Source organism: Cetorhinus maximus, chromosome 14 (assembly GCF_964194155.1).
Source record: "Cetorhinus maximus chromosome 14, sCetMax3.hap1.1, whole genome shotgun sequence".
Classification (NCBI taxonomy): Eukaryota; Metazoa; Chordata; class Chondrichthyes; order Lamniformes; family Cetorhinidae; genus Cetorhinus; species Cetorhinus maximus.
Window position 1 is genome coordinate 99,311,852 of NC_135892.1, and position 288,358 is coordinate 99,600,209.

The following is a 288,358-nucleotide window of genomic DNA, read 5'->3' on the forward strand; positions in this document are numbered from 1 at the left end:
TCTCCTCTTTTTTGTTAATTGCACAGCTGGGTTCTCCTTTTGCATCTGTACTTAGCCTGCGCTGAAAAGGGAATTAAGTGAATGTGTCCTATTGTTTTGTCAAAAGTTGTGGTACAGTTGCAGACTGGTGGTGATGGAAACCTGGATGTTTTACAGGGGAGACAGTGGCAGTGTCACTGGACTAGTAATTCAGGCTAATGCTCTGGGGACATGGATTCAAATCCCACCATGGAAACTGGTGGAATTTAAATTCAATTAATAGTAACTCTCAGTAATACTGATCATGGAACCATTGTCAGTTGTTCACATCTGGCTCACTAATGTCCTTTAGGGAAGGAAATTTGCCATCTCTACCTGGCCTGGCCTACATGTGACTCACAGCAATGTGGTTGACTCTTAACTGCCCCTGCCCTAGCAAACCACTCAGTTCTAGAGCAATTAGGGATGGGCAACAAATGCCTGCCTTGTCAAAGATGCCCACACCCCATGAGGGAATGGAAGAAAAAAAATTCCTTGATTGATTGAATTGCTGGTTACATATGAGAGGGAAAATGTTAAAAATGTCAACTTAAAGAAAATGAACTCTTGCATTTATATAGCACCTTTCACAACCTCAGGAGGGCCCAAAGCTCTTCAAAACTAATTGGGTACTTTTTGAGGTGTAACCCAGGAAACCCGGCAGCTAATTTGCACACAGCAATGTCTGACAAACTGCAGTGTAATAATAACCAGATAATGTGTTTCAGGAAGAGAGAAAGCCCTGGGAAGCAAGTAAATGAAGAGTCATTTCCCAACATTTTCTTTCAAGAGACTAAATAAGTGGGCTGAAGTTATGGCTTGGGCTTTTTGAAAAATCTTTTTCTTGTGCCTGTTATTTTCTTTAGGTGCCTTACCATCTGAAACCTCATGCTCTGCTTTACTGAGTTAAATGGTTAACAGTTTGCCAGTGCAGCTATCTAAACACACTGAAACTTGCAAAAGATTCCCAACATGGCTTATGTCTGTGGGAAGACAGAAATTGTCAAATGCCACCCCACTTGGTAATGCATAAAACTATTGGCTGTTTATTTACAGTGGATAATCTGCAAAAAAATGTAACAGGGTGCTACTAACAGTGTACATAGAATTGTACAATACACAAAATTAAAATTACTTTTTGCTATCCCAGCCCTATTAGGCAATCTCTTGTCATGACACAGTGTTCAGTCATAATTAAATTAGAACAGAGTGGACTATATTATAGAAAGCCAGACTAACACATCAGTCTGGTTGTAAAGTGCATTTCCTGTCTTGAGTGCTATTGGTGATGGAATATGAACATTGGCATCTCAAATATATCCCCTTAGGGACTCATTATATTAGTTCTTGATCATGAGGTTATAAGTGAGACAATTAATCTCTGAACAGCCACTTCTTTTCACCACAGTGAGTGGAATTCAGCAGATAGTTGTATTCTTCTGACATTTGATACTTGCGTACAAAATCTTTATACAAAATCTTTTAACAGGGCTCCAATTCCATTTTGACAAAGGACGGAGTCCATGATTGGGTAGGGTGGACTATATTAGGAATGGTTTCGCAGGGCATGTTCTCATTTTGTGCACATCCTTATAAACATGCAGATGTTTTCTTCTCAAAATCCCGTTTGCTTTGTTTTGCCAGAGAATGTGTGCCTCATTGATGTCATGGCCATTACTTCCATTTCACCTGAAATCTAAGAGGAGGATGAATTTATTGTTTTGCATTTCATACGTCTGCTTGCCCTTTGATGTAGATATGTTATCTTAATAATGCTTTAGTCAATTTTGAAAGTGACTTTGAATTGTCAGATACTTGTATGTTAAAATGAGCGGTGCAGAGGATTAAACGCAATGTACTTCTTTTAACAAAGATTCACACCGAGCCAAAACGAATGACAGCTTGCTCTCTACTGACTTCAAGGATTTTGTATGAAACATGTTAGAACAGCCTCAGGCCAGTTCTTAAGGGATGCTTGTAAAAGAATACTATCCACAGACTGAAGTCCAAATTAGAAATTTTCACTCAACCATAGTTTGGCTGTAGTGGGTGATCAAAAATCGACAGCCCTCTGGTAAAGCACTACTGTGCCCTTACAAGGTTGAGACTAGGGGAGATTCTTGATCTGGAATACAAGGTCCTTCACTCTGTGCGGCTGCTACGCAGGACTTGATTTGGGAGCCCTTGGTGTCCTTAAGTGAAAATACTATTTCTGTTCCCCAGCAGTGACCTTTCCCTATCTTGATGTCCACGTAACAATCTAATAAATGAAGAAAAGGCAACTTTAGTAATTCTTCCTTAGACCATAAATGTAGACTTGTCACATCAATAACTGCAAAGGAGCTGTATGCTATAAATGGGATCTAACTAAGGCACAGTTTAACCGTAAGATGAGCTGAAATGCTTACCCATTGCATTTTCAGCCAGCAGAATCCAGTTTTAGCAACCTTATCAATCAGTTTCTTAAATAAAAAAAAATGTAGGTTATTGAATTTCCAAGGTGAAGATTTTTTTGCTCTGTTTAAAAATAAAGTGACAAATTGTAAATGGATTTGAAGCAAATCAAGCCGGGGTTATGGTTTTACTGTTAGACACACAAAGTGTCACGTTAGTCTTCCCACCAAAAAAGTGACTTTCTTTAGAAGCAAGGGAGACACGACAGGACTGAAATTCATGAATGCACCGTGAAATATGCTCAGCACTGGGGAGTCCTGAGAGTTGAAATCCCATTTTGGCAATGTTAGCAAGCACACTGGCAAGCTCTCCCCTTATGTCTGGGTGAGTGCAGCTCCAACAATACTCAAAGAAGCTTGACTCCATCTGGGACAAAGCAGCCTGCTTGATTGGCATCCCGGGCGTTCATCCCTTCCACCACCAGGGAACAGTGGCAGCAGTTTGTACCACCTACAAGATGCACTGCAGCACCTTTGCCAAGGTTTCTTTGTCAGCACCTTCCAAACCCATGACCTCTACCACCTAGAACATAGGTGGATCAGGAGCAGGAGCAGCCGTTCGGCCCCTCAAGCCTACTCCGCCATTCAATAAGATCATGGCTGATCTGATTATGGCCTCAAATCCATAATCCCGCCTACCCACAATATTGCTTGACTGCGTTGTTAGTCACGAATCTGTCTACCTCTGTCATAACAATATTCAATGACCCTGTCTCCTCCACTCTCCGGGGAAGAGAGTTGCAAAGGTCAACTCTGAGAGAAAAAAGTTCTCATTTCAGTTTTAAATGGGAGATCCTCTGTGTCCCCTAGTTCTAGCCTCTCCCACAAGGGGAGACATCCTTTCAACATCCACCTTGTCAAGTCCCCTCAGAGGATCACCTCTAAACTCCAATGGATACAGGTCAAGCCTGTACAACCTTTCCTCATATGATAACCTCTCCATCATAGGTGTAAGTCAAGTGAACCTTCTCTGAACTGCTTCTAAGGCATTTATATAAATAAGGAGACCAAAACAGTACACAGTACTCCAGAAGTGGTCTCAGCAACACCCTGTACAACTGTGGCAAAACATCCCAACTTCTATATTCCATTCCCCTTGCAATAAATGACAATGTTCCAATTTCCTTCCTAATCACTTGCTCTAGCTGCATATCAACTTTTTGTGATTCATGTAGAAGATTATGCGAAGTTCATTTGCCTAGGAGCAGGAGAGGTGGTGTTAAGTTGTTTAAAATTGTTTACTGGACCAAGGATTTAATGAAATGCTCTTGGTGCTGATATTTCACATCGTGACTTCAGCCTGCCGCTTCCAAAGTGGAAGTCCTGACGATGTTAGGAAGAGATTAATTTAAAAGAAAAGATTGCTTTTAACAATAGTGTTTGTGTATGTAAAATATGGATCATTCATTTAGTGTCTAGATAAAAATTTTATTTAATATTTGTTCGTGGAATGCGAGCTTCTCTGGCTAGGCCAACCTTTGGTGCTCATCCCATAATTGCCCTTGAGAAGGTGGTGGGGAGCTGCTTTCTTGAGCTGCTGCAGTCCATGTGGTGCAGGTAGGCCCTCAGTGGTGTTAGGAAGAGAGTTCCAGGATTTTGACGCAGTGACAGTGAAGGAACGGCGACATATTTCCAAGTCAGGATGGTGTGTGACTTGGAGGAGTCTTGCAGGTGGTGGTGTTTCCGTGTGCCTGCTACCCTTGTCCTTCTAGCTGGTAGAACTTGTGGGTTTGGAAGGTGCTGTTGAAGAAATCTTGGTGAATTGCTGCAGTGTGTCTGAGAGATGGCACACACTCTGCCACTGTGCGCCCGTGGTGAAGGGAGAGCATGTTTAAGGTGGTGGATGGGGTGCCGATCAAGCAGGTTGCTTTGTCCTGTATGGTGTTGAGCTTCTTGACTGCTTTTGGAGCTGCCCTCATCCAGGCAAGTGGAGAGTATTCCATCACACTCCTGACTTGTACCTTGTAGATGGTGGACAGGCTCTCGGGAGTCAGGAGGTGAGTTACTCACTGCAGAATTCTCAACCTCTTACTTGCTTTCGCAGCTACATGGCTGGTCCAGTTGAGTTTTCGGTCAATAGTGGGTGGGGGGGTGTGGGTGTGGAGGCAATAGCGTAGTGGTATTGCTGAACTAGTAATCAAGAGACCCAGGGTAATGCTCTGGGAACCTGGGTTCAAATTCCGCCAGGGCAGATGGTGGAATTTGAACTCAATAAAAATCTGGAATTAAAAGTCTGATGATGACCATTGTCGATTGTTGTAAAGACCCATCTGGTTCATTATGTCCTTTAGGGAAGGAAATCTGTCGTCCTTACCTGGTAAGGCCTACACGTGACTCCAGACCCACAGCAATGTGGTTGACTCTTAAAATGCCCTCTGAAATGCCCTCGCAAGCCACTCAGTTTATACACAAAAAGCAGGACAAATCCAACCCGGCCAATTACTGCCCCATCAGTCTATTTGCGATCATCAGTAAAGTAATGGAAGGGGTCATCAACAGTGCTATCAAGTGGCACTTGCTTAGCAATAACCTGCTCACTGACGCCCAGTTTGGGTTCCGCCAGGGCCACTCAGCTCCTGACCTCGTAGTCTTGGTTCAAACATGGACAAAAGAGCTGAACTCCCGAGGTGAGAGTGATTGCCCTTGACATCAAGGCAGCATTTGACTGAGTGTGGCATCAAGGAGCCCTATCAGAACTAGAGTCAATGGGAATCAGGGGGAAAACTCTCCGCTGGTTGGAGTCATAACTAGCACAAAGGAAGATGGTTGTGGTTGTTGGAGGTCAGTCATCTCAGCTCCAGGACATCACTGCAGGAGTTCCTCAGGGCTGTGTCCGCAGCCCAACCATCTTCAGCTGCTTCATCAATGACCTTCCTTCCATCATAAGGTCAGAAGTGGGGATGTTCGCTGATGATTGCACAATGTTCAGCACCATTCGTGACTCCTCAGATACTGAAGCAGTCCATGTCCAAATGCAGCAAGACCTGGACAATACCCAGGCTTGGGCTGACAAGTGGCAAGTAACATTCATGCCACACAAGTGCCAGACAATGGTCATCTACAACAAGAGAGATTCCAACCATCACCCCATGATTTTCAATGGCATTACCATCACCACCCCACTATCAACATTCTGGGGGGTTACCATTGACCAGAAACTGAACTGGACTAGCCATATAAATACTATGGCCACAAGAGCAGGTCAGAGGCTAGGCATCGTGCGACGAGTAACTCACCTCTTGTCTCCACAAAACCTGGCCACCATCTACAAGGCACAAGTCAGGAGCGTGATGGAATACTCTCCACTTGCCTGGATGAGTGTAGCTCCCAAAACACTGAAGAAGCTGGACACCATCCATGGCAAAGCAGCCAACATGATTGGCACCACATCCACAAACATTCGCCCCCTCCACCATCTACAAGATGCACGGCAGGAATTCACAAAGGTTCCTTAGACAGCATCCAAACCCACAGCCACTACCACGTAGAAGATCAAGGGCAGCAGATAGATGGGAACACCACTACCTAGAGGTTCCCCTCCAAGTCACTCACCATCCTGACTTGGAAATATATCACTGTTCTTTCACTGTCGCTGGGTCAAAATCCTGGAACTCCCTCCCTAACAACACCACATGACTGCAGCGGTTCAAGAAGGCAGCTTGCCACCACCTTCTCAAGGGCAACTAGGGATGGGCAATAAATGCTGGCCTCGCCAGTCAAGCCCACATCCTGTGAATGGACAAAACAATACAGTGATCACATTGATTTACATATTTTAAAAAATCCTGATTCATACCATTTGATTTCTCAAAAGCAATACACGCTTTATTAAAAATAGAACCTTTGACCTCTCAGTGGATGGATGTCAGATGTTATTGCCTGTCACATCTGACTTCCAATTAATCGCTTAATTTGAGCTGCAGTCACATCAGGTTTGAAGTCACCGCCTGTTGCAGTGGAATAATGTTTGTATGAATAAAATATTTTTTATAGTCTCCAAATGAAATAACATGCTGTAGCTTTAAATATCTATTTGCCTATGATTGTTGGTTTAAGACAGACTAAGCACATTCTATGGCATGGAGTTTTTATGTTGTTATGAATTTTAAGCCAACGTAATGTTCCATTATCAGGTGCAAACAAGAATTAGCTGCAGTAGGGATTGTTTTGTCTTTGAAGTTTCTTCAACTTATTACTTCACCTGGGCTGGATAAAGCACCTGCCTTATTTTAGTCTCTTGTTTTTGTTTTGGCTTGATGGGTTAATTTAGGTTGTGGAGAGGGCGTTGCATGGTTATAATAGTGTGACTCAGGGAGTGCTGCATTGCAGTCATTACCAACACAGAGATTATCTGGTTATCCCCTCATTTGCTGTTTGTGAGACTTTGCTATGTGTAAATTGGCTGCTGTGTTTGTCTTCAAGCGTAATTTGTTGCTAGAAAAAACACTTTGGAACAGGTTGAGGCACCATGTAACAGAAGTATACTGGAGCACTTTATATGATATTGATGTTTTACATCTGGGACTGGGTGTCTGGTTTTGCTAGTATTCTTCAGTGTTTCTTATTCTAGTTTGTAGTTCAATAGAAAACTAAAATTCCATTTGCTTAATAAAAAGCGGCAGGGTGCCTGTCTGCGTGTCTGTTAGTCGTGTAAATCAGAAGGAGCCCTGATTGATTTCCACTCTGGGCTGAATTAGCTGATTTCAGCGGTGGTGGCAGAAGAAGCATCATTTTATAAAGCGTTTTTAGGTTGTGGGCAATGCTGTACATTCAGTTATTGCCCATTCCTGTTGCCCTAAATTGGTGGTGGTGGTGGTGGGTTAGCTTTCTTGATTTATGCTGCCGCTGATGTTCCAGTGACACCGCTAGGGGACTGCAGGATGATGGCCCAAGTGATGTTGAAGCAATGGCAATCTATTACACAAACTGGGGGCATACTCCCTGAAATTTAGAAGGCTAAGGGACGATCTGATCACAGTCTTCGGATATTAAGGGGAACCGAGAGGGTAGATTGAGAGAAGCTTTTTCTGCTGGTTGGGTTGTCCAGGATTAAGGGACATCACCTAAAAATTAGAGCCAGGCCTTTCAAGAGTGAAATTAGGAATCACTTCTGAACGCAAAGGATAGTAGAAGTTTGGAACCATCCTCCATAAGCAGAAGTTGATGCTAGGTCAATTGTTAATTTTAAATCTGAGATTGGTCAGCAAAAATGTATCCCAGGTATAAAAGAATATGGAGCAAAGGCAGAGTTAGGTCAAAAATCATCCATGTTCTCCTGGAACAGGCCCGTTGGGCTAAGTGGCCTACCCGTTTTCCTAAACGTCCATTAGAATGGTGTCGGGTTTTGAATTGATGGTGTTCACCATGATCCCTACTCGCTGCCCTTCTCGCTGGCAGAGATTGAGAGGCTGGGGATTGCTGTTGAAGTAAGCTTGGTGACTTTGCTGCAGTGTATCCTGTCAACAGTAAATTCTGCAGCCACAGTATGGTGGAGGAGGATATTGAGCCCAGTGGGAGGGTTGCTGATTAGATGGACTGATCTATGGCGGATGACATTGAGCTTTTTATGTATTGCTGCAGCTGCACCCCTCTAAGCAAGTGGTAAGATACTCTGCCACACAATTGGCTTGTAGGTTGTGATGGAATTTGTGGTTTCAAAGCTTGTATTTTTTGAAACTGACCCTAATGGAAAGGGGAAACTCTTCCAGTTGCTAAGGGAATTAAGACTGAAACTCAGATTGGAAATCCCTGGGGCGACTGAAATTTGGTAGAAACCATAAAAAAGGCCACAGAACCATCAGAGCTCATGATGGTGATTCCAATGGTGCAGTACAGGCAGGCTGAAGAAGGCTAGACCTAGAAGTGGTGATTGGCATATATATATAGTAGCTGCTGCCGTTTCTGACTACACCATCCAGACTGCGGTGAGCAGAATTGAGGAGGTTCTGGAACACGTACCATTTTTGGATGTGCGCATAGAATTCTGGTTGGTTGTGCTCTGCTGTCAGATGGGGATCAGGCTGCATCCTGGAAGAGGAGGAGCTGGAATTCTTTGTGAGGAAGACAGAGTTTTGAAGGACTTTGTGAGTGAGATTGATGACGTATATGCTGAGTAGACTGTCGAGCCAATTTGTAAGACTTGTCTTAGTGCCATATAATGTCTGATTTACTGCAATTGGCCTGTTAATTCATGTTTAACTTAGGTTGATGCTGGATTTTAGAGCAAAGGTGGTTTCTAAGGTTTGCTTTATTTGACTCTTGTATAATAAAAACATTCCTTTTCTTTTCAACTGTGGAATCTTATGACTTCATTCTTTCAGTAAATAACTGGGATTTCAGGTTTCCCCTTTTTTAAAAAAAATGGTCACTGGTCTCAACCAAAATCATAGCCAAATGGTAAAGTGGTTTTATGGAGTCAGGAGGTGAGCCACTCATCGAAGAGTACCCAGCTGCCCACTGCTGCTGTGACCCCTACAGTGCTGACCCAGTTAAGGTTCTGACCTGTGGTGACCTCCCCCTTCTACCCCCAGGATTTTGAAGGTCCCAGTTGTCCTCTGCTGGTCCAAGGAGGAGAAGGGGCTTGAGTTCTTGCTCCTGGTCACTGTCCAGGGATCTCTGCTGGAAAAGAGAATGCGTGTTGGGGGAAAGTCGGATTAAGCCCAGCTTTGATGCACCCCTCCCCCAAACGTTGAGTAGGTCTCGCTGTTTTAGGACTGACCTGTAGAGAATGTCCAGCTCAGCAAAACGACAGGTACCCTAGCATGGTCGTCAGGTGAGGAGCGACTAAGAAGATTGGTGGGGAATATTGCAATCAAATATTCTCATGTTTTTAAATGAAATGCTTGCAACACTGTTGGGTCTCGATTCTGCAAAGCCAGCATTTATCTGCCAGTATGTTAAAACTGTGTTGCGCTGGATAATAAAGGTCACATACCGTTTGCTTTCCCCATCCTGTGCAGTGGTTCCGGATCAGCAATTGTTGAATGTCATGGTTACTGTGGATGTCAGCCTGCACATTTTGAGTGGTTTGCACTTCCTTGCCCTTCACTAGTAATAGACTGTTGTTCCTAATGCAGAAAGCTACCTCTTGGTGCAGCAGCTGTTGGAGGGGAAATTGAAAGAGATTCTATTGCACCCAAGGATTCGGGAGATTTTTCTTGCTCAAATTGCCGTTGGAGAAGCTATTGGCCGCTACTTGGAAAATCAGATCTTGGCATACCTCGATAGTCCATCAGAAGACCAAGCAGAAAGGCAAGTTTAAATTTGTTAACATCACACTTTCAACTTTTTGCATATTTTTTTCCAAGAGCGCTTAAATGCACTGAGATTGAATCATAGAATGACACAGACTTGAAGGATGCCAATTGGCCCATTGTGCCTGTATCTTTAGTGGACCATTCCAATTAGCCTCACTCCTCTCCTCTTCTCCCATAGCCCTGCAAACGTTTCCCCTTCCAAACATATATCTCACTATGACTTTCTAAGGTGCCATAATTTCTGGCATAACATTAGAGAATGCCATTCTCTCTGCCTGATGGAGAAACCATAGTCAATAACTGGAAAGTGTTTTCTTTTCATTGAGTAGCGAAGGTGAAGGGCTGAGACCCCTTTTTGCTGGCTCCCCCTCCTGGTTGAAAAGAACGGGAGCACGGATAACATAAATCAAGAAGCATGGGTTTGGTGATACCAACTTGTCAGATGAAGGGGAGATGTCCGGAGGAATTCCACAATTTTGAAATCCTAAGAAAAAACGAGTTAGAATATAATTACAAAGTACTTTTAAGTACAGAAATAGGCTGTTTATGTCCAACAGGTCCATGCCAGTATTTATGCTCCACAAAAGCATCCTCCCACCCTTCTACATTGTTGTGGCACAGTGGATGGTAAATGCTGAGCTGTTCAAATCCCAGAGGGAAACTTGAAACAGCTGCCACAACTATTTTACAATTTGTATTTAGTTTGAGATGCGTGCCTTGAATTCAGTAGTAATAAGACCACGAGTCTTATAGGTTTCTTACAAAACTAAATTAAACCTTTATTAAATAAAAGAAAATGATTTTGAGCACATACAGAGGTTTACAAATTACTACTATAATAACTTCTAAATCCCCTAGTTAATCTGGCTCCCAGTTACACCTCTGTTAAGGCAATGGTAAAACACATAGATTAAACAGACCCAGGCAAAGCACACACCCTGGACAGTCAAATTCGAAGAGAGTTTTTCTCAGCTTTGATTCCTTGTAGACAGCAGCTAGAGGCTTAGATGCTGGAGACTTTTCACACTTGTTTTAGATCTTAAAATGCATGCCCTTACAGATAGTCTACTCTCCTTTATATCTATTTTCCCCTTTGAATGCAAATTCCCATTGTATCACTATGTCTTTGGACTTTACCACTCTAATAATAAAAATCTATCATAGTACTAATTTTACCAGTAATCTTTGGGAAAAATAAACACACTGTTTCTTAACTTCTGGCTAGGTGTAACATTTCACTCCCTCTTTTGACTTGAAGCTACTCTGGATTATTTAAAAATGCAAATGTTCCCTTTATACCTCACATTCTAACCTTTATACCTCACATTCTAACCTTTATACCTCACATTCTAACCTTTATACCTCACATTCTAACCTTTATACCTCACATTCTAACCTCTATACCTCACATTCTAACCTTTATACCTCACATTCTAACATTTCACTCATGTTTACCTATTTAGCATTTCAAACCTAGCTTCTCTTCTTACATCAAAGCCTTCAGACTAGCTGTTTTTAATTCCATTAAGTCACACACACACACACACACACACACACACCCTGTTATTACTCTATTTTACAATAAGCTCCAATAACATTGTGAAAATTATTATATCTTCCTGACATACATCTAAACCCATCAATATATCCTTCTATTTCTTTCTCCCTCTTTCGCCTCCCTAACTCCCCTTTAGATGGATTCTTGCTATTCATTTCAACTGCTCCCTGTGGTAGTGAGTTCCACATTCTAACCACTCTCTGGGTAAAAAAGGTTACTCCTAAATTCCCTATTGGATTTACCAATGACTGTCTTATATTTATGGTCCCTAGTTCTAGCCGTGCTTGCAAGTGGGAGGATCATTTCTGTGCCTACCCTGGTACCAATATATCCTGGATGCATAGAACCCATGCTATTCCTTTGAAAGGATTTCCCACTTTGATCTGTGCAGGCTCTTTATCTCTGCTCATTAAACATTGCCAGTCGTGATCAAAACAATGAAGATATAATAAAGATCAACTCTGGTGTTGTAGGCAGCATAGCGAGTTAGCTCATCGTCACTTCAACTTTGGGACATTGGCTTCAAAGCTAATCCAGATAACTGAGTGTGACTGCCCCCTTTCCCTCCTGCCAACTGCAAAGATGGAGTCAGCTTGGGAGATTCGACCCAGTTCCTAATGAATCCAAATGCACATTAAAAAAAAAACCTGCCGCGATCAAAGGGATGGCTGGGAAATAGGAATCAATTCAAACTCTGCTTCGTTTCACAAATCCAGTGAAAGATTAAGAAATCAATCTCAGCGGGTTTCACATTACATTCAAACCAGTCCCCGGTAAGGCGCAGAAAAGCCAAATGCAGAGTCTCTCTCTGTCTTTTTGAGATTGAACATTTCGAACACATTTCAGCAATTGTGACGAAAAGATCCAAAAACTGGATGCCGCACGTTTAATCCACCTTCTTACTTTTCTTGCAGGCAACTGGTGGTGTTTTTACTGGGTGTAGGCAGCTTGCAGCTGTTCGTACAGAGTAATTGGACAGGTCCTCCTGTTCAGATAGAGCCACAGGATATTTTTCCTGCAGCAATGATTGGGACCTATGCAGAGGTAAGGTGACATTATGTGCAAAACCTGTGGCAGCTATTGTTCACCTATCTATGTTTGCCATAAAATCTGGTGCAGGTCACACTGCTCTGTTATTTTATCATTGCCAAAACCCTGTGTCTGAGCTCATGTCGAAGTCATGCTTGTAGATTTGGAACATGTAAAAATCGTTGTTTGGTAGTACAGATCTTGAGTATTGTTGGAAAAGGACATTTTGTCGAAGCTTTTCACTTTGCACTCATCAGGACAATCGCAAGAACATCATTGCCAGGAGCAGCAACAACTTTATACTGTATGAGAAGAGAGTGCTGACTGGGTGGTTCATGATTTGTTTGCTACTCCTGATGTTCTGTCACCTCTGAATTGGAGTGACCGAATGTGGATTGGGCAATTGCTTTGCAGAACGCCTCCATTCAATCCATAAGCGTGAAGCCGAGCTTCACCTGTCATTTAAATTTTCTGCCCCACTCCCAGTCAGACCTCTTCACCCTTGGCCTCCAACGCTGTTCCAGTGAACCTCAACTTAAGCTTCAGAAGAAGCAGCTCGTCTTTCAATTTGCAGCCGTCTGGACTCAACAATGGGTCCAACAATTTCCGATCATAACCTCTGCTTTCTTTTTTTTTTAAACAGCAGTTGTAGGTAATGATTCTGCTGTTGTCATTTACAGATTCATCTTTTAGTACTTTACATGTCCCTTTTGCCTTGCAGCATCATCCCTTTTGTCATTTAACCTCTCCTGCCTTCTCTTGTATCACAGACCTGCCCTTTTGTTCTTTCCTCCCCTCTCCCCATTCTTGATTAAAGTGTACTTGTTACAGATTTAATTTATTCCAGTTCTGATGAAAGCTCATCGACCTGAAACATTAACTCTGTGTTTCTCTCTCTGAAGCTGCTGGTAGAGCTGCTGAGTATTTCCAGCATTTTCTGTTTTTGTTTCAGATTTTGCTTTTATACTAGGCCCCTCGTTGATTTCCTCACCAAATGCCTGTCCAACTCCCCTTTAAAATTACTCGTCTTATCAGTATCGTTCACCTCCCTGCAAAATCTTTTCCAAACTTCTCCTCCTAGACACAGCCCATTGGCACATTTCTGTGCTCTGTAATAAGTAGTCTTTAAAAAAAAACAAATATATAATTATTTCCAGAAATGTCAGTGAATTATGAATATTTTCCTATTTATTTACAAAGAACTAACCACACTTTGTGCGAACTTTCCTGTCATTGTGTCCTTGAGTATGTCCAATATTGTGTACTTTGGTAAAAGATGATAACAGCTTGCAAGATTAGAATCTTTAGTTGCTGTCACAGTCTGTCATTAAGTACTGGCAGCTGAAACCATCATCATAAGGCTTCAACAGTGAACTCAAAATTGCAGAACAATGAAAGATTAAAGAGTTCAGTAAATCTTAGACTCTTTCAATCCAAAACTACAATAACATCAGAATGCTGCAAAGCCATCTTTATGCAGCTAGATGCTGCAAACTGGTGCACAAAATGCTTATTCTGAATGTAAATTTAAAATTGAAAGCAGATACTTGATAAAACTCCAGCCCTATAAAATAGAAGCTTAAATGAATTCATGATCTAAGCCCTCCTTGCAGCATGGACTGTTTTAAGTAGAATTGCCAAAGAGTGTGGGTATGTGTCCAAAATATTTCATTAATTGTTAGCATTTTGTGTTCTCAGCAAAATATTTTCAAGGCCTTGTGTTTTTATGCACCATGCCTTATGTTCGATTTATAATTGTATTATAAATTATTTCAGTACGGTTCCATGAGTACTGGTAGCCTGTTTCTAGTTCCTCAGTTTCTGTCCATCTGTTCGGGGCCTTGGGAGTCGATGTTAGCAGTCTTAAGCTTCAGACTGTGGGGGTGATGCATTTGTCCTATTCCTGTCCTTATCCAATGCAACAACCTTTGCAACGGAGGTCAGTGGATAATGGGTCAGACATAGAAACCCTGGCAGATTTCTTACCTGTCCCCCAATCCCCAGCTTGGTGACGCTGGAGCCAATTGTAGAATCCTTGCTTCTCACTAGCTGAGATATCTCGGTGCATAACAGGATTGCATCTGGAATCTTTCTGATTCATATGGCCCGATAACCACACCAAGCGCTACAGGTCCCCACCGAGCCACTGGAGTTTGTAGAAGGCCGTTAAACCCAGATTCAACCAGGAATACTACTAGTGACTGAATATGCTTGGTGTAGGCTGTTTGCATTGCTAGTGCTTAGTATATTGTGTTTAGATAGATTAACTGCTGTACTGTGCTGGATACAGTGTACAGAATGGCTGTGAAATGAGTGTGTGGGTGTTTGTGTATATTGAGAGGGAGAGCTGGAGTGGGTAGCATGTTCTAATGGTGTTTGCAAGTGCACTTGCAGTTTGCCTGAGGAGACGCCCCTCTTGGCCATGATATCAGGGAGGCTGCTGAGGGAATAGCAAATGTCCTTCTCCACAGGGCAGAAAGGAGCATCCAGCGGTGAGACGGGCAGCAGCGTGTGTCTTTTGAAAAAGTAACTGGGTGAATTTGGTGACCCCGCTGGATTGCGTTCACAGATTGTGTGTTCACCATGTGGGGAATTGCAGGTTGAGATGTATCACACTGTACACCAGCCTGCTTCATGGTCAAGCTGCCTCTGTACGCTCCGTTTTACAGCAGGTTTTGTTTCCCCGGAAGGTGTGGAACTGCCGAGCAAACTCTCCTCTCCACCTTGCCTGCAAAGAATCCTTAGTGCTGACCCACAATGACTAAGCAGAATAAGTTTCCTACTCCCATGTCGATTCCACACCCGAAAAATAAGCACAAAATTTAACCAAAAATAAATATTGCCTGGATGAGTGCAGCTCCAGCAACACTTCTCGAGTTCAATAGCATCCAGGTGAAGCAAGCCACTTGATTGGCATCCATCTACTTCCTTAAATGTTCACTCCCTCCACCGCTGACGCACAGTGGCAGCAGTGTGTACCACCTACAAGGTGCACTGCAGTAACTCACCAAGCCCTCTCCAGCAGCACCATCCAAACCCACGACTTCTGCCACTTAGAAGGACAAAGGCAGCAGACACGTGGAAATGCCACCACCTGGCGATTCCCTTCCAAGCCCCACTCACCATCCTGACTTGGAAATATATCGCCATTTCTGCACTGTTGCTGGCCCACAATCCTGGAACTCCCTTCCCAACAGCACTGTGGGTGTACATACACTACATGTTCAGCAAGACAGCTCACCACCACCTCATCAAGGGCAATTAGGGATGGGCAACACATGCTGGCCTTGCCAGCGATGCTCACACCCCATGGAAGAATAAAAAAAGAATTCAGTGGAGAAGGTAGGCAGGCGCTTTGACAAAAGAGGACGCCGCAATGAAGCTTGGTTAGTCCAAATTCAGTGAGCACAAGCCCCCAGCTGAGTTACCCCTCCCTAACCCAAGATTGCTGAAACCTATTGCTGGATCCCTGTCACTGCTCCAGCTGAGGTCATCCAATCCAGGACTTGGGTTCAAGACTGCAATCGTAGCTATTCACTAGAGTAATTTGCAGGGTGAGTGGAGTGATTGGACTGTGTTTTCCTAAGTATTCTAGAATTAGCCGAATGGGGTTTGTTGGTCGGGTTGATGCTTTCCCCTAAAGTATAAAAATTGATGTGTTTGCACCCTTGCTATAGTCACACCATTTTGACTTTTCACAGTGGTTTGCCCTTCATGGGCTGCTAGTTGGGTGCTGAGGTGGGAAACCTTGCTCTTGTCTTTCTGTCAGCACTCATTGTAGGCTGAGTGTATGGTTCACTGGGATAGAGATTTGCTGATGACCTCTCAACTAAGGGAGCCTTTATGGACACCCACAACTTTCAAGTGAAGGTGTGGGGGAGGAAGGGGAGACACGAGGAGCCAACAAAACTTAATTTGATTCGTGTATATGTACCTGTGTACTGTGTTTTATTTCAGGCTCAAAGCTTGCGAGCCACTCTATTGGACAGTTTGGTTTTGGACGGGGAATCAATTTACAGCCTTGTTGCTAACCCCATCCTTTTGATGTTGGCCAGGACAATCCTGGTGAACTGCAGGAGGAAGCTGAATCTTTTCCAGGTATGGGTATCTCTGTATTTAATGTTCTTGTATTGTAAATTGCCATTTGATTCACACAGAAATGACAGGCTTGTTTGATTCATTTTGATATTGAGAAAACGTTATTGTGGTGTTCCTGTTCCAACAATGCAGTGGATTATTTTTCCCGCTTACTGTTAATTATGTTTGATTTGTTGAAAAATTGTGACTTTGAGGCTTTTGACTGGCATGCTGCAGTCCCCTGTAGAGTTATATGCAATTCGACAATACAGAGGCAAGAGAGATGGTAGTGCGGTAGTGTTGAGTGTCATCAGAGTTCATGCGGAGCCTGCTACTCTTTCGAGTTATCAACAGTCACAGATTGCAACTCTTTTCGAGTACAAACACAGTTCTTGGTTTCCGGGAGTGGGACATGAACCCACAACCCTCTGATTCAAAGGCGAGGGTGCTATGAACTGAGCCACAGCTGACACCTCTATGCGGAGCCTGATGTCATGTCTTTGGCTAATGTAGCTAATGAGCAGCTTTAATGAGGAAGAGCTGGGGAGCGGCCAAGGATAGATCCTTTGGGGCCTGTAGAGATATGAGAAAGCTGTAGTGCGTAATGGGGCAGAAGCTCAACTCCGGGTCGAGTAGGATGCCAAGGTTGCCAATAGTCTGCTTTGGCCTGAGACCGTGAGACAAGGGTGTAGAGAGGTTGAGATGGACAAGGGGGAATAGTGTAGCACTTTAACAAGCACAGAGGCTGTCACAGTGACTTTGATCAGGGTCGTTCCAGTGCTGTGGTGGGTGGAAACCGGATTGGGGAGATTCAAACGTGGAGTTGTTGGAAAGATGGGCACAGAGTTGGGAGGTACCAGCACATTCAAAGACTTTGGAAAGGGAGTTTGGAGTTGGGGGAGGGAAGGATGTTGGTGTTAAGGTGAGTTCTTTGGGGAGGGTGCTGACAATTGTGTTTTTAAACAGAGATGGGGCCAGTGCCTAAGGAGAGGGAACTGTTTACAGGGTCAGCTAGTGGGAGGCGAGGAAGGGGACTTGAGTAGTAAGCAGTTCAGTGCGAGTTGGCCCAAGGGAGCTGAAGGTGGATCTTGTGGACAAGATGAGCTCGGAGAGAGTTTTGGGTTGAGGGGTGGAGTGGGTGGTTGCAGCAGTGGCAATAGGAGAAAAGTTCGAGGAGAATGGGTGTTGAGGGCTATGTCAGGCAGGCAGGGTACCTGGGAAGCTTCAGTTTGGGGCTGGGGGGTGGTGGGGGCTGCAAAATGATGTGTGGAATGTACCAGAAGCAACAGGGATGTGGACAAGTAAGGTTGCATTTATTGTCCATGACCAGTTGCTATATAATGTGGGATTGAAATCACGTGCTCAGACCAGGCAGGGGGATCAAGTTTGACACGAATTGCCTGATTTATCAAATACAACCTCACAGTTTACAATTGTCAGATTTGAACCCATATCCTCTGTGGTGTTAGGGTAGTACCATAGCCAGTACACGTCTGTACTCTACATAGTACCAATGACATTGCCGATCTGTCTTGGGAACCACTACTGGCACAGCAACAGAAACCCCCAGGTGAACATGGCATTGTTCTGTGAGACTTTGTAGACTTTAATAAAAAGTTATTTATCATCCTATGTTCCCTTTTTTTGGAATAGCGCCTATATCCGTGTCACAAACTGAATGCAGTGTGAAACCTTTGTTTGGAGGTGGGGATTTAGCTCTCCTATCCCCTCTCTGTGAGAAGGTCTGTTGAATTTGCTCATTTTTTCATCTGGTTGATGTGAGTGAGACCAGGAATTCATTGTGTGATTTTGTTGGGGGGGGAGAAGGATGTGGTCACAGGCACAAAGCCGAATTTTACCCCTACCCCTCAGTATTGTGGCTTAAATGGACAAACAATATGTACAAATGGTGGAGTGATGAATAGGCAAAAATTAATACCATTTTCAGTTCTGTCTGAAACTCTTTATGTAATTTCTAATCACCACCTGGTAATAACCCCCAGTTGTCTGTTGTTCCCTGGACATTGTATTTGAAAGTTTGGACTAAAGCGATGAGGATTGTTTTCTTCTAAGCTCTAAGAATCGTTTTTTGTGCTGTATGATGTACGACCAGCAGGGGGTGCACATGCTTCACCTGCTGCTGTGCTGTGGAGCACTTGCTGGCTGCTTTTACATTTCCATGTGTGCTGCCACCTAGTGCAAAGGTGCCTCTTCCAGCAATCTATAGCAGACCTTTGAAAGAATCTCATTTTCTCTTTCCTTTCATTGTTTTAAAGAATATTTCTATAAAGAACATTATTAAGCACAATTCTGTCTTCCCTGTAGCAATGGATATCCATTTCGACAAGATTAACATTTTTATGATACTCTTCCCAAAAAAGTACAAGTGTGTGACATAGTGGGTTAGATCCTGTCCTTTCACATCTGGGACATGGATTTAAATCCAGCCAGGCTGATAGGATGAAAGATTCCTCTCCCTGTAGCTGTAGGAGTTATTGGTAAAATGATTTGGAGCAGTCCCAAACCAGTTTAAGTCCTGTTCGCCCACTACCCCTTTGCTTGCTGACATAGATTGACTCCTGGTCCAACAATATCTTAATTTTTAAAACATTCATCCTCGTGTTCAAATCTATGTAGCCTTGCTACCCCCCCCACTGCCTCTAGCCTTACAGGCCTCCAAGAAACCTGCACTCCTCCAATTCGTAGTTTTAATCGTTCCACCATTGGCAGCCCTACCTTCAACTCCCTAGACCCTAAGTTCTGAAATTCCTCCCTCAACCTCTCCGCCCCACTACCTCTTTTCCTTTAAGACAGGCCTTAAAATACACATCTTCAGCCAAGCTTTTGCTCATGTGTCCAGTAGCTCCTTATGTGGCTCAGTGTCACATTTTGTTTGATTATGTTCCTGTGAAACATCTTGGCGTGTTTTAGCAGGTTAAAGGAATGATATAGATGCAGGTTGTTGTTGTAGGAGACTTGACTCTACAGTAAATCAACAGTCTCTGACTCAGCAATCTCATTCAGAGACCCGACCATCTTCAGCTGCTTCATCAATGCCCTTCTCTCCATCATAAACTCAGAAGTGGGGATGTTCATTGATGATTTTTGAAAATTCATTCACGGGATGAGAACTTCGCTGGCTGGGCCAGCATTTATTGCCCACCCCTAGTTGCCCTTGAGAAGGTGGTGGTGAGCTGCCTTCTTGAACTGCTGCAGTCCATGTGGTGTAGGTACATCCACAGTGCTGTTAGGAAGAGAGTTCCAGGATTTTGACCCAGTGATAGTGAAGGAACTGCGATATATTTCCAAGTCAGGATGGTGAGTAGCTGGGGGGAACTTCCAGGTGGTGGTGTTCCCATCTATCTGCTGCCCTTGTCCTTCTAGATGGCAGTGGTCGTGGGTTTGAAAGGTGCTGTTGAGGGAGCCATGGTGAATTCCTGCAGTGCATCTTGTAGATGGTACACACTGCTGCCACTGTGCGTTGGTGGTGGAGGGAGTGAATGTTTGAGGATGTGGTGCCAGTCAAGTAGGCTGCTTTGCCCTGGGCAGTGTCAAGCTTGTTGAGTGTTGTGGGAGCTGCACTCATCCAGGCAAGTGGGGAGTATTCCATCACACTCCTGACTTGTGCCTTGTAGATGGTGGACAGGCTTTTGGGAGTCAGGAGGTGGGTTACTCATCGCAGGATTCCTAGCCTCGGACCTGCGCTTGTAGCCACAGTATTTATATGGCTAGTCCAGTTCAGTTTCTGGTCAATGATAACCCCCAGGATGTGGGGGATCCAGTGATGGTAATGCATTGAACATCAAGGGGTGATGGTTGGATTCTATCTTGCTGGAGATGGTCATTGCCTGACATTTGTGTGGTGCGAATGTTACTTGCCACTTGTCAGCCCAAGCCTGGATATTGTCCAGGCCTTGCTGCATTTGGACATGGACTGCTTCAGTACATGAGGAGTCGCAAATGGCACTGAGCATTGTACAATCATCAGCAAACATCCCCACTTCTGACATTATAATGGAAGGAAGGTCATTGATGAAGCAGCTGAAGATGGTTGGGCTGAGGACACTACCCTGAGGAACTCCTGCAGTGATGTCCTGGAGCTGAGATGACTGACCTCCAACAACCACAACCATCTTCCTTTGTACTAGGTATGACTCCAAACAGTGGAGAGTTTTCCCCCTAATTCCCATTGACTCCAGTTTTGCTAGGTCTCCCTGATGCCACACTCTGTCAAATGTCACCTTGATGTCAAGGGCAGTCACTCTCTCCTCACCTCGGGAGTTCAGCTCTTTTGTCCATGTTTGAACCAAGGCTGTAATGAGGTTGGGAGCTGATTGGCCCTGGCGGAACCCAAACTGGGCGTCAGTGAGCAAGCTATTGCTAAACAAGTGCCACTTGATAGCACTGTTGATGACCCTTTCCATTACTTTACTGATAATGGAAAGGAGACTGATGGGATGGTAATTGGCTGGGTTGGATTTGTCCTGTTTTTTGTGTACAGGACATACCTGGGCAATTTTCCACATAGCTGGAACAGCTTGGCTAGCGGCGCGGCAAGTTTTGGAGCACAGATCTTCAGTAGTATTGCCGGAATATCGTCAGGGCCCATAGCCTTTGAAGTATCCAGTGCCTTCAGCCGTTTCTTGATATCACATGGAGTGAATCGAATTGGCTGAAGAATGACATCTGTGATGCTGGGGACCTTCGGAGGAGGCCGAGATGGATCATCTACTTGGCACTCCTGGCTGAAGATTGTAGCAAATGCTGCAATCTTATCTGTTGCACTGATGTGCTGGACTCCTCCATCATTGAGGATAGGGATATTTGTGAAGCCTCCTCCTCCAGTGAGTTGTTTAATTGCCCTCCACCATTCACCACTGGATGTGGCAGGACTGCAGAGCTTAAATCTGATCCATTGGTTGCGGGATGGCTTAGCCCTGTCCATCACTTGTTGCTTATGCTGTTTGGCACACAAGTAGTCCTGTGTTATAGCTTCACCAGGTTGACACCTCATTTTTAGCTATGCCTGGTGCTGCTCCTGGCATGCCCTCCTGCACTCTTCATTGAACCAGGGTTGACGCCCTGGCTTGATTGTTTTTTAATTATTTGCTCATGGGATGTGGGCATCGCTGGCTAGCATTTATTGCCCGTCCCTAATTGCCCTTGTTCAGAGGGCATTTTTAAGAGTGGGTGGGTCAACCATTGGTCCAACCATTGCTATGGATCTGGAGTCACATGTAGGCCAGGTAAGGATGGAGATTTCCTTTCCTAAAGGACATTAGTGAACCAGGTGGGTTTTTACAACAATCAGCAATGGTTTCACGGTCATCATTAGACTTTTATTTCCAGATATTTATTAAATTTAGATTCCACCGTCTGCCGTGATGGGATTCGAACCCGGGTTCCCAGGGCATTAACCTGGGTCTCTGGAATACCAGTCCAGTGACAATACCACTATGCCACCGCCTCCCCGAAAGGAATGGTAGAGTGGGGGATATGCCGGGCCATGAGGTTACAGATTGTGTTCGAGGACAATTCTGCTGCTGCTGATGACCCACAGCGCCTCATGGATGCCCAGTCTTGAGTATCTAGCTCTGTTCGAAATCTGTCCCATTTAGCACAGTGGCAGTGCCACACAACACGATGGTATCCTCAATGTGAAGGCAGGACTTCGTCTTCGTCACAACGACTGTGTGGTGTTCACTCCTACCATGTCATAGACAGATGCACATGTGGCAGGCAGGTTGGTGAGAATGAGGTCAAGTATGTTTTTCCCTCATGTTGGTTCCCTCACCACCTGCTGCAGACCCAGTCTAGCAGCTATGTCTTTTAGGACTCAGCCAGCTCAGTCTGTAGTGGTACTACCGAGCCACTCTTGGTGGTGGACGTTAAAGTCCCCACCCAGAGTAAATTCTGCGCCCTTGCCACCCTCAGTGCTTCCTCCAACTGATGTTCAACATGGAGGAGCACTGATTCATCAGCTGAGGGAGGGTGATATGTGGTAAACAGCAGGAGGTTTCCTTGCCCATGTTTGACCTGATGCCATGAGACTTCATGGGGTCCAGAGTCGATGTTGAGGACTCCCAGGGCACTTCCCTCCTGACTGTATACCACTGTGCTGCCACCTCTGCTGGGCCTGTCCTGCTGGTGGGACAGGACATATCCAGGGATGGTGATGGTGGTGTCTGGGACATTATCTGTAAGGTATGATTCAGTGAGTATGATTGTCAGGCTGTTGCTTGACTAGCCTGTGAGACAGCTCTACCAACCTTGGCACTAGCCCCCAGATGTTAGTAAGGGGGACTTTGCAGGGTTGACAGGGCTGAGATTTCTGTTGTCATTTCCGGAGCCTTGGTCGATGCCGGGTGGTCTGTCCGGTTTCATTCCTTTTTTGTGACTTTGTAGCGGTTTGTTACAACTGAGTGGTTTGCTAGGCCATTTCCGGGTCATGTAAGAGTCAACCACATTGCTGGGGTCTGGAGCCATGTGTAGGCCAGACCAGGTAAGGGCGACAGATTTCCTTTCCCTAAAGGACATTAGTGAACTAGATGGGATTTTACAACAACCGACAATGGTTTCATGGTCATCATTAGACTTTTAATTCCAGATCTTTATTGAATTCAGATTTCACCATCTGCCCTGATGGGATTCGAACCCGGGTCCCCAGAGCATTACCCTGGGTCTCTGGATTATTAGTCCAGCGACAATACCACTACACCATGGCCTCCCCATTGAACTTTGCACGATGTTCATCATTCACAACTCCTCGGAAACTGAAGCAGTCTGTGCCCATGTGTAGCAAGACCTGGACACAATTCAGGCTTGGGCTGAAAAGTGGCAAGTAACATTTGTGCCACACAAGTGCCAGGCAATGACCATCTCCAACAAGAGAGAATCTGACCATATACCCCTGACATTCAATGGCATTGCCATCGCTGAATCCCCCACTATCAACATCTTGGGGGTTACCATTGACTAGAAACTGAACTGGACTAGCCATATAAATACTGTGGCTACAAGAGCAGGTCAGAGGCTGGGAATTCTGCAGAGAGTAACTCACTTCCTGACTCCCCAAAGCCTGTCCAATATCTACAAGTCAATATTGTGTTGGAATACTCTTCAATTGTCTGGATGAGTGCAGCTCCAACAACACTCAATAAGCTCGACACCATCCAGGGCAAAGCAGCCTGCTTGATTGGCACCCCATCTACCACCTTCAACATTCAGTCCCTCCACCACTGACGCACAGTGGCAGCAGTGTGTACCATCTACAAGGTGCACTGCAGCAATTCACCAAGGCTCCTTAGGCAGCATCTCTCAAATCCATGACCTCTACCGCCTTAGGACAAGGGCAGCAGATGCATGGGAACACCACCACCTGCAGTTTCCCTTCCAAGCCACTCACCATTCTGACTTCGAACTATATCGCCGTTCTTTCACTGTCACTGGGTCAAAATCCTGCAGCTCTCTCTGTAGCAGTTCTGTGGGTGTACCTCCAACACATGGACTGCAGCTCACCACCGCCATCTCGAGGGCATTTCAGGATGGGCAATAAATGCTGCCCTAGAAAGCGATGCCCCCATCCCGTGAAAGAATGAAAAAAAGCTGCAGAACAGCTAGTATGGCAAATAACCATACCTGTGCAATTGCCATTGCTGCTCCAAGGTTGGAGCTAAATTGTTGGAGCAGAATAGAGGAAAATTTACTCTGCACCTGACTGTGTTTCAACCTGGGATTTCCTGGTTTAGACACTGGATGACTGAAATGAGAGGGCTGTCATTCTCCAACACTGATTGTCAATGGGTTGCATCAATCTCTACCTTCATGCTGGATTTTACATTATAAATACATGCACAACAATTGACATTTATATTATATGATCAATCATCTCAAAGTGCTGCTGTCAATTAAAGAGCCGCATGGAATTCAGAACAACTTACCCATGCTGATGCTTTAATGCACTGAAACGGCCTAGGGTGTTTCAAGGGGGTGGACATCGTTGGCAGGGACAGCAAGCAGGAGAAGAGTTAGGGGATGTGACAAAGCTCGGTTGAAGGGGTCTGTTTTGGCTGTTGAAGGTGGAAGAAATGGTTTAAGTTGTACATTGCAGGCGTGGGACCAAGACAGCTGAAAGCTTTGCAACTAATGGTGGACAGAAGCCAGAATAAGACAAGCAGAGAATACACATGACATGTACGGCATGGGGTTATAATGGTAAGGAAGGGCAAGATTTTGGAAGAACAATTAAGACAAGGGATTTTGAATTTGATGCATTGGGGAATAAGGAGATCGTGGAGGTCAACAGTGTCAAGTGGGGTGGGGCAATGGGACTTAATGCAAGATAGAATGGGAATGGTTTAGTGCTGGATGTGTAGTTAGCACCGGGTAGAGCTTGGAAGGCTGGTGAGAGTATTGAAGTCATCTAGCCAAAAGGAGATGAGGGAATGAACCGGGGTTTCAGCAGCAGTTGGAATTGATCTGAACAGTGTTACAGAGGTGCAAATGGGCAGCAACTATAGCTCACATTTCTATAGCACCTTTAATGTCGTAAAAACGTCCGAAGGCACTTTGCAGGAACATTTAGCAAAGTTTGACACCAAGCCACAAAAGGAGACATTAGGGCTGGTAACCAAAAGTTGGGTCAAAGAGGTAAGTTTTAATGAGTGACTTAAAGAAGGAGAGAGAAAGGTGGACAGTTTAATAAGAGAATTACAGAGCTTGAGGCTTAGACATCTGAATGGAGGAACAGTGAACATTGGGAGTGTGCATGAGGCCAGAATTGGAGTTACTTGGTGATCTCAGGGTGGGTTATGAGGCTAGAGGAGCTTTTCGTGTTAGTTAGAACTGAGGCCATGGGCCGTCAGGGAAGTGTCCTAGACCAGGGATCCCATGGGTCACGGAAAACCCTGGAAAAGTCAAGGAATTTGTAAATGAGTTTTCCAGGCCTGGAAAGCCATGGAAATTCCCAAAAAAGGGCCCCAGTCATTGAAAAGATATGGAATTTTATAAAGACTTTTCTGACTTTGGATAGAGTTCCAACTTTTTCCAATGTTCTTCCGATGTCCACTTCTCCCTGTCTGTAATGTTTGGCTTTGCTTCACGTGTCTGGGATCTAGTACAGGTGGACTGGTGACCACATTAGCACTTCTCATGGAATACAAAAGTTCTACAAAACCAGATAGATAGCCTGATGAGAAATTGAGCTCATTGCATAACTGACATGCAATGCAGGGATCAAATGCATGTGTAGAGTTTGACAGAAAAAGCGGTCATGAAATATTTCAATTTGGTCATGGGAAGTCACGGAATTTTTTTTTTAATCAAAGGTGTAGGAGCCCTGTCGATCCGAATTGCTGATCTAACCTTTAACTTCCTGCCACATGGGGACTGCTGACCTGCATTTTTGTTTTCCAGCACCTACAGTATTTATCAGCTGGCTTGACGAAGATGGAAGGTTGTGCCAAATGGCCTATTTCCACGTTGAAATTTCAATGTGATTTTAATATAACCTCCTTTGTAGAGGAGGAGGGAAGAATAACGTCTTTCTGTTTTTTTGACAGATGTTGCCCTGGTGGACGATGCGGTGTGTAAACGTTCAGCAGCAGTTGTTAGCAGAGCGTTCCCCTCAGCTCTTCACTGTCACTCAAGGCTGTATTGATGAAGGTACAATTTCAGCAAAATCTTTCAAACAAATTTTGCAGGCATCATCTGTAAAGGAGGTGGAAAAGAAAATTAACTTTTAAATTCTTGACTTTGTTTCTTCGAACTGAAATTAATTTACTTTTCAGTACAACTGAGTTGACAACGTTAGAATTGCAGGTCCCTTTAAGAGTAAACCAGGACAAGCTTCAGAGTGAATTGACAGCAGGTGATGCTCATTGAAACCTGTACTTAAGAGCTGGGTTTTTCCCCCAGTAGTTAGTTAACTTCTGGACAGGGAGAGGATGCAGATGGAAAAAGTGGAAATTGGGTATTTGTTCTGAACTATAGTTTAACAATAAAGCAGTTGGGATTCACAGAATGTCTTCTGCTGTCTGATTTGGTAAATGGATATCCACCTATTAAATGTGAGTGACCTATTCAGGAATTGCAGGGTGAATATCTAATAAATAAATATATATGCTTCAGTAGAAGGCAGAGTGTTCAATTAAAATATTAAATTTCTGTCGCAGTTCGACATGCACAAGTCATTACTATCATGCAGCTTTCAGAATCCTGGTTTTCCTAAAATATACCAATGCAGAACAGTTGAATGTAGGACCATTACTTGAGTGCTCTTTGAATTGTGTAGAAAATTATAACATCACAGTTTTACCTGCAAAACTAGGATTCGGTGATTGCCTCAGTTACTTTGTATCAAGACCCCCCCCCCACCAAAAAAATTACCAAAGAAAGCTCATTGTATGCATTGTTACCTTTGTACATTTAAAAATAAATTTGAGTCGGTAACAAATTTTTTTAAGGGAGCAAAAATGTTCATTGCAACTTGCAGGTTGTGTACCATTCGCTGAATAAAATAATTGGTGCAAAATATGGCAACACCAGTGCATGAATACCGGGTGTGAACATAAACGGTAGAGCACATTATTTCTTCTACATGATTTAAAAATATTTTTTTTTGATTCATTGTGTCGACCAAGCCAGTTGTTTTTCTGAATTAACATAAGATTTCTGTCATGACCCACTGTTGCCATCATCCTCTTCATAGTTCATACTGAGGAAGACAGTGACATAATCCAAGAAGATGTGAATAAACGTGCAGAATGTGTGCGCTAATGGCAAATGGATTTCAACATATATGTGGGTGAGATGGTTCATTTGGGTGGGAGGAAATATGAGGCCACAAAATACGGGTCTAAATGAGATAGAGAAGTAAAGGGATCTAGGAGGCACATATTCACAAACCATTAAAAGTAGCAATGCAAGTTAACAAGGCCATAAAAGGCGCAAACAAGGCACTGGGGTTTATTTCTAGAGGAAAAGAATTGAAAAGCAGGGAAGTCATGTTAAACACATTGAGTAGTGTGCACAATTCTGGTCTTCATATTGTGATAAGGATATAAAGGCACCGGAGAAGGTGCAAAAAATACTGACAAGCATGATATCAGAACTGAGGTAATGACCATCAGGAAAGAGAGAAAGGCAGTGCCCTTTTCTCTAGGCAAGAGAAGGCTCAGAGGTGACCTTATAGCTTTAAAATTGTGAAGGAGTTTGATAAAGTAAATGTGGAGAAGATGATTCCACTTGTGAGCAGGCCCAAAAATAGGAGGGCTATAAATGTGAGATAAATAATAAACCCTACAAAGAGTTCTGAAGAAACATTTTTACATCGAGAGTGGTTAGAATATGGAATTTGTTACCTTATTGAAGTAGTTCAGATGAATGGTTTTGACGCCTTTAAGGGGAAGCTAGATGTGTATGTGAAGGAGAAAGGAATAGGAGAATATTTTGAACACGTTAGATGTAGTGCAGTGGGAGGAGGCTTGTGTGGAGCATAAATACCGGTTATAGACTGCTTGTGATGAATATTCTGTTTCTGTGCTGTAAATTTTATGTAACTGCTATATTATACCAGAAATCTCTCGTAATTTGGAGTAAATCTGTATTACCTCCAACTCCCCCCTTTCCCTCCCACCACATAAAATCATGAAATGCATTAACAGCAAAGTTCAGAATTGCCTGGTCTGCTGTTTAAAAGTGGGGCCACTGCAGGTATTAGCTCAGCTGTATTGGTAGCACATTTGCCTCTGTCAGAACATTGTGGGTTTAGGTTCCATGGCAGGGCCTGTGTGGCTTATCAGGGCTGATGATCTATTGTGGTGCTGAGCCGAGTGGTGGAAGTGCCATCCTTCGGCCTCAATTTTACAAAGCTGCCGTGGGAAGATCGGAGGGTTGTTAATATGTAAGGAATGAGATCAAGTTTGCTGAAGGACCTTTATCTAACCCCGTCTTTTAGGGAATTAAGCTTGGTGGAAAGATTTTCTGCTTCTTAACTGGAGTGATTCTGATATCTGTCACTTCAATAAAGCACTGATCACTATGCTTTTATTTTCTCTTTGTCGTGGAGCAAGCTTTTTTTGTCAGGGATTAGTTTTTCTCAACCCAGAATGAATCTGTATGGAAAGTTCCCCCTGCTCAGTACATTCCTGTCTGTGTAAAGAGTCAGGGGGATAAGTGGAATGCGTTTTATATTCCCTCATATACAGTACATAAATATAATAGCGTGATCAGTTTAGTTACTTATTACTTTCTTGTTTGGAACTGAAGCAAGGCATTTGCCAGCGTTGCTTCCTGAAAGCTGCTGTTTTTTTTGCTGAAAAGCACGTATAGCATTTTAAGAGAGCGCCAGGACATTCCAGATTTCAGATTGTACCAGAGCTTAATGAGCTGCTTTCAGCAGATATGTATTTTGCTTATATGTTTAAGAAAAACCCCTCGTGTGTGATAGCACAATTCTTCCCTTTTGCTGATGTTGCACAGATATCCTTTTGCTAGTTCAGTAGATTTCCTTTGTGTGGCGTTTTCCCCAAAGGGGCAGCACCTTACTTGAAAGGACTGTGCGCATCAAGGCCTGTTATTGTTTTGAGTTTGTCCTTTCCTTTTATAACATCACTACAGCAATTAGTGTTTGTCGGGATAGAAGGTTTTAGTGGTGTCGTCATTGTATGAATATTATATTGCCAAAAGAATACCAATTGCTGCATGGAAACTGCAGCCCAGCTTTGGAAACTTGATTTTTGTCCTCCCCTCTTCTTATGATGAGTGCCTTTCTAGTTGTCTACTCCAGTTATTACCCTTTTATGGCATTGTGTTGGAAGATTTAATTAGCATTTTTTACTGCATTGTGCCAGAAAGACCTGATGAATATTTATTTAGCATTGTCATACTAATGTTCTTACAAATCACTCCTTTTGTCCTTCATTCCCCACCCTCCTCACTCCACAACATCCTGCTGCAGGCATTCTTACTTTAGTTTCCCGATAATGTACTACCTGCAAACTTCAAAGGTTGTATTGGCCACATTTACATAATCCAAAGAAATAGTTGAATATTATGCGGATATCCAACTAAAAACTAAGGTGACTTGACATGGGAGGTGATCTTCTTTACAAATTAAGGCACAATTATATGGAAATGATACATAAAAGTGGTGTGACAATAAACATTAAATCTTTAAATATACCTATATATTATATACTTTTCTACATATAAAATGTTTTCAGATTATCATAATCTGTTAAATCACTGAAAACTGACCAGAAACGATCCTGGGTTAAGGGGATGGGTGAAGCAATGTGCGCGGCTATATAAGTACTTAAACAGGATATTTAGTGCAAGTGTACTTAGTAGATTCAATTACATGTCCGATGAAATTACTGATATATTCACGTATGTGGGGCTAAGTATTGCTGCAGTCTGTGTTTGTCTTCTCAGCAATGGTTAACACACTTCTAAAGGAAAAGGAAAGATTTGCATTTACGTAGCACTTTTCACGACTTCAGAATGTCCTAAAGTGCTTTACAGCTGATGAAGTACTTTTGAATTGTAATCACTTGTAATGTAGGAAGCCTGTTTGCCATTTTGCAGACAGCAAGCTTTCAAGGGCAGCAATGTGATAATGGGCAGATAATTTTTTTTTGTGATGTTATATGAGGGATAAATATTTGCCAGGATATCGGGAAGAACTCCCCTGTTTCTCTTTGAAATTGTGCCATGGGATCTTGACAGCCACCTGAGAGGGCAGACAGGGACTTATCCGATGTCAAATCTCTCATCTGAAAGATGGCACCTCCTCAGTGCCGCACTGCTCTGTCAGCCTAGATTATGAGCTCAAGTCTCTGGAGTGGGGCTTAATCCCACAACCTTCTGCCTACAATGTGAGAGTGCTACTCACTGAGCCACGACTAAAATTCCAAGTCATTCATTGTAGAATGCTCAGAAGGTTTGCTTAATACCATAACACTGTAGGTGTTCTCCTGCAAAGAAGTTAATGCATTAAAAAACAGTTATACAGAATAGCACAGATCTGGAAATTTAAAACTGAAAACCCCCAAAGGAAGGCCTAAAACAAGAACCCAAGCAATCCTGACCCTTGTGTTGAAACATGATGAAATATTCTGTCACTACATTTAAAAACACTGGACAGACAAAGAATTGTTAGGCTATTCGGTAAATATTCACAAGGTGAAGGCCTGTAAGGCCATTTAATCCAGCCCGTTTTTTAGAACATCAACCCAGTTGCCCTCCCGTTATCCATCTCCCATTATTCACCCGTATGAGTGAACAAGATCTCTGTTTAATGTCCTTGTTATTTTAAACATCTCATCCAGCAACGGGTTAAGAAAACAAACAAATTAACTATTTAACAATATAATAAAAGCAAAATACTGGAAATCTGCTGGAAATCTGAAATAAAAACAGAAAACGATGGAAAAACTCAGCAGGTCTGGCAGCATCTGTGGAGAGAGAAACAGAGTTAACTCGTATGGACTCGAAACGTTAACTCTGTTTCTCTCTCCACAGATGCTGCCAGACCTGCTGAGTTTTTCCAGCATTTTCTGTTTTTATTAACTATTCAACAACTTAGTTTACGATTAGTGAATAAGAAAAATAATAAAAAGGATCAAGCATTTGATAATATTTGTCATGACTAAACAAACTCCTCTGCTGCAACAATTAGCAAAGCAAGTCCCAAGACCAGTACTTTGAAAATTAAACCATCTATAGGAGAAAATTACAGCATTCTGAGCCTAACTTATAGTCTACATGCACCCAACAGCCCAAAGTACCAAGCATTCAACATAAACCCCACTTGGAGATCATAAGGATGACAGGTGTGGGCACTAGAGGTTTTTACACCCACACACTAGGGACTCCTGTTCTGAAATTGAGGCCAAGGTGTAGATTTCCTCCATGCACTTTGTGCAATGAATTTGTAAGCCTGTATATTAAAGATGAGGGAAGGCGTTATCCCACATTCTTGGTGGAAGAATAAAGGGAGCTTTATCCTGAATGTTATGTACCTTTATCATAATGACCCAAGAGTGTTCAGTAATGACAGTGGGTGTGAAGTGAGGTATATAATCCAATACTCATATGCCTCAAATGAGCAGAAAAAGAAACACTAAGAATAAGGGGAAGGGAGAATTGAAGGCATTGCCCTAGTTCAGAAAACGTATTAGAGTGCAAAGGTGATGCATCAGCCATACACTACAATCGCGAATGCCTCCATTAACTAGAATGTCAGCTTGGCTCAGTTGGTAACACCCTTACCCCTAGGTCAGAGGATTGTGGGTTTTGGCCCCTCTTCAGAGCTGAAGCAAATAATTTGGGCTGAGACTTCAGAGCAGCATTGAGGAGTGCTATGTTGACCAAAGTTTCATCCTTAAAATAATGAAAGGAATTTACAGGACAAATGTGGAATGACTCTTTTCTGTGGTAGGAAGTCCAGAACAACACAAGAACCAGGAGCAAGAGTAGGCCATTCGGCCCCTTGAGCCTGCTCCGCGATTCAATAAGATCATGGCTGATTGTGGCCTCAACTCTACTTTCCTGTCTGACCTCCCCACGCACCCCCTCCGCCTAGCCTTCAAATAACCGTTGACTCACTTTGCTTTAACCAAAACCTATCTAACTCAGTGTTGGATATATTCGATGACTCAGCCTCCACTGCTTTCTGGGAAGAGAATTCCACAGACTAACAGCCCTTTGAGAGAAAAAAATTATCCTCATCTCAGTCTTAAATGGGAGACCTCTAATTTTTAAACTGTCCCCTAGTTCTAGGCTCCCCCGCAAGGGGAAATATCCTCTGAGCATCCACCCTGCAGTTACAACAAGGGGAAACTCAACTTGGAAATCCAGCTAAAATGGTTAAAAGAAAACTCTTCCCACACAGTGTTGAAATGGTGAATGCCCTGCTCTTGAGGGTCATAGAAACAGTCAATGAAGGTGATTAGAAAGAAAGTAGATAGTTACTTGGGAAGGAAGGATGTTGAAGAACTCCCATGGTTAAGAGAAATGGCAGAACAGGCTCAATGGATTAAACGACTCAACCCTGTCCTTATACTTGACATTATGTTTGGTGATTTGGTGACCAAAGCCGCTATAAGCCTTTCGGTCCAGGCATTTTATAGTCTCAGTTTTAGTTTGACTTGCTGGAAAATGAAAGAAAGTAACCCCTCCGATTATCATGTGCACAATCTTGGGCATCTCTCTGTGGCGGAAAGTACTGAAAATTTTGTTCTGCCTTTGACTTATTTTTAGTGCTGAGAAACGAGGCCTTCTTCAGCTCTGTGGAATGCCGAAACTTAGCAACCCAGTTCCACCTGGAGTGTGGTTACACTTTGCTATATTACTACCAATACCAGAAGGCCAAGGAGAATTTCAACACAGCCCAGAAAATGGCCAAACTTTCTACCACTATGACAGGTAGGTCAGACTCTCACATTGTACATTCAGCAGCTCATTATTTTTCTCTCCCCCTCTTTAGCTGATACAGTACAGAGGCAGAAATTTAAAGGATATAAAAATAAAAAAAATTTCTGTGAAAACAACTGGCAGGCCTCTCCGAGCACCTCGCTTTCTTGCCTGATGTCCCGAAAGTACGGAGCGGTGGGTTTTTTGCTGCGGTGCGGCTGCTAGAGGTTAAAATGGCAAGATTGTGTACTTGAAAATATGGTGACCGTTGGCATTGGCGGCACTAGGCTAAAGAAGAGGGCGGTCAGACGTCCCCACTCGCTGTCACTATCCATGACCCTTGTTCGTCCGCTGAGGGGCCACGTCAGGCTTCACTGTTATGCTCAACGTAATGGTGGTCTCGTGCTGTACAGATGGCCTGGACAATGTCAATTTGAACAAGGTACTGGAAGGCACCAGACCCGTAACTGCATTGTGCAAGATTTGTCTTTTTTCCCCTCTGTAGCATTCAGAAACTCCTTTCTAATGGGAATGAACGGCTTGCATTTAAAGTAAAAAATTTAATTAGCTCATCCTCCAGTGGGAGTTCTGGGCGATTCCATCTCTCAGGCCACCCATTTAGATACTGCACCAAGAACCAATAAAACGCCGGTGACGTTAATCTGACATCAAGAATAGAGTTAACCAAACATTTTAAAACAAGATTTAATTTTAAACACATTTTGCTTCTATTATCTTATCTTCCCCCACCCCCGTTGTTTTATTTCATCTAATACTCCCTATTCTGTATCTTCTGATGTTTTTTTTCTGAAATGTTTTACTTTTATTCATTTGCAGTGTTCACCTTGGAAGCAATTTATTGGTATTGTTGAGTTGAGATCCCAAGCACAGCGCCCTCATGATTGAAGAGAATTTTTCTTTTTACCTGGGGGTGGTGAGGGTCTGGAACTCAGTGCCTGCAAGGGTGCTAGTGGCAGGAGCCTTCAGTGCTTTTAAACTGTACTTGGGTGCGCACTGGAATAGCTGTAACCTGCAAGGCTGTGGACCAAGAGCTGGAAGGTGGGATTAGGCTGGATGGATCTTTGTTTGGCTGGCACAGACACGATGGCACAAATGGCCAGTCCCCGTGCCATAAATTTCTATGCCACGGTGGAAGAGACGATGAACCAAATCGAGGATTGGCTAGACGATTACAAAGCGAGAGAGGGAGAGGTTGAAAAAGGGTCCGGAAAACACCCCGGGGCGCAGGAGCTTCCTTGTGTGCTATGATCGCAAAGGGCCTCGATTCCTGGTTTTGGAGATGGAATCAGCATTGAAAATTTAGACCTCTGGCTCCAAAAACCTCGGAAGATTGACCTAATCGCATTTTAAATGCAAAAGGCTGACTACAACCAGATGAAGAGCATCCGATAACAGTTAGGCTGATCTGAATTGCAGTACAATTGAGGGTTTAAACCCCCTAAAGCCTGAGATTTTAGTGGTTCAAAAGTTAGGATTTAGATGTTAAGGGCACTGCTTTTGCTTTCCTTATATCATAGTCATGGGCTGTAACCTCCGAGCTCCTCAGTGTCAGATTTGGGGGGTACCCCAAAGATGCGCTGGGGAATCCCTCTGGGAAGATCCCAGTTAAGGGTTTGCACGGCAATTGCCCAGAAGTGCATACTTCCTCTGGGCAACTGCGCTGCACTGGGACCAATCCGAAAATGCAGTTTAAATTGCAAAATTCAGATGGTTCCGCCAGGGTTCTGTCAATAGTTACCCAGAAAAAGTTAGAGAAATTAAAACCTCTTCTAACTTCTGGGTAACTATTGTAAAGACCCAGACCGATCCCCCCCTCCCCCACGGTATTCCCCATCTGCTGACCCCTGCATGGGATTCCCCCCACCTGCATGGGACTCCTCACTCTGAGCCCCCCCGATGTTGGACCTGCCCCCCCAGCCCTCCCGATGTCGGACCACCCCCAGCCCCCCGAATGTCCAGCTGCACCCCCCCCAACACCAACCTGATGTCCGACTCCCTGTCCCCAACTGAACTTAGAACACTCCAACCCCCCAAATCCATTTCACTTGGCTTAGGCACTTACCTTTTCCCTGGCCTGTCAATTTCAATGGGACCTTTAAACTTACCTGCTTTATGGCAGCTAGTGCTGTATAAAAGGGGGCGTCTCTTCCTCCCATTCTACAGTGCTGGACTTCGATGGTGGACTGCGGAGACAGCTGTGCTGCCTGGATCTCGCCTGGCCTGGTTGGAAGGTCGAGCGAGACAGGCACGGAAGAAATTTGGCGAAGGTAAGTGGACACAGAGTGGCAATCCGACGCTGATTGCCACTCTGAGGAAGTTGTGGCCCCATGAGTTTGATGGTGAAAGTTGAGTAAGGGGCATGTCTACAATTTGGACTACATTCTTTCAGGTAATTGATAGCATAGTCCATACTAAACTTGTTTATGGGAATCATGCAGCTTTATTCCTGACTTTATTGAAATCTTGAATTCAGTTTCATTTTAATTGAGTTTTCCTCCTCCCCCCACCACCCCCACTCCCAATCCCTTACCACCTCCTGCCAGTCCTTCTTGTTTAATGTCAGTAATGCAAAAGCAGATTTGCTTTTCTTTAAGGTGCCTTGGGGAAGCGTACGCGATTCCAAGAAAACTATTTGGCTCAGCTTGTCCTGGATGTCCAGCGGGAAGAAGATGCCCTTTGCCAAACAGGACTCACGCCAGCACCCACGCCCTTGGAAAGTCTTCCCAAGGTAACTCTCAAGTGGAATTGCACTTGAAATTTCATTAGTTTTTCAATTTGCCGCCATGACTTACAATGAACGCATAATTGTGTTCAGCTTATAGTTGGAACAACGAACTTTGACCTTGGTGCAAAACCATTTCTGTTTTAACATGGGGAGGGAGGAGGGTGTTGTTGGGCAGGTGGAAGCTGAAATGAGCAGCAGCTTGAGAACGAGGGCCTTTCTGTACAGGCTCCTTTTTAAAAATTTTTCCTTGGGATGTGAGAGTCGCTGACAAAGCCAGCATTTATTGCCCACCTCTATTGGCCTTGGAGAAGGCGGTGGTGAACTGCCTTCTTGAAACGCTGCAGCCCATGTGATGTTGGCACACCCACAATGGTTTTTCTGTAGTGCTTTGATACAACTGAGTAGATTGCTAGGACGTTTCAGAGGTCAGTTGTTGTGGGTCTGCAGTTGTGCGTAGGCCAGATTGGGTAAGGGTGGCAGATTCCTCTCTTGAAGAACATTAGTGAACCAGATGGTTTTTACCACAATTGGTAGTTTCATGATCACTATTAGAGGCTAGGAATCGTGCAATGAGTAACTCACCTCCTGACTCCCAAAAGCTTCTCCACCATCTACAAGGCACAAGTCAGGAGTGTGTTGGAATACTCCCCACTTGCCTGGATGAGTGCAGCTCTCAACACTCAACAAGCTTGACACTGCCCAGGGCAAAGCAGCCTGCTTTGTCTACAAACATTCACTCCCTTTACCACTGAGTAAAACAATCAAGTCAGAGGGAGTACAGCTGCATTAAGTTTCAAGGGAGTAAGGCAAGGCTGGATGGTCTCTACTTTAATGCCAGGAGTATTATAGGTAAAACAGATGCGTTAAGGGTGAGGATTGACACGTGGAATTGTGATATAGTAGCCATCACTGAGACGTGGTTGAGGGAGAGGCAGGATTGTCAGCTCAACATTCTGGGATATAGAATCTTCAGGCAAGACAGGGGAGGGGGTAAAAGAGGAGGAGGCATTGTATTATTAGTTAAGGAGTCAGTTACTGCAGTAAGGAGAGATTGATATCTTGGAGGGGGCATCGAATGAAGCTTTGTGGGTAGAGTTTAGGAATAAAAATGGGGCAGCCACATTGTTAGGTGTTTATTATAGACCCCCAGATAGTCAGCGGGAAATTGAGGAGCAAATATGTGCGCAATTTGCGGACGTGTGTAAAATCAATAACAATAGGGTAATTATATTAGACGATTTCAACTTTCCCAACATTAACTGGGATAGACATAGTATTAAGGGCTTGGATGGAGTGGATTTCTTGAAATATGTACAGGAGAACTTTTTAGGTCAATATGTAGAGGGTCCAACAAGGGACAATGCAGTGCTGGACCTAATTCTGGGGAATGAAACCAGACAGGTGGCTGAGGTGGTGGTGGGGGAGCATTTTAGTGATAGCGGCCACAACATGGTACAATTTAAGCTTGTTATGGACAAAGAAATAGACAAGTTGCAAAAAAAATGTTTTGGACTGGGGGAGAGCGGATTTTAGTAAAATAAGGCAGGATCTGGCCAAGGGAGACTGGGAACAGCTACTTGTGGAGAAATCTACAGAGGAGCAGTGGGGGGCGTTCAAAGAGGAAATGGGGAGGGTACAGGCTCAACATGTTCCCTCTAGGGTGATAGGAAGGAGTATCAAGCCCAGAGAACCATGGATGACCAGAGATATTCAGGATACGATGAGAAGGAAAAGAGAGGCTTTTAGCAGGTACAAGGGAAGCAAATCAGCGGAGGCATTAGTGGAGTACAGAAAGTGCAGGGTGGAGCTTACGAAAGCAATTAGGAGAGCAAAGAGGGGATATGAGAAAGCTCTGGCTGGTAAAAGTAAGGAAAATCCCAAGATATTCTATAAGTATATCAATGGGAAGAGGATAACCAGGGAAAGAGTAGGGCCCATTAGGGACCAAGAGGGCAATCTATGGGTGGAGCCAGAGGACATCGGTAGAGTGTTGAACGAATATTTCACAACCAAGAGAATGAGAATGAAGGTATGGAACTTGGGGAGAGAGACTGTGAGGTTCTTGAGCAAATTGATATAGGGAGTGACAAGGTATTGGAGGTGTTGGCAGGCTTAAAAGTGGACAAATCTCCAGGCCCGGTTGATTTGTGTCCCAGACTGCTGAGGGAGGCAAGGGAGGAGATCGCAGGAGCTCTGACCCAAATTTGCAATTCCTCTCTGGCCATGGGGGAGATGCCAGTGGACTGGAGAACAGCTAATGTGGTTCCACTATTTAAGAAGGGTTGTAGATAAGCCAGGGAACTACAGGCCAGTGAGTCTCACGTTAGTAGTAGGGAAACTATTGGAGAAAATTCTGAAGGAGAGAGTCTATTTCCACTTGGAGAGGCAAGGTTTGATCAGGGATAGTCAGCATGGCTTTGTCAGAGGGAGGTCATGCCTAACAAATTGAATTTTTTGAGGAGGTGACCAGGTGTGTAGATGAGGGTAGCGCAGTTGATGTAGTTTATATGGATTTCAGCAAAGCCTTTGACAAGGTCCCACGTGGGAGACTTATAAAAAAGGCAAATGCACATGGGATACAGGGTAATTTGATAAGGTGGATTCAAAGTTGGCTTAGTTGTAGGAGACAGAGGGTGATGACAGAAGGATGCTTTAGTGACTGGAAGCCCGTGTCCAGTGAAATAATAACCCTATTATTCGCCATTTATATAAACGACATAGATGACTATGTGGGGGGTAGGATTAGTAAGTTTGCGGATGACACGAAGATTGGCCGGGTGGTTAACAGTGAGTTTGAGTGTCTTGGGCTACAGGAAGATATATACAGGATGGTCAAATGGGCAGATAAGTGGCAGATGGAATTTAACCCTGAAAAGTGTGAGGTGATACACTTTGGAAGGAGTAATTTGACAAGGAAGTATTCAATGAACGGCATGACACTAGGAAGTTCTGAGGAACAAAGGGACCTTGGCGTGTGTGTCCATAGATCTCTGAAGGCGGAGGGGCATGTTAGTGGGGTGGTGAAAAAGGCATATGGGACACTTGCCTTTATCAATTGAGGCATAGATTACAAAAGTAGGGAGGTCATGTTGGTGTTGTATAGAACCTTGGTGATGCCACAGCTGGAGTACTGTCTGCAGTTCTGGTCTCCACATTATAGGAAGGATGTGATTGCACTGGAGGGGGTGCAGAGGAGATTCACCAGGATGTTGCCTGCAATGAGTCATTTATGAAGAGAAGTTGGATAGACTTAGGTTGTTTTCTTTAGAGCAGAGAAGACTGAGGTGCAACCTGATTGAGGTGTACAAGATTATGAGGGGATGGACAGGGTGGATAAGGAGCAGCTGCTCCCCTTAGTTGAAGGGTCAGTCACGAGGGGACATAAGTTCAAGGTGAGAGGCAGGAGGTTTAGGGGTGATGTGAGGAAAAACTTTTTTACCCAGAGGGTAGTGACAGCCTGGAATGCGCTGTCTGGGAGGATGGTGGAGGCGGGTTGCCTCACATCCTTTAAAAAGTACCTGGATGAGCACTTGGCACGTCATAACATTCAAGGCTATGGGCCAAGTGTTGGTAAATGGGATTAGGTAGGTAGGTCAGGTATTTTTCACTTGTCGGTGCAGACATGATTGGCCGAAGGGCCTCTTCTGCACTGTGAGCTTCTGTGACGCACAGTAGCAGCAGTGTGTACCATCTACAAGATGCACTGCAGGAATTCACCAAGGCTCATTCGACAGCACCTTCCAAACCCACGACCACTACCATCTAGAAGGACAAGGGCAGCAGACAGATGGGAACACCACCACCTGGAAGTTCCCTCCAAGCCACTCACCACCCTGACTTGGAAATATATTGCCGTTCCTTCACTGTCGCTGGGTCAAGATCCTGGAACTCCCTTCCTAACTGCGCTGTGAGTGTACCTACATCACATGGACTGCAGCGGTTCAAGAAGGCAGCACAACACCACCTTCTCAAGGGCAACTAGGGATGGGCAATAAATGCTGGCCTAGCCAGCGAAACCCACATCCCGTGAATGAATAAAAAATAAATTAACAGGACTAGCTTTTTATTTCTGATTTATCAATTAATTGATTTTCAATTCTGCCAGCTGCTCTGGTATGATTTGATGGCGCCTCTGACTTACTAGCTCAACATTACCACTATGCCATCTGCCCAAAACTGGCCAGTGGGAGCAGCAGGTGGCCTGTGGGTGGGAATATAGTGTTGGAGAGGTACAATGGGCCACTGTTAGGGGCTAAACGAGAGGTCCTTGGCGCAGTAAGTTGCTGGGAAAGCCTTGCGATAGAGAACATAACATAAGAAATAGGAACAGGAATAGACCATTCGGCCCCTCGAGACTGCTCCGCCATTCAGTAAGATCATGGCTAATGATATTGTGTTTCGATTTCCACATTCCCACCTAACCCCGATAACCTTTGATTCCCTTGCCTAACAAGAACCTATCCACCTCTGCCTTAAAACTATTCAATGACTCCACCACCTTTCGAGGCAGGGAGTTCCAAAGTGTCTCAACCCTCAGAGAGAAAAAATTTCTCCTCATCTCTGTCCTAAAAGGGCGACCCCTAATTTTAAAACAGTGCCCCCTAGCTCTGGACTCACCCACAAGAGGAAACATCCTTTCGACGTCTACCTTGTCAAGGCCATTCAGGATCTAGTATACTTCAATCAAATCACACCTCAGCCTTCTAAACTCCAGTGGAAACAAGCCCAGTCTGTCCAACCTTTCCTCAATAAGACAACCCACTCATTCCAGCTGTCAATCTAATAAACCTCTGAACCGCCTCCAAAGCATTTACATCCTTCCTTAAATAAGGAGACCAAAACTGCACGCAGTATTTGAGGTACGGACTCACCAATGCCCTGTACAACTGAAGAATAACATCCTTACTTTTATGTTCAACCCCTCTCGTAATAAAGGATAGCATTCCATTAGCCTTCGAATTACTTGCTCTACCTGCATAATAAAAAGGCAGTGGAAAGCCCAGAGCAGGGGAGGTGTAAATTTTTCTTTTAGGCTTAGAAGACCCCAAGCTCCACAACAAGTTGAATTCTCTAACGCCTTTAATGTAGCGAAATGTCCTAAGGCACTTCGCAGGGGTGTAATCAGACAAAAATTGACACCATGTCAAATAAGGAGAAATTATGACGAATGATTAAAAATTTGGTCAGTGAGATAGGTTTTAAGAAGGGTCCTAAAGGACATGCTGCCCGACAGCACAGTGGCTTTGCAGGGGGTTAAGGGGTGGGGAAATAGCATTAGGCATTGCCAGAATACATGTGAAACCTAACACTATACCTTTGGATGATGGCGCCACACCAAGGGGCAGCGTGTAGGTGAGAAATATGAGGGGATCTCCAGAGGTAATGGTGCTAGGATGTGAAGAGAAAGACTTCGGAAGATTCTCTAGTTACGATTGTTACAAAAGTGGTGCCAGCCAAGGGTGGTCCCATCCAGTTGGACAACGGAGAAGAGGTGTGTGGAGAATGGTGTAGTCAACATGTCAAAAGGCTGTAGACAGGTCGAGGCAGATGAGTAGGGATGATGCACCACAGAGGTAGCATCAGCACTTTCGAGGATTTGGGAGAGGGAAGAGAGACTGGAGATGAGCCAATTGTTTACAAGGCAAGAGGGGTCAAGGGTGGGATCTTTGAGCAGAGGGTTAATAACAGCAGATTTGAAAGGGCTCGGGGCTGAGGAGAGGAAACTGTTTACAATATCAGGTGACTAGAATCAAGATGACCCAGCAGAGAAAAGTTGCAGCAAGTTGGTGGTCACTGTAAGGAGTCAGCAGAAAAATGACTAAAAAGACATATTTTTGGACATTTTCTGGCCTGACTGCTCCTCTTTTGTTAGCTTGACGAAAAAGCCACAATGGCTTCCCCACGGTTAAGATGGCAGCCTGGTTTCAATTATATAATTAGAGCCTGATTTGCACATATGCATATTTAAAAAAAAAAACAACCTCACTGATTTCCGGTGGACGTCCATCTCCCCTGCTCAGAAGAGCAGGATACAATCGAGGCCTATGGGGTTGGTAGGTACGTCCCATGGGTGATTTAAATTTCCCGCCTGTCTGGTCTGTGCTGGATGGGAAGGGTTAAAATTGCCCCAAGACTCTTTTAAATAACTACATTTGTTATTTTTTCACTGGAGCCCTTGAAACTTTACAAAGCAGCTGGAAGGTTCCAGTCTTTTTTACAGATGTGTTCTGTAGTCGTTGTGGAACGCTTCTGTGTAATGCATCATAAATTTCCTGACATCCCCCGCCCTCAAGAATTTTTGGAGTTTCAGAGAAGTGTATTGCTCTAATACTGACATGGATGCTACGATAGACTTTACATCTCTTTGGTGTCTTAGACTTTGTGTGTTGCTGGTAAACTATTCACTCTGATGCCGCAGAAAGCACCTTGTAGGTTCTTGTTCTGAACGTCTGTGAATCGCTGCATTGTTTTTGAGATGCTGTTTCAATCCATGCCATGTTGCACGTTTATTAAGGAGCTGTCCATTCAGAGGCACAGCTGGAGAACAGTAGGAATGCACTGTGTTGCTATGCCAGGCTGAATAGGATACAGTGTGCATGGGCATATGTCCTTATAGTGTGAGTTTTCTGTTATTCAGTCACTTGTCCACATCAGTGTGATTTGGAACAACATAAATTAGCTACAGCAATCAGCGATGTTCTCCAGTTCTTTACCGAGTCCCCTGCAATGTTCTACCCTGTTCTGATAGCTTTGATCATGAAAATCAATAAGCACCTTTGCCAAAAAAAAAAGTAGCCTTATCTGTCCCCAGTATCTTCTGACTTGGTGGTCTCCAGTTTTCTGTGATTGGATGTTTATAAGTTTATATATAAGATTGGATGTTTATATGTTTATATATCCATTATAATGGATAATGAACAATGATAAATCTTGGTGAACTCCTTTGTTAACACAAATTTTGATAAATTGCTAAGTAAACTCGATACTCAAAAGCGCAACACACACCTTAAATGTTACTCAATGTTGCCTTCCACTGGAATCCAGTCAGGTGGAAGTGAGGTTGTGGCGCAGTGAACATGTTGCTGGTAGTATAATTTAACATAACCCCTCTGATGATAATGTGTGCTTGTAACAAAGGACCTCCTTAATAAGATCTGTGCACAGTGGGATGTGGGGGTGTGTTATTTATTGAAAGAAAACAATTAGTTTTGTGTTTCTACCATGGTCACTCTTTAAATTGCTGGACATCAGGAGTTGATTGTACCCTATTGCCTTGCATGATGTGTGATCACTGGAGAGCAGCCAATGGCCGTGCACCAGTTCTTGCTTTAAAAAAAGTCTATTCCATGTAATGCGTCTGGAATTTACGTTTAGAGACTCTCATTAAACAGAACACCATAGAAATGAATAGGAGGAAAATGGGACAAAAACACGCCAAGCTAGATTTTACAGGGATCTGATTTTCACGTTACTGTACTTCAGACATTTTTATAATTTTATGGGTTTTTTTTCTAATCTTATTTTTAAAAAATCAAAACAGTTTCAAGTACTCCAAGGCAACAGTCTAGAAGGTAAGTTATAAGCAGGTTAAATGCTGGTTGACAAAGACAAAACTGGTATCATCATTAATAGTAATAACCAGATATCCATTACTAATAAGTCCCAGATAACTAAGCAACCTAAGGGACAGAAGTGCAGTCAACACCAAGGCCAGTAGGATATGGACAGAAAAATACTTGTCCATGTAAGTAAGCAAACCTCTCTGATGCATTGAAGTGTCCAGTAAAATTGGGGAAGAAGGCAGACAAGAGAAACTTGCATTTACATGGTGCCTTTAGTGTTGCAAAACATCCCGAGGCATTTAACAAGAATGATATCAGTGTAAACATGTTTGACAGTGAAGGAGTAATCAAGACGGATGACCGAAAACTTGGCAAAAGAGGTCGGTTTTAAGGAGCATCTTAGAAGAGATGCGAGTAGAGAGAGACGGAGAGGTTTAGACAAGGAATTCCAGAGCCATGGCAGCTGAAAGCAAGGCCTCCAATGGTGGAGAGTTTAAAATCAGGGATGGACAAGGAGGCCAGAATTGGAAGAGCGCAGAGATCATCGAGGCTTGTAGGCCTAGAGGAGGTTACAGAGAAAGGGAGGGGTTGAGGGCATGGTGCGGTTTAAAAACGAGATGTTGATTTTAACATTGAGCTATTGTCAGCTATTGCGAGTATGAGTCAGCAAGCACAGGGGTGATGGGTGAACGAGAATTGAAGCAGAGTTCTGCATGAGCTCAAGTTTATGTAGGGCTGAAGATGGGAGGCCAGCCAGGAGAACATAGGATAATCAAGTACAGGGATAGCAAAGGCATGGATGAGAGGGAAGTTAGTAGGACACTAAATTAGGCAAACTTTAGGTTATGATGTGTAGAAATACGCATCTAATGAAAACTTAGAGCAGACCTGTCTTTGACCCATGCAGAACAGAAAGATCCCAGGCATATGATCCCTTTTCAGATCTCAGCAGGGTAGTGCTTTGAGACATTATAGTTGGCGCCATCTTCCCAGATTTAATGAAGAGAAATATAGACCCGTGTTCCCACTCAGAATTTTGTAAAGGAGAATTCTGAGAGTTCCCAGGGCTGATGTCGAGGCTTGAGAAGTGGGAAGAAAGATAGAAGCCCTCAAAATAGGAGAGAATTAGCAGGTTTTGGAAGGTTGACCATGTGCTTGGGTGATTGGGTTCCAGATAATGACACAGGAGGGGGCAGCTCAGAGTCCCAGAAACCTGCTCGTAAATTAGAGGGTGTTCAAGTCTAGGGTCACAAGACCATGCAAACCTAAGCGTTCCCAATTATGAAGAATTCTCAATTGTGAAAAACTAGGATGTGAAGTGTCTATTGGTAAAGAGGAACAGAATGAGCTTAGAGGGGATCAGGAAAGATGTGAGGAATTTGTCAAAGGCAGCTATCAGGGTGGTCCTAAACTGAAGGTATTTAAATTACTGGTCTTCTGTGTTAGGTGCTGGTGTGCTTGTTGCATTAACTGGAAGGAATAAGTAACAATTATAGAACATTCAGAGACTCTTCAGATACACCTCCCCCCCCCGCTTTTAGAGAAGCTAACCAAAAAGCTTCCTGACAATGTTGACAGCTGCATTGTACTTCCTGATGATATCCCTTAGGACCAACTGCCTAGGGTTATGTCAAGCCCCATACATTTTGTATTTGCCCTAAGTTCTTATGTTACTGGCTGTCAAATTTTGCTCTATAAAACTCCTGTTAACTGTCTTGGGGATGTTTTATTACATTAAAAGTGCTATTTAAGTACTAGTTATTGTTGTATTGAAATCCTTCTCAGGAGCTAAAATTGAGCCGATGAATGTCACAAATAATGTACAGTAAATAACTCAGTGATGCAATATTGTCCTTCTTGCCAACAGAACCTTGAACTGAGTGATGACACTTTGCTGAATTCAATTAAACTGGCAGAGCCTGAGGAACACACTGCGCCAGACCTATGTGCAGAGGAGCTTGCTGTAGTTCTTGCTATCTGGTGAGCATTTTCAGGCACGCAGATAGACCCATATTTTGTGATAGCACGTTGGACTGCATGTTACTTTCGCACCGTTTCAGCATAGAAATAAGAAACCAGATCGACTAAAACTCTGCGTTTCTCTATTCCCATCGAAACTGAGAACGGCAAACCCTGGAAACCCCGAGGCAATGCCGAGTGAGCTGACCTGAGCCAAAGCAGCTCACCGGACAATTGGCGGGATTATTAATTTGTAGGTGCTGATGTGAGGATTCAATATGACATCTTAGCATCTTGGATTATAGCTGGTGGATAAATGACCTGCCTGATGCGCTTCGGGGCTGTTCAGGCCAAAAGACCTCAGGCCTGACCCTGATACCTTACTGAGTAAGCTGGTTTGGACCAAAGCAGCCCATTGGGGTTGCTACAACTGTTCTCGGCATCCTAAGTTAGCAAGCAAGTACAGTAAATCAGCCAGGGCTCTACCTCTTTGTTTGATCAGTTTGCAGCAATTCCTGCTCTGTGTGCCTGTGCATAAATCTTTGTTGGATGAAGACAGGACCAGACTTGGAACAGTGCTGTCCATGGTTAAATAACCTGCCAGTGCTCACTGTGAAGGCTACCCAAAAATTGAAAAAACACAAAGTGTGTTTTAGTAATGTTGAAACAGTGCACTGCAAAGTGAAGTAAGGCCATTTATAATTTATGCAAAACAAAATTGAGTGAAAGCTGAGAGTTTATAGATTGAACAAAGAATTTCATGGAAATCCAAGGGGAGAAAGTGTATTGCAAGGAGGAATTCGGGTAATAGCATAAGCTGTGAGCTTTCTACCAGGGATTTGAAGTCATCCAATCCTCAAGATGGAAATTATGGGCTGTAATCCTCTGCCAGTTGCATTGTGCCTAGTTGCCTTGCTCCCCCAATGCCCTCTAGTCCTTCTGTGCTCTTCCTTCACTCTCCTCCCCTGATCCTGCATTGATAGTAGAATCTTCAGTTGCATTCTGAACTTTGTCTTTAAAACTCACCACTCCTCTCTGCCTTCTGAACACAACTCTTTCCCCAGTTCTTTGGCCTCCACTCCTAATTTTCCTACAAACACTCAGCGTTCTTTCACTTCCTGTTCAGCACTGTGGGAAATTTTTCTACATTAAAATCACTATATCATATTATATGGATTTAAAACATGTCTCTAGCTATTGGGTAGTGATGCAGAATGGCTCAAAAGCTACTAGTCTATTTGGTTCTGTCAGATGCTGAATAATTAAAGATTTTTCATCCTTGACGTAATAATGTGGATAATTTGTTTTCATAAGCCTGCAGAAATTCTACCTAAGCACCTCTTGCAGTGTCTCCTTGACCTTCATGCTGCAGCGTATTACCTCCAAATTATAATACCCTAAACCACTAGCTTACTGTCAGTATAACCCAACAAGAGAGGCATTTTATTATTGACTAAACTAAATCATAAAACACTGAAAGACACTGTTGACAGCCTGAAATGAATAATGCCTGGTGTTCGGTCAAGGAAGATTTGTGTTCATTTAGTGCCTTAACAGAAATATCTCAAAGCACTTCATGTACAATTAATTACTCTGAACTTATGTGATCCTTGTGTATACAAACACAGCAGCCATTGTAAGTACAGTAATATCTGATAAATGGCAGATCAGTTAATCTCTTTTTGGTGGTGCTGGTTGAGAGGGGGATGTTGGCCAGTACGCAAGATGGAAGTTGCTATTGTCCTTTAAACAATGCAATAGGGTGATTATCCTGAACCACCAGAATAGGTAGACTAGACCTTAGTTTAGCCCCACATCTGGAAGATGTCACCACTTGCCATGCAGCGCTCCATCAGAGTGTCAGCCCATGTACTGTTTTCAAACTCTGCAGTGTGTCAGCCCATATATTGGAGCAATGCTTGAACTCAAATCTTCTGACTAGGAGACAAGAATAGTGTCAATTGTGCCAAGTTGACATATATTGTGAACAATAATAAACATGTCAGGATTTGGGTGGTGACCATGTTTACTGTTTTCTCCGTTGGTTTGAATGGCATTGATGTCCAAACAGGTGGTTAACAATTTAATGACTCCTATCTTCTTACTCATTCTACAGGATTGGCCAAGTTATTAGTTAACTATCCTAATATTTCCTCCTTTGGCTCAGTGTCAACTGTTGCCTGATTATTCTGCTTGAGGTGCCTTGGGGCATTATACTATGTTGAAAGTGCTATATAAATGCAAGTTATTGATAATGTTAAAGTATCAATTGTGGAATAACCCAGATTTGGTGTGATCCATCAGGATGTGAGTACAATAAAAATAGAAAATGCTGGAAAAACTCAGCAGGTCTGACAGCATCTGTGGAGAGAAAAAAACAAAGTTAATGTTTTGAGTTCTTATGATCCATCTTCAGAGCTGAAGAGAAGTGGAAATGTGATGAAATTTATACTGTTTAAGGGGGGTGGGGTAGGTGGAGCTGGATAGAATTCTGGCCAGCGATACGTGGGGACAAAGGAGGGATTGACAAAGATGTCATGAACAAGAGGACAAAGGGATTGTTAATGGTAGTGGTTAGTGCTAATAGTGGCGTAAAGGTAAGAAAGTACAATGTGATTATAGCAGAACAAGGATAGCATTGTGTGAAAGAACATCATGGAACAAGTGAAAAGGATAGAAAATGGGAAAAGAGGGGACAAAAATGCGGATGAATGAATAAAAATTAAACAAGTGGGTAAAAAATGAATGTAGAAGAAAGAGGATGAAAAAGGGCTTAGAATGGAGGAGCGAGTTCGTGGTCTGCAGTTGTTGAACTCCGTGTTAAGTCCAGAAGGCTGTAAGGTGCTTAATCGGAAGCTGAGGTACCGTTCCTCCAGTTTGCGTTGGGCTTCACTGGAACATTGCAGCAGGCCAAGGACGGACATGTGGACAAGATGGTGTGTTAAAATGGCAAGTGACCGGAAGGCCTGGGTCATGCTTGCGGACAGACCGGAGGTGTTTCGCAAAGCGGTCACCCAGTCTGCGTTTGGTCTCCCCGATGTAGAGGAGACCACATTGGGAGCAGCAGATGCAGTAGACCAAATTGAAGGAGGTGCAAGTGAAGCGCTGCTTCACCTGAAAGGAGTGTTTGGGCCCTTGGATGGTGAGGAGGTAAAGGGGCAGGTGTTGCACCTCCTGCAATTGCATGAGAAGGTGCATTGGGAAGGGGTTGAGGTGTTGGGGGTGATGGAGGAGTGGACCAGGGTGTCCCGGAGGGAACGGTCCCTACGGAATGCTGACGGGGGTGTCAGGAGAAGATGTGTTTGGTGGTGGCATCATGCTGGAGTTGGCGGAAATGGCGGAGGATGAACCTTTGAATGTGGAGGCTGGTGGGGTGAAAAGTGAGGACAAAGGGGACCCTATCGTGGTTCTGGGAGGAAGGAGAAGATGTGAGGGCAGAGGCGCTGGAGATGGGTCGGACACGGCTGAGGACCATGTCGACCACAGTGGGGATAAACCTCAGTTAAGGAAGAAGGAAGATATAGACGTGGATGTGAGTGCAGCTTGTTGGCTACTTTAATAAAAAGAACCAACACAATTCTGATCAGATCATCACCAAACAGAATAAGACAAGAGGTAGGGAGTGTAATATTAATTGCTTCTGCCATGCTGTAATCCATTCTCTCAGTTTTTACACATAATGAACCATGCCTGCTTTCTGAGATCATAAAAATTGAGAATGTGGCACATGCAGGCTCCTTTACTCAAAACAAGCCAACAAAAAAAATCTGTCGATCAACTAATCTTCGGAATAATAATTTGCTTTCCTTTCAAGACGCAACCATTCATGCTTCCACTAATTATATTTCAGCCAACTTTATGAACCTTATTATAGTGCTGGTGTTATTTTTGGTTGAACCGTCAATCTAATCCCAATGAATTAATCCCAAAAAGTGCTGAAAATTTCTGCCGCTTCTGGTGGGATTTTGCGCGTCTGTACTTGGATTAGTCAGTAAGGATAGAGTTTCTTTCAGCTAAAAAAAATTCTTAACATTCTTCGTTGAAATATGACTTTTTCCTGTTAGATTAATGCTTTCAGTAAAAGAACAGTAAGATTTATTTTCAGTATGCCACCCTAAATGACTGCATTCTCTGAAACTAAAATAATGTGGAAAGAAGCCTTAAGCCCTAATTTGTCATTTTCTCTTGTACACATAATTTGTGTCACGTGCAGAATATGTGTTTCTAGAGCTACATCCGAGCTCGAGCTTTAAGGTTATCTGTCTTTTGTCACAAGGGCATTTATATATAAAAGTCATGCCAGGCAGAGCTCATGATTAATAATGTCATGCTTCCCCAAGAGGGATGAGGCTAACTCATCTGGCAGGTAGCAGATGTTTAGATAACCTTTCTGTCCTTTATTTTTCCTTTCCAGTTGAGTTAATTGCAAGTGTGTTGAAGACCATATGGAGGGAACATGTGTTCTGCGTTTTGTTGGAAGCAAGTGTGGTCACATACTGTCCAGATGGTCTAGGCTTTAAGTCGACCTCAAAGCCTGATTATAAAAGGGGAAAGTCACCATTACATTAACTTTGATGCACGGCGCTGAAGATTATGGGTGGGAGTGAAAACAATTTAATGGGAATTGGGTCTATTCCTGATTGATGGGATATCAATTTTAGAAAGTTACTTTATTCCCCAATTTATTTCTTCCCCCCCCACTCTCCTAAAGGAAAAGAATTCTTCTTGCAGTGTGGTCCCCTAAGAAACAGCCATCCTCCAGTATCCAACCCAAATGACCGTCCTTGTGTGAAACAGTGGCAGTATTTCCACCTGAATTCTTTGCACCATCACTGCACACCACGTGAGCAGTGTGTATATATCCTCCTGTCACACTTCTACAGTCATGTTTTCAGTTAGAAAAAAGTGAAATAAGAGAATGAAAGGCATTGTCTTGATAGGGCACATTCAAATCCACTCTCCATTGTTCCTATCATTTTTGCGTTCTTAAAGATACTGCCCTCTTTTATAGCACTAAACTGACCATCAGCAACGACACAACTAAAGCTGCTGAATTTCAGCCCCAATCTTTCATAGCTAAATTCTGAGGTTATTGAATTTTGCTTTCTTTGGAGAAAATGTTTTTCAATTGATGTTAGTTATTCAGGAGCCTGATGGATATATAATGCACAGATTTGCTACTGTGACTAAAGTACTTTTGAGTGCCTTCTCCCTTTATCTTTTATTCCTGTATGGAATTATTTTTTCTGGGTCTTCCCTGCCATCTCCACCAAATGTCACAGTCAAGATCTTGGGGCTCGCCATTTGGGCAGTTTTGGTGTATTGCCATTCTATTACCCTTTCCATTTAGTAAAATATGGATTGGAATATATGTTAAAGTGAACATTTGTACCGCTTCAGTGGTTCAAATGACAAAGGTAATGTGTGGTTGAGCCATACAGAAGGTCCCAGTTTTGACTTCCAAGCTGTGACTAACAGATCTCAGCTAAGGCAGTCATTAGGCATTTACGTTGCACTTGAACATTCCTGGGCTAAAGAGAGGAAATATTCCAGGCTACTGCTTCTGATGACCATCAGTGCCTCCAGTTGCAATATGTCTATGGTCATTGGATGAGAAAATATTTGATTGGTAGAGTTTCCTGGTGCTGAAGAAGGTCAGTTGGAGTAGGCACCAGAGTGCCTATGAGGCCGATCCCAACAATGGAGAATACCTTCAGGGGAGAAAAGGAGTGAAACTGGCAAACTAATCTGAACGTTTTCTTATCACAAATAGAACATTGATCTTCTAAAAGCCCCACTACAGTTGGAAAAAAATGTAAAATGATAACTTATTTAAAATGTACTTAATTTTTATTGTCTTTCTGTTTATCATTTTCCTTCTCCTTTAGGCTCTCCTATTAAAAAAAAAATCTTCTGAGCTTGGATCTAATGTAGATACCTTATTGGGTTCAGTGGTATCAGGCACTCCCTTAAGTGGCATGAGCATCATACTTTTACTGCCTTCTATTTAATTGGAATGATAGCATAACCCAGGGGTGAAACAGTAGTACCTCCTTGTGACTTGAACAGATTATTTATGTCTTTTACTTGTGCACATCTTCAAGCTCTGAAGATGGATCACTGAGCCTCAGGAGACAAGGCCAGGTACGACTCATTGAGCATGTGAATTCACAGAGCAATTGTTAACAGATGCACTTATTTAAATTGGTATAACATGTCTTCCTCTAAAGATATAAAAATATTGACAATGCTACTTTCCCCACAGCAGTGGATTGTCTCGTTTGACTTAAACAAAATAATTTCTAACTAATCTCAGCATAGTATATTTTTCGAATCCCTGACTGCCTATCTGTGTCTCTGTATCTCTTGTCTCTCTCAAGTGAACACATGGCAAGGAATCCAAAACTTCCCATTACAATGTGTGTAAAGTTTTTCGGTTGCTAAGACAGGCTAACAAATTGCTTATTTGAAGCCTATCGGAAAGCTGTACCAAAGGTGACTCGTTATCAATGATTTTTCAATTCAAAATCCTTTTGAGCGCACGAATGCAATTTGCTTTTAAAAACCCAGCGTTAAAAGTAACCTATTCCCCCAAATCTTTTCCGTGGGAAAATGGTCAAAAAATTATGAAACATAATATCCAGTTGCCTGCAAAAATTGCAAGTTGAAGAGCCTAAAGGAGGTTTTTGGAGATGAGACTTTAGAAGGATTTGTAAACAAGGACAATGATTTTTTAAATTCAGTATGTTGGGGAGCAGTAATCTAGAGGTGACGAGTGAGTGAGACATAGTGTAAATGGTGCAGAGAGTATGGTTTGGACAAGTTGAAGTTAGGTTAGGTTGGAGATTGAAAGACCAATGAGGAAGGTTGGGTTGGGCAATGGTTGTCAAATATGCAACTTATTTTTAAAATCTTAAATTAAAAAGGAGAGTTCAAAATGAGATTTTGCAGACTGTCTGATTGTGTCCATATTTTGCCAATGTTTTTGAAGCTGTGATTTAGAAATATGGTTCACTCCTGGGATGAGAGGATTGTCCTATGATGAGCTTAAGTATATTCTTGGGAGTTTAGAAGAATGAGAGGTCACCTCATTGCAATGTATAAAATTAGGGGGCTTGACAGAGTAGATGTTGAGAGGCATAAAAACAGAAAATGCTGGAAATACTCAGGTCAGGCAGCATGTGTGGCGAGAAAAACAGTTAACATTTCAGGTCAATGACCTTTCATCAGAACGGAAGAAAGTTAGAAATGTAATAGGTGTTCAGCAAGTGAAAAGTGGGGGGAAGTTAGGGAGAACAAAAGGAAAAGTCTGTGATATGGCAGAGAGCAGGAGAGATTAAATGATAGAAGGTTCATGGTACAAAAGCCAAAAGGAGTGGTAAAGAAACAATAGATGTGTCTAGATAAGGTGTAAGTGGCTGGATAGCAGCCGTCCAAATGCAAAGTAAAGGAATGAAGAAAGAAATGAGAAAAAAACTGAACCAACAAAAATAGCAAAATGGAGGTAGAGGTTAGGATCTAAAATTGCTGAATTCAGTGTTGAGCCCAGAAGGCTGCAGTGTGTTGAGTTGCTGTTCCTCATGCTTGTGTTGAGCGTCATTGGACCACTGTTAATAGGCCAAGGACAGAAAGGTCAGAGTGGGAGCAAGGCGGTGAATTGAAATGACAAGTGACAGGAAGCTCAGGGTCATGCTTGCGGACTGAATGGAGGTGTTCCGCAAAGCAGTCACCCAGACTGCATTTGGTTTCCCCAATGTAGAGGAGCCCAATTCGTGAGCAGCAAATGGACTAAGCTAAATAGAAAAAAGTACAAGTAAATTGCTATTTCACTTGGAAGGAGTATTTGGATGGTGAAAGGTGGAAACTCCAAGAGCCTTTGCAGTTGACAGTCAAAAAAGACCATGTACAGGGGGCTGGTGCCGTTCCTTGCTTTTTTCTTGAATTTGCCATGCCGTGAAGATCATGTGTGTGGTGCCTTTCGATGGGCGAAAACTGCACCGAGATTCCGGAAGGAGCTCTTTGGCCACTGGGCAGAGATGATTGAGGAGAATCCTTGCAATAATCTTCCCTGTGGCAGACAGCAGGGAGACTCCTCTGTAGTTATCGCAATCAGACTTGTCACCCTTCTTGAATACAGTCAAGATCTCTCAAAACCAGCTCTGCAGGGCGGGACATTTCGTTCACACACCTGACTCCCAAAGTAACTGTTCTACTCCGAACTTGGCCCCAGCAGGAGATTCCCAGGAGGACGGCAGAAACGTGTTAGGGATGTCCTCAAATCATTCCTGAAGAGATCAAACATCCCTGCCAACTCATGGTTTGTGACCAACCAAAATGGGAGAAGATTTATTTGGGAAGGCAGCCAACACATAACTTTGTTGGGAGCATGCAGAGACGATGTCGAGGCGTCGGAAAGAGCGCACAAATCTTCGAGTGCTTCATCTGCCCGACCCTGAGTCACCACCTGTACTGTATGTGGCAGAGTCTGCAGATCCCGCATTGGACTTATCAGCCATCTCAGAACCCATTGAACTGGAAGTCATCCTCGATCCCAAGGGGCTGCCCAAGAAGGAGAAGATGTATGGTGAGAAAGAAGGAGGCAAAAGGGCAGGTTTTGCATTTCCTAGAAATTATTGCATGGAAAGGTGCCGTGGGAAAAGGAGGGGGTGTTGGGGAATACTGAGGAGTGGACCAGGATATCACAGAGGAAACCACCCCTTCGGAATGCTGGAAAGGCAGAGGAAGATGTGGCATCACCCTGGAGGTGGCAGAAATGGCTGAGGATAATCTATTGAATATGGAGAATGGTGAAATGGAAGGTGAGGACAAGGGGAACCCTATCGTTGTTCTGGGAGGGATGGGAAAGGTTGAAAGCAGAAATGCGTGAAATAGACCAGCCACAGTGTGGTTGAACAGGCTGCTGGCAATCATTGCAAATAAATAGTGATTGCATGTGCTAAGGTACCAGAGAGCGAATGACATCCATGAAAATGCACCCCATCAAAGGGTCAGCAGCTTTAGCAAAGAAAAATTAGAGGGAAGAAAAGCATGGGAGGGGAAAAGGCCAAAGGTAATAATGGGGGGGCGGGGTTATTCAAAATATGCTGAAATAGAAAGCTATTCAGTTCCAGTCAAGACTTTAAATCAACAGGAAAGTAGCTTTGTACTTGTAAGAAATGAATTTGCTAAAATTGCTTTTGTCCCCTCTATGGGCATGAAGTGAGTTTGCTGGATAACATCAGTGGAAATAGTGAAGTCGCATGGTTCTTACATTTTTGTCACTGTATCTAAAAATATTGGTTTAATCACTATGGAAACTTGAGTTTTTTTCCTTCTGAATAGCCTACGTACAGCTCTGGTGTTCTTTCAAGCTTTAATGAAATTCTCATTTACTGCATCCCCCTCATCTCCTTGTCAATCATTACAAGCAGGCAAAGAGAAAAGCATGTTGCTTAATAACAGGGATTCAAGGAGGTGATGAAATATTAAGAATTCATTGATTCTAGACTGTGGGAACCAATTCATAGATACAAATACCATGACATCATGTTTTTCAGAAAGACACATGCTGGTTTGTGGAAGTCAGATCTCCCACTGATCAAGCAATTTTGTTTTGTTTCTTTTGGTGAGGGAACAAAGGATGTGGAATGTTTAGTACCTATACTAACAAAATTGTGCTGTGTTTACATAACTAGTTTTTAAAAAGTCAGGGTAAATGGGTTGGGCATAGTATTTTCAATAAAGAGTACTGTGACTATCTGAAAACATTGTTTCAATGGAATTGCATTTTGTGGAACCAAACTTTGAAGTGTTAGATTATTATTACCACCCCCCGCCCTCTTCTTTAGTCAGATCTTTACACTTATCAGATAGCTGCTCTGCCGACGTTAAAGGCGAGACTCACCAGTTAACTCTTCAGGAGCAAACTGGACCTTTCTTGGCGTGCTGGCCAACTGGAAAGAGATTTGAGCTGTGAAACTTCAGTACTGGCCAACTCAGAAGGGGCATTGATATTCTCATTTATACTGAAAATTCCCCCCACCCCGTCTCCCCACCTTGCACTTTATAACACCATTGAACATTTTCTATTAGTTACTGATGCTTTTGTTTAGTGCTGTTGCGTTGAATTTGTGGTAATGGTGGCACTTGATTGATTTTACTTTGTGAATGTCAACACGCCCCACACTGAGTGCAGGAATGTGCGTTGCCTACACCAAATAGACCCAAAGCTGCATTTTAAATTCCCATTGGTATCTTGAATGCCAATTAAGTATGTACATATCCATCGTCCGTGCCACTCAGCTCAAGAATTTTCAAATTGCGCTTGCTTTTCTGAACAATAAAATTGATTTCTGCTTTATTTTTCACATCACATCTGGATAACTGCAGATTAAAATTGCATTATAGCTTCTTTGGAAGGTCATGGATCTAATTGGAGCTTTGATAGAGGATAATCCTATGTTCTTAACCCAAAGAATGTAGTGAGATCTGAGATTTATTCCCTGTGAGCCAAGCGTATGTAGACTTGTCAGCAAGTTATACTTTATACAACTCTGTTGAAAAGAAGGAAAACTCTGAGGTTTTTTTGTGTTAAGATGCTTTTAGTATTAAATGGTCCGTTGCCATTAAGACTTTTCTCCAGCATTTTCGTTATGTTCCCAGCCAGCCTGCAGTTTACAGGAGTAGACTCATGATCTGAACTTGCATTTTTTTTGGCGGGATATAGTCCAGCATTGCCCTTGTCTAACAAATAACTCTGACACACTTATTGGCGAACTTGCGGGATACATACCTCTGCTCGTTTGGTCCTTTTGCACTACTTTCTACTTCTAAGATCGATGAGGCAACCATTTCTTTCTCCCTCTGCCTTGTTTTTGCACGTGCCTCCTTCGGACTGTACCCGCTTATAGAAGAGGTTAGGACTCCTCTGCTGTCATCACGTTCAGCTTGGGCTGAATTGAGCATTGTTCTGTCAAGTTGACTTTACCTCATTGTTCTTATTGAAATAACAACCCATTGGAATGATCTGTAAGGCTACATGACATAGAGTAATGTTAATGTTTGCATTTAACATTCATGGAATGTTCATGGAATGTTTGGCAGGTGTTTCTTTGCAGCTGGTCCCCTTTAAAGGACCCACTGCTGTCATTTCAATCTGCTTCCAGGGAGCAGGTATGATAGACCTTTCTTGTTCACCCAGGATTCCTGAACCCTCTGGTGCATGCCGTTTATGTTGGGGAAGGTGACCTTTATCATCGTTGCCTGGTTTTGAATAGCTTACAAGAATGTTTTAGTGTAAAATTGTTAATGTTTGGGCAGAACCAGGGCTAGTGGTTTCTATAATGCAACATGCTTTTCATTGTTCCCCTGTTAATCTATCACATTACAGCCACATGGACAATTTCAATGATTTTTTTTATATATAAATTGGAATTTCGGCAATGTCTTGTACATGGAAATTGATGTTTTCCTGTGTCTCAAATGAAGTATGTCACCTTGCCAGACACTTTGCAGAGATTATATCAGCAGTATTTCAAAAATGAGTATTTTACAAAAATTTAGAATGCAAATTTGTAGCTTTTTAAAAAAAAATCCTTGATTTGTAATTTGTCCTGATTCCAAATTTGATTTGCCATTGTCTCACCTCTGTCTTGAATGCCTAGCCATTCCTCCCCTTTTAGCTCTTTAGTATCATGACGGTCAGCCTGCTGGGTTTGTCTCTGCACTGTGTGCTACCTGGATCAGATCACGGGTGGCCAGAAACTTCAAGCACCAACTTTGACTTGGTTTTCCAGTTCTGTTTCCTCCTTTCCTGAAGATGAGGGTGAAAATGCCAGCGTCCGCTGTCACTACTCCTCTGACAGCGTTGGCAAGCTCTGGATTCCGTACACCAACAGTTAAACATGGAAATCCAGCTTTCAGTCATTCTACACTCCTCCATAGGGTGCATTGTTGAAGTCCCTGCAGACTGTTGTCAGTTCAATGATTTCTAATTGATAAGAACTACGTTGCACGTTTAGTGTTCCTGTAAGTGCCCTTGAAAACATAAGCCTTGCTGAATGAGTGTAACTGGGATTTTTAATGGTGCACTAAGTTCATAATTATTGTTGAACAACCTCGCCGGCCCTGAAAAACTAATATAATATCTGTGGAATGTCAAACTCCTACATTATGATCAATCCACATATTTTTTAAAAATTAAAGTTTCTTCATACTTTTTTGGTTTCAACCTTAATCCGATGTGTACGTGTGAGAATGGATGTTTTTTTAAAAATATTTTGGGGAATATTGTGTTATTCTGTATAGAAGGCTGTGTGTGTGTGTGATTTAATTAAGCTGGGCAGAGTTTAATAGGAGTCAGGTTGTCTGGGACATTTGAAAACATGAAAAGGATAGAGGTGTTAAGTTTGAGCTACAAGTAAATAGGTTAGATCTAACATTTGCATTTTTAGATACATTGAGAGTTTGAATATCAAAGGGGAGTCAAAGGTAGAAAGAAACATGTTTGCATCTTGCAGGAGTTCCATAGGTAAATAGTAGTGGGGAGATGATGTTTTATTGACTCGGAAGCAAAGACAAGATGGAAACTTGAAAAATCTCATATTTGGAAGGGTTTGAGTTTCAAAGAGGTGTGAGAACCACTGAGACATGGAACGGAGATGAAAGGGAAAAAATTGTATTTTAGAGTTGCTGTTGAGCTGGAGCTGTGGATTTAGCTGGAGCTGTTTGAGCTGCTGAGCTGTAGCTGGAGCTCTGGGCTGGGAGAGGATGCAGTTTGAATCACCTATTCAGTCAAGCCAAAAAAACTTTGGGCTGCAGCAAGCAGTTTTATTCTGAATTGGATTCTACTATAGAGTGGAAGAAGGTAGAGGCCATGTAGAGGCCTTTATTGAAGCTGCAGCAGTTTGCCTTGTGTAATACTGAATTTCATAGTAGGCATCTATAAGGAAGTATGCCTGGAAGGTGTTTACTTGTGGGTTTAACCAAGTAGAGAGTTTTTGGGGGATTGTTTTATAAGACTAACCTTAATTGTGTAATTGTAATCTTGTGTGCTTAGGTTTTCTTTTATTTTTGTTAATAACACTTTTACTTTTAGTTTTTAAAATCCCAAACGTGTTATTGGACCTCTTACTGCTGAGATCGGTATGTTATCTTCTCGTTTTCAGAATACAGAAAAAAAGGTTATGGCCCATAAGCCAAGTTTCCCACTGGGATTTGGTTTGCTCAGCCATTAACACCGGCTGTGGTCATAACAGTATGTCCCAATCTCTGTTGTGCTCTATAAATTGATAATAAAAAGTGAAGGATAATCAATGCTTTCAACTTTGTGGTCTGTTGTCTTTGAGAATTCTTCAATATGATAGGCTGCGTACCCTGCTTGATGATATTACTGTTGCTTGATACCTGAAAATCCTTTTGCTTCAGCGCCAGATTCAAATTAACGTCGAGAAAGGTGAGATTGATGCTGCAGAGATCACTAGATCTTTGTGGGCAGCTGTTTTCAAGGTCAGCAGCGAGCATCGTCACTTTGCCACTGATCACAGTATCCAGGCAGATGATTCGTGATCAAGATTTTTAGAGAGGAACTGTTTTAGCAAGGTGCGATATCCAGAAAGCATCTAAAGAAATCACAGAACATCCTTCATTCTCTTAGAATGCAACTGAAAATTGACTAATTCAGTCACTAAGCCATGACCTTGGTTGTGAGTCAGTGCCCAAGCAGGCAACTTGACCATGTTGGGGGGAGGGGGCGGGGAGTTGATTAAGGAGGTCATACTAACTTCAGTTACGAGAAAGTGAATGGGAACAGATTGCTAACTCAACACTAATTCCCCTGCTGTTGCTTTGCCTGAAATCGGCAGTCTCACCACAGATTCTGTGTACTTCGGGCCCATGTGTTGTGGTGCCCCATCATGTGACATTTGGCAGATGGTTTGTGTCAACACTGTCACATTACACTGTTCATGTTTGTTCAATGAGTTGCTGCAGAGGATAAGTTTGTACCTTCCTTCCATGTTTAAGCTGCACATTAATTGGGTGCAGGATAAGATCATTCCCTTGGTAACATCAAATTGGCACTAATATCTGTCACATTGGTGGCTAACTGTGCTGTCAGAATTCTGTCTTTTGAAGAAAGAAAACAATTAGATAAAGCAAAAAATTATTGCAGACACTAATTCTTAATGTAATTTTCACTGCAGTGACTGCAACTGTCTCTTAAATATCAATACTTGAATATTTTGTGGGATATTTTTATCGTAATTGGTATAATATGAAATTAATTTCGCTACTCCAGAATTAATTGTACATATTTTAAGGGACCAATGACTGATCTGAGCAATCAGTGTGTTGTGTTTTTGTCATTTCCTCTACTGCTTTTTGCATCTCCTGTAACTTTACATTTTTAAGTAGAATTTAAATTGGCACATCAGAGTGCAGGCTGCAGATATCTTCATATCTCATTTTCAAAATATTCAGCTATGCTGCAGCTCTTATGTAAGGGACAGTTAGTTTATTTCAAAATTAACTAGGATTTATTGATACCCAGAGACAGTTAAACAGAGTTCACTTTAATCTATGATTCATATTTCACTGTTTGTGCCAAATGCCATAAATACACTCAGTACTATTTCAACTTGTCGAGGTGCACAGTATTTCTGGAATATCTCTTTCCCCTGGCTTGTGCAGGGTTTAATTTGCAGTTCTTGACGTGTGGAATCTATCAGTGGTTGTTGTGTTACAGAACTGTTGTACATATCCCAGTGTATATTTTCACCCTCAGCAATTGTATCATTTGTTGAATGTCAATAGGAGCAATTCTTGGTCATTTTCAACTTTTGTATATGGCCTTGAATAGCATTTTTTTAATAATTATCATATATCTCTGCAAGTTGATGATGTGTACCAGGTGGATCAATTCCATGAGGGAAAGTTGATCACGCTATCATATTAATTTGGAATTTGTATTTATTTTGAGATGCATGCCCTGAATTCAGAAGTAATAAGTCCACCAAGACGTCAGAGATTTTTTTAGAAAACTAAATTAAACATTTATTAACAAAAGAAAAGATTTCAAGTGCATACATAGGGTCTACAAGTTACTACTATAATAACTCCTAAAACCCCTAATTAATCTGGCTTCCAGATGCACCCCCCGTTAAGGCAAGAGTAAAAAAAAAAGAATTTAAACAGATCCAAGCAAGTCAACTCAATGCTGTAGACAGTAGAATTCATAGTGGCTTTTCCTAGCTTCGGTTTCGGTAGACAGCAGGCTTAATGCACAAACACTGGAGGCTTCTCACACTTCTGTTAGATCTTACGATGCCTTCCCTGACACACAGCCTCATTCTCCCTTATACATGTTTCTCCCTTTTAATGTAAATTCCGTTATTCTCATATGTCTTTGGAAGGTTATCTTTCTCATAATATAAATCTTTTCGTGGTACTATAATTTTCAGGAACCTTTGGGAAAAATAAACACACTGCTTGGCCTAGCTTCTCTGGCTTGGTGTAAACATCCTACCATCTCTTTGAAATTCAAACTACCCTGATTTATCTAAAAACTCAAATTCTCCTCACACTATATCCTAAGACTTCAGCCATGTTTACGTATTTAGCATTTCAAACCTAGCTTCTTTTGATGAATCAAAGCCTCCAGACCAGCTGTCTCCAACTCAATTAAAACGCATGCATGCCCGCACACACGCGCGCACATGCAAAAACTATCCAAACCCCACTATTAACCTACTTTTACAATAAATCACAATAATATTATGAGAGTTATTATACTTTCATGACACCCCCCTCCTTACGAGAAAATGAACCGTCATAATTTAAAAAGACTGCTTCATTTTCTTAACCCATCTTACACTACCTCCTATACTTACCTATATACTCACACTATTACATTACTAGATACATGCATTAACATAATGTAAGGAATATATATATATAATATATACACGCACACACAAATCCTTGGTATCAACAGAAATCATTTCAGTCCAGGTTTTAAATGTACAATTTTCCTTTGAGCTTTAAACTCTCGACAATGCATCTACAATTAGATTTTCTCATCCAGCCACATGTATAATCTGTAGATTAAATGGTTGCAGTAATAAGCTTCATCTGAACAGCCTTGCACTTTGCTCTTGAAATTTGTCTGGAAACTTTAAAGGATTGTGGTCTGTTGAATTGTTTCTGACAAATTGTTTGCAACGTAAATCTCGAAATGCTGCAATGCTAACACCAGATCTAGAGTCTCCTTTTCGATCATTGAATATCTTCTCTGTTGTACATTCAACTTTTGTGAAAAATACCCTATCGATTTCTCAATTCCAGTTTCATCATCTTGCAACAGTACGGCCCCAACGCCCTCATCATAGCTTTTAATGTTTGATGCCATCTTTCCAAAGCCCCTTATGACTCAGGATGATAAGCTGTTGGCTTATCCCCAAAGTGTTCATTACTTCCTCAAACAGCTGTGACATGAAATTTGAACCCTGATCTGATTGTATTTCTTTTGGTAATCCATACCTTGTTAAAAAAATGTAGTCAACTCTTCCACAATTCTCTTTGCGGTAACATTTCTCAAAGGTATCGCTTCAAGAAACCTTATAGACACATCCATTATTGTCAGTAAGTACTGATTTCCACTTTTAATCTTAGGGAAGGGTCCTATAGAACCAATCATGACCCTAGTAAAAGGTTCTTCAAATGCTTGAATTAGAATTGAAGGTGCTGGCTTAATCACTGCTTGTGGTTTCCCTATGTTTAACTACATCGCTATGCAGCCTAGGCCAAAAAAATGTTTTTGAATTTTTGCCTGTGTCTTTCTGATCCCTAAATGTCCCCCCATTGGAATTTCATGAGATATTCTCAGTATCTCATTTCTGTATCCATATGGTATAAAAATCTGATGTACTTCCATCCAGTTTTCATTGCTGAAACCTGATACAGCCGCCACTTTCTCAACAACACTTTACCCTTAAGGTAATAACATCCTGGAATTCATTCTGCCTCTGTTTCTGAGTAAGCTGTCTGATATAACTGTTTTATTTGTGGATCCTTTTTCTTTAACCCTACCAACTGCCTTAAGCTAAATACGTCAGCAGCATCCTCCTCCATTCTTTCCTCCTGAACAATCTTGTCAAAGAAAGTGTCAGCTAATTGAATTTCAAAACCTTTTACCTGCCTTTTAACTTGCTCTTCCTGTTTCAACCTGAGAGCTTATTACCACACAATGTGAAAACAATCCAGGATGCTCTTTCTGTAACACTTATGTTGAAAACACCTCTACAGGCTGCTGAACTACCATAGGCATCACAAACATCTGTGATCCAGCTATATCATTACCTAAAATAAATTGAACCCCTGCAATGGGCAATTTTTCTACTACAACAATCACTTCACCTGTTTTCCATTTAATCTTTAAATTTACCTTCCACAATGGAGTAGGTTTAGCACTTCTTATCACCTGTTCCTGCAATACCGCCTCTGAACAACAAATATCACTATCCCACAACATTAAGGATTGACTAGCCTCTATGTCTCTTAACATTTTAATACCTTTACTTACTCCACCCTGTTTACATGGAAAGACTTCCCCTTCACATACAAAATCTTTAAACATTTCTGCAACCTGCTCCTCAGAACTCCCTTTGGTAAATTGTGAACACATTCTCACTTCTTTACTGAACACGGATTCTTCCTGTTTTACCTGTACACAAACCACTGGTTTTTCCTGTGCCTGAATCTCAGAACCCACAGTACTTTTCCTTCCAGAACTTTTCTGCATCCCAGTAATTCCAACAGATTTTCCCTGTAATTTCCAACACACTGACTTCGTGTGCCCAACTTTATTAGGATGGAAACACCTCAATTTTTGCATGTCACTTCTACCCTCAGCACCTTCCTTTTTAGTCTGAGAAAAAACTTCCTGGGAGCTTCCACCTACTCCTCTTCCCTGACTACCCACCTTCCTTTCACTTTCCCACTTTCTATCCTTCTCCAATCTAAAAAGGTGACAAAAGAAAGGTTTATATTATGAGCTAACTCATAATTATCAGCTATCTCTGCTGCTTGCCTTACAGAATCAATTCTCTGTTCCTCCTCAAGAGTTCTCACTATCGAAGGAATTGAATCTTTAAATTCTTCCAAAAGAATTACCTGTCTAAGAGCTGCATATGTTGTCTCTGTCTTTAATGCCTGTATCCATGGTCAAAATTACTTTGTTTGGCTTTCTCAAACTCAATATAAGTTTGTCCAGGCTGTTTTCTTATGCTCCTAAATTTCTGCCCTTATGCCTCAGGAACCAACTCATATGTACTCAAAATAGCCTTTTTTAACCACATCATAATCCACTGTTATTTCTTCTGACAGTGAAGCGTAAACCTCATGTGCTCTACCCACTAACCTAGATTGTAACAGCAATGCCCAGTTTTCTTGCGGCCATTTCATCTGTTTAGCTATCTTCTCAAATGAAATAAATAATGCCTCCACATCTGTTTCTTCAAACTTCGGAGGAGCTTGCACAAATTTAAACGTTTCCCCACTGGGTTTTAGGTTAATGGTTTTTTCATCATCAGAACTTTGCTCAGCGTCTGAGATCTCTCTTTCCCTTTTTCTGCTGCCTCTAGCCTTTTCAACTCCAATTCTTTTTCTTTCGCCTCCAATTCAAGGTTTTTCAGTTCCTTTGCTTGTTCAGATTCAAGCTTCTTCATTTCTAACTGAAGCTTCATTACCTCCAGCTGTGACTCACTAGTGGCAGGTATCAGTTCCAACTTCAAATGCTGTGTTATCACTTCAACTATGCCTGGCTTTCTTTGCCCCTGCAGGTAACCTCAACTGCAGCTTACCCGCCAACTCTGTTAACTTAGCCTTATATACTTTTCGTAACCCAATCCGAGTTGTATCTTCTACTTCCAAAAATGTCCTAGCCAGGGATACAGCCATTTTTGCCATCTCACTACTTTAAAAATCCCTCACGCCAAATTCTGAATTCAGATTGCTTCTCGTACTCGTAACCTTAAGATTCATCAACTCCAAACCGAGCGAGGAATTTCAGTGATCCTGGACGAGCCCCCAGTTTGTTATTATGCGACAGATGATGTGTGCCAGGCGGATCAAATCCACAAGGGAAACTTGATCACGCTATCACAACGGTTTTGTAAAGTGTATTTATTTCAAGATGCGTGCCCTGAATTCAGAAGTAATAAGTCCACCAAGACTTCAGAGATTTTTTTAGAAAAGTAAATTAAACATTTATTGACAAAAGAAAAGATTTCAAGCACACTCATAGGTCTACAAATTGCTACTAGAATAACTCCTAAAACCCCTAATTAATCTGGCTTCCAGTCATACCCCTGTAAAGGCAACAGTTAAAAAAGAAATAGATTTTAAACAGATCCAAGCAAGTCAGCACAATACTCTGGACAGCAGAATTCAAAGTGGCTTTTCCCAGCTTCGGTTTCTGTAGACAGCAGGCTTAATGCACAAATACTGGAGGCTCCTCCTCACTCTTCTGTTAGATCTTACAATGCCTTCCCTGACACACAGCCTCATTCTCCCTTATACATGTTTCTCCCTTTTAATGTAAATTCTGTTATTCCCATATGTCTTTGGAACTTTACCTTTCTCATAATATAAATCTTTTCGTGGTGCTTATATTGTCAGTAAGCTTTGGAAAAAATAAACACGCTGCTTGGCCTAGCTTCTCTGGCTAGGCGTAAACATCCTACCATCTCTTTGAAATTCAAACTGCCCTGATTTTTCTAAAAATGCAAATTCCCCTCACCTTACACTCTAAGACTTCAGCCATGTTTATGTATTTAGCATTTCAAACGTAGCTTTTTTTTACTGAATTAAAGCCTCCGGACCAGCTGTCTCCAACTCAATAAGATCACACACACACGCAGAAACCATCCAAATCCTACTATTAACCTACTGTTACAATAAATCACAATAATATTATGAGAGTTATTATACTTTCATGACAGGTTTCAAACTGAGGTTCCCAGACTCTCAGGGTTTGTCTGGGGGAGTGGGGGAAATGGTCAATTCAGTTAAAAAGGATTGATTTCCTAGCGTCCTCCTCTGATGATTGTCTTCTGGATACTAGTTCAGAAAGTCCTCGAAAATGGCAACATCTGCTAGAGTCCACCCACACACAAAAGTCTGTCAAACATTGCCGTTACACACATGCTGGCAGCCCTCCAGTAGCTCACCCAAGGGGCCATTCTTCATCTTTAAAACAGTCAATTCAGACAGGAGCATCACTGCTGAGCCCAGTCCTCTCACCATCCTAAGCTGCTCATTGCACACATTCAAGCATGGACCCAACGTGATGGTTAGCAGGGAATGCTGGCTAATTTCCAACCTGCCAGGTTAATTCAAGTGCCCCATAAAGTACACTACTAATTGAAGGCAGACCACATACCAGGCCTGGGTGCTTCCTGGTTTGCGTGCTCAGTACTGCACCTAATGACACATTGATTTATTGAGCAATTGGGGAAGCTCCATTAGCATTTACAAGTAAAATCTATATTGAATCCCACCTTCTTTCTCCCTTTAGATAAGTCAGATTCCCATATACAGTAGCCTGAGACAAAGTCTTCTTAACTGACATGCTTTATTGCTGCAGATTTTCTTTGGATAAAAAGCCTGGGAGCAGGCTAATGGTCTTTTCACCTGTTACAGACCTGTTTCCTGGACAACCCTGGATCAGGTTCCAGTTGATAACACACTTGTGGCTGCCACATGGAGCAATGCTTATGCATCATTGACATCCAGGCTTAACTGCAGCACATGACAACTTCTTCGGCAAGTCGGTCCTGACACCCAGCATTATGGCTGCTCTGCAGGGGTCTCTGTCCGAAACCTGAAGGAGTTATATGAAGAAGAAAGATGCACCACTCATCTTGTGGGAATTTCTTTATTTTTCAGATCTTTTGCCTTCTCCATATACAATAATCGACAGAACCGTTCTCACAGGTGTTGTAAAGTATTGTTTTGCGTTGAGGGTGGGGTTCGTGATTAGCTAGTTGCAATTTAGCTTAAGGCCAGAGCAAAGCACAATAGTTTAGGAACTTTATACTTAGGAGACCGTTTGTTGTATTGTCTATCATGACAGCTTCATATTTATGTGTTGAGCACTTTGTTTCCTGTCAAACTTGTCTATACTGCAGTGGGCAGAAGATGCAAATTGTTTCAAGAAGATCATATCTAGGTGATAATCAAGTTCCGCAACACATTACATTCACTTTCCTTTTTTTATTTTCTCCCATGGGGACTCATTCTTTAACATCTTGACAAGTACACAATCTTCCTATGGTTACTGTTCAGTCTATTTCCCTGTTCTGCTATTAGAGCACTAAGTTAAGGGGAAGGACTAGAAAAGTTTGGGCGTTTCAGCCTTGCTGTTCTTTTAAACTTTGAAGTGTGACATCTGCAGTGCAACTGACTGAAAACACAAATACTTCTGTGCACGTGCAGAATGTATACAACACACATGCACACACATAAGTAAGTACGTATATGCGCATGCTCATATATGCACAGCACGTCTTATTTGGTGTTTCAGGTTTGTAACCATTCACCAGGTAGATAAACGCCCCTGATAATTGAATCATAGAACGTGCAACACATGAGGTCATACAGTCTCTGGCAAAGTTGGCTCTTCAGTTGGAGTTATCTAATCTTAATTCCATTTCTCTGCCTTTTTGTTGTATCGTTTTATACTTTTCCTTGATAAATTCACTTTTAAAATATTATTGTACAGCCTCAGTAGCTACTTGAGGTAATGTTCCATGTTCCTTGTTCCATTAATGTCTGTGTACAATAAATTGTAGCAGCTTCTTTCAGTTTTTTATCGATGATCCTATTGTGTCCCCTTGTCTCGAATTCACCAATCAGTCGAAATAGTTGTTCACTACTTAACCTCTCAAATCCTTTCATCATTTTGAAATCCTTTTTGTAGACCCCCATTTAACCTTTGCTGTTCAAGTAAATAAGCCTACTTGGAGCTTTTTGAGCTTTATTTCCATATCTCTAACCTCTCGTTCTTAATAATATTCCAGTGAATCTTCCATGATTTTAACACCCTTTCTATAATGAGGTGATCAGAATTACATGCACTGCTTCAACTAATTTGTCTAATGTCTAGGTTTTATTAGTGCTCCTTTGTTTTTAGGGCAAAGATCCCAAGATATAAAACTTAGAGTCCCATTTATCTTTTTCAGGCCTTTTCTACCAGCATTCTCATCTTTCAAGATGCAACGATCTAGAACCCTTGATCTTGTTGACCCTTTCGGCGTCAATTAACTTCCTTTTGCTATGTTTTTCTCCTGCAAAATGTGCTAGCTTACATTTCCTTGTATCTAACTGCCACCTCAATAGTTGAACACATCATTAATTGTTGCTTTCATACATGTTAAAATTTTGTTTCAACAGCACAGACTTTCAGAAGAACAACCCTGTTCATAAGCTGACTGAAGAGGAGTTGTTGGCGTTTACCTCAGTAAGTACCGCAGTCTCTTAATCTTTCTCCTTTCAGGCTGCGTTCCCTCTTCACTTGAGATTCTTCCTGAACAAACAGTGGCTGAAACTTTTCCAGCCCTTTTCCACGTTATGTTTCCCTGTTGGGTGGATCCCCCTAATTTACTAGAGTTGGTGGAATCTGAAGAATGTATGCGAATCGAAAGTCTGAGCACTGCACAGACAAAAACCGAAAAGAAGTAATTATATTTTTAATGAAATCGGCAGTGCCTTTGCAAACTAACATTTCTAGTCATTGTTGCACTGTTTAATGCTTCTTTTCTCTGGTTATAGATTGTTAGAGGGATCAAATTTGTTTTTTTTTAAACGACTTTGTTGTGGAGTGAGATCAGAGCAGCTCCCACTATCTGAGGTTTGGGTCTCAATTCATTGTGTGTGTTATTAGTGGGTGTCATGAGAGATTATTTCTATCCTACAAAACAAACATTGATTTCATGTTCTAGGAAAGATCTCATGACCCCAATTTCAAGCTCTCATGAGTCATGCAGTGTGGTCCAGGAAGTTACTCTTTGTTCTAGGATTCTACCCTCGCATATTTATCTTTTTTTCCCTCGTATTGCAACTCGGGGGAGGTCGTAGAAGAAATCTTCTGGTGTGAAAAAAGAAATGGGTGTAGATGTAGGCCATTTGGCCCTTCAAACTTGTTCTGTCATATTTTAAGATCATAGCTAATCTTCTACTTCAACTCTATCATCCTGCACTATCCCCATTTCCCTTGATTCCTTTAGTATCCAAAATTCTGTCCATCCATGTCTTGGATTTACTCAACGACTGAACATCCTCAACCCTCTGAGGTAAAGAATTCCAAACATTTAGAACTCTTTGAGTGAAAAAATAGAGTCACAGATTGACATGTTGCACTCTCAGGGTTGTAGTTGTATTGCCGCTACAAACATTTTTGCCCCTAAAATGGCAATTCTAATGAATATTTCAATTGTTAAAAGAACAAAAAAAAATGTTAAATTGGTTTATTTTTCACTTCTGGATATGGAATGTTTTTCATTTTTAAAACCTGTTTGCATTGCATTCAGTGGAGATTGTAGGCGGCCTTCTCAGGACTTTTCCTATTCACATCTCACGAAGGCCATTAGGAGGCATGTGACATGATTACTTTCTCCATTTTTGCTCTATCCACAACTTGTGGTCAAGATCAAGGCCTCACTTGAGGGGGGACTTGACTCCCTGTGGCATGCATATTGGTGATTCTGTAACTCCAGATATACTATACTCTGAGATTGCTATGCTCTTCCAAATCTGGCCTTGGAAGCATCCCTGATTTTCTTTGGCCCATCACTGGTGACCGTGCCTTCAGCTGCCTAGGCTCTGAGCTCTAAGAGTCAACCTGTCATCCTTTAAGATACTCCATAAAACCTACCTCTTTGACCAAGCCTCTGGTCACCTATTCTATTACTTGCTTATGTGAGTCAGTGTCAAATTTTATTTGACACTGACCCTGAGAAGTGTCTCAAGAGGTTTTAATGCATTAAAGGCATTATATAAGTGCAAGTTATTGTTGTACTGCCACACATTTCAAGAGTAATTTTTCTAGGCACTGTACTCTGTGCATTTATTTTCTATTAATGTCACCCTCAGTACAAGCATGAGGATATTGGATGTTATGGACTGTACAATCATACTTTGAAAGTAGCCACAAACTCTGTTTAGATGGCTGCAAATTAACACCTGACTATAGACTTTTAAACTGTGGTTGCTGTTCGTTTCCGTGGCTAATATTTACTTAAACATGGACCTGAATAAGGGTACCTGGGAAGTTTAAACATCTCATTGTTAAGGATGAACAAGTGTTTGAGGAATATGGAATCTCAAGATTGTTGGCCTCAGTGTGCCATGTTGAACAAAGACTATTTGAGCTCAAGTTGGGACAGAGATAAGAATGAATAACCATTATCGACTGCTATTGTATTTGGTCTGGACCCCAGAAGTGTCAGCCATGTGACTGAAACTAACTGTCAGGGACTGCAGCATAATACAACCTGAAAAGCAAATCTGTGAGAGAAACATCTGAAATAGCTGGAAAAAATACAGTACTTTAGCTGCATTTGAAGACTTCAAATGCAGCCAAAGTACTGTACTTTTTCCAGTTTCCAAGTCCACCTGAGAACCAACCTCCTGGCTATTCGCCTACAAGAGGCTTCACATCCTCATGAGAATCCTTTGTTTCCAAAAGACCTTCACTCCAACTAAAGTATCAACTCAACCAAGAAGACATCGGGCCTGGATCAATATAAAGACTGAGTTAGAAATTCCATTTTTATGATTATGGCTTTAATGTCATCTGTATCTAACCTTTTGCATGTGTGATAGTGTCAGTGAGACAAGTGATTGAGACATTGCGTTTCAAACATCCAGGGCAAATGTGTGATCATAAATAACTTTCTTTATTTTTTATAAAACACCTGCTGCTGGACTTTATTTTAAACTAGGAAAAATTGCTTTGGATAAGGAAGTACACACACCTTACACCCAAACATTCTGATTGTAGACTGGAAGGGACTCCACAAATCCCGTCGATAACAATTAGGTAGAGTAGGAATGTGTAAATCTTGTTTCTTCTAATCGTTATTGCAATTGAGCAAGTGTGGCCGAAGGCCCTTATGTTTATTTTTCTTGCTTGCAAGTTAAAAAGAATTGTCTTTCATAGGATTGGTGTGACAATGTTCTTGGTGAAATCTGCTTCCTATAATCTCTCATCCTGACACTTTTTGCTAAACTGAAAGTACTGAACTTGATGGGTGGAATTTATTTCAGGCAATGGGGGTTTCACCTGGTGGGCAGAGAGCCAGCAAGAGCCTGGCGTCACCACCTTTGGGGAATTAACTGCCAGTCAGGCACTTCAGCGGACAGTGGTGGGCCTTCCTAGAATCAAGCACCTCAGGTGTGGAAATCCTGCCCTCCACCCTCGAGAGCTGCCGGTCAATAAGAGGCCGGCAGCTCATTGCCATCAGCACCACTGGGGAGTGACAAAGCTGCGGCAGTGCACCCATCAGAGGCCCAGGACCAGAGAGGGACTCGGGCCACAGGTGAGTGAGGGCAGGAAGGGGACTGCGGAGAGGGGGTCACTGGCGCAGGAAGGGGACTGCGGAGAGGGGGTCACTGGCGCAGGAAGGGGACTGCGGAGAGGGGGTCACTGGCGCAGGAAGGGAACTGCGCAGAGGGGGTCACTGGCGCAGGAAGGGGACCGCAGAGATGGGGTCATTGGCTAGGGGTTGCCAGGGGAGTGACTGTCTGTGAAGGTGCCTCTTTCCCGATGCTGGTTCCCTTGATCAGGCACTGAGTGACTGACAACGAGGGGCACCTCCTTCACCACCACCCCGAGAGCCCACAAGCAAACCCAGATTTACTTATCTGATTTCCCGTGTGGTAACTGCCCTGCTTCCGCTGTTGTTTGAAAATCCATGGTAGCAGGATGAGGTCCTTAGTGGGGATTATTTGCCCTTTTAAAGCTGAAATGGCATCAGGACAGGAAGAATGTCCATGAGCCTTCCTGCCTCAGATTTAATTGGGGCAGAGCCAGCAAGGCAGTGTGGTTCTCTCTCTCTCCCCCCCACCCCCCCAACAACTCCTGGCACATTCCCCGCACCTCCCCAATTAAATGCATCCCCACCTCCAAACTTGCTTCGGGGAAGGGAATTAAGTTCTGCATGATACAAAGAAGTCCTGATACAATTGTACAGGGTTTTGTCGAGACCACATCTGGAATATTGTGCGCAGTTTTGGCCTCCACATTTAACAATGGGTATACTTGCATTGGAGGTGGTATAGCGAAAATTCACCAAATTGGTCCCTGGGATGATTGGGCCCGCCGCTTAGCAATTAATACTTAATTGGCCGTTGATATGGTGGGCCTTCCCCAAAGGAGATGATGCCGGGCTCTTGCTGGCTCTCCATCTGCTGGGTGAAACCCCCCCATTGCCTGAAATAAATTCTGCCCATTAAGTGCAGCACTATGCTGAAAGGCTGAGTAAATTGGGCCTTTATTCTCTGGAGTTCAGAAGAACGAGAGGCGATCTCATTGAAACATACAAGATTCTGATGGGGCTTGATAGGGTGGATACTGGGGGAGTCTAAAACACGGCGGCACGGTCCCAGGATAAGGGGCCGACCATTTGGGACTGAGATGAGGAGAAATTACTTCACTCAAAGGATTGTGAATTTTTGGCACTCTCTACCCCAGAGGGTTGTGGATGCTCCATTGTTGAGTTCATTTAAGGCTGGGCTAGACAGACTTTTGGTGTCTCAGGGAATCGCAGGATATGGGGAGCAGGCAGGAAAGTGAAGTTGAAACGCATGGTCAGTCATGATCATATTGCATGGCGGAGCAGGCTCGATGGGCCATGTGGTCTTCCTGCTCCTATTTCTTGTATTCTTGATATCATGGACATTGTCTGGAACAGCCCTTTCAGTTTTCAGTTGTGACGTTGTGCTGTCACTCTAAAAGAATGCCGAGAGGGCAAGAAGTATTTAAATGTGCACTTTAACCACACCTTATAATATGTGTTGTCATTTTTATAATATATATATAATCAACTTCAAAAAAAGGAAATGACTGGAAAGTGGAAAACTGCAACTTATTTTTCGTTAATGAATAAGCAAAATTCTGCAGACGCTGGAAATCTAAAATAAAAACAGAAAATGCTAGAAATATTCAGCAAGTCAGGCAGCAGCTGTGAGAGAGCGTGTAGTCACTGTTGTAATGTAGGAAGCATGGCTGCCAATATGCGCGCCACAAACTCCCACAAAGAGCAATGTGACCAGATAATCTGTTTTTTGTGATATTGATTGCGGGATAAATATTGGCCAGGACACCAGGGATAGCACCAGAGTAGCACCACAGGTTCTTTTTACATCCACCCGAACAGCCAGATGGGCCTTTGGTTTCAACTGAAAGATGGCACCTCCAGCAGTACAGCACTCCCTCAGTACTGGAATGTCAGCTTTGATTTTTGTGCTCAAGTCCTGGAGTGGGACTAGAACCCGGAACCTTGTGACTCAGGCGAGAGCGCTACCAACTGATCTGTGGCTGATACAAATTGACAGAAAACAAAATGGCAGATAGAAAACTATCAGTTTATATGTTTATTGCATAGACCACTCCTTTTAAGTAAGATCCAATGTTTCCTGTGTAATATAGACCTACGTTGTTGAAATCTGTTGTGGCTGCACTGAAAGAAAGAGTGTGTAGGTGTGGGAAGTGGTTTGATGTGATTTAAGTGCTGAGGACAATAGGTGTTGTGAGAGAGGCAGAAAATCAAATTTCAGCAGCATAAACGTAATGAGAACCAACTTCAGTTAATTTTATTATGTTGCTTTGCTTCTGAACTTGCCACAAACTGTGTTTGTAGCATTACCCACAGGGACAAATTGTAACATTTTCATACTCACCCCCTCCATGTATTCAATGTGTGGAATAGCTTTCTGAGTAACATAGTGGAGGCAAAATCTTGGAATCGTTTTATACTGTGACAAAGGATGTGTATGGTCTTTATGAAAGGATAGGCAAATGACATTCCTTGTTTGTGTTGGTCTTACAATCTTGGAAAATGCATTCTTTTTTGCCGTTTCTGGTTTGCTTGCATTGTATTTATGGTACGGGTTCCACTCTCATTTTTGAATATGTTGCATTACCTTTTTAGGTCTCCTGCCATAAGCAATCAGGTCACGTGGGTAAAGATCTGAATAACTTACAAATCTGCTTTATTATTGACGCTATCTGAAATGCCCTTGACAGTGTGATTAATTTTGAGTTTTTCACTGGACGAACAATTTGTTCCAATATAAATAAAACTTCAAAGAAGTTAATTTAGTAACATAAAATGCTCGGACAAAATTTGCACAAATACTCTTTAAACAGCGTGCACTTCTGCATTGTTTCTGATTTGAAAAATATATTGTGTTCATCATTGGCTCCTTTTTTTTGAAATGGTGATAAAATTTGACAGAGTAGCAATTGGGGTCAGATGTGATAAGTATTTATTAAAATTCCCTGGCATGGGTAATTGAACTGCAAGGCAAATATTATGTCCTGTCAACTATCGTAGAACAAGTACAAACTGTACATTTTCCTGCTGACATTTTATTGCTTGGTGGACTTCAACCTTACAACTATCATAAGCTAAAAGCCATGATCAAAGCATCTGCCCTGAGGCAGAAAAGCCTGCGTCACTTTGTTGAGGGAAATATGGTCACTGCTGAGAAACTGTCCCACTACAATGAACCTTGAGGGACTAAACTGAATGTTTCCTTAAGTTAAATGATGTTTCACCAACACAATAGAAGGGTTATGTCTTCTGACCTGCTCTCAATTTTATAACCAAAGGGTTTAAAATAGCCAGTTACATCAATTGTTTAGACTATAGACTTGTACAGCAGTGAAGAATAACTTAATAATGGTAGCAAATTTTAAAGGAGAATGGGGAGAAGTTGAGGAAGGAGATATACTTGGAACTAAGTGGGGACAGGGGAACTGACAAGTAAAATTGAGTAAAATCACTTTGAAAGCGTTAGAACAACATGACAGCTTCAGGGTAATTTTATGGTTGTTCTGTTCTTATGGGACCAGTTTGCCAAACTTGACTTTGCCACAGAGGCCTTGCTTTGCGCTTCTGCCTTCACTCATTCTTATATAGCTTTTCTCAGTTGTATCTCAGTTGGAGTAGACTTAATACCATGAATCATTGTGTGAGTATCTCAGTGTTTGGGGGTATATCTTGCCATTTTATGTTCAAGGTATGAAGCCACAACATGCACCTTTTTTTAATAGGTTGTGTAGATATGGGGGAAATGGGCAGTAGAAGACTATGGAAACCAGGAGGCATAGAACTATGAGAAAGAGATAAAAGTAAATCCAGAATGCTGGAAATTTAAAGTAAGAACAGGAAAGTCTAGAAGTTGAACAGGAGCTCGGTTAGCATTTCATGGAAAAAGATGGCTAATGTTTTGGATAGAAATTATTCGGTTTAGGCATTTTATAGTTTTGCCCTGTTTGAGAAGAGGAAAGGATAAAAATGCAATAGAAAAATTAAGTAGTAACAAAAGCAAAATAAATGTGTGGGAAGGAGTTAAAAGATAAAGGATAAGATAATGGTGTGACTTGTCATACTGTTTCATCTCAGCTACCTGAATTTGAATTTAACAGACTGATGATATGAACATTTCTGTTGGCTATCTACGTTGCTATAAAAATTAGTTTGGCAAATTTGAAGCAGTTTTAAATCCACAGCAAGAAAAGAAACTACCCATAATTTGACAAATGATTATTCGTCTCTCTCTATACGTGCAGCAATAATGGCTGATGGTAGAGTTGGGAATGTTACTTTGGTTCAGTAGTGGTGCTTTTCTGAGGTTAAGCCACATAATTGGGAAAAACAGTTTGCTCAGCATCTGGGATAGGATTTGGGAGTGCTTGATGTCAACATAGAGTAGTAAAGGTGGAGCCTAGTTTCATTCTCCATCACTGATGTCCCTCAGCATGTTGAGCACAGAAAATTGCCTACATTTGTAATCACCCCAGGAGTGTCAATAATAGGTGTCCTATATCTCTAGTATTTGTTAAATAGTGTCCACTGTAAATATATCTAATCTGAGTCATATTAAATAATGCCAGTCATAACAAAATGGTTACATACAATCTCTGGTTTGCAGTAACTCTCTGAGACTGCAGGGACATTCATATGACCCATCACTATATACATGATGGTGCTCAAAGTCTTGGAAAATGCCAGATATCATGTCACTGTTATATGACTAACACATACTTTGCTAACAAAGTAAGTTGAGCTTGCCTTTGTGTGTAGTTCTAGCTTTAGGTAATGTCAAGGTTTGTGGGGTGTAAGATTCCACATTAATCTGCTGCCGTTAGTTAGGTCTTTATACACTTGGCCGTGCAGAAAGTGCATTGAATTTGCCAACTACTCTACTTAGAATTTAATACAGCTGGATATGTGCAATGAGACTGAAATTCTGTGTTTATACTTCTGGTGATGTGCGTATTACAAAATGACCAGCTAGGAGCAGCAGAATTCCTTCACTGTCACTAGACTTTGGAAAATGTTAATGGTCCTTTTTCCTTCTCCAGTTTTCCTTTGAAATTTTCCCCTTTAACCTTGCCTTCAATGTGGCAATGAGCAACATTGGGAACTATAGTTAAGTCAGGGGTGTTGTGGAAATAGCTCGTGTCCCAGTTGGTTCCAGTGTCTCTGTTTGAAGGAGAAGAATCAGCCAGGATTTCGGCTGCTGTTTGCTGCGCTGTCCAATTGCAGGGGTGAGAATAGGATTTACTGAAATGACCAAATGACGTTTAAATGTTTTGTGAGCTTTTTGTTTGTTCTGTTTTGCCATGTCATAACAAAAAGTTTGTATTTATATAGTACTGTATAACATCTCTCTGAAACATCCCATAAAGTGTGTTACAAACAATTGAATACTTTGATGTGCAGTCAAGGTTGCTATATAGGCACGTAAGGCATTTACTTTACATTGGAAGCGCCCCGAAACAACAGTGAAATGAATGAGCAATTAATTTATTTTTAGCGGTAATGTTAAGGGCTGGGAGGGAGGAGGAGGTCTTGTGGTGCAGTGATAGCATCCCAACCTCTGGGTCAGAAGCTCAGGGTTCAAGTCCTGTTTCAGGACTTGATGGTCACAGAAGGTGCCTTCATAACGTGGCCAAACGGATTGATTATCTTGTAAATCCTTCCAGTAGGCCTGATGGCAGATGGTAAAAGTGGGAGAGTTTCCTGGTCTGCTATACTGCAGAAGGCAATGGCAAACCACTGCTGCACTCGGACCAATCCAATGGGCGTCCCTGGTCACCAACGCCCTCTTTGAGTGTTACCTGGAGGAGGAGCAGGGATGTTTAAGGGGTAATTTTAACAAAAATAGGAGCAGAGCTTCCTGCTCTTCTTCAAACAAGACCATTGATTCTTTCAAATTCTCCTGAATTCCAGGAACCCCCCCGAACAGGCCTTGGTATAATAAGTAATTTGAAGTCTGGAAACTGTTGACAATGTAGCATTTCTCAGCACTGCATTCACAGTGCTAAATCGGGTTAAGTGATTGAATCCCGGAGTATGGTTTGAAGCCATAATCTTCTGACTCCAAAGTCAATAGCAACAACAACTTGCATTTATACTGCACCGTTAAAATTGTAAAATTTGCCAAGGCCCCTCACAGGAGTGTATGAGTCAAAAGTTGACACCGAGCCAAACAGATATTTGAGGTAGGTTTTAAGAATTGACTTAAAGGAAGAGAGAGGGCAGAGATGTGTAGCAAGGGAATTTCTCAGCCTAGGGGCTGGGCAGTCAAAGGCATAGCTATTAATGGAGTGAAGGAAATCGGGGATGCGCAACAGGCCAGAATGGGAGGAGCGCAACAGAGTTTTGGATGAGCCCAAATTTAAGGAGGATGGTGGGTGGAAGTCCAGCCAGGCGAACATTGAAATAGTCAGAATGCTGGCACTGAGCCAAGCTGTCACTTTAGCATCTTGTTATAAAACTGGAGAATATGGTGTTTTTGTAGTGTGCTCTGAAGCTGTTGTGTGCGTGAGCAGGCATCTATCCAGCCTACACGTAGGTGTTGAAATCTGCAGGCTGGTTAGATGGTTGTCCTGCACACAGCACGGGCCCAGTTTGCTGTCTGAACAGTAAATTCAGCTTTCCAATGGAAACTGCATGTATGTGATTACCTCTCCTTTTAAGGGAAACAAAATCTCTGTTTCTGTAGCCATTATAAATTTAAGTGGGAAATCTAATCGGCTTCAGTTATTACAATATGTACATGACTTTTGATGGAGCACACGATATGCCTGTGCTTTTCCCAGGGTGTATGGTGAAGCCTTTGTGGCCTTTGTTGTTTTCACCACAAAAGGGAATGAGAGAAATTGGATGGTAGTAATCTGAACTAAAGAGGGGGAAATGTACAATAGGTCAGATTAGTATCTGAAAGAAAAAGCTGGGTTAATGTTTGGGTTGTAACCTTTCGTTGAAGCAGATCATTAACCCCTTTTCTTTGAGGCTGATCAGATTACCAGCAGTTTTTTTTTGTTACCATAATATACACATCCCTATTTTAACTGGAGGAGACCATTCAGCCTAACATTCCTGTGCAGGCTCTTTGAAAGAGCTATCCAATTAGCCCCACTCCCCTATTCTTTCCCCGTGGCCCTGCAATTTTTTTTTCCTTTTCTAGCATATAACCAGTTCCCTTTGGAAAGCTGCTCCAGATCTGCTTCCATCGTCCTTTCCGAAAGTGTGTCCCAAATTATCAGAACTCGCTGAGGTTAAAAATTCACTTCATCTCCCCAAGTTACTTGAAAGGAACCTCTGGCGGCTGCTGCCTTCCTTTTAAGGGCTTAGATGGGATGAGATAATTAGATTTGAGCGCATAATCTAAACTCCTCTTGCGCAGTCCAATGCAGCACTGAGTGAGATGCTGTCTTTTGGATGATAATACATTTTCAGTTGGGCATAACAATCCCCATTCTTTGAAGAAGAGCAGGGGAGCACTGCTGATATCTTGGCCCAACATCCACCTCTAAACCAGCACCACTAAAGCCGGTTAGTTTTGGTCATTTATCTCATTGCTGTATGTGAGATATGGCTGTGTGAAGATTGGCTGTCACGTCTCCCGACATTGCAGCTGTGATTTCTCTTTAAAACCACTTTATTGGAATTAAAGTACTTTGGGATGTCCTGAGGACATATAAGTTGCCATCATACAATGCAAGTTTATGAAACATTTTCCATCTTAGGCCGTTCTGCATTATTCTATAAAGCTGTTGAGAATTTACCTGCTATGCTGACTTCTTATGTATCCAGGGGTTCGGCTTATCGCTGGGATTCTTCCCACGCAGACTCAGGGCAGTAGCTTGCAGGGTTACCCAATAGGTAGGGCTTTCCAATATACTCAAGCAGCATGAAGTTTATCAGTATTTTCTGTGATGATTACCTGTCCTATTTTACTTAGTTTGCCTCGAGCATGAGTCCCACACATGCTTAGGGTCCCCAAGATTTGCTTATACCAACCTATGCAGTTGGGCTTGGGTAAGTAGGGTATGTCCTTCAAAGTGAGAGTGAGTGCAGTCTCTATCAGGCAAACATAAATTCCGTGGAATTCACGGTAGCTTGAACTTAGAAATTCTTAAACATGTGCCAGATAACCTGACTGACAAAAAGTGAATGTATACAATTTTGTTTTGGAACGGGGAGAAAATTCAAATGCATGTTTTCCCAGTAATAAGTCAGTAATGATGGTGAACTGGTTAATAAGGGCCTATTAAAGAACAGTAAAAGTGGGGATAAAAGCACATTAGGTTAGCGCTTGTACATGTTAATGTTGAGCCTTCGTATGTCTCCAATTTATATAATGTAACTCTTTTGTTGAACTGCCTTTATCTGTCACTGATCATGCCCAGGACGATGGCCTCCAGCTCTCAATCAGGAGAAATCTCAAATCCCAAGCTGAGAGCCACGAGTTCAGTTCTCAGGGCTGTCTGTCATCCACGCCTCTGTACCTCTGAGCATTGTTGGCCCGCGACCTCTCAAATGTGGACAAAGCAAACTCGCAGGCCACAAGGTGGAAAATCCAACATTGCATCCAGCTTGAATCACTACTGTCCACTTGACAATCAGTGTGCCGTTCCTTCTCTCTCCCGCTCCCCTGGCTGGTGGGGTTTGTGTCCTGGAGTCAGGCTACAAGGGAGGAAATGTGATCTGTTACCGTACTGATTCAGCTAGGGCAAAAAGCTGTGCTTAACTGGTTTAATTTAACCCCTTAAATTAATACAGAATTATCACCAATGTTAACTAGCTAGTAAATATGTATAAAAATTATTCCATTTATGGTTTTCATGGTCGCTGTACAGGCATGATTTATTTTTCAATGAACTACTCCTGATGAGTTCTGCATTTGTAAAAACATTCTGCATGATCCCTTGAGCTAATCTATGAGTATAAGATGTCTGGAGATTTATAGTACAAGTTGTAAAGGTATCACATCATGACAGCAGTAAATGGGTGCCCCTTACCCTCAGAGATTACAAAATAGTCTCTCATTATTGATCTAACCAGGAGTGTGCAAATCATTAATCAAAATGTGACTTTTAATATTAAGGAAACAAACTCTTGTCTCGATGTGTGATTGTTGCAAAATAAGTTAATGGGAAGTTTGATGATTCATTTTTTTTAAAACTTTAACTGGTTCCCTGTGTTCTGTAACTGCATTTGAGTGTGTGACTTAGGAAAGTCACTGAATAGTTTGCAAGGAGGACCATGTCTGTTTGAACAGTTTCAATGTTATCGGTGATTTTGGGAACAGCAAATGGATTAGCAATCTTGTATTCATCAAATAGAAATTAGAATATCAGTGACTTCTAATGTGCTGTATAGGATGCCCTGTACTTTGTTCTAAGCTGCATTCTGGTTTAATGTCTCTCCACCTTATCCAGCCAAAAACCCCACATGTCCTCGCTGACTTTTTCTTGACCCGTAGGAAAACAGTAAGAATTAAAACCAATGATATGAGTCACTATTGGGGGACCAGGTGGCAAGATGACAACTCTGACTGCTATTTCATATGGACTTGAATATAGGCCCGGTGGAAGGAATTAAAATGCCTCACCTCCACTGGCTGTGAGGACCCAATGCAAAAATGAGTTTTGATTTACACCACAGGGCTACTGAGTTGCCATTCTCTCTCCCATGTTGTTTGTACTGTTAGTCAAATTGGAGGGTGTGTTTATACTGGCAGTCGTTCAAATTGGAGGGCACCAAGTTTCCGCTGCAGTTATTTAACAGATGATTTGCAGCCCCCACTTAGTTGTTTTACTGTGGCCTGTGAGAACCCTTTCCAGTTCACTGTTAGTGGATGGTCTGCTGTTGAATTATGGTAATTGTGCTGCAGTGAAACTACAGGTGGTTTCTTAACATTGGTTTTTGCCCACAGTATTTGGTGTGTGCATGGGTGACATCAACGCTTGAATTAGTTTCACAGTAATGTTATGCATGACGTTGTCAATATTGCAGCATTTCAATGATGTGCACAGCACAGCACTGTTTAGGAGACCAAGATGGTTAGGATTTGCACCTAATCATTTGATTCCCAAAGCAATGTAAACAGGGTTTTAAAGAGATTGGAAGGTTGGTTGGCTTGAGAAATAGAATATTTAACCCACTACAGCAGAGTTACTATATGAGTACTGTTGTTTTTTTGTTGGGACAGAGTAAAGGCAACTTTATTCTGTAATCTTACTGATTAGTAGTTGACATGAAAGTACTTCATGTTGACGCTGGGTGCAAAATGTAGGCATGATGGTTCTATTCTTGAGGACTGGCGCCACTCATTCCCCCACCCTTCACCAGCTCCACAGTCACCTGATTTCTTTTTCCTGTCACTCACATTTCTAAAGATAGAGCAATCTAGTTTCAGAGTTGCTGCTAGCCCTGCAGCGTATTGCACAAGTGACCATTTTTCATGTATGAATCTGCACCATGGCTCTTCAGTTTCAGACAAATTCCACTTGTTCGTCGTACTTACCAAAATCTCTCCAATCGTCCCTCTGCTTTCAGAAATGCCTTTTCTCTCCATTGGTCTCAAATGCATCACTTCGCTGAGATTTTACTCACATTCTTGAGCTGAACATAAGGGGAAATATAAAAATAATGTAAGGATAAGTCAACAGCAGTAAATGAGGGGCTTTCCTGCCTCTCATTGCATCCTACAGTGTAATCCAAATAAAATGGTTCTGAATTCTTTACATGGGGATCCCTGCTCTTGAACATGAATGTCAGCAGGCTAACAGCCATAGATCTGAACCCAGCCTGGACCTCACTTTCCCCATGCACACATGCCCTACCCCACACAGCATACCATACACATACACATACACCCTTCCACGCACAAACTTTCCAGGAGAGATCACTGGATAGCAGGAATCTCTCCCTGCCTTTTTCCTTTCCTCGCCCAGAAAACTGAGGCCAATTGTTATGTGTTATGATATGACTGGTGGTAATTGCCGGGCTGGCCAAATCCCAAAGGCAAACTTGGCCAGGCTATCACAACGATTTGCAATTTCTATTTTTATTATGTGAAGGTATGTGCACTGAATTCAGAAGTAAAGATTCCACTGTCACTTTTGGAGATTTTAAATATTAAATTAAAACATGAATTAACAAAAGAAAACTTAAACACACAAGATTACAGTTACACAGTTAAATTTAGTCTTACAACATTTTCCAAATAAACACCCTTTTCCCAGGCAAGTGCCCAAACAGATTCTATAAAACTTCCAGTAATATTTCCACAAGGCACCCACTGTTGCAATAAGGGTGGGTATTTCACAACTTCTCTCTTCCTCTCACTTGATAATGGAAATTCTAAGGCTTTTAATAAAACTTTGCTTTCTGGAACAAGCAAACACTTCTCTGGGGTGGCTAGAGGCTACCTTTTCACAAGTCTGTCTTCGCACAGCCCATCTTTCAAGACCTCAGATGGCCACTCACCATACAGCTTTCAATCTTTCCTTAAATATGTTTTCTCCCTTTTCATCTTTAAAATCCATTGTTTTAAATTTCCTTTGTAAGTCACCTTTCCCAGAATATGAAAATCTTTTGTGTTGTCATTATGGCCAGCACTTTCAGGAAAAATAAACTTAATAACTTTGCCTTATTTACAATTTTGCCAGTTGTAAAACTTCCAGTCATGTCTCTTTGAAATTCAAACAGCTAACTTTTCACTCCCCATTTATCTCCTAATACATATTCCCATTCATACTGTATCTACTGGGATCTCATCTTAGCTTGCCCAGCTCCATTTCAGAATGCTGGCTTTTACACCTAACTCCCACGATAATTTAAACCTTGCAGTCTGACTATCTTCAGTTTAGTCAAATTAGTCACACACACATATACCGCCCCCACAAGCCTGCTTCAGTATCCCACAGTAATATTAAGAAAAATGATATTCCCTTTATATATGCCCCACATGAGATCAGCTAACTAGCAAAAGTCTAGGATCCAACCTGTAATCTTTCTGGTCTGTGTAGTCATGCATAGAAGTTACAACATGGAAGCAAGTCATTTGAATCAACCAGCTATTTATCTCCACTTAAGTGAATGGTTTAAACATGTTCCAATATCCCTTCAACCCCTTTACCTTCATCCACTGATCCAATCTAATCTTGAATATTGTCAATTTCTGCCTCAGCCACTACCTTGGAAATGAATGCCACATCGTACAGCTTGCCGTGAAGAGATTTCTCCAGCCCCGCTGTTCTAAATCTCTTATGTTTAATCTTGTATTTATGGCCACTTGTTCTTGGCTCTCTTAACTACTTGAAACAGTCTGCTTCTATCTATTCTGTACCATCCTTTTATAATTTTAAACAATTATATAATTTTGCCTCATTATTTATGTAGCTGTAATGAAAAAGCACCAATTTTTCCCTGACCTTGCAGTTGTATTTCCTCATATCAGGCAACATCCTACTGAATCTGCATTGTACCCCCTCTCAAGCTTCAATGTACTTGCTAAACTACGGAGACCAATTCTGCATGTGGGACTGCACTCTAACTAAGATTATTAAAATTTTATATATAGGCTCATCATTATCTCTTGCTTTTTATATTCTATACCTCTTGAGATAAAACCTAGAGCTCTGTTAGCTTTTTTGCAGAACCTTCGGCCTGAGCAGCTGCCTTTAATGTTCTGTGAATCTGTAGCCTGTTCCCCCAAACTTACTTCCATTCAGAGTATAGTGACTGCTGTTTTTTCTCAACTAAAATGTACCACCTCATACTACAGACGTTAAACTCCCTCCACAATTTTTTAGCTCATTTCCCCCATCTTCTCAATATCCTTTTGTGGTTTTCTTTGATCATCTAAAGCATTACGTATACCTCCTATTTTGTTACCATTAACACAAACAAATTTCAGCATCACTCCATCAATGTCTATATCCAAATTATTGCTGTAGGCAATGAAAAGAAGTAGCAGTGAGGTGGAGCCGAAAGTCATCAAACTATGTGCGGAACTTGATAGCATGTCTTTGGATGGTGCTGCTGAAGGGAGCATGTGGCTGAGAAATGGGAGAGAAGTAGAGGAAAGATCCTTAGGGGCCTCCAGAGGCAGCAGTGTTAGAGTGACGAAAGAATCCATTGCAGGAGATTTTCTAGTTTTGGGTAGATAGGAAAGAGTAGAACCAGGAAAGGGCATTCGTACTGTGCTTGACTACAGAGGAAAGTCTTTGGAGGACGACGTTGTAATCAACATGTCAAAGGCTGCAGACAGGTTGAGAAGGATGGTGCACCGCAGTCACAATGGAATCAGTTAAGGTTTACCATTTGAAACTCCCTGCTAGGAAGTGCGCTGAGTGCAGCTGTGGTGGAGTGGGATGTGATTTTGCTTGGCTTGATACCCCTTCACCCTCACTTTTGAAGCAGCAACCAGTGCCCACTGCTCGCACATGAAGGGTGATCTTTTGGATTAGCACTGCTGCCTCTGGAATCGTAGAAAAAAAATGTCCATTGTCAGCACCTATCGATAGTGCAGGAAATTGAGCATGATGGTGGTGTCACAAGTATAAATGTTGCATTTTGTGGTTGGACTGATTCACGAGAGAAAGAACATCAAGAGGAATATGTGACCGGCAAAGGAAAGTGGTATGAGTGGATAAGCAGGTCACTCTTTTGCTAATTTGAGTAGGAAGAGCAGAAGAGCATGACTGATTTGAATTGCTGGAAACTAGTGGGTAAACACGTGAGGAAGTGCTGCAACTATGGGACTGGTGGTCTGGACGGTAGCTCCCCATTTTGATCTTGGCAGCAGCCTTTTCTCAGATATTATTGGTTAGTGATCCAAATATTATACATCAGCTGAAAAACTACTTGACATTGCATAAGCTGTTTTCAGAACATCTGTGAATGGCCAGAGATTGCGTTTGCCACTTTTGTGATGGATAATCTCTGGTCATTTATAAAAGGTTGTACAAACATTTCAGTCCTGTGTATTAGCAAACTCTAGTGGGTCTTCCTCTTCCCACACTCCACAGCGCAATGAACTACTAGTTCAAGAAACAGCTGTGCTGTTAGTTTCAGGGTGGTTGTGGTCCTGGACTAACAGTCTTGAGGTGCTGAGTTCAAATCTTATCCTAACAAGCTGAGACACTGAATTCAACAAGTCAGGAAAGATTAATTGATAGCTAATGTCCTTTCAAGTAACTTAAACCATCTGAGCAACCACAAGTGGGCAATAAATATGATTCGACCTGTACCTACCACATTCAAGAATGGGATTAGAAGTGACTTTAAGCTTAAAAGCACATGATTACACTAAGCATAATTTGCAGGCTAATTTTTTTGAGCGATATCCATCCCCGGGAGTGGGATGGTGTGGTTTAACAATTTAGTCCAAGCCAGCTCTCTGCAAGAGCAATTTAGCAACCCAGTGTCAGCATGGAATATTCCCAAGCATATATAGGATAGGTTTGTTTCAGCTCTACACTTGCCCAGAAAATATCACTAACAAGACCTGGACAATATCCAGGCTTGGGCTGACAAGTGGGAAGTAACAGTTGAGCCACACAAGTACCAGGCAATGATCATCTCCAACAAGAGAGAACCTAAACATCGCCCCCTTGACGTTCACTGGCATTACCATCGCTGAATCCCCCACCATCAACATCCTGGGGTTTACCATTGACCAGAAACTGAACTGGACTAGCCATCTAAATACTGTGGCTACAAGAGCAGGTCAGAGGCTAGGAATCCTGTGGCAAGTAACTCACCTCCTGACTTCCCAAAGCCTGTCCACCATCTACAGGGCACAAGTCAGGAGTGTGATTGAATGCTCCCCACTTGCCTGGATAGGTGCAGCTCCTACAACACCCAAGAAGCTTGACACCATCCAGGACAAAGCAGCCCGCTTGATTGGCACCACATCCACAAACATTCACTCCCTCCACCACCGATGCACACTGGCAGCAGTGTGTACAATCTACAAGATGCACTGCAGGAATTCAACAAGGCTCCTTAGACAGCACCTTCCAAACCCACGACCACTACCATCTAGAAGGACAAGTGCAGCAGATAGATGGGAACACCACCGCCCGGAGGTTCTCCTCCAAGCCACTCACCACCTTGACTTGGAAATATATCGCCGGTTCCTTCACTGTCGCTGGGTTAAAATCTTGCAGCTGCCTTCCTAGCAGCACTGTGGGTGTACCTACACCACTTGGACTGCAGTGGTTCAACAAAGCAGCTCACCACCACCACCTCAAGGGCAACTAGGGATGTGCAATAAATGCTGGTCCAGCCAGCAAAGCCCACATCCCGTGAATGAATAAAAATACCTGCAACAATATGAATGTTTCTTTTCTTGCTGAACTTGTGGCATTCATAAGCAAGGCTGTGGCTTTGTGCTGTGGTGCAGAGTCCACAAGGAGCTGCATTGAAATTGTCCAGACTTTGAGGAGCACCTTTACAATACAAGTACACACAGAAAGAAGACTTTCATCCTGCTTGTCTCTACTGGATTTAAGACCAGCTCCCTGCAGTAGAAGAGGGGTGTGATCCTTATATGCTACCCAGTCAGTTTCATTGTGCATAACTTAGCATTGTGGACAAAATGTCACCAATAAAATAGAGGGCAGTCAATAGTGACAGGGATTTATTAACAATTTGAAAAGTAGGACAGTATGCAATCCCAATATGCCACCTGGACACTTTCATTGTGTATAACTTGGCATTGTAAAGCAAACGTCACTGAAAGAATGGGGAGCATGCAGTAGTGTGAGGGATTTATGAACAATTAGAAAACTTGATAGCAGCCTGTGGTCTAAGATGCATAATAAATATACAGTGAAGTGATTTTATGCAATAGGCATATATGAACAGACTAACTGAACCGTGCAGATAAGCTCTCACATGCAAGGATGGGAAAACTGGTGTCACTAAACTAACTTTGGCTGTAGGTATGTTTTTGTTGTCTACAGGAGCTAATGGGCAGGCTCCCAGTCAGTAAAACACAGTGCTTAAAGCCAAGCTATTCCTTATTGTAAAACTCAAGGCACACAGTGAGCTCATGCATGCTCCCCTACGCTTCTCCCCTTCCGGGCATTTCAAACTGAGTAAAACTTGAGCCACTCCCAGTTCCATAGTTTCATATATAAACAGTAAGTACAGTTGGCTGCGTACTGACTGAATTTAATTTTGGTTAATTAACACTTGGTTCCTTGCAGAATTGTGCTTACTAATTCTAGTGAGTTACTGCCAAATATTAATGAACAGAAGATCAAGTTTTTTTTTCCTGTACACTTAAGAGTTGCCTTGCTGCTTTTTATACCGTGGTTAAGATATTTGGACCTCCTGAATGATACTTATTGGGTAACATTTGTGCGTTCAATCTCTGGCTACAACAGCAGGACAAACTAAAATACAAGCTGAGTTACGTCAGCTTTGCGCTGCACAGACCATTTTCCTTTCAGAGTTAGCAGAGCATTAATCCAATCGGCGCACACATCCATGGTCTTATAAGCAGAACATAGCTGAAGTTCCTTCTCCATCATAATTTCGATAATGCAGATGTGCCAGCATTTCAATGTAGTCTTACGGTCAAGAGCCTCACGAATTTACAAGTGGAATAGGAGCAAAGTGATACTTTAATGATAGGGGACTATACAAGAAATAAGGCCAAGTAATAGTTTAGAGTGACAGTGAATTTGCCTAAAGGTAATGCGATGTTTAAACTGGTAATTTTTGAACATTTCTTCTTAATCATTAAGAAATTGCAGAGCATAGATGACCCTGATGATACTGGTCTCTAGTCTTTGAATCATTTATAGTATAAATTTTCATGACCAGTGAGCAAATCCATAAGCAGACTGGCTCATGAGGGCACAACCCTGGAAATGACCAACTGAACCAGCTTTATTGTGCTTCCTGGTAAATCAGTAGGAGCCACGGCTCCAAAAATGTCATATTTTGGATATCAGGTTCCCATTGGACCCAAATGGAACTCAGAAAATGGGAGAGAGGTTTCAGAACCTCCGAGGCCACCTTGGAATTGGATTGATTTGAGCAAGCTGCAGAGTTACAATGGAAACTGGGTAACACCATATTTTCAGCTATAGGACACAGCTTGGAAAATCAATAGGACAGAAATCTCCGCTGATTATAAAAGACCCATCTGAAATGGCTGTTCCTCGTGGGGGCAAACCTACTACAGAAATGCCAAAAGTTCAGTGTAGTTTGGCACTAAATTGGCAATCTCCCAAAAACCGTGAAGGTGGCTGCTATGCGAAGTTGAAAATGGGATAAAGTTGCTCTTGTTGGACAGTGAAAACTCTTGGCTTCATCATTTACGTATCCCCGCGGTCAGACCCACTCATTGTTCAAACATAATGTTCCAGTGGAGCCTGTGTAATGCCCTCTACATATTGAACTTCTTTGATGCCCTCCCCAGAGCTCTTTTCCCCCTCTTATGTGAGGTAAATGTACAGACTAAGTTATTTACTGTTACAGTTGGGAAAATTTGTCGTGCTTGTACCATTGGACAGCTTTCAGCCAGGGTTTGGGACATTTGCTCAGGGCTGGAGAGGACCCTGCAGTGAGAGGGGAGGACTCCGTTGTCGTGGTCCATGTAGGTACCAACAACATAGGCAGGACGAGGAAGGAAGCACAGTCAATATGAAGAGTTAGGCACCAAAATAAGAAGCAGAGCCTCAAGGGTAATAATTGGATTATTACCTGAGCCACGTGCAAATTGACATAGGGAAGGTAAGATTAGATAAATGAATGTGTGGCTCAAAGACTGGTGTGGGTAAAGTGGGTTCCGGTTTGTGGGGTGCTGGTACCAGTACTAGGGAAAGTGGGGGCTGTTTCCCCTTTTGGGATGGTCCATACCTGAGCCGTGCTGGAGCTGGTGTTCTAGCGAGCTGCATAAATAGGGAAGTAGAGAGAGCTTTAAACTAAATAATGGGTGCAAGGGATCAAATTTGGGAAGATGTGGTAAACCAAAGAGTTGAGACAAGGCAAGAAAGAAAGGTACTAATATGGGAAATGATAAATCGAACATTGCAGGAAGGGACTGAGTACAAACCTAAGAGTAATCAGATAAGGCTAGACGTTACAGAAATAATAAAAGGGCAAAGCTAAAGGCTCTGTGTCTAAACTCAAGTGGCATTCGAAACGAAACAGCACAAATAGAAATAAATAAGAATGACCTGATAGCCATTACAGAGACATGGCTACTGTATGACATAGGTTGAACGTTGAAGGGCACATGACATTTAGGAAGGACAGGGAGTGAGGAAAAGGTGGAGCAGTGGTACTGTTAATTAATGACAACATTAGCACGTTAGAGAGGGATGACCTAAGTTCAGGAAACCAGGATGTAGAAGTGGTTTGGGTTGAGATGAGAAATGATAAAGGCAAGAAGTCACTTGTGGGAGTAGTGTATAGGCCTCCTAATTGTACTACATGGTAGGACATAGTATAAAGGAATAGATAATGGGAGCTTGTCAGAAAGGTACAGGGATAATCATGAAAGATTTTAACCTACATATAAACTGGAAAAATCAGATTGGCAAAGGTAGCGTAGATGAGGAGTTCATAGAATGTTTTTGGAATAGTTTCTTAGAACAGCACGCTCTTGAGCCAACCAGAGAGCAGCCTATACTAGACCTAGTATTGTTCAATGAGTTAGGATTAATTGATGACCTTATACTGAAGGCACCCCTAGGTGGCAGCGATCATAATATAATTGAATTTTACATTCAATTTGAAGGAGAGAAGAGTGGGTCCAAGACTAATATTTTAAATTTAAATAAGGGCAGTTATGAGGGCATGAAAGCAGAGCCAGCTAAAGTGAATTGGCAAATGAAGTTAAAGGATAGGTTAATAGAGATGCAGGGGCAGACTTTTAAAGGAATATTTCAGAATACACAATAGCTACCTTCCAATAAGAAAGAAAACTTCCAAAAGGAGGACCCACAATCTGTAGTTAACTAAAAAAGTTAAAGACAGTATCATACTTAAAGGGCAGAATTTTACAGCCCAATCGCAGGGCGGGGGCGGGGCTGTAAAATGTAGCGAGCCATTCAAAAGTCCATTGATTTTGGCGGGACTGTAAAATCCTGCCGACGTAAAATTCCGCCCAAAGAAAAAAGCATATAATTGCGCAAAGACAGCTGACAGGTCAGAAAATTGGACAGAGTATAAAGAACAGCAACAAATGACAAAAAGATTAAGGAGGGAAAAATTAGAGAATGAGAGAAAGCTAGCTAGTATTATAAAGACGGATAGTAAGAGGCCCTATAGATAGTTAAATAAGATGAGTGAAAAGTGAGCGTTGGTCCTATAGAAACTGAGTCTGGGGAATTAATAATGGAAAATAAGGAGATGAAAGATGATTGGAACCAGTATTTTGAATCGGTCTTCACTATAGAGGATACAAGTAACATCCCAGAAATCAGGAAATGGAAGGGAGGATGGAACTCAGGAAAATTACAATCACCAGAGAAGTGGTATTGAGCAAATGGTTGGAGCTGCGGGCTGACAACTCCCAGGTCCCGATGAACTTCATCCTAGGGCCTTGAAAGAAGTGGCTAGTGAGATAGTTGATACATTGGTTTTAATCCTCCAAAACTGCCTGGATTTGGGGAAGGTTCCATTAGTTTGGAAACTGGCAAATGCAACTCCTTTATTCAAAAAGAGGTGGGGAGGCAGAAAGCAGGAAACTACAAACAGGAGGAATAAAAAAGCTTATCATCTAAATGGTGAGAGATTGCAGACCTTTGAGATTCAGAGGGATCTGAGTGTCCTAGTGCGTGACTCACAAAAGGCTAGATGCAGGTACAGCAAGTAATTAGCAAAGCTAATAGAATGTTATCATTTATTGCGAGGGGAATTGATTACAAAAGTAGGAAGGTTATGCTTCAGTTATACAGGGCACTGGTGAGACCACATCAGGAGTACTGTGTGCAGCATTGGCCTCCTTATTTAAGGAAGGATATAAATGTGTTAGAAGTAGTTCAGAGAAGGTTTACCAGACTAATACCAGGAATGGGCGGGTTGTCTTATGAGAAAAGGTTGGACAGGTTAGGCTTGTGTCCTCTGGAGTTTAGAAGAGTAAGAGGTGACTTGATTGAAACTTTTTAGACCCTGAGGGGTCTTGATAGGATGGATATGGAGAAGATGTTTCCTCTTGTGGGAGAATCTAGAACTAGGGATCACGGTTTAAAAATAAGGGGCTTCTCATTTAAGACAAAGATGAGAATATTTTTTCTGAGGGCTGAGAGTCTTTGGAACTCTTCCTCAAAAGGCGGCAGAAGCAGAGTCTTTGAATATTTTTAAGGCAGAGCTAGATCGATTCTTGATAACCTTTCACCCCCCTTGTTTATCGGAGGTAGTCAAGTGTGTGGAGTGGAGGTTATGATCAGATCAGCCTTGATCGTATTGAATGGTGGAGTGGGGCTGAGTGGCCTACTCCTGCTCCTAGTTTGTATGTAACAAAATGAAGTATATTTTAGTGGTAATGCAGCTTTAAATGACTGCAGCTGTACATAGTACCAAGTGAAACATGATCTGTGCTGTAAAAAAATGCATACGTAAAAATTGTACAAGCAGAATGGGTAGAAAGCAAAACCTAAGGACATAACTCACTTTTCAATAAACGCTGTGGTTCTTATTAGACTTAGTTTAGTTTAAGATGTTTTTGGATCCATTATTGATGGATTATTTAATGTCCACAGACTTACCATTATCCCAAATAAACTGCTGCACTTTAATGTGGGAATTTTCTTTCAATGTATTAAAGGATGTTGGGTGTACATGACGACTAGTGCTGACTTCCTTGTGAACAAAATTAGCTCCGCAGAAGATGGGAGTCTCTTTGTGCTTGGAATAACAGGATGTGTAGGAAGCTATCTCTTTTTCTCATGCACTGTTAACTCTACCCTGTTTCCTCAGGCTTTTCTTTTTTTCCCCTTTTAGTGTGAATACAGCTCATTCCAACAGTTCTACCCATTTTGTAATGTTACAAAGTTTTAAAAAAAAAGTGGTTAGAGTGTTTGGCTTAGATAGACGCATTGAAATTCCCAAGCCTAGCCAAGTGACACAGATTGCAAGTAAATCATATTTAAAAACACTTTAGTCTAAACATATGACATTTGGGTGGTCCTTTCAAAGCATTGACAACATTGTATTTCCCCTGGGTCTAGGTATGTACCAGTTATTTCAAGAGTTAGTTGGCATAGTAACCTGAAGTCAATATTGGTTTATTGGAAGTCATGCGTGTTTCTTATCTCGTGTTTTTTTTCAAAATAAAACTTATTTTCCCCTTTTGATTTTCTCCCCTTACTCTGTCTCTGCTGATCCTAGTGAGTTATGTTGCTGATATACTGCAGTAGCATGTTACCACGTTTTGTGTGTGAGATAGACTTCTAGTGGAAGGCTATTGAATTGTAGGAATTCATCTTGCTCCTGCTAAAGTTTACTGTTCAACCCCCACTTAAGAACTGAGGAATCCTTTCAGAAGCATGGCTGGTAAACTGAAACATCAGCCTGAACTGCTAGGGTCAAAACCTCATTGAGGAGGAGCAAGGGACCTCTGTACAAATGGGCTGGCTTATTTGCACTTCATTGTTATGCTTTGCTGAATTTGTTTAGTACTTTAAAGGTTGAAAAGGCCAATAAACAGATTTGTCATTCTGGTCTGTTCATTGAATCTGGTTGTTACAGTTTTCCAAATCCATCCATGGCACACCAGGAACAAGATCTAATTTTGCTCACATAATGAAGAGAATCAAATTTCGATAATGTAATGTTGCTTATAAATAGATTTGTAAGTTATGTTTTAATTTCCTAACGTCTGTATGTAAAGGAACCAACATTGTCCCGTGTTATTCTCTCAAACAGGTTACCTTTGTTAGGTATAACAAAGATCTGATGAGATTGGGTCCCTTTCACTAAAGCAAAAAGAGTTGAGATCTGAATGTTTCAAAAGCTGGTATTAACGGGGTTTTATTTTGTGTTACCTGCACGTTGATTTTGTTTTCACAAATTTACTTGCAGGGTAGATCAGTCGAATGAGCATCAACTTCTTGACACACAGAATAATTATTTATTTATGGTGCAGTGCCAAAATTGGAATTAAATGAATATTCTGTCCTGAAAATACACACCAAACAGTAAATTAGTCTTTTAAGAGTCTGCTTTAATTTTGTAACTGTTCTATTTATCAAATTTTAATTCTGAACGCAGCAAAATTTTTGTCTTTTAAAACCTTTTGTATATAATTATTTTATGTGTTTCAGTATCTGCTGTCTCAGCCAAAGTTCTGGGCCATTCAAGTGACCACCCTAATGTTGAGAACAAAACTGGAGAAAGGTAGATCCCGTCGGATTGAACGTGCAATGATGCAGACACAGGTAGGACACTACTGCTCCTGTGGCCACAAGTGTTTATTAACTTTATGTGCAACATGAGGATATGTGGAGCAGGATGTGTGTCAGCACATCCCTATCTATCTTGAGTAGAAGAGAAATTGGCAAGTTATAACGTCCAGTTTGTAAAAGCAACATCCTGAGCAATGACCTACAGTTATAGATCCTGTCAATGATCTGTGCTGCTAGGTAGAACATCCTGATGCTTTGAATGAGCACTCCCATTCACCCCACCCACTCTGAGTCATGCAGGAAACCTGCAGATCCCATTGCTGCTACTGAAGCTTAGAAAGTTAACGTGGACAACTTTGACTTGACCATTTTTCACTAAATAATTCAAGTAAGTTAAAGTTCCTTCGTGAGAAGGCAAGTGATGGAAATATTTGTTTGTAAGTCATCAGGGCTTAAATTCTGGAGATCAAAATTAAGTGGCAAGATACATCAGTGAGATACAGATATTGCTGCCTAATGAAGCTTTTTATCGCAGCAAGTAATATGCCAGCAAGGAGAACTTGCATTTATATATAGCACCTTTCTTCGCACAGCAATTGAAGTATTCTTGAACTGCTGTAATCTAGGTAAATGTGACAGCCAATTTTCACACCCTAAGAGACAAATTATAGATAAATGGTTTTTAATGGTGTTGGTTAAGGGATAAATGACAAGGCCAGGGCACAGAACAATAATAATGTTGGTGCTCAGTTGGCAGCACTGTAAACCTCTCCATGAAAATTAATTGATTTGAGCCCCATACCCATGAACTGAGCTTACAATCTAGGCTGATAGCCCAGTACAGTACTGAAGGATTCCTGCAATGTTAGCTTTTTGTAAAAAAAAAAGACATTAAACTTACACCTTGCCTGCCTATAGCACTGATTAAGCTTGATAGCAAAAGTCCCATGGTGATGTTCAAAGTGGAGCAGAAAGGCTTTCTGGTGTCTTGGCCAGCATTCCCCTTCAACTAGAACCATCGATAAAACCCAACAACAGATCAATCACTCATCTCATTACTGTTGTGGTACGTAGTGTCCAATTCAGCCTGATGGGATGTAAGTCTCTTCACTAACAGTCATTAGGGCCTTGGTAATCTTAACCTAGTTCTGAGTAGATACGGGCCCTGCATCAAACTGCCCTCAATTTGTTACTGAATTACAAACCTTAATCAGAGTTGTGAGGATATCAGGGTGGAATCAATACAGCTTTACTCTGCAATTGTCTGTCGTTTGCTTGGCCTCTTGTGCCTAAACTATCCCTCCTCATCCTTCTCAACCTGTCTGCAGCCTTTGACACAATTGACTACACCACCTTCTTCCACTGCCCCACCATTGTCGCTCACCTGGTTCCAATCTTACCTATCTAATTGTAGCCATATAACAATGGCTTTTCATCCCACTCGGGCACTGTTACCTCTGGTGTCCCCAAAGATCTATCCTTGCCCTTTTCCTCATTTCTTATTTTCATGCTTCCCCTAGGCAACATCATCTGAAAACACAACTCCAGTTTTCACATATGCATTGACAACACCCAACTGTACCTCGCCACCACATGTCTCAATTCATTCACTGTCTCTAAACGATCAGACTGCTTGCCAGAATTGAGCTTCCGATCGCATATTCGTGCCTCTGCCTCAGCTCACCTGCTGCTGAAACGCTTATCCATGCCTTTTGTAACTCTAGGCTTGACTATTCCAATGCACTCCTGGTTGGTCTTCCACATCCTTACTCGCATCAAGTCCCGTTCCTGTGCATTAATCTACTTTGGCTTCAGGCTAAAACACCTTGATTTTAAAATTATTGTTTTCAAATCCCTCCATGGCCTCGCCTAACCCTATCTCTGTAATCTTCTTCAACCCCACACCTCCAAGATAAGTGCACACCTCTAATTTTGCCCTCTTGAGCACTTTTGATTTTAATCGCCCCACCAAGGGTAGCTATTCCTTCAGCTGCCATAGCCCTGAGCTGTGGAATTCCCTCCCTGAATCGCTCTGCCTCGCTACCTCGCTCTCTTCCTTTAATATTGTCTTATATGGCTTGGTGTTAAAGTTTGCTTTGTAATGCCTGCGTGAAGCGCTTTGGGGCATTTTATTATGTTAAAGGCACTATATAAATACAAGTTGCTGTGCTCGAAATCCTTGATGCTGACAGTGGATGCTTATGATGGGAAACTGTTCCATTCTCCAGCAAGAATATCCCTTGCCTTCACGAGCACACTCCACAGTCTGAAATTATACCAGCTTTATAAACCCTTCCTTCCCTAAAACAAAATGAAAAAGGGCTGTTGTTAAATATGGTAGAATTTATGGTTACTAACTTTTCAAATGCATTTAAGGGGAAGCTAGGTAAGTATATGATGGAGAAAGGAGTAGTAGGATATGTTGATAGAGTTAGGTGAAGTAATGTGGGCAGAGGATTGTGTGGAACATAAATACCAGCAAAGACCAGTTGGGAGCAAAATGGCCTGTTTCTGTGCTGCAAATTCTATGCAATGTAATTAACTTAAAATTATGTATAATCTGTGATGAGCTAGAATTATACAAAGTATTATAACGTCACATCGTTGCACATCTCAGATATTTGACTGCAGATTTAAACAAGGGAACTGCACACGGCCTGTCTTCACAGCGCATGGGGTGAGCTGGAAAAGGCAGGGTTGTGATAGTGGGGCGTAGGTTTGATTATTACTTTCCCTCGCATCCTGGAGCTCAACCACATCCGTTGAGGCGCAGCAGTGAGCGGAAGCACTTCCCCAAGGGATGGGGAAGTGGAAAATAAATGGTGGACAATCTGTGGTCGCTTGCTAACCTCAGAGCAGCATTGGTGAAGGTATAGGAACAAGTAATGCACCCGCCCTTCCACTTAACAGTCTAGGCAATTAAAATGTGCAGAATGTTTATCCTGGAGAGACAAAGGCAGATTTTACAAATGAAAAATATTTGAGGTATTACAGACCTCAACACCATTTTTTAAAAAACATATACCTTGCACAATGCGTCTATTTTTTGTGGTCTAGAAATATATGCAATCAGCGAATACTATGAATATTTGTAGATTTTGATCATTTCCAGGTTTACAGTAGTTTCATGTAGACCCTTTTATGCCGCAGAATAACTTTCTTGGATAGTCTCATTGTTAAAAGATAAAATACTCCTATGGAAATATACATGCTGAGTGCCATGGAAGATGCTGCAAGGAGAGCAGTTATCTCCAAAAGAGGAGCAAGCAGCCAAACCTAATTTGGACATTTTTAGAAACTGAAATGGCACAGGCTCATTCTACAGTGGAATCTTTTATGTTTCTGGCGGGGACTGTTTATATAGAATCAAACAGTCCCAATGCCCAAGTGGCTGCTGGAGAGGTTATAATGACAACTATTTAGTGTATCGTGGTCACGTCCTAATATTGCTGGCGAACTGTTATGAGACAGACCCACGGCCATACAGGATATAATGTCCCATTCAAACCGGTTTGCTGTCTGCTCTTTCTTCCTGTGCTGTTTCATTAGAGTCTGTATGGATGAAAACTGGTATGTTTGTTTTACCGTCAGGAAATGCATAATGAAAACCTGGAGATCACAACTTATACCAGCTATAGATTTATGGGTGGAGGCAAATTCGGAAATTAAATTATATGGGAATGTTTTGTGAAAATATGAAAGTTATTTTTCCTAAGACTATCATGGAAAGAAAAGACAATCCTTAGACGTACTACCTAATTATGTAGCTTCTTGACTATTGTATCATTCATTTTGTGTTGGTCGCATATCATTCATATTGCCTGTGGTTTCAATATTTATCAATTTGTGTTTTGATTTTTAAACTACTTTTATAAACCTATATTGAAAAACAATAAGATAAAAACTCTTAGTGTAATTGAGCATTTTGTACAGGGAGAACATGAGGCGAAGTTAAACATCGGTTAAAGCTGTTCGGGAATTACGAGATGTGGGAACTTTCGTGAACACAATGAAGTCTTGGTATAGACAGGCAACACGTGAGACTTGAGTGGATTTTAGCCTGATTTTGGAGGGCTGTTCAACTTTCAATATTCTAATACAAGATCCTAAAATAAGTACAACCAATCCTCCCTTAAACCGAGGACAGAAATAGAGCTATGTATTGTACTGTCTTTCTGACTTTCCCCTCACCCAATCTGACCTGATAATTCTCAACAAGTAACACTATTTGGGTTTAGATACAAGACGGCACTTAAAGAAAAAAGTACCATAAATGCTGGTACCCTTGCTAAATTAGACCACCCAAACTAGACCCATCTTTACTGTGCTTCCTAACTGTGGCACCTGCAAGCTTGGACATTAAACTCATTATTCCTTCATCCAAGGCATTAGTTTATATATAGTGAAAAGATGAGGCCCCAGTGCAGATCTCTGGGGAACGGCACTTGTCACATCCCAACAATCCAGTATGATTCCATTAGCCCTACTCTCTGACTTCTACTCCCCTGCTAATTTCCAACCCATGCCGCAAGGTTGCCTCCAATTCAGTACTCTCTTCATTTTGTTAATGCTCTATTGTACAAAACCTTATCAAATGCCTTCTGAAGTCCACTTAGACAGCATCCAAGACACTCCTTTATCCATTATGTTACTGACCTACTTCATAACTCACTGCACAAGATGAGAGACCTTATATGCCAACTGGAGGACCTAATCAAGCTTGCCACAGTATTCGTGCTTCTGAATCAGAAAGCTGTTTATTCAAGACTCAGTCCAGGGATTTGTGCACATAATTCAGGCTGACACTTCAGTACTGAGGGAACTCTGCACTATCAGAGGTGCTGTCTTTCAGATATGTCTCTTTTGAGGTGGATTTTAAAGATCCCATGGCATTATGCAAAAAAGAACAGGTGAGATCTTACTCGTACTGTGACCAACATTTATCCTCCTACCAACACCACTCATTTAACCTGTTCCTGTTTGTGGAGCAGGGTGTGCACACGTTGGCTACTTACTCACTCTAGAAACTCTTTACTCCTTGCATAAATCAATAAACCGGTGAAGTATAATTGCTCATATCTTGATGGGATCTTTCATAAATTGATGTTGGTCTTCTTTGAGCCCCTTGCATTTCTGCAAACTAAAATTCAAAATTTCAGAACCTGACACATTTGTCCTTTTTATTTCAGCGAAGCGAACGAATGAAGAGTTAGTTTTGCTTCACTTGCTTCATGCATAATCACAATTCAATCTGGAAAGTGCACAGTGTTAACTCTCATTCAGCTGTTTCATTTTGGAACAACCTGAACTTCATCTTGTGCAGGAAATTACTATTCTCTCCTTTTTGTTCTAACCCATATATTTCTGCAGTGGGATATGGATTCCATGATGTGAATGGTAAAAGTGACTTGCATCACATATTTAGAAAAAGTTTTTCTTTCCTCCTCCTCCTCCTCTCCCCCCACCACCTCCCTCCCCAAACTAGGCAATTAATTGTATCTCTTGGGACTTGGTTGCATAGCACGAGATCTTCTAATCCAAAACGGAGACTAACTAAATGGGTACAGGTACATACACTGCATTGTTATCACTTTGTGGAAAGGAGTCGGTGGAATTGTGTTAAGGTAATTTCTATGAAAGCTGCAGCCACCTCTTGGAAAAAAAAATGATTTTTTTTTAAACGAACATGGAGAACATCTGCAAAAACTGTAGCCAGGAGTAATCCCTACATACCGTCACAAAGTGTTATTGTTTAGATTTATTAGCAAAAGAGGTTGCGTATTCTGTCGGCATATGTTGTCTGAGGGCAAGCCCCCTTCTTCCCCCCCCCCCACACTTGCTCTGCTTATTAAAAACTAAGAAGTTGAGACAGAAGCCTTGCATGTAGAGGATGCCAAATGAGGATGGTTGTGGCACCACGGCTGCAATTTGTGTGGCTGGTTAGACAAGGTGGACAGCTTGGTCTCTAACCCATCCAGCTGTTTTCTATGTGGGACCCTTGGTAATGAGATCTCAGGAGCCTTTTCAATAACACCAACTCGTATTTATATATTGCCTTTAAAATAATAAAATGCCCCAAGACACTTCACAGGAGCATTATAATGCAAAACTTGACACTGAGCCACATAAGGCGATATTGGGGCACATGGCCAAAAGCTTGGGCAAAGAGGTAGGCTTTAAGGAGCGTCTTAAAGGAAGAAAAAGAGTTAGAGAATCAGAGAGGGTTAGGGAGGGAATTCCAGAGCTTTGGACCTTGGCAGCTGTGGGTACAGTCATCAACGTTGGAGCAATTTAAAATTGGGAATGCTCAAGCAACTTGAAATAGAGGAGCACAGGTATCTCAGAAGTTTGGGGGCTGGAGGAAATTATAGAGATTGGGAATGGCGAGGCCATGGAGAGATTTGAAAACAAGGATGAGAATTTTAATACCAAGGTGTTGCTTAACTGGGAGCCAATATAGGTTAGTGAGAAAGTGGGGGAGGGGTGAACACGACATTGCTGGGAGCACAGAGCCATTAAGTGCATCCCCAGCAGAGGGACCATTAGTTAACAATACAAGCAGGAACATTAGTTCACATTCCCTCCCTTCCCTCCTCTGGCAGCCTCAGAATATAGAAATGCCGGAAGTCATGATATAGTCACTGCCCCTCTGACTCTTCCCAGCTACTTCAAAAATGCAGGACTTTTGTTTCTTGTGTGTAAAGCTCAGTGCCAGACCACATGGTGTATTTGCCTACTCCAGCATTGACGGTGAAAATTTATCAAAGATCAGTCAAGATACTATTTTTAATTTGCTCAACCTTACAAACCTCAACACTACTTATTGTAGACTTATTGTTCTGTGGTGAATATTTCATGCTTCTTGTAGTGTAAATCCCCTTTTTGGTCCCTAATTTGGTTCTTCTCCTCCTTTCGCTACCTCTTTACTATTTGTGCCAAGAGAAGACTTTGTAATTCCTCTTCATGTTGGCTGCCAGTCTCTTCTCATAATCCCTCTTTGCTTCTCTTACTTGCTGCCTCACCTCTCCTCTGAACCTTCTGTATTCAGCTTGGTTCTCAATTTTAATTCCTACCTGCCATAAGCATGCTTTTTCTTCTTTACCTTAATTTCTATCTCCTTTTTCTTCCAGGGTACCTGCCCGACCTTTCTCTTTTGAGGGAATATACCTTGACTGTGCCCGAACCATTTCTTCTTTGAAGAGGGAGGCAGTGGTGTCGTGGTATTGTCAATGGATTGGTAATCCAGACACCCAGGGTAATGCTTTGGGGACCTGGGTTCGAATCTCACTGTGGCAGGTGGTGGAATTTGAATTCAACAAAAATCCGAAATTAAAAGTCTAATGATGATCATGAAACCATTATCCGTTGTCATAAAAACCCAAGTGGTTCTTTAATGTCCTTTAGAGAAGGAAATCTGCCATGACTCCAGATCTGCAGGTTGACTCTTAAATGTCCTCTGAAATAGCTGTGTCCGACCACTAAAAAGTCAATAAAAAGGAATGGAAGCGGACAGACCACCTGGCATCGACCTATGCACCGAAAACGACAATGGCAAACCCAGCATCACCATCACCCAGACACCACCATCACCCGTTCCACCGGCAGGACAGACCCAGCAGAGGTGGCGGCACAGCCCTTCTCCCATTTCTTCTTCAGCTTGATCAGATGAATTTCCACACAAATCCCATGTGCTTTATCAGGACCAGTTTGTTCCATGGGTGTGGCTGGTCTATAGTTCAGAAAAGTGTGGAAGGTTCATGATGAAATAGCAGAAGGGCTAGCTAGAAATTTCTAACCCTCCTTGGAAATTGAAGTTGTGACAAAGGTTTCAATTTGAAAAGGGAAACGGGATGAGTCAGGCAATTGTAGATCAGGCAGCCTGCATTAGTAGTTGAAGTAGTTGAACTGCTCGAAATCAAAATAAGGGAGAGTTGTTGTGAACTAGTTGTATAAAAGGGCAGGAGGTCATGCTTGTTCATTTAATCAGTTGTTTTGAGGAAATTATCAGAACTTAGACAAAGGGATTACAAGCCTTTGATAAAGTGATACACAGGAAAATTGAAGACTCCTGGTTTAAACAGAAGTTTAAAGTGATAGTAGCTCGGATTGGGGGATGGCTGAGGAATGGAAATGTAGAATAAAAGTAACCAGATGTGTCTCAGATTGACAAGATGTAGCTACAAGTCTGCCCCTGGGATCTGTGTCCAGGGCATCTTATCCTATTATGTATAAATATGTATTACATATTGTCGATATTACATATTTATGTAATATGTATTACATATATAAATAAAGGATTCATATGTAGGTAGAGTGGATAATATTAACATTTACTAATGACACCAAATGATGAGGCATGGCAAACTGAGCAAGAACAGAGGAGACAGCAGGTGGACGTGAAGCTAAGAATGTCTGCCATATGCACTTTAACATGGATGAATGACATTGTACACTTTTGGAACAGAGAATGGAAGTATGCACATGATAAAAGTGGAAATACATCGAGATCCAGATTTTGAAAACCTTTACATGGAAGTAAAAGAGCAAATGGATTTTACGTTTTTATATATAAGAACATTGGATACAAGATGCAGCAAAAATTATGAATCTGTACAGGGAACTGGTAAGATCATAAGAAGGATGCCATGAAAATAGTATAGTGAAGATTCACTGGGAGTGCCTCCTGCCAAAGTCTAGATGACCAGTACGGTGGGAAAAATCAATGTTTATATGGAGAAGCCCCTTTCTTTCTTCTACCCATCCTATGAACTGTGCTGGCAGAGGTCAGAGGAGAGCTCATTTACTTTTCTTCTCAGCCAGTGCATAGGATGTGCATTGTGGGGAGGGGCTGCAAAAACATGGGTTAATTGCACCCACAAATGATGTAGAAACTGAAGAAGTTGTTCCAGTAATGGGATGAACAGTTTATTTTTTTCTGTCTGTGTAATTCTCCTGCTGTACACTAAGTTTTTGAAACAACTTTTTTTTGGTGGAGAAACCTATTTTGTGTTTCATCACCTTTATGAGGGTAATTGAAAAAATAAATTGTGCTACAGGTTGTTTATTGATACAAGCCAGGACCATAGTCACAGGAAGCATTTAATTTTATTGGCTTCTGATGTCAGACGTCTGTGGATTTCTAATGGTGTTTTGTAGCATTCCAGTTCATGGCTGTTAAAATAGCAGACAGTCATGCTGGCAGCTCATTCCTACCTCAGCTATAGGCACCATGGAGGTATTGAGACAGTGGGAATCAACTCAACAGCTGTAGCACACTGTTGCCATTCCAGTTTCAGCTGCGCTCTTTATAAGATTGGTATCTTTAATTACTTTCCGAAGGTGTGTCCCTATAGTAGTGTTTAACTTTTAACCCTAAGATTAAAATTTCCCTTTTGCTGGAAGAAAAAGAAGCATTTTGTCCAAAGAAGAATCAGACGGCACAGAAAGAGGCCATTTGGCCCTTTGTGCCTATTCCAGCTCTTTGAAAAAGCTTTCCAGTGAGTCCAACTTTCCAGCCCTTCCTCAATAACCCTGCAATTGTTTCCAGTTCCCCTTTTGAAAGTCTTTACTGAAACTGCTTCCATCCCCCTTTCAGGTATTGCGTTCTAGATCATCATGACATGCAGTGTAAAAAAGAATTCTCCTCATTATGCCTTGGAAAGATTCATTTACTTGTTCTTTCTAATGAATAGCTGGAATTTCGAAGAAGTATGCATAAGCTGATGATAAGTCCTAAATAAACCAGCGAGGTTTTCACAATCCTTCTTAATGGAATAGATGCGTCATTTGCAAGATAAGTTGAGAGAAAGAAGGCTGCTTTTCCTGCATATCATTCCAGAATATCAACACTGCAATCTTCCCATTACAGAATCTGACTATTTCTTTAATGAGTCAAGTGTTCTGGCCTCAACCAACCCCTTCATTGCAACCTGTTCCAACGGTTAATCATGCAAAGAGCTACCACCTGCCTCTGTTAAACTTGTTCCTCACATCACTGACCCTGTGCCTTCTTGTCCTGGTGAAGCTGAAAGGATTGTTACAGGTTTATTTTCTCTATCCTATTAAGTGTATTATGTACAAGACTAGTCCCGTGCCCACACTCTGCCTTTTGCTTTGTTTCTGCCTCTACTTCCAATATTTATCCAATTTTACCTTAAACAATGCAATGATCTCTGCCTTAATCACCTCCTTTGGCAAAACAGTCCTCTATGTAAAAATAATACTCCTAACTTCTCTCTCATGTTCTCAGTAACAGCTCATGTTATAGATTCACAAACCAAAGGAAATAGTGTTTACCCTCTCAAAACTCATAAACATAATTTTTAAAAAACCCTTATTAAATCTCCTCTCGGCCCCCTCTACTCCAATGAAACATTTTTTTTATTTGTTTATGGGATGTGGCTGTCGCTGGCTAGGCCAGCATTTATTGCCCATCCCTAATCACCCCTGAACTAGGCCATTTAAGAGTCAACCACATTGCTGTGGGTCTGAAGTCATATGTAGGACAGACCAGCTAAGGACAGCAGATTTCCTCCCCTAAAGGGCTTTAGTGAACCAGATGGGTTTCATGGTCATCATTAGACTTTTAATTCGAATTATGGAATTCAAATTTCACCATCTGTCTTGGTGGGATTCGACCCTGGGTCTCTGGATTACTAGTCCAGTGATAATACCACTACACTATCACCTCCCCATTGTTCAATAGTTCTGGTATCTCAAGTCTTTCCTCTTAACTATAGTTTTGTATTGCCAGCATTATCCTGGTAAATCTACTCTCAAAATGGCTTTGCTTCTGTCGCCCATACTCCAGTTGATGAAACCCAAGACTCTGTTAACCTTTCTGAAGGCTTTTTCTGGCTGCAGTCCCTTCAAGGAAGTTATATATCTGAACTCCTGAATCTTACTGTTCATCCACACACTTCATTGCCTTTGCGATCAATGAATAACCCCATTTCTTGTTTATCCTCCCAAAACGTACCATCCATGCTAAATTCCAACTTCTACATCTTTGCCCATTCTTTAACCTATCTGTCTTTTCCTGAAGTCTTTTACAGCCCTCGCTGTTTGCCAAACCACCTACCTTTGTATCAAGTTTTGAGACTGTGCCCTATGTATCACCTGTATTCTCTAAGAACAGAAGTGGACTCAAGAATTGATTCTTGACATACATTTTTTCTATAATCCAAGCACCATCCACTTTTTTTTACATTTCCTGTCCATAACTAGGGACTAGGGAGAATGAAGAGTTGAAGGAAATTAGTATAAGTAAGAAGGTTGTATTGGAGAAATTAATGGGACTGAAAGTTGATAGGTCCGCAGGACCTGATATTCTGCATCCCAAAGTGTTGAAGGAGGCTGCTGTAGAGATAGTGGATGCATTGGTGATCATTTTCCAAAATTCTATAGATTCTGGAATGGTCCCTGAAGATTGGAAGGTAGCAAATGTTGCCCACTATTTAAGAAGGGAGGGAGAGAGAAAACAGGGAACTACAGACCTGTTAGCCTCACATCAGTAGTAGGGAAAATGCTAGAACCTATTATAAAGGATGTGATAAATGGATACTTGGATAATCATGATCTGATTAGGCATGGTCAGCATGGATTTGCAAATGGGAAATCATGTTTGATGAACTTGTTGGGAGTTTTTTGAGGATGTTATTAACAAAATTGATAAAGGAGAGTCGCTGGACGTAGTATACTTGGACTTTCAGAAGGCTTTTGATAAAGTCCCCCCCAGGAGGTTGATTAGCAAAATAAAAGTACATGGGATAGGAGGCAATAAACTGGCGTGGATTAAGGATTGGCTGACGGGCAGAAAACAGTGGGAATGAACGAGTCATTCTGACTAGTGGGGTACCACAGGGATCAGTACTTGGGCCCCAGCTGTTCACAATATATCTCAATGATTTGGATGTGGGGACCAAATGTAATATTTCAAAGTTCACTGATGATACAAAGCTAGGTGGGAATGTGTGTTGTGAGGAAGATGTAAAGCGGCTACAGGAGGATTTGGACGGACTTCGCGAGTGGGCAAAAACATGGCAGATGGAATATAATGTGGAAAAATGTGAGGTTATCCACTTTGGTAGAAGGAACAGGTGTGCAGAGTATTTCCTAAATGGTAAGAGATTAGAAAGTGTAGATGTACAAAGGGATCTGGGTGTCCTTGTCCATAAGTCACTGAAAGATAACATGCAAGTGCAGCAAGCAATTAGGAAGGCAAATGGAATGTTAGCCTTTACCGCAAGAGAATTTGAGTACAGGAGTAAAGTCTTGCTTCAGTTGTTTAGAAGCTTAGTTAGACCGCACCTGGAGTACTGTGTTCAGCTTTGGTCCCCTTACATCAGGAAGGATATTATTACCAAAGAGGGAGTGCAACAAAGGTTTGCCAGACTTGTTCCAGGGATGGCGGAACTGTCTCACGAAGAGAGATTGGGGAAACTGGGCCTGTATTCTCTAGAGTTTCGAAGAATGAGCTCATTAAAACCTACAAAATGCTTAAAGGAATAGGCAGAGTAGATGCAGGTAAGATGTTTCCCCTGGCTGGGGAGTCTAGAGCCAGGGGATACAGTTTCAAAATAAGGGGTGAGCCACTTAGGACTGAGAAGAGCGGAAATTTCTTTACTCAGAGGGTTGTGAACCTTTGGAATTCTCTACCCCAGATGGCCGGGGAAGCTCAGTCATTGAGTATGTTTAAGGTAGAGATTGATAGATTTCTGATTAACAATAACGTAAAGGGTTATGTGGATAATGTGGATAAAAGGCATTGAAGTGTTTGATCAGCCGTGATCGTATTGAATGGCAGAGCAGGCTCGATGGGCTGAGTGGCCTTCTTTCCTATGTTCCTATGCATCCATGCTGCTGCTTCATCTTAGACCAAACCCCTCAATTTTATTAACAATCCTTTAGTGAGACACTGTATAAACCACCATTTGAAAATCCACATATACTACATTTACTGCATTCCCCATTATTGGTTACTTCTGCAAAAACTGCATTAAATTTGTGGAACACAACCATCAGGGCCTAGTGACTTATCCACTTTGCAAATTGTTTCAGAACCAATTTCTTTACAACAGTTAGCTCAGTCAATTTTTCCACATACTCCTCTGGTACAACTACGCTCCCACATTGACTTGCGCTTGTAAAAACCAACCACCCTTGCCCTCCACTATTAGACTCCTTCCATCATCCCTGAGTGGTTCTATCCTTTCCGTAACTATTATATGCATACAAAAGGCTTTACTATTTAACTTTATATGACTACGGTCCTTCTAATCTCCCTTGCAGCTCCATACTTCACCATCTATATTAGGCTCGATTATTTGCAGTACTATTTCTGTAACTTATCTACACGCTTTTTATTTAATGTGCCTCCCTTTCACTCTATAGGAATATATTTATGCTCTACCTAATCTTGTCTTCTGCGCTACACACCTGTCAACCTGCTCGCTATCTTTTCTGCCCAGTTAATTGGGCTGGCTCCCTTCTTATTGCTAACTTTGCTTTTTTTTCCCCCCTCCAAGTCTAGCGTTCTTACCTACGAGTACTTTCTTTGCATCGAATTGAACTGTTAAATTATCTGCGTAACCAAAAGCTGATTAATTTAGAGCGCCCTTGACCAAAATTGTGGCACAAGCAATCTAGTTATTCATCGCCAGATGCGTGAAGTAACCATACCACAATTTGCACTTAATTACATTTTAAGTGCCTGAAAATGAAGTTCACATGAGGCTATTGGAAATCTTTTGTTATGGCTACATTTTAAAAATTAAGTACTAGCTGTTCTCCCCTGGTGTTGCCGTGAGAAGTCTGGGTCGTGGTTGTGATGGCTAGCAGTTACGACGGAGCTGTGTTAAATTTGTTCTGAACTTTTTTTTAAGGTCACTGCAGTTCACCCATGCAGGGATAATTAGGGACATCCTGAGGCTAATTATTAGGGACAGTTTTTGTAAGTCAGCTACTTATAAGTCTTTGGCTTCTGTCCTTGGGGAAGAGGACATGTTATCAGTGTCAAAGAAGGAAATGACCGTCTAGCTTTCTTTTCTTTAAAGAAAAACCTACTTTTGACACTTTGAAGTATGGAATGTGTAGATTTTCTTTGCGTATACTGTTACTAAGCTGAACTGAGTAAACAAAGTTGTTTTCTAAAATAATTTAAATGCTTCTGTACCTGTCAATGTCGTGTGGTGGGATGGCTTTTCCAAAAGGGTTGTTTTGAAATGTACACGCTATTGTTCTAACATTGAAGAAAAAAGTTAAGTGATCTTCAACGTGGAATTTGATTGATGGGAGGGGTCACTTTCAATTGTTTTTCCGTATTTCCTTGTGGGTTCATTTTTGCCGTTATTGCCTCAGACTATAAAAGAATTTTGTAGTCAACGTCTGCTCTTGTAGCTTAATGCCATACGTCACTCTAGTTTTATTGCCTTGTGTTTCTACAGAGACTTGTAGGCAGTTATTGTGAAAAGCTCCTACTGCATTGATTGGAAAGCAAGCTGACGATAAAGAAAAACGATTATTTTTTTTTATTCATTCATAGGATGTGGGCATCGTTGGCTAGGCCAGCATTTATTGCCCTTGAGAAGGTGGTGATGAGCTGCCTTCTTGAACCGCTGCTGTCCATGCAGTGTAGGTACACTCATAGAGCAGTTAGGGAGGGAACTCCAGGATTTTGACCTGGCGACAATGAAGGAATGGCAATATATTTCCATGTAAGGATGGCATATAGCTTTGAGGGGAACTTCTAGGTGGTGGTGTTCCCATGTGCCTGCTGCCCTTGTCCTTCTCAATGGTAGCCATCGTGGGTTTGGAAGGTGCTGTCAAAGGAGCCCTGGTGAGTTCCTGCAGTGCATCTTGTAGCTGGTACACACTGCTGCCACTATGTGTCAGTGATGGAGGGAGTGAATGTTTGTTGATGTGGTGCCAATCAAGCAACCAGCTTTGTCCTGGATGGTGTCGTGCTTCTTGAGTGTTGTTGGAGCTGCACTCATCCAGGCAAGTTGGGAGTATTCCATCACACTCCTGACTTGTGCCTTGCAGATGGTGAACAAGCTTTGGGGATCAAGAGGTGAGTTACTCGCCATAGGATTTCTAGCCTCTGACCTGCTCTTGTAGCCACAGTATTTTTATGGCCAGTCCAGTTCAGTTTCTGGTCAATGGTAACCCCCCAGGATGTTGATAGTGGGGGATTCAGCGATGGTAATGTCATTGAATATCAAGAGGCAATGGCTCGATTTTCTCTTGTTGGAGATGGTCATTGCCGGGCACTTGTGTGGCGCAAATATTACTTGCCACTTGTCAGCCCAAGCTTGGATATTGTCCAGGTCTTGCTGCATTTGGACATTGACTGCTTCAGTATCTAAGGAGTTGTGAATGGTGCTGAACATTGTGCAATCATCAGCGAGCATCCCCACTTCTTACCTTATGATGGAAGGAAGGTAATTGATGAAGTAGCTGAAGGTGGTTGCGCCTAAGACACTACCCTGAGGAATTCCTGCAGTGATGTCCTGGGACTGAGACAATTGACCTCCAACAACCACAACCAACTTCCTTTGTGCTTGGTATGACTCCAACCAGCAGAGAGTTTTCTTCCTGATTCCCATTGACTTGAGTTTTGCTAGGGCTCCTTGATGCCACACTTGGTCAAATGTTGCCTTGTTGTCAATGGCAGTCACTCTCACCTCACCTCTTGAGTTCAGCTCTTTTGTCCATGTTTGCACCAAGGTTGTAATGAGGCCAGGAGCTGAGTGATCCTGGTGGAACCTAAATTGAGCGTCCGTGAGCAGGTTATTGCTAAGCAAGTGCTGCTTGGTAGTAGTGTTGGTGACTCCTTCCATCACTTTACTGATGACCGAGAGTAGACTGATGTGGTGGTAATAGGCTGGATTGGATTTGTCCTGCTTTTTGCGGACAGGATATACCTGCACAATTTTCCACATTGCTAGGGAGATATTAGTGTTGTAGCTGTACAGGAACAGCTTGGCTAGGGAAGCAACAAGCTCTGAAGCACAAGTCTTCAGTACCATTGCCGGAATGTTGTCAGGGCCCATAGCCTTTGTAGTATCCAGTGCCTTCAGCTGTTTCATGATATCATGCGGAGTGAATCAAATTGGCTGAAGACTGGCATCTGTGATGCTGGGGACCTCCAGAGGAGGCCGAGGTGGGTCACCCAATCGGCACTTCTGGCTGAAGATTGTTGCAAATTCTTCAGCCTTAACTTTTGCACTGATGTGCTGGGCTCCCCCATCATTGAGGATGGGGATATTTGTGGAGCCTCCTCCTCCAGTGAGTTGTTTAATTGTCCTCCACCATGACTGGATGTGGCAGGACTGCAGAGCATGGATCCGATCCGTTTGTTGTGCGATCACTTAGCTCTGTCTATCGCTTGCTGCTTACGCTGTTTGGCATGCACCTAATCCTCTGTTGTACCTTCACCTGGTTGACACCTCATTTTTAGCTATGCCTGGTGCTGCTCCTGGCATGCCCCCCTGCACTCTTCATTGAACCAGGGTTGATCCCCTGGCTTGATGGTAATGGTAGAGTGGGGGATATGCTGGGCCATGAGGTTACAGATTGTGTTTGAGCATAATTCTGCTGGTGCTGGTGGCCCACAGTGCTTCATGGATGCCCAGTCTTGAGTTGCTAGATCTGTTCGAAATCTATCCCATTTAGCACGATGGTAGTGCCACACAACATGATGGAGGGTATCCTTATTGTAAAGATGAGTCTCCCTTCCCATTCCAATAACCCTACCGATATTGTCATGGCCATGGCCAGATCCATCTGCAGCAAGCAGATTGGTGAGAATGAGGTCAGGTAAGTTTTTAGTTGGTTCCCTCACCACTTGTCACAGTCCCAGTCTCGCAGCTATGTCCTTTAGGACTCGGTCAGCTCAGTTAGTCATGGTGCTACCAAACCATTCTTGGTGATGCACATTGATGTTTCCCACCCAGAGTACATTCTGTGCCCTTGCCATCCTCAGTGATTCCTCCAAGTGATGTTCAACATGGGGGAGTACTGATTCATCAACTGAGGGGGCAGTACATGGCCGTCAGCAGGAGGCTTCCTTGCCCATGTTTGACCTGATGCCACGAGACTTCATGGCCTCTGGAGTCAGTGTTGGTACTTGGTACTCTCTCTGGCTGTGCTGTCCCTTTTAGATCAATGTAAAAATATCAGTATGAATATATCTATACCAAACCAGCATCAATCATATAAAACTGTGTGTTCTGTTGGATGGTGCACCTACATCCATGAAAGACCTAAGTTGTGACTGACAAAACTTTTCTCACACCCTGGGGGAAGAGAGAGAAAGAAAAGATAGCCCCATTATTGTGAGATAAATTTGGTAGATTTTAGGTGTGAAAAGATATATTTTCTAACTTGCTGTTTAGGGCTGTTGTTTTTAGCTCCTTGTACATTTTATATAACCAGACATTATTTACAGTTGAGCTGGAGTGCCTTATTTCTTGTCATTATTTGTTGTACTGCAAGATACATTTTGCTGGTCACCCTTGCAATTTTGTTTTTAATCATAACCTGAGAGAAAGGAGGAAGAGCTATGCTGCCCAACTAGTAGAAATTATTTGGGTGATTTTAATCTCTTCCTGCCTCTGCTTCTGAGTTTTTGAAGTAGTTTTGGAGATTTTTCAACATTTTGCAGAAAATAATTGAATGGCAAAAATTCCGTGTTTTTGTCGTCTTGCCACCCATCCTTTCCCACCAGCAGCTATTGAGTCATTTGTGGGGTTCAGTTCCTTGGGCAATGACTATCCTTTGGAATCTTGTCCAATGACCATTATTAATGCTTGGGCTTTGATTGTTATAACAGCAAACTATTCAAACATGGTCATGCCCAACAATTTGTTCTCTTGATGTTCACATGCATGCTGTGCTACAATTCTAGAAGTGTTGCTGGATAGTGATTTTCTGTACCCTGTCACAAGGGCACTGAAGCCAACTTCGGTGCAGGTACCACCACTCTGGCTGAGGTTAGCTTGTGAAGCAAAGACTGTGAACTGATGAATTATTGCTTTTCTTTACCTTTCCTGCTTAGGCTCTTGCAGATCACTTTGAAGACAAGACAACATCTGTCGTAGAACGTCTAAAGATCTTCTACTGTTGCCAAGTACCTCCACACTATGCTGTTCAGGTATGTCTATAAATCTCCATCGCTAAGGAACATATTGTGACCATCTTGTGTAAAAGACCAGCGCAGTGCTCTCCTGGTAGTGACCTGAAGTGACAGCTTATGTGCTAAAGTCTCAGAACCCACAAGCTTCTGACTCAGAGCCAAGAGTGTGACTGCTCATCCAAGTAGACACCTGAAAACATGCTTATTACAGATATATGCTTGACTTTTGTGTTTTATATACAGTGACACTTCGGCACTGTGGCTGATGAGAGTTTTTGTCAACCACCCAGTCTCAGATTGTACTAAATTTGACAATGTTAGCATTCAGCAGACTATGTTCTCTTGGTCTTTGAGAAACGCCTTCTCTGATGGCAATCATCTTTCAAAGCTCCTTTACAGGAAATTTTCTTTATATAATGAATAATGAGAAAGATGAATATATTGTTGCAGTTTTAAAGATGTTTATCTTCCTTTTTCCCTTTAGCGTCAGCTTGCGACTCTCCTGTTTGAGCTGGGATGTACCAGCTCAGCTCAACAGATCTTCGAGCAGTTGGAGATGTGGGAAGATGTTGTTATTTGCTATGAAAGAATTGGGAAACATGGAAAGGTGAGAGAACACTCTGCTTGGAGATAACAATTGGGCTGAATTTAGCACAGCTTGTTAGAGGGGCTTTTTGTGTGCTACAAGACCGTTTTATCTAATGAGTCATTCTTTCGATCTGCTTGTTCTCCGTAATTAAAAAGTTCTAGTATTGAATTGAATACAAAATCTGACTCCATGCAATATTGACTAAATTTTAATCGGTTTTCTGTAGGGGCCTTTGAAATCTTGGGGCAAAAAGCAAACCCAAATTTGTGAAAAAGGGGGGAAGTTCTTCTGAGAAGCTGAAAAGATGCAGCTTAGAACTATGGTTCTTTGTTTCCAACAGTTACACTTACTGGGGGCCAGGCAGAAATTGCAGTGCTAAAAACTTGCTTGCCAGCAAAATTCCGCTCTTTTAATTTCCCTGCAGGAAGGTTTACAAATGACAGATGGCATTTTGTAAAATCTATATTTGGCACCTGGAAACATTACGCTTCCCAGTCATTCCTTAGATCCAAAAGAGGGATTTAGCATCCGGCACCCTGGAGTTTTCCTTTAATATAATAACACTTACAGTTATAAAGCACTTTGCCCCACTGAAAGATATCTCTCAGTACTTAACCCAATCAATTAAATGCAGCCATACTTGTTATGCGAGCAAATGCAGCGGCCAGCCTACCCCATTAATAAAATTAATGCTTATTTAATTTGTCTTTTCGTGTGACGTTGGTTGAGGGAGCACAGGTAAGAATACATGTTGAACTTGGAATATTGCCGTCGAATCTTCAACTTCTACCTGGCAGACTACTGGGGCCCTGGCTTAATGTCTCAACAAATTTCAATGCACCAAAGTTTTCACATGTTAATAATGATGGAAAGGTTTTTTTTATTCTTTCATTGGATGTGAGTGCCACTGGCAAAGTCAACCTTTATTGCCCATCCCTAATTGCCCTTGAGAAGATTGTGGTGAGCTGCCTTCTTGAACCGCTGCAGTCCATCTGGTGTAGGTACACCCACAGTGCTGTTAGGGAGGGAGTTCCAGGATTTTGACCCATCGATAGTGAAGTCAGGATGGTGTGTGGCTTGGAGGGGAACTTGCTGGTGGCAGTGTTCCCATGCATCTGCTGCCCTTGTCCTTCTAGATGGTAGAGGTCACGGATTTGGAAGATGCTTGTCGAAGGAGGCTTGATGAGTTGCTGCAGTGCATCTTGTGGCTGGTACACATTGCTGCCGCTGTGCACTGGGGTGGAGGGATTGAATGTTTGAGGTGGTGGATGAGGTGCCAATCAAGCTGTTGCTTTTTCCTGGATGGTTTCAAGCTCCTTGAGTGTTGTTGGAGCTGCAAACATCCGGGCAAGTGGAGAGTATTCCATCACATTCCTGTCTTGTGTCTTGTAGATGGTGGACAGGCTTTGGGGAATCGGGAGGTAAATTACTCGCTGCAGAATTCCCAGCCTCTGACCTGCTCTTGCAGCCACAGTATTTATATGGCTGGTCTAGTTAATGATAACCCCCAGGACATTAATGGTGGGGGAATTCAGTGATTGTAATGCCGACGAATGTCAAGGGTAGATGGTTAGATTCCCTCTTGTTGGAGATGATAGTGGCCTAGCACTTCGTGATCACAAATGTTACTTGCCACTTACGTAAGTCTGAATGTTGTCCAGGCCTTGCTGCATGTGGACATAGACTGCTTCAGTATCTGAAGACTCGTGAATGGTGCTGAACTTGGTGCAATCATCAGCAAACTTCTGACCTTATGATGGACAAAACGTCATTGTTGAAGCAGCTGAAGATGATTTGGCCTGGGGCACCACCCTGAGGAACTCCTGCAATGATGTCCTGTGACTGAGATGACTGACCTCCAACAACCACAACCATCTTTCTATTGCTGGTATGATTCCACCCAGTGGAGAATTTTCCCCCTGATTCCCATAGACTCCAGTTTTGCTAGAGCTCCTTAATCCCACGCTCGATCAAATGCTGTCTTGGTGTCAAGGGCCGTCACTCTCACCTCAACTCTTGAATTCATTTCTTTTTGTCCACGTTTGGACCAAGGCTGTAATGAGGTCAGGAGCTGAGTGGCCCTGGTGGAACCCAAACTGAGCGTCAGTGAGCAGGTTATTGCTGAGTGAGTGCCGCTTGATGACATTGTCAGTGACACTTTCCATCGCTTTGCTGATGATCGAGAGTAGGCCGATGGAGCATTAATTGGCCAGCTTAGATTTATCCTGATTTTTGTGGACAGGACATACCTGGGTAATTTTCAGGTGGATGCCAATGCTGCAACTAAACTGGAACAGCTTGGCCAGGGGACCGACTAGTTCTGGAGCGCAAGTCTTCAGTGCTTTTGCCAGTTTATTGTCAGGGCCAATAGCCTTTGCTGCATTCAGTGCTTTCAGCTGTTTCTTGGTGTCACGTGGAGTTAAGTAAATTGGATGAAAACTGCCATCAGTGATGCTGGGGACCTCGGGGGAAGCCATGATGGATCACCCACTTTGCACTTCTGGCTGAAGATGGTTGCAAATGCTTCAGTCTTGTCTTTTGCATTGACATCCAAGGTTCTACCATCATTGAGGATGAAGATATTTGTGGAGCTTCCTCCTCCAGTTAGTTGTTTAATTGTCCACACCGTTCATGACTGTAAAGATTTGATTTGTTGGTTGTGGGATCACGTAGTTCTATCTATAGCATGCAGGTAGTCCCGTGTTGTAGCTTCTCCAGGTTGGCATCTCATTTTTAGGTCTGCTTCTGTTGGGTATTGTTTCTGCTCAGAGCAAATTCAGTAATTAGTGAGTAGCTCGAGGTTTCTTGTATAATACATTATTTAAGCACACTGCTGGTCCTTGGCTTATGTGCATCACCCAGTTAGATGTACACCAACTCAATCTCTTACCATACCTAGGCCATTGCGGATATATTTCTAGATTGGCATATTAATGTTTGTTTTAAAATTAGCTCTCCCAGTGGCTCAGCAAGAAGATTAACTACACAAAGCAGAAAAGTTCCAGGTTACGGATCCTCACTCCAGGTTGAATTAGTTGTGCTGGGCATGTGCAGACAGGATTGGCGTTATAACTTGCCCGAGCACCTCTGGATTAGGGAAATGAAATCGTTTAGCTTTCCCATTGCTAATTGTACTCCAGTGACCTCTGATGGAAATGTATGTTTGTATGAGAGTGCGTGTCTGTGGACTTTGAATGGTGGATTAAGCTTCACTGATGCTGTTGACATTCCCACCAACACATCATCGATGCTCACCGATGAATAATGGTCACTTTGGTGAGGGGAGGGAAAAATGATAAGAATAAAAATCTTATTGATTATTAATGCTAATCTATAATGAAGAATTAAAGATGGAATTAAATTTGATTTATTTTTGCCTTTGTAGTCTTTTCCTCGTATTTCCTTTTCGTTTCTCTTTTTCATTTTAAAAGAAAACTTTCCCTGTCAAAGCTCTATTTTCTCAGGCGCTTGCATTGAAACTTGGGGTATTGATTTGGTCGGAGATCGGGGAATGAGAAGAAAGCTAGCCCTTTTACAATAGCAGGCCTTGCCCATGCTGAGTTGATGAGAATAATGGGCTGAGCAGCCGGTCTGACAGAAGTTACAATATTTTTTAACCACGCAAATAGAGACACTCAGCTTTCCACATGGCGTCTTGGTTGGTCCCCTGGCTGAGTACGGACATGTGTGTCTGGCAGTATAGTACACTGTAGCTTTTTATTCTACTACTTAAATACTAGATGTGGAAATTAGCTTATAATATTGACATTGGCGCTAACACTCTGTGACCTAGTGCCAGAGTTTCACTGATCATATATAACTATGCCAGTATATGGGAAGAAGCCAATGTACCTCAACATTAATTGATTATACAAAGCCTTTCTTTCCTTGTTGATGCATTCTGAAGCGGAGCGAGGGGGAAATGGGGTTTAAACAACATGTTTCTGTGATTTAGGACAATTCAGTGTGGTTTTTTTTTGAAAACCACAGCCGCAAATTATACTTTATACTTTTTAAATCCTCATTTTGCATTCTACCTCACCAAATACAGATGTGTGCTTCACTGTACCTCCATACACAAAAATAAACTTTTGCTTGATGCTGTGGTTGTCAAAATTTCATCCATTGCAGCTGAGAGCGAGGTGCAGGGCAGTTATTGCTATGACTGCCCAAAGGTTCAAATTGTCACTGCATTGGCAATTCCGTGAAAAGGCAAATAAAACTGACTGATGGCCTTAAGCGTAAAATTTAGGGATTCATTTCAGCTAAGCAGTGAGAGCAGTGAGCCTGTTGGTAACTCATGGTATCAGTGAATGTATTGCTTGTGATACAAGGTAACGTAGGACTGCACAATAATCATGCCTTCTAAAAGCATAGTGCTTAGTTCTGATGCCCAGTCATCACTCAAGCCTAAGAGCGTGGGCAGAGATGGTTTATTAATATGGTAATAGGGATGAGGGCCTTCAGTTATATTTTCGCCTAAGAGCAGAGAAGGTTATGGCAATATTTAATAGAGCTGTTCAAAGCTAGGAGAAGTTTTGATGGGTACACCTTTGGTGACAGGCAGGTCGGTATCCAGAAGCTACAGATTTAAGATAATTGGCAATGAAAAAACAAGGAAGATGAGTAAGAATGTGTATCTGCAGCGAATTGTTATGATCTGGAATTTGCTGGTTGAAAACCAGGTAACAGATTCAATAATAATTTTCAAAGGGAATTGAATAAATACCTGTAAAAGAAAACATTTGTATGGATATGGGGAAAGAGCAGGGTGTATGACTAATTGGGCAGCTCTTTCAAAGAGCTAGCACAAGCATAATGAGCCGAATGGCCTTCAGTGCTCTATGATTATCTTGTTTCATTCTCTCTGATACCAAGTACAATGCAGCTTAGCTCCGCTTCCACAAAGAGCATGATTACTACATCTTTAATGAGTTAATATGGCTGATGAAGGCTAATTACTGAACCACAACACTGAGGAGAAACACTGACTGGAGAATGAACACCTGCTTGTGTTGCCTTTGCTGAACCAGGACTTGACCAGGGTTTGTTCTCTTCCTCTTGTCCTTTTCAGGCAGAAGAAATTCTTCGCAGAGAGTTGGAGAAGAAGGAGACCCCCACCTTGTACTGCCTCTTAGGAGATGTGCTGAATGAGCACCAGTACTACGACAAGGCCTGGGAGCTGTCCAGCTACCGCAGTGCCCGTGCTCAGCGCTCCAAAGGGCTGCTCCACCTCCGCAACCATGAGTTCAAACAATGTGTGGAATGCTTTGAGCGATCGGTGCAGATCAACTGCTTACAGGTGGGGAGACAAGATGATTTTCTGTTCTTTGCCTTCTCTTGTTGAGCTTAATGTTTTATGAAATAACATGGTTCTGACTGGAGAATTGAACCAGCAGAGATGAGTCTGTATTGAGATGTGCATGTTTTTAACATGTCAATTCACACCTGTCAGTAACTTTCTGTCAAGACTGCCATTTTCCAGTCAATTTGTGTAGTGTGTGTTTTCATCCAAGCCAATAGGTCCAGTGCCATTCAGCCTGCTATAAGTCAGACCCATTGGGCATCAGAGCAGTATAAATTGTTGAGTCTGATACTAAACACATTGGATAATTGAGCTACGCTCTATGCCAGAAGTTACAGGTTACACTCAATTGTCTTGTGTCAGGCAGAGAAGCTCCCACAGTGCATGTAGAGGACAGTAACAGACTTCAAGAGGACATAGGCTAGTGCAAGGAAGGACGTGTGGCAGACGGATTTAATACAGAGATACATTTTGGTAGGAAGTATGAGAAGCAATATAAAACAAAGGGTACAATTTTGAAGCGGTTGCAGAGACAGAGACTTGGGGGTATATGTGCACAAATCGTTTCGGGTAGCAGGGAAAGTTGAGAAAACAGTTTTAAAAAGTTGAATCCTAGGTTTTATAAATAGAGGCATAGAGTGCAAAAGCAACAAGGTTATGAAGAACCTTTGTAAAACACTGGTTTAGCCTCAGCTGAAGCACTCGGTCCAATTCTGGACACTGCACTTTAGAAAGGCTTTAGAGAGGGTGCAGATAAGATTTATGAGAATGGTTCCTGAAATGAGGTACTTCAGTTACATGGATAGTTTGGAGAAGCTGAAGTTATTCTCCTCAAAGAGAAGGCTGAAAGGACATTTGATAGATCCTACGAATCGCTGGAGACTGCTCAGAAAAGGTACATATCTCCCTGTTGCCCTGCAAAGATATTTCAGCCTGCTGCCAGCCTATTGTTGCAACCCATGCATCCTCCACCCCAAAAGTCACCTGCCTGTAGCCTGGCTGCTTGTAGGAGCTTTCCCATTTCTCAATTCCACCAAAAAGTGAAGTAAAATCTTAATCTGGTTCCAACCTGAAAATGATTCACCTCGGTCACTGCTGATTTTTGTTCCAAATCAATAATCCGTAACACCCTATCCCACCAACCACATCTCTATCCTCAAGCGCCAATTGTACCTGTTCTCCCTCTTTATTGTGCTCCGTCCACTGAAGGGCCTCACACCGTCTTTCCCATCCAAGCGTGTAAGACCTAGGCTGTCTATGTCCTCTTGAAGTCTATTACTATCCTTTTCTCAGTTCACAATACTTCCAAAGTTTTGTGTCCTCTGCAGATTTTAAAATTGTGCCCTGTACACCCATATCTAGGTCATTATATATCAAGAAAAACAATGGTCTTAGTAATAACCCCTAGGAAAGCCTACCATATACCATCCTCCAGTCTGAAAAACAACAGTTCATCACTACTCTGTTTCCAGTCACTCAGCCAACTTTGTATCTCTGCTTCGAATATCCATTTTACTTTATGGGCTCCAGCTTCGCTGACAAGCCTGTTATGTGGCACTTTATCAAATGCCTTTTAGAAGTCCATGTACGCTACATCAACTGCATTGCTCTCATCAACCATCTCTGTTATCTTATCAAAAATCTCAATCAAGATGTTAAACATGATTTGCCATTTACAAATCCATGCTGGCTTTTCTTAAGTAATCTGCATTTGTCCAAGTGGCTTGTTTTTACCCCAGGTTATCATTTCTAAAAGCTTTCCCACCACTGAGGTTAAACTGACTGGCTTGTAATTGCTGAGGTTATCCCTATGACTGTTTTTGAACAAGGGTGTAGCATTTTCAATTCTCCAGTCCTTTGGCAACACCCCTGTATCTAAGGAAGATTGGAAGATTATGGCCAATGCCACTGCAATTTCCTCATTTACTTCCCATGGCATCTTCAGATGCATTTCATCTGACCTTAGTGACTCATCAGCTTTTAAATACAGCCAGGCTTTCTAATATCTCTTTTTATCAATTTTTTAATGTCTACCACCTCTTTCACTGCAACTTCAGCAATATCATCCTGGTTGGGAAAGTAAGTTGCAAAGTACTCATTTAATGCCTCAGCCATGCCCTCTGCTTCCATGCGTAAATCCCAGTTTTGGTCCCTAATAAGCTGCACCCCCCTTCCCTTACTATCTTTTTAATATTTATATGCCTATACAATACTTTTGAGTTCCCTTTAATGTTAGCTGCTGGTCCTTTTTTATACTCTCTCTTTGCCTCTCTTATGTCCACTTTTACTTTCCATTTGAACTTTCTACATTCAGCCTGGTTCTCACCTGAATTATCAACCTGGCATCTGTCAAAGGCACCCTTTTTCTATTTCATTTTACTCTATTTCTTTCGCTATCCAGGGAACTGTGGCTTTGCTTGCCTTACCTTTCCCCCTGATAGGAATGGGCTTAGACTGTAACCAAAGTATCTCCTCAAAGCCAGCCCATTGTTATGTTACAGGTTTTCATGCCAGTCTTTGATTCCAATTTACCTGACCTGTTCTTATTCTGCTGAAATCACCCTTCCTCTAATTAAGCATTTTTACCCTAGATTACTCCTGGTTCTTTTGCATTGCTAACCTAAACATTATGGTACTATGATCACTGTCCCCTAAATGTTCCCTTACTAGGGATTTCAGTTGATACTTGATTAATTTGACCCATGTAATTCCTCAGAATCAGCTCAGCAATGCCCCTTCCTTGATGGGCCAAAAACATACTGATCAAGACGTTCTCTTGAACACACTTCACAAATTCTTCTCCCTCTCTGTCTTTGCACTATTACTATTCCAGTTTATATTTGGATAATTAATGTCCCCCATTATCACTGCATATTTTTACGCCTCTCTCTGATTTCCCTAAAGATTTGGGCTTCTATTTCTTTTGCACCAGTTGATGACCTATAGAATATACCCAATAATGTATACCCAATACACCTCCACTGTTTCTTAACACTAACTAAATAGATTCTGCCCTTGACATTCTTTCTCCCGGGCATTCTCTCTTTCCAGTACTATGATATACTGCTTAATCAATACTGCCGCTCCTCCTCCTTTCTTTCCTTCGCAATCTTGCCTGAGCATAATGTATCCTGGAATATTTATTATCCAGGCGTGGGCTTTTTTGAGCCAGGTCTCTGTTATTGCCACAATATCATATTCCCATGTTATTAACTGCACCTAAAGCTCACCAGTCTAATTCAGCACATTTTGTGCATTTACATACTTGCGCTGCAAACCTATTTTAGATCTTATCCCATTCCCTTGTCATTCTATTCTCACCTAATACCATACCACTCTAGTGCTATCTGTCTCTCCTAATCCTTTGTGCACCTTTATTTCCTTTCTAATGCTACATCCTATTGCCCACATTTGCTTAAACCTTCACCAACAACATTAGCAAAGGACATTGGTGCTGTTGAGGTGCGACCGTCCAGTTCCAGTAATCTGAAACCCTCTCTGCTGCACCATCTCTTCAGCCGTGCATTCCTCTAAGCACTGCTTGTTAGACCCCTCATGAATTGGGAAAAGTGGGACTAGAATTTATTTAGCTAGCTCAGAGAGGACTCTGATTCACATACTTAATCATCCTGTGTTCAATGGGAATGTCTGCCAATTGGATCAGGTGGACAAATGGGTAAAGAAGGTTGCAATAGATTTTCTTCCCTGATTGCTTGTTTTCCAGACAAGAAACGTGTATCGACAGTTAAAAATTCCACCCTCCCACTTTAACTATTTTCCCAAAAAGAGAAAGCTAATTGGTTTATTTGCATGTAAATCGATTTTATAATTCTGGAATGAGAGGTGTAAAATGCTGCACATTATGCAACAGTCGTTTCAGTTAGACACGCTCAAAGGGATTAGAAAAACCCCAAGAATTTAAAGGTATGTAGATATGAAACTCCTTTACCTTATGTTTACCTATTTTAGTCCATCAATTTCTATAGTCCACCAATTTCTATAGTCCACAGACTTATGAAACCCTTGGCATTACTTAACCATTGCTTGATTTATGTCATCTTCCCCTACTCCTTTCAACCTTAAAAATGTACTTTAAAGGATTAACCTGTCATTTGTTCAGTTTATTTAGCAGGATGAGGGTTAATAAGTAACCTTAGTTAGTCCCAGATAAATGCACAATTAAGTTTTGTGTAGACTCGTAAATCCAATGTGTTTATCTTTTTTAGTAGCCCAGTAGATTAAAAATAGCTGTTAGAACACCAGTGGTGAATGGTCATTTGATTATAAGCAAGTCCTGTACAGGTTGATAATGACTGCTACTGTTTGGAAGTTCCAAGCTTCCTTACTTCATTTATACTTTTATTAAAAGCTGATGTAAGGACTCTGTAAACACACAACTCAAATAATGCCTCCTGCAATTGATGCAGACTTAAATGACTTAATCATTCATTGAGAAGTAATTATTCCATGGGATTGAAAATTTGCTTGAAATCTCTTTGGTGGTTTTGGTTGTGATCACTTCTCCTCTGCGTTTTAAAAAAAAACTTATCACCTTCTGTTAGCTTGAGATCATGCTAAACTCTGCTGTTCATATCCTAGTTTGCACCGAGTCCTGTTCATCCATCACCCTTGTGTTACCTACTCTATGTTGAGTCCCACCTGGTCCGAAAACGCTTTGATTTTTAAAAAATCATTCTTGCTTTCAAATTCCTCCATGGCCTCATCCCCTACCCTCCGCCTGTCTCTGTAATCTCCTTCAGCCCGACAACCCTCTCAAGACCTCTACACTCCTCCAATGCACTCCTTGTGCATTTCCAGTTTTAATGACTCCACCCTTTGCAGTTGTAAGCTCGGTTGCCTAAGCCCTGAGCCTTGGAACTCCCTCCATTAACCCCTCTGCCTCTCTACCCTCCTCTGTGTTGCCCCTGATAACCTACCTCTTTGACTAAACTTTTGGTCACCTGCCCTAATATCTAATGTAGCTGCGTGTCAAATGTTGTTTGATAATGCTACTGTGAAATGCCAAGTTAAAAGTGATATATAAAGGGAAGTTGTACTTCAAAATTCTTCTCTTAACAGAATGACAGGGGAGAGGGAAGAATGTGGAGGTGAACTTGGGGCTTTCCATGTGTTCATTAACAAGAGCTTATACCATGTCAACAACAACTTGCATAGGTATAGCACCTTTAATGTAGAAAAATACTTCAGAAGCGCGATTCAAAGAAATCTCAACAACTCAAAGATATTTCTTCAGCTTCCAAAGAAACTAACAGCCATTATAAATTAATTATAAAAGGGGTCACACGGCAGGACTGCTAAAAACAGTAACATGTTCTCTTGTGAAAAAACAAACTGGTGGGTTTCTTTTTTTTTACCATAAATGAGATGGTATTGGTCATCATTATTTTTGGAGCTCTCTTCTTGGAAAAGAATGTGCTGAGATCGGTATCCGTTTCCCAGGATGGTAAGTTGTCGTTTTGTTAAAGTAAAGTTTTGTTGAATTGTCATCCAGGTTTGTGAAGGACTTTATCTCTCAGCCAATTCTCTGTTTCTTGCAGTATTTCATTAAACCTAATCCAGCTTGTAGAGAAATCCTCAAGCGCAGCCTTGTGGCTCCAATAAGTTAAAATATTTTATTGCATCTAACCAGGATTATTATTAGTGACACCTTCTGGATTTATTTCAGAGATCAGGACGGAGAGAGCTTTCAGCCCATATTTGCATAACTACTGGCATCACCTCAAGAACATTGTGTTAAATTTATGCCCTGCCAAAAATGCCCCTTGCGGCTTGATGGTTATGTTTTGAACCCAGGAATTGTGCAATGGTGTCCAATATGAGAAAAGTTCCATTTTTTTTAATTTAAAGTGACATTTGACCCTTAGTGGAACCTCATTATCAGAAATTTTCCAGAACAAAGCCATGCATGAGATGCCCCAATTGTGTAGCAAACAAAAAAAAGTTGCTGGAGTAAATGGGGTTTTGGACTTGTCACAATTATTTGTTTTAGCTGTCTGCCAGACCATGTTGCTTTTATTATTTACGTTGCACTTATCCCCGTTCCATTACACACTGTGATGGAAGGTTCTAGTCCATTGTAATCGGTGGTGGTTGCGGGGGCTGCTGTATTTTGAATAATTAGTCAACCTCCTCGCTTTGCACTTCACACTTGGGTAGAGTCTGGCAATTGTTACTCAAATTCCTAATGAGCAGGTATTTTCTTCCTTGCAAGAACATGATAATTTTACTGATGAGTGATTATTTATGCAATTGAAAGCCGAGTGGGGATACAGACTTTTAGGTCCTAATTAGCCAGTCATAGCTAAGTGCAGAATTCAGTCAGTGGTTTAAGGGACTGTTCACTAATTATAAAAAGGCAGAAAGAAATAAAAATCTGCTAGAAGTATAAAGCAAAAACAGAAAATGCTGGCCTGTAAATGAGAGGGATCTGGGTGTCTTAGTGCATGAATCGCAAAAGGCTAGTATGCAGGTCCAGCAAGTAATTAGGAAAGCGAATAGAATGTTATCATTTATTGCGAGGGGAATTGAATACATAAGTAGGGAGGTTATGCTTCAGTTATACAGGGCACTAGTGGGATCACATCTGGAGTACTGTGTACTGTATTGGTCATCTTAATTAAGGAAGGATGTAAATATGTTGGAAGCAGTTCAGAGAAGGCTTATCAGACTAACACCTGGAATGGGTGAGTTGTCTTATGAAGAAAGGTTGGACAGACTAGGCTTATATCCGCTGGAGTTTAGAAGAGTAAGATGCGACTTGATTGAAGATCCTGAGAGATCTTGATAGGGTGGGTGTGGAGAGGATGTTTCCTCTTGTGGGAGAATCTAAAACTAGGGGTCATTGTTTAAAAATAAGGGGCCGCCCACTTAAAATGAGGATAAGGCAAAAATCTTTCATTCGGAGGGTTGTGAGTCTTTGGAACTCTCTTCCTGAAAAGGCATGAAAGCAGAGTCTTGAATGTTTTTAAGGCAGAGGTGGATAGATTCTTGGTAAGCAAAGGGGTGATAGGTTATCGGGGATTGGTGGGATGCAGATTTGCGGTTACTATCAGATCAGCCATGATCTTATTGAATGGCAGAGCAAGGTCAAGGGGCCAAGTGGTGTACTCCTGCTCCTTGGTTGTATGTTCATATCTGAAGGGAAGTGAATGGTTCGGGTGTATAATCCTTCAGAAATTGGAAAGAAAATTGCAAATGAGCAGAATTTGAAAGGAATGGAATAAAAGGAAGGGGAAGGAAACAGAAAAGTTTGGTGGAATGATCTGTAAAATGCTTAAAAGTCAATGGAAATATAAATCAGAAGGGCTGTGTAAAACAGCATGCTGACTCCCTGTCACCCATTTCACGCTCTTGCATCAAGTCAAGATTTACCCCATGGAACCCAATAGCCACTTTGCCTGGCACCAGCCAATAAAGCATTAACCGGGGATCAACCCTGGACTTTCCTGATCTTTATTACTCTTATGTAATTAGTGAATTTACCCTCGCACCATTGGGTTAAAATTAACTGGAATCTCTAATTTACGCGGTAATTTTAAACCTTTTCATTAGTTTCTTTTTTCTTAACTGATTAATTTGGAAATATCTCCATCTTCAGATCTCCACCTCTCCCACCCCTTTCATTTTGCTTTCAACGTTTTTTTTTCTCTCTCTCTTTGCAATTCTTAATCCATGTTCTTTGCCTGTTCCTCCCAGTGTTAAAATTGTGCATCAGTTTAACTTTGGGGAAATTCTCTATAGATTTAGCTTGAGTATTCTTTGTTTTCTGTGCCATACCTTTTCTATTTTAGCTTAATCTGCTTTCTGGTGCCCAGCTTTGCCTTGAAGCTTTGTAACTGTTCTCCATGCATGGTGGGATGTGGAATATATTTTCCGACAGTGCAGGGCAATCCATTGAAAGAAATTGGAGGCCAGCATTTGGAGCAAAAGCCTTCCTCGCTGCAGCATTTCCCTGTATGTCTGCTCTATTTTAAATTGATCTTAAATTTAAAATTGATATGCAATCCGTTTTTTAATTCTTTGTCTGCTGGAAAGTTTAACTGTGACTCCTTTGGGTAAGTGTGTTGACTGTTCTCGACCCTCTGAGTGCGAGAAAGAGTAAAGTGATCCTAGACACAGTCATGTGACCTAGTCTGCCATGAAGGTAAATAGCGTCTGTTTGATATCACTTCACTGTCAGTCAAAATTAACTGAACCTTTTGTATTGCCTATACGTTAATCACAAAGTCTGCTGGTTTTGAACAAAAGGCTTGGCTTTTAGTTTCATTAAAAACGATTGCACAGGATAGCCTACAGCAAGCAAGGAATTATTTGCTGAACTCTGTCAACCTAATAAGTGTTTGAAATTCTTGTCAGTGAATTGTAAAAAGACTTCCTTCTGTACAGTGCAAATCATTCTTTCCCTTGTCTTAAACCAGTCCACTGACAGCTGCAACTGTGTGCCTTGGACGCCTAGTGCACCCACTTGCTATGGAATAGTTGGATGCATTGGCAAGCTTTAACCTCAGTCGCCTCCATGCCCTAACTAAACTGACCACCAGAGACAAACTGCAGTGTTGCCCACTCTGCAGCAGATTTGCGAGCCACTTCTGCACACTAAAAACTCAGCCTGCCTTTGAATGTTACCAAAACAGGACGCATGTATCAACCCACGCCTGGTCACCCAAATATTCCACCTCCTGTATATGTTGAAGGAGAGACTGTGGAATATGTTGAGCACTTCCCATACCTTGGCAGCCACCTCTCTCAAAAGCCTACCATTGATGTGGAGGTCCACACCAGATCAGCTGCACCAGCTTAGCCTCCTACAAACTACGGCAGTGAGTGTTTGACAACAAAGACCTCAGCAACAAAAGCTGGAGTGTACAGAGCAGATGCCATCACCACACTGTTAACTGTGGTGAGACCTGGACTGTGACGCATAAGAGCGCTAGAGAAATTTGACCAGCAATGCTTCCTCCACATCCTCCTGGGTTCAATGGGAAGACTGTTGAACAAATGCCAGTGTCCTTCTTGAAGCCAGCTCCACAAAGCATTCCGCCAGAACTTCTGCAAATTCAACTTCGACGGACTGGACACTCCTTCCTAATGGCTGAAAACTGTTTCCTCCGCCAAGTCATGTTTTCTCAACTCTCAAACAGCCAACGTTTCAGGAGAGGTAACCAAACACTTCAGCGATACTCTGAACCTTCCCTCGAAGCGTGGGAGCATTGACATTAATAACTATGAGGGGCTTGCTACCAGTTGTTCAAAATGACGACGACTTGTCCATCAAGCTGCACCATGCTTTGAGTCAGAGCGTCTTAATGATGATGCAGAGCAGGAAAGAAAAGGAAGCAAATCCTGCAATCCGGAACCCACTACTCCATGGGACATCCTGCCACATGTGCTCAAAGTACTGAGAGTTGAGAATCGACCTGTTCAGTCACATGTTTCACCCAGGGCAGAAACTCGCGATCCTGAGTTGCTGTCTTCCTCAAACTGAGGGACAGCTGATGACAAGGACGATGAGTAGGAATATCCTGTTTTGGTGGCTTTTATTTTTGTGAAACTTGGTTTCAGCATGTTTTTATTCATTTGTGGACAAATCCACACTTGACAACTATCATTCCTCAACTGTAAATCCATAACACCTAGATGCTTCAACTGCATGCTGGCCTATGCAGCAGATTTGTGGTCTTGGAGCTGAGGAGATGTAAACAAAAACAAAAAAAAAGATGTAAATGATGTTTTGGATTTAATGATTTTTTAAAAATAAATATTTATCACAATTATTTGTTTTAGCTGTCTGATAGGTTATGTTGCAAAGTCCCATCCATTGGATAGCTGCTGTTTTGACGGTAGTTGATGCTACATGATCTTGTCTATGCCAGGCATTCGGTAATAACTGGTAGAGCTCAGAAAGTGATATTAGTGTTATTTATGGTTAGAAGCAGCTGAAGGTAAACTGGAGGTGCTAATGGAGTTGGTGAGCTTAATTTATGGAAGAGAGAAGATGGGAGGCTGGCCAGGAGAACACTTGAGTAGTCAAGATTTGAAGTAGCAAAGACATGGATAAGAAAGCAGGTGAACTGAGGCAGGATGGGTTCTGACATTGTTATGGAGATGGAACTAATGGCAACCACACTTTGCTAAAGTGAACTGAAATTGTCAACCTTACAGTGTCCATTAAAAGCACCCTTCTTTTGTTACTGGTCAGCTACATTAAATATTGAACCAAGATTTGGACACTCGTACTCTGTTTCCACCAGCTGTAGAGCAACACACAAGCAGGAGTCTAAGTTGAGTTTGCCAGCTCTCTATTTCCCTAAGTAAACCAATGCAGCATATCCTTGGCTCACTTTTCCTGGACAACGTAGGAACATAGATTCTACTCTCAGCTGTGCACATCATGCAAGTTTGACTAGCCTCAATGAACAATGCATTCAGTATCAGGATGCCAGCTTGGAGACAATACTGTCACCAGCAATTGGCATTTAGAAATACCTGTCAAAAGACAGGAAGTCCGGTTATTGTAGCCTCTCTCTGTTATATGGCTATGCAAATTCTCGCTCAGCTGCAATTGGGATATTCCGAGGTAATTGGGGTATTGTGTGGTAATTGGGGTATTGTGTGGTATTTGGGGTATTGTGTGGTAATTGGGGTATTGTGTGGTAATTGGGGTATTGTGTGGTAATTGGGGTATTGTGTGGTAATTGGGATATTGTGTGGTAATTGGGGTATTGTGTGGTAATTGGGGTATTGTGGTAATTGGGGCATTGTGTGGTAATTGGGGTATTGTGTGGTAATTGGGGTATTGTGTGGTAATTGGGGTATTGTGAGGTAATGGGGTATTGTGAAGCAACTCAGGATTGTTCGTGGAAATTCAAATATTCTGCCAAGAGCAGAAATAACGGCTGGGATTTTCTGGCCAAGTCTTGGCAGGAGGTGCTGCGGGGAATGCGATGGTCCAGCCAAAAGCCCATTGACTTTCGGCATTACCAGATGATCCCAATGGTGGGCGGGTCTGGAAAATCCGGCCCAACGCCCTGCAACAAATCAGAAATTCATGATTGCAGTCTAAATTTTTCCACAATGCAGTGACTTTGGCTTCAAAGCAGTTGGGTGAAGTTTAGTTTGTATAGAGTTTTTCCCAGTAATTCAGTTGGTAAATGCACCATGTAATGTGGTGTTGAACTGAATAGAAAACTTCTAGATCTATTATCTGAACTCTGCTCTTTTTAATTGATCTGCAACGGGACGGCAGTGCAGTTGGACCACAATGTCCCTGAGCAATGGGTGACATTTGTCTTGCAGGAGCACATGCAAAGGTTTGTCTTGGGGACGCTCTACATTTTACTGGCCAGAATTGATGAGTTGCACAAACACTGGTGGTAGAGCTCACTCTTGTGAAACTATTGGTTTGAAGGTTCCTGGAATGCTGCATGATGTGTAAGGAAGTGTGTGACCAGATTGGGGTTTTCATCCTTGGAGCACAGTTCTAGAGTTGACTGCATTTGTGCTGGTGCCGAGTCCGACTAGTTAGATCTGTTCATGGGGCCCCATGCATGAGTTACATGGTACACAATGGGGAAAATCAGCCGATCCTGCTCCTGATTCCACTCCATTGTCCTTCGGAAAACATAAACATGCATACGTCGGATGAAGGCAGGACAAGGTCTGGCTGTGATGCCTCCACTAACTAAAAAAGCCACTGGCACATTCTGCCTAGAGATGGTGGATGAAGTATCTGAGTAGTGCAAATAAAACATTACCCCTGCATGAATCACTATCATCAGGAGAGGACAGATGAAGATTAGGATTTTATTAAAATGTAGATTCATGAATAAGTTATTGAAAGTTACCATTTGAGCAAAGGTTTAAAATTCCCCAATAAAGCTCATAATTAATCATTACGGTAAGTTCCAGTTCTGTGTATTACTGTGGGATTGGTTACACAAAATAAGGATTTGTTTGACTTGCATGTGCAGTTAGTAGTAAAAATCCCATTTTAAAATGCAATCTATATTTTTGTTCCAGCTTGGAGTTTGGTTTTCTTTGGGCTGTGCATACCTGGGATTGGAAAATTTCAAAGGAGCTGCAAAAGCATTTCAGAAATGTGTGATGTTGGAACCTGATGTAAGTATAGCACAGAAAGACTCTTGTCTCAAACCAGAAATAAATTTAGAGGCTGCAATTGTTGGACACCAGAGCCAGTTTTTTTGTTTTTGTGCGCCTGAAGATGTAGCCTGGCTGAACTGTCCAGGTGTGTAACTATTTTATCTGACCGTGCACTGTTTCCGTTAGCTATTTACGCCCATTAGAGGCAGTGCCCCTGCCCACTTTATGGAATCCAAACTCAGCAAAGTGCCTGCATTATAAGAGGAAGACAATTACTATTGCAATTGGGCATTTGTTAGCTCGTTTATTGTAGATAAGCTTTGAGGCACCTCATAGAGACATAGGGCAGGATTTTCCATTTGTCGGGCAGGCCCGGGAGTGGCCGCGAAATGAACTGTCGCCCATGATCGGGCCCCGACCCCGATTTCACACTGGCTGGCCAATTAACAGCCAGCCATGGTGATGAAAGGCTCAGCGCTGCCGGGGTGGGGGCGAGCGCAGAAGCCTGTGCGGGCACGAGGGAGTGCATGCTGACAGCTCCCTGAGGGCACAGAGCTGCCTTAGGGAGCTGAAGATTTGGACAAAGGAAAATAAAGCTTTAATAAATGATACAAACATGGCCCCACTTGTGACTAAGTCACATGAAGAGGGACATGTTCAAAATGAAGTGGAAATTTTTTTTTTGAGTTTTTTTTACCACTGTTGGAAACCTCATCCCGCCCGTGGATTTTGTTTTGTCAAAAATGCAAAGGCCGCCTGGCCTATTCACTTGCCCACCAACTGAACAGCTGAGCAGGCAGTGAAAAATACAACTTAAGTAATACTTTAAGGGCCCTAATAGGCATCTTAATTGTTGGCGGGCGTGCTGCCAACTCTCGCGCGTGCCCGCCGACCGAAAGATCTCAAGAGTGTGCGTTGACGTCGGGATGCTTGCCCGACATTATCGCACGAGATTTTACGCCTGATCGGGTCAGGTGGGCGTGTGCCTGACGGATGTAAAACCCTGCCCATGAAGAAACATAGTTATTTGACTTATGAATGTTTGACATAAGTGGCCCCGAGGCAGAATTTATCTTAACCCAATTAGTGAGGATGTTTGACCTCTAGCACATAATATATTGTTACGATCCAACCCCAGGTGAGGTTCCCCAAAGTTGTTGATCCAGGCAAGGCCCCTCAATTTGTCACCGTCTGGCTGGGACACCCCCAAATTGTCACACTCCGGGTGAGGGGGGATGAACTGGTTCTCTGTTTTTATTAAGCCCCCCCCCCCCAACCTCTATTGGTCGAAACAAGATTTAATCTAAAATGGATCCCTTTCGCGGAAACCTTTTTCCCAGACCCAATCGTTCTGGTTTTGAAGGAGCTAATTTGATCAGACTTTTTTGAGTTAAAGGTAAGAGTTAGTTTATTAACTACAAAAGGCAAGAAAGGATAAAACACATGCATATGCAGTCATCCAGGTTAAAAGTAAGGATTTAGCTTGAAGTAAGTAGGTGATTGAGCGTTGTGATTCGAGATTCCAGTAGAATTAACTCCGGTAGATGACTAGTCAGTTTCGAGGTTCCAACAGAGTTGACTCCAGTAGGTGAACAGTCGGCTTTGAGGTTCGAGTAGAGTTGACTGCGGTAGATGAATAGGCGGTTTTGAGGTCCCAGTAGTGTTGAATTTGGTAGAGAGGGAGAGAGATCGGGATACCTGCAAAATGATGATTTGTAGGGGTGGTGTGTGTGGCTGTGACTTTTAAGTCAAACTTCCAGCACTTGCTCGTTCTCAGAACACCCACCAACAGACAAACACTGGGCCAGCTTTTCAGCTCACTTTTAACCCCTTCTTTGTATATTTCAAGTGGGAAGCAAATTCACAAACCTGTCTGGGCATTGGTCACAGGATTTCTTGATGTTATGATACTTATCTCCCATTAGGTCCCATTGTCTCTACCAGAGGGAGCAATTAGTTTCTGGATGTCTTTAGAAGTAAAAACAGGAAATGCTGGAAAAACTCAGCAGGCCTAACAGCATCTGTGGAGAGAAAAAAAAACCAGAATTAACGTTTCGAGCCCTTATGATTCTTCCTCAAAACTGAACGTTAACTCTGTATTTTTTTTCTCTCCACAGATGCTGTTAGACCTGCTGAGTTTTTCCAGCATTTTCTGTTTTTGTTTCAGATTTCCAGTATACGCAGTATTTTGCTTTTGTCTTTAGAAGTACATTGCCTGGCAACAGGGTGGGGTTCCATTACCTCTTAGGGAGTCACTCTACAGCATTCCAGCCAGTGGCTTATGTGCATTTTAAAACACAGGTCTTATTTTTAAAGTCCAATATTTCCAGACACAATTCGGTGGTTTTTCCTTCATTATCATCACTATTTGAATATGAATATAACGTTAGAACTCAGCCTGGTGTTGAAAGATCAAACACATTATGCAATAATGATTACAGACAATGTGGCAATACTAAGTAGGTCTGGTAGCATTTGTGGAGAGAGAAGCAGAGTAATGTTCCTGGCCTGTGACCTTTCATCCGAACTAATATTTAAGCTTTAATTACAAAGAGACACATTACATATTGCACACCTCCAACCAACAGCTTTTCTTTAAGCCTGCTTCTATATATATGAGAACAGGTGAGTCCCCAGTTAATATCCATCTGAATACAATTAATACCCAATTGATATACAATTAGCATTTAATGCTGTATTTAGTATAGTGCCAATTCAATACGCCTGCGCTGTACTGCTAAGATTTCACTGCTCGGCTGGATTAATTTGTGAATACTTCTGCATTGTATGGAGTTCTTGCAGCATCTTTTGTAACAACTCAGTTTGATGTAGAAAATGCTTCGAATTAAAAATTTGAACACGTCTTAGAGCCCACAGTGATTCAGGAGATTTAAAGTAATGTTAGATTCATAATTTGAACAAGTTGCCAAGATACAATAAATGCAAAAATAATTAATTGATGTAGCCTGGTGGCTGGGCTTAAAATGTCCAGCACTTATGTAACTCATAGTGTGTGTTTAGTATCCACATTCCGCTGGGGAAAAGGGGAGGAGCTGAAGATGTTCTTAACTTTAACTGTATGTTACTCAAATAAGCTAATGTCGAGACAGTAATCCAGAGGGTGATTCCAAAAACGTAAAGTGTTTAATTAATCACCCATTGATGTATAATAGAAATCCAAAACATTCTGAAAGGCATATATATGTCGTAGCTAAAACTGTCACATGAGGATTCCATGAATACATTTGCACTTTATTTTTCTGTAAATGTTTTGATTTGGCATTTTGATGGCTCCTGGCCCAATATGCCACTTATTTGTACAGTTTAATGGGAACTTAAGTTAGCTTACACACAGACTGCAGTGGAACACCCCAGAGAATATGGTTACTTTGTGCTTTTGGTTGAAGGGGAATGTCCTTTCCATTAAACGCTATCTGAAAATAAGTATTTATATCTTTTGAAATGCTGTGAAATCCTTTGCCTGCAACAGATCCACCATGGCAGGTCTCTTTCTTTGCTCAGTTGATCTAGTTTCATGAGTTGCAGGGAGCATTGATAAATATTTCTGGAGAAATTCCATGTTTTTTTCATTTTCATGATGTGTAGGTGTCACTGATAGACTAGCATCTGTTGACCGTGTCTAAATGCCCACAGGAGATGGAGATGCATCTTATTCTTGATAATGCCGAATGGCCTGCAGGACCACTTCAGAGGGCAGTCATGTGGAACAGAAACATTGACACAGGCCACTTGGGCCGATGGCCTGTTTCTGTGCTGCAAATTCTATGGCCTGGATTTGCAGTTGAAATGATAGTAAAACTGTCAGCATTTGTTGTTGTTACTTCTGGCATCACACGGAAATACAGGCGTTGCTGTCACTTATTCCCTAGTCCTCTACAGGGGACGCTGTCAAAGATCTGCTGATAGCAATTGTTTTGAAATCACTGAACTGACAAGAACTTAACATCTTATGCTGTAATATTGTTATTAAAAGCCCCTTGTTAATGAGATGAAACTGAGTTTTTAAAGCTTACTAAGTCATGTCTACTGTTGAACAACCCCTCTGGACCGGAAAAACTAATTTTACATTTGCTTTATGCCCAATCTTTCCAGTATGAGAATTTCATTGTTTTTTTAATACAATTTTTAAAAAAGTTTATTTATCTCATCTCTATGTCCCAGTCTTTATTTCGGTCTCTGTAAAATTTATTTTAAAAAATGAAGGATAATCAGTACATTGTACTGCCTGGTCTGTTGACTTTGAGAACTCTTCGCTGTGATTGGCTGCTTATTTAGCTTGATGACATCACTGTTGCAGGATGGATGGAGGAGATCCCCTTGTTTTGGTGCCGGTTCAAATGACCATCAGGAAAGGTGAAATTGATACGGCAGAGATTACCAGACCTTTGTGGGCGGTTTTTGTCGTGGCTGTTATGGTCAACGCTGTTGACCACAAAGCCTGGGCCTATTCAATCCCATGTAATTGTAATTGTTAATGGTTCAGGGAATTTTGGCAGTTGACCATCTGCTGACCACTTTAATTTGATTACTGCTTCTTAAAAGCAGCACTTTTGAGTGTACCTGGAAGGAACACTATTTAACTTATGTGTAACGGCCTCTTCAACGGTCTGGTGACCTCTGTCCAGGTGGTTGATCATCAAGGACATATATATGGCAGAAACACACAACTTCACTTGCTGGGCTGCAGAAAGGAGCTTGAGGTTTTTTTTTAAAATTTCTATCTTTATCAGGCACTCATGTTTGCTTTGTGCAGAAGCAGGTATATAACTGGACACAGGCTTTTATGAGATTGATCCAGTGTCTTTGCACCCTCCTGTGATTGAAAGATATGTTTAATTGTGGGATGCCTTCCTGATATTCCTTTGAACTTTAAACCATAAATGGGCATAGCCATCGCCCAGTGTCACGGCTGTTTTCTTATTTGTTCATGGGATGTGGGCACTGGCGAGATTGGCATTAATTGCACATCCCTAATTGCCCTTAAGGTGGTGTGCTGCCTTGAACCATTACAGTTCATGTGGTGTTGGTACATTAAAGTGCTGTTAGGAAAGGAGTTCTAGGATTTTGACCCAGTGATGATGAAGGAATGGCGATATAGTTCCACGTCTGCGTAGTGCATGACTTGGAGGGGAACTTACAGGTGGTGGTGTTCGCATGCACCTGCTGCCCTTGTTATTCTAGATGATGGAGGTTTCAGGTTTGGAAGGTGCTGTTGAAGTTGCCTTAATAAATTGTTGTGGTCTATCTTGTAAATGGTACACACTGCAGCCACGGTGTGTCGCTGGTGGAGGGAGTAGATGTTTAAAGTGGTTAATGGGTGCCAATCAAGCTGCCTTGCCCTGGATGGTGTTGAGCTTTTTGATTGTTGTTGGAACTCCACTCATCCAGGCAAGTGGAAAATATTCCATCACACCCCTTACTTGTGTGTTATAAATGGTGGACAGATTTCAGGGAGTCAGGAGGTGAGTTACTTGCTGCAGAATTCCCAGCTTCTGACCTCTTATAGAAACAGTACAGTGTTTATGTGGCTAGTCCAATTAACTTTCTGCTCAATGGCTGTTAGACTTGAAAAAGCCAGTTGTTGAAGGATAGAACTGGAGCCAGTTTTTATGCACTTTTGTAAGCATTCGTTTACAGAGCTACAGGTTCCAAACATACACCACCTAACCCAGCAATACTCAGCTGCAAAGGCCATCGACTTGAAACTTTAACTCTGTTTCTCTCTTCACCAATGCTGCCTTGCTGCTGAGTATTTCCAGCACTTCCTGTTTCCATTTCAGATTTCCACCATCCACAGTATTTTGCTTTTGAACATTGTGCACCTATAAAAAGGCACAGACTGAAACAAACGAATCCCTAGTTAATGCCCACCATCTGCATACAATTAAACGCAATTAATATACAACTAACATTGGTGACCTGCAGGATGTTGATGGTGGGGAATTCAGCAATGGTAATGTCATTGAATGTCGTTGAACGGAGATGGTTAAATTCTCTTTCGAGTTGGGCACTGCCTGACACTTGCATGTCACAACTGTTACTTGCAATTTAAGAGCCGAAGCTTGAAGGTAGTCCAGGTTTTGCTGCATGTGAGAGTGAACTGCTTCATTATCTGAAGAGTTGGAAATGGAATTGAACACCGTGCAGTCATCATTCTTTAAATGCTTTGCTTGTTCTACTACATTAAACACATGTTGTTAGTGTTGTCATAGTAAAACTGAAATTAAACAACATACTGCATTTATATAGCATCTTTAATGTTGTAAAACATCCCAAGGCACTTTACAGGGAAGTTAACAAAACCTGACACCGATCCACATCAGGGAAGATGACCAAAAGCTTGGTCAAAGAGGTAGGTTTTAAGGAGCGTCTTAAAGGAGGAAAGAAAGAGGTGGGGATGTTTACGGAGTGAATTCCAGAGCTTGGGGCTCAGACAGTCGGAGGCGTGGCACCAATGGTGGAGTGATTAAAATCGGGGAATTTGAAAAGACCTGAATTGGGGGAGTGCGAATATTTCAGGGGGTTGTAGGGCTAGGGGGAGGGGTTACAGAAATGAGGAGGGATGAGACCATGGAAAAATTTGCAAACGTTGATGAGAATACCAGGCAGTTGAATAATTTCACTTGTAAGCTTTTCCTCATAGACATATATCTAACGTTACAAGAATTCCTGAAATCTTGAGAGCTTTATTATTTGAAAATTAGTTTACATAACATTTAGAAATAAAATATTCTTTTTGTACTAATCTACTAAAATCTACTTGTTTTGCTGTTGCTTCTGTTTAATTTTAACTTAATAACTAATTTGTGGTTCGCCACCTGAGATATATACGGACTATCACAGTGTTGTTTATCCCTCTCATGGAGAGGTCTGGTGTTGTTGTTTATTAGAGTACATATTTATGGCATTAGGGTTTATTGTTCCCTCATTTGGATTATTTTGCACACAAGGTCACATATTGGTTTGTAGGAAGCAAGGCCACCTTTGGAAGTGGTGCCCCATTATGTTGGCATGAGAGAAAGCATCTGGAGAATGGCTGGTTTGTTTCAATATGCTTTATTTTGCAGTACCAAGGTATGGGAAGTCATCTTGTTTAATTCTGTATTATTTCTTCAGTTTATGTGCAAAATAATGATGCTGGTTCTATTTAACTTTATGCAAAAATAGGATCATTTATTTATAATCATTTAAATTATACATCAAATTATACATCAAGATATCACGTGAAGAATTGGGTGAAGGACATCTCTTCAGTTCTGGAATTTTGGTATGGGTATATATCTCTCAGCCACTTTCACCCCTGTAAGGGTGATTGTTTCAATAATTTGCATAGTATTTATTCCGTTTCTAATCATCACGGAACAAAGTCCACTGGCCAGACAAATCTGGAAAAATTGGGATTGCAACTTGCAAACTGAGGCAGATTGGTGGTAGAGTAGAGGATGATCATTGCATATCAATTGGGCATTTAATTGAATTCAGGTAGGGGGAGTTAATGGGTACCCCCCACTCTTGCACTTGTATATATAAGAATAAGCTTAAGGAGGGGTTGTTGATTGGAGGTGCACAATATGTAGTAGTGTCTCTGTCAGTAAAGTTTGTAATTGTATAAAGGCTAGGCTCCAGTGTGCTGTCCTTCACTTGGCTATTTGAGCCCTAACAGCTTTACTGAGCAAATATTCCATGCTCTAGGAATGGTCAGTGCGGACAATGGGCACCAAAAATAAGAGAATGCTCCCAGCACTGACATTCCTCATCATGACAAACATGAAGTTGGAGATCATGTGAACAATTACAGAGAAAATTGAGTACAATGGAATATTAGATGCCCCATGTGGTATAAGCCTTAACTAGAACATTCAGTTAGCTTCCACAAAATGCCAACTTTTAGACCATTTCATGTGTACAGCTTTTCCCCTATAATAAAGTAAAGTGATTTTGAAAACTGCAGCTGCGAGGGAACCAACAGAAGTTTATAATTCAAAATGACCTAAGCACCAGATGTAATACAGTCTTGCAACATGCTTCTAGTTTCTGCTATTCTTGGTTTAACCTAACTTGGGCACAAATTTATTTTTGCAGCTATTGCCCCAAACTTTAATCTGAATAATTAGGGCCTTACTGATGATGGGGGAGGTCCCTACCTCTGGGTCAGAAGTCCTGGGTTCAAGTCCCACTTCAGGACTTAATGGCCTTGGAAGATGCTTGCATAAACTGGCCAAATAGGTTGAGTATCAGTATGTAAATCCTTCCTCCATGCCTGATGGCAGGCGGTAAGAGCGGGACGGTTTCCTGGCCAGCCGTACTTCAGAAGGCAACAGCAAGCCACTGCAGTACTTTGCCCAGCATTATCATGGACCAATCCAATGGAAGTCCATGGTTGTCAACTGTGAGGCATGGTACCTGAAGGAGGAGGATGATGGGCTGATGTCATAGAATCATGGAGGCAGCAGAGAATTAGATCATTTAGCCCACCGTGCCTGTGCAGGCTCTTTGAATGAGCTAGTCCTGCCTCCCTGCCTTTCCCTCCTAGCCCTGGAAGCTTTCCTCCTGCAAGTGTTTTAATTGAATTTTTGAGCAGAAGGACCACGAAAGTAGTGGTAAGGAGGCTTCACTAAAATGAGAGCAGGGATAGAGGCTGCAATTGTGAAGAACAGTTCAAAAAAGAAGGTTCAACATGATCCAATTTCTCAGCCATAGCATGTCCTTCGAACTGTTACAAATATATTGATTCATCCGTTTCTGTTAAATATTGTCATTGGGCAGATATGAAACCATTGCCTCTGGTTGATGTCCAGTGGAAGATGTGGATTCATTGTACGTGTTTCTGTGCTTTCAGAATGCAGAAGCTTGGAACAATCTATCAACAGCGTATATCCGATTAAAGGAAAAGTAAGTCATTTACATGCTTCTGTTGTAATCTATTGTACGACACCTGGATTTTAAACAATTTCCATACAGGACACTGCCTTTAGAAATGACAGTAATCCTTGTTCATATGGCATTTCCATATTTACATCAAAGAAAGCAAATTTACAAGGGGACATGGAATACATAATTTGAAGGCTCATTATTTTAGTTAAACAATAAAGGGTATATATTTAAAATGTCTGTACAAACCAAGAGTAAGACTTTATTCACAAAAGTTTCACATTTCATTGGCCCACACATTCCCCAATTATTTTCCTCCACCTCAAACCTTTCATCATATAGCCCACACCTCCACCAAACTACAAGAGCTACACATATGAAACCTAACATCTAGACAGAGTTAAAAGAAGTTATTGTAGGACCAGACAACATCAGTTTGATTAACTAAAGGAATTATTAACGTTTTTATAAATTTTGCACATAATGCAGAACAACATTTGAGTCTTTCTGTCTATCTGAGAACATCTATTGAAACAAATATATTTCATGCAGGATTGCTGTGGCAAGTAGGCCTTCTCTGGCAATGCATTGCATTGATATATGATTTTACTTTGGAAAATCTTGGTATAAGTACACACACAAAATTGTTAAATAGATTGTTCTTTACTCCTTACATCTTTTCTACAATATTGATTTAACACAGTACAACTACATCGTATGCTTTTGTAAGTCATAGCCAGAAGCCATTGATCTAAGGTTTATGGAAAGAATTAAGATGTTTTATTCCACCACTGAAACCCGAGGGTCAGTTCTTGTGGCACAAAACCAAATCAATATTTGTGCTATTGTATTCTTGAAATACACTTACTATAAAGAAGGGGAAGATTTTCTAACCCCTTTGCAAATCATAAATAGTCTTCCTTTGTAGTGTTAGCTAGGTATCATCTCAGGCTGTGAAACTCTTTTTTTCTCACTTCACCTCTTTGGTCAGTCAAATTCTTTGCAAGGGTGTAATGCAGAAGATCCATAATATCAAGGACGTATGACTGATTCATTGTGTAATTCTGTATTACAGAAGCAAAGCACTGCGAGCACTCCGGGAAGCCATTAAATGTAATTATGAGCATTGGCAGATCTGGGAGAATTATATTCTTACCTGCATGGATGTTGGCGAGTTCAGTGATGCCATTAAGGCATACCATCGACTCATGGATTTGAAAGACAAGTACAGAGATGTTCAGGTGAGTCTTTCTTGTCATTTTACATTGTGCCTGGATTTTACTTTCTGATCTTTTAGTCATGTTATTGCCGAGCTTTGTAAAGGAGCTGTTAATGATACTTCTGCTTTTCACAGTCACTAGTACTTTCTTCACTTTTTATACATACATTGTATGCGGACGCAAAGATGCTCCAAAGAGATATAGACAGTTTAAGTGAGTAGGGAACAAGGTGGCAGATGGAGTATAATGTGGGGAACTGTGAGGTTATTCATTTTGCTGAAAAAAGAGGCATATTGTCGAAGCTTTTCATCTTGCACTCACCAGGACAGATTCGCAAGAATATCAAATTTCAAAGGAAACAATTTATACTGCATGAGAAGAGCATAGTGTGTTGTTTCCTTTGAAATTTGGTATTCTTGCGAATTTGTCCTGATGAGTGCAAGGCAAAAGGCTTCTGACAGCATGTCTCTTTTTTCAGCAATACTCAAGTTCTGTACTACCAAGCGACTATTTATTTACATTCCTGGTAAGAGAGGAAAACAATATTTTTTAAAAGGTGTAAACTTGGAAACGTTGATGTTTAAACTAGAGGGACTTGGGCGTGCACATACAAGGAACACAGTTAGCATGCAGGTACAACAAATAATTTGGAAGGAAAATGGCATGTTGACATGGGGATTGGAGTACAAGAATAAGGAAGTCTTGCTACAATTGTACAGGGCTTTGGTGAGACCACAACTGGAGTACTGTGCGTCGTTTTGATCTCCATATTTAAGGAAGGATATACTTGCATTGGAAATAGTGCAGCAAAGGTTCACAAATTGGATAAAGCAACATAATGCGGATGCTGGAAATCTGAAACAAAAACAGAAAATGCTGGAAAAGCTCAGCAGGTCTAACAGCATCCGTGTTCTTTGTTCTCCATAGATCGTCCTGGGATGAGCGAGTTGCCCAGTGATGAGAGGCTGAGTAAATTGGGCATGTACAATCTGGAAGTTAAAAGAATGAGAAATGGTCTCATTGAAGCATACAGGATTATGAAGGGACTCAAAAGGGTAGACACCCTTTCCCCTTGTTCCCCCCCCTGGCAGGGGATTCTAGAAAATGGAGGCACAGTCTCAGGGTAAGGGCTGATCATTTAGAACCCAGAGGGCTGTGGATGCCTGTTGAATAGATTTAAGGCTGGAGAGACAGATTTTGTGTGTCAGGGAATCGAAGGATATGGGGAGCGGCTGGGAAAGTGGAGTTGAAGTCCAAGATCAGCCATGATCACGTTGAATGGTGGAGAGCAGGCTTGATGCATGTTGCACTGATGCTCGTACTTCTTATGTTCACTCTCAAATGTTTTTTAAAGCCTGGAGGGTATTAAAGTTCACAGAGGATTTTCAGCCCATAACATCTGCAAAAGATTTCAGTGTAAATTTATCACTGTGACTGTTATGAGGTAAAATCAAAGAATAACAAGAAATTATAAAATTTCTAAGCTTATCTTTGAATAAATAGCAAAGGAAAAGAGTTAGCATTTATTTCACCCCTTATCACATTTCTCGGAAATGTTTCCATGCTGCATGCAACTAGTTACTTTGAAGTGCCCTGACTATTGTCATGAGGCAAATGAAAAGCTGCTAATTTTTGTATTGTAGCGCAAGAATGTGGTTGTGGTCATCCAAGGGTTAATGCATGTTGTGCTGTTCCAGTGAACTTTAGGGATCCTGCTCATAAACTGACTCAGCTATAAAGGAACACTCTAGGCTGTTTTGTAATGTCCAATACCTTGTGATTATGCGCTACACCAAGAAGCTGTTGCTTGTAACACTTCAACCATTTAGCTCTACTTAAGTTTGAGCACAGAGTCAACCTACAACCTTCACTTCTACTGTTATTGCTGTCTTGTCTTTTGTTTTAAACAATAAGAGTTTACAACGCTGAAACATTCATTCAAGTCAATAAGAAATTTAGCAGGATGGCAGAGTGGGTGGTACTGTGGATTAGGATGTTACCCTTTGACTCCTGGGACCAAGGTTCAACCCTAGACTGAAACTCATTCACTTCTTTCTGCCAGGTGTCATAAAAGCAGAAATAATATAGCAGTTTGTTTTTCAATCCTTGGCATCCCTCACAAGGAATCCAATTTATTTAATCTAAGTAATAAGTTGTTCACTGGTTAAATAATTTGATCACTGACACTAATCCGCTTTTTTGTTTTGATTATAGTTACACACTGGTTAAATAACATGCTGTTTTATCAATGCCTTAATGCAAACTTATGTTACATTTGAAAGTGAAATGTGCAGTAGATATTAAATAATGAAGCACTGGTGTTAAATAAAGTTCTATTTGGGTGCAGCCAGTTTGACTGTAATAGTCATTTAAGCCCTATACATTCTAACACTCCTAGTCAGCAATAACCAAGACATGGGTGACTCTCTTGTCAACCTTATCTCACAGATTGTGTAAATACTGTCATTAATGAGGAAAAACATTCAAGTACCAACAGAAACACTGAGCCAGTCAGAAAGGTCAGTCATGAGCATACAGTGAACCTGTTGGAATGATCCTGCATGAAACATCAGGTAGATGGAGGAGGCAGACATGGAAATGTTCTTTAGATAAATTTAGAAATATGGGAAGACATTACTGGGAAAGGTTTATTTTTAAATAAACACCAAGTATATTTGCTTTTCATCACCATTATGTAGCTGAAACACAGGTGGATTTGCAGCCCCTCTTTCAGACCTTGGCCTCAATTTTTTCAGAACTCAAAATGAATTTTAGTGTCTTAATTTTATCAACCGATCCTTCAAGTTTCTGAAGTAATGTCTGACTTTTGGGCCAGGGGCTGGGGAGAGGGGGACGCAGAACATGTTTACCTCAGACTTTGTATGTCTAGACAATTCTTGGCACAGAGTATATAGAAACTAGGGATGAGCACGAATCTGAGCCAATTTAAGATATCAGTGTAATTTGGCTTGGCCTGGTTCATCTTTGTTATTTTTTGTTCAATGGCAGGATTCTTCAGATGAGTATAAAACAAAATACCCTTTCCAGCACCAGCACCACACGTAGCCCAGAGTGACAAACGTTCTGACGCAGAACTAATTATTAATGACAATGAATTTTCTCTGTGCATTTTATTTTAATGCAACATGTTGCAGATTCGTTTTAAGTAGCACATATAGACATCAATGCCAGCAAGTTAACTGGTACGCTTAAAATAGCACACAAAGGAAATTAAACCGATTAGAGTGATTTCCAGGTCTCTGTTTGGAACTCGGTTTGATCGGCCGCAAGCAGTTTGAACCCAGGTCAGGTTACTTGTGCTGCCTATACAAACAAGGAACATAGACCCAGATGAACAGGAGTAGAAGTTTCCATGACTTTTCTTCAATATAGTTTAAAAACTAATTGTGGCAATGTTACACTACAATTGATGCCTGAATCGGGCAAAAAGGATTTGCAGGCCCAAATTCCACCACTGACTCCATTGAGTTGTCCACACACTGACCTCCTATTCAGCTTCGTCCAAATGCCAGTTCAGTTTTTAATGCCAGCTCACATTGAAAAAAATGTTTAAGAATGACTTTGCAAAGGTTTCCATGCAGACAAAGTCAACTCTGAGAAAGCTACTTTACGCCAGTGACGATTGTAATGCACCTGCTGGTCTACATTTGATTTGCACGAAATTACAGTCAAATTACATCACATATTGCATTTGTGTGAAGCCTGAACCTCTTTGAATGCCTTAGCAAAAACACAAGATATGTGGTATGGATGATGTAGAAATCTCTCCCTTGGTTAAACTGCGTTTGTGTTTGAACCTGCTCATTAATTAGCCACCTCTTGTTTCTTAGCGGACTAACTTGCATTTTTTTAGTGGCATTTCATTGTATTGACCTTTTGTACTGTCTGTCAGGGGTCACAAATGTTAGGCACCATTAATGGAAGTAATGTCTTTTGTACTGGCATTTTTACAACATGTTCTCTCTGTGACCCTTGATTAACAAAACTCCGTGTGGACAGAGTAAATACTGGCTAAGAAAGAAATGCTATTCAGTGTGAGGCACTGGGAACTGCTGACGTGAAAACTAAAAGAATGGGCAGAGGCAGAAAGCAAAAGCTTCAAGGAGCAAGAGCATATGTCGTAATATCTTTGTCTTAATTTGAAAGATTGAGCCTCAATGCTGTGGAAAGATGAATGTAAATTATAAATTTACCTACAGCACTCTTCAAATTAAGTCAGAGGATCTGCAGATTTACAAGGAAAAGATGTTTTAAGGTTTGAAATACAAGTGTGTGACCCTTTCAGATGGAAGAAGTAACTTACTGATTTGTGATCCATTCCAGAGTGAATCCCATGAGGCCTTGATTGGCGGCGCGGTGGGAAGGCTGTCCACAGGCCTCCTGCCACGGACTTAATCGGGGTGGAGACAGGAAGGCGGTGGGGCCCTCTCTTGCCACTCTCCAATAAATGCCCCTCGCCACAGGGGAGGGCACAAGATTCTGCCCAACTAGTTTTCCTGCCCTTAAAGAGACACATCCTCCATCCCAGCAGGATAATGTCTTGTACATTACTTGTTGCGACACACCTGCTCTTGCAAAGCACTATTTCCTTCATTGCAGTGTGAGCAATGGAATAGGAGATGCCTTAGACTTGGTAGCTCCCCGTATAGAGATGCATGAGGCAGACAAAGCACCCCATTCTTTCCTGTCCGCGGTCAGTGCTCTTGTGTCGCTCCAGTGTCTCTTGACCAGCTGGAGATTTTTACTTAATGTCTGGCGCCAGTTAATCTTGGGTCGCCCTCCTCTCTTTTGTTCAGTCGGAGCATGACTTGATGGATATGCCACGGAGTCAGGTGACATGGCCAAATCAGCTGAGCTGTCTTTTACAGGTGATGGATGAAATTGGAGATTGCTCTGAGCATTTTCTTACTTCGTTGTTGGGATATAAAATCCCACCAGTGTATGCCTAGAATCCTTCGAAGATATCTGGTATCAAAAGCATCCAGTTTTCTTTCTTGACAGGTTTTCAAATCCCATGTTTCACAACAATATAGAAGAGTGGAGGACATATTTGCACCGTAGAACCTAAGCTTTGTTTTCATGGAAATCTTCTTACTTGTTCCAAATGTTTTTCAGTTTAGTTGAAATATGATGCTTTGCCTATTCTTGCATTGAGTCCTTTGTCCATGGCCCTCTAGATATTAACGGGACTTTCCAGTTAGGCCTCTACGATGGCACCTTTGTTTTGATTGGCCTAAACATCTGTTACTCGTTGGTGGTTTCCAGTCATCATATTTTTTGTTTTCTTGGATTTCATGTGAGCCCTACTTCTCCTAAATCTGATTGCTGATCGAGTTGACGAGCTGTTGCTGTCTGATAGGACAGCGATGTCATCCGCTAAGTCCAAATCTGTAAGTTGACCATCATTGATCCATTTCAATCCAAGATGATCCTTGTTTGACTTCCTTAATACTTAGTCAATGGCGACAACAAAGAGAAGAAGGGAAAGAATGCAACCTTGCCTGACCCCAAATAGGCATCCTCTGTCCTAACACAGCACCTAGAATTCTTTTAGACCTTCTCAGTAGCTGTAACTATCCTTAATTGGATGCGAAATGAAGAAACAATTTTCCAGAGTGAAGGTCGATGTAAGCTAGCAAAGGCCTTGGTGAAATCAATAAAGCTGATGGCAAGGCAGGCTTGGTGCTCTTGGCAGTTCTCAATGATGCAGCATTGTGTAAAAATCTGCTCAATGCAAGAGCGATTTGGTCTGAAACCTGCCTGTTCTTCTCAAAGTTCACCATCCACCATGTCTCGAGTACAGTTAAGGGTCATTTGGAAGTAGACTTTACCTAGTATTGATAGGAGAGTGACTCCCCTCCAATTGTCACATTCAGTGAGGTTGCCTTTTCTGGGGGATACAGACAACTGACCCATCTTTCCAGTCTTGAGGAACAATGCCAATTTCCCAGACCTGATTACAAAATTTACATAGCTACTGGGCAGTGGCTTCTCCACCTGTCTTTAGCATATCTGCAGTGATTGTATTTGTGCCGAGAGATCTGTAGTTCTTGAGTACTGCAATTGCCTTTCTCACCTCATTTTCAGTGAACTTTTCTATACTGTAAGGAACATATTTCTGTAGGACTGTTGTAAAGAACATATCTTTTTATTTTCTGTTGGACTGTGGATTAGAATCACAATGGCTGCAGGTTGAAAGACATGTCCACTGGAACAGAATGGGAGAACAGAAACTCCTGGCCTGCAAAGAGAAAACATCTAAAATCTCTTTTCCTCATACCTCTATAACCTGCTCTCTCTCTCTGAGGAAACCCCTGTAAAAAGGAAATGGGGAAAACCACTGTTAGGGACATCGAAAAGCAAGTTTTCAACCAGTGAACTAAATACTGAAAGTGTTGGAAGACCACCTCGTATCATCAACAAGAACTGAAAGGAGTTTGGAAGACAGCGATCAAAATCAACCCATCGAGTCCTGTACTGCGGATTGGTGCTTTGAACTGTTTTATCCCACCCTTAAAATCCATATTTGTGTGTGTGTGTGTGTGTAGGGATTTAAGAAGGGGGTAGAGTTTAAGTTATAGTGTTAGAATTTAGCAGTTCATATTTCTTTCTTTTACCACTGGTTAACAACAGTTTGTTCAATAAACAGTTATTTACTTATTAAGTTTACAAACCTGGTGCTCATATTCTGTTGACCTAAATTAAACAGGTAGAATTGGGGCAATCGGGTGGTTTGGTCAAACCTTTCACATTTGTCACGGCTCAGGGAAGAGTGGGGCTTGATATTACAGCGCACTATCCCCAGTGAGTCGTGACAATACTTATTGGAGGCTCGGTTGTGGGCTGGTTGACTTGGATTGATTTGGCCTTGGTAGGCCTATTGGGGACTTCTGGAAGTGTTCTGCCCTTTGTGATAACTTGAATGGGAGATGGGTGCTTTTTGGGAAAAAACCTTAATTCAAATAGCAGAGTATTTAGTGTCTACTGCTCTAATATGTTTTACACTCATATCTTTACAAAATGTCAGTGCGAATCCTAGATAAATGGGAATTTGTTCCAGCTATGAAATTCCATTGCACTCATTATCTGGAAGTACTCAATCCATCTTTCCATTTCTGGCACTCTTGTGCTCAGAAAGTGAAGAACCAAAATAATATAGTCACACATGTTCTGGGCCATCATACATATGCAATTAATGTCTAAGTGTGTTGGTAGATCTATTCTTTAGTTTGCCAACCTAACTAAAAGGCAAGTGATGGTGATTCTGTGTAGAAATTGGCATGCCTGGCTTTGATAGTATCTGATGGTGGGCACCTAGCACACAACTAGAAGATCGAAGGAGCAATTCACTCCAACAGCATGTATTGTCCTTGAAAATTGTGGGCCCATAACTACTCTTCCCCAGGGCACCATATCTGGAGGGCACCCCAAAGATGTACTGGGGCACCCCCCCCTCTCCCCCCGTAAGTCCCCATATAAGGATTGCATAGCAATTGCCTGGGAAGTGCAATTGCCCTGCGATGGGAACCATCTAATACTGCAATTTAAATCACAAACTTTGGATGGTTCTGACTGTCTTACACAAATAGTTACCCAGAAAAGGTTAGAATAATTAAAACCACTTCTAACTTCTAGGTAACTATAGTACTGACCCTCCCCCACCCCCGCTCATGCTGTAAAAAAAAGGTGCATGACTTCCTTACCTCTGACTCAGCTGCCCTTCACACAAGGCCTTGGGAACCCACTTCTTCTTTCTCACCTGGCCCGGGTCAGAAGGTTGGGCGAGAAAGGTAAGGCTTCATTTTAGGAGCAGAGTGGCAATCCGACTCTGATTGCCACTCCGTGGAAGTTACAGCTTGTGATTATTAAGAGGGAGGAAGAAAGCATGGAAGAACCAAAGGAAAGTTTTTTTTTCTGAGTGCCAAATTTCCTCTGCAGATTTCAGATTGAAGAACATATACTTTTTCTGTCTTGGCAACCTTTGCAAAACAATGATGTATAAAAAGTTTGCATTTTGGATGTGATTATTATGAATTATTCAACAATTATTATAAATGTCTTAGGCCCAACCATCTTCTTTCTATCAAAAGGTCAGAAGTAGGGATGTTCGCTGATAATTGCACAATGCTCAGAACCATTCACGACGACTCAGATATCGAAGCAATCCATGTCCAAAAGCAGCAAGACTTGGACAATATCCAGGCTTGGGCTAACAAGTGGCAAATAACATGCATGCCACACAAATGCCAGACAATTACCATTTTCAACAAAAGAGAATCTAGCCATCGCCCCATGATGTTCAATGGCATTACCATCACTGAATCCCCCACTATCAAATCTGGGGGTTACCATTGACCGTAAACTGAACTGAACTAGCCATATAAATACTGTGGCTATAAGAGCAGGTCAGAGGCAAGGAATCATGTGGTGAGTAACTCACGTCCTGCCCCCCCAAAGCCTCTCCACCATCTACAAGGCACAAGTCAGGAGTGTGATGGAATACTCCCCACTTGCCTGGATGAGTGCAGTTCCCACAATACACGAGAAGCTTGACACAGTCCAGGACAAAGCAGCCCACTTGATTGGCACCACATCTTCAAACATTCACTCCCTCCGCCACCGATGGGCAGTAGCAGCAGTGTGTACCATCTACAAGATACACTGCAGAAATTCACTGAGGCTTGTTCCTTAGACAACACCTTCCAAACCCACGACCACTACCATCTAGAAGTACAAGGGTAGCAGACAGATGGGAACGCCACCACCTGAAAGTTCCCCTCCAAGTCTCTCACCATCCTGATTTGGAAATATACCCGTTCCTTCATTGTCACTGGGTCAAAATCCTGGAACTCCCTTCCTAACAGCATTGTGGGTGTACCTACACCACATGGACTGCAGCGGTTCAAGAAGGCAGCTCATCACCACCTCTCAAGGGCAACTTTGGATGGGCAATAAATGCTGGCCCAGGCAGCAAAGTCCACACACATCCTGTGAATGAATAAAAAAAATTTGAGGAATGCTTTAAACAGCACCATAGGCTGCTCACTATTGGATTTGCACTAACCTTTACCCGGATACCAAACACCTGATTTTGGTTGAGTTGACGAAGAGGGAGGCGCTGAGCGGAGGTGAGGTATTGCTCACATAAAAGGGAAGAGCCAAAAAACCAGAGAGTGAGAATTCAACCCAGATAGAGAAAGAGAGTGTGACAAACAGGCCATTGTTGTGTAACTCTTAGCAACCAGCTGAAGACTGGCAGTGATAGAGATCTTGGAGCAAGTTTTCTGCCCTCAATCACAGTCAAAATAGTGTTAGTCAACAGAGTTAGTTTGCTGAGGGTTAAATTTGTCTTGGCCTGGAAATAGAATGTCAGGGTGATCTTAAATGACATTGAAAGAAAATAATTTGTGAAGGAAAAATAAGTTAAATCTTAGGATGGAAATGCCACATTTTTTGAAGAAAAAAAATCTTTTTCTCTTGCAAAAGCTGAAAGCTTTCTGTTCCCTAATAAAACCTGCATATTTGCAGTATAGCCATTGGCTCATAATTGCATACTGTTAAAGCTACTTGAGATTGGATTCAGAGAATCTGGCATCAGAGAGCCAGGTCTTGGTGTTTACTCTGCTAAATCTGGATCCCTATCCCTTTGGTGGAATTGCAGATCAATTTGTCACGAGTCTGTAAATCTAGCTCTGAGATAAGGGACTTGGATTTAGCAGTGTAAATGGTGAGAAGCCAGAATCTAAATTAAAGCAGTACCCATACAAACATGACTTCAGATTAAACAATGCAGACATCAGTGAATAATTAGGTATGAAGGCCCTTTAAGAGAACATCCTACCTTTTGTTGTTCAATATGGGGCTTCTATTAATCAGAATATTCAATTAGATCACACTTCTTGAGACTTTACTTCTTGAGACCATGTGCCTTTACTTGGTATTCTTATTCCCATAATAATCAAATGAGAATTTGTGAAATGGTATTTTTTGGAAAATGGGATTGAGTCCATCATGTTTCTTATATTGCATTTGCTAATTCAGGACAATGAAAGCATCTAAACAGCATTGTGTTTTTGACCAGTATTTGAATTTTTAATTTATCTTTTTCTTTCAAAATCTGTAATGATACAAAGTTTTTGGTCCAGACTGTTTTGATTGGTCAGTTTAAGGTATGTGTGCCTGTTGGTTTTGGACTTTCCCCCTTTATTCCAAGTAGTTTCTATCAAATGGATCAAAGATTGTTACATTCAGTATACTTGGTACCTTAATGTTACAATAAAATGTTACAACAGGGGGTCTGTCTGTCTGGGTGGGTTTATTGGGTGGGTTTATTCGGTGGGTAGTGCCTGGGTTTTGTTATCAGCACCTGGGGCAACTGGGACAGAGCTGAGGAGTGGAAATGCAGTCATTTTTGGCAGGATAAGACACATAACAAATTTAGTTTAAAAGATGTTGTTTCAGGGAAGCGGTTGATAATTGCAATTTTTTAAAATGCTTATTACATTAAATTAAATTTTGAAATTTTTGAGTGTCATCACACATTTTAGTTTTCGGCACCATTTTCAACTGGGATGGAGGTGAGGTGAGCAGTGGAAATCAAATCTTACATAGTGTGTTGAGTTGGATAACAAACTTGAAAAAATGTTGCTTCAAAGAAGCGTTTGCTTAAAGGGAACAGCAGAGAGTAAGCTCCCCGGGGTACGATCAGGGGCAGTGCTGACTCTCTTCCCCCCCTCGGGGTACGATCAGGGGAAGTGCTGACTCACTCTCTCTCCCCGCGGTATGGTCAGGGAAGGTGCTGACTCTCTCCCTCTCTCTCCCCGGGGGGTGGTCAAGGGAGGTGCTGACTCTCTCTCTGGGGTACGGTCAGGGGAAGTGCTGACTCTCTCTCTCTCTGGGGTACAATCAGGGGCGGTGCTGACTCACTCTCTCTCCCCGGGGCAAGGGCAGGGGAGGTACTGACACACACACACTCTCTCTCTCTCTCTCTCTCTCTCTCGCTCTTGCTCTCGCTCTCTTTCTCTCTCCCCGGGGTACAGTCAGGGGAGGTACTGACAGACACACACACACACTCTCTCTCTCTCTCCCCGGGGTACAGTCAGGGGAAGTGCTGATTCTCTCTCCCCGGGATACGGTCAGGGGAGGTACTGACAGACACACACACACACACACACACACACACTCTCTCTCTCTCTCTCTCTCCCCGGGGTACAGTCAGGGGAAGTGCTGATTCCCTCTCCCCGGGATACGGTCAGGGGAGGTACTGACAGACACACACACACACACTCTCTCTCTCTCTCTCTCTCTCTCTCTCTCTCCCCCCCTCTCTCTCTCTCTCCCCGGGGTACAGTCAGGGGAGGTGCTGATTCTCTCTCCCCGGGGTATGGTCAGGGGAGGTGCTGATTCTCTCTCCCCGGGGCACAGTCAGGGGAGGTGCTGATTCTCTCTCCCCGGGGTACGGTCAGGGGAGGTACTGACACACACACACTCTCTCTCTCTCTCTCTCTCTCGCTCTTGCTCTCGCTCTCTTTCTCTCTCCCCAGGGTACAGTCAGGGGAGGTACTGACAGACACACACACACACACTCTCTCTCTCTCTCCCCGGGGTACAGTCAGGGGAGGTACTGACAGACACACACACACACACACACTCTCTCTCTCTCTCTCTCTCCCCGGGGTACAGTCAGGGGAAGTGCTGATTCCCTCTCCCCGGGATACGGTCAGGGGAGGTACTGACAGACACACACACACACACACTCTCTCTCTCTCTCTCTCCCCCTCTCTCTCTCTCTCCCCGGGGTACAGTCAGGGGAGGTGCTGATTCTCTCTCCCCGGGGTATGGTCAGGGGAGGTGCTGATTCTCTCTCCCCGGGGCACAGTCAGGGGAGGTGCTGATTCTCTCTCCCCGGGGTACGGTCAGGGGAGGTGCTGATTATCCCTCCCCGGGGTATGGTCAGGGGAGGTGCTGATTCTCTCTCCCCGGGGTATGGTCAGGGGAGGTGCTGATTCTCTCTCCCTGGGGCACAGTCAGGGGAGGTGCTGATTCTCTCTCCCCGCGGTATGGTCAGGGGAGGTGCTGATTCTCTCTCCCCGGGGTATGGTCAGGGGAGGTGCTGATTCTCTCTCCCCGGGGTATGGTCAGGGGAGGTGCTGATTCTCTCTCCCCGGGGCACAGTCGGGGGAGGTGCTGATTCTCTCTCCCCGGGGTATGGTCAGGGGGGAAAGTGCTGATTTTCTCTCTTCCTGGGGTACAATCAGGGGAGGTGCTGACACACTCTCCCCGGGGTACGGTCAGATGGGGTGCTGACTCTTTCTCTCTCTCTCTCCTCAAAGTGCAGTTAGGCAAGGTGCCCCATCTCTCTCATTGCCCCCCCACCCCCGCAAAATCACCGACTGCTCCTCGGGGCCTCCTTGCATCCTCCAACATGTGGGGTTTCAGAATGAGGCTAAGCACACATAGTCCCCACCTTCAAAAAGTAAACCTGGAAACACAAACTCCAGCTGGTGTTTTCCACATTCATTGTGGAATTGGGGGTGCCCTCTGCGGTGGTGGCGGGGTGGGAGAGTTTGGTGGAGGAAAAGGAATGGAGGAAGGTAAGGGAAGCCCAATAACAAGTTATCCTGGCTGGGGGTAGTGGGGAAGAATGGTGAGGCAGTAATGGAGGGTGATGCAACATGGTGGCAATGGGGTAACAACCACTGGCATTGGAGGGATGGGATGTGAATGGCATAGAGAGAATGGAATGGCATAGGATGGGGATTTAAAGAAATACTATTGCAATAAAGATACTAATTTTACTGCAAATGTTTTTTGGGTCTCTGCTGGTATAAAAATAACCTCCCATCCCCACCACAATTCCACCTCCCTCTATCCCCCACTTCCACACCAGCCTCAAGTAACAAGGCGTGAGCACCATTTTCCCAGAATTTGTGCGTGGCAGGTAGGTAGCCAGGAAACCTGCTACTGAGCCAGTAATGGAACTACTGAGAGCAAACACCAGAAATTATGCTAGAGTAACTCGCCTTCCTGTAGGGAAACAACCCGCGAACGTGCAGTACGTAGCTGAGTTGATGAATTTACAATGGGGCAAGGGAATATCGTGAGGTCATGTTCCTCCCATGTTGCCCCAGTACATTGTGATATGATACCCTGCCCTGCAACACTTTAACGTTAAGGCAAAATACTGCGGGTGCTGGAAATCTGAAACAAAAACAAAAAATGCTGGAAAAACTCAGCAGGTCAGACAGCATCTGTGCAGAGAAGGACAGAGTTAACGTTTCGAGTCCGTATGACTCTTTAGAGGTGAAGATGACACTTTAACGTAAATGTTTTACCCATGTTTTAGGGCAAATGATTTTGGCTTAGCATGTCATCTCGTAACAATCCCTTAAACCTCTACACATTGACTGCCCAAATACTTCAATTTTGCATAAACATTGGCTCCAACGATATTCTACACATCTTCGACCTCTTTGCAGTTTTGAACATTGCAATCATGGAGAATATATTTCCAAACAGTGTTCTGCGCAATAAAATTGATTCATTACTTTGCAAGCTGTTCAGCCCTCCATAGGGAATTCAGAGTTGATACTCTGCATAAAGCAATCTACTTTACACATGACTGAGGTATTCACTGAAACGGGCAAGATATAATATAAAAGGGACTGTAAATTATAGGAAACATTCTGCCTGCAAACACATTTGTTTATCACAAACTCCTTACACTACTGACTGTATGTCCATTTCATCCTTGAGTCAATAAATCAAAATGTTCTTCAGAGCTCAGATTTTCAGTTTATCAGATGGTTTCTATCAAATGCTTTGAGATCTTTGTGTGTGGTTGCACCAAGTCCTGTTCACCTCTTACCCTTGCGCTCGCTGACCAACATTGACTCCTGATCGAGCAACATTTTGATTATAAAATTCTCAATCCTTGTTTCCGCACCTCCCTATGGCCTCGCCTCTCCCTATCTGCAATCCCCTCCAGCCACACAAGCCTTCAAGATGGCCGCATTCACCTAATTCTGGCCACTTCAGCATTCCCGATTTTAATTGCTCTAACATTGGTAGCCTTCAGTTGTTTAGGTCATGGGTTTCTGTGCTATATGTTATATATAAGTTTACATCATTACTGAATGAAGCTAGTACAAAGCGTAAGCACCTTATTATATATTTCAAATGGCTTAAGGCACATCACATGCAGTCAGTTTAGAAAACTGACTTCTGTTAGGTAGCAAACGTGGCAGCCATTTTTCGCACTGCAAGTTGATCTGTTTTTGGCTCTTGGAATATTGAATATAGAGATGACTATATCACCAGAGCATGGTTACAGCATAGAAGGAGACCTTTTGGCTCATTGAGCCCATCCTGGCTCTTGCAAGATGAATTTAGTTAGTCCCACTTCCCTGCCCTGCAGAATTTTTCCTTTCAAGTGCTTATCCAATTCCCTTGTGAAAGCCATGCTTGAATCTGCCTCCACCATGCTCTCGGACAGTGCATTCCAGATCCTAACCACTTGCTGTGTATAAAATGTTTTTCTCATATCACCTTTAGTTCTTTTGCCAATTGCCTTAATCCTGTGCCCTCTGCAAATTAGGAGCAGGAGTAGGCCACTCTGCCCCTTGAGCCTGCTCCGCCATTCAATAAGATCATGGCTGATCTGATTTTAACCTCAACTCCATATTTCCGCCTATCCCCGATAGCCTTTCACCCCCTTGCTTATCAAGACTCTATCTAGCTCTGCCTTAAAAATATTCAAAGACTCTGCTTCCACTGCCTTTCGAGGAAGAGAGCCCAAAGAGACTCACGACCCTTTGAGAGAAAAAAATCTCCTTATTTCTGCCTTAAATGAGCGACCCCTTATTTTTAAACAGTGACCCCTAGTTCTAGCTTCGCCCACGAGATGAAACATCCTCTCCACATCTACCCTGTCAAGACCCCTCAGGATCTTAAAGGTTTCAATCAGGTCGTCTCTTACTCCTCTAAATTCCAGTAGATACAAGCTGAGCCTGTCCAACCTTTCCTCATAAGGCAACCTGCCCATTCCTGGTATTAATCTAGTAAACCACCTCTGAACTGCTGCTAACACATTTATATCCTTCCTTAAATAAGGAGTCCAATACTGTATAAAGTACTCTAAATGTGGTCTCACCAGTGCCATGTACAACTGAAGCATAACTTCTCTACTTTTGTATTCAATTCCCCTTGCAATATATGATAACATTCTATTTGCTTTCCTAATTACTTGCTGTACCTACATACTAGCGTTTTGTGATTCATGCACTAGGACACCCAGATCCCTCTGAATCTCAGAGCTCTGCAATCTCTCACCATTTAGATAATATGCTTCTTTTTTATTCTTTTATTCTAGTTCTCGGCCCTTCCACCAATGGGTGCAACTTCACTCTCTCCTCTTCTCCAGACCCCTCATAATTTTGAACACCTCTATCAAATCTCCTCTTAACCTTTTCTTCCCTAAGAACAATCCCACCTTCTCCAACCTATCTGCATAGGTCCCTCAGCCCTGGAACTATTCTCAAATCTTTTCTGCAACCTCTCTAAAACTTTCACATCTTTTCTAAAGTTTGATGCACGGAAATGTACACCAATCGAGGCTGAACTAGTGTTTTATAAAGATACAACATAACTTTCTTGCTTTTATACTCTATGCCTCTACTTATAAAACCTAGGATCTCATATGCATTTTGTAGCCTCTTTCTCAACCTGCCTTGATACCTTGGACAGTTTGTGTGTATATACACCAGGTCTTTCTGTTCCAGCATCCCTTTTAGAATTTTATCCTTTATTTCATATTGCCTCTCCTTGTTCCCCCTGCCAGTTTCATCTTCCACATGTCTGCCCTTTTCACCAGCATGTTATGTCCTCTTTCAGTCTATCACTGCCCTCCTCACTGTTCACTAAACTTCCAAATTTTGTATCATCAAATTTTGAAGTTGTGCCCTGTATGCCCAAGTCTACATCATTAATATATACACCAAGAAAAGCAGCGGTCCCAGTACCGACCATGGGGAACACCACTATATACATTCCTCCACCCTGAAAAATAGCCATTTACAAGTTTCTTCTGTTGTCACTCAGCCAACTTTGTATCCATGCCACTGCTGTCACTTTTATTCCATAGGCCTCAACTTTGCTGACAAGCCTATTATGTGGTACTTTTTGAGATGTCTTTTAGAAGTCCATATACGCCACATCAATCACATTACCTTCATGAACCCTCTCTTTGTTACCTCATTGAAAAAAAAACTCAATCAAGTTAGTTAAACAAGATTTCTCCTTACCAAATCTGCACTTAGCTTTTGCTAATCCACTTTTGTTCAGGTTTCTGTTAATTTTGCTCTGAAATATTTCCCAAGAAACCCAATTCAACTAACAGTTTTTTTCAAATCGGACTATGGGAAATTTAACATCTGTTTGAACAATGGGACATCAGTTTAACATTTTGTGAACAGTGGCACCATCAACAATGCAGCACTGTCTGTAGTGACAATCTTTTCATTGCCTCAAATTTTGGAGGGTTCCTTGAACCCGTGACCTTCTGACACAGGAGTGAGAGTGCTACCAGTTGAGCACAGCTGACACTTGTTTAGGCGTTTCTGAACCAGACAGTTTGAAGGAGCCGAGTTCAACATGTCCATTTGAAGCTGGATTACTCTCAGCCAGTGACTGCATCTCTTCTGCTGCTCCGTTTCAGTACACAGTGCACTCAGTAACTTGTTCCAAGTTAATTCCCTGCACCCCCAATCTCTTCGCTCAGTGCTTAAAAGACATAGGGCGAGAAATTAAAGATGTTGATCAAAATGGATCCTGATGTCGCACTCTGCAAATTCAGTCGTATAACTTGTGTGCAAGATCCTCATTCTGATATTTCAAGAAAGGTTTCTGTTTGTACAATTCATTTTAACCTAATTCAGCAGAAAAATATACAGGACAGAGGAGGCGGAGGCATCTGAAGCAATCAAGTGTATTTTTTTCTTTATTCTTTCATGGGGTGTGAGAGACGCTGGCAAGGCCAACATTTATTGCCCATCCCTAATTGGCTTTGAACTGAGTAGCTTGCTAAGTCATTTCAGAGGGTAATTAGGAGTCAACAACATTGCTGTGGGTCTGGAGTCACATGTAGGCCAGACCAGGTAAGGACGGCAGGTTCCTTTCCCTTAAGGACATTAGTGAACCAGATGGTTTTTCTACAACGATCGTTGACGGCTTTATGGTCACCATTATTGAGGCTAGCTTTCATTAATTGAATTTAATTTCCACCATCTGCCATGGTGGGATTTGAACCCGTATCCCCAGGCCTCTGGATTACTAGTCCAGTGACATTACCACTATCTTTCCATATCGGTTGTATCGATCTCTGAAAATAGGGGAAATAGAGAATGGAGGTTGCAAGGGTGGTTAGATCTCTACATCAAGTTCCAGGATAATCCTGGAGTTGTGAGCGCATTTGGATGAAGAAGAACATGCTGCAAATTGCTTTTGGTGATCAAAGTTTATAAGTAGAGCCTGTCTTGAATCATGGCTTTTTGAGAATACTGTCAGCTTTTTTAAACAACGTTTGGTGGCGTTTTGGGTTGGTATGTATGTTCTCGAGTGAATGTGAATGATGGACTAGTTTGCTGAGATTAAGTACATCAGTCAGTTCACCAACAAATCCGAAATAAAAAGCTGATCTCTGCAAAAGTGACCATGAAGATATTAGATTGTCATTAAACCCAGCCAGTCCACTAATATCCTTTCGTGAAGGAAACTTGCCCTCCTTACTTGGTCTTGCCGATATGTGACTCCACTTCCACGCCAATATGGTTCATTCTTAACTGCCCTCTGAAGTGGCACAGCAAACTACACAGGGATGGATGACAAATGCCAGCTTTACTGTCAATGCCTACATCCCAAGAAAAAATTTTTAAAAATTAAATTCCAGACTCGCAACATGCATGTTTGTGACCTGAATACTCAAGATATTTTAACCATCTTTATTTATTCTTTTATATTGCCTTCTATTACCAGCTACAATTGATCTATTGGACATCTTTTGTGCACTTGCGGAGATGGGATTGTTGCTTCACTACCAGTACAGTTTGTATGCGCCCTGCATGTTCCTCTGTCCAGATTATTTTGCTCTAGGCCATCTGGTGGTGTAGACCTCATTGCAGAAATTTGCTTCTCGACGGGGTGGCTAGAGTCGAATTTGTGTCTGTGGTTTCCCAAATAGTGAGAAACTGGATTTTAGAAGCCAGGCTGTTGGGGACAGAGGGGTGAATTAAAAGTGAGATACTTCCTGCCAGGGAGTGAGAGGAATTAATAATCAATGCACGCCAATCTTCTGCCAGTTGGCTCCCAAGTGCCATTGGCTTGCCAGTTCTAGAGAAGAATGTACGGCACTGAGAGGGACCAAGAAGGGGGAAAAGTATTCTGAAACTATACCATAGTCGAGCTCACAATAAAACTCTTTATTCTTCCATGTTATTTGTTAAAAATGCTTTGGTACTTGTCTGTTGATTATTTGGTTGCGATCACTAAAGAGCTGAAAAGTACAGTAATAGTGTGGGAGCAGCCGTTTGACTCCTTGGTGCTGATGCAAGTTTGTAAAAGCCTTGCCTAATCGCAGACAATGACTAATCTGTGATTCATTTAGTTAAACGTCCATCATAAAATCTGCAAAAACCTTTGAGGCTTTTTATTTTCATTTTTGAGCGTTCTTTTCATGACTAATTTGTGAGCTGAATAGGAAAGTTGATCAATTGCCATTATCTTGTAGGGGATGTTTTACTAGCTTCTGCCAGCAGAGTGGATTAAATAAAAAGGAATACTATATGGCACAGTGTGGTAGCATGCTGTCCTTTCAGCTCAGGAACCTGGGGTCTGGAGTGCAGCCCAGACTGGTGGATTAAAGTTTCCTTTCTTTGCTGGCTGCAAGTGTCCTTGGGGAAATTAGTTGAGGCAGTCTCAGCCTAGTTCCTAATGGGCACCAGTTAACAGCAAAAATTGCTCATAATTAGGCACTAATTGACATTAAATTGGCAATTCCACTTAGAACCAATAAGGACGCCTGATGTGGGAAATGGAAATGTCACATTGTTGCAGTCGGGCATGCTTTTCTGAGGCTTGGATTTTGGCAACGCGAGCTTGTAAGTTTCAAAATTGAGTCCCCATTGTCAGCAGATTAACGTCTGTCATCAGTTTCTGTATATGTTGATTTTCTAGCTTATTAATATTGTATTGTACCTGTTTGAGAGTACAGTCCCACCACTTAAAAAGCCCACGTTTAAAATTGGTAGTCCCTTCTGTCGGCCAGAATCCTCATTTGCGTTATTGTCAATCTGAAAGTTGTCAGACGTGGCATTTTAAGTGCTAGATTTATTTTTGGGCCAAAAGAGCTGTGTTTATTCGTTAGTTTGCACCTCATTAAAGTGCACTGAGTGTTAAGATAACCATCCCCATTTTATCACCCTTTCTCCATAATTATCACAATGCTAAACCAACCCAGAAAGTGCTGTTTCTTGAATTGTTGCTGAAAGGATGGACACATTGCTGAAGCTTTTCGCCTTGTACTCATCAGGACAAGCATATTCCTTTTGTTTGCAAAGAACAGGTCCCTCCAAATGAATGTATGTCACTTCTAGAAAGTGCAAATGTGCCACATTACGAACTTGACTGATTATCTTTAATTATTAGTGTAGCTACTAGCGCACTCAGGATTACCCTAGAAAGGTAAAATATCTCAAAAATTGTACAACAGGCTAAGTAAGCTCTTTCATGCTGCCACAATGTAGTGGCTACGCGAGTGGTATTTTCCACTAACAGAATGCTGCCGTCAGTCCAAAAAGAAGGTCCACCTACCACAAGAGCAGCATCTTGTATAAATTTCAGTGCTGATGCAATGCCAGGTACATAGGCCATATGTCCCAATGATTGGCTGATCGAATCGGACAGCATTAACCTTCAGTTGTTCATAACAGGCAGGGTGCAAGGTCATATTCAACCAGCCTGCACTTTCAAAGCTCAAAACAAAATATCTGCTGTTAGATGTGATTCCACAACTGGGCAGCACTTGCTGAACAATCCTGAATGTGCTAATCGCTACATTAACAACCAATTTAAGATAATCAGTCAAGCTTGTAATGTAACTCATTTACATTTGCTAGAAGCGATTATACATTCATATGCAGGGACCCGCTATCTGCAAACAAAAGGAATGTGTTCAAGCTTTGCACCTTTTTTGAGTTACCTGAGAGCATGGGGAGCCTGAAGTTCCCTGTGCGTTCTCCATGGCAACACCTCAGCCAGTCTGGTTGGCAAGTCAACTCTATCAGCACCCTTTTCTCCTGTAGTATAAATTGTTGTGATCGTTTGAAATTTGGCATTCTTGTGTTTGCCCTGATGAGTGCAAAATGAAATGCTTCGGCAACATATCTCTCTCTTCAGCAATATTCAAGTTCTCTGCTACCAAGCGACCGTTTCTTTTATTACGTAGTCTGCTAAGAAATATTTAAATGTGGCTTTCGAGTCAAAGTAGAAAGCTCTGGTAACTGTGACAACGTCGTCGCGACTTTAAACACTCTTCAGTACCAAAGTGTTACCTATGTATGTTTAAATTTTAATTTTACCTACATATAAGTGAGAAGTAGTTTAAACTCTTAACTAATGGTATTGCTAATTTATTGTTTTTCCTATTAATAATCCTATTAGATCATACTCTCTATACTGGGCCAACAGATGTGGCAGCCTATTAAATCAGTGTAAATCTATATTATTATAGAACATGGAAATCTACAACTTTCACCTACAGTATGAATCAGAAGAAACCAGTTATTAACAGCATGTTATTTACTGGCTGTTTTTGGTGTTGTAACTCTTTTGAATAGCATAGATCATTTCCAGTAGACTGCCATAAATCTTGTCAAACATTCTACCTGCCATCAGGCAAAACGTGTTTCTCACAAACACGGTGGAGACTGGCAGCAGACCATTTTCTGTAATGATTGTTTTACTTTGTCACGATTTTATAAAAGTTAGAACGGGATGTTCCTGGGATTATGTCTATGAAGAACCAGCCTGGTTCAGTGGTAGCATTCTCACCTCTGCGTGTTCAAGCTTTCCTTATGCATTCAACGTTTAATCCAGTATTGACGTCAGTAAGGCCTTTCAGAGGTGCTGTCTTTTGCGTGAGTCATTCAACTTCTGCAGAATGTAAAAGACCCCAAGGCGCTATTTAAAGAAGAGCAGGGAGTTCCCTGGGTGCCCTAGCCAACATTCATCCCTCAACTGAAATCAGGAATGTGTCATTACCAACAACAGGCTTCCAACACTGAAAAGTTCGAAAACTGTTGACACAAAGGAACTTAACTCCATCCACTCCAGGTTTTATCCTGGTCATGTTATAAAGGTTGCTGGTGAGAGAAATGTTCAATTATAAGTTCGTCCCAAGTTTTTGATGCTTTCCGGTACTGCAGACAAGCCATGCATTATTCCCCAGTTGAGGGTGTAGGCTTGCAGGAAATGACCTCCAGACAATGTGTTCTTAGTCCAGCCAGTACAAGGTGGGGCTCAGCCTCCCTTTCCTGCTAAGGAAGCACCTGGCTATCGCCACTTGATGCTTCTTGCTGATGACCTGAACATCAGGAGCTCGCTGTATGGGATATCATAGGTGTGAACCTGTGTTTTATATTGTGTACCCGCAGTTTAGGACGGAAGATTAACCTGAGGTTCAGTTAAAATCCATGGTCACCTGTCTCCCATGGCTATTTTAAGCAGGATCTTATATGAAATAGATAGCAGGGAGAGAGCCTTCCCAACACCATGATGGCTGGAGCATGATGACATGAGTACACACCACCTACCCAAAAGAACAGTGAAAAAACCCAGGGCTAGTAAGAGAAAAAAATGCTCTCAACCCCTTCAGGCAATCAAAACAATTTCAGTGCTAGCGAGATCCTTTTTATAAACTAGTTTCAGCAAAGTTTCCTCCCTTTTTAATGGTGAGTGTTAAATTTTTGAGGCATTGTGCGTTGCTCCTGCTCCTTCACATTGCTGGAAGTTGATGTTTCTGACAAATACTCAAAAAACATCAATGAGAAATTGAAGAAATCCTAATTGTATTTCTTTCTATTGAATTCTTTTGAAGAATTTGGCTCCTAAATGGGAGAGGGCAGCAATGCTAAGCCTATTGCTCAGAGAAAAGTCCGAGCTTGCTTTTATCCAGAGCACTGGGAACAGTGATTGTGTTTCTTGGTCAGAAACTCCAGTGTTCTTGTAGACTATTTTGTTACAAGAACTAATATTCTAAATACTTTTTAATTAAAATGTGATGCTTGGAAAGAAAATGTTATGAAAAAATGTTATTAAAAATGAGCCGTGCCCTTATAGCACATTTTCATGGAGAACACTATGCACGTGCTGATAAAGTTGCTCTGCCACTTTTACCACTTTGGATGGAGCATGGAGCCGTGCAAGTCTGGGATCTCGCGATTGAAGTTTTCACCATTCCTAACGCTGCATCTTTTTACCCTGAGACTCACCCTTGGGAGAATGCTTTATTTTGACTGTGTTCACCCCTTCTCTTCTGCAGCTACTGTGTTGATCCTTTATAGGATAAGTGCTGCACAAGCACTGGACACTCTTTGGTATCTCACCAATGTGGCTATTTTCCATGTGAGCGCCAAGACAATGAGTGGTAGCAGCTGTGCAACCACCAAATATTCAAAAACATCAAAAAGAAATAGAAGAAATCCCAGGAGTGTTTCTGTTCATCAGAATAGTTTAGTTTTGAAAAGTGAGTTGGCTGTCCAAACGGAACAGTGGTGAAATGCGGTTTTATACAATGAATAAGGATCTATCAGCACGTTTAATAACAAATCTATTAGTGTATAATCAAGAAGCTTGGGTAATTGGCCAAAACTAGCTGCAGCATGAATAATTTTGCAATTTAATAAATGATTAATAAGTAAGCGGATAAGTAACCTAATGGAATAACAAAAGGACATTGTGCGTGAGGCATAACAAAATATTTGTTAAGCAACAGCTGCATACCACTCGCCCACTACCATGAAACAGGAAGACAGTTGTTAACTTTTACTTATTTAATCAATAGGAAAACACCCTTTTTCACTTTAAGACCATCGTTTTCGAATCCAGTGCAGGTATATGAGCAGAATCAACTATTATTTGCACTTGTTCTAAAATAATTTTCATTGCCCAAGAAGCCTGTTGGAAGTAGATTGAATTGTGGCTGTAATAAGGGAATTGGATAGGCATCTAAAGAGAAAATTTGCAAGGGTTACGGGGAAAGGGCGGGGGAAGTGAGACGAACTGAGTTGCTCTTGCAGAGAGTTGGGGGCTGCCTTGTGTGCTGTAAACATTCTGTTCGTTCTGTGATTTTTTTTGCACTCTGGCAACCTCCCCAGCTTTTGGGCAAGTTCTGTTTAGGTGAGTAATGCTGATACTGCTTGTACAGGAAGATTGTCTGCTTATGCTGGCAGAAGCCACTTTCCTTTGCCAATTTTCTTGTAGTTCCTGTTGAGAAACTGCCCTCTGCAAAAAAAGTGATAATCTGAAGACCCGGGATCACTTTTTGAGAGGACTATGTTCTTAGCATCATTCACAGTTTGTCACCACAGATTACTTTGACCCACACTTCAGTTTAAAAGAAACGAAGGAGCTGGATTTTCAATTGTCAAGAGGAAAACTGTCAAGAGACAGCTAACCTTAACAGTCTCATTCAATGACAGCATCAGTCGCAAAAAGGCTGTCATTGTTTTAATGTATTGCTTTAAACAAAACCCATTGTTACATGGGTTCCTCTCTGCAAGAGCACCTCATAGCCCTTGCAAATTTTCTCCGTTCTGCTGCTTATCCAATTCCCTTTTTGCAGCCATGTTGCAAAGTCATTCATCTTGGTGATAGTCTTCTAAAAAAAACTGTCATTTTCTCCATTATCGGGTCTAGATTCAGTCTAATTGGAACAATGTGAACAATATTGAGAAGAAGTCTCCATCTTCAATCAGGTTTCTACCTCTGCCATAGTACCGAAATGGCTCTCATCAATAAAACCCTATGTGACTGATCGTGGTAAACGATTCTTGCTATTTGCAGCCTTTGAACGCACCATCCTCTTCCAATGCCCCTTTCCATTATGCAGCTAGTGTGATCAGAGCACTGTAAGAAATCATTTAACATACATTTACCATTAGATTGTGTTGGCTCCGAGGTTCTGGGCAGCAGAGAGGCTGGAGAGCAGATATATCAGGAAGGCCAGAATTTATGGTGGGAACTGATTCCTCCAGGATTTCGACTGGATGCAAGAAACCTGGAAATTCCATTCAGGGAAGGGGGAGCAGATATGAGCCTTCCACTCATGCTCATAGCAAGGGAGCATGTGTGGGAATCTCACATCTCACCATGTGTGGGATGGTTGGGCAGACTTGCATTTATATGGTACTTTTCACAAACACCGGATCTCTCAAAGCACTTTACAGCCGGTGAAGTACTATTGAATTGTAGTCAGTTCTGCAACGTAGGAAACATGGCAGCCAATTTGTGCACAGCAAGCTCCCACAAGCAGCAATGTGATAATGACCAGAAAATCTGTTTTTGTGTTGTTGACTGAGGGATAATTATTGGCTAGGACACTGGGGATAACTCCCCTGCTCCTCTTCAAAAGAGTGCCATAGGATCAATGCAATGCCAACTAGTCAGAGTTAAATATCATATTAAATTAGTCATTAATCACCTTTTTAAATCCCTGTTCGAAAACCTGGGAGTCTGATCCTGAGGCCTTTCTTTATTACCAGTAACTTTATATTCTTTCTATAAACAGGATGCACAGCAGAGAATGATGATGTATCTCTTTTACTCTGCTCATGAGAAAGACCTTGACAGCCTGCCATAGATCAAGGTATATAAGTTGACCTGGTATATAAGATGACCCAATTTTAACGGCGCCTAAAACCTTGTTTTTGCATACATTTGGCATAAAAGTTGACCCCTCCCCCTTTTCAGCCATGAAACGCTATACTCGCATTAGTAGTTAGCCTCAATTTTTCACCCCAGAAATGCAAGTTTTACTTACCTTTATATTGTAAGTTGGTGCATGTTATCAAGCAGGCGATTTGGACTGTGTTGCGAAGAAGACGCATGGGAGTTTAAGACATGCCCACACAGAATAGAACACACATGGCATTGCAAGTGATGATCAGAAAAGGCCCTCCAGCAAAATGACTGAGGCACAAAACACTTCTAAGCTATAAGTCATAAGTTTTGCTAAATTGTCAAATAACTCATCAATAATTGAGGGACTCGATGTTTGTGAGAAACTGGTGCAAGAATGGAAGAAGAAGGAATCTGCTCTGAAGAAGATGCCCAAGACCAAATGCGCCATCACAACAGGAACCAGCCACAGGCCTCATCTTGAGAAGCATGTATCACAATGGGTCCTCGAAAATCATCAGAATGGTGACATCACCACCAGAAATGCAGTGCATCTATAAGCACTAAAGTGGGCCAAATCAAACTGAGTCCAACAAAGATTTCGGACCAACAGCTAGCTGGTGTAGCCGTTTCATGGGACGAAAATGTCTAGTGTTGGGACAGAAGACCAAAATTGCTCAGAAATTACCAAGAGACCTTAGTGCCAAAATTACCTATTTCCAGTGGTTTGTCATCAGACAGTGACAAAAACACAAGTACCCGTTAAGTCACATCGACAACACGTATGAAGCATCCATGAATTTCGGTGTGCCCAGCAGCCAAATTGTGGAGTGGGAAGGTTTGGAAAAACAGTTCTGGTGAAAACCACAAGACGTGTGAAGATAAGATCCATGGAGGCACTAATCTGCATGGCCAACAGAATGAAATTAAAGCCTATGCTAATTTTCAGCCATAAAACCATGCGAAACATCTAGTTCCCTGCATGAGTTTTTCTTCATGTCCATGATAACAGGTGGATGGATGAGGATGGAATGTAGTTATGGGTTGATAATGTGCGGAATGAGTGTCCCTGTGGCCTGTGTAAAGAGTGCAGCTTATTATTGTTGGACATGGTCAAGAGGCAGCTTGTAGTTATATTGGGGGGGGGTTTAACTTCTGTAGTTCAATCTTTGGATGTGTACCTCAACAAGCCATTCAAGCATCATGTTTGCGCAGAATGGAATAGGTGGATGGTTGATGGCAAAAAAAGTCTTCACAAAAAGTGGAAATGTGCACTCTGCCCCGCTTGACGCTTTGTGTGGCTTCTTCATCAAATCGTGAGATGCTGTTAGTGCACAAAGTGTCATCAGATCATTCAAAAAATGCAGAATATCCAATTCAATGGATGGAGAGGAAGATGATTTGTTGTGGAGGGATGATTCTGAAACCAAAAACATCACATCTGATCCTTTTTTGATACCACGGGGATAGATGATACGATGTAGTTCGCATCACATGGTGCATCTATTCACTGGTCAATTCATGAGCTTATTTGACGTTTTAACACTGAGATTTTATTGTTTTTAGTTGCCTGTGCTTCCTGTTGGACAATAATTGCTATTTATATTAAAGACATTAACTATGCCCTGTACATGGGTACAGTCAGGAATCTTCGCTAGTTGTCTTGTAGACTGTGAATGACTCAGCTGTTCTGTGCTTTAGGGAAAAAAATTACTTATTATAAGGTTAATATGTCTGGATCACCAGTTAGAATTAATTAGTGGCTTTTTGCATGTGGTTTCTTCAGTGTTGGTTCATATTGTTCCAAAATGGTCTGTATATTGCTCATCGGGGGACATTAAAACCACATGCAAAGACTCATTTGTATTTGTTTGGATAAAATTATAGATCAACAGTTTGAACTCAAGACTTATTAAATCACTTGCGTGCAGCAGTAACATTTTTCTCTGCTGTACTGCGCTCTGATATATAGCCAGTCCCATAGCCAGTTCCAGTCGAACAGATTTCCCTTGCTACAGTTTGGTTCCTGTGTTTGCCCTCTCTTTAAGGGGGTAATTCATGCTTGGACTGAATTCCACAAACAATCGTGGCTTTCCAGTATGTTGCTGAAATGGCTGTTTTTCATTTATGAGGCTGGACAACGAGCCAGATGTTAAAGGTGTAAGGTGCATCACAGCCTAGTTTAATCCTGTCCGCAAGTATTGCATCTTTCAAACAAATCTGGAACTGGAAGACTGGTTGCTTTCTCTTAGCAGCTTGCAGTTTTATTGACAATTATGAAATGAATTTAAGTATTTTTTGTTCTCTGGATATGGGCGACACTGGATTTATTCCCCTTCCCTAGCTTCCCTGAGAAGGTGATGGTTTCTCAAAGCCGTGAATTATCCTCAACCTCTCAATGACCCTGAATTGCCCTCATCATCTTCCACTCTTTTAAATACAATGAGATCAATAGTTTATAAATATAAATTACAGATTGATCCTGGGATAGCTATGTCTTAGTAAGCCGCAAGGCTTATCCTGTGCAAACTCCCAGGATGCAGGTCCATTACCCTTTGCAGCCCTTGTGGTGGTGATGCCCTCACCCAGCAACACTGAAGAAACAGTGGTCTCTTTCCAAATCAATGTGGTTTATGACTTGGAGGAGAATGTTCAGGTGATTGTATTCCCATGACATTGCTGTGCAGCCCTTCATGATTATAAAGGACACAGTGGATTTTGAAGTAAGCTTGGTTAGCTGCATGTAGTCCCACCTATGGATGTACACTGTAGCTGATATTGAGTGGGTGTCAGTCAAGTTCATGGTCCTGGGTGATGTTGAGTGCTGTTGTAACTGCCACATCCAGACAAGTAGTGAGTATCCCATCACACTCCTCACCTGGGCCTTGTGGAGGTGCTATCAGAGGTCAGGAGACCTAACCTCCACCCTGGTCTCAAAGCCATGTTATCGATGACGCTGCTAGATTTAAACTCCCAGGAAAACATTAATGCTGCATCTTTATTCAGTGAATAACTATGGTATAGTGATTAGGGAAGCTTCATTCCCACTGTATGGTAAGTAACAATGCAGCTTCAATGCAATGCAATGACACCTTTAACATAGTAAAACATCACAAGGCGCTTCACAGGCACGTCATCGGCTAAACTTTGATAATGAACCGTGAGCTAATAGGACAAATCACAAAATGCTTGGTCAAAAAAGTAGCTTTAGGGAGAATCTAAAAGGAGAGAGAGCTGGAGATTTTTAGGGAGCTAATTCCAGAACCTTGGCCCAGGCACCTGAGGGCACAGCCGCTAGTGGTGGAGTGATTAAAACTGGGAATGTGCAGGAGACCAGAATTGGGTAACCTCAACCAGTGTGGTGGCAGGGGATGCAGCAGTTGGTCTCAGCCTCCTGGGCTAAGGAGGAAAAAATTGGCCAAGATTCCCCTGGTGCCTCTGGACGCTGGCTTTAGCTGCAATCCTCCCTGAGATTCAATTAGCTGCTAGCATTCACCCAACTGGTCGTACACAGATGAAATGTTCACTCTGGTGAGGTACTGGAGGGTGACTGGTGACTGTGGGACAAGTGAGGGATCAAAGCCTTTAGGAGAAGAGGGGAGGAAATTTACTGAGAAATTGTATTAAAAAAAACATATATCCTGTTAAAGTGCATAGGGATCTTGACATGATTATTTTTTTGCCTCATTAATACTGAGTCGAAATGTAGTGCTCCCATCACTGCCCTCGCAGAAATCTGTTCAGTTTTTTCTTTCCAAGGAGTTGAGGGAGGAAAGTTGGCCAAGACACTTTAACATCCATTCTCTTTTAAAATGCTATACAAAGAGCAGCATTCATTCATTTTGTACTGCACTGGGATGTTGCTTTAAGTTACTGTCGCACTCAAGTTCTAGTACAGAGCTGAAACCCACAGTCTTCTGGCACACAGACGAGAGTGTTTTACCAGCTGGGCCAGGTTGACCAAAAAGAATGCATGTGCACAAATTACAGTCGCTTCTCGTGCTCATTTCAGGTTCTGAAAATTCTGGTACGAGCTGTGAATGAAGGGATTGCCGACTGTAAAGGGGACTCCGCAAAGGTATTGACAGGAAAACTGCGGGAGCTCTTTGGCAGGGTGACTTCAAAAGTAACCAACGATGCTGAGATTTGGAAATTGTACGCCAAGCTTTGGGGAGACGGGCAAACAGAGAACACAGAAGACAATGAAAAGGTCAGTACCCGATAGTGCTGTGCAATTTGCGCAGGTCCCAAGCATTCTGCTTCCATCTGACTTTTCTCTTTCAGCTCTCATTGCCCAGGTTCACCACCTCTCCCTCTGCCATTCTGAAGAAGTAAGAGGATCAGGCAAATAAAGACCTGACTAGCCTCTTCCAGTGCCCTGCTTAAACCAACTACAAGAAAGCACAAAAGAGTTAATGTTGGGTGACACCCCTCCCCCACATGTGCCCGACTGCCCAGTTCATGGATCTAGATTGAAAGCTTACAGCCTGAAGGATCTAATTGCTGCCTTTACCAATGTGCTGCGCTATTGGGGCGTCTTGCCTGCTCGTGATTTAGCATTCCAAATCACCCACAGCTTTGCAATTTTTCAATGTCCTCTGTGTTTAATTAGTGATGGGGGTGTGTATGTACACAGATACTCAGCATTCTTTTGTGCTAGCCCTACCTCTTCAACCAAAAACTCTTTCAATGTACATGCCATATATTTTATTTTTAACATTAAAAAAAAATGGCCCCTGATCTTATGATCAGCGGCGAAGCAGACGCGTGTGCCACTAACCGTTAAAAACCACGGGCCTGCCTCTTTTGTTGGCTGCAGCAGGAACTTGCTCTCCCTGCTGCAGCATGGATCCATTGGCACGGTGGATAGGGAGGCCTAGTGTCAAGGCGCAATTCCAACAAAGCCACACATCCTTTAATACCATGAGCTGAAGACATGCCCCTTGAGGCCTGTCTTCTGTTCAATGACAGTTAAGTGTTTTTATAGAGCAAAAAAAATGAACAACTGTTAAACTGCAACTACCACGCCCCCCCCACCTCCTCCCACCCTGACACCTCTGGCCCCGGCTCCACTTCCCACCCCTCCTTGGCTCTCCACTGAAGAGCTGGGGGTAGAGGGATGGGGTGGGTGCCAGGAATGCTGAGAGTGTTTTGACATGCCTGTTGATTTAAAGGGCTGTGCTCCTGAGCTAGCTCCGCGCCTGTTTGGCGCAACCTTAAATAAATCATTGCCCTGGATTTACCCCAATATTTGCAATCAGCCGAAGTTTACACGCTGATGGGACCCAGTGGGACCATCAGCTCGGGCTACCCCGCAGTCATTTCAGGCAAACCTCAACTGGTTCACCACTCTTGGGACTGCAAGATCTGGACTAATTTATGACAAGGGAACTAAAACTAAGACCTAAGCTGTAAGTAAAATTTTACAGTGCTTGTGTTTCAAAGTGCATTGTTGTGGGGGTGTAGATGTAGGAATGCAAAATATTACGCACTTATTAACTTATTTATTTTTAAGTATGCATTGAGTAAATATTTCTGCTCATGTTTTGGTTTGAAATAATTTCTTTAAAAGCAGATTGCCTGCTCCTAGGCCTGTAGTGATGGTGTTCCTGTACCACCCTTTAGGTAAGGTGTCACGCACTGGGACATCCAAGCAGCATGCTGGAGATTGGCAACTTGCTGTGGGGAATTGTGGTTGCAGGTCTGTCCAATCATTCCACACCAAATACTGTAGATATCGACATGAAAAGTGCTGCCCATTTCCAGCCAAGTACCCTATCCAGGACCTGCTAACTTCTGTCTGAAGCTCAGGGCAACTTTGAGCCCATAACATTGTTTGAAGGAGGAAGAAGAACTCTGCCACAGTTAATCAGTTTTCCCTGGTGCTGTTTGAGGGAAACATGTTAACCTGGACACCGGCAGAACTCCCCTGCTTTTCTCCAAATGATTTGTGTTTTTAATGATAGATCAAGTCAAAAACAAACAACTTTTAATTGCGGCCAACCCCCCCAATCCCGGACACCTCCAGCTCTGCTCCCCACCCTTCCCTCGCTTTCCTCCGACACTGGGGGGACTTCATGGATTTTCTTTAACCTTTGACTTGGGATAGCAGACGGGGCCTCAATTTAATGTTGAACCTGGAAGACAGCACTGCTGACAAGGCAGCACTCTCTCAGTAAGGCACTGAAGTGTCAGCCTGGATTGCATGCTCAAGCCCTGGTGTGACTTTGACCTTCTGACTCAAGAGCTGTGGAATATTACCAATGAGATTCAAGGAGCGAGGGGTCTCCATATCAGCATCCAGGTGATAGAATTCATCTATGGATATTTTAAGAAACTTAATAGATTTTCAGTGCCAAACCATATCTTTCTGCAGTTATTTCAAGGGAAGTGCGGTTGATGGCTCTAGTTCAAATTTCCCATCCAGAATACATTAACTTTATAAATTGGCATTTTCATACTAAAGGATCAGAAAATTCCTGCCACGTAACTCCACCGTTTTTTGACGCAGACTCCCAGAGGTCTTGGCCCAGACACCCTGATATTTGCAATGCCTGGAGAGTTCACCATACTCAATCATTTCACTGCCATGGCCCAAAACAATTCTGGAAGTCTTTGACTTACACTTCCCATGCTTCTCATAAGCACAAAAAGTCTATTCAAATAATTGACAAAAAAAACAGTCCTTTCAGTGAATGAGGAGGCTCCATGCGGAGTTGTTTTTAAAAGCATGTTCGGGATTTACAGTGCTAATATTCTTGACTTGTTTTAAATCCAGGAACTTGCAAGCACTTGGAGGGGGAGGCACATATTTGCCTCTGCACTGCTTATTTGGACAAAGCCTTATGGCTCTCCTTGCACTGTGCCTTGAGACACTTGATACATGTATGGGCAGACTTTCTCTGTTAATACTTAATCCTGCACAGCTCTCCAGCTCAGGATTGGTGGTGATATGGAGATTTCTGTCTGCGACCACCATGCTCTCCTTGGTGCATCACCTGAGACAGATGCACAGTACTCTGCTGCGGAGTATGATAGGGCAAGGCATGAATGCTTTGACATTCAGTGGCATTACCATCGCTGAATTCCCCCACTATCAACATCCTAGTGGTTACCATTGACCACAAACCGAATTGGACTAGCCATATAAATACTGTGGCTACAAGAGCAGATCAGAGGCTAGGAATCCTGCGGCGAGCAACTCACCTCCTGACTCCAAAGCCTGTCCACCACCTACAAGGCACAAGTCAGAAGTCCACTTGCCTGGATAAGTGCAGCCCCAGCAACACACAGGAAGCTCGTCACCATCCAGGAAAAGCAGCCTGCTTGATTGGCACCACATCCACAAACATTCACTCTCTCCACCACCGATGCACAGTGGCAGCAGCGTGTACCATCTACAAGATGCACTGCAGGAAGTCACCAAGGCTCCTTAGGCAGCACTTTCCAAACCCACAACCATTACCATCTAGAAGGACAAGGGCAGCAGACACATGGGAACACCACCACCTGGAAGTTCCCCTCCAAGCCACTCACCATCTTGACTTGGAAATATATCACTCTTCCTTCAGTGCTGCTGGGTCAAAATCCTGGAATTCCCTCCCTTACTGTGCTGTGGGTGTACCTACACTACATGGATTGCAGCAGTTCAAGAAGGCAGCTCACCACCACCTCCTCAAGGGCAATTAGGGATGGGCAATAAACGCTGGCTTGCCCACATCCCATGAATGAATAAAAAAAAGGCTGAGGTCCGAATGTTGTGGCAGCTGCACCCCACAAAAATCCAACAGGTTTGGTTAATAAGTTGTTTCTGGTTTTGACCTTTGCTGTTTTCTTCAGATGTTTCTGAAAGGACAGAATCCTGTCTAAAGTGACTCCTAAGTTTGTTGGGTCGGGGTCATGCTTTAGTCTCTGACCATCCATGTACATATGCAATTCTGTTTTGGCACTGGCATTATGGAGGTGGAATACACTGGATATAGTTTTATATAGGAAGCAGGTTCAAAAAGAATAATAGATTACAAAAGGACAGTCTAATTAATGGGCTCAAAGACTACAATAAAGTTGGAGAGCAAAAACATTGTATTTATAATTCTCTGAACCCAGAGACTGAGTTTTATCCCCTATTACTTGCAGTCATTCATTTCTTATGTGCCCATTTGGTATTAATTAGCCATTATTCAAGGCTGCATTAGATAGATTTTTGATAGACAAGGGAGCCATGTGTTATGGGGGGGCAGACAAGAAAGTAGAGTTGAGACCACAACCAGATCAGCCATGATCTTATCAAGTGACAGAGCAGGCTTGAAGGGCCGAATGGCCTCCTCCTGCTCATATGTCCTATGTTCCATTTCCAGCCACAAGTAGCCACTACTTTCAAGGTACCTGCTTATTGATGACCGAAATGAATTAAAGTCCATTCTCGCTACATTCGATGCCATTGGCCCAAGAAAGAGCAACAATGGTCACTTAATCACCACAGGTGTATAGTAAAGTCAGCAGCATATTACTGGGCAAGTACTGTACCTAATCTAAATCAGAAAATGCTGATGGTTTCAGATATTACACATTAGTTACCGTTTGAATAACATTACCATGTGTCACCAGTAATTAAATGTGAAATAGCTTGCATATTTGTTTGGATGTTTTCTTTGCTTCCAAGTGTGCATAGGTTAAAGAAACACTTCTTAATGACTTAAATGTGTAACTTTTTTTAAGCTTATTGCTGTGTTTATTTTTCATCAAATTAGATTTTTAAAATGCACACACCTTGCACCATTTCCCTCCCTAGTAACTGTCTGAGGCTGAATCAGACTGGGAACAACGTCAATGTGATATTTGACCCTGTGATGCGCTTCTGACCACATGTCTGCGCTGCCACTAAGCCCGTCTGTTTCCACCTTCATAACATTTCCAGACTCGGTCCCTGCCTCAGCTCACCTTTGCTGAAACCCTCATTCGTGCCTTTGTTATTTCTAGACTTGATTATTCCAACGCATTCCTCGCCAGCCTTCATATTCTACCTTCCGTAAAGTTGAAGTCATCCAAACCTCTGTTGCCAGTGTCCTAACTTGGACCAGATGTTGGTCACACTTCACCCCTCTGATGGCTGACCTCTACACTTGCTCCCAGTAAAGCAACTCCTTAGTTTTAAAATTTTCGCCCTTTCCTGGCCCCTCTCCTCCCTATTTCTGTAATCTCCAAGATATCCGTGTTTCTCCAATTCTGACTTCGTAAGCACCCCTGATTTTAATATCTCCACCATTGGTTGGATGTGGCTTCAACTTCCCAAGCTCTGGACTCCCTCTCTAAACCTCTTCTGCCTGTCTAGCTTGGTTTCCTCCTTTAAGGTGCTCCATAAAACCTACCCCTTGAGCCAAGCTTTTGGTCATCTCTCCTATGTGGCTCGGTGCCATATTTTGTTTTATAATGCCCATGTTTATCACCTTGAAACATATTATGATTTTACAGGCACAATGCGTTCTAATTTCTGAGCTCCCAGTGTTAAATTTAGGGGGTACCCCAAAGATGCGCTGGGGAACCCCTCTCAAAAATTCAAAGGTAAGGGTTTGCACGGCAATTGTCCAGAAGTGCAAACTTCCTCTGGACAACTGCCCTGCTCTGGGAACCCACCTGAAAATGCGATTTAAATTGCAATCTTTCGATGGTTCTGGCTCTTTACACAAATAGTTACTCAGAAAAAGTTAGAAGAGTTAAAACCTCTTTTAACTCCTTGGTAACTATTGTAAAGACATAGACTGACCCCCCAACCCAACCTGACCTGACCCCCAACCCAACCTGACCTGACCCCCACTGATGTCTGACCTCCCCCCACCCCCCTCATGTCCAACTCCCTCATCCCCCTGATGTCCGGCCCCAGCCCCACCCTGCAATGTCCAACACCACCCACTCTCCCCCAATGTCCAACACCCTACTCCCCCCGCCCCTGATGTCCAGCATCCCCCACTTTCCCCCAATGTCCAACACCCTACTCCCCACCCCCCACCCAATGTCTAACACCTCCCCACTCCCTCCTCCTTGATGTCCAACACCCCCCACTCCCCCCTCCTTGATGTCCAACACCCCCCACTCCCCCCTCCTTGATGTCCAACACCACCCCCCCAATCCACCCTCCCCGATGTCCAACATCCCCCCACTCACCCATCCCTGATGTCCAAATCTCCCCCAGTCTCCCCCCCTCCGATGTCCCACCCCACCCTACTCCAGGCCCCCACACTCCCCAAATCCTACCCACTTACCTTAGGCATTTACCTTCTCCCTGGCTTGTCAATCTCAATCCACCTTTAAACTTAGCTGCTTTACAGCAGCCTAGTGCTGTAAAAAAGTGTCCTTCTTGAATCCGACCCTGCTGGACTGCGATTTGGGGTTTCAGAGACAGCTGCACTGCTTGGATCTCACCTGGCCTGAGTCGGAAGGTCGGTTGAGACAGGCATGGTAGACATTTGGCATAAGTAATTGGGCATGGTGTGGCAATCCGACGCTGATTGCCACTCCGAGTAAGTTATGGCCCTATATAAATACATGTTGTTATAGGCTGACTAGCAGTCACTGAGGCATTATTAGGAAACCTATATTTAACTGTATACTGTAATTCCATAATTAACTGGATGTGCTTAACCTTGACTGGCAAGTGATCTCTGAACATCCTGATTGTGTGGTTACTTTGATCATTGTTCATTGGACCACTCCACCGCCCTTTAGATAAAGGAAAATAAAGTGGTGTTGATGAGAAGGAAGTAGAGATGTAATGGAAAAAATAAATAAACTGCACTTCATTCATATGTTGCCTAATATGTTTCCTTTTATCTGCAGGCACTTCAGTATCTAGTTAAAGCTCATCGATGTGAAACCCAATCCAGTGGCTGGGAGAAAGATGTTGCATCTTTCAAAGAAGTAGCAAAAGGAGCGATGGAACTTGCACATGGTAAGTTCTCAAAAGTTGTAACTAGCATCTGTAATTCTTAATTTTACACCCAGCTCAATTTTTGGTAATCTGTAATCAGTGCTAATCTTCTAGGTCCTGTTGTTTATGCTGTCCTGTGTAACAGCAAGAAATGCAAGTGAGGATATGTTGGATCTGACCCGTTTAATTTTGGCCGTATACTTAAGGCTCAATGTTGGGACCATTACTGTTTCTCACTCACATAAATAACCTGGACTTGAAAACCTATTTCGATGAAGACACCATACAGCAAAGCAGTGAAATTGAAGGAAGCAGTTCAAAAATTGCTGTGAGCTGGATAGAATAAGTTTTCTCTTCATAGAGAGCATCTCAGCCAAGCAGTGTTCTCACATGCACACTTTCTCGTCGGAGTTGTCAGACAGCAATAAGAAGCTGATGTTTCTTTCCCCCATCCGCATTGCAAACAGAGTCTGTGGTTAGTTATTCAGTGGCCATGGTATTTCCGTGTAAATGTAAAAAGCAGTAAACCAAAAAAATGTTTCAAACAAATCTTTTTTTATTTTGGAGTTTATACCAAGAATATAGACAGTTTCATAGAATCACAGAATGACATAGCATGATAGGAACCGTTCAGCCCATCGTGCCGATGCCAGAATTAACTGAGCTTTTATGGTTCTACATTTAATTTGGTTTTGTTCTGCTCTCATCTAAAAATGAACAAGATTACGATCAGAGATTGTGGCCCACTGGAGATGAGGCCCATAGGCCTGGATTCTAATTGTTCCTTTAATAAGATGCAGTTCCCATAATATGATCACTGTTAAGAGTATTGGGTGCAGTAGTGGGTTCCCCATTAGAATAGCAACTTGCATTCATATCACATCTTTAACATAGTACAATGTACCGAGGCACTTCACAGGAACATTAGCAAACAAAATTTGACACTAAGCCACATAAGAAGATACAAGGGCAAGTGACCAGAAGAGGCAGGTTTACAGGAAAGTGATGCTTCAGAAAGGATACAGCACAGATTCACTAGGATGCTGCCTTGTATGAGGAAGTGCAAATGTGACGAATGACTTGGACTTCATTAGAACAAAACAGATTATAAAGGTGTTTAATACGATGAATGGACGCTCCCTGTTTCATTTACTGATCTCGGCTGAGGCAGTAGCAAAAACACGGGCCAAATCCAGTGCTCCGGGATCTGATCACAATCCTGTGCATTTCTGATGCATAGCACAATCATATCAAATTAGGCAAATATATTAAACCAAATTAGATGACAACAGCTTACGTTTATATAGTGCCTTTAACATCCCAAGGTGCTTCAAAGGGGTGTTATCGAACAGAATTTGATGCTGAGCCACATGACGAGAAATTAAGGCAGATGATCAAAAGTTTGGCAAAAGGTGGAATTTATGGAATGTCTTAAAGGAGCAAAAGAGTGAAAGAGAGATGGGGAGGTTTAGGGAGAGAACGCCAAAGCTGAAAGCACAGTGGCTGTGGTGGAGCGATTAAAATCGGGGATGTGCAAGAAGCCAGTATTGGAGGAGTGCAAGCGAAGTGGAAACTTTATCAGGCTGGAAGAGCTTTTAAAGATAGAGAAGGGTGAGGTCCTGGAGGAATTTGAGAATTTTAAAATTGAGGCTTGGCTCAACTGGAAGCCAAACTAGGTCAGGATTCAGTGTGATTTAGGACACGGGCACCAGAGGTGTGGATGTGCTTAAGTTTATGGGAGATGGGAGGCCAACCAGGAGAGAATTGGAATAGTCAAATTGAGAGGAAACAAAGGCAAGGGTGAGGGTTGCAGCAGCAGGTGAGCTGAGGCTGGGGCAGAGGTGGATGATGTTCGGGAGTTGGAAACGGGAAGTCTTGGGTTTTAGACAAATAAGTAAAACATAAGAATTTCAGTGAAGACAGCATCTATGGAGAGAGAAACAGTTAATATTTCAGGTTGATGACCTTTCAACAGAATAAAATTAGAACAGTGCTGATGAAAAGTCACCAACTGAAAGGTAAACTCTGCTTCTCTTTCCACAGACGCTGCCTGATTTGCTGAATATTTCTGTCATTTGCTGTTTCTATTTTAGATTTCCAGCATCAGTATTTTGCTTTCGAACCTCAGTGAACTTGACTCATTCTTGGAATAAACTCCAAATGAAATAAAATCATAGTGCAGTTTTATTTTTATTTTGACGATGTATTGTCGCCATCAGAGTTTGCAACAGATATTGCTTGCAGGAGTCATCTGGATTTAATTGTCAAGTTTTTAAATAACTAATTGCATAAATACCTCAACTTTAGAGTAAAGCTACATTGCCAGTTATTAAAATGTGAAGAATGCACTTGCATTTGGCAGTGCTGTTCATTGAGCTCATTGTAGATTCCAAGAACCAAACAAGCCCATATTGAAAACATCATCTTCTGCCATTTCTGCCCTTACCCCTCGCCTCTCAGCATTTGGAACGAGCTGTTCGCTCCGTGACACTCTAGACCACTCCCCCATCACCCTTCCTACTTGTTCTCCTTCCTCCTTCCCATGTTAATTGTCTATCAATTGGGTGTTAATTGTATTCAGGTGGTAGGCATTAATTTGGGGCTTAACTGTGCTGAACGGAAGCTGAAGGTTTGGTTGTTGGCCGGAGGTGCATGATGTGTCATATGTGTTTCTGTAAAGAAAAACCTGTAAGTATATAAAGACTAGGCCCCAGTTCTGTCTTTCACTGTGTCGAGCTATGTGAATTTTGTTATCCCCTGAAAACGCAATATTTTAAAAATTAATAGGATATATGCGTCGCTGGCAAAACCAGCATTTGTTGCCCATCCCTTATTGCTGCAACTGGGTTACAGGGGTAGAAGACCAGAAAGTGGAGTCAAGGCCACTACCAAATCAGCCGTGATCTTAATGAATGGCGGAGCAGGTTTGAAGGGCTGAATGGCCTACTCCTCCTAAATCCTGTGTTGCTATAGCTGAGTGGCTTGCTAGGCCATTTGGGGGCAATTAAGAGACGCCCATATTGCTGTGGGTTTGGAGTCACATGCAGGCCAGACCAGGTAGGAATGGCAAATCTCCTCAAAGGGACATTAGTGAACCAGATGTGTTTTTACAACAATCGATGATAGTTTCATGGTCACCATTATTGAGACTAGCTTTCTGTTCAAAGTTTTTTTATTAATTCATTGAATTTAAATTGCACCAGTTGCCATGGTGGGATTTGAACCTGATGCAACAACTGTCCTCTCACTGCCGTCCAGGACACCAATCACTCCTTCCAAGCAAAACAGCAATTCACTTGTTCTACTTCCAACTTATACTGTATTTGCTGCTCACAATGCGGTCTCTATCTTGGGTCGATAAAAGGCGGGTTGCTTTTCTGAATACCCCTCACTTTTAGCCAAACATGCAGCCCTCTTCTCCAGGTCACTTCTTACATCCTGCACCTCATTCCCTCTCTGACCTCAGCCGCCTACAGTTCCAGTGAAGCTCAACACAAGCTCGGGAAACAGTGCCTAATGTTTTTGCTAGGCATTTTGCAACACTCAACTTAACCACAACTCCAATTTTGTCTCTTGACAGTCGGTGCTTGTAATGGCAGCGCTCCCAGAGGTGGGGAAAGTTGTGAATTAGTGACTGTGATGGGGAGAGGACGTGTTTGTGTCTCTTATTTCTGTAATTTCTCTCATTGTGCCACTTTTAACTTAGAATATTCTCTCTTCTGTCATTTAATCATCATTTCTTTCCCCCTTAATCACTTCTGCAGATAATTCATTTTCTTTCCTTTGAGTATGTGGTGAATTCTTCCCAGCCTTTTTCCTTGCTCTGATCCTCATTGCAAGCTTTTTTTAATATATTCCCTAATGAGTTGTGAGTGTCACTGGCAAGGCCAACATTTGTTGCCCAACCCTAATTGCCCTCGAGGTGGCAATGATGAGCTGACTTCTAAAACTGCTGCAGTACATATGACGTAGGTACATCCGCAGTGCTGTTCGGGAGGGAGTTCCAGGATTTTATCCAGGAAAGGACAGCGATAGAGTTTCAAGTCAGGATGGTGTGTGGTGTGCAGTTCATCTGTAATATCCTCCCGTTCTGATCAAAGAAACATGGATCTTTTTGCTTTCTCTACAGATGCTGACTGAACAGCTGAGTGTTTCAGTACTTTCTATTTGTAGTATTTTCAGATTTCCAACATCTGAAGCTTTTGCTGTTTTTTTGAAAAATGTCTAAGTGTCATTTGCTAGGGTTTTTCTTCATTTTTCACAAAGTTATAATGTTAGAAAAGTACATTTATTTCTCCAGCATTGCATTATAATGTTCAGTGGTCTAATACTACAGTTGAAGTTGTGCCTTAATGTGTCTTTTATGTGTTTTCTGTTTTTTGTGCAGTGTCAATCAAATGCAGTAAAAGCAAGAATAACCCTCAGGAGGCCCTGCTGATGCTCTCCTCAGCTCGCCTTAGCCTGCGTAGCCTGTCCAGCAAAGCACAGGTAGAACACCACAAAGCTCTTTTACGTTTTTTTAAATTGCTGAATCCTCTTTGCAGCTAACAGAAATAGAGGGGAAATTTCATCGTATTTGGAAGCCATTTGCAATACTTGCGTTGGAAGACGTTGTAACCCAGGAATGTGTTGTGTTCAGATAACATCCGTATTGTCATTATTTTCATATGAATCTACTCTAGGACAGAGATGTCAATGCCTCTTGTGTACTTTACTGTACGTACATATCTGTTTACACGGTGCATTGAAATTTTTGCATCTAATATACATTTGCTGTGTCAGGATTTTGCACACCAGTGTGCAAACGATATTGCTGCACCACTTCAGAGGTGTTGATTCAGACTTACTAGTTCCACTTAACACCTAGGTGAGACTGTGGTACCAATCTTTATATACTAATCTGTCATTAGCTATTGAGGGTAGTCTGTTTTGGTGCTCTGAGCCTCTGCCCCCACCAAGCTTAGTTCCATCAGTTGCTCTCCAGGTGAATTCTCTTAGCTCACCTCTTGCCCGCCCCAAACTTATTTTTTTTTAGTTTTGTTCAATAAAACATCTTCATAACTGATCCCAAGGCGGGTGCTGAAATTTGGAAATCCCTGCCTAAGGTACTAGATACTCCCTGGCTCATTTAGACAAAAAGCAAGAGACTCCATACTATCCACAATGACCCCTTAATAACTACGGGCTAGTATTCCAACTGCCGCCCATAGCACAGGTCATGGAATCAAAGCGGATGAGAAACTTTTAAGATCTTGGCCTTAATAACTTGCATGTGGTTGGTTTCAGCCCTATTTGTGACACTCTCAATCTCATGCACAAGGAATAAATTTCTTCTCTTGATGCTCAGCATTAGGTCAAAACTATTCACAACCTTCACCCAGGGACCCTTTAGGAAGGTACACTTTCCTTTTGTTTCTTTTTAATCTTTGTCAGTGACCTGATGAATGGAAAGCAACACTCATTCCCTTTGCTGATGTCACCAACTAAGCCTGTCTGCAGGTAGATTTGCACATTGAGGAAGATAATGCTTCATTTTCAACCTTGAGAAAACCAAGTCTAAAACTTGACCAATTCCACAATAACAGTTTCTTCATGTTTCTCACAGATCAAGCTTTCACCTCTTTATTAGTTGCATCTTTAGGCCTTTCTTCCTATTGACATTCTCAGCTTTACCATCTCACCAACCTCACACTTCCTCCATTACTAAAGATGCCTCTGAGAAGTTAGGTTTCCTTTCTTGTGCCAGATAAGTCCTTACCCTGAAAGCTGCTATCTCTCTACAAAGCCTAAGTCTATCCAAGTTTAGAGCATTGCTGCCAAAACTGGTGAAGTTCAACCAACACCTTTGTCCTCTCTTGGTCTGTCACAACCTTTCCTGTCCTTTTCTGTTTTATTGATGCCATTCTATTCTATCGCGTAATTTCCATAATCTCAGAGCTGTGAAACTGTTTCCTCAATATTCAGGCTTTTCAAAACCAAGCTAAACACCAATTAAATCATTAGTTCTTGATTTACTTTGTCCTTTTCTAACAACTTGTATTTATCAACACAATAAAACACCCCAAGGCACTTCACAGGATCATTAGAAGGCAACATTTGACACGAAGCCACTTGAAGTGATATTAGGGCTGATAGCCAAAAGCATGGTTAAGGAGGTAAATTTTAAGAAATATTTTAAAGGAGAAAAGAAAGGCATAGAGAGATTTAGGGAGGGAATTCCAGAGCTTAGGACCCAAGCTGCTGAAGGCATGACCACAAATGATGGAGCAGTTAAAATCGGAGATGCTCAAAAGGCCAGAATTAGATGAGCGCTGATATCTCAGGTATTGCTCTACAATATGGGTCTTGACCTTTATCACAGTTTCTCAAAATAGAGAAAACACCTGATGTTACCCCTCTCCCACAGATCTTTAAGGGTTCCAAGCATTTACCGATACTTATCAAGTTGGTTTGGAAATCATGATGGATTTACACTGGGGAAAACAAATGGCAGAAGAATGGACATCGTTGAGTTAGTTCAACCCTAGCTGTCCCTTTCGGAAACTGCACTGTTTTGCAAAGCCTATATTGTGCCTTGGGCGGAATATGGTATCCCTGTTTGACAGGCTTCAGAGAACATTTAGAGAACATCTTGCTCCTGGGCTAGAAACTCCCAACACTATTGAGGCAACAAACAATGGGGATAGTGCATTCATGCTGGAGACCAGCTTCTAGACTATTGCAGTGTTGTGGCTGAGCTGTCAATCCTTTTTGAGCATGATGAGTAACATTGTATGAATTACAAGCATTTAAGCCAGACTGCCACTTTTATGCCAAGAATACAAGAGCTGCCACTGTACGAAAAAGTCAATGCTGGATACCAATGGCAATGTTTCACGCACCACTTCCAGGTCGAGAATAGCTTTTTCCCATGTGATGGTATTATTTAGAAGTTGGAATATAAAAATAATCATCAGTTCATGAATCCAGATTACTGATACCACAGTTCAGCTTCCCGAAACCTTTATCTGTCCTGGAAGCCTTTATTAATGGGAGATCCATTCTTGTTAACACTTGTCACCTGCTACATTTCAAAAACATTTCAATGACATCAGTATCATTAAAAAAAAAACTATGCCACCAGCAAGTTTCACATGTTAACAGGTTGAAAAGGGTGGGCCATTTGTGTGATACCTGATTGAAATGTCATCTGTTGATTAGGCACTTTCACATAATACTGGATCCAGCACTGGTGTGTGTTAAACAAATTGATATATTGGAAACCAGCAATGTTATTTCAAAATTCGATGAAGGAACTTTGTCTTCAGCTTTTTGTTGTTCATTCAATGTAAGTTTCTATAATTGTACATTGATAATTTGAATTTCAGTTAAAAGTCATGGATTACTGGTCCCATCTCTGAAATATTAGTCATGTAGGAAATCTCTGGCAGTGCCTGATTTAAGGAAGCAGTTTTGAAAGTTTGTGCTACCATTTGGAAAAGTAGTGATGAAAGCCTCTGTTCAGTTCATTAAAATGTTCGTAATTTTACAACCAGTGCAACTTCAAACAACACTCACCAACACAAATACAAACTAGTTTCTGAAACTTCATTTCTGTAATCTCGATCCTGCTTGAAAATGAAGTCACTACCAGTACAGTGCCTAGCATAAACCAAGCAAATTAAGACATTTTCAATCACTGGCTAAGTGTGATTCTGCAGTCACTATCCACATTGTCACTTTCCTCTGGACTGGTGCTACATCTTTCATGGAGATGTAACGTTACAGTTTTCAGGCAGTTTTCATTTTAAGACATGATTATGATCCAGGAGTCATATCACAAGTTAGAACATCAACTGTACAATGAAATACAGCTGCAGTGTTGTACTATTGAGATTAGTGTCACACTGAGGTCTCCAGAAGGAAAATATTCAAAGCATAACCCCACAGCAGAGATGATATATTCCTAAATCTGGGTGTGCTGGATACACAAATATAGGTGGGAGGATAGCATGCCTGTGTGGGAACCATTCTTGATTTTCCCTCCGGTGATCTAAATAGACGGGATGAATCCCACATAGACTGGTGATTGTTCCTTCCTGCCTGATCTTTCTCTGTACCCCGTGTACGATCAATACAATGCACCTAGGAACATCTGTTTCTCCATTGTAGCAACCTAAACTGCAACATCTCCAAGAGGGTGGTCTGACATCAGTTTGATTCAGAATTGGCTGCCTCTATATAAATGTAGCTGGTGCAATGGCTGTATGTGTGTATCCCTATTTGTACAGCTGTGTATTTTCCTGTATTGCCATATGTTTTTCTAAACAACAGAAATGTTAAAGCAGCTTTTTCAACGAGACATGGAATAGAAAATCTTTAGTGAAATTTGCCATTCACAGGTCTGGGTGCTGGCACTACATTTACACATGTTGCGTCTCCACCCTGCTATTTCCAGTGCAATTGATCAATATCATGGGATGCTTTTCGGTTCAGTTTTGTCCTTCATGCATGAGACATAACAGCCGCTGTTTTGTGTCACGATGCATGGCATGGCACGATTGATAGCTGAGTGGAGTAAATTTACTTTCCAATCCATAGCACTAAGTGTCAGCATTCTAATACTCAACACCATTCTTCTCTACAATGAAATGTCTCTTTCCCCCCCCCCCCCCCCCCCACCTCTCTCCCTTTAATTTAGAGCACTAAGTCCAAAAGTCAGTCTTGTTTCTCATTCCTCAATGATTTTCACTGCCAGTCAAACACTGTTAAAGGGGAAAATACTAACAGGATTCTACAAGTGGCTTATCCATATCCACCTGGACAGTGTGAAAGCCATAAATAGTCAACAACCAGTGGGCTATGCCTCAAACCTGAAGAACTAAACACATTTGTGACAGAAAGCTATCCAGGACATACTCTTGGAGTTCTTTTGAGGAAGTATCATGGACATTTTTAAAGACAGCTGAGGCTCATGGGATTAACATCCAAATGAGCAAACTGAATTGGAAACTAGCTTCACAATAGGAAATGAAAGGTGAAGGTTACAGCAGCAACCTGCTGCAGGGGACCTATTTAGGTCGACTGCTCTTCGCACGTCGTTTCTTAAATGAGATAAGGGAGAAAGCATCCGCCGCTGGTATAAAATTTAATGCTGACACCATCTCATTAGTGCTATGCAAAGGGATTCAGATAAATGATTTGAATGAGCTGAAGAGAACAGGTCGAAACTAATACACAGGGTCTGGAAAGATTCCGTTTTTTCCATCTGTGCATAACTGTTATCAGCCAAGGCATCATTAGGATATCTGATTGTAAAAAGGGGGTGGGGGGGAGGAAGAGAAAAAAAGCAAGATAATCTACCCTTATATCATCTTGCTGATGAAGCTACTTTTGGAATATTATGCACTATTTTAGACATACTTGTGACAGAGACCTAGGACAAGGGGACATGGATAGATAGATTAAAGGCAGAGAACAGGAGAAACTTTTACACAGTGGGTTGTGAGGCCGTGGAATACACACTGGCAGAATTAGCAACTGAGCAGCGATAATGTTAAAATTTAAACATCGGTTAGGTAGATAGTTGAAGGACAAATTAATAAAGTGATATATGAACAGGCAGCCACATGGGATTAGAGCTACTACTCCAGTGGAGGATAAACATCCGTAGAAACTGTTTCCGTGCTGTCGTTTCTATATAATTCTGTGACCTGGTCAACAGCTATCCCTCAACCAACACCACCAAAACAGATTGTCTATTTATTTATCTCATTTCTGTTTGTGGGATTCTTGTTATATTACGGCAGTGACCACACTTGTTGACTGTGCAGCCTTTGGGGACATCCTGAGGATGTGAAAGATGCCATGTAAATGCTCTGGCTCAACAATATACTTTTAATGCCAGCATTGGGAGAGAAATTATATTTTCATTTTCGACATGGGCCGCCCCCCCCTTATACTCAGAGTGGGCAAGATTCTGCTGAGGACCTACCTGCACTAGGATCTGAAGTGAAACCACCCAAGTTATTTATCTTAGGACCTTGTGCATTTGATAGATCAGGCAAAATTTTTCTATTGGCCCGACTTGGAACTGAGCTTAGGTCACAAGAAGGAAAAATGAGTGCACCAACCCACTGCAAAATCCCATCTCCTAGACACTTGTAATGTTGAGAATCCTGGACCCCCCCCCGGAATGGGCCGCATTTTAGTGCACAAAAACAGATGGGTCAGGGTCTGATCAGATGTTTAAATTTTAATGACCTGAAACTCTACTCCAACCGCCCTCTTCTGGGCTTAATGGAAGTGGACAAGGTGGGGAGGTGCCAACCTGCTCCCAGGAGGCGCGTTGGCAATTTAAATACTTCAATGAGGCCAGCTGCCTCCAAGTTAACCAACTTTGCAGGTTTTATAGCGGATGGTTGGGTTTCCTCGGCATTGGGGAAAAATCGACAGTTGGAGGGATGGCGGTATAGATTTGGGGAGGAGGCAAGCGCCCTTCCAGCACTGCATGTGGGCCAGGCGGGGAGGGACTGCTACCAGTACCCACCCACTTACCCATACAAAGTCCCCCATATTCAGAGATCTGACCTACCTACTGCTGCAGCCTGCTCTGGAATCTTCCCTGCCTGAAGCCAAGCCTGTCAACCAGGTTAACTTGCTGGCAGGGAACCTGTCATGTACATAAGATGTACACTGGCGTTAAAATTCCACAGTGTTTTGGGGAAAGCCTAGAGCTCTGGGTTCCCCATCCCTAACTCCGCTTCCCCTCCTGCATACTTAACCCACCCCTGTTAATATCCAGACCATTGTGTCAAACCATGAAGTTGGTTTGCAGTCTTCTCAGAATAAGGAGAAAATTGCTAACCGTGTAGTACAAAACAGGCATCCCAGAGCCCAATATGTTGGTATGGTAGTTTGTTCTGGGATTGATTGGCTGATCACTGGCTGGCTCAAGTGATTTCCCTATACAATGAGACTGAATCTTGGTCCTCTTCTTTGAAGTTGACTAGAGCCCAATGCCTTCCAGAAGGATTGGGAAGTTCAGAGATATGTCAATTTGCACTATCCTTGCATACATCTGGTTGTAGTATTCTTAGAAGCTTTGGAGCAAGGGGGCAACAGTCCACCCTCTCATTAATACAATCAGAGAGATGGGGAGGAAGGTTAATGTTTAAAAATATAAACTAAATTGCTCTATTGTTATCAAAGGGTTAAAATTACCCCATAAATGTCTCTGTTATTTGGAAACAAAATGTCTTCATTGAATTTTTTTCCCATTTGGTCACAAAGGAAGCTATTGTGGTTAATATTGACACATTTATTGTCTTGAATATTACAGGAGCATTTTACAAGCTAGTTCAGAAGCACATCTGTTTTACAAATGGGGAGGTGCTGCCAGGATAGCCATCCTTCATTTGTAAACCTATTCTAACCCAATATTCATCTATCTTCCCCTCCCCAAGAAAACTTAGCTTTTGTAATATTGTTCATCAAATCTTTAAAAGCAAAAGCTTCCTTTCGTTTTTTCAAGTGTTCTTTTATTTATTTATTTTTTACCATTTTATTTTCTTCCTTCTCCTGAATGAAGTTACTCTTGCCAGGATGCAGTTCCACGGGCATTTCCAGCCCTCAAGTGACCCCTACACTGAAGCTTTGATACGACATGGCGTTTACCCGCCAAGCCTATGGTCAATTTTTTTCCTTTCCTGCTCCATGGCAGAATTTAATTAGTAAATCTCTACTTAAAGTTGGAGCAGACCTGCAGATCACCAGCTTAGGTATTTCTCCTTGAGAAGGGTGCCTAATCAAGGAGCTACATAGGATTACGTTTGATGTTCTGACGGTGGGGCTGCCAAAGCAGATCCTCACGGACAATCGTTGTGCAGGCTTCAGCAAAATACTTGTAGCCCTGTGTGCGCCGTTTAGTACTAGTTAGAAATGTGGGCTCTTCTGTCTGCACCCACTATTCTCTTTCACCTTCGTGGTATTGGCAGTCTAGGCCCATCAGTTTTAAGCTTTATTGTGTAAAGTGACCTTCGCTTTACTTCTGAATCATCATTCGGAAGCTGATGGAACCCTGTCTGTAACTATCTATCTGCTGGTCCTTGTTATAACTCGGTATAGAACAAAGAGCTTGACTTTATATAGAACACGGACTGAAAAGCAAACATTTGTGACGCAATCCACTCTGATCCACATCAGTTTAAAAAATTATCTTGGACAAAATTAGAACCCATCTGGGGGGGAAGTAATTCAACTAGGATTGATTTTACATGGATCTTTTGGCTAATGAGAATTTCCAAAACCAAAGTTCACTTTTCCTGTACAGCACAGCGTTTGTGTGGCCCTGTAAGTCATAGCAGTCTCTGCTCTTTTGAACCATTTTATCAATGGACTTCCTGTACCCCCGTTTCCCACGCAGTTCACTCTGTAACCGCAGTGTATTTTCAACTCTTCCATTTTTATGGATCTGAATACGAGATTCATTTGGAATAAAAAATAATCTTTTTTCTCCTCCAGTATCGTATAGAGTTTTTTTTTACAGTGATTTGTGCCCTGTAGTAAATTAGCTACACAGTGGAGACTGTGAGCATGAAGTTGCTCCAATTGTAACTTTATTATGGATTCCGCTACCTTTTCAGCCTTTCAAAATTGTTGATGGTGTTGGGGCAAGGGGTATACAGCCTAGCAATACTGGAAAAAAACACCGTTGAGCATTGCTGAAAAAAATAGACATTTTTTTGTCGAAGCTTTTTGTCTTGGACTCTGATAGAGGTGTTGCCATGGAGAATGCACCAGTTGATGGTGACTGACAGCTAACTGCCAATCATTGTTTGAAATTTAAACTAGGCAGCTTGACTCTGGTCAAGGCATTGCCCTGAGGAATGAACCAGCGAATGGCTGTCACTTACTTTGTTCAGCTGAAACAGGTGCAATGTGTGTACATGTTCTTTCTGTCTGCAAAGAACAGGGCCCTGTGTATTAATATACGTAACTTCCAGTACACGCCACACTTGCGAGCCCAACTGACAATCTTAAATTGGTTGTCAGCGTAATTCTTAGCACTTTGAGGATTATTTAGCAAATGGTGGCCAATCGCAGAATCACATCTAATGTTGGACACTGCCAATCAGAGTCTACTTGCCAACCAATCAGCACTCTCTTCGCATATAGTATAAATTATTGTTCCCTTTACATTTGGTATTCTTGTGAATTGTCCTGATGAGTGCAAGACAAAAGGTTTCTTCAAAAAAATGATTTTTTTTTCAGCAATACTCAAGTTCTGTACTACCAAAAGACTATTGCTGAGCTCTGAGTCCTGCTCAGGGTCCCATCTTGCTGACTGCCAGACCCAAAATAGCAGAATTGGTAGCCGATGCCTCCAGCAGGTACTGTTTGGCTTTGCTGCTGACCGTTCATTTCGATGGAGCCAGGGAGGGAAGCCTTTATTTTTTTTCTGCCTCGATTATGCTTCAAAATAATTTACCTGAAGCGCCCCCTTGGGCCATTTTTGAGGTTCAGGGTACGGTGCTATATAAATGCAACTCTGACAACAAAGAACAGTAGGTCGATAATACTCCAGGGTTGCCTTCAGATTCAATCTTGCAAATTTCTTGTGTCAGTGAGACCTTTAAGCTTAAACTCGCAGAGCTTTTGTGTGCTTGTGACTAGATTAAAGAAAAGCAGATGCTGCCTGACCTGTTGAGCATTTCCTGCAAAATTTCTGTTTTCATTTTAGGTTTTCAGCATCTGCAGTATTTTGTTTTTGTATTTGTGATTAGATTTAAGTTGGGGGTGCCAGCATTTTTAGGTGTGAAAATTGGGTTGAGTTGTGAAGCATTGTTGCATTCTTGTGCTCAAGCTGCTTAACATTTACCCAAGGTGCACCTGAGCGGGTCAGAAATAAAAGCAAGGTCTTGTTTTATAAAAGGTTGGACTATTCAAGTAACACATTTTCAGATGTATCAGTTTTAAGCATCAACATTTATTTAAAAACCCAGCTGTGGTGCTGGCTGATAGCTATTTGGCAGTGTAACGTTGATGAAATTTAATGCTGCTTCCTAATTGTAACCACTGCTGATGTTTGTAAGGAGCACAAAGTGTGAAAGATAGATTAAGGGATCGGATTAGAAATAGCTGCTCATTAAACTGGTCCTTAAATTTCTATTGTTTCATCTTTTCTTTTGTTTTTGCCCTTACCTATTACAGCAACTTTACACCGACGTTACTACAGGTGAAATACAGAGCGAGTTAGCTGATGAGAAAACAACAATGGACAACATGATTCTGGAGCTTCAAGACCTCAGCAACCAGCTGAGGAATCAGTCATGAGGAAAAGGAAGAATTGAATCTCCCCCCCCCACCGAGATACCAGGGATTCTCTGTAAACCTGTAATGAGTTGTTGCGCTAGATGTATTTAATCAATAAAATATTCCTTTTATACAAACTGGTATTAGGGTGGCACTTTCACCTCTCTCATATATTTTGTATTGTTCACTTTTTTGATTCAAGTAACTAAGGATTGAGGTGTCTCATGTCAAACTTCAAATGTTGGATTTTTTTTTCAATGTGCTTTCTGGAAAATTCTTAAGCGTAAACCGAGCACCACAGTCCACGCTTTCCATTAAAATGCAAAGGAAGGAATGAGCTTGCATATTTATATAGTGTCTTATCATATCATCAGGGCATCCTAAGCTTCAACAACCATTGGATATCTTGCCGAGATGTTCAGATGCTGTTAGTAAGCATTGAGAGAAACCTCCCTTTTTTAAGGTGCGATGTTGCCTCCTTTATAGTTACGACTTTCATCCATTTTATTTCATTTTAGGGGCAGGGTGGTGATATAAGTGTAAAATTCGAAATCAAATATAATGGGATTTGCACTCAAATGACAAAATAGCTAATGAAATCATGTCGTAACTTGAGTACCATGGCAGGGATGGAGCCACATGTGTTACCAGCCCTGCAGTGTGGGTGGAGGTGTGTGAAATGGGGAAAAGAGGTTGCAAGCTGCCACAACAACTTGCTGTAATAATACACCTTTAACATAGCAAAATTCCCTCAATTGGCTGCAGACTGATATTTTAAAGAAAAAAATGTGACAATTGAGAATGAAGTTTGACATTTTATTGAAAACGCTTTATTTAAATGGTGGAGTTTTATTAAATCAACTGCTTTACTCCTTTAGCCTAACTTCTAGCTCCATGCAACAGCTGCATACTGTAGGAAGCTAGAGGTGACTGTTGCTTTCACCTCAGCAATTGGTCTTCTGATGAATGTTTCTAGAGTTTTCTTAATGTGCAATCATTAGAAGCAATAATAGGTGTGTTACGTTATTGCAATCCGCAGATGTGTCCTGTACTACTAGGATTGCTATTATTTTCTTTCTGAACTCACGGGTATTTTTAGCCAGCCTCTGGGGCGAGTTGGAAGTCAGGTTAAACAAATTGCTATTAAAATGATCATCTCAAACTGTTCTGCTGCCTTAAAGGAAAATCCATTATCACTTCATTATGCTTACGCAAATACTTAGACTAATTGGCAGGGGCTTGCTCATAAAGATGAAGTAGCTCATATTTGTATTCCAAAGAAGGTGGAATTTGTAATCGCACCAAAAGGTCTAAAAACACTTCAGACAGTGAACTACTTTTGAAGGGTTGTGGTGATTGCTGCTCTGGTAAATGTAACAGCTATTTCTGCAGTATCAGTGTCTACAAATGGCAAGGCTATGATATCGGTAGAGGGGGGAGTCATGGCCGGTGCAGCTGCTTCAGATGTGGTTTCTTCGGACGTGCAGTTGCTGATGTCAGATGTGTTGTCCGGATCACGTAATACTGCAAACCTGTTGGTTACACAGAAGGTGGAATCTAGGATAGAAATAGAGCCAGACACATCATTTGCGGCCTGTTATGATCCTGGACCAGACTCTCAAGTTTTTGGTACGATCTGGTTAGGGACCAGCATCCTTTTATTTAAAGTAGACAAAAGTTTGAGATCTAAGACATTTGCTAAGAGAGTAAAGCCTCAAAATTCCATGATTTTTGAACAAACAAAATCAACTTTACCAGGTCAAAAAGATAAAACAATTTACAATATCTACCTTATACTATACTCTTAACATTCAGAGTTAATGAGGTAAATGTGAATTAACAGGCATACTGTCGTTTAACATCCACACTACACGTTAAATAGCAAATGCGAGCAAGACAGATCCCATGGATTTCTCTATAACTCACCCAGAGAACAGTAAACAGTGCGAGTCAACTTCTTGTGTTAAAACTCTGTCTTTCTCATCAGGGATTTCAGTATTCACCTTCAAAGATCTAGCCTTGGAATTCTCTCCAAAAGTTGCACTGACTCAGAATGTCCCTCCAACAGCACACCTTGCAGGGTTTTAATCAGTTCTTCTGAAGAGTCATACGGACTCGAAACGTTAACTGTGTTCCTCTCCGCAGGTGCTGTCAGACCTGCTGAGTTTTTCCAGCTATTTTTATTTTTGTTTTGGATTTCCAGCATCTGCAGTTTTTTGCTTTTATCTTAGGGTTTTAATCTTGTCTTCTGAGACTCTGTTCCTCTGGATTCCCGCGTCTGCACTGCAGCATCATCTCACAAGTACAACTTCAGCTCTTTGGCTGCGTCGAGTGGAACACTACTGCTCCAAAGAGGTTCCTTTTCACCAACATTCTGCAGCACAGAATCACCAACCTTCTGCTGCCGCCTTCAATCTCCAGGGCTTCTCCCAAGCCCTCGCTGGTTAAAAGTGCTGAGTTGGCAGACTTTACTACTTGGAGCCTCTTTCCTTGCTCCTCCACCTGGTCGTTCCTACCAATGGTCTCCTCTTTCCAGTGGCTCCTTCCCCAGTTCTTTCTCTTTAACTGGGACTTCACCCTGTCCCTGTCCAGGACACCCTTTGGGACCTCTCCCTGTCCCCTGTATGGGACTCTTCTCTGGTCACAGTGCTCTGCTCTGATCAGGGCCCCTGATCAGGGTTTTTGCGCCATTTTCTTTTTACACGGGCCCATCCTCACCCTGAAGAACAACAAAGCATGTATTACCCACCGATAAGCTATGTTTAGATCTCGTAACAGGCCTCAAACCTATCTTAAATCTATTTAAGGAAGTCATTGAAGAGGTGTGCCAGGTCTGTTACCTTCTTGGAATTGGCAATTTCCTGCTGAGTCATTCAATCTCTCTATTTAGCAAGTGAAGAACCAATATGTCTCAACTTAGTGCCCTCTCTACCCAAGGGTACCTTAAAAGTGTAACATGCAGTGCCTGTTGAACTGGCATCATTCTACTGCCTTCTGGATCCTGGGGGTCATAAAAAAAAATGGAATGAAATTTGAGAAGGTGATAGAGAGTCACCTTGAACTGCTATGGTCCACCTGGTTTAGGTACACTCATAGTGCTGTTAGGTAGGGTGTTCCAGGATTTTGACCCTGTGACAAGTGAAGTAAGAATGGTGTGTGGCTTGGAGGGGAACTTACAGGTGGTGGTGTTTCCATACATCTGTCAAAGGAGCCTGGTGAGATGCTGCAGTGCATCTTGTAGATGGTACTCACTGCTGTGTGCCAGTGGTGGAGGGACTGGGTATTTAAGGTGTTGGATGGGGTGCCCATTAGGTGGTCTGTTTTGTTCTGACTGGTGTGGAGCTTCTTGAATGTTGTTGGAGCTGTACTCTTCCAGGTACATGGAGAGTATTGCACCACACTCCTGACTTGTGCTTTGTAAATGGTGGACAGGCTTTGGGGAATCAGGAGGTGAGTTACTCACTGCAGAATTCTGACCTGATCTTGTAGCCACAGTATTTAGGAGAGGAACTTAAAACAATTATGATCACTAGAGAACAAGTACTAGGCGAACTAATAGAACTAAGGGCTGACAAGTCCCCTTGACCTGATGGTATTGCATCACACCCCTAACTTGTGTACTGTAGATTGTGAACTGGCTTAGGGAAGTTAGGAAGTGAGTTACTCACCACAATTCCCAGCTTTTATGGCCACAGTATCTATATGGCTGATCCATCTAGTCGATGATAACCCCCCCAAGATGTTGATAATGGAGGGATTCAATAATGGTAATGCCATTAAATGTCAGGGAGGGATGGTTAAACTTTTTAAAAATTACTTGTTTCTGTGATGTGGGTAACTCTGGCAGAACTGCACTTATTGTCAACCCTAGATTTCCCCGAGATGGTGACAGTGAGCCTCCTGAGACAGTTGTGATCCCTGTAAAGTCCAACAAACCAAAAGAACTGAATTCACCGAACAAGAAAACCAATGGACAAGATTTCACTTTTAAAAACTTTTACTGCAACAATCAAACTCGAAGTCAACATAAATTGAATTAACAGGCAAATTGTAGTCGAATATAAACTATAAAATTACACATTAGAGGGCAAATACTACTGAGACAGAACTTTCATATTTATCGGGCTTAGCATATATGTCATCAATCTCAGCCCCAGAGTGTTTCAAACTCTGCCTTTCTCATGAAGAATTGCAGCTCTTCCTTCCAGGATGTAGCCTGATCCCCAGCCAACAGCAGCATGCAACCAACCTGAGTTCCACAGGTATGGTCTTCACCAAAATAACACATGTCTGCAGAACCACCTCAACTCTGCTTATGACACTCTGGATGGCTGACTAAGGTTATCTTCAAGTAATAGAAACAGCTGCAGCAACTGTGTTTTTGCCTATTCCCAGCCCCTGGATCCAGCCTCTGTCTTTTTCAGCCTGCCTGTACTGTACCACTGGGATCATTATTTGAGCTCTGATGGCCCTGTGGCCTTTTATCTGGTTTCATACAGTTCCAGTTTCTCCAGAAGTTTTGATTTCCAAACTCAATTGCAGTCTTAGTTTTCCTAGAAACTAAAGTTCAGTTTCCTTTTTCAGCACTGTGTATTTGCCTACTCCCAACTCCTGGATCAAACCTTCATTTTCTTCAGTCTGCCTGCACATAAGATCATAAGAAATAGGCCCATCAAGCCTACTCCGCCTTTCAATAAGATCATAGCTGATGTGATTGTGGCCTCAACTCCCCACTTCCCTACGTGTCCACCTAAACTTAACTCCTTTGTCGCTCAAAAATCTGTCTAACTCAGCCTTGAATATTGTCTAACCCAGTCTTGCTCTCTCTGGAAGAGAATTCCAAAGACTAACCACTTTCTGAGAGAAGTTGTTCCTCATCATCTCTATTAAATGGGACACCCTTTATTTCTAAGTTGTGTTCCCTAGCTCTAGATTCCCCCGTGAGAGGAAACATCCTCTTAGCATCTACTCCGTCAAGCCCCCTCAGAATCTCATATGTTTCAATAAATCACCTCTCATTCTTCTAAACTCCCAAGAGGCCCAACCCGCTCAACCTTTCCTCATAAGTTGAACCCCTTCATCCCAGGAATCGGCCTAGTGAACCTTCTCTGAACTGTTTCCAATGCCATTATATCCCCCCTTAAAATGAGACCAAAATGGAACAGTATTCCAGGTGCGATCTCATCAATGCCCTGTACAGTTGTAGCACTTTTACACTCCATCCCAGTAACAATAAAAGCCAACATTCTATTTGCTTTCCTAATTACTTGCTGTACCTGCATGCTAATTTTTTGCGATTCATGTATAAGGGCACCCAGATCCCTCTGTACTACAGCATTATGCAGTCTCTCCCCATTTAAATAATTTCCTACTTTTCTATTCTTCTTGCTAAAGTGGACAAATTCCCATTTCCCCACATTATACTCCATCTGTCAAATTTTTGTCCACTCATTTAACCCATCCATATCCCTTTGCAAACGCTTTGTATCCTCCTCACAAATTGCCTTCCTACCTATCTTTGTATTGTCAACAAATTGGGCTACAAGTTGATCCTCTCATCCAAGTCACTAATATAGATTGCAAATAGTTGAGGCTCCAGCACTGATCCCTGCGGCACTCCACTAGTTACAGTTTGCCAACCTGAAAATGACCCATTAATCTTGACTCTGTTTCCTGTTGGCCAATTCTCTATCTATGCTGAGTTATCACCCCCAACACCATGAGCTCTTATCTTGTGCTGTAGCCTTTATGTGGTACCTTATTGAATGCCTTTTGGAAATCCAAATACACTACATCTGCTGATTCCCCTTTATCCACCTTGCTTATTACATCCTCCGGGAATGACAATAAATTTGTCAAACATGATTTCCTTTTCAGCAAACCATGTTGACTCAACCTGATTGTATAATGATTTTCTAACTGCCCTGCTACTACTTCATTAATAATGGATTTTAGCATTTTGCCCAATGACGGATGTTAGGCTAACTGGCCTATAGTTCCCTGCTTTCTGTCTCCCATCTTTCTTGAACAAGGTGTTATATTTGTGGTTTTCTAATCTGCTGGGACTTCTCTAGAATCAAGGGAAATTTGGAACATTACAACCAATGTATCCACTATGTTGCAGCCACTTCCTTTAAGACCCTAGGCCATCCAGTCCATCAGCCTTTAGTCCCATTAGTTTTTCTGGTACCTTTTCTCTAGTGACCATGATCATTTTAAGTTCCTCCCTCTCATTAGCCCCCTGCTTTTCTACTTTTCTTGGGATGCTTTTTGTGCCTTCTACAATGAAGATAGTTACAAAATACTGTTCAAAGTTGTTTCCATTTCCTTGTTTGCCATTATTAATTCTCCAATCTCATCCGCTCAGGGTCCAATGCTCACTTTCGCTACTCTTTTTCCTTTTTATAGACTTGTAGAAGCTTTTACTGTCTGTTTTGTCTTTTTTACTAGCCTTCTCTCATATAACTTCTCCCTTTTTTATGGTCATCCTTTGCTGGTTTCTAAAATTTTTCCACTCTTCTTGCCTACCGCTAGTCTTCGCAGGATTGTACATCTTTTCTTTCAATTTGATAGTGTCCTTTTAATTGATTTCAACTAGTTTCCGTTTCCCTGGAAGTTTTGATTTCCAATCTCAGTTTCAGTTGTAGTTTCCCTAGAAACTGGAAGGTTCAGCTTCTCTTTTCAGTTAGGGTCTGTCTCAAAAAACATGAGCTTTAAAATCATGGATTCATCACGATAGTCATTGTACTTGCAGTGCTTTCATGATGATGTGAGGTAGAGAATTGAAGGATTTTAAATTAGCAACAATGGGTTCAAGATTTTACTTGGATGCCCACAGATTTGTGTTTAACTCATCGCTAATGGCCGCATGACCTTGAAGGACCCCATTGATTTTCCACAGTTGACGTGGTTCATCACTTTCTCAGACAAGTCAAAGAAGGGTGGTCAGGCTGAACCTTCCCCAGTCTAATTGATTTTGGCTGTTGTTTATTGGGCTTTTTGCACAAATAATTCTCAAATTTACACAGATAATAAAGTCCATTTGAATGGAATTGACTTAAGTCTAATGAGGTCCACAGTTGCCTATGTCTGTTTCATCACTGTTTTTGAAAGCAAGTACCACATCAGTCTGTTTCTAATCTACTGGCAGCTCCAGGTTGTCCAGTGACTCCTTCACAATGTGCATCAGTGCCTGACAATTTTCCTCTCTGGTCTGTTTCTGCATTCTGGAATAAATACCATCTAACCTGAGCATTTATTGATTTTAGTTGCTTGGTAATAGAGACCTTGAGTATTACTGAAAAAGGAGACATGCTGGTGAAGCTTTTCATCTTGCACTCAGCAGCACAGATTTGTGAGAATACCAAATCTAAAGGGAACAACAATTTATACTGCGTAAGAAGAGGGTACTTCTGAGCCCTTTTAACTCTCCTAGGATTTGCATCTCAGTTATATCTAAGGCAGCAATATACTTTGTAAAGCAGAACATAGCCTTGGCCATTTACTGAGCCATGGTTTGGTAGGGGAAAGGATTTGTATTTTTGTAGTCTGGCTGTACTGGGGAGAGGTGACCAGTGAAAGTTGTGCACGTGGTTACAGTGACAATGGGAATGATGGAACTGAGGAATCTTAGCAGGCAGGCCACAGAGCAAAACTGGAAGCCACCAGAAAAGACATGGGACCAAATCTTCGGGTCTCCAGATTGTCAGAGACCAGACATATGATTGAGATATCCATAGGGGCCCTGTGGAAGTTCCAACGCATGGATCTCTGTGGGAACTGCCCAGCAAATTTCAACTTCCAATGGGCAATTCCCCTGCTCCTCAGGACCCTCCACAAATATCTCCAACTCTGAGTTAAGAGACGGAGACTTGGGACAGTTCTGATGTACTTACCTGGATAGTTATCCAGGAAATGTGAGACAGATTAAAATCTAGTCTAATTCCTGGGTAACTACAGAACTGACCCCCCCCACCCCTCAAATCATTCACACTGACCCCCAACTAACCACCCCCCCCCCCCCTCCACCCCCTCTAGCCCTGTAAACCACCCATAACCCCTCCACAACTTTCGTTCCAACAACCCCCCCAACCATCTGGCTACCCTCCCAGCCCAACCCGACTACCCCCAACCTGACTACCCCCCCACTCACCCACCTACCCTGTACACGCCTCACCCACATACCCGCCTCACCCATGTGCCCCGTTACCCACCTATCCACCCCATCTACTTCCCCTTACCCATTCATCCACTTTCCCACCTCACCCACCTACCCCCTGCCTCCTACCCACCTACTCACGCACCCACTCATCCATTTACTAACATCCACGACCATTCAGACTGGACATTTAAACTTACCATATGGCAGCCAATGCTGTAAAAAGGGCACGAGTCTTGTCTTCCCCTGACTCTACTACGATCCAGTGGAATTCTCCGAGGGACACTACACTCCGCATTACCGGGATAGCTGGGTCCGGAAGACCCCGGTATAAGTGCCGCAATGTCAGATTGAGCAACTCCCCAACAATGATCGCCACTCTTCAAAAGATTCAAGCTGTGTTCTGCCAAGCCCTTCAGTTAGGTAATAGGATGTGGTGCGTGGAGACCTAAAGAGCTCAGCTTTTTTTAAAAAAAAATCCTATTTAATGCTGTAAACCTATTTTGCGCAAAAAGCAATCTAATTTTCCATCCTCCAGTAACAGGACCAGTGACCTTTCATCAGGATGATCCAAGCAAAGTATATCGACTGAAAAGAACAATCTTTTCAAAACAGATTGCCCAACTTTTACAAGTCCATGTGTGACGCACTCAGCCCATTAAGCGGGGAGGTATCACAGCTGAGGGCCTGATGCTTTATGTTTCTGGAATGTCTACCCCAGTGTTTAATAGTCATTCCAGGAACAAGATGGCTCTGGTTTTCACCTGTGGTACATTTTCTCCCAGCAGGTCATGCTTGGTAATTAGAATTACAGAAATCCAGGAACTGTGTATTTTTCTTCTCTGAAAACTTGGCCAGCTTGGGCGGTGGTATAATGTAGCCTGGTTCTGTCTCCACCTCTGTGTGTGGGGAAGGTGAAGAAGGAATGCGAACAAAACAGCGCCGTTCGTATTTTCTCTGGTAATAGCCAGCTTCCATTCCACAATCAACTAATTTCTTGTCTTACGATTCACCTTGGGAAATGCTTTAATAGAAGCTGTTTTGATTTACAGAAACTAAATGTGAAAAAGGAAAGAAATACCACAAATCACAATGCTGGCGACTGTTTGAAGAATGAAGGGTTGAAGACTCACCCCGGAGACCAGAGCACATAATCTAGACTCAGTGTAGGACTGAGGGAGTGCTGCATTGTCTGAGGTGCTACCTTTCATTTGGGACATTAAAGTGAGACCCTCTCTGTGCTGGGGCTGTGTGTAAAGGTTTCCATGACACACGTATTTTATAGGCTGTATACTCCGTTCCTGCTCCTATTTCTTATATCCTTATTTGAAGAAGTGCAGAAGTGGTTTCTTGGATTTCCAGCATCCGCAGTAGCTTTTAGCTTTTTGTTTTTATATTCTTGGTTTCTAGTTTGCCTTTATCCTTCCCCCTCCTATCATCATCATCGGCAATTCGTCATGTTGAGGCTGAATCTTCCTTGTGGATGGCTATGTGGAAATGAGGAGTCAGTGTTGATTGTGGGTTTGCAGATGACCTATGAGCCCTAGCTTATCCTTACGGGTTCTCCCACAGTGAGGACATCAGATGTTGGCTGGTAGAGGTGGTGGTGGATTGTTGGCTCGAGCAGCTGCCCTCTCTTTCCATCTCTCAATGGTGGGACTTGTTGATTGAATCACAGAATCTTTACAGTGCAGAAGGAGGCCATTCGGCCCATCGAGTCTGCACTGGCTCTCTGAAAGAGCATTCTACCTAGTCCCACTCCCCTGCCTTGTCCCCATAACCTTGCAAATTCTTTCTTTTCAGATAGCAATCCAATTCCCTTTTGAATACCTTGATAGAATCTGCCTCCACCACCCTCTCAGGAAGCTCGTTCCAGATTCCAACCACCCTCTGGGTGAAAAAATGTTTCCTCACTTCACTTTTACACCTTTTGCCAATTAGATTGGAAGGTCTTGACACCATTTTTGATGACCAATCACCATTTTGGTCACAATTGGGCATCTTTTTAAAATTTTTATTTATTTGTTCATGGGCTATGGGAGTCACTGGCTGGACCAGTATCTATTGCCCATCCTTAAAGTCCTGTGAGAAGGTGGTGATGAGCCACCTTCTTGAACCGCTGTAATCCATGTGTTGTAGGACACCCATAGTGCTGCTAGGAAGGGAGGCCCAGGATTTTAACTCAGCGACAGTGAAGGAACATCAATATAGTTGAAAGTCAGGATGGTGAGTGACTTGGAGGGGAATTTCCAGGTGGTGGTGTTCCCATGCATCTGCTGTCCTTGTCCTTCCAGGCGGTAGTGGTCGCAGGCTTGGAAGGTGCTGTCGAGGAAGCCTTGGCAAGTTGCTGCAGTGCATCTTGTAGATGGTACACACTGCTGCCACTGTGTGTCTGTGGTGGAGGGATTGAATGTTTAAGGTGGTCGATGAGGTGCCAATCAAGCAGGCTGCTTTGCCCTGGATTGTGTTGAGCTTCATGAGTGTTGTGGGGGCTGCACTCATCCAGGCAGGTGAAGAGTATTCCATTACACTCCTGTCTTGTGCCTTGCAGATGGTGGACAGGCTTTGGAGAGTCAGGAGAGGTGTTACTCACTGCAGAAGTCCCAGCCTCTGACCTGCCCTTGTCGCCATAGTATTTATTTGGCTAAAATAAAAATACCTGGAAAAACTCAGCAAGTCTGGCAGCATCTGCGGAGGGGAACAAAGTTAACGTTTCGAGTCCATATGACTCTTCAACAGAACAGTTCTGTTGAAGAGTCATGCGGACTCGAAACGTTAACTGTGTTCCCCTCCGCAGATGCTGCCAGACCTACTGAGTTTTTCCAGGTAATTTTATTTTTGTTTTGGATTTCCAGCATCCGCAGTTTTTTGCTTTTATTTATATGGCTAGTCCAGTTCCGTTTCTGGTCAATGGTAACTCTCAGGCTACTGACAGTGGGGGATTCAGCAATGGTAATGCCATTGAACGTCAAGGTGAGATGGTTAGATTCTCTCTTGTCAGTGATGGTCATTGCCTGACACTTGTGTGGCGCTAATGTTACTTGCCACTTATCAGCCCAAACCTAAATATTGTCCAGGTCTTCCTGCATATAGACATGGATTGCTTTAATACCTGAGGAGTCATGAATAGTGCTGAACACTGTGCATTCACCAGCAAACATCCTCAGTTCTGACCTTATGATAGAGGGGGGGTCATTGATGAAGCAGCTGCAGATGATTGGGTCTAGGGCACCACCTTGAGGGACTCCTGAAGTGATGTCCTGGGGCTGAGATGATTGACCTCCAACAACCATAGCCATCTTCCTTTGTGTTAGGTACGACTCCAACCAGCGGAGAGGTTTCCCCCTGATTCCCATTGACTCTAGTGTTGCTAAGGCTCCTTGATGCCACGCTCGGTCAAATGCTGCCTTTATGACAAGGGCAGTCACTCTCACCTCAGTTCAGAGTTCAACTCTTTGGTCCATGTTTGGACCAAGGCTGTAATGAGGTCAATGTGCTTTGCATGTGTTGATGTTATTAGGGCAGACACTCCCAGAGGCTTTGAGGTTATCTTTGAAATGTTTCCTTTGCCCCTGTCTGAATGGGTTCCCTGATGTAGCTCTGAGAAGAGCAGCTGTTTGGGCACAATGTTCCAATGCACGGTGAACTGTTAACTACTGTCAACCAGATGAAAAACATGAAAACTCCTGGTCCTGACAAAAGTACTGGGACGTGAAGAAGACATGTTGGTATCTTGCATACAAGCCCTATTTGTGAAGCTCTGACAATGAAGAAATTAGAGACACTGTGGTGATCACAATCTTCAAGAAAGGAGACAAGTCAAACTGTAGCAACTACAGGGATATAGCACTACTCTCAGCTGTTGGCAATGTCCTAACTAGGCTACTTCTAAATCGCCTCTTGCCGATGCAGAGGAGGTCCCTCCATAGTTCCAGTGCAGCTCTCAATCTGCCAGGGGAATCATTGACATGATCTACACAGCACGCCAACCTCAAGAAACGTGCAGACAGCAGAACATCCCTTTGTACATGGCTTTCCTCGATCTCCCAAAAGCCATTGATTCAGCGAATCAAACCCCTTGGAAGGTGCTTCAGCAATGTGGATGCCCAACTGAGTTCACAAACATCATCCATCTCCTGACTGATAATATGCAACTAACAGTAGTACGCAATGGCTCCACTGCAGATTCCTTCTGTGTCAAAACCGGCATCAAACAGGGGTGTTTCATTGCATTAATGCTATTCTCAATCTTTCTCGAAGCAACATTGCAACTTAATAGTGACAAGCTCCCCTCAGTTGTGGTAATAGTTTATTGTGCTGATGGTAAACTCCTCAACCTCAAATGGCTAAAGGCCACAACTACAACAAAAACCACTTCTGTAATAGAACTACAATATGCTGATGAAGCATAGTTTAGTGCTCACTCTGAAGAAGAGCTACAACAGATAGTTGACGTATTCACCAAAGCCTACAAGAGCATTGGATATGTGCTGAACTAAAGTCCTCTACCAACCCACGCCAAATGTATCAAATCCAATGCCTTCAATTGAGATTCATGGTGAAGTGTTGGAAAATGTCTTTCACTTCCCATATCTTGGAAGCTATTGTTCCTAAAAGGCTGACACTGATGAAGAGGTACACCACTGAATCCAATGTGCTATATAAGGCTATGGCAAGTTCTGTACTCGAGTTTTTGAGAATTGTGATATCGGACCAACACTGAACTCAAAGTCTACTGGGCAGTGGTTCTCCTCGTGCTTCTCTACGATGCTGAAGCTTGGTCAACTTTAAATGCCATATCAAGGCTCTAGAACAACAACATCATTGCAGTCTTAGAAGGATCTTGCAAATCAAATGGGAGGACAAAAGAACAAACCTGAGCTCCAAGACACAGACATGCGAAGTAGAGAAGCCATGATGATCCCACATTGATGAGATGGGACAAGTCATTCCCCCTACATCGCTAATAAGGAAAACCTCTCATTTATCTCACTACCGCTTCTTGGGGAACCTTGCTGTGTGCAAATTAGCTGCTACATTGCTTAAATTGCTTCATTGGCTATGAAGTGCTTTGCTTACAGAAAAAACTATATAAAAGCAAGTACCTCCTCACAACTGCACACTTTTCCATGATCTATTTCACTGCTTGAGAAGGCTATTTTTAGATGGATGAATGTCCGAGATGCACAGGAGGTTAGTGTGTGTCTGAAAGTGAAAGAAAGGCTAGCAGGTTGGAACATAAGAATAGCCCCTCAAGCCTGTCCCAACATTCAGTTAGATCATGGCTGATCTGTACTTTAATTCCATCTATCCGTCTTGGCTCTGTAACCATGATAGCCTCGCCTAACAAAAATCTCTCAGTTTAGAAAGTTTCAACTGACCTGCAGCCTCAGCTGCTTTTTGTGGGAGAAAGTCCAAATTATGTGATGCTGATTAACCTGTTGGATATTTCCAGCATCCATCTTTTTAAATGGCTGGAGCTACAAGACCCATCAGTGCTCCAATATGTCTTGCCCTGTCTTAGCTTCTAAACCATGAGTTTTCAAATAAAGTCCATGTGATCATCAAACTTTTGTATTTTTCTGTATTTGTTGCCTTATTTTTATTGCTGTAAAAAAAGAAATATTCTGGATTTATATAGTACATTTTACAGTCACTATTATAGAGTACAGTGATTATTGGCTAGTGGACTGGTAACATTCATGCCACATAAGTGCCAGATAATGACTATCTCAAACAAGAGAAAACTCAGGCTTCCTGCCTTCATCTTCTATAGCATCGCTATTGGTCCCCAACAATCAATGTCTGCTGGTGGGGGAGTCACTATTGATCAGAGATTTAACAATCAGCCCTGCCACCAGCACTCCCCCACCGCCCCACCGCCCCCTGCCCCGCCCACCCCCCACCTATATCCAACAATAGATGTCAGGAGCTTATGGGCTTCTTTGTCATGATGGTTGAAAACATCCGCTCAGCTGTCAGAAGTTGTCCTCTTTTACCTTACGCATCAAACAAAACATCTCCCGTACCCTGATCTCATCTCCTCCAGTTTCCTATCTCCCCTCATGCCTTCTCCAATCCCAACTTGGCCATGAGTTCCACCTCCAGCTCCCCTGATCCCAATTCCACTAAACTGCCAATCACCACCTTCCCTTCTTGACCCTCATGCTGGCTCATTACAAATTGTTTCTTCTCCTCAGGCCCTGTCCCCTTCAAAGTAAACATTGTCATCACTTCCTCAAAGAGCTCACTCTTGACCCCCGCGTCATTGTAAACTACCGCCCCATCTCAAATCTGTTTCCTCTCCAATGTCCTTGAACATTTTTGTCCCCCAAATTTATGCCCGTTGTTCCTTCAGCTCTATTGTTGAATCTCTCCAATCAGATCCTGCTCCAGTGAAGGGACTAATCAAAGTCATAAATGACACCCTGTAACATTTGACTCCTCGTCCTCCTAGAACTTTCTGCAGCGTTTGCCACAGTCAATCACATCAATTTACCTCCTCCGATTTCCAGTTTAGTGGGACTGCCATCACTTGGTTCCACCTTCACCTGTGGAATGGTAGCCAAAGTGCTTCTGGCAATGTCGTTATACTATTTCTCCTTCTTTTTGCCTTAGCCTGTTACCCATATCCCTCCACCTCTTCATTTACAAGCTGCTTCTTTGACGATATCATCCAAAGACCAGTGGTCAGGTTCCACCCAACGTTTGTCTCCTATTCGATCCCAAGTTGAGATTCCAACTCCTAACACCTCAATCAGAAAGACCACCTACTTCCGTACCTCGATAATATTGCCTGCCTCAGCCCATTGCCATTCTGTCATCAACACTGGTTAATACCCTAACCCTAACCCTAATAGGAATGGATTGGCTATATCAGAAAGGAAGAGATTTCCCCAGATGCCCATTACGTGTTCCCTAGCTTTGTGTTGTCGCTACCCCCTTTTCCGTGAGAATCCCAAAGTATCCCAAACCCTCTTGGGACAACCAGTCCTGCCCTGACTACAAGGATTGCACCATTCAAAGAGAAGGCCCAGTACCTTCTCAGGGCAATGCAGCCTTGCCAGCGCAACCCACCTCCCAAGAACAAATAAAAAAGAACACTTTGACAGCTAATATGTGCACAACCAGACCCCAGGAACCGACAAATCCTTAATCTGATGTTGATTAAGGGATGAATGTTAGCCTGGCTTGGGCAGGCAGACCTGCAGTACGACATCTCATCCTAAAAACGGCACCTCTGACAATGCAGCACACTCTCGCTATTGTACTGGTGTAGGTCATGATTAGGCAAGTCCTGGAACAGGGCATCAACCCACAATCTGTTGATTCAGAGGCCACAGTGTTGCCACTGAGACTGGGGGCAGAAAGCTCTACAGTAATAACAGCGTTTCCCTTAGGGTAGCTTTAGCCGTCTTTCAGACTTTAGCGCAGAACATTGCTGTTGGCCTGTCAACATTTGCAAGGAAGAGGGCCTCCCACAGAAAAACCACTGGTCCAATCCACTGTTGTCATATAACTGCTCAAATTCACACCGACGCTTTAGCCCATCCAGCAGTTAACAGCTGTGCTCACACCACCGATGCCATCAGCTTGTGTGTCTAATGTGTTTTCTCAACATGTCAATAACCTGTTCATTTGCTTTTGTATTGTCCTTGTCTTAATTTGGATTCCAAGGAACCAGGATCTCTCTGATGACTCCTTGAATTTACATGATTACATCTGGCTTTATTAGCTGAGGCATAGAATATAAGAGCAGGGAGGTTATGCTGGAACTGTATAAAATGCTGGTTAGGCCATAGCTAGAGTATTGTGTGCAGTTCTGGAATCCACATTATAGGAAGGATGTGATTGCACTAGAGATAGTGCAGAAGAGATTTACCAGGATGTTGCCTGGTCTGGAGAGTTTTAGTTATGAGGAGAGATTGGATAGACTGGGGTTATTTTCCCTGGAGCAGAGGAGATTGAGGAGGGACATGATTGAGGTGTATAAAATTATGAGGGGCATAGATTGGATAGACAGGAAGGAACTTTTCCCCTTGGTGGAGGGATCAATAGCCAGGGGGAATAGATTTAAGGTAAGGGGCAGGAGGTTTAGAGGGGATGTAAGGAAGAATTTTTTCACCCAGAGGGTGGTGGGAATCTGGAACTCACTGCCTGAAAGGGTGGTAGAGGCAGAAACCCTCATAACATTTAAGAAGTATTTGGATGTGCACTTGCGATGCCATGGCATACAAGGCAATGGGCCTAGTGCTAGAAAATGGGATTAAAACAAGTTAGGTACTTGTTTGACTGGTGCAGACTTGATGGGCCGAAGGGCCTTTTTCTGTGCTGTAGACCTCTATGACTCACCACCACCTTCTCAAGCACAATTAGGGATGGGCAATAAATGCTGGCCTAGCCAGTGATGCCCACGTCCAGTGAAAGAATGAAAATAAACTGACCATAAGGCGTGGAGAAATGAGCAGAGGACCTCCCTGAGGCAGATCACTGTTCTCGAGCTTACTCTGAATGGAAGCATGTGATTAGATTTGGAACAGGAAGTCGCAGTTCCACAATCCGGTTGCCAATCCTCCTGGATTGCCCTAGCCAGAAATTAAAGATTAATCTCTAGGACCCTGCTGCAAGCAAACCAGGAGAAATATTAGAGGTGGCATTAAACAAATCATGTTTTAAAAAAAACATTTCTTTATTAATTATGCTGAAGGAAAAGCCAACAGTGAAGAATCATCCACTTGATTAACAAAGAGTCTATTTATTTTCTGGTGTAGAAAGGCAGTGCACAGTGAGGATGCACGGGTTATTGGACCAATGGCAGGACTGTGAGATGGGGCATTTGGAGGCAGGAAGTCATGTGATGCAATCTCCAGGAATATGTCCAACTACATGTTGGCAACCAGAGTCCAAAGAGCAATGGAATGGTGCTGATTGTAATTGGTATTGACTGACTTGTGCCATCCCACAGAGGAAGGAAGGAGATTCACTGCCCAGCTGCATATCCTGGCATTGGGTTTTAAAACTGAAGGACAGCACCCACATTAAAAAAATCCTATTCCCTCAAAGAAGTAAAATGCTGACTAAAGGGGAGTTGACTGTGTCCGTAATAAGAAGGAAACAAAACTACAAATGCTGGAAACGCTAAGACAAAATGTCCACAGCAGGCTTGCAAAAGGGTAGGTTAATATTTCAAGTGTGAGAGGCTTCCTCAGATCTGTACCAAAGCTTGCAACCTGTGGAGAATATTTGAGGGTTACATTTGCCGGGGATTCAGGGGCTGCTTTAGGTTGTGGTAAAACCCCATGATTTCTGTTTGAGACAATGTTCGTCACTAAGCGTAGGTGGTGCATATGTTTGTTAAAACAAAGTGCAACTAACTGTTTAGCCATGAACGAAGGCTTCCTGTACCAAACAAGGGATCTATCCCTATCCAGGGGAATGAATTACTCCAGAGGCTTGAGCACAAATGTCTAGGCTGACATTCCAGTGGAGATCTGAGGGAGTGCTGTACTATCAAATGTGCCGTTTTTCAAATGAGACGTTAAACCGAGGCCCTGTCTAGTGGATATAGAAGACCCCATTCCACAACTCGAAGAAGAGCAGGGGAGTTATCTTCGGTGTCCTGCCTAATATTCATCCCTCAATCAATACAACTAACCATCTGGCCTTCGTTACATGGCTGTTGGTGGGATCTTGCTGTGTACAAATTGACTGTCGCGTTTCCCTATGTTGCAATATTGACTACACTTCAAGAAAAGCACTCCGTTAAGCTGTAAACCTGAAGTCGTGAAAGGCGCTGGATAAATGCAAGGTCTTTTTCCCCTCCTGGGCCACCCTGTTGTTAGATGTAAAAGATTCTGTGAGGACGAGCACAATGGAGATATCAAATGCCTAAGGTGAAATGACTTTGCTCCGTAATGTGCAAGTTCACATCTGTTGAGCTTTTCACTGTTGTCAGTCAGCTTTCTCCTACTGGCATTCAGTATTTGTTTGGGTTTGTAAGGTGTGGCTCGTGATTCTCATGTTTTTTTTCACAGGAGTACAAAGAGCTTGCCACTTAGAAAAAAAACTAACTGCTGGACTGGTAAAACCAGTTTTTTTCTGCACAAAAGGACAGATGGAGACTCTCTCCTCCCCACCATCAGCACTTTCCATTAATGGTCGAACACAGGGTCAGATACTCTACAATGTACAATGAATTTGCCACTAGAGCCCTGGAAATATCAGATATTTAATGCATGTGGTTTAGGATTGAATGATGTGAATTGTAATGTTAAATTAGTGTCACCAAGTGCAGAAATTCAATTTAAGCACAATTTGCTGTTCTTTGAATCAGGATCCACTGCAGTGAATATGGTGGGGATGTTGAGTTTCAGACAGAATATAACACACTAGTTATACAGCAAAAACATATGACTGAGATAAGTAGCAAGTACTGGTCCGGATCAAGCATGATGGCTGGGATGCTGGAATAACTCCTCCTTTTCCTTTCCTCGATGTCTTGCTTCTTCTCAAAGAATTTTCAAACAATGCAAGAGTGTTAGACTGAAGTCAGCATGGACCTACTCTCGGAAGCTCCAGTCCACTGCCTACTGCATTGGCATCTTTCCAGATCTTTCTTTATATACCCTTTTTCAGGGTGGATCTGCATGTTATATAGGTAGGACTTAATTGTCCTGTAAAAGTTGTTCTTACATTAAAGGGTCCAATGATATGTCAATTTAGTTGTCTAATCCATAGAGTAGAGGCCCACCCTTATTTTATCTCCCACTTTCCATGTACCTCTATAGCCCTTGCATGCAGTTTATGTTGTTAATTAACCATGTCCTTCCAGCACACCAAAGATTGCTTCCTTTATCTCTTAGTGAAACTAAATTTAAGCCATTTTCAGTAAAACAAAACTTACAGCCCCAAGCTAATCTACCTACTCCAAATTAAATGTCTTCCATATGTGTAATCTAAGCATATTTCTAAAAAAAATCCCCCATGTTGAGAATGAGAAACCTCTTTCAACCTCTCGTTTTCAATCTTCTATGAGCTGTGTCATTTCTAGGTTGTTGCCTCAATGGTTCAATCAGTGCATCAAGCACCTTAGTTAACCTATCATTACGAATAGGGCTATCAGGACCAGGCACGAAACAAGTACTAAGGCCATTGAGGCCATTCTTGCCCAGAGGTGTTGACTTGTGTTGTAAGCTACTTCTCATCTCATTTGCAGTCCCCTAATTTGTTTACTGCTTTTTCAGTTCGAGCATTAATTTATTGCATCTTAACTAGGGCTGGAATCTTCCGGCCCTGTTGGCATCAGGTGTCATGGCGGCTGTGAGTGGACAATATGCCCAATGGCTTAGAGAGAGCAGAGAAGACGAAGAAGAGTGCGACGGGGGCATCTGGCTTGGCTAAGAGAGGAGCACCTCCCTCAAGATGAAGGGGTGGCAGTGCCGGCTGCACACGCAGCTAAAGATCCACTGTGAGCTGTGGCTTGTAGGCGCCTCGCTAGATCCAGGGTCTGTAGACGGCGTCTGGCATTCCTGCAGATAACCGAGAACCAGTGCTGCTGAAAACTGCCCATGTCTAGGGAACTGGTCAGTCACAAATGCCACCTGCTACAGGATTTGGTGCCACAGGGACATGGAGGACATCCACTGCCAGTGGCCATGAAAATGACCTTGGCACTCAATTTCTATGCCAATAGGTCCTTCCAGGGCTCCACAGGTGACCTGCGCAGGATCTCACAAGTCTACACACACAGATGTATCCAGGAGGTCACGGACGCCATCTTTACGACGGCACAGAACTTTGTACATTTCGCCCGGGATCAGGAAAGCCAGGAAGCAAGAGCACTGGGATTGGTGCAGATCTCAGGTTTCCCACAGGTGCAGGGTGCCATCAACTGCATTCACATGGCACTTAGAGATCTGCGTGGCAACAAACAGCCAACTACATCAACCACTTGCTGAATGTTCAGCTAGTGCGCAACCACCACTACAGGTCTGCGCACGATTCCCAGGGAACGTCCACGGCTCCTACATCCTCAGCAGGTCTCAGATCCCTGACATCTTCCAGGGTCCAGGGAGGCTGCAGGGCTGGCTCATCGGAGACAAGGGCTACACACAGAGGATGTTGCTGATGACGCCTGTGTGGCGTCCTCAGGTTGCAGACGAGGCTCTTGCTGTGACCCGGATTTTAGTGGAGCAAACGATAGGCATTTTGAAAATGAGGTTCCGGTGCCTCAGCATGACTGGTGGAGCACTGCGATACAGTCCCCAGATGGCATCAGCATCATCATCACTTGCTGCGTGCTCCACAACCTGCCGCTGCAACGGGGGGAGGACCTGGCTGAGGAGGTGATCGAGGATCTGCACGTATTCTCCATTGAGGAGGATGTCGAAGTGGATGATCATGATGAGGTTCTTGAAGGCAAGAATGTCGGCGATGAGGTCATTGCACTGACCAGACGAGGCAGGCGCGCTCGGGAGGCCCTCATAGCTGCTAGATTCATGGAGGACGATGACGAGATGCAGTGAGGACAGTCCTGACATCCTCACCTTACATCTGTGAACATTTGGCTCCTGTGTGGCTGATGGCAGCGCACATACCCTTAGTGCTCAGGCTCATGTCATAGAGACGCAGTGGAGGCCCTATTAGCTGTTAGATTCCAGGAGGATGATGACAACATGCAGTGAGGACATTCCATAGATCTTCACATAGTCTCTGTGAATGTCTGACTCCTGTCTGGCTGAGGGCAGCTTGCTTGCGCTCTGTGATCGGGGTCATATCATGGAGATACAGCCATGAAATTTTAAATGCACTTGATCTTTTGTCAGCCTTCAGCACCTGACTCCTTCAGGAGCACAGCGTCATCAGTTACAGATTATGAAGAGATGGGGGCCAGCCCCACTCAAAGGTGCTGAGAGCTCACGGAGAGAATGACGGAACTCTGTGACATCTGCCCACTACATTCTGGCAGAAATGACAAGCACCATCGAGGTGCAGGTATCACTAGTGTGCCCAGTGAGTCTGACGCCGGACCATCACTTTAGCCTGAAGGTTATACACTGCACAGGGAAGAGAAACCTACATTTATCTTGTGCAGGAACCAAGGTTTCACATCTGAGTGACATGAACGCTACTCATCATAACAAGGAGTCATAGGCAGGGAGACATTCTTGGGAGTTTATTTACAATAATGAACATTAAGTACAAGTAATTAACACCCGTGCCCTGGCTGTGCAACTACATCTTCTTAACCTTCCTAACCCTGCCACTATGTCTTGGTTCTCCCCCAATGTCCACAGCGGAGGTGGGGGCAGCCTGCTGACTGCTACACCCTGTTTGTGCTGACCTTGGCTGGTATCCTCTGGAGGGCTGAGACCTAGAGGGCCCCGGCCTGCTTTAGAGGCCCTGCTGTGTGGCAGTGGCACCCTCTTCGGCCTGTGGAGCTGGAGCTGCTGGGGTCACAGGAAGAGGGAATTCGGATGGGCCGGACGCTCCAGAGTCACCTGGGTGGATGGCCCCGGGGTGTGCACCTGCTGATCCTCCTCCCTATGGGCACCCGAGGGCCCCTGGCTAACTCCTTGAGGAGAAGGAGAAGCTGGAGTGAGATCGAGCTGCCCCGCACCCCTCTCATGTACCACTGTTGGAGGCTAATTATGACATCAGCGATGGAGCTCAGCCCGCGCAGCAGTGCAGGACCAATTTCCTGGACCAAGGTCTCCATGGCGGCCGCCACCCTACCAGTGTTGACCTCGGTGCGTTGGCATGCTGGCGCTATCACCTCAGACTGATGGCGGACAGATTCCTCCATTGTGCCTTGCAATCTGAGGAGTGCAGCGACCATCCCTTCCTAATGTTCCTGAGCTTGCCTCTGCAGCTCCAGCAACTGAGGTATAACCGAGTCCAGAGGCTCCTCATCTAACTCGGACCCTGCAGATTTCTGGCCTCCTGTGGTCCTCCAAGTGCCGGAAACCTGGGAAGACCCTGCCACTGCCTGCTGTGGATCAGTTCGATGTGCTGACCAGATTGTGATCCCCGAGGCTACCCTAGAACTAAGTCCCACTGAAGTGTGTGTCTCTGCGCAGGCGGAGGGTGTGGATGAGCGCTGTGACAGGTCTTCAATTAGAGTGTCATCAGATTCTTCTTCGGAGGCGTCTTCGGGGTTTGAGTCAAACTCGCGAAAACCCGCCATTGCAACTGGCGGGTAAACCGCCCTTTTTCCCGCCCGCTACCGCACTTTGTGGAAATCTGGGATGATTCCGCCCTTGGTGTTTCTATGAAGAACTATTCCTTTCGATGATCTTAAACTTAGAGACAGGGCTGGAATTGGGTGTCCAAATCTCACCACGGTTTCTAGGGCGCCTTTTGTTCTACAGTAATATCCACTTGTACTTGGGGTACATTGGGCTCTTACAGGAATAAAGTGGGCATTTCCTACTTGAGTCAATTTATAGGGTTTGAAAAAGTTGGCCTAGATGTCCACCAAAAGTTGGGTATCTGATGGCTTTTTGATGCAAATCGAACCGGATTCAATAGGAAGCATCTAATCATAGCATATGATAGCCCTGGAAGATTGATCCTTGCTTGTGGACCCCCTTGGCTGCTTCCCTGATGTGCCTGTGAAAGCAAGGAGAGATAATTAGTGCATAGCAGGGACTGCGGGACAGGGGAACTCACTCACAGCATGATTGTCTGATGGATGTTGCACTGCTGGGTCCTCACTTGGTGGAGCATCACCGGCCTCACCGTCAGGCAGGACCGGTCCAGATCGTTGCCAGCCAGCTGGATGACTCTATTTTCAAAGCCTGTGAGGAGCTTGATATCAGGCATTCCTCCACTAGCCTGCGACATCTCCCTTCTGTTGTGTGCCAGCTTGTCCTGCATGAAGACAGATGGAGAGAGTGTAAGCAGGACGCCTGCCAGGCCAGATACGGAGGATGCCAGGCCTGTGTGGGTGATGAGTGATGCCATGGACAGGGTGAGGAGACAATCTGCAGGGAAGTTGAAAGTGTGTGTGAGAGAGTGAATGGTGATATCCCTTGAACTGGCAATGAGTGAGATCTGCGTGGATGTGTGATGGGTTTGTGAGTGTGTGAGTTGAGAGTCATGAGCAGAGTGACTTACCCTGGTGGAACGGAGGACATCATTCATCCTCTTTTGGCATTGGCAACCGCCATTTTTCCTGCCCGCTACTGCACTTTGTGGAAATCTGGGATGATTCCGCCCTTGGTGTTTCTATGAAGAACTATTCCTTTCGATGATCTTAAACTTAGAGACAGGGGTGGAATTGGGTGTTCAAATCTCACCACGGTTTCTAGGGTGCCTTTTGTTCTAGAGCAATCTTCACTTGCACTCGGGGTTCATTGGGTTCTTACAGGAGTAAATTGGACATTTCCTACTTGAGTCAATTTGCACGGTTTGAAGCAAATGGTTGGCCTAGATTTCTATCAAAAGTTGGGTATCTGATTGTTTTTGATGTCAAGCAAGCCTTTTTCTACCAAATTCAATAAGAAAATTCTAATCATAGTGCATGATGGCCCTGGAAGATTGATCATTGCTTTCCATAGACACTAATTATTTTATTAATTGTACCTTGCACTTCTCACAAATTCTGACTAATATCTAGCATTGATTTTAGCACCTCCTGCAACTCTTGAATTTGATCTGAACCTCCCTTATTCATTTTGGTCAAAATTCCCTTCAGTTGTTCCCTCATTTTCTCATAGCGAGTCTCCTTAGCTGCACTTTCTTCTTGCATGCTCTGTATCGTTTCTGTCTCTTACTTTAACCTTCTAACTCTGCTATCCTGGGGATGCCAGACTTCATCACTATTTTTTTCCAGCATCCGTTTCCAAAAAGTCCTTAACTATTTGTTGGACCATTTTGCCATAGGTGTTTCAGTGCCCGGCTTCTGCTAATGTTATTTACACCTGCAAGGCAGAAGGTTTTCAGGTTCATGCAAAGGTAAAACAAAATATGTACACATGCATAGACATTCTTGGGATTACAGGATAGCAGTATTCTAACAGGAGTTTTCCTGCGATTATCTTCGCGGGTCAAGGAGGAAGTTTTACAGCGATTTACCTGTTCCTCCAGTTGAAACTGCGATTTACTTTGTACTCTTTTCGATTTGGCACATGATTTTGCTGCTCACGATGTGGTCTCCTCAGCACTGGGGAGAACAAACATCATCATTTTGCTGAATGCTTCCGTTCAGTCTATCGGTATGACAGGGGGGATTTGATTGAAACTTACAGAATACTGAAAGGCCTGGATAGAGTGGACGTGGGGAAGATGGTTCCATTAGTAGGAGAGACTAGGACCAGAGAGCACAGCTTCAGAGTAAAAGGAAGACCTTTTAGAACAGAGATGAGGAGAAACTTCTTTAGCCAGAGAGTGGTGAATCTATGGAATTCATTGCCACAGAAGGCTGTGGAGGCCAGGTCATTGAGTGTATTTAAGACCGAGATAGATAGGTTCTTGATTGGTAAGGGGATCAAAGGTTACGGAGAGAAGGTGGGAGAATGGGGTTGAGAAACTTATCAGCCATGATTGAATGGCGGAGCAGACTCGATGGGCCGAATGGCCTAATTTCTGCTCCTATGTCTTATGGTCTTATGACCCTGACTTTCTGGTCATTTCCCATTTTAACTCTCCACCCGCTGCCCTCAATCCACTCTGATCCCTCTGGTCTCAGCCTCCTTGACAGTTCTAATGAAACCTCCATGGAAGGTCAAGGAACAGCACCTGCTTTTTCGGTTAGGCTCTTTACAGCATTCCAAATTCAATATTCAGTTGAACAATTTCATAACATTACCTTTGCTCCCATTTTTTCAGACTGGTGCTCACGATGGTTATGCTATTGCCATTTACACCTCCTCTGGACTCATCTTGTCCCATTACCACCTGCTTTTGCCTTGCACCATCATCCCTTTTGTCCTCTTACCTTATCACAAACCTTTCCCCTGCTTCCCGTGCCTCTGCCCTTGTTTGAAACCTATTACATGTGTAACATTTCCAGTTCTGATGAAAGGTCATCGACTTGAAATGTTAATTCTGTTTCTCTCTCTACTACTTTCAACATTTTCTGTAGCGATCAGAAAACCCAGTTGGTGGGATCATGGGCACTACCCTGCTCTATACTTAGTACTTCACACCATGACACAATACACGAAGCTTATTGTGAGACCTGCAATTGTTTTTTTCGGTCTGCTCTGTATACCCGCTTTTCCCCATTTCCATTTACAGTATTACTCCTTTCAATGAAAATCAGCAGAAGTCTGAATTCTGTGCCACAAAAGGTTTTGAATGTTGGGATAGGAACATAGGAGCAGGAGTAGGCCAATCGGCCCATTGAGCCTGCTCCGCCATTCAAAAAGATCATGGTTGATCATCTACCTCGATGCCATTTTTCCCCACCATCCCCAAATCCCATGATGTCATTGCTACCCAGAAATCTGTCGATTTCTGTCTTGAGCATCCTTAATGATTGAGCGTCCACAGCCCTCTGGGATAGAGAATTCCAAAGATTCGCCACCCTCTGAGATTTTTGTTAATCATTCACAGGATGTGGCCTTCACTGGCTGGGCCAGCATTTATTGCCCGTCCCTAGTTGCCCTTGAGAAGGTGCTGGTGAGCTGCCTTGTTGAACCGCTGGAGTCCATGTGGTGTAGGTACACCCACAGTGCTGTTAGGAAGGGAGTTCCAGGATTTTGACCCAGCGACAATGAAGGAACGGCGATATATTTCCAAGTCAGGATGGTGAGAGATGGGGTGGGGTGGGGGTTGTTGGTGCTGGCATTGCTCTTTTAATGAAGACCCAAGCTAGGTGTTGTAGTTTGATCTCCACCGTGGCCGTATTCTTCCCCAATGTGGACTTCCTTTTCCCCATTTCCTTATTTTTGTGCTCTAAGTTTCAGGGTCATTCCTTTTCAAAAAGCATTTGATTGGCTGTAAGTTGCCTTGAGAGATCCTGAGGTCAAAAAAGGTGCTATAAAAATGCAAGACTTTCTCTTATTCCTTTTTCCCTCTCTTCTAGACCCTCTGAAATTATATTGTGTTTGAAAATAAGCCTTTTGAAAATAATAAAAATGATTCCCTAACAGCAGACAGTCAGCTACTAGCTCTTGTTGAAGGAGCATCAATAAGGGAATTAGATAGTTGCTTGATAAAGAGCAATATTAAATAGTCTGATAATTAAACTGGGTCACTCAGGTACAGAAAAATACCACCCTTAACTCCACAGGGTAAATGCTCTGTAATGTGCTGTAAGCTTCTAGGATTCTGACTTTAAGCACATTAATGACTTGGAAATGAATATCTGTTATTCTTTGATAATTATACAGCAACTGTGCCAACTGTTAGTCTGGTGAGATGAAGCTGGATCCAGCTGCCCACTCGGCCGGTGCGAGCTGTTCCCAGGCCTAGGTGCTTCCCGGTCAACCTCCAGGTCAGTCTGAAATGGTAACTCCCATCGAAATAGATGGAGATTCTCCAAGACATACAGGGGCCAAACTCACAATGCACACCACTGTAAGCAGAGAACGGAAACGATGTTCCCTAATGTCCAAAATGCATTACAAAACTTTAGTCTCCTGTCGAGGGAAATATCTTAATTTTTTTTTGTAAGATGACCTAAGTGGGAAAATACTTTGTAGAGAAGCATTCCTTCTCCCACGAGCTTTCCCTCTCCTTCAATGTAGAGCAGTGGTTCTTGGACGCTTTCATCCACTGACACCTACCCCCACCCACTTTCACTGGCCACTGCAAAGAAAAAAGCTCATCATTATGAATGGAAACTTATGGAAACTATAAATATTTTACTGCTTTTTCATTACTGCAATAAATTCATGTTTTTTTATTAAATTTCATGAGCAAATAATTAATTCATGCCAGAAACGAAAGTATAGAGATTTTCACATTATTAACATCAATACTTCAAGAGAACATTCTTAGTTGAAACATTCAAATATGTGTTATAAAATAATAAAACAATAATCCTCTTTGGAGTGACTGACACTTATTTTGCATCCAAACAAAATCAACAGGAATATAAATTTTGCTTTTAAAACAATATTGTTGTTAGCTTGAGTTTATGATAACTTGGGCCACACATGCGGGGGCTGGTCTGGTTGAGGAATGTCATGCGAGTGGTGGAGTGAGGGTTCTGGCCTCGATTGTGGCGGTGTGTGTCAGTGACGTGCATTCTGGAGCAGCTCACAGACCACCAGAGCCCTGCGGACCCCACATTGAGAACCACTGGTGTGTGGAGTTAAGACTACTCGTTTTTGTTGGTGTTTGAAGATCAATTTTTCTATGCTAGTTATGGTCTCTGTACATTTTATGGCACACCTGTCTCACAGGTCACAATCTGTATTCCTCACCTCCTGCTCCATCCTCAGAGACAATCTCACTGCCACTGCACCTCTACTCTTTGGAACTTTGTGCCAAGCCTTCACTTTAATACATCTGTCTCTTCCTTCAAAAGTGTCTTACAGACTTATCTCTATAGCTATGCTGGCCCTCCCCACATTATCTCCATCTCCTGCTTGACCTTGGTCCCCTTTGTAATGTGTTGGTCTTCTGTAGGAGAGACATTATTTAAGTGGAAGCTGTTGTTGAGTGAGTGACCAGCGCTAAGGGCTGTGCCACTACCTGCTTCCTCTAGTCCACATCAGAGCACCTGAAAGATCTCTTCCACTGGTTTCCTCCATTCCCTGTGGTCAACACTTGATGTCCACCCTGTGGCAGTGTGGCCGAGATGAGGTTGGCGGCTCACCATGTGGGATATCTCCATGGCCAGGAGTCTGGATTCCAGCACTCTGCGACACAACGCTGTGGGACTCCTCATCAGTAATGGGGTTTCATCAGCAGCTGAAGCCATACCCGTTACTGCTGTGTCAATGTTTCCAATCGCATGAAGGGAGCAGAGCAAAGCTCGCTGTAATCAGACTGAACCTCTGACACCCAGTAGGTGCAGTACGTCAGGGAAATTAGAAATTTGGTTCCTTGGGGAAATGGCAGCAGGCGTTTCCTCTGCAGCAGCCTGAACAGCAACAACAACTTAGATTTACATAGCACCTTTCAATGTAATGAAGCACCCCACGGCGCGTCACAGGAGCATAAAAAAAAATGATGACACTGAACCATGTAAGGAGATAATAGGCTAGATGACCAAAAACTGGGGCAAAGAGGTAGGTTTTAAGCAGTGTCTTGGAAGAGAAAAGTAGGTGGAGAGGTGTAGGGAGGGTATTCCGGAGCTTTGGGCCTAGACAATCGAAACAAGGCCACCAATGGTGGACCAATTAAAATCGAGAATGTCCAAGATGCCAGAATTAGAGCAGCACAGATATCTCAGAGGCTTATGAGGCTGGAGGAGATTACAGAGATAGGGAGGGGTCAGGCCATGGAGGGATTTGAAAACAAAGATGAGAATTTTAAAATCAAGACACTGTTTGATTGGGAGTCAATGTAGGTCAAGGAGCACAAGGGTGATAGAGGAACAGGATTTGGTGCCAATTAAGACATGGGCAGCAGAGCTTTAGATGGCCTCAAGCTTAAGGGAGGGTAGAATGTGGGAGAGCAGTCAGGAGCGCACTGGAATAGTCAAGTCTCGCAGTGGCGAAGTCGTGAATGAGGCTTCCATCAGCAGATGAGCTGAGACCGGCGAAGTTGGGCGATGTCACGGAGGTGGGAATAGGCAGCCTTAGTGATGGATCGAATATCAGGTCTGAAGTTCAACTTGGGGCCAAATGTGACACCAAAGGTTGGGAACAGACTGGCTTAATCTCAGACCAAGACTGAACTTAATCTCAGACTGTTGCTAGGGAGAGGGATGGAGTCGATAGTAAGGGAACAGAACGTGGAGCGGGGACCAAAAATAATTCTTCAGTCTTCCCAATATTTAACCGGAGGAAATTTCTGCTCATCCAGCAGGATAAGCAGCCTGATTATTTAGCAACAGTGCAGGAATCGAGAGTGTCCTCAGCATACATGTGAAAACTAACATGTATGAAAATTTAAAATTGACATGTTAAGGATTTTTAAAAAAAACATTTTTAAAAGTGTCATCGATCTCCCTGAGGCAGCACTTAGCCTCAGGGAGATGTGCGCTCTTTCGTCCACGTGCGTGAAAGAGAGCACTCTCACTTTTGGGGAATCCCCCCCCCCGCCTGCACAGGAAGCACAGAGCCCGACAGGCAGAAAATTCTGCCCCTTGTGTCATCCTCACCACTTGCCTTCCCACCTACTTTTGTATCATCGAACACCTCGCTGCTAGCTCAACTTCTAACATTCACCACCCTGCCCCCATTCTACTCCCCTCTGCAGCTGGTACACTGGGTTTGTTTAGATGTGAGGTGAGCAGTGGCCCTGTTTATACTGCCCAAGCTTGTTGAGCACTGGGGAAGGACATACTCCAAAAGCATATGTAAAGCACTGGTTTGTCAGCCTCCAGCGGCCAGTGAAATGGCAGGATAGTCACCTTTACAGTCTTTGAAATTGGATCGGCCTTCTGAGAGCCTCCTGTATTTTGAAGAAAATGTCTTTAAAGCAAAGTTTAAAATGCCAGAATTTCAGAAAGTGGGAAAAGAAGATGTTAACACATTCTCAGCAGAGAGTTAGTTTTCTAAATTATAGAAATTCATACATTGGCCATTGCCAGGTTGGTGGGCCCGCAGTTGATTTTGCTGTGCCCCCGCCTATCTGAAAATTTAAAAGGGGCGGGATGATGTCGGGGGTTCCGCCCAACGTCATCCCGCGTCATTTTACGCGTCGGCGAGCGGGCCCCACCCCGCTGCTCGCCGATGGCAAAATTCAGTCCAAGGAGTCTACAGAGGGATATTGACAAGTTAAGTGAGTGGGCACAAAAAGTGGCAGATGGAATATAATGTGGGAAAATGTGAGGTTATGCACTTTGGCAGGAAGAATAGAGGAGCTGAATATTATTTAAATGGAGAAGGACTGCAGAAGGCTGCAGCACAGAAGGATTTGGGAGTCCTTGTGCATGCATCACACAAAGCTAGCATACAAGTTCAGCAGGTAATAGGGAAGGCAAATGGAATGTTGGCCTTTATTTCAAAGAGAATGGAGTATAAAAATAGGAAAGTCTTGCTAAAACTATACAGGACGCTAGTTAGACCACACCTAGAATACAGTGAACAATTTTGGTCCCCCTTATCTAAGGAAAGATATACTGGCATTGGAGGCAGTCCAGGGAAGGTTCACTAGATTGATCCCGGGATGGAGGGATTTTCTTATGAGTCGGTTGGGCCTGTACTCATTGGAGTTTAGAAGAATGAGAGGCAACCTTATTGAAACATATAAGATTCTTAGGGGATTTGACAGGGTAGATGCTGAGAGGCTGTTTCCCCTTGTGGGAGAGTCTAGGACCAGAGGCCATAATCTCAGATTAAGGGGTTGCCCATTTAAAACAGAGATGAGGAGGAATTTCTTCTCTCGGAAGGTAGTGAATCTTTACCGCAGAGGAAGCTGGGTCTTTAAATATATGCAAGGTGGAGATAGACAGATTTTTAATCAGTAAGGGAATCAAGGGGAAAAGGCAGGAAAGTGGAATTGAGGATTATCAGATCAGCCATGATCCCATTGAATGGTGGAGTGGACTCGATGGACCGAATGGCCTACTTCTGCTCCTACGTCTTATGGATTTGTGGTCTTAATCCTGATTTATGCAGAGGTGTTAGAAGTTTGTTGACTTCAGAGGCGGGGGGTCAGTACACGAGTTGTTTTTGTGCTGGTGCTGCATTAAATTGGAGTCTGAGGGACTGGAATGCAAGCTCCTGGTGTTTAGACGGATAAATCTGACTCCTTTATCCCAGTGGCTAACTTGTAAACCCAAACATTGCACTAAGGGTCCACTACCGGGAGAAGTGAGCTGCAAACGTCAGGACTCAGCTCATTGGTGCCAGTCGCCCAGGGTTCACTCTAAACAACTTGCCACACAATAACTGTTTACTTGAGTGATAGTTAACAGGTTAAAACTTCAGAAATAATAATCGAATTTTAAACGCCATAAACACAACACACGTCTCTTTTTTTTAATAGCATTTAACCAGTATGTAAAAGGCATGTGGTGCACAGAGTGTTTATAAACTTTACCGCACATATTACGAGCTACAGTACCTAACATTACATCTTTATATAATTGCATCCAGCTGGGGAATAATGTTGTTAGGAACAGGATCAAAATATTCCTCAATAGACCATGGAACGACTCAGGGTGTAAAAGCACATCCTTCTTAGAATTAAGTCAAGCTCAATGGAAAATTTCCTTTCAGAATTCCGCTGCTATTTTGGTATCTGTCTATATGGTATGCTGGAACAGATGCTGCACTTGCTGTGGTGCAGTCTTTTCTCTTGAATACAACTGTTCTTGGGTTTTGTTAAAACAAAGGTAAGGGATGAAATGTAGTTCTCGTGCTATCATTTCCCGTAATTATGTTCTCTGGTTATAAACTACGTGAGGCTCCTTGGCATTCCTGCCTCTTTAAATGGCTGGTTCTCTCCCAGCGCTAAAAACAAAGCTGTCCTCAAGTGAACTTCTGGTCCAGGACCAGGGAATGAACTGGAATGGAGTTTATGCTGTCTCTGATAGGTCCCTGACATGATTGTTCACCCCTTTACACATTGGGCTGCTCACTGAATCATGTTCAAATGACTATCGCAAAATTCAAATAGCTTAGAGCTGACACATTAGGGAGTTTGTTTTATATTACAGTCCGTCTACAATGCAAACCTGTCATAATTCTATTCAGCAGAACACACTTCAAAAGCACAATTATCACAGGGGAAGGTTTACTGCAAGAAACTGGCAGCATCGCCAGTGTTAAAGTCTGGGGGAGAAATGTAAAGCAAGAAAGACTTGCTTTCCATGACCTCAGGTCATCCCAAAGCACTTTACAGCCAATGAAGTTCTCTCAAAGTGAAAACAGAAAATGCTGGAAATTCTCAACAGGTCAGGTAGCACCTGCGGAGAGAGAAACAGAGTTAATGCTTCAAGTTGATGACCTAAGTCTTGCAGTAAACATTCCCCTGTGATAATTGCTCTTTTGAAGTCCGTGCTGTGTTGAACAGAATTGTCTGTTCCCTAGCCACTGACTCCATCCTTCTCTCTGACAACTCTGAGGCAGAATGAGACTGTTCGCAGCCTTGGTGTCCTATTTGGCCCCAAGATAAACTCCTGACCACATATCTGCAACATCGCTAAGACTGCTTATTTCCACCTCCGCAACATCGCCTGAGTCTGCCCCTATCTCAGCTCATCCGCTGCTGAAACCCTCATCCATAACTTTTGTTACCTCTAGACTTGACTATTCCAACACACCCCTGGCTGGCTTCCTGTGCCCTACCCTCCGTTAACTTGAGGTCAACCAAGATTCGCTACCCCTGTCCTAATTCAGACCAAGTCCTATTCACCCACCATCCCTGTGCTGACTGACTTACATTGTCTCCCATTTAAGAAACGCCTTGATTTTGAAATTCCCATCTTTGCTTTCAAATCCGTCCATTGCCTCGCACTTCTCTCAGATAGTATCACCCCCAGCCCCACAACCCTCTGAGATATCTCAGCACCTTCAATTTTGGACTCTTGAGCATCTCAGATTCCTAACATTTTCACCATTTGCAAGTCATCAGCTGCCAAGGCCCTGAACTCTGGAACTCAATCCCTAAACCTCTCTATTTCACTTTCCTCCCTTAAGATGCTCCTTAAAACTTACCTCTTTGCCAAGCTTTTGGTCATCTGCCTTAATATGTCCTTACCTGGTTCTGTGTCAAACTTTGTTTGCTAAATGCTCCTGTGAAACAGGGTTGCTGTTTTAAGTTCTTTTGAAGTGTAGTCACAGTAAGGCCGGAAACGTGGCAGCTAATTTGTGCACAGCAAGATTCCACAAATAGTGACGAGGTAATCTGATTTTAGTACTGTTGGTTGAAGGATAAATACTTGCAAGGTCATCAGCGAGAACTCCCCTGATCATCTTCAAAATAGTCCCAAGACAGCTTTAAGGCCCAGTTCAGAGGTCCGATGGATTGGACAACTCATCTGAAGGACAGCACTTCTGGCAGTGCAGCGCTCCCTCAGTTCTGCACTGGAGTGCCAGAAGTGCTGGAGTGAGACTTAAACCCACAACCTTCTGGCTTAGAAGCAAGAGTGCCACCTGAGCCATGGCTACTGTGTGACTGAGAACGGCACAGATTATTTTAATTTTTAAACGTTAAGTATACACTGGAAGAAACACTATCCTGAATATATTTATCAAGGAATAACATGTAAGGTGAAATTGTGTTTTTAAACAGGGATCTTAGATGCAGATTCCCAGCATACCGCCATCTGGTGTGCAGGCTGAGCAATTACCTGTCTCCAAATAGATATGTGTTCTCGCTGGTCTTAATAAAAATTGGGGTGCAGCAAAGATTCTTGCAAACAAAGTTTTTGTGCTTGGAAATATAGGCTCTGATATTTCATTGATGATATAAAGAAGCAGAAGTGTCAGAAGTTTAATAATTTATTGCAAACTCAGGAAAAAAGGTGAAAGAAGCAAAACTCCATGTCATCAAGGTTGGGAATTAGCTGACGTAAGTGCAACAACTAAGTAAACTAAAATCTCTGACCTCTCTTATCTCTTAGCTGCAGGAAGTAATGAAAACAATTGCCAACCACAATAAAGTGCTGGAATTACACAAAAAAAAAGCAGTCACAGAATCGTAGAATGGTCACAGCTCAGAAGGAAGTCATTTGGCCCATCATATCTATGCTAGCTCTCTGCAAGAGCAACTCACCTAGTCTCACTCCCTGCCTTTTCCACATAATCAAGCCAATTTTTTCTCTTTGGATGATTATCGAATTCTCTTTTTCAATCCATGATTGAATCTGCCTCCACCACACACTCAGGCAGTGCATTCCAGATCCTAACCACTCGCTGCTTACCAAGCATTTTCCTCTGCTGTCTCTTTTGACATTCACTGTAAACCAGTGTCCTCTGGTTCTCCACCCTTCTGCTGCCCGAAACAGTTTCTCCCTATCTGGTCTCTTCAGAACCATTCAGATTTTGAATGCCTCTATCAAATCTCCTCTTAATCTTCTCCAAGGAGAACAGTCCCAGCTTTCCTAATCTATCCATGTAACCGAAGTTCCTCTTCCCTGGAACCATTCTTGTGAATCTTTTCTGTGGTAAGCCTTGTGAAAGCACCAAAACCCTACAGAAATGGGGCAGTTCACTCAGGGTACAAACCTTTTCACACGGGCTTGGAAACACTTGAACATGGCGAATGTGAGGCTGGCCAGGGAACAGTTGAGTCTGGAGGTGACAAAGTCATGGGCGAGAGTTGCAATAACCAATTGTCTGTGGCGGGGCAGAGGTGGGTGATATGAAGTGTAATTGGTTATTCTACAACCAGTAGATGATCAACCAGTGATGACAAAGACATCAGAGATGACAAACCAGTGTTTCATGAAGGTGAGTCAATTGAAGAAGCCAGCAATGACAATGCTGGGAACTCAAGACCCTTCTTGTAAGTGAAACCTAAGTCTCAACTGAAGATATTGTTAAACTGAGCATCTAGTATGTTTAATTCCTGTGCCTCCCCTGCAATTACGTGGAAGTACAGTACACAGAATTTACAGGGTGGGTATTTATGCTCGCCTTTCACTCCTTTCACTCTTCTTCATCACAGACTTAACTATTCCAAAGCACTCCTGCCTGGTCTCCCACATTCTACCCTCTTAACTCGCAGCACGCCCCATTCCCCGATCACCCCTGTGCTTGTTAACCTATACTGGCTCCTGCCTTGACTTTAAGATTCTCATCCTTGTTTGCACATCCCTCCATGGCCTGCCCTCCCTACTTCTGCATCCTCTTCCAGCCTGCAAGCCTCGGAGATATCTGCACTTCTCTAATTCTGGCCTCTTGTGCATTCCCAATTATAATCGCTCCACCATTGGTGGCCGTGCCTTCAGTTGTCTAGGCCCAAACTCTAGAATATACTCCCTACATCTCTCCATCTCTGTCCCTCACTTCCCACCTTTAAAACACTCCCTAAAACCTACCTCTTTGATCAAGCTTTTGGTCATCTGACCTCATATCTCCATATGTGGCTCAGTGCCATACTTCATTTATAACGCTCCTGTGAAGTGCATTGGGAATATTTCATGACATTAAAGGGGCTAGATAAATGTAAGTTGTTGTTTTAGCCCCATCAACGTATCTTTTAATTCCTTTCTAGCATATGTGTTTTTTTTATCTACCTTCCCCATTAAATGCATCCATGGTATTCGCCTCAACTGCTCCATGTGATAGTCAGCTCCACATCTTAATCAGACTCTCGAGTAAATGTGCAACACTAGTTCTGGGATTAAGCAATGACAGGGTAATTATTATAACAGGGGACCTTACTTCAGCCTGTAACCTGGGCTCAGTGTAGCACTGAGGGAGTGCCACATTATTGGAGATACCTCAAAATGAAGCACTTTGTGAGATCCTAAAGACACTCTAATAATGCATCGGGCTTTAGGAAGAATCACTGAAGAAGGCATCAAAGCAACCGATATTTACTATCCTGCAGAATCATTCCATGGGGGAAACAGGATATTATTACAGAATTGATGATGAATCACGATCACTGGGAGTTGCGACAAAATCTGAAGAAATATTTATTTTTAATGGTTAATTGTTGATTGATTTTCAGCTAATAAGAATAGTATTTCAGTAGTGATTAATAGTTCCCGCTAGCTGATGTATCTACATGAATTGGTGTACTGAAGCAGCTAACAGCTGATGCAGAAATAGATTCCTAGAACAGCACCATCTGGTGTCTCGGCTGAGCACTTAAGTGTCTTTCAACACTTAGTATATGGTACTGGGTCATTGTGACAAGTAGGGAACAGCTTAAGTCAGTAGAACAACATTTCAATACGTTGTGTTTGGAAGTACAGCCACTGTATTGACGACACAAAGAACCAGAAAGGTAAAGCAAATTAGAAGATAATTTCTTTGCAGATGCTTAATAGTACATGGATGAGATGTCGGGGAAAGATTCGAGCTGATTTAGATGTCAGTGATTTTTTTTTGCCAGGAATCTCGATAAAATCAGGACACAGCGGCACAATTTGTTTCAGTAGAGGAGGTCGTCTGGCTTAGCATCAGTGTAATAGCTCTCAGCACATGTTCCCTTTACAACATCAGCAGGGAAGAACAAGGGACCGAGAAAAACTAATATCTCTCTTGCACTCTTAACTGGATAATATTTGAAGCAAAATAGAAAGAGGTGGCTTCCCACAAAGCTAATCAATTGATTGTCTTGGCCATCGCAGGAAGTTGTAGACTTCATTACTGATTAAAATTAGGGCCATGCAGAGATGCAGAGTCATTTTTATGATGTCAATAAAATGTATGGCAGCAGACTGTCTAAATGTACTGTATTACCATAATATAATTCAATACTTCACAGAGAGCAATGTGTTCCGACAGAAGCAATTATTATCATTTTAACAACGTCATGTATTTTTACACTCTAGAATAAAAAGCCAAATAATCATTGCCTAGCAACTTGTATGGAATCTCTGAAGGCTGACAGAGCACAAAGTTACTTTTGAAATACATTTCCTATCTTTTTTCCAGAATAAATAACGTTTTTCCAATGTGCATTTAGCCATTCTTCTGATATGACCCAATCCCAAAAGAGGTGATCGGAGGAGTTTCTGTGTCCCTGATCACAGCAGACAGTGCAGAGGACAAATTGAAGTTTGAATATTGGCAAAAAGAGAGACACGTTGCCAAAGCTCTTCCTCTTGCAGTCATCCGGTCAAACTTTTGCATTCTTATGTTTTTGAGAGTAAGATGAAAAGCTTTGGCAACATGTCGCTTCAGCAATACTCAAATTCGGAACCGCCAGGCGACAAATTAGAATCTTCAGGCTCACAATCAGTCTCTGTGAGGAAACATTGAAATAAATCCCAAAACTGGACAGATCACTCACCAAAGGCCTTTTCACATAATTATTGGCCAAATGAGATGCAACAACATCTGCATTCAAACATCTGTGATGGTCCCTTGGATGCTGCATGGGTTCCATCCAAAGACTCATGTCTTCCAGTGGAAGGTGCCCAACAATAACAGCCTCGTGAGAGGTAAAATAAATTAACAGTTAGAGGTCTGTTTTCGCTAATGTGTTCAAGTCTTAATTTTACTATTCTATCTTTTTAAAAAAAAACCATTTTGAGTTGTACATATTTACATACATTCTGCTCTGCTGCGAAATACAGTGTGGAAGAGTATATTTGTTTTGCAGGTTGCACAGTGATCACAGATATATCCTTTGGGGGTCCCATGTACCTCTACAGCTCTTCATGTTAGAGTAAGGATATGAGTTAACAGGAGTAATATCTTTCCTTATCATAGGGGCTCAGTTAATTCAGGGATGGGCGATGGGAGTGAGATCGCTGTTTGGATCATGGGTTTAGTGAAGGGTTCAATACTACCTCAACAATGATAGAATAAATGGAATTGAATTGGCAGAGGAAGACAGTAGGATACCTAGCAGGTGGTGTCTTACCAGTCCCTTGGCATGGCGGGTAGCCAGTTAGGCCAATTAGGGGATCAACTGGGGACAAGTTTCTGATGTCGCCAGGGTCTTTTTGATGTTGGATGGACCCCCCACTGGGGCCGGAGCCTGGCACCATTCCAGAGGCAGTCTCCTGGCGGCAGGAGTCCATCAATACCTCCTCTCAATCCCCATACCACGAAGGCTCTGCAATAAGAGGGCCATAGCCAACGCCACAAACAATCCTGCGGAGAGAATCCCTTTCTTAAAGAAGGCCAGACAGCTGTGGACATTCATGATTTTTAAATGGAGAACGCCTCCATTTTGAGGCCCTTGCTGCCTCAGCAGCGCCCGCCACTCCTGGTGGGGCTGATGGCCATCCAGAGCTTCTGGGCCTCCCGCCTCAGCAGCCCACCCGCCATCCTTATGTGGACAGCAAACGTGGGGGCAACCTCTTAACTGATGCTTTAGGCCCAGTCGGCAGAAGAATTTCAAAGCTGGTGAGATTCTGCCCATCACTTTCAAATTCTAAACAACGTGATGAAGCCACTTAAAGCAATGGTGTTTTGGTCAAAGGACCAGGTTCTGTAACATCAATATTCTCTGTAGTCACGAGATTGTCTTGGTAAAATGAAGCAGCATTTGTTTTCCTTTAGCATGTCCTAAATGGGGTGAAGGTACTTCCAGACATGTGACCTAACTTGTGGATAAAAACACCACAGGGATTGTTGTGTTCTGTCAAACCTCTGCCAATTTGAGTGCGTCGGGGGTGATCAACTGTCCTTCATCGGAGAGGATGAAAGTTCATAAATGTCATTCTTACCTGGAAACTAAAACCTAACTGGCATAGAGGAGCAAACGAATATGGGAATACAAATTCACAAATCAATATAAGTAACCGCACAGGTTAATAAGGCCATAAGAAAAGAGAACAAAGCCGTCTGGTTTATTTCTAAATGGAAAGAATTAAAATGTACAGAAGTTGTATCAAACTGTGGTTAGACCACGCTGTTTACACGAGGGGCCGAATGGCCTACTCCTACTCCTAAATTGTATGTACTTATGGTCACCATTTTATTAAACTGGATATAGAGGCACTGGAGAGTGTGTGGAAAAGATTTACAAGGATAAATACCAGAATTGTGAGGTTAAACCTATCAGGAAAGCATGACCAAGCTGGGTCTCATTTCTCTTGAGACCTAATGGAGGCCTTTAAAACTGATTTTGATAGAGAGGATACAGAGAGAATGTTTCCACTTGTGGGGAAGAGCAAAACTAGAGGCCATCAATATAAGATAGTCACTATGAAACCCCAAAGAACCTTCTTTACCGAGAAAATGTGGAGCTCACTACTTCAGGGAATGGTTGAGACAACTAATATTGATGTACTTAAGGGATATGAGGGAGGAGGGAAAAGAGGGTTATATGTAGAAGGATGGGAGGAGGCTCTCGTGGAGCATGAATTACAGCACGGACTGGTTGGAATGAATGGTCTGTTTCTGTACTATATATTCTACGTAGTTCTATGATTTTGCCATGTGTAAAAGTGAACTTACTCTCCAAAGGAAAAAGAAGAAATATAACATGAATTAACATAGTTGAATGGCTCTAAGTCACTTGGTTTCCAAAGGAGCTGTGAACCATCTTTGTTTGAGGCATTTTTCAATAACTTCTGCATTTTGTGAATTTTAGGGATTACTGGTCTTTGGCCTACTGTCTATCACCCTGTACTGAAATGAAGCCTTTAATAAATGGTATCCAATGTGTACAAATGCTGTTTATTTATGCATTATAATTAAAAGCTGGGGTATATGGAGATTTCTGGGGACTAGTCCATCTGAGTCTTTGCGAGCTGTACACTTCAGTTTTAAATGTGGGGAAGACTCACTGGTGTCTCACAGTCTCCTCACTCTCACTCATGCCTCCAAGCAGCTGTTACATACCCATGGGCATACCATGGTAACTATCCTCGGCTGATGAGCTAAACTAAGTGAAGGTATCATCAGCTTCATCTGGTGTAGATAAGGGGCGTCACCCCTCTAAGTGCATGAAGTCTGGAAAGATGGAAAGGGCAGATGATCCTAGCAAGAGAACAATAGCTCTGAATATGCAAGATGTGTGACACATCCTGGGCGCCCTCTTGATGAAGCGGGACTTGTGGTCAGTCACCATAGAAAAACAGTCCATGTCCAAGTGTAGCAAGGCCTGGATAATATCCTGGCTTGGGCTGACAAGTTGCAAGTAACATTCGCACCACACAAGTGTCAGACAATGACTATCTCCAACAAGAGAGAATCCAACCATCACCCCTTGATGTTCAATGGCATTACCATCACTGAATTCCCCACTATTAACATCCTGGGGGTTACCATTGACTATAAACTGAATTGGACTAACCATATAAATACTATGGCTACAAGAACAGGTCAGAGGCTAGGAATAGTGCAACGAGTAACCCACCTCCTGACTCCCCAAAGCCTGTCGACCATCTATAAGGCGCAAGTCAGGAGTATGATGGGATACTTCCCACTTGCCTGGATGAGTGCAGCTCCCACAACACTCAAGAAGCTTGACATCATCCAGGACAAAGCAGCCCGTTTGATTGGCACCCCATCCACAAACATTCACTCCCTCTACCACCGACAAACAGTAGCAGCAGTGTGTACCATCTACAAGATGCACTGCAGGAATTCACCAAGGCTCCTTTGACAGCACCTTCCAAAATAATGACCACTACCATCTAGAAGGACAAGCGCAGCAGATAGATGGGAACACCACCACATGGAAGTTCCCCTCCAAGCCATTCACCATCCTGACTTGGAAATATATCGTCGTTCCTTCACTGTCGCTGGGTCAAAATCCTGGAACTTCCTTCCTAACAGCACTGTGGGTGTACCTACACCACATGGACTGTAGTGGTTCAAGAAGGCAGCTCACCACCACCAACTCAAGGGCAACTAAGGACGGGCAATAAATGCTGGCCCAGCCAGCGAAGCCCACATCCCATGAATGAAAAAAAAGATTCGGATCTGCCTGTGTATCATCCCATAGTTAGCAATGAAACCTAGTCGCAAAAATGCTATTCCTTACAATAGAAGCAACTACTGTAACATTGCATCCAAACCTCAGCAAGAGACAGGAACCAGGAGAAGATTTACAAACTGCAAATAACTGATGGGCGTTTGTTATTGATAAGGAAAATGCTGTTGTATAAGGATCAAAGTCCTGCAGGCATTTACATCTCCAAGAATTGTAAAAACAACCCTAATTCATTGTGCGTTTAAATAGAAATAAATGAAACACATTTTTGATAATGAAATTAAATTTACCCCAAGATTACAAAGATTTGGGTTTAGAGTCTAAACTTCCAGGGCTCCAATAGTGTGTAGCAAAGATATTGAAAATCTGGACAATCATTGGGAAAAAGTTGGACTGTTTAAAAATGACAACCAAGCATTTAGTTAATACATATTTAAAATAATTAATAAGGCAGGCCCAACTGGGCCATGTTCTGGAGGTGTTAAAGAGCTCACACAGATGTTGGAGTTAGAATGGTACATGGGAATATTCTGGAATGGTTGAACAGTTCAAGAATTTTGCTCTTGATTTTTGAATGCAATTAAATCTATTATAAGATCAAATCTGGAACTGAACCCTGTACTAGTTATTTTAGGAGATATTTCTGGTTTAAAGGTTAACCCTTCTGAGCTAAATTTATAGGACTGAGCAAGCTAATGGATAAAAGGATAATATTACAGACTTGGAAGTGCCGGGATATGATGGATGGCAGAATATGCAGCAAGATGGAGTCATGGAAAGAGAATCTGATTTAAAAAGAGAGATTCAATGGTATTTCAAACGCAATTAAGGTTTAGTTAATTTTCCAAAGGTAGAATTTAAAATATTTCAGAAGTATGCGAACTGCTTTTAAGAAGAAATGTACCATATGTAATTCCAAAGGCTCGTGGCTATTCCAAACTTCAGTGAAATATTAAATTAAGCCACTACAGTACAGAATGCAAACAGCTCTAAAGCTATGATGCCCTGTAAATTTGATGGTTCTTTGCTCCTCTGATTTTCTCCAATGTTCTCTTGAAGGTGCCAGTAGAGGTTGCAATACTGTAGGCTATTTTTCACCTCTTTTAACCCCTCCACCATTGGCGGCTGTGCCGTCAGCAGCTGAGACCCGGCACTCTCAAATTCTCTCCCTAAACCTTGCCACCTCTCTCCCCCTCTCTCCTCCTTTGAGATGCTCCTTCAAACCTATTTCCACCAGCCTCACCTGTCCCAATATCTCCTTGTGAGGCTTAGTGTCAAACTTTGGTTGGGGATAATGCTCCTGTAAAAGGATGTTTTACTACATTTAAGGTGCTATATAAATGCAGGTTGCTGTTGTCGATGTTTCGTTGCCCTTGACAGCAAGTGTTGACAGGTTATTTGACTGTGGGGAACATCGTAGTTGAGTCCGGTGCAGTTCCCACGCCCACACTTTCCAGAGTGAGCCTAACAACTGTAATTAAGAGCGGGAAACTTTCCCTGACACGGGGACACTGGCTTTGAGATCATGTTATTCACCACTGACAAGGCAACATGGGACCTTCTGGTTTGTATGGATGACTCAGTTATGTGCTGCCTTTCCCGACTGAGTCATTGGAGTGGGGGTGGGAAAGCTGTCCTAATATTTTAAGCAGGAACTGCACCAGCTGAAACATGATTCCTGGTTCCACTGTGTGAAACTGTTTCTTTCTTCTTTAAGAAGGGAATCCTGGAGGAAGTAATGTCTATAGGAATAGCAGAAATTAGTATCAAGAAAATACTCTCTTGGTAGTACAGAACTTGAGTATTGCTGAAAAAAGAGACATGCTGTTAAAGCTTTTCATCTTGTACTCATCAGGACAGATTCTCATGAATACCAATTCTCAAAGGGAACAATAATTTATACTGCATGAGAAGAGGGTGCTGATTGGTTGCACTCTGACTGGTAGAGGCATTGCCATGGAGAATGCACCAGGGAACAGTTAACTGCCAAGCTTTTGTTTAAATTCAAACCAGGCAGGTCGACTCTGATTGGTCAAGGCACTGCCATGGGGAATGAACCAGGGAATGGCTGACCTCCAAGCTTTAGTTTAGTTGAAAAAGGTGCAATGAGTAGTCATGTTCTTTTTGTTTGCAAAGGACAGGTCCCCTCTTTTTTCAGCAATATTAACAAAAATGGGGAGGCGGAGGAGTCTCCCCACTTTTAGGAGTTGAAACAAAAGAATAGCAACGACCAGAATCATAACTATATCTAACTCAGAAAGTATACTGGAAATGGAATTATAGCACCTCAGAATGATCAAGTGCTGTGGGAGCCAGGGATACCGAAGGCCAGGGCTGGGATTTTAAGGGGTGGAAATGGCCCTGTCCACAGGCTGAAAGTCAGGGACAGCCCCGCTTGGTCATTTCTGGGAGCCCTGACCAGAATTTACATCAATCAGTCAGGCAATTGACTGCCCTGGTGTCAGGGCTCCCGTCCCTTCCACCATTTTGGCCCCTCTGAACCACCTTACTACATTCCTCCCCCTTCAAAACCCACTCCTTAAATCTTGCTTTGAAACCTTCTTTCCCAATTTATCCGTCTCTGCTACTTTTCCACCTTTGTGAAACATTTTGGGAGATTTTATAGTTAAAGACCCTGTGTATATCCAAGTTGTCTAAGAGTTCGCTTGAAGGACAACGAAGAGTTTTTTTTTTAAGTTGCCAATTTAGCCCCTATATTCCTCTCCTGAATTTCATGCCCGTTTACCATTCCACAGCCACTCACCACTCTCCGGTGTTCCAACAGAACATTCATTTCTCCTGTGTGAGCTCTGATATTGTGTAGTTAGAGTGTTTGTCAGCAGGAGGGCTTGGTCTTTCCCTCATCCAACATTCCCATACATTCGCCTCCAGCAGGGATCGTTGGATATCAATCAGCAGCAGGAATCCTGGCCATTTTTTTCCCTCCATTCGCCAAGCACAGATTGGGGATCCAACCAGGGAATTTCCTGCTCTTTAACTCTTCCACTTGCTGGTGAAACCCTTCAGGGGACCTTGAGCGAAGTGACTTTTTAAAAATTAAAATACGCCTCAACTTCATAATAGCTTTTCAGTTTACAGTACAGATGCTCCTGGCTAATGAAATTTGGGAAGTATTAGATTACTAAAGTGTCACCTTCATGTCAGAACAAAGAAGTACACATTTCTGCTCAAGGGCACGAATACTAAGGCTGAAAATGAAACCTTTGTAGGTAGTGTTTTTTTTTTACATTGAATACACAACAGGGCGATGGTGATTAGGGAGTGGCTGCTCTCTTCACTCATTGGTGATAAGAACAGCAGTTTTTGCTCTCCTGGGTTTTCTGGAATGGGGCCAAGTCAAGCTTTCTCAACGTGAAGGCGGAATGGGTCATTGCAGCCCTAACTCATTGTGCTTATCAAAAATGAAAGCCTAAGCAAATAAATGAATTCCCACTTGGCCCAACTATTTCAATTGGATTGATGTTTATTGGAAGGCAAGACATGTCGCAGTCATAAGTTACTGAACAATGCTGGTCTGTGATAAGGTGACAGGAATGAAATGTTGGATTCAGCCAGGAATTGGAACCGCTGGCCAATTTCGGAACTTTCAGCACAGCTTTTGATTCTTTCCTTATGAAGGGTTTTGGAAAAGTACTGAAAGGACAAGGCAATTTTCATCTCTTCAGAATGAGTGAAGAATTCCATGGGCTCACCGAATGGAAAGTGCTGTCAGCCATCACATCTGAAGTAAAACCAGCCCAGTGCAACCCTTGAAAATACACCCACGAGGAAGCTAATGCTGCCCAGGCATTCCCCATCTGCTGTTGTGGATTAGTCACCCGCTATGGAAACCGCCAGTCTTCCATTCCAAATTGAGGGGCAGATGATCTGCAACTCTGGTTTCATATCCAGTTGAGAGTTTACCCCATATCCTAGATGCAGCTTCACCAGTGGCTCATTCCCTGGAATCCCCAGCCTCAATTTTACCCTTGGCTGGTGCGTGTGATCGGCAGGCTTGGGACCGGTCAGGAAACAGGCTCCCCCACCCGTGATCGACCCCGGACCGCGATTTCACGCTGGCCGGCCAATTAAGGCCCTCCCAGTTTGAAACGCCTCTTCCCGATGGCGGGGAAGGAGCAGGCGGGGGCGGGAGACTGTCGGGCGCCGGGTCCAATGGTAACCTGGCGGCTGGTTTGAAAATGGCACAGGCAGCTCCTTGAAGGCTGCCAGGGAAGAACGTACCTTCTGCGTGCTTGAAGGCCGAAGCTATGGCCTCTACTGTGGCTGGAGACGTCGGGTGGGAAGGACAGGTCGGGCGGGCACTCGGCGCCCCTGGTTTTCGGATGAGTGCCTCATGGTCCTCCTGGAGGAGGTGGCTGCCAGGAGGGACACCCTAGTCCCCAGAGATGGAAGGAGGAGGCCACTGCACCTGACAAAAAGAGCTTTGGGAGGAGGTGACAGCACTGGTTAGCAGCCACAATGTTGTGCGGCGCATGTGGGTGCAGTGCCGCTAAAGATTCAATGACCTGCTGTGCTCGGGAAGGGTGAGTACTGTGTTGGTGTGGATCAGTGTGGTGAACTGTTAAGGTCTGGTCGCTCCCCCCACCTTGGAGCTCAGGGGTGTTGTAGTCTGAGCGCCAACTGTCAATGACGCCAGAGCTGGCCAAGGAAGTGAGCCTTGCAGCTCAAGGGCCACGACTTGGATGTGCCCTGCAAGGTGTTCCTCAGGTGGGGTTGGCCAGGATGCAATGGCGCTGCAGGTAGTGAGTGGACTAATCAGTTCTCCTCTGTCCTTGCAGGAGAAGACAAGCCATGGCAACATTGAGAGGTCACAGACAGGCGGAGGCCCCCCAAACCTAATCCTTACCAGATTCGAGCAGGACGCCTTGGAGCTAGAGAGGCGCCACACACCCCGGTCAGCCAGCCGCAGAGAGGCTGGGGTGTCAGACGAAGATAAGAGTGCAATTCACAGAGGTGAGAGTTTCGGATGGTGCAAACATTCTTGTGTAGTCTCTTAATCGATGGGAGTCTCAAAACTGGAGTCCCCATTGATCATTGAAAGGTGATGGCACCATGATGCAGACCTCCATTGTCTCACCAGGGTGCCTAGCATGCACAGTGACAGTGTGATGACTTAAATTAATGACATGTCATTGTTCTCCCTTAGGTTTGCCAGCAGGCACTTAGTCGCAGGACCCTGAAGAGCCACTGCTGATGCCAGAGGACCACTGGGCTCCAGATATACCTGCGTCACACCCACTCTCTGAACCAGGCACTAGCGCAGGTATCAGCACCTCAGAGGGCATTAGATCTTTGGCTAGAATGTCGGAGTACAGCGGTGGGGGCACTTCACACTTGCTTGAGGAGCAGGCAGAGGACTGCTGGAGACCAGGACGATGCTGAGTCAAAGGCTGATGATGAGCTTCTGGAGTTGTCCATTAGGCGGCAGATGCTGGATGTCCAGCGGGATGTGTGGGAGGATCTGGCAGAGATCCATGAGGGTATGCGTGCCATGGTCTCTGGTGTGGAGGTGTCCATGCGGAGCATAAGCACTGCGTTAACCCTGATGACCTAGTGCATTGCCTCCTCCATTGAGAGAATGACGACTCTCATGGAGAGGCAGCTCCGGGGGTAGAATCAGGGGGTCCTGGGTTGCACTTGGATCTGCAAGCCCTCACACAGGCACTGACCTTAGGTGTTCAGTGCCAGTGTGGGAGATGGATGAGGCACCCAGTATCCCAGCTAGGTGCCTGCCCATCATTGACAAGCAGGGAGGTCCAGTGTGACCTCACGTTGGCACATGAGCTGCTTCTTGTCTCTGCGGGCTCCTCTCCGGGCGCTCTGGATGACAGCAGCAACTCCTCCGCCCCTCTGCCAGTGACTATGGCATCTGATGAGGCTGCGATGACTGGGGAGATACCAGCCGTGTCACTGGCCGCTCCCTCCCAGGCGGAGCCAGCACAAGCTCCGCTGGCCAGAGTAGGACCGCCAAGGTCATCAAGGCCAACAGGACAGCAGAGTCAGCAGGCTGTCTCCAATGCTGCTGCCAGCGAAGTGGGGGCACCAAGACGTAGCACTTGCAAAGGTAAGTTTAAGGCACCATGAGTACAAGAGTCACGGGTGATCTTCTGTTCTGTAATCTTTTATGTTTATTGGTCTGGGAATGATGCCCAGAGAAGGCTATGTTAATTTTTTTGGATTGTCAAAATGAGATAAATTTTGTTTTTATCATTATGGGCTGAGTATGCTTCACTTTATATATTTTAGGTGCAGGGTACGCCAGTATGTAATGCTGGACGTGATTGGCTTTAAACCTTATTGCACAGGCGCTGAGTGGTGGACTTTGGGTTCAAATGAAAGGGTCATTTCAGACATCCAGGATGGAGGTGGCAGCCCTGGCATGAGGTGGAAGCAGATCTTTGGCAGCCTAGCCAAAGGAGCATTGGATCAAGGCATTCCTAGTGTCCCTGCCTCCCTGAAGTAAACAGAAGTCTGCCTCCATGCCCTGAGCATTCTCCTCACCGTGCTCCTCTTCTGACTCACTACAGGATTCATCCTCCATGGTCTGTGGAGCTGCCTCAAGATCCCTTTCCTCCAGTGGCTCCCCCCTTGCCAGTGCCAGATTGTGGAGGGCACAGCATGCAACCACTATCAGTGACACCCACTCTGGGGGGTATTGTAGTGCACATCCTGAACGGTCCAGGCATCAGAAGTGCATCTTCAAAAGACCCATGGTCCTCTGTAACACAGCCCTCGTGGAGGCATGACTCCTATCGTAACGCTGCTCTGCCTCTGTTCTTGGGTAGCGGAGAGGTGTCATAAGCCATCTTTTCAACGGATAGCCCTTGTCACTCAGCAGCCATCCATCCAGTCGGGCTGAATAACCTCGGCACCTGGGACTGTCTGAGGATATAAGCATCACGGCAGCCACCTAGGTACCTTGCACAGACTTGCAAAATCTGCATCCTGTGGTCACACACTATCTACACGTTCATGGAGTGGAAGCCCTTCCTGTTGACAAAGGCACCGGGCTCACCTGCTGGCACCTTGATGGCCACATGTGTACAGTCTATTGCACCCTGGACCTGGGGGAAGCCAGCAATGGCCGCAAAGCCTCTGGCTCACTCTGTCTGGCTGGCCTTGTCCATACAGGAATGAATAAATGTTATTACCCGCCTGAACAGAGCTTCTGTCACCAGCTTGACACAACTGTGGACTGCTGATTGGGAGACTCCACCAAGATCCCCCACTGAGTCCTGGAAAGAGCCGGAGGCATAGGAGTTGAGGGCAGCTGTGACCTTCAGAGCCACTGGAATGGGGTTTCCACCCACACAGTCGGAGGTGATCTCATCTGACAAATAGAGGTCACAGCCTCCCTGGAGGGACAGACCCTCCTTCGGCATTGCAAGTCGGACATATTGAGGTAGCTGCATCGCCACCTGTAAACCCTGGCAGCAGGATAGTGGCGTCTTCTGCAGCTCCTTCTGCCTTGGACTTCCTGCTGGCCCTGCGCCCCTTGTGACTGCACCTCTCCTCCCACAGGTCCCTCCCCTGGAGGCTGCATTGGGACACCTGGCCTCCTCTCCCTTCTGCCCCTCTCTTCCTCCTCAGAGGAGGTTCCTCAGGTGGAGAGCACAATCTCCATCACCAGGGCAAGGGAAGGCTGTCTGATACCTGGAAGGGTCCACACGGTCAAAATCCTCTGGGGGCTTTGGAGATGCCAATGAGCCCTGAAATGAACCCTGGAAATGCTAAGAATGAAACTCAGAACCGAGATGAAGCTGCCAAGTTCAAATAAGCAACCAGCAGCAAACTATCTCCGAAAATCCTCACTACTCTTAGTGGCAATGCTGCTCCCCCTTTTTATCCCACCTTGGATGAGGTTTTGCAAAATTTGCCCGTGTGATGAGTGCGAAATTGCACACACAACGTAAAATCGGGATCAATTGCCTTTTTAACGACCTTAAGCAGCCTTTTAATTGATGGCAGATGCAGCTCTGATACCCACATGCATCTCATTATAAGCTCTGCTCGCCGGAATCATCCCCCCACGCTGGATCATCTAGGCATGTCGGTGTGATTGCATGCCAACGTGTTTCACTACTGTACATAAGGCGAGCTGCACCTCGCTTGGGGTCATTTTGGGATTCTGAGATTTGTTTGCCTACCTTGCTTCGAGCAGCACTCGCAGTCATCAGCGCCTGGCTTCACAGGCAGCACCACATCACTTTTAGGGGGGGCTTACGGGCAGATCTCTACATACCAGATCAACCCCGTAAGGCAAGGGTGAGTTTTCATCGGCTGCAGGGCTAGGGCTTTGCTTGGGGAAGGGGAAGAAGTGGCCTCAGGCAAGTATGAGGGCTGTACTGGGGAAGGGAGGTATCCCAGGGTGTGTGTGCGGACACATGTTGATCTGTGCAAGTGGTCTCAAGATGGTGAGGGCTGAGGAGGCAGTCTCCAGAGGAGATGAGGCCAGATGGAGATGTGAAGGTTTGTGTGAGAGAGTGAGTGGTGATGTCCCTTGAGCTGGCAGTGAGTGAGATGTCAGTGAATGTGTGATGGGCTTGTGAGTGTGTGGGTTTAGAGTGATGAGATGGTTGCCTTCCCCGGGTAGCACGGATGAGATCATTCATCCTCTTTCTGCACTGGATGGCCGACCTGTTGTGTGCAACATTGGCACTGACCACCTCTGTCACCACCTCCCAAGCTAGAGTGGTGAGACTGATGGGCCACCTGCGGCCACAGCGGGTATAGAGGACATCATGGTGGGCCTCCACGGTGTCCAGAAGGCATCCCAGGGATGCGTCACTGAATTGGGGGGCTGCACTCTTCTTGGCTTTTAGGGCCATGTCTTCACCTGAGCAATCCTGATAAGTGTGTGCGAGGCTGCAGTTTAAATATGGCGCCCGGCATGAGGAAGTGGTGAGGTAAAGGCGTGTCAAGCAAATCAGAGGCCGCCTATCAGCAAGACGGTGTATTTCCTGTGGCTTCATAGTTAATGAAGCGGAAGGGGACAATACAACTTGAAAACCCACCATTGCGGCTGGTGGGTAAAACCGTTTTTCCGTGCCCGGTATTGTGCTTTGTGCAAATCTGGGGCGATTCTACCCCTAGAGCGGACTCAGGTTTTCTTTTCCTGTGGGGTCCGCCATGTTGACATTTCAAAAATGGAACCTTCATTTCCACTTGTTTCGCAATTTCACCCAAATATTAGTTTACTCTCTTATTTGTTTTTCATGTAGGAGTTTGCTGAGAAAACTCTAAAGGTAGGTTTGCCAGCTTGTGTTCACATTCAATTCAGTGAAGGGTCCAACTGTGGTTGTGACAGGGAAATGTATTATAGCAGGGCAAGTTGCTTCTCCAATGATGTCCTTAGCAATAGGTGGGATTGCAGGGACATTGGTTGAGGGTAATAGTGAGAAATATGCCAGCTGATGTATTTTGTCAATTGTGTGGTATCGTAATGTGCCCGTCCTGATTGGAGTGGAAATGCTGATGAGCAAAGAAAATGGCATTACCAGGCTGCACCTCACTCACCTAGAGTATGCCACCTTAACACCAACATGCACACAGAAATTCAGCTTACTACCTTTAAAATATTGATGTTAGGAACGATAAATACTGCTGGCTGAAATCTGTGATACTATCCTTCAAAAATAAACAAAATATCAAAACAGAACCCAAAGAATACAGCTGCCAGGAATGCAGAGATCAAGGCAACTTTCACATGTGTTCCCAGTAAACCGAGGTCCTTTTCATCGTGATTTACTTAGCTCAGGACATGCCTGACCACCATTCCCTGTTGATCTGAGATCGTAATGGGAATACTGAGGAATCACATTTGTACTAATTTCAATATAATTGCTTTAGTTTTCATTTTGTTTAGGGTGAGAGCACCATAATCCAATCAGAGATGGTCAAGCAGATGATGATGATGATGATGCATTTTTTTTTCAGAAAGGCAGTTGGCGAAGGATAACACTGGAGCAAATTCTTTGCTCAGTCTTACATTTATTTACTGAGTTACATATTACAAGCATATATCTCCTTACTCAACCACATACAGTTTCAATATGGGGCTGAGGTGAAACCAAAGTAAATGCCCACCACCTGCGTACAATTAATCACAATTCATATACAATTAGCATGTTATACAATAGATGCAGATGTGGAAGGAGCAATTACTCACAGACTTTCTAGTTTTTGAAGGTGGAAATGGGAGAGCTTTGTTGGAATTGTTGTGAGGAGGGAGGTAGGTTACACCCAGTAGATGTAGCAAGTGGCGGTAGTTATCAGCCCAGATCTCTACGCTGATTGGGGTAGCAGCGGGGATAAGGGACAGGGTTGGGAGGAAACTTTGCTTCCAAGTTTACTCTTAGCACCAGACTAATTTTATTCCTACCTTCAAGTGCATGTTTTGTCTGAGTGACTATCTGAAGCCAGAAACAACAACAAAAAAGGGATTGCCCTGTCTCCTATTTGTAAAAATATTTATTTAATGCTACATTGGAATTCCCGGAATAGGGACTTGTATAAATAGGCAGAGATATTGGAGAAAAATACATAAAATTACAAGTTACAGCAGCCTCCAATTATTTCAATCAAAAGCATTAAATTCTGTTTATTCTACTGAGCAAATTACAGATGGAATTGAAGTTCTCAATGTCCCATGCTGGACATGCTGGACAAAGTAAGAATTTCTTCACTTTCTTCCATTGGATGTACATGAGGTTTTAACGAAATGATTCAAAAGATTCAAAGATTTTAACTGTCCGTCTTCCTGTAGTGCAATTCCTTCCCCTTCTTAGATTTTCCCCATGCCTGTGCCTTAAATGTGCCCATGTCTTTACACTCCTTTGGGCAATATACCCTTAATACAAGAGGGCAGAGAGGTAGCCAGCTCTCAGTCCTCTGCAAGTGGCCAACGACTATTGGATGCTTGAGAGCAGAACAGACCAGCTTGGCTCTGACATTTCCTCTCAAGGGAAAACAACTTGCTTCCACATGACATGGCTGAGGTGGCAAGCTACGATGAGCTTAATCCAAACTGCACATTTCATTGGCCAGGTACAGTCTCCCGAGTATTTGCAACACATACCTGGCCAATTTTGGTTTTAAAATCCTGCGTTAAAGTATAGGAAGGTTGGTAATACAGCAGTGTGACAGCGCCGTTTAATCTGCTGTGGCAGTGCATTTGACTCACCCTCAGGATGTGGGCATCGCTGGCAAAGCCGCATTTATTATCCATCCTTCATTTCCTTGGGAAGGTGCTGGTGGGCCTTCTCCCTGAACCTGCTGTCCAGCAGCTTGATACAATTGAATGGGTTTGCTAGGCCACTTGAGATGGCAGTCAACCATATCGAAATGACACATAGGCCAGGCCGGGTAACAGCACCATTTTCTTTCCCTAAAGGAAATTAGTGAACCTGTTGTTTATTTACAACAATCCGATAGCTTCCCAGTATGTTTCTGGAATCAGATTTTCTTAAATTCCCAGATTAAAAGAAATGAATCAAACTCTTAAACTATCATTCTAGGATTTTAAACTCTGCATAATGAGGCTAAGCCTCTGGATCTTTTGTGCAATATTTTAAAATAGTTTTTAGCCTATTATGTTAAACGTATTAGTATAAAGGAATATAAATGATTAGTCCAATCCCAGAGAAAAATTAAACCTGAATGTATATGGTTTAATTTCTCAGGTAAACTGAAAAAACCCCTGTGATGTTTTCTTTTTGTAGAATTGCATAGAATTTACAGCACAGAAACAGGCCATTCGGCCTAGCTAGTCTGTTACTAGTGTTTATGCTTCATACAAGCTCCTCCAAACCTTCTTCATCTAACTCTAACAGGTTAACCTTATAATTCCCTTCTCCCCCATGGGGTTATCTGGTGGTGGTGTGTCACAGTTCACTCAGGGAGTCCAAGCTCCCATGGCAACATGGGCTTTTTACATGCGTGTTCTGATCTGGAGCTATGGATAATGATGGTAGAGGTATTCTTTCCATCACATGGCTGACCAGAATCTTTCCCGCTCTTACCACCTGCCATTGGCATGTGTTGGAAAGATTTGCCCAGGTTGACATTCAACCTGTTTGGCCCCATTATGAATGCACCTCCCTTGGCCATCAAGTCCTAAGGTGGGACACAAACACAGAGCTTCCGGCCCAGAGGCAGGGACCTGCCCACTGTGCCACAAGACCTCCCATGTGGGATAGCTAGCTTCCCCTTAAATAAATCTACATTATTTGCCTTAACTACTCATCGTGCTATTGAGTTCCACATGTTAACCACTCTCTGAATTCCCTATTGCATTTACTAGTGTCTATCTTACATTTACGGCCCCTAGTTTTGGTCTCCCACAAGTGGAAACATCTTCGCAATGTCTACCTTATCAAATCCCTTCATAATCTTAAAGATCTCTATCCGTTAACCCTCAGCCTTTTTTTTCCAGAACAAAGAGCTCCAGCCTGTTCGATCTTTCCTGTTAAAGTATTATAATGATGTTAACCTCCTTCTTCCTGTCACAGAATGTGTGTGTCACAATAACAGATTCCACATGCAAAGTGTCTAATTACAGTGAAATATTGAATCAAGGAGCCAATGAGGCAATCGTGGCATTTACCAAACGTGCCTTCAATTTATATCATTATTAAAATCTCTGTTCTTCAGATTTGAAGCTATGGCATTGATTTGAGTTAATTACCTGACAGAAACCAGATGGCTATGGCAGTTAAAAACAAGCAGGGTAACTTACTGTTTGGAATGCAACCCATTCCCGGTGTTACGGGACACATGGAATGGACTGGGGTGGGGGAGCTAAGGGAATTCCCTGGAATCACTTGGATGCCACGGGGATGTAGTGTCATTCTGGATGGGTGCTCTAAGAATGACCTTCTTTACCCGCCTCTATCTTGTAATCTTGTTGGTGCCCTTGTCCATAACTATACCTAAAGAGACCTGTATTTAAAGTGGGGGAGGGTTGAAGCCCTAGAATTAGACCCAAAGTAGAAACTGGGCAGAAATAAAAGCCAGCATGGCAGAGAGTTGGAAAGATGGAGAAGCTGGAGGGCCCGGCAGCAGAAGTAGAGAAGAGAAGAAAGCCAAAGAGAATGGCAATTTATTAGCAAAGGGCAGGTTTCAGTTCCTTAAGAAAACCTATAGGGGATGAAGAATGACAGACAAGGAGAACTGTTAAGAACGTTGCTGTAGCCATGAGGAGACTGAAATGGTTACAACATAAGACCATAAGACATAGGAGCAGAAATTAGGCCATTCGGCCCATCGAGTCTGCTCCGCCATTCAATCATGGCTGATAAGTTTCTCAACCCCATTCTCTCACCTTCTCCCCATAACCTTTGATCCCCTTACCAATCAAGAACCTATCTATCTCGGTCTTAAATACACTCAATGACCTGGCCTCCACAGCCTTCTGTGGCAATGAATTCCATAGATTCACCACTCTCTGGCTAAAGACGTTTCTCCTCATCGCTGTTCTAAAAGGTCTTCCCTTTACTCTGAGGCTGTGCCCTTGGATCCTAGTTACTCCTACTAATGGAAACATCTTCCCCACGTCCACTCTATCCAGGCCTTTCAGTATTCTCTAAGTTTCAATCAGATCCCCCCTCATCCTTCTAAACTCCATCGAGTATAGACCCAGAGTCCTCAAACATTCCTCATATGTTAAGCCTTTCATTCCTGGGATCATTCTCATGAACCTCCTCTGGACTCTCTCCAGGGCCAGCACATCCTTCCTGAGATACGGGGCCCAAAATTGCACACAATATTCTAAATGTGGTCTGACCAAAGCCTTATAAAGTCTCAGCAGCACATCCCTGCTTTTATATTCTAGTCCTCTCGAAATAAATGCCAACATTGCATTTACCTTCCTAACTACCGACTCAACCTGCAAGTTAACCTTAAGAGAATCCTAGACTAGGACTCCCAAGTCCCTTTGCACTCCAGATTTCTGAATTCTCTCCCCATTTAGAAAATAGTCTATGCCTCTATTCTTCCTACCAAAGTGCATGACCTCACATTTCCCCATGTTGTATTACATCTGCCACTTCTTTGCCCATTCTCCTAACCTGTCCAAATCCTTCTGCAGCCTTCCCACCTCCTCAATACTACCTGTCCCTCCACCTATCTTTGTATCATTTGCAAACTTAGCCAGGATGCCCTCAGTTCCTTCATCTAGATCACTAATGTATAACGTGAAAAGTTGTGGTCCCAACATTGACCCCTGCGGAACTCCACTAGTCACCGGCCGCCATCCTGAGAAGAACCCCCTTATCCCCACTCTCTGCCTCCTGCCAGACAGCCAATCTTCTATCCATGCTAGTACCTTGCCTCTAACACCATGGGCTCTTATCTAACTGAGCAGCCTCCTGTGCGGCACCTTGTCAAAGGCCTTCTGGAAGTCCAAGTAGATAACATCCATTGGCTCTCCTTTGTCTAACCTACTCGTTACCTCCTCAAAGAATTCTAACAGATTTGTCAGGCATGCCCTCCCCTTGATGAAACCATGCTGACTTTGCCCGATTTTACCATGCATTTCCAAGTATTCTGAAATCTCATCCTTAATAATGGACTCTAAAATCTTACCAACGACCGAGGTCAGGCTAATCGGCCTGTAATTTCCCGTCTTTTGCCTCACTCCCTTCTTAAACAGGGGGGTTACGTTAGCGATTTTCCAGTCCTCTGGGACCCTCCCTGACTCCAGTGATTCCTGAAAGATCACCACTAACGCCTCCACTATCTCTTCAGCTATCTCCTTCAGAACTCTGGGACCTATAAATTATACTCCCCAACGACACTACATTTAAATAAAAGCCAAATAGCGCGGATGCTGGAAATCTGAAACAAAAACAGAAAATGTCGGAAAAACTCAGCAGGTCTAACAGCATCTGTGGAGAGAAAGACAGAGTTAATGTTCCGAATCTGTATGACTTCAGCCATACGGACTTGAAATGTTAACTCTGTCTTTCTCTCCACAGGTGCTGTTCGACCTGCTGAGTTTTTCCAGCTTTTTCTGTTTTTGTTCTATATTTAAATAACTTATTGTGCAACTAGTTTAAATTTCCAAATTGGTGGGGCCTTAACTATTTACGGAATATGAACCAATTTTTAATTTGCAGCTTTTCTGTTAAGCAGCAAATACAGAAATACAACTTTGATCACCATTTCTGCCTCGGTTGTGAGCAGGTTAACTGGGGTGTGTCCGCCATTCAGTCAAAGAGCTGTTGGTAGTTGGAGCAGCTGGCTGCTCCACAATCACACTTCTGGTCCAAAAACACACTTAGAACTTTCAGCGCCTTTAACGTCCTCCGGTGCTGAGAATACCTGACCAAAATGTCCCGCGTGTTAATGAGGTCCCAATATTTAAAGCTTCTCCAAGTGCTTCAAATGTTTGAAGATCCAAGGCGAGTCACGGAACGAAAATTTAAACCTGGCTGCATGACCAATTATTCTAATCGAATGCCTTTTTGCAATGTGAGTCTGTGGTAGTTATGGAGACTGACCGACAAGTAAGAAAGTAGTCCCAGTTCTTGCAGCTGAATAAACTATCTAAATAATGGAATTTTGGCTGCCATACAGAATAATAGATGCTTGAGAGAGAACTACAGGACTGCAGAACAGTTGATTGGATTCTGTTGGCATCACATACTGAATGGCTTGAATGATGCTTGAGGAGATTTATGAAACAGGAGCAACCCTTGAATATTGCCGAAAAGAGAGACATGTTGCTGAAGCTTTCATCCTGCAGCCATCAGGACAAGTGCAAGAATGGCAAATTTCAAAGGATCAGAACGATTTATGCTACAGGAGAAAAGGGTGCTGATTGGTGGGCAAGTCGACTCTGACTGGCTGAAGCATCGCCATGGAGAAAACAAGGAGGAACTATAGGCTTCCCAAACTCAAAAGGATTATGTTCAAGCCTTGCGCCTTTTTCGAGTTACCTGGGAGCCTATAGTTCCCCATTGCTTTCTCAATGCCTTGGCCAGTCAGAGTCAATTTGCCAAACAATCAGCACCTTTTCCTCCTGTAATATAAATTATTGTGGTCGTTTGAAATTTGGCATTCTTGCATTTGTCCTGATGAGTGCAAGACGAAGAGCTTGGGCCATGTTGCTCTCTTTTCAGCAATATCCTTGACTGTCTGTCAAGCAGTCTTCCTTTTCTCCAATGTTTGATATTTTATAATGAATAAACAAATGATCAAAGAAAGTAAAAAGAACACAATTTTTGAAGACTCTGTTGATTTATCCCCGGCACTGCTCACAGCACTGCCCTGCAATTAATCTTCAATTCCTGGAGACTCCAGGGCAATGTTGTTGGGTTGGCAGACTGGCTCACACAGGCAAGGGCGCTTCAGGCGTCAGGTATAATTGTTTATGGAAGCAGTGGTTTAAGATGAGCTAGAACAGTTTTTTAAATGACACAAAATCTAACATGTGCTGTATTTTCCCCTTTAGAAAAGGAGAAAATGACATAAATCTAACATGTCCTGTAGTGAGCTCTCTGTGCTCAGCTGCAAGGATTGTAAAATCTATCCAGGTTCCAGGTGGAGACATAGCTTGTCATCAGACTGTGGTTCCTGGAAACGTCACCTAGACTGGGTATAGCCTGTTGCGGTGCTGGAAGCTTGTGTGAGGTTTGGAAGCACTTGCACCAGTAATGCTCACTGAAATCCGTATATGCATACAAGCCATAAAAGTCTGCAAGAGGACAAAGTGCCAATCCATACAGAGGAACATTGGAAATAGGAGCAGGAGTAGCCCATTTGGCTCCTCGAGCCTACTCCGCCATACAACTAGACAGTCGTTTGGTAGTACAGAACTTGAGTGTTGCTGATGAACGGGAATTATGTTGAAGCTTTTCATCTTGCACTCATCAGGACAAGAATGGTATTCTTGCAATTTTTCTGATGAGTGCAAGACGAAAAGCTTCGACCAAATGTCTTTTTTCAGCAACATGCAACTAGATCATAGCTGATCATCTACCTCTCTGCCATTTTTCCAAACTATCCCCACATCCCTTGATGTCTTTAATAGCTAGAAATTTATCAATGGCTGAGCCTCTACAGCCCTTGAGAATTCCAATTCAATAGGCTAGGCAACAGACAGGGTTAAATGCGTGGACGAAAAGTGTGATCGACTTAAGTGACGAGTTGCAACATTTGATGAGATTATGCTATGGATTAGACTAACATGGAAAGCCTATAGGTGTAAATGGCGAGACACAACAACGTGGAGGGGGAAGGGGTTGCAGAGTGGGAGAGTCAGAAAGGGAGGTCGACGGGGATGAACTTACAGATGAGCGAGGGAAGGAAGAGCAAAAGGGAAGCCAGATACAACAGGATGGTGGAGAAGGAGAAAGATTGACATCTGTGTTATCTGAGAGAGAACACAAAAGCAAGGATGTGAGAAAAAGGGTTAATTTAAAAAAGGGAAATCCTGCCATTTCTCTAGTAAGACAGAGAAATCCTAGATAAAACTTTGGCCAATTCTATAGCTCTTAAGTGACACAGATTTTGTCAGACATTTTTACTGAAATTTTTGATCTTCAATTTTGGGTTTTAGGTTCCAATACAGAAACCCACAGGCTGGCGTGGAACAGCTTTAATACCTGTGGACAAGCCTTCTGTGTTCAACATTGATGCCTGGAAAGCTTTGGAAAACACCATAATTTGGATTATTTTTCAAGCATGAGGGGAGCACGGAGGGAATTGTAAGACAGAATAAAATTAAAAGTATCTGGAACCGAAAGGACAATTTAAATACAGCATAAAACAATAACCTGAATCTTGTGTAATAAGTCGGGCAAATATTGTTTTTCATAGAATATAAGCAGTGGAATTTTACGGTCCTGCCGAAGTCAATGGGCATTTGAATGGCCCCAACCGCGATGGGGCTATAAAATACCACCCAGTATCTGCGATTTTACGTTCTTGAGAATATGTCCTTCTCCTCGACAATCTGCTTATTCAATATCTTTAGCGCTGACCTGTGGCTCAGTCGGAACCTATCTTGCTTCTGAGTCACAAGGTTTCAGGTTCAAGTCTCATTCTAGGGCTTGAGCACAAAAAAAAAAATCAAGGCTGATATTCCAGTGCAGCACTGAGGGAGGGCCACACTGTTGGAGGTGTCATTTTTCAGATGAGACGTTAAACCGAGGATCCATTTGCCTGCTTGGATGGATGTACTTGGCAAGGGTTCCCTCTCTGGTCTTCCACTAGTGAGTTTTCACAGGAGGTGTACAATGTGTGCAGTCGATGGTCAGATTAATTAAAATAGCTCAACAGATTTTCCTTAAATGAATCCTTAAAAAGCATGGGGATTGACATTTGTGGAAGATGGTTCCAGTCCTCAATTGTTCTTGGGAAAGAGGAGTTAGCAAAGGGAGCACATTGGGCTGTTTACAGTTGGAGCCGTTGGGTATGAACTCTTCGACACATCAGCAAGTCACTTTTGGGCTTAATGTACTGTTTGGAAATACTTAATTGTTCACTCAAAGCAAGTCAACCTATGGGCTTTCCTTCAGTTCTGGAGACTGTGTTGGCTTAGCGATGTGACCAACTGGGAGATACCAGAGTCTAGGGAGTAACTGTAATATTTTATAACCAATAAACAAATGTTCAAAGAAAATAAAAAGAACACAATTTTTGAAGACTCTGTTGATTTATCCCCTGCACTGCTCACAGCACTGCCCTGCAATTAATCTTCAATTCCTGGAATGAAATGAGCTGACTGGCATTGAACTTTCTCAAGCAGGGTAATGTTTTTAGCAGTATATGAGTCCCAAGTGGCTAGGCGGTACTCTTAAAAGATCCCATGGCACTACCTTGAAGAAAAGAAGGGGAGTTCACCCTGGTTTCTTGGCTTATATTTATCCCTCAAACAACATCACAAAACAGATTATCTGTCTTTATTACAATGCTGTTGGTGGACATTAAGTTTGGTGATAAATTCTACTCAGTCCATCACCATTGGCATAACATGCTTGAACTGCATGATTATAAATGTGGGTGATGCTGATGTGCCAGTCAGCAGTTCTGACATTGATTGGTATATCAGGCTAAGGTCACAGATTGATAGCTACAGCATTGATTGACAGGCAGCAGTAACTGATTTATATTGATCGATTGGTTATGATGTGATTCTTCTGGCCAGGAGAGAGTTTAACAGAGCTCCACTTTCTGCCAGTAGATTTTAAATGTATTGAGAGCACAGACAGGACCATTTTTTTGTATCTTGACACCACACTGAAATTATATTCCATGCAGTGTCCAATTAACAGAGAGAGGAGAAGGCCTCGCCCCAGGAGCCTTACCCACTCCTTCACTTTGGGGTGAGTTTGCGATGGGATGGATCCTGTTTGGAACTAAAGGGGTGGATTTCCATTCTCATGCTGGAAGACCTCTGTCTGCCACCCCAACACCACCGTGATCCCATGTTACAGGGTCAGGGCTCATCAATACAAGATGGGTTCCTGGCAAGAGAAAAGCCAGCAAAGAGCAATCCCACTGCTTGCTGTCTCAGGAAATGGGAAAGAAGAACTTCAAAGATGGGTGGAGAAAGTCAACTTCTGGTGGCCTCAGATCTGGGATTGGTGCCTGCTGCTGGGCCCTGTATCTCCAAAGGGGTATCAGTGTGCCTGCTGGCACTGCCCCTGGGACTATCACCATTCCTCTTTCTAGGGTTGGCAGCATCAGCGATGGAGGGCAGGGATTTTGGCTGCATTGTCACCGTGTGCATGCTGTGCGGCCGTGAAGGGGCAGCTGTGGCCTATCCTGCTGGGGCAGCTGTGGCCTATCCTGCTGGGGCAGTTGTGACCTATCCTGCTGGGGCAGCTGTGGCCTATCCTGCTGGGGCAGCTGTGGCCTATCCTGCTGGGGCAGCTGTGGCCTATCCTGCTGGGGCAGCTGTGGCCTATCCTGCTGGGGCAGCTGTGGCCTGTCCTGCTGGGGCAGCTGTGGCCTGTCCTGCTGGGGCAGCTGTGGCCTATCCTGCTGGGGCAGCTGTGGCCTATCCTGCTGGGGCAGCTGTGGCCTGTTCTGCTGGGGCAGAGGGAGGAGAGTCCAGGTCTGGTGGGGAACATGACAGTATTGTTCAGCTTCAAGAACAATTTTGCGCTGCTATATTGGAGGAAAATCCAGCCCAGACCGTCAATCTGCATCATTAACAAGATACGAACATGATCCTAAAACTGCACCCCTACAGCTTAAAATAAAATTGCCCTTTCTGGGGTTTTTGTAACTTTCCAGACTGATACCAGCTGCTCTTCACTGAGAGAACGATACTTACAAAATTTTTAATAGTTCATCAAGTAACATTTTTGTAAACATTGTTGCACATACACTGTGATTATATTCCGTAATATATTACTGCATACTATGCTGTACAGCACCATCTTCACGTCAGCAGGTGTCTGCTGTGTTACACCTTTAAGAGGTGTGGCTATATTTCAAATGTACAGCAGTGTAAGGGATGTGACATCACACACCATGTAACTTCTATATGTTAGCAGTCCAAAGAAGGTACCTGTACATGCAGAGCCATTCTTGAATAAACAATCTACGTTACTGTGCTACTGATCCTGTTTTGAGTGTGCAGTGCCTTGTGTATTGTTATGAGTTCACAGGCTACGGTGTGTCTAGCCTAGTGTCTTTATTGAACTGAATGTATTATGGCTACCCCTAGACATTCCCTCATAGTAGATGTCACATGACTATGGCAAGCCAGATAGGATACTTAGTAATGATTGCATTTCAAAACCCAAACATTCCCCTTTCCATAACGCACACCAGGCAAGTTTGCATGTACTATCATGTGTAACTGAATTATCCAAGTTACCTACTACACCACAACAGTTCTCACAGATTAACAAACTGTTCATTATGAATAGTCATTAAATCGTGTGGGTCTCTTAATTGTATGCGTGCATGTTGTCATTGGCTGTTTGTCTGGATGATGTTCCTTCTCTGGGGAGTGTCATTCCTATGGTACTTGTTTTTGCCGTGGTAACTGTTGTTGTTGTTCCATTTTTGTTGTAGGGACCGGTGGACCTCTGGGAGTGATGGTTATTCTGTACTCTGTGCAGCTGGTGAGATCCCACCTTCCTGATTAGCCACCTGCAGTGAAGGAACAGCATCTCGAGTTGTTTGTATACGCCTGTGGTTGTGTCGGTATGTTTGGTCATTCACATCCACAGTGTACAATCAAGGTGACAACTATCTCCGCATACCCCAAGTTGGCATGTGGGCTGACCCCTGTTGAGAGCATTGAAGGTTTGCACCCTGACTGGTTCTCCAACACTCAACTCTGGCAATGGTTTGGCAATCTTGTCAAACTGAAATTTGGCTTTCTGCTGTTTCACCTTGATATTTTCACTCACGCCTGTTACTGCTTCTGGCTTCAGTATCCTTTTAGCTATTGGTCTAGTTTAGGTGCAATGTGGCATTTGTCTTTGGACTGGACTACTTGCCATGTTTTCAGTCAGTGTGTTCCTCCACTCGAGGATTTCCTTGTATACATCTGTGCTAGATTTGCTCAATTTCTGGAAGATTCATTTGGCGATTTTCACTGCCACCTCAGCCTTTCCATTTGACTGGAGCTGGTGCACAGGTGATGTAGTGTTGAATTTCCCAATCCTTTGTGAAGCAGCTGAATTCTTCACTTGTGAACTGAGGGCCATTGTCACTCATCACAATGTCTGGAATGCTGTTATGACTGATACGTGCTTTCAAGCTCTCCTGTCGTGGTTGAAGTCAGCTGGTCTACCTCCCAGTAGTCAGAATAGTAGTCTATAGTGACAAGATAATCAGTTCCTGCTATAGTGAAGAGGTCTACTCCCAGCTTCATCCATGGTCTGTCCGTGATGTCACGCTTCATCAATGGCTCTCTAGCTTGTTTAGCTTGGTATTCGTTACAAGTAACGCACTGGCTGATACGGTCTTTAATTTCATTGCTCATGTTTGGCCAGTAGAGCACTTGTCTTGCCTTCCTCAGACTCAGTTCAATTCCTTGATGGCTTCCATTATGCACCTCAGCATCTCTCCTCTCATTTCTTTAGGGGTGATGATTCTATTTCCTTTGTACAAGATGCCATCTATGGCTGTCAATTCATCTCGGTACGCCCAATAGGCTCTTGTGACCACAGGTGTGTCGTTGACGCTCTCAGGCCATCCTTTCGTCACTGCTTCTTGCAGCACTTAGAGAGTTGGATCTTGTCGGGTAGTTCTCTTGATCTGAGCAGGGTGCTTATCTGTCAGATTCAGTGTCTCTGCTGAGTTGATGATTTCCAGAGCATGTTGAGCTGCTGCTTCATGTTGAATCTGGAAGATTTCACACTCAGATTTCTTCATGGGGAAAGCTGCTCTCGACATCATGTCAGCGATGTACATCTCTTTTTATTGCTTGTATGTCACAGCCAAATGATATCTCTGTAAACAAAGTAACATTCTTTGCAGATGCTTTGGAGCAGATAGTAGCGGTTTGAGAAAAATGCTTTGGAGCGGCTTGTGGTCGGACTCCGCTGGTACTTTGCCTCTCGCAAACAGGTATTGATGAAAATGCTCACAAGCAAAAACAATAGCCAGACACTCTTTCTTGATCTGAGTGTAACGTCGTTCAGTTTGTGTTAATGCCCTGGATGCAAATGCGACTGGTTGTCCTTGCTGCATTAGGGTTGCTCCCAGACCTGTCTCGCTGGAGTCACACTGCACGGACTTCATCATTGACATCATAGTACTTCAGCACTGGTGTTGTTGTCACTAGCTGTTTGATTTTAGTGAGTGCTGCTTCTTGTCCTGTGCTCCAATACCACTGCACCCCCTTGTCAGGGAGCTTACGTATTGGTTCACACTCTGACGACAAATTAGGCAAAAGTTTTGCTAAAATAGACTGTTACGCTGCTTTCACATCTGTCGGTTGCTGCATCGCTGTTACAGCTCTCACCTTGTCAGGATCAGGACGAAGAAATTCTTCTGTCAGTACATGACCTATGTACTTTATTTCAGGCATCTTCAATTGCAATTTATTCTTGTTCAGCTTCAGGTTCATCTGGCAAGCACTCTCTAGCCGTCGTATTAAATTCTGATCATGACCAGCTATGGCTCCTTTCATTGTGTCTCCACATCCATAGACTAGCAGATCATCCACTATGGCTTCCACTCTGGGAAATCACTGACTACCTCATGCTGTCTGCATTGTTACTCTTCTGGAGCCATGGAAATGCCAAACATCATGCACCATCTGTATCTCCCAAACGGCATCCAGAATGTAATCAGAAAGCTGCTGCTTCACTTAGTAGTCACCATCCCTCACATCTAGGGTAGCAAAGATATTTACCTTGGCAAGCTGTGGCAAAATTCCTTTGACATTTGGCATGAGGTAGTGATATCTCTTCAGCCCTTTATTTAGATCCTTTGGGTCTAAGCACGCTCTCAGCTTTCCAGGCTGTTTCCCTGCTCCCATGCTGCTAATCCAGTCTGTAGGAGTTGTCACATTTTTGATTACTCCCTTCTTTTTCAGCTCTTCTATCTTGTTTTTTATGCTTTACTTGAGGGCAGCTGGAACTCTTCTCAGCAGATGTTGAATTGGTCTTACACTCTCATCTACTTCGAGGTGATATTCTCCTGGTAGACAATCCAACCCCGTAAACACATCTTTATACTGCTCTGGGATCTGTTCAGCAGTCAATGGTTTTGTGTGCTGCGACATGTTGTAAATCTCTGTTGGTACCTTTAGGGTAACCAGTCCAAGCTTTAGACTTGCTCCAGCTGAGATGAATGGCTGTAGTGTACTGCCTGTGATCTGGAACTCCAGATCTTCATTCTTGCCATTGCATTGGGCTCGCAGACTAATTTGTCCTCTTGGTATAGTGCCATCTTATAGCCTCAATCTTATTTTCAAGGGCTTCATTTTTGGATCGCCATGTTGAGTCACCTCGCACAGGACTGTGACGGTCATGATGTTGCATGACGCACCAGTATCTATCTGACATTTCTTTTCACTTGATGCTCTCCTTCTGTGGTCATTATTCTAACAGATACAAACCTTTCATCACCCTATAGACTTGACGGAACCAACCTGTTGTATGGTGTATAGTTCTTCATTGGGCTCTTCTGTTGATATCTCTCCAGTGATCATCTTTACAGGCTTGTTTTGCTTCTTCCTAACCAAACACTTCTGCGCGAAATGTTTCAGCTTCTTGTAGTTAAAACACTGCTTTCCCTATGCTAGACAATCCTTCTTTTCCTTGGAATGATGTCCTCAGCAGTATTAGCATCCTGCCCTTCATCCACAATTGTTCTGCTCTTTCGGCCTAGAATGTCTCTCTGCATAATGTATCTCCTGGTCTGCTGTACCAAACATGTGCTATAGCTGACCTTTTACGGCCTCCATGTTTCTGCACACATCTATCCACTTTCTTGAGAGTAAGTTTCTCCTCTCTCAGTAAACTTGCTTTCACTGTCAGATCTCTTATGCCTGAGACAATTGTGTCTTTAATGAGATCATCTTTCAGTTGTCTGAATTCATGCGATTCTGCAAGCTGTTTACTGCTGTCAAATACTGATCAATGGACTTTTTTTCACCTTGAGAATTAGTATTTAATACATGGCTTTCATAAGTTACGTTCATTTGGGGTTCAAAGCCTGCCTTCAGGGCTTTCAAAATCTCTGCTGTCTTTTTTCTGTTTCTCAGATAGCTTTAGGGTGGAAATACCATTTAAAGCAGTCCCTCTGCAGCAGTGTTAAAAGTGTTGCTACTCTTATCAGCTCCGGCTTGTTAATTAAATTTGTTGCAATCTCGTAGTTTTGTCATTGCAAGTGGAAATATTTTCATTTTTTCCACATATCTCCTTTCATTTTGACAGGAGCTGGAAGTGGAAAATTTACAGCCAATTTTGTCCCACCCGGTATTTTGCTTGTGGCCTTCAGCTTGTGTTAGTTTTTCCTTGCCTGTGTTTTTTTCAGCGGCTTTTAGCAGGTTGGAACATTTCAGTGTTCTTCTTTCAGTAGTTGTGGCTTCTCTTCCAGCTTTCCAAAACGAAATCTCGGCTCCACCCCTGACACCATGTTACAAGTGCACAGACTGCAATGTGTCTAGTGTAGTGTCTTAATTAAACTGAATGTATCATGGCTGCTCCAGACATTCCCTCATGGTAGAGGCCACATGACTATGGCAATCCAGGTAGGACACTTATTAATGATTGCAATTCAAAACACAAACATGCATATTAGCAGCAGTTACAAAGATCAAGGAAACACAACAGTGTCTAAATGGAGGTCAGGTAAAGGGCTACACCATTATTTACCTGCGGACTCATGTCTCCACTTTTCTTTTCCTTTCCCTTCATTTTTGCCTCTTTGTCTCCTGTGCTTTCAGCTTTAGCAGAGACTGCTCATGAGTTGAGATTATCTAAAGGCTACTAAATATTTGCCCCTCTAATTTACACTCCTTTTCAATTTTCTCCATCTCTATAAACTCCTTGTCATGAAGAGATTAATGTCTATAATGTTATTGGAAATTATTTTTTAAAATAGAATTTCGTGGTGTCTGTCTATGTTTGTGGGTATGTGTGTGTGTGTCTTAATTGGATTAAAGCCAGCTAGCCTGGACACTTTGATGTAAAGAAAAAAGTAGGTTTGAAATGGTAATTAGATAAACATGGGAAAGTTTAGAAACATAGGTGTCAAGGGGGAAATTTGCATTTTTAAATAAAGCATTCAAAAGAATGGGTGAAATCTTGCACCGAGCTAGAAGACGCCAAGCAATGTGTTTTTTTTTCATCTTCCTAATAAAATTGGTGGAATCAAAGGATGTTATTGTTAGAAGAGGTAAAATTAAAAACCTAGTAATGCAATGGAAAATTTACATTCAAAGAGAAAGTTATGTATAAAGGAGAAAGGAGATTGTGCATAAGGTATTTTAAGATCCATCAAGTGTAAGAAGCCTCCAGCCTGTAAACCTCAAGTCTGTTTGCAAGGACCCAGAGCTGAAAGAAACTCATTTTGAATGTGACTGTCCAGGGTATGCTCTGCCTGGTGTCTGTTTAAATCTATGAGTTTTACTGTTGCCTTAATGGGGGTGTAACTGAGAGTCAGATTAATTAGGGGATTTTTGTACTTGTTACAGTAGTAATTTTGTAGACATATGTGTGTGCTTACAATTTTTCTTGTATTAATAAATGTTTAATTTAGTTTTATAAAAAACCTCTTGAGACTCAGTGGTCTTATTACTACTGAATTCAAAGCCTGCATCTTGAAACATACAAATTGCAAAAATGGGTTATGACAGTTGTTTCAAGTTTCCCTCTGGGATTTGAGCAACTCAGCCTTTACCATCGGCCGTGTCATAATACTCCTCATGCACATTTTGAGCTTGAGCTACTGGCATGCTTCCTAAGCCTATCTGAATCCATGCCTGAAATTATGCTCATGAATGAGCCGAGGAAAATTGGGCACTCACATCCATTCAATTCTATCCAAAACTTGCCAAAAGCATCCTAGTATGAATGATGGAAATAAAGGATAATCTAGGCTCTCACGTCATTTGGAAGTGGGCAGCAGCAAAATAAACCATGCACTGGGTTTTGTATGGTATGCTCAGCACCTGGGTGTGGTGCGTATCAAAAATGCGTGCCCCACAGCATTGACACAATTATTGCATTTCGAGAAGACGGTTTAACATTTTCATGGGGTCTGTATCAATGGTTTGAATTGAAGGAATAGTGTCAAGTTTCGCCACCAGAAGCCAACACAAGGAACATGAGTAGCTGTTTCAGTAGCTGATCCAGACATAATAAAATTACAAAAATCTCTTTTATGAAATAAAAGTAAATAATCTGACTGCCAATCATACTGACATTTAACACGTGCTTCATTGCAGGGAATTATTTTAAAATATTATTATGCCAGGGCTACATTTTATCATCTATTCGAAAGAAATGTGTGAAGCCAGTTCTCTTTGTGTGTGAGCTGGTGGCTGGATTTTCCAGCCGGCATCAGATCCCCAAGCCTGCCCATATCCTCAGATCGCTGCCAGCACAACCTTCGGAAAGGTGGCCTCCTAATTGGTCCCCTCAGGGCTTGGACTCCTGGTGCTGCAGGCCCAATAAGAGGGCCCTTAGTGATGTCAGGCCAGCAGCCCACTGGGAGACATAGACGTTGCTGAGGCAGGCAGGCGAGTGCAAGGGCACCTCATCATCAAGGTGCCTGTGTAGAAGAGAAAATTTAAGGAGCCTCGAAATAGGTAGGGCCATTGGACTGGAGGGGAAATCCCTCTGCAGACCTATTCATGCCCCTGTGGCCCTGCCATTCAGACAAGTAGCCTCCTGCTCTGTTGGCTCCTTGACCTGCAAGGGGTAAGCTGGCTGGCTCAGGACATGGTGGGGGCGCAGCAATTTCATCATTGGTAAATACCCTAAAATGAACCTTAAATGAGACCTCAGTTGCACTAATTGACTGCCTGCCACGGTGGAGCAGGCATCCACTCGGTTCCCAGCCCTCCCCTGAGAAAGTCCCCCGGTGGCCATTGGCGGGAATACCTTGGGGAGTTGTCCCGACATGACTCCCCTCTATTTTCCTGGCTCCCCCAACTCCCTGCCCCACTCCAACCCATCTCCTGGGGCCTGGAAAATCCAGCCTGATATGCCAGAGATTGACAGGAATCTGTTAACATAATTAAAAATACAGACAGGAATGGCCTTATTTACACTGCTTATAAATAGCTGGCTTCACTTGGCAAGTAACCGACATTGGCGTGCCGAAGATACAGCGACAGTATTTGATCTGAATCATAAAAGGCAATTTTAAAAAAATTCTTAAAATGAAGGGAATATCTGACTCACAGTATGTTTTCCCATTTATTCTGTGGCCTTTAAGTTGTCACTTAATTAGCATTTAGATGTATAATAGTGATCCAATCCTGTTTTGCGAGGTGGTATGTTCTATTAATATAGGTTTTAAATAACGGCCAGGGCCCATGCAAGCCTTTTTTTATAATGCAATTCTCAAACAATGCACATTTGCTCATATTTAAAATATGCCTCCTCTGCTAGCCCAAAGACAGCACGTAAATATGTTCCTTATAAGGAAGATGATTATTAATTCATCAGTTATCTTAACCTTTTGAACATTACTCAAACACATTGATGGACAACAAGCTTAGCTTAAAGTATAATACTCAATGCTTTACTTCATTGAATCAGGATCAAACTTATATAGTCCCGTGTGATTGGGAAATGTTAATAGATCTTAAATTTCAGATCCAGATATTATAAGGATGTTGGCGTCATTGGAGTTCTGGTGGTTATAAGAAAGTGCAGTTTCTTTAGAAAATTCTGAAATGACTAATATACAGAAAAAAAAAATCCCATCAGTGAAACACTCTGCAATCATGCTGGTTTATTCAACAACCAGATACTGTTGCAGGGTAGGTCTTAATGAAGTCTTTGTAATCTTAAGTAGGTTAACTGTATGTATTTATTAACTACAATAAACTATGTACATATATAGTGAAGGGTTCAAGCTAGGAGCTGTCTCCATGCTTGCTTGTGCACACGGCTCTGTCCAACTAGACCGACTCCTGGGTGCGGGTCATGTATTCTCTTACAACACTATGTGGATGGTACTGTACTCAGTCGTACATTAACCCTATATGTGCCAGGCCCTTATACTACAGACACTTCATAAAACACTCCTTTGCTAGTTATATGTACTCAGAATGAACTCTCATAGACATTGTATTGATGCTGGATGTAGAATGACTCCGGCTACATGTCCTCTCATCTCCCCCACCTCCCCAGCCCCAAATAAAATCAAGAATGCCAATGACATTGTACACAGGACTTCTGTTTACAAGGAAGGGTATAGTTAATAAGGCGGAGGCAAACTGCACAGTACATATTTTAATGTGTTCATGTCCAGTTTTTCATCTCTTATTCCAAAAAAGTCTTTGTAATAGGTGGCAATATGATCGATGGGAATTGGAAGAATTCTATACCTGCACTTGAATCATTTACTAATTGGAAAAAAGTTAGTGCTTGTGGATATAAATGCTGATGGATGATTAATATTACCAGACATTGCCTTTGCCTATTTTGATAAATACACCATTGGAGTTTGATTCAAGTCATGTCCTCAGAGGTTTTACAAGACATTCTCAGGCCTTATATTTCTAGTGATGTATAGTTGACTGTTGTATGTTTGGAAGGTTTGGACAGAGATAGTGCATTAGTTCCATTGATCCAAAACATCTGAACAAAAACAGACCAGCACTTAAAAGAACAAGAAAAAGTGAAAAGGTTAAAGTCTCTCATACCTCTTCATATTTGACCTATTCATTTGGCTAGCATGAAAATTTGGCGTTGTACTTTTTAGAAACAATGACAGATTTACTTTTCAATATTCAAGTGTGGCTATCATAGAAGCTACCTGGGAATTTTGAAGGTTTGAGCAGTTTAATAAGACATTTTGAGGTTTTTTTTTGGCAGTTTAACATATGCATGAAGAACAACATTAAACTATATGCCTGTAGTATTGGCCTTATGTACAATCCTATCCGACCATGATGTCATCCAGCTGTTGTTATCCTGGAGGCATTACTAATAGAAAAGAACTGAATTTGAAGGGAAGCGAGCAAATTGGAAAGACTTTTCACTTGGTGGCCAAGTTAGGTGGTTGGCTGACACAATACATGCCTCAACACACTGCCATCTGGATCATGTTGATAATCCTTTATTATGAGTTACAGTAAAAACAATCATACTTGCATTTATACAGCATCTTATACATTGAAACGTCTTAAATTACTTCACACAATTAATTGCTTCTGAAGTTCAGCCACTTAAAGATGGACAGATTAGCAGAATGGGCAGACAGGTGGCAGATGCAATTTAATATGAAAAGTGTAATATGTTTACTTAACTAAATATGTAAGTAATACATGTAATCATTTTGGGAGGAAAAAAAAACGAATAGGGAGCATATGTTCAATAGAAGGATGATGAAGGGTGAACAGTAGATGAGTAGTGACACCCTGGGTTTAAGTACATAATTTCCTGTAAGTGCAAATTGAGATTACAGATAAAGCTGTAAAAAAATGCCAACCCTACTTTGTGTTTTATAAGTAGGAGGATGGAGCACAAGAGTAAAGAATTAATGATAAACTTGTACAAACTATTGTTCGAGCCATAATTACAACAGTAGGTTCAATTGTGGGCACTGTCATAATAGAAAGGACATTAATATCATAGAGAAAGTAGATTTACCATGGATAGAAAACCAGAGTTAAGAGGAAATACTGGGACTATTTCCACTGGAGCAGAAAAAAAGCAAAACAGAGACTTGATGTTATCCTGGGTTTTGAGAGAGTACAGGAAAATACCATTTCCTCTGATAGGGGATCAAAGCCAAGGAATCTTCAATTAAAATTATCTTTATGTAAGTGAGGAGAGAGGGGGGAGGTTCAGAGAAACTTAGCTGCACTGAGGGTTGTTAGAGCTGAGGGGAAAAAAAGACGCATTTATATAGCACTTTTGATGACCAGTAGACAACACAAAAGCAACACAGCCAATGAGGTACTTTTGAAGTGTATTCAGTGTTGTAATGTAGGAAATACAGCAGGAAATAAATGCACAGGAAGTTCCCACAAACAGCAATGTGACAATGACCAGATAAAGTCTGTTTTTGTGATGTTGACACCAGGGTTAAATCCCCTGCTCTTCATCAAAATAGTGCCATAGGGTCATAAGAAATAGGAACTGGCCATTCGAGCCTGCTCCACCAACCAATAAGGTCATGAGACCATTTACTTGCACCTTAACAGGCAGATGGAGCCTTGGTTTAATGTCTCATCTAAAAGACAGCATCTCTGACAGCACAGCACTCCTTAGCACTACACTGGACTTCAGCATTGATTCTTGTGCCCAAGCTCTGGAGTGGGTCTTGAACATGGAATCTTGGTGACTGAGAGGCAAGACTGCTACCAAATGAGCCAGAGCTGAAAGGGAGCAGGGAAGGCAGGGACCCCTGTGCTGTAAAAGGGAAAATTGGATAAGTACTTGAAGCCTAGGAAGACACGGGGTCATGGGGAGAGAGCTGGATGCATGTATTTGGGTTGCTAGAACCTCAGAAATCAGTCACCAACCTGAGCTTTCAGGGGTGGAGAAATTGTTCCCCAACGTGAGTTTTCAGGAGAGGAGAGATAAAGGGTGAAAGAAAATGCAGTTCAATCATGGATGTTGTTATGTATTGTCATTCCCAGGAGCTCAAAATAATCACAATTTTAAACTCAGATGCTGGAGTTTCAGCGAATGTATTTCTCAGATCACATCGATACATTGTTGGTTCGATACACAGACTGTAGTGCAGTTAGTGAGTAATGTGGCGCTCTGGATACATTTGTATGCATACACATGAACATATAGTTCCTAAATCATATTGGAATAATATGACGATATAACAGATGTAATCCGTAACGTTGAGAAAACATTCATATATCTATTTGCAACTATTTTGCAGAAGGCACTCCCACAGTGATGCTTTATGTCTTAATTTACCAGCTACCTTTCAATCTGTAAAGTTGCATTTTCAATGTAATTCTACCTGAGACCTTTACTGAAGCCAGATGTGCTTGTAAATTTAGGCTTGTTAACTATTTGCCCAATGCAAATGGCTAATTGTGGGAGATTTCACTTAATGAAATACAGTTGTCCATTAAGGGAATGTCTGAATCACAGTTTCCACCCATCTTTCTGTAGACCAAGGGGAGAAATGACTGTGTTTTTGGGACATGTCCAAGGATTATATTGTTTATGTTTTCCTTTCTTGATAGGTTGCCCAGATACACAGACAGGATTCTTGTTTACCGCCACACTTAACAATATCCGGAAGACTCCTTGATGGAACATGGAGAACAGAAAATTCATGGTCAGCTACTGTAATCGGCCAGCTCTGCATTAAAGCGACATGCTCTCATTAATAACTGAAGTCATTAGAACCAAAAATGTTTCACACCTTCACTTCTACGGAACATATCCATCCTTAATCCTCAAATTACTATTTTATAAAGGTGAAAGTGAGAGTGCATTTCTTAAAGTAACAATTAATGTACTGTAAAAGTGGAGAAGAATGCTACATCCTGGAAATCTTAAAAGCTGAAAATGCTTGAAATACATAGCAGAGCTGTCAGCATTTGAAAAGAGCGAATAGATTAACAGCCTGGGCTGAGAACCCCTCATCAGAACACTTTCAACGCAAAATGTTAACCCACGTTTTTGTACAATAGCCCTTGTCGTCAGCTGTCCCTCGATTTGAGGGGGATGTCCACTCAGGGAAGCGAGTTTCTGCCCTGGCTCTTCATGGGACTGAACAGGGTGACTTTCAACCTGCACATCTTCGGGCACATGGGGCAGAACATCCCAGAGGTAGTGGGAGCCGGAGTGCAAGATTTCTTTCCTTTTCTTTTCTCCCCTGCCGCCACTCTGCCTCATCATTAAGACGTCAGGGCTTGTAGCGGGATGCTGCTTGTCGGGCAATCTGTCACAATTCTGAACAACCGATAGCAAACTCCTCCCAGTCATTAATGTCAATGCTGCCGCACTTCAAGGAGGGCTTCCAAGAGCCTTTGAAACATTCCTTTGTCATCCCCTGGAACATTGACCTTTTGGGAGTTAACCCACACTGTAGTGGTCTGTATAGAGATAGAGAGGTGGAAATTTGCCTCGGATGGGGTTGCAGTAAACGGACGCAATGGCTGCTCAATTATTCAATCCTATCGAAGTAAATATGACTGATCGTCAAGTAGGAAGTTTAGCCTTCGGCTGAGAAAATACTGCCTGTTTTCCATTACCGTCCAAGATTAATTTTAACCCCATAATTTTGTGGGTATACAGGCAGTTTAAGTGATAATCCTGCTCAGTTGCTGCCCAGCTGAAAAGCGGCTATTTTCTGATCCGTGTCTTAAATTACAGTAGCAATAAGTCGAGCCATCCATTGGCAGCTGAAAGCATTCACATCTAACTCTTTATCAGGCAGGAATGAGCACATGAGTGATGCAAACGAGTGTGACTTAATGCTCAAGCAGAAAATAGCAATTTATGAGCAAGTTACAACACAGGTTGCATTAAAAAAAAAAGTGCTCAGCCAATATTGTAAAATGGGAAATGTCTGCATTGGCTTCATTCTAGAGATGTTCGCAAAGTAAAACTCATGGACAGAATCTTCGGGTTGGCGTGCGGGGGTGTAAAACGACGCGCGGTGATGTTGGGTGTGCGTCCCGACGTCACCGTGCTTCATTCAGATATTCAGTTCGGCGGGCGCGCACCGGAATCTGCAGCCCACCCGCCGAACTGTCAGAGGCATATTAAGGCCGCTTAAGTATCAATTAAAATACTTAACTGAGCTGCCCGTCCAACCTTAAGGTTGGTCGGCAGGCGAAGAGCCCAGGCGGCCTTCGCATTTATTGCGAAACCTCATCCCACGGCCAGGATGAGGTTTCATGAAGGTTTTTAAAGTTGAATAAAATTTTTCAATAAAATTCATTGACATGTCCCAGCTCGTGTGACACTGTCACATGAGGGGACATGTCTTAAAATTTTTTTTCTGTCTATTAAAAATTTTTAAGGATCAAACTGATCTCCCTGAGGCAGCTCTTTGCCTCGGGGAGATTTCTGATCTCTTTTGTGCGCATGCGTGAACGAGCGCAGGCCCCGACTCAGCCTCCTTCCCCCCCACCCCCGGCCCGCCCATGTAAAATGGCGTCGCGTAGCTGATTGCAGGTGGCGATCGGCTGCGCGCTCGCTCCCATCCAACCCCCCCCCAATGGGGAGAAAATTCTCCCCCATGTGAACGTCTGCGCTGGTAGTAATCTTACTGGTGAACACATAGACACAAATACAAAAACAACATTGAATTGTCGCTTAGCTCCCTTCAGAAAAAGGTTTGCCTTTAATAGATGACCATTTAAAATAGAAGAATGGTAGAGTATCTTGCTCATATATAACTGATCAAATAAAGAACCAGAATTTACCATGCAAACTGAGAGAAAAGGAAGGAATTTAAAGGAGGATACTAAAGGCAGCTTCAAAGAGATGGGATTTTAGGAGGCTTTTTGGGAGAATAGAAGCAGGACAAATCTGTCTTGAGAGAATCCTCGAGGTGTGACTGAAAGTTTGGTTTGAGGTGGTAAAGAGAGAGCAAAGAGAAAACATAAAACATAGAGCTTGAGGGATGGAGGATGCCTGAGGGGACAAATGGCTGAAAAAAGCCATCAGGTAGAGTGAGACGAGTCTGTGGAGGGATTGGCATTGGTGCCGGTGTTGGTGGAACCTCACCGAGTGCGACTGAGCTGCTGTGTTTGTCTGCACAACAGCAATGAGTGTACTTCAAGAGCAGTCCATTGGCTGTGAAGGGCTCTGTGGGTGTGCTGTGGGCTTTAAAGGTGCTATAGGAATGCTGAGGCGAACCGAAACGTCCCTTTAAATTTGAGGCATTAGCCAGACTTTCATAATCTCCCGTCGCATGACTAGGTCAGAGCTGTGGTAGGAGCTTCTGCTAATTGGTCAAACAAGCTGCCCTCCGTAGGCCGCAGGCAGTCAGCTCTGTGGACTTTTGGCTAGCTTTGAGTTTGAAAGCACAGATGTTACCATCACTGTGAAAATTGGGTCTCTACTTTCAGGAAGGAAACATTCTGTCTATTGCCTCAGGGAGGCAAGAGGAAAATCTGACTGACTAGGTTTCTTGTGGAGCCCACTGTGAGGGTCACCTTGTGGTTTAAAGATGAGGTCATTGAGTGGATCATATCTAGCAGTCTAAACTTAGTCAATCAGCTCTCAAATATTTTTGTTCCAGTTTAGTCTTGCTATACTCAGTCATTTGTATTAGCACATTTAATTTCACATTAAAGGAGAAGGGGGCTAAATTTTGATAGCTCATGAAAAAGGGGGCGGGGATCACAGTGTGGGATTAACCTTTGCCCATTACTTCCAATACAGCTGGTATCCCAATGGCATGATGCCTGATAATTAACATGATTACAGCATGCAGCCAGCGCTAACCACTTTGTTGCGTGGTTGCATGCTTCAGTAGGGAGTCCAAAATTGTGCGAGCCTAACAACATCTAAAGCTATCTTACATTAAGGCATGACAGCTACATCACCCAAACAGATTGCACTTTACCTCCCTCTCTCTTGCTCACAACTGCAAGGAGCAGATGCCAACCAGCAGGGGCCAGCAGAGCAGGATGTCCTTACCCTCATGGTACTCACCATCATTGGAGTGGCCATTGCTGAAGCTAAAGGCGATGACAGTTCTGTATCCTTGTACATAATCCTCCTTCTCACATCGCACTCCCAGCTCATCCCATCTGATTTAGGAGCTGCAGACGGTGTAAGCGTACACCTCTTATCTCCCCTCATCCTGTCATCACTGCTACCCTACCTGGTGAGACACCAGGGATGAATGGCCTGCAGTCAGGCCAGCTGCCAGCTTCCTGGAGGGCAAGGTTGCACAGGAATTCTGCTGCAGGGGACTAAGGTGAGAACTTTGATGAGGCAGGCTACAGAAGGCTGATGGGTATGCACAATGAAATGTTGGATGCCATTGGCAAACCTGTCAGCATGTGCTATGGAATTTTGCGTTGGAAGTATTCTTTTCACAACTCTCAATGTTGTTCGGAAGAAGCACTCTGCCAGAGCCCCAAACGCTTAGCAACCGTTCGGACTAACATTTAAAATCAGTAAAAACGACACAGTTTACAAACCATGTTTATTTTGAGTGTCATGTGACAAAAGTGAGTAGTTTCTTAAGTCACTTGTGTTAAAGTCTTTCCATCCCAGCAGGTTGACAGAGTTTCATGTTTAAAACAGTCACACTGGGGTGGGGGAAGGGTGGGGGAGGGTGGTGTTGGGAAACAAGAATCTCTAGGTGCTGAGATAATAGTTGAAAGGACACTGGGAAAATACATTTTCTCATTGGCTGCAGAATCCAAATCCATACTTAAGTCAACACACAGCAGAACTGTTGCACTGAAAGTAATTGGATTATGATTGAGACACAGAAGAAGCCTGTCATGACAATACTTTGGGAATCGTAACCTGTGGAACGAGAGCAATGAGCCAGTTTGTAGCACATGTGGACTGCATATCAATAGTTTATTTGCAATGGGCAGTCAAAAGAAACAATTTTGACCTCACACAGTACATATACTCAATTACATCAACACCTTTTCTTCCCTAGTTTCTCCGCTCTTCTCCTGCAGTTCACACCCCTTGCCCAATTGACCCAACTGGTTGTTGATGCTTGATATCAGGCCACATCAACAAGCTGTTCAGTGGTGCAGCTATCACAGGAGAGTTGGATGGTGCCCTCAACTGAAGTTCACATGCATCCACTCTCCAGAAAATATTCATGAGTGAGAACCTGGCTGATCATTTCCCACCCCCCTATCCGATGTCCAGAGGATCCAGAGGCCGATTGTGCTCCGAACTGAAATCAACTAGCTCACTAAAAATCAGGGATTAAATCTAAGTGGGAAGAAGGAGACTTTTTAGAAAATTGCATGACCCACCTGGTAGTTCTAATATGAAACTATGGTCTGATTTCAGGAGGTAGGGTTAACAAAGAAAAACCTGATGTCCTTTATTAAATGGCTTATTGATATGATTTCATTTGGTCTCTTAAAGGGATTGCTTGTGCATCAACACCTGAGTCTACATCACTTAGTGTATCCAAACAGCAGGTATTAGGAGGTCAAAGAGGTAGTGTTACAGTCCCTGCAGAGACCAATAACTGAAAAAGAGATTTGAATTCCCAGTGACCGAATTAACGGAATCACACAACAAGATTTTAAGGTTTAAGACTTTTAGTGTGACAAACAAATTAATGTCACCATCAACTAAACATTACTTAGTAGGCAACTAATACTCTGAACGATAGAACAGGCATTCCTTATCAGTTTCTTACCATGACTGATAACCCACACATCATTTATACATTTCGCCGCACTCTTAGCAGAACTGTGGTCTTGTTTTTAAATCCCAAATCCCTCTTATTGTTTCAAAAGACTCTCTTCTCCCTGTTACACTAGGGCCAGTCTTCTAGAATCGTTGTAAAAGTCCCCTGACTCAATCCTCATGACCATACCCGAATGGACTTCCAACAGAAAGGCATCATCTGGAGACGTCTCGGTCTTTAGATCTGGAAGACTGCATGGCCCTGGTGTAACAGGGGGCAGATTTTCCCCCCAACGGGCATGTGCAGGCGTACCTCCGATTGACACCCCCAATCGGGGGCACGCCGCCATATTATGTGGGCGTGACATCCGCCAGAAAGCGGTATGCGCTCCCTGTGCGGTTGGGGGGGGGGGGGTTCCCTCAGTCGAGAGTGCGCTCTTTCGAGCATGCGTGCAAAAGAGCGCACTCATCTCCCTGAGGCTAAGTGCCACCTCAGGGAGATCGGTGCCAAATTCAAAAATGTTAAATATAGAAAAGTAAAATTTCCCTGACATGCCCCCTCATGTGACACTGTCACATGAGTTGGGACATGTCCATCACTTTTAATTAAACTTTTATTACATTTTTAAAAACCCTCATGAAACTTCATCCTGCCCATGGATGAGGTTTCAGGCTTTTTCTAATGCCCACCAGGGCTCTTGGTCTGCCTGCCAACCTTAAGGTGGGATGGGCAGGCCCTTTAACGAGTTCAATGACTTTTTAAATGGCCTCAATTGGCCTTTGACGGGTCGGCGGGTGCACAGCTGATTCGGCTGCGCCCCCGCCTACCTGAAAATTGAAAGGACGCAAGGTGATGTCGGGAGTTCTGCCTGATGTCATCCCGCATCATTTTACGCGTCGGCGAGCAGGTCCCGCCCCCCGCCGACCTCAATATCCTGCCTAGGGTGAAGAGAGTGTGTTGAAATGCTGGGAGGGATTTGGAACTTCAAAAACAAGACGACAGTTCTGCTGAGAGAGCGATGGGGGAGATGCTTTTCGGCCATCCGGACACAGTGTCCAGTCCATCGAAGTTGATTTTGCAGCAGTTTTGCCTGGATGCTTGTGGATGGGGCTTCAGGAAGGACACTAGCATTTGTTCGACGGTCCTCCCATTGAATCCGGAGGTTGCGGCAGAGACATTCCTGGTGGAATTTCTCTAGTGCTCTTATGTGTCGCTAATACACAGTCCAGGGCTCACTGCAGTACAGGAGTGCGGTGACCACAACTGCTCTGTACATCAGAACTTTTGTTGACTTGCGGGGGTCTTTGTTAAACACTCGCTGCTATAGTTTGCAGAAGGCTAAGATGGCACAGCTGAACCCGTGTTGGATCCTCTCGTCAATGGGTGGCCTTCTGGGAGGGATGGCTGCCAGGTGTGGGAAGTGCTCAGCTTATTCCAGAGGCTCTTCTCAACTATTACAACATAGCCTTCATCTCAGTAAAGGAAAAGCTTCAACAGTAACTATTTACAGTTATGAAGCACATTTAATGTAGCAAACCATTCCAAGTTACTTCAAACAGACAGATTGGCTATTCACCAAGGAAGCGATTAAGGGGAGATGACAGAAAGCAGGAGTGAAGAGGTAGATTTTAAGGAGCCCTTAAGTAGTGGGGAGAGATGGAGTAAGGTTGAACAGTTAGGAAAATAAAATTCAAGGTCTATTGATGTAACAGCTGAAAGTTCTGTCATCAATGATGGAGAGAGTGGGGGTCATACTTTCTGGGAAGGTACAAATGATTTGGTGAAGAAAAGATGAAACTGTCGAGGCCTATAGGTGCTTTATCTTTAAGAGAGTGAGTACTAGAACTTTAAATATTGTTTCCGATGAATGATGAAATTACATGATACTGTGTAATTGAAACTGGGCAAGAGAAATAGCTTTCTTTGACAGTGTTGACACAGTTAATTAGAACACTGCAAAACCTGATTCAAAGACCCACTGTATTAAATATTATGCATAGTGAGTATTAAGGAGATAGAAGCAGGATTTTGGTGAATTGGAAGTGGCAGCTGAGAGGAGATTCATGCTACAACTAAACTTCACATCTTGCTTCAATGTCAAGCAATGTTTCACAGTGCAGCAAAGTTAAGCTTATGGTGGGGGTTGGCGTTGCTGCTTTTCTCTGTTTGTCATTTACAGAAAAATTGTCATGAATCCAAAAGGAATGCATGTACGATTTTTCTGCAAATAGTCAATAGAGGAAATTTTTCCAGACAGTATAACTTCAGCATAACCCTGTCAAACTTCAACTGACTTCACAGGCTAAGCACCACTGGTGGGAAATGTACTTTTGGCTGGACGAGTTGAACGATTAATTGCTTCAACTCAAACAAGCCACTTTTGTTCTTTTAATTTTATTTGAATGTTTAAACACTTGTGTTCAAGGGGAAAAAAATTGTTGTTACATTCAACCTGTGGAGCCCAACAAAGATTACCATGTTGCAGAATGCCTCTTTTGTCCCAGTCAACTGGAGTGTGCATAGCTGCTTGTCCTATTTAGCTATTTACCCTAATTGGCATTCTTAGGTATTGTCTTAAAGAGTACTTAAATGCAACATGGGTGGTCTGGAACCGGCAAAGATAGTTCTCATGTCTATATGTGACCTCATAAAACATGAATGAGTTTGAACGCCATAATTAAAATTTATGGTATAAATAGAATGATAGCAGTGAAATATTATAACTATCTCCATCAGTAAAGATCATTAGATCTTTGTTCCTCATGAATGATCCAAGAACATTTTTCAGTTTTTCTATTGACTTCCATTGTCAAGAAGTAAGATAGTAAAAAGGTAATAAGGAGATGGGTGATATTGCCGAAGTTAAAGTGAAAGAGGAGGCAGTTGAGACACTGGATGAGCTAAAAATTGATAAAGAGGAGGTACAGGAAAGGCTGGCTGTACTTAAAATTGTAACGTCACCAGGACTGGATGGGATGCATTTGACGATACTGAAGGAATTAAGAGTGGGAATTGCGGAGACGCTTGCTTAGAGTTGTGGATCCACTGTGGATGTCTGAGGAGCACCAAGACATAGCAGCAGGGTTACGAAGGTTAAGAAGATGTAATTGCAGACCCTGGGCATGGGTGTTAATCACTTGTACATAATGTTCACTGTTGTCAATAAACTCCCAATAATGTCTCCCTGCCTATGGATCCTTGTTCTGATGAGCAGTGTTCATGTCACTCAGATGTGAAACCTTTCTGCACAAGATAAAGACAGGTGTCTCAGTCTAAGGCCACTTCCCTGTGCTGTGTACAGCCTTCAGACCAAAATGATGGTCTGGCCTCATGCTCCCTGACGCATTACTGATGCCTGCACCTTGACGGTGCTTGTCATTACTGCCAGAATGTCGTGGGCAAGCATCACCGAGTTCCATCATTCTCTCCGTGAGCTCTCAGCACCTTTAAGGTGGGGCTGGCCCCCATCCCTTCAGCATCTCTGATGGTGCTGAAGGCAGACAAAGGATCAGGTGCATTTAAAGTTTCATGGCTGCATCTCTATGATATGACCCTGATCACTTTCACGGCCACTGGCAGTGGATGCCTGCCTTGTCCACATGGTGCCAAATCCTGCAGTAGTTGGCAGATGTTACCAACCAGTTCCCTAGACATGTGCAGTCATCGATGGCTCTGGTTCTCGGTCATCTGCAGGAATGAAAGGTGGGTCTAACTTAGGCACCAACCAGTGATGGCTCACTGTGGCTCTTCAGCAGCATGTGCAGAAGCCCCAGCTGCCCCATCTTTCTGAGGGTGCTGCTCCTCCCTCTGTGCAGCCAGGTGCTTCAGTCACTCTGTTCTCTATTGTCTTTGCTCTCTGTATGTCACAAGGCATACAGCTAGTTCACTAGGCTCCATGATCCTGATGTCCTCCTCCTGAAGGATGCAAGGACGAGACGTGTGGGTTAGCATGGGTGTATAAGAACCTGTCTTGCTTAAGTCTGAAGGCCCCTTAATGCAACCCGGGGAGTGCTGGCCACCACTTGGATGGCCAGAGATTAGTGTGCTGCATGGCTGCCCGAAACCCCACCTTTCTCCGCCCCATTCCTCCTGACCAATTGGCGGCAGCTTTGCCCATTGGATTTCACGCTGTGCTCTCAGTTCAGGTGCAGGCATTCTCCTAACCTGCACTGCAAAGCTGCACTGTTAGCTTGAACCATGGGTGAGACTGATCCAAACTGGGATGATGACCTTGCAAAGGGCTGTGAGCACCTCCAGCAGCGACTGCTCCACGTCCAGCTTTAGCAAGGAGATTGTACAATGTGCCCAGTTGTTCTGCAGTCCACTAAAATGTTCATTAGTTTGCTGTCTGTGCCTGAGGAGTGAAAAGCTCTGGAGAACTTGATGGCACTTTCAGGCCTCTAAGTTGCTTGAATGGGCAGATAAGCTAGAGGCCCAACTCCAATCATATCAATGTGGCTGCGCCTGAACTGTCTCAGCTGCAGAGGAATGGTCACGTTATACAAGGTGTCCCTAATGCGTGGCCACTTCCCTCACCCACCCACCCCACCCCATATGTGCTTGTGTGCGACCTTCAACCACAGGGCAGCCCTTGCCCCCTCTCCCCAAAGTCGCCTCAACTGCAGGGCTGCCTTTGTCCCCCACCCCTCAAAGTTGCCTCAACCTTGAAGTTTAACAGGCGTTTCTCACTCTGCAACATTACTGTACACTCACTTCTGATTTCCCCTCAAAGTGCAGCCTGCCAAGTGCACGCCTTTTATATGCTGTGCAATCTCCAGTGGGAGGGGCTAGCCTTATAGTGATATGCTGGTGTATTACGAGATTCCCGATGTGCGATGGCGGGATAAGGCAACACGAGTGAAAACATTTTCTTGTGGCGAGTGGCTAGGCTTTTGAATGCTTTAATGTGATGGAGGCAGATTCATTGGAACCTTTTAAAAGGGAGTTGGGTAAGCACCTGAAGAGAAACAAATTGCAGCGCTAGAGGGAAAGGACAGGGGAGTGGTTCCAGCTGAGTTGCTCTTGCAGAGAGCTGGCACAACACAATGGGCAGAATGGTCTCCTTCTCCATTACAATCATTCCATTGCCATTCTACAATTCTAAGTCTGATGAGGAACAGCAAGGACTAGATGCAGGCTAAAAGACCTTTTACTCTGCTCTGGTCATGTGCTCTAGAGGGACATCCTCGACTGTACCAATGTGCAAATTCTATCAAAGATCTTTGTGGTCTATGACTGTCGGAACTTATTTCATGCAAGATATTTGCAACCAACTCATTGGCTTGCTGAGTTCATCGTATGAAAAGAACAAGAAGGTCCTGAGTTTGATCTTCAACATGTGGTGAGTTGGTGGACCTCAAGTGACAGTTGAAGTAGATCTAGTCTCAAAACACCTGGTTTAGGGAGTCAAAATTGACAATCATTCACACTTCTATTCACTATTCAGTGATTTCTGCTGGAGTTGAGCAGGAGCTTGATTCTGATGATCCCACAGTTGAACTGCATGAATAATTATCACAGAGATGAGGTACCAGAGGATGCATGGTGCCTACAGAATTATACCTTGCAAGCAGTCAGAGCCTTCTGAGGATGGGGAAACAGTCAGTGGTGGAAATAATGAGGAAAGAGGGAAAAAATTAAAAAGCTGTTTATAACCTCCAGAGAAACCTTCATCTCATTTAGGTTGCATTTGAACTACACTCCAGTGGATAAAGAATGGTTCGCCCAACCTGGCATGTCAACCATCTTGTTGTTATATCACTGCTATGTTAAACACTTGTGACAGAATCTTGCTAGATTTTATTATAATCTAATAAAAAATCTGCTGTCTCTCCATGGTAAGGAACCATGTGCTTTACCATTTAAGATGTATTTTGGATGGGGACACGTTAGCTATTGATTAGTAATGATATGCAGGAGTGTAAGAATTTTTTGATATGCGATAAGGTCATTAAGCCCCACAAGACTATCCATTTTTCAAGGTTAACTTTACCTTACTGTCTTTTCCTATAGTTAGTGGGGAAGGTTGGGGTGGGATGGGAATGCTAATCTGATCTTACTCTCACACTTCTGAACAGGAGATAAGATAAAGCTTGTCATCTGATTGCTGAGTTCTTTGAACTCGAAACTTTCGGTCTAATATCATAACTGTTCTTCTCTTTTCAGATTTGATCAATATTTCCATTGTCCCTGCTCCACTCAACTTCCTCACTTTTTTTTTTGAATTCCAAATACCCAGATCCTAAACCCTCTTCCTCTTTCATCTACCTCAGGCTATATTAATTTCAAGCCTCCAACTTTTTCAGCTCATTGTTTCCTAGGTCTTCAAAAATAATGAAGCGCCTTATCTTCCTCTATCTTTTCTTCCCACTGCAATCTTCAGGCTTTTCAAACACAAGCTGAGCAGTATGTAATGTCAGCCATGGTTCACTGGTGGCAAACCTCAGAAACTGAAGCAGCCCAAGTCCACATGCAACAAGACCAGGGCAACATTCAGCTTGGACTGATAAGTGGCAAGTAATGTTCATATCACACAAGTGCCAGGCAATGGCCATCTCCAACAAGAGAGAATCTAACCATCTCTCTTTGACATTCAATGGCATTACCATCCCTGAATCCCCCACCATCAACATCCTGGGGGTTACCATTGACCAGAAACTGAGCTTGATTAGCCATATAAATACTACGGCTACAAGTTAGCTTAACACCTGTCATAGGGAAAATGTTCGAAGCTATTATTGAAGATGTTGTAGCAGGGAACTTAGAAAAATTTAAGGCAATCAGGCAGAGTCAACATGATTTTTTGAAAGAGAAATCATGTTTAACCAATTTATTGGAGTTCTTTGAAGGAGCCACATGTGCTGTGCATAAAGGGGAACCGGTGGATGTACTGTACTTAGATTTCCAGAAGGCATTTGATAAGGTTCCACATCAAAGGTTATTATGGAAAATAAAAGCACATGGTTTAGGAGGTAATATATTGTCATGGATAGAAGATTGGCTAGCTAACAGGAAACAGAGGGTAGGCATAAATGAGTCTTTTTCTGGTTGGCAGGATGTGATGAGTGGTGTGCCACAGGGATCAGGTCTGGGGCCTCAACTTTTTACAATTTATATAAATGACTTGGACGAAGGGACAGATGGCATGGTTGCTAAATTTGTTGATGACACAAAGATAGGTAACAAAGTAAGTTGTGAGAAGGATGTAAGAAGGCTTCAAAGTGACATAGATAGGTTAAGTGAGTGGGCAAATACCTGGCAAATGGAGTATAATGTGGGAAAATGTGAAATTGTCCATTTTGGTAGGAAGAATAAAAAGAAGCTTATTATCTAAGTGGTGAGAGATTGCAGAGCTCTGAGATTCAGAGGGATCTGGGTGTTCTAGCGCATGAATCACAAAAGGCTAGTATGCAGGTACAGCAAGTAATTAGGAAAGCAAATAGAAAGTTATCATTTATTGAGCGGGGAATTAGATACAAAAGTGGGGAGGTTATTCAGTTGTACAGGCACTGCTGAGACCACATCTGAAGTACTGTGTACAGTATTGGTCTCCTTATTTAAGAAAAGATGTAAATACATTAGAAGCAGTTCAAAGAAGGTTTACTAGGCTAGTACCAGGAATGGGCAGGTTGTCTTATGAGGAAAGGCTGGATAGGTTAGGCTTGTATCCACTGGAATTTAGAAGAGTAAGAGGCGACTTAATTGAAACCTTTAAGATCCTGAGGGGTCTTGACAGGGTGGATGTGGAGAGGATGTTTCCTCTTGTGGGAGAATCTAGAACTAGGGGTCACTGTTTAAAAATAAGGGTCACTCATTTAAGACAGAGATAAGGAAATTTCTTTCTCTCAGAGGGTCATGAGTCTTAGGGCTCTCTTTCTCAAAAGGCAGTGGAAGCAGGGCCTTTGAATATTTTTAAGGCAGAGCTAGATAGATTCTTGATTAACAAGCAGGTGAAAGGTTATCAGAGGTAGGTGAGAGATTATAATCAGATCAGCCATGATCTTATTGAATGGTGGAGCAGGCTTGAAGTGCTGAGTGGCCTACTCCTGCTCCTAGTTCGTATGTTTGTATATATGTTCATATAAGAATTCTGAAATGAGTAACTCACCTCCTGACTCCCCACAGCCTGTCCACCATCGACAAGGCACAAGTCCGGAGTGTGATAGAATACTCTCAACTTGCCTAGATAACAACAACACTCAAAAACTCAACGCCATCCAGAACAAAGCAACCTGATTGATTGGTGCCCCATCCACCACCTTAAACATTCACAGCCTCCACCACTGACGCAGATTGGCAGCAGTGTGCACCATCTACAAGGTGCATTGCAACAACTTATGAAGCCTTCTTTGACAGCACCTTCCAAATCTGCAACCTGTACCACCTAGAAGGACAAGGGCTGCAGACGAATAGGAGCGCCACCATCTGCAAGACCCCTTCCATCCTGACTTGGAACTATATCGCTGATCCTTCACTTATGGCTGGATCAAAATCCCGGAAATCCCTCCTAAACAGCACTGTGGATTTACCTACACCAGATGGACTGCAGCAGAAGGCAGCTCACCACCACCACCTCAAGGGCAAGTTGGGATGGACAACAAATGCTGACCTTGCCAGTGATGCTCACATCCCATGAAAGCATTAAAAAAATCTCTTATCTTTTAGTTGGAAGGTTATAGCTTCAGGTCCCACTCCAAAGGCTTGAGCCCTTAATCTGCAATGCCACTTCAGTGCATTAGTGAGGGAAATGTTAAATTGAGGACCTAGCTGCCCTCTCAGGTGGGCATAAAAGGTCCTATTGGCACTTTTTGCTGGAAAGCAAGGGATTCTCCCTGGTGGCCTGGCCAATAATTATCTCTCAACCAACATCAGTAGAAACCTATTATCTGGTCTTGCATGTGTCTCATTGCTGCTTGTGGAGCCTTGCTGTTTGCAAATTGGCTGCTGTGTTTCCTACATTATAACAGGGGTTCATTACACTTCAAAAAGTACTTCATTGACTTTAAAGTGCTTTGTGATGTGCTAAGGTTGTGAAAGGTGCTATATAAGTAAATGCAAGTTGTTTATGTGTTCTCTTTTCAGAAATGCATGAGTTTCCCATTGAACCCGTCAATATTATTCCCTGACAATTTATTTCATAACTCTTTAATTCTTTGGGTGAAAACTTTTCACATAACTTCCCAATTGTTAACTATCCCCCTAGGATTTAAACCTTTAATCATAGTTACCAGCATCAATTTTGTTGACTTTTCATGATTTTGAAAATCTCCTTGAGATTGCTGTCTTACTTTTGCTACCGCCTGGAATCACCTTTGTATCTGGTGTCTGTACATGTGTTCCAAGGAAGGAATTATTATCCCAGAATTAGGTGATTAGCGAAATGCACGTGACTCTTTGCATGCTGAATGGTCAACACCTTGAGGAACAAAATACAAATTCTGTTGATTCACTCTCTGTCTCTCTGCTAACTACTTACTCAGAACTACATTACAAAGGATTTCAAGCACAGAAACAGGCCATTCAGCCCAACCAGTCCATGCTGACGTTTATGCTCATCCTGTTTCTCCTCACATAACTTTATCAGCAGAACCCTCTATTTCCTTCTCCCTCATATGCTTATCTAGCCACCCCTTAAATGCATCTGTTTGTCCCAAGCACTTGCTGTGGTAGCGAGTTCCACATTCTCACCACTCCCTGGGTAAGGAAGTTTCTTCTGAATTCCCTATTTGATTTTATTGTAATGATTTTATATTGATGGCCTCTAGTTATGCACTTCCCTGCAAGTGGAAACATTCTCTCAGTGTCCACTCCATCACAACCCGACATAATTTTCACGATCTCTATTACATCAGCCCTCAGCCTTCTCATTTCAAGAGGCCCAACCTCTTTATCCTCTCCTGTTAGGTTTTCCCTGCACTCCTGGTATCATACATGTAAATCTTTTTTGCACTCTTCCCAAAGCCTCTACATCTTTTTTTAATAATATGACAACCAGAATTGTACGCAGTATTCCAGGTGTGGCCTAACTAAGGTTTGAAATAACTTCCTTACTGTAATGAAACCTGGTATCTTGTCTTTTTTACTTCAGTGAAACACTGCTGTTTCCTAGGTGTATACACCTTGTCAATCATAAATCTCTTATCTGTGCTCCATTTAACACACAGTGCTGTGAATGTTACCTCACCACAATGCTAGCCACCCAGATGCTCTCTATAGATTTTATTATGTTCCATGGAGATTGAGTTAACTGCAAGAAGCTGACTGAATTTCCTCACGATTCCTTGTTCCCAATCTAATTATCTTTACACAATGCCCCATAATGTGACAATTAAACTAATGTGACTTATGTACATCAGGAAAATAATGTCATTTTTTATCACTGCAGTTTAGTGCGGAACAAACCAGACTCAAAGAGATAAATATGAAATTCAATAATCACGGCACAATGCTTTTGCCAGGTTCACTCAGTGTCGTCGTTGAACTACCACCAACGCTGTAGAATTTGGCATCTGTTAATTAAGCACTGAGGTAAACTTTGGAGCAAATGTTGATCAAGTTTCCTTTTTTCAAATCTCAAAGCTCAAATCTTGTTTTGTCTCCACTAAAGCAGGAAGTAACAACTCTAGGCATCATAATTCTCTCTGGCCTTCTGAGGAACCTCATGTCTTCAGAACATGTTAGATCACAGCCGGATTTTTCAGCTTCACAAAGGCAGTCAGAGATCACTCTGTTTGGCCATAGAATTTTAAAATGCTCATCTTTGTTTGCAAATCCTTCCATGCGGCCTTGCCCTCTTCCTGCCTCTGCAACCTCCTCCAGTTCCACAACCTTCTGAGATCCCTGCGCTCCTCCAATTCTGGCACCTCCCTTATTTTAACTGCTTCAGTCATGCAATCAGCTGCCTAGGGCCTAAGCTCTTGGGGAGATGGTGGAATTTGAATTCAATTAACAAAGAACAGTCTGGGTTGGAAGCTAGTCCGTGGTGACCACGAAACAACCATCAATTGTTGTAAAAACCCATCTGGTTCACTGATGTCCTTTAGGGAAGGAAATCTGCCGTCCTTACCTGGTCTGGCCTACATGTGACTCCAAACCCACAGCAATGTGGTTGACTCTTAACTGCCCCTCTGAAATGGCCAAGCAAGCTACTCAGTTCAAGGGCAATTAGGGATGGGCAACAAATGCTGGCCTTGCCAGTGATGCCCGCATCCCCTGAACGAATGAATAAAAAAAAATTCCCTCCCTAAACTTTTCCACCTCTTTATCCTCCTGTGAGGTGCCTTTTAAAACATGCCCCTTTGATCAAACATTTTGTTTTCTGTCCCAATATCTCCTTAAGTGGCTGATGCCAAATTTTGGTTGATAATGCTGCTGTGAAATGCCTTGGGTGGTTTGACTATGTTAAAGGTGCTACTGTGGCTGGAGATTCTGGAAAAATCACAGGTTTTAAATCCTGAGGTTTTTGTGGGAAACCTGTCACTTTTTTTTTGTCACAAAGTTTCAGTTGTCCAGGGTGAGGGTTGATGCAGTATTAAAAAGACAGCACCTTTGCATTGTTTTATAACCTAACTTTCTCCAGAATTGGAAGTGACACCAAACATCATGCACCGAGTTCTGAGAAATCACAAAATCTTCCTCTTTCCCTGAAGTTACTGGTAGAGAAAATCCCAGGATCCTCAGGCGAAGCACACACAGTATGACAATATCTCGTCAATCCTCACTGCCACCCAAGTGCCAATGGCACGGCAAGATCCCCAGATATACATATCACTCCTGAGACCTCCTCCCTTGTTTTAAAGTCGGTGGCAACAGTGCCCGAGCAACATCGAAGACAAATGTGTCGGTGTTGCTCCTCACGAATTGTGCCCAGTCCCACAATTTAATGAGCACTGCGATACCCAGATCAACACCCGATCGGGGCCCAATTTTAACCCATTCATAACCCAACCACTTGCACAGAATCGGGCCCACAGTGCTCACTCTCCCTGCAACTGGGTTAGGTAAAGTTGTGTCTTTTTTTTTTTAACCCGTTGAAATCCTAAATTCATGTTGCACACTGCATCAGACATCTCTAATAACTCGACACAATGCTTTTTTTTAAGTGTTCGCAGCTGTTCAGAATTTGATAGCGTTGTGCTTGTGTGTGAGCGAGTGAAATCACAAAATTGCCAAGAACAAGATGTGATTTGTAAAGATGCACGCCGCTTCCAAGTTTGTTTTACGTGGGATTTGGATTCAAGTACATACTGCACCTCATACTTTGTGAAAGATAATGCAGTCCATGACATGATGTGACTGGAATACACAAGGATATTTGATGAAATATCAGAAGCTCCCATTTATAACCATTGCATTTATTTTTTTAAAAGACCTTTGGGATTATAATGCATTTTAAAAAAGATGAGCAAAGCGCAATTAATTAGACGAATTAATCGTATTGTCATTGAAGAAACAGTAAGAACCGTCAGGGAGCGCAGGTAACTTGGTGTTGCTCCAGTTTTTGGCTGATATTGTGCTACAATTGTTGTGTTGTGGAAAATGCCTCCAGCTTCATACACACAGGGAACTGAGGATTGCACATCGCCCCATTAGAATGTATGAGTGTGTGTTTGTGTGCATGTGTGTGTATGCGTATATATGTCTGTGTATGTGTATACATGTGTATGTATGTGTGTATAGATGTGTGTATGTGTAAATATGTCTGTGTGTATGTGTATATATGTCTGTGTATGTGTATGCATGTGTATATATGTGTATATGTGTGTATATATAAGCGTATGTGTATATGTGTGTATGTCTATATATGTATATATAGGTCTATATGTGTATATGTGTGTGTATGTCTATGGGTTTATATGTGTGTATGCATATATATGTGTGTATGCCTATAGGTTTATATGTGTGTGTATGTCTATAGGTTTATATGTGTATATGTATGTGTATGTCTATAGGTTTATATGTGTATATGTGTGTGTATGTCTATATGTGTATATGTGTGTGTATGTATATTGGTTTATATGTGTATATGTGTGTATGTCCATATGTGTACATGTGTGCATATGTCTATAGGTCTATATGTGTATATGTGTGTATGTCTATAGGTCTATATGTGTATATGTGTGTGTGTCTATAGGCTTATATGTGTATATGTGTGTGTATGTCTATAGGTCTATATGTGTATATGTGTGTATGTCTATAGGTCTATATGTGTATATGTGTGTGTGTCTATAGGCTTATATGTGTATATGTGTGTGTATGTCTATAGGTCTATATGTGTATATGTGTGTATGTCTATAGGTCTATATATGTATATGTGTGTGTATGTCTATAGGTTTATATGTGTGTATGTCTATAGGTCTATATGTGTAAATGTGTGTATGTCTCTAGGTCTATATGTGTATATGTGTGTGTGTCTATAGGTTTATATGCATGTGTGTGTGTATGTCTATAGGTCTATATGTGTATATGTATGTGTATGTCTATAGGTTTATATGTGTATATGTGTGTATGTATGTGTATATGTGTATATGTGTGTGTATGTCTATATGTGTATGTGTGTATATGTGTGTGTAAGACTATAGGTGTATACGTGTATATGTGTGTGTATGTCTATAGGTCTATATGTGTGTATGTGTATATGTGTGTGTATGTCTATAGGTTTATATGTGTATATGTGTTGATGTCTATAGGTCTATATGTGTATTTGTGTGCGTATGTCTATAGGTTTATTTGTGTATATCTATAGGTCTATATGTGTATATGTATGTGTATGTCTATAGGTTTATGTGTGTATTTGTGTGTATGTCTATAGGTCTATATGTGTATTTGTGTGCATATGTCTATAGGTTTATGTGTGTATATGTGTGTATGTCTATAAGTCTACATGTGTATATGTATGTGTATGTCTATAGGTTTATGTGTGTAAATGTGTGTATATGTTTATAGGTTTATATGTGTATATGTGTGTGTATGTCTATAGGTCTATATGTGTATGTGTGTGTGTATGTCTATATGTGTATATGTGTGTGTATGTCTTTGGTTGATATGTGTATGTATGTCTATATGTGTGTGTATGTCTTTGGTCTATATGTGTATATGTGTGTGTATGTCTATATGTGTATATGTGTGTGTATGTCTATAGGTCTATATGTGTGTGTATGTCTTTGGTCTATATGTGTATATGTGTGTATGTCTATAGGTCTATATGTGTGTGTATGTCTTTGGTCTATATGTGTGTGTATGTCTATAGGTCTATATGTGCGTGTATGTCTTTGGTCTATATGTGTATATGTGTGTGTATGTCTATAGGTCTATATGTGTGTGTATGTCTTTGGTCTATATGTGTATACGTGTGTGTATGTCTTTGGTCTATATGTGTATACGTGTGTGTATGTCTATAGGTCTATATGTGTGTGTATGTCTATAGGTCTATATGTGTATATGTGTGTGTATGTCTATAGGTCTATATGTGTATATGTGTGTGTATGTCTATAGGTCTATATGTTATGTGTGTGTATGTCTATAGGTCTATATGTGTATATGTATGCGTGTGTCTATAGGTCTATATGTGTATATGTGTGTGTATGTCTATAGGTCTATATGTGTATATGTCTATGGGTCTATATGTGTATATGTATGTGTGTGTCTATAGGTCTATATGTGTATATGTGTGTGTGTGTATAGGTCTATGTGTGTGTGTGTGTCTATAGGTCTGTATGTGTATATGTGTGTGTATGTCTATAGGTCTATATGTGTATGTGTGTGTGTATGTCTATAGGTCTATATGTGTATATGTATGTGTGTGTCTATAGGTCTATATGTGTATATGTGTGTGTATGTCTATAGGTCTATATGTGTATATGTGTGTATGTCTATAGGTCTATATGTGTATATGTATGTGTGTGTCTATAGGTCTATATGTGTATGTATGTGTGTATGTTTATAGGTCTATATGTGTATATGTATGTGTGTGTCTATAGGTCTATATGTGTATATGTGTGTGTATGTCTATAGGTCTATATGTGTATATGTATGTGTGTGTCTATAGGTCTATATGCGTATATATGTGTGTGTGTGTCTATAGGTCTATATGTGTATGTATGTGTGTATGTTTATAGGTCTATATGTGTATATGTATGTGTGTGTCTATAGGTCTATATGTGTATATGTGTGTGTATGTCTATAGGTCTATATGTGTATATGTATGTGTGTGTCTATAGGTCTATATGCGTATATATGTGTGTGTGTGTCTATAGGTCTATATGTGTATATGTGTGTGTGTCTATAGGTCTATATGTGTATATATATATATGTGTGTGTGTGTCTATAGGTCTATATGTGTACATGTGTGTGTGTGTCTATAGGTCTATATGTATATATGTGTGTATGTGTCTATAGGTCTATATGTGTATATGTATATGTGTGTGTATGTCTATAGGTTTATGAATGTATATGTGTGTGTGTGTCTATAGGTTTATGAGTGTATATTGTGTGTGTGTGTGTCTATAGGTTTATGAATGTATATGTGTGTGTGTGTCTATAGGTTTATGAATGTATATGTGTGTGTGTGTCTATAGGTTTATGAATGTATATGTGTGTGTGTGTGTCTATAGGTTTATGAATGTATATGTGTGTGTGTGTGTCTATAGGTTTATGAATGTGTTTCTCCTAATTCTACTGGAAAAAGGCAGTTCTAACTCCAGATCCTCTTTGTGCCTGACGTCATGTCTGCCTAAGATTGGATGGCAGATCTGTGACTCCAACCTCCCTCCCTCCCCCTTCCCCCCAAAAACTTTTTAAAGACTTTCAATCTGTTCAAACTAAAATATTTTACAACCATCGCGATACCATCTAACATCTGCTGCAGTGTGTGTGTGTGAGTGAGTGAGTGTGTTTCTCTTATTTATTTGTGCTGACTGTTCCCTTTTCAGCTTTATTTTTCTTGATTGGTAAAGTTATCTGTTCCTGGAGACATCTGGCAACCAGCGATTTTTTTTTTGTTCTATATATAAAAATAATATATATATTTATATATATATATATATATATATATAAGAAGCCGCCTTCAGAGATCCACCGAGGGAAGGGGGCCAGAACAGTCTGTTTAAAGGCACTGCAGAGGAATACGTTTCACCCGGGAGTGGAGAGAAGTTTTCTTCAAGGAACAAACTTATCAACATGGAGTGGATGAGGTACAGCGTCTTACTGTGGCTAGTCTCCGTCTTTCAGCCGCACCAAGTCTGCTCTGACAAGAGGAGTCTCAGGAGGATCACTTATGTGCTTCACTCGGGCAAGTCTCACCCGGCTGGCGGCCGGACCAGTGTCTCTACCTTCGGCACCAGGCACGGCGTCTCCTCCTCCTCCTATACAGTGAGAGCGCAGGGCTCGGCTCCAGTGCTGGAGGTGAAGACCAGTTACAGGAGAAGCTCGCCCCAGGTCAGGACCCGGCGGATGGGCAAGGCGAGCCCGCACGCCCAGCAGCACATCGCCCAGTTCCATCCACACCAGTACTACCAGCAGCAGTCCATTAGACACCCCGTGCAGTACCAAAAACAACAGCTTAGCGGGTAAGGAGATCTCCCTTGAACTTTGTGCCAGATCATTGCTGGCTGAATACCTACCCGTGACCTTCCCTCCATTCCTGGATATCGTTTAAGCCTCACCCACATAACACCACTGCCCAAAGAACTATTTTTATCTGACCCCTCCTAATATTTTATACATATATTATCCCCCTCAAGATAAATCATGATGGGTTTATGTCCTATATAATAACAAGCACTTCCAATGCTTTCATATTTACAATATGGTCAATCAATCATTTATTTTTATGTATTTATAATATGCCTAGTAGCCAAAAGGTAACTACAGTGATCATTTTTTTAAAAAAAAATGCTCAAGGACATTGATATGCCATAATGCAAGTAAAATCCTGACACCAGTAAATATTTAGTCAACTCCCAAATTTCTTTCTTCCTGTCAGATGTAACTGCAACTTTAGACCATGTTCACGGCCCTCTGCACACAGCAAGGGGCTCAGGTCACCGCGATGCTATAACCATGCATAGGAAACATTTCCTCATGGATACCAGATACACCCAAAACATTGCTCATGTTTGCGCACAAACTTTGAAAACATGATCTATTTAAAACCAGAGAGAAAACCTCTTCATACTGAGAGGGGACCATTGTTATTGTGGTGAATATTTACTGTGGTGGGGCGAAAGAGTTTGACAAGTTATATTTTACCATTGAGAATCTTGACCCTGGGATTTTTTTTATGAAGTCTTTCATGGGATGAGGGCATCACTGGCTGGGCCAGCATTTATTGCCCATCCTTAGTTGCCCTTGAGAAGGTGGTGGTGAGCCACTGCAGTCCATTTGATGCAGGTACACCCACAGTGCTGTTAGGGATGGAGTTCCAGAATTTTGACCCAGCGACAGTGAAGGAACTGTGATATATTTCCAAGTCAGGATGGTGTGTGACTTGGAGGGGAACCTCCAGGTGGTGGTGTTTCCATGCGCCTGCTGCCCTTGTTCTTCTAGATGGTATTGGCCAGGGGTTTGGAAGGCACTGTTGAAGGAGATTTGGCGAATAGTTTACTATAGAAAATCCTGACCCTGGGGTTTTTGTTATTGAGAATCTTGACACTGGGGTTTATATTGTTGAGAATCTGGGATTTTTGTTTACTGAGCTTGGGTCAATTCCATCTCCAACTGATCAAATGTAACTAACCAGGGTCAGTACTGAACTCTTGTCTCATTCTTGATGAATGGCCCACTGCCTTAAAAAATACAGAAGTAGCTCCTGTTGATATAAAAAAAATTCTTAGTACTTTTGGAAACAGAGGCTCGTTAGCGGGATTTTTAAAATGAAAGCGTATTTCATATTTGCTCTCTTTCTAAACCTCAGCGGTCAGGCGAGGGATTGAACTGATGGACAAACTCAGTAAAATTTTTTACAGGATTACTTGATAGATAGTTTGCTGTCAGATAAATGTTTTATTAGTCAGCATCTTCCTCTTCTCTCCAATAAATGTGCCACTTTCTGATTTGCAGAGTTAATGTCTGTGGTGGTCAATGCTGTCATGGATGGGCTCAAGCTCCTGGCTCTCAAAGATGCACCAAGCGTAAGTGATTTCAGTTGCATTTCAGAAAGTCTTTCTCATGTCGGCAAGTTGGGCTTTGTTTGGGGTTTTTAATCTGTACATCCTGAGAAAACGCCAGAAGATGGTAACGCTGCCTCTGTACAAGCCTCTTGAGTAATAGTGATAGACCGGCACTCCATATTACCCACTAATTTCCACCCCTGTCGAGCCTGGTCATCACCTCTCCTTTCTCAGCTCATCCTCAGCAACGCCTCGATGTTCAAATCCTCCTCCCGGTTTTCAAATCCTTCCATGGCTTCGCCCCTCCATATCTCTGTAACCTCCTCCAGCCCTACAATCCTCTGAGATATATGCATTGCTCTGATTCAGAGGGACGCATGAGCATCCCTGATTTTTAGTGCTGCACCATTGGTGGCCGTGCCTTCAGCTGCTCGGACCCCAAGCTCTGGAACTCACCCCCCCCAAACCTTTCTGCCCCTCTATCTCGCTTTCCTCCTTTAAGACAATTCCTTAAAACCTCCCTCCTTAACCAAGCATTTGGCCATCTGACTTAATATGTGGCTTAGTGTTAAATTTAGCTTGATAACACTCCTGTGCACTGCCTTTGTTTTACTATGTTAAATTGTTATGTAAATGCAACTTCTTGTTATAATGCTCTCAGAACCAGACGCCATGGGCAGTATTTAATGGAGGCAACAAGGATCTTGCCTGTTGGCGAGAACCCCACATCACCTCTTTTCAGCTGTATTAAGTGTCACTCAGGCATTTAACTGGACTGCAGTGGTCCTTCCTCAGGGTCAAGGACCCTGGGTGAGGTGGGGGGGGGGGGGGGGGGGGGGGGGGAGGGGGAGGGGGATCAGAAGTCCCGCCCACTAAGAGCAGCCAACCAATCACAGACCAGCAGTTCTATTGAATGGCAGGGCCACCTGGGAGGCAATGCCGCTGCTTGTATGACACCCACCTGAGGCCTAGTGTTGTTGCTGGGTCCCAGGCCACAGGTGGGTGATGGCGGGAGGGGAGTCGTGGGTTGGGGGTTGCGGGGGGAGTGGGCGGTTGGCAGCAAGGGGAGTGCAGGACACTCCCTTCCCGATGCCAGGTCCCTCAATCAGGCACTGCATCCCTTTGAACATTGGACCCCCTCACCCCTCACCCCCACCCCCCCTCACCCCCGGCCCCCACCCGACCCAGGAGCCCGCAAGCAACCCCGCATGGGTTAGTTTGACATGTTCCCCTCCTGGCGAACTGAGTTAATACCAGCAGTGGCAGGATGAGCGGCGGGGTGAAAAGGCCACCCACAGACTTTCCCACTATGGACTTAATCAGGGTGGAGGCAGTGGGATCTCCAGCCACCACTCTTCCGCCCGATTAAATACCCTCCGCCCCACCATCAAACTCGCCACAGGGGAGGGCATTAAATTCCACCCCATATCACCCTCAGTGTAAAAGTGGCGGACCCAAACTCCAGCGCACCCTCGTTGCACTAATGACACACTCGGGCCTCCATAGCGCTCGTGCTGCACCCTGATCCAAAGGCTGCTGGTCCTGGCTTCGAGGGAGTGACTTTCAAGTTGGAGATCTCGGTGGTGGAGTGAGTTTATGTTCATGCAGCGAGAGACCAGGCGATAGAAAGCGATAGGAACCCGGGTGCAAAGTGAATTTATCACGCAAGCGTAATGCTTTAGAATGAATAATGAAAGATGAAATCCAGTGGGCTGGAGTGAGAGAGCTGGGACATTGGCTCTGTCTCTGAATCATGTGTTTCCTGGAAAAGAGGCCTGGTTACAGGTGGGTGCCAGCTGGATCCTGCAGCTGCAAAGTGCTCAACCCTCCTGCATGTGGAATAAACAGCACTAGCAGGGAGTGCTACTCAATCATACAGATTAGGAGCAAGGAGTAGGCCACTCGGCCCCTCCAGCCTGCTGGGCCATTCAATAAGATCATGTTTAACAATGTAAACAACACAGCAAACGTTAGTAAAAAAGCATCGAAAAGAGCGGCTGTGCAGGACCTGCGAGCTCACTGATGACCTCCCGTTACATACTGAACCCGAGAGAGCAACGGTGAAAGGTTTCGAAATCCTTCTTTTGTCGTGTGATAGACATCGATCCCATTCATCCATTACCTTTTCCTGTAATTCTGTGGAGATCACTGGGGCTGCCTTAATTTTAATGTTTCTTTTCTGAAAATGGCCCATGGCTGACATGTTGGTTGTTGTCAGCCATGTAATTGATAAGCGACAATGTTCGCACTGGCCAATTTAGCAGTTATAATGGGATTGCTGTGGGGATCATTTTAACCGAAGCTAGAGATCAGGTGCAATGCTGGTTTTACAATCCACCACCACCACCCCTGTTGAACTCTGAGGAGTAATATCGGACGGGATGTAACATGGATGCTCCTCCTGATCCCCTGGAGGTCCCTGCCCTTGGAAGTAGTTATCGACGGCTATATACTGAACAGTGAAAACTTGTTGTTGTGAAATCTTTAATTGATCTGAATGTAGGTAACAGGGTTCCAGTATGAGTGATTCTGTTGCGCACCACGGCCCTCAAACCCTTTTGGGGCTAGGTGGAACGTGGAGATGAGGCCACAGTCAGATCAGCCATGATCTTATTGAATGGCGGAGAAGGCTTGAGGGGCCGAATGGCCTACTCCTGATCCTAATTCGTACGTTCGCATGTTTACTGATGGCGAAAGGGCTGAATTGGTGATTGACTCCTGTGGCGCGTTCGACCTGCTGGGAGTGCTTTTCAGGAAATTGTGGGGGCAGTCTCTGTGATTTTTTTTCATCTATTAACATTGAAGGAGGGAAGATTGTGGGGAGTGAGCCCACTTGATTTCACTGGGCGCTCCTGGTGGATGAGGGTCCCTGGCAGGAGCTCACATCTGTAGAATCAGCCTTTTATTGTGGAAAACTGTGCAAAATACAGTTATCAACAGTATCTCAGCGTGTAAATGCTGCATTTAAGGTGAAGGTTAAAACAAAGAGGGTTGGAGTAAAATAACAATATACATAACAATTGAATTAATCCATTGTGTGTGAAGCTCTTTAGGATATTCTGAGTGA

At 42.8% G+C, this 288,358-nt stretch overlaps 2 protein-coding genes across 5 annotated transcripts in view; both read left to right on the forward strand.

The window, feature by feature from the left end:
• The first annotated feature begins 9,198 nt into the window (after positions 1 to 9,198).
• Positions 9,199 to 189,621, forward strand: ttc27 (tetratricopeptide repeat domain 27). The gene is made up of 20 exons (XM_078556370.1): positions 9,199 to 9,222; positions 9,529 to 9,722; positions 12,200 to 12,329; positions 16,272 to 16,412; positions 25,952 to 26,054; positions 32,655 to 32,819; positions 35,423 to 35,556; positions 44,983 to 45,095; positions 67,524 to 67,590; positions 92,953 to 93,066; positions 111,092 to 111,187; positions 111,654 to 111,776; positions 116,833 to 117,060; positions 129,103 to 129,201; positions 138,044 to 138,096; positions 139,151 to 139,316; positions 168,277 to 168,474; positions 175,098 to 175,209; positions 179,576 to 179,676; positions 189,379 to 189,621. The coding sequence occupies exons 1-20, from the start codon at positions 9,199 to 9,201 to the stop codon at positions 189,499 to 189,501; spliced, it is 2,484 nt and encodes an 827-aa protein (XP_078412496.1). The 3' UTR covers positions 189,502 to 189,621.
• Positions 189,622 to 283,015: 93,394 nt separating this feature from the next.
• Positions 283,016 to 288,358, forward strand: part of ltbp1 (latent transforming growth factor beta binding protein 1) — a 383,951-nt gene continuing 378,608 nt past the window's right edge. For all 4 annotated transcript variants that reach the window (XM_078557330.1, XM_078557333.1, XM_078557331.1 and 1 more), the window contains exons 1-2: positions 283,016 to 283,749; positions 285,242 to 285,312. In XM_078557330.1, coding sequence (XP_078413456.1) covers positions 283,361 to 283,749; positions 285,242 to 285,312 — 460 coding nt within the window. In that variant the 5' untranslated portion in view covers positions 283,016 to 283,360. The remainder of the gene's footprint in view (positions 283,750 to 285,241; positions 285,313 to 288,358) is intronic.

What these genes read in the sequence shown, in the direction of transcription:
- ttc27 (XM_078556370.1), top strand. Translation starts at nt 9,199, where the DNA reads ATGTCCAGCTCAGCAAAACGACAG. An exon ending in GTGTGATGTTGGAACCTGAT is followed by an intron (nt 129,202 to 138,043) that starts GTAAGTATAGCA and finishes CTGTGCTTTCAG; the next exon opens with AATGCAGAAGCTTGGAACAA. An exon ending in ACACAGAAGACAATGAAAAG is followed by an intron (nt 168,475 to 175,097) that starts GTCAGTACCCGA and finishes TTTTATCTGCAG; the next exon opens with GCACTTCAGTATCTAGTTAA.